This window comes from Corvus hawaiiensis, chromosome 23 (genome assembly GCF_020740725.1).
Source record: "Corvus hawaiiensis isolate bCorHaw1 chromosome 23, bCorHaw1.pri.cur, whole genome shotgun sequence".
In the NCBI taxonomy this organism is placed as follows: Eukaryota; Metazoa; Chordata; class Aves; order Passeriformes; family Corvidae; genus Corvus; species Corvus hawaiiensis.
The window spans coordinates 1,536,734-1,819,047 of record NC_063235.1 but is presented as its reverse complement, the minus strand read 5'-3'; the positions used below and the strand labels follow the sequence as shown (position 1 = coordinate 1,819,047).

The following is a 282,314-nucleotide window of genomic DNA, read 5'->3' as shown; positions in this document are numbered from 1 at the left end:
TGCACACAAACATCTTCACACTTTTAGACATTTCCAGGCACTTTGCACCCCTGGAAGTGTTCAAAGTGAAGTTGCTGGGGGCCCTGAGCAACCTGGGATAGTGGAAGGCGTCTCTTCCCATGGCAGGGGGTTGAAACCAGATGAGCTTTGAGGTCCCTTCCAGCCCAAACCACTCTGGAATTCTGTGATTCTGCGACTCCATGATCTGTTATGCACTCACATGTTCACGTGTGCTGGCACCCCTGTGCACCCCCACATTAAAATCCAGTGCCAAGGACCTGGGAGGGGAGAGGAGAGGCTTTGGAACCCTGAGCCCCACAGCCCAGTTCCTCCTGCCCTCACACCTGGGCTCCATCTCTCCCCTCTGCCTCCCCAGCACACACACTGAGGGATTACACTGTCATCTTTTCAATCTCTCTGTCAATAGATTTCTTTTTCTGCCAGCCGATTTTTTTCCCAGCTCGAGCTCTTTCACTTCATTAATACACCCAGAAGGGAAGAGCAGCTGCCTGCATTGTCTGGCTATGAAAATTTCTTGCGCTGCTGGATTTGTAAAACAACTGATTAAAGACAATGCAATTAATTATTCCTTGATGAAATAGTGGAAATTATCCTGAAAAATGAAGAAATTTAGCAGTGGAATATTAAATCCCCATAATTATGTCATTTCTACAAAGGGGGCAGGGAGGTGAAGTATAAAAATAAAATCCAGCCGCAGTCTTTGTGCCAGCGCCTCGCTGGGTGCCCAGGGGACGTGGTGCCCTCCACGAGGACGTGGTGCCTCAGGATACCCCCAGATCCCCCCGGAGACCCCCTGGCACAGGCAGGGAGCACAGGCTGAGGGTGGCTGGTCCCTGCAGAGCCCCGGCACGCCAGGCCAGGCCGTCTCCTGTGCGCTGGGCTGGGTGTGACATCCAGCTGTGCTTACAGCATCCAGCTGTGCTTACAGCATCCTCCGTCATGGGGGAAGTGCCCACGCCCTGGCACTGCCACCGCTCCTGCTGGGACAGCCTGGAAAGTGTGAGATCCCTTGGAGAGGAAGCTGCGGCCCAGCATTCCTCATTTTCAGCCCTGCCCTTCACAGGAGCTGCTCCTGGGCCCCCCACACCATGTCCTGCCCAGCAGCACCCCATGCATCCATGGGGACACCGCGTGGGCTCCCGGGGGGTGCCCCACAGGGCTTGGCCTCCTCAGCCCCTGGGCTGTCATTCCTGGAGCCGTCCCCTCCAAGCCTCCCAGCACCATCACGGGAATTATGGCGTCATTATGGCCGGGAGACACCTTCGAGATCACCAGGTCCAACGTTCCATCGAATGCCCCCGTGCCCACTAATCCATGTCCCGAGGTGACACATCTGCTCATGCTCTGAGCGTTTCCAGGTCCGCCCACACGCTGCAGCCTCCTCCGCCCCATGTGTTCGTGTTCCACGGGCCGTCCGCTTTCTCACCACTCATTCCTGGCTCATCTTTCCCTCTTTAAACTCTGGATCCTCCTGCCATCGGCTCTCTCTGTCCTGGTTGCCTCCCCTGTGCTTTCCCTGGCTGTCTCTTGTCCCCATCCCTGCCAGAGCCCCGAGAATCCGGGAGGAGAGCTGGCCCCAGCCCTGCTCCACCCACGCGGACTCCGCATCCATCCCGTGTGCCTGTGCCCGTCAGGGCAGGGAGGATCCCGTGCCCGGGAGGAGCGGGCAGTGCCGAGCCCCGGCCCCGAGGATCCCGTGCCCGGGAGGAGCGGGCAGTGCCGAATCCCGGCCCCGAGGATCCCGTGCCCGGGAGTAGCGGGCAGTGCCGAATCCCGGCCCCGAGGATCCCGTGCCCGGGAGGAGCGGGCAGTGCCGAATCCCGGCCCCGAGGATCCCGTGCCCGGGAGGAGCGGGCAGTGCCGAATCCCGGCCCCGAGGATCCCGTGCCCGGGAGGACGGGGCAGTGCCGAGCCCCGGCCCCGGCGCGGAGGAGGCAGGAGGAATGCGTGGCACGGGGAGAGGATGTGCCTCCTCCGCACTCGCAGCTGGGGACTGTTGATTTTATTTATTTATTCTATTCTGAGATTTATCAAACGTGGGACTGGAGCCTTCCCGAGCCTGGTGTGTGTGGAAGGAATCCAGGCCCCACACACCACCTGCCGTAATGTAATTACCAGATGCGTTAAATGAATAAATCTTCCGGGCACCATTTTCTGTCGGTGCTGGAAAACTCATGGGGAGCCTCCGACTGCTCCCTGATGCCGGGGCCACCTCTGAGCCCCCTGTGAACCCGGGGCTCTGGGGCTGGACAGCTCTGCACTGAGCTCCTCCACGTCTTACCTGTGCTACATCACTGTCAGGTCATTCAGGACCAGCTTTTTGTCCCTTGGTCATTCCCAGCACGGGGGTTGGACCCACGATGGAGCTCCTGCCCACGGAAGGGATGCTGCAGCTCCAGGAGTGGCACAGTGATGGATTCATGGAATCGTGGAACCGTGGAATGGCTTGGGTTGGAAGAGACCTTAGAACTCACCTTGTCCACCCCTGCCATGGGCAGGGACACCTTCCACTGGACCAGGGTGCTCCAAGCCCCATCCAGCCTGGCCTTGGATATTTTCCAGCCACAGCCTCTCTGAGCAACCATTCCCTGTGGGACATCAGGCAGATCCCTGGCAAGGGGTGACCAGGGGATGGTGCAGGTACAGCTTTGGTGAGTGAAGAACACTGCTGGGGCCTGGGAGTGGGAGAGAGTCCTCAGCTCAGCCTGGGAGACCAGACACCCTCACACGGACCCGGCATCAGGAACGGGTCCTGGGTGACGAGGGATCCCTGCAGGATGGGTTCTGTCTCTTTCTCAGGAAAAGGAACCTAAAACCTCGTAAGACTTTCTGCCTAGAGAGGTTGTGGATTCCCCATCCCTGGAAGTGTCCAAGGCCAGGTTGGAGCAGCCTGGGATGGTGGAAGGTGTCCCTGCCCATGGCAGGGGGTGGAAGGAGATGTTCTTTAAAGCCCCTTCCAACCCAAACCAATCTGTGATTCTCTGATTCTGTGTCTGCCCTTTCTCTGAGCATCAACTGCTCTCCTTTTAGAGCTTTCAGCTGGAAACAAAGCATGAAGAGTTCAACTCAGCATGTGCTGGTGGATATTTTTCTAATTCCAGTTAAAAAAAAAGAAGTCAGTGATAGAAATGGAGGCGTGAGGAGCCTGGGTGTTGAGGACAGCTCGTAAAAATTGTTTTGCACCCATTTTCTGACCATTTCTACTAATCACATACCATGAAATGAACGGTTTGCAAACACCCTATGGGCTGAAATTTGTTTGCATAAACTATTCAGTGAACACTTGCAGATAACAAATTCATTTGCAGAAATCAGGATCAGCTTCTCAGCAACTTGCAAATGGGAAATAAAAAATAATTTTATAAAAGAAAAATAAAAACCTTCAATGAATTGTGCACAAGGAGCTTCTTCCTGCAGGACCAAAGCCCAGCCATGCAGATGATTTTGGTGGTGGTGCAGAAGAGCTGCAGAGAGGAAGGGCCAGGAGAGAAAGAGGGGAGTGTCTTTTGGCTGTTTGAGTTTAACAAACAAAATGTCACGGGTCATGTCAGAGGATTCCCAAGGAAACAGGCGGGATTTCAGATCCAAGTTACAGGAGAGCTCCTGGGAGTCTGTGTGCAGTACCAGGGGGTTGGGTTGTAAATCAGACCTGTGAACACAATCCTCTTCTGGTTTCTAACCAGAGCAGAAATATTGGAAATGTGAATTTTTTGGCTGCTGACAGCTGCTTAACCCAGCCATGGCTCCTGCTCCGTGGGCCTGCCATGATTTGCTGCCCCCCTGGGGAACCTGTGCCAGGAAAAGCCAGAGGAGATCCCCGGCGTGGGTAGGGAGAGCAGGGCCTCAAAGCCCCTCTGCCCTTGGGAGAGCTGTGCTGGGTGGAGCTGGAGTCTGTTGCTGTGTTTTCCTTGTGCTTCCCCCAGGTATCCCTGCTCCTGGGGCTGTTCCGTGCTTTCTGTTGTTTAGAGAAGACAAATGCAATTGGACTGGCAGGAAGTGCAGCTCTCCCAAAGCAGACAAACAGAGTACAGAGTCAAGTTTCCAATCATCATTTTTCCTTAAAAAAAAAAAAAACAAGAAAAAAAAAAGATTTTTCCCCTGCAAGAGACCAAATTTGATTTCAGACGCTTTTTCACGCTGTAAATGCTGTTTGATTCTTCTTGCTAACCCTCCTCTGCCGAGCAGGATATGCTGATGCCCTACAGCTCTAAAGCAGTGCAGGAAATGATCCACCTCAGCTATGGGGTCACAGAGGGACCCTCAGAGGGTGCTGAGGCCCTGGCACAGGGTGCCCAGAGCAGCTGGGGCTGCCCCTGGATCCCTGGCAGTGCCCAAGGCCAGGCTGGACATTGGGGCTGGGAGCAGCCTGGGACAGTGGGAGGTGTCCCTGCCATGGCAGGGGTGGCACTGGGTAGATTATAAAGTCTCTCACAACCCAAACCATTCTGTAATTCTATGATTCTGTAAATCACAGACTGGCTCAGGTTGGAAGCACCCACTGGAGACCCTCTAGTCCAACCTCCCTGCTCATCAGGGTCCCCAGGACACATCACCCAGGGTCCCATGATGGGACCCACACTGCTGGTGACGTGCCCTGCTCCCCACTGCCTGTCCCGATGCCATCAGCGTGGGCTGTGCCCTCTGCTCCTTGGATGTTCCTCTGCTGGCGCTGGAGCAGATCTGTCTGTGCCTGGCTCAGTCCATCGCTGGGCAGGGCCTGGGTCTTGGCGTGGCACCCCCAACCCTGGGGTCAGTTTTGGGCCCCTCAGGGCAAGAAGGACATGGAGGGGCTGGAGCGTGTCCAGGGAAGGGGCTGGAGCCCCAGGAGTGGCTGAGGGAGCTGGGAAAGGGGCTCAGCCTGGAGCAAAGGAGGCTCAGGGGGGACCTTGTGGCTCTGCACAAGTCCCTGACAGGAGGGGGCAGCCGGAGGGGTCGGGCTCTGCTGGCAGGGAACAGGGACAGGAGGAGAGGGAACGGCCTCAGGCTGGGCCAGGGGAGGCTCAGGGTGGATATTCAGCAAAGTTTCTTCACTGAAAGAGTGGTCAAGCCCTGGCACAGCTGCTCAAGGCGGTGGTGGAGGCACCACCCCTGGAAGAGTTCAAAAAATGAGCAGCCGTGGCACTTTGTGATGTGGTTGAGTGACATGGTGGGATTTAGTCTCAAGTTGGACTTGATGAACTTGGAGGTCTTCTCCAGCCTTAAATCCTTCATTCCGTGACTCTGTGACACAAGTGGTGATGGGCTGAGGGCAGAGCTGGCTCCCAGCACCTGCAGCAGAGACCCCTGGCCCCAGCGTGGGCACCGAGGGAGCAACCGCTGGTGATGGGACAGAAAACAACCAACACCCCCCGAGCACCGGGACCTCCTCCCTCCTCCTCTGCCCGCCCCTGTGCCAGCCAACAGGACCCCGCCGCCCGCAGCGAGCCCACCCCCCTCTGGCTCAGACTTTCCAGGAAGGAACTGAGCTCCAGGAATTAAAAGCTTTGCAGTGAGATGTGACAAAAAGGAAGAAAATGCCTTCAAACGCGCCTCCTTCATCTCTCCCAGCACTTCACCTTTCCGTCGGCTTCAGTTATTTCACAGCCTCTGGAAAAGAAGGAGGGGAAAAAAAATAGAAAAAATCCGGTTAGGAACTTGCTGAATAAATCATATCCATTCCCTCCCCCACCTCCCTCCTTTCTTTTGTGCAAATCAAAGGCTGGGAGCTGCCAGGAGCTGACAACGGTGCCCCCAGCCCCCACCTCGCCGTTCCTCACGGCCCCCGTGCTCGGCAACTTTGGGGGAATACGCGGCGGTTTCAGAGGCAAATCAAGCTCTGACAGCGCAGCCGGAGGGACGCGGGGGGAAGCGGCAGCGTCGCGGCTGTCGCTCCTGCAGGCGCTCGCTGCCTGCTCCCCGTGGGTCTTGTAGTTTGGAAACAAGGTACCGAACATGTGGGGAAGGCTGATAATCTCCAAAGTGTCTGTGATTAAGTGAAACCAGCAAATTGAGATGCTTAGACAATTAGTAATCTTGGCGTGGAGGAAAAAAAAAAAGAAGAAAAAGAAGGAGGAGGAATCAAAGACGAACGGAGGGTTTGGGGTTTATTTTTATTTGGTTTTATTTATCTTATTTTAGCTCTCCCTCCCCCTCCCGTCCTTCCAATTTCCCGAGCTTGTTCCAGTTGGATTCGAAGCGAGGGCGAAGCGGAGCTCTCCCTGCCCCAACCCGGGCTCGGGCAGGGCCGCCTCGCTGCTGCTCTGCTGGCACGGAGGGACACGCGGGGCTCTGGCAGGGTGTGCCGGGCTGCCAGGCCCGCTCCCGTCGCTGGCCGTGGCCCCGTGCCCATCGCGGCCCCCGCGCTGGCAGCGCTGGGAGCGGAGCTCTGCCCACACCAAGGATGCGGGATGGCAAAGCCGCTGCCCAGCGGAGCCAGGGCTGCTGTCCCCGGGCTGCTGTCCCGCAGCTGCCGCCCAGCACGGCTGCAGGTGCTGCCTGCGGCACTCAGCAGGGTGATCGCCACCGTGGGTCCGGCTCGGCAGCTGCCGAGCGCTGTCCCCGCACTGCTGCGTGCCCGGTACCCCGATGTGCTCCGTGCCACCCTGTTGCCAGGGCAGGGTGCAGCTAGCACTGCCCCTGGGCGGCCCTGGGCTCAGGGCAGCAGCGAAAGCTAGCCAGGAGCAGGGCAGGGGGGCTTGCTGGATCCCCATGGAACCATGGAATGGGTTGGATTGGGAGGGACCTTAAAGATCATCCCATTCCACCCCTGCCATGGGCAGGGACACCTCCCACTGTCCCAGGCTGCTCTGAGCTCCATCCAGCCCGGCCTTGGGCACTGCCAGGGATCCAGGGGCAGCCACAGCTGCTCTGGACACCCTGTGCCAGGGCCTGCCCACCCTCCCAGGGAACAATTCCTTCCCAAGATCCCACCTAGCCCTGCCCTCCTTCAGTTTAAGGCCATTCCCCCTTTCCCTGTCACTCCATGCCCTTGTGAAAAGGGCTCCATCCTCCTTGTAAGCCCCCTTAGATACTGGAATGGGGCTTCCAAAGTCACTGTAACTTTGGGCAATTCCGATCTCATCCCCATGCCCTTGCATCCTTGGAAAGCCAAACCCAGTGCCGATGCCATCAGCTCTGCCTTCGGTGTCCCAGGAGTGACTCCACACCTGCACAGACCGTCTCCTTGGGGTGAGCTGCCCATCCTGGGCCAGCCTGTACCTTTGAGGGGCTCAGGAGAAGCATCGTTCCAGATCTGGAGGATGCAACCACTGAGTGTGCAACCAGCTTAGTCTGCAACCCAAGCACGTCAGGGCAGCGGGAACCCCCTGGGAGTCCTCAGGGAGCCCCCATCTCCCCTCAGCAGGGACGAGGGCCCTGGGGCACTGCAAACCTTCAGGGCATTACCGTGGGCAAGGGCTCAGCCCCAGGGCATGCCCTGCAGTGCCCGGTGTGCCTGGACTCCCCTGCCCTGCAGCTCGTTCCTCCCAGCCCCAGCATTCCAGCAGAGCTGCGTTAGGAACCGGGCTCTGGGCTCAGGCACCTGCAGTTCACTTCCAGGTTCCACGCTGTGTTTGTTCTCCCAGCTTGGGAGAAGCTGTGCATTGGCAGGACTCTCCCAGGCCACCCACGGGACCTGCCAACCCTGCCAAGAACCCAAGTGGGAGGACAATATCCTGCCACTCCAAGGAGGGGGAGATGCTCTCCTGGGAGCTGCTTCCCCCAAACCAAGGTGTCTAATGGGGACCTCTGGGTTCGACCCCACCTCCTCATGCCAGAGCCAAACAGAGGTCTCAAGGATGCAGGGAGATGTCTGACCATACCCATGGCCACGTTCCTGCTTGCTCAGGGAAGTTGGAAGGTGTCCTGGAGAGCTGGATACCCTCCCCATCCTCCCACTCCCCTCTTAGCTGACATTGGTTTTGCCCCTTTGTGATACTCGACTTTTCGAAGGCAGCTCAAGCAGCCCTCTGTGCATCACTTTTTGACCAAGTTTCATTTTCCTTCATCTCCCGTCTCTTTATTTGTTTAGAGTTTTATCTCTGGGATTCCAATTCCTCCTCAGGAGGTTGTTGCATAAGTAGCCTCCATACTGATTGCAAGGATTTTAATTTGGTAGCTTTCATCTTAAGCTGTTTCTAAGGCACTTCCTCATTTGTTTAAAATCACCCTGCCTAAAGCCTGCGAACTGTTTTTCTGGCTTGATACTCCCCAAAGGGCTCTGGGACTTAATTAGAGTCCCTGCTCCTTTGTGGTTCGGTGACAGTTGCCTGGATTAAGTCAAGAGTTGCCACTTCACTCGTGTGCCCCAGACCCGCATTTGCAAAGCCCTGACATTGGACGTCTCCACTGCAGTTTGGATCTCTAAACTCACAGGTAGCTACACTCAGATCTGCTCTGCAGCCTCCCTGAGACCTCCTGCTCCCTGATTGTGAGAGCCAGAGGGACACAGGACACCATGGAGGATACAGAACCCCAGGGGACAGGACAAGACTCTTCCAGCCAAGGTGAGGATGGGCACCAGCCCAGCATCCAACAGCCCCTTTTTAGGGGCTTTTTAGCACCTCCCTGCGCTCTAGGTTGAAGGGAGAGCAAACCAAGGAGCCTGAGCAGAGCAGGGTGGGCTGGAAAGGGGAATTCACACTCACTTTTCCATCCCCTTGGCTGGCTGCTGCAGCCCTGGTGTCAGCACTGCCTGGGATGAGAGCAGAAGGGCAAAGTCAGAGATGCAGCCTGCCAGGCTGAGCCCACCCTGCACAGCATCTGGAGCTGCTGGAGCCCCCCGGAGCAGCAGGATGTCCGTGGGGCTGAGCCCAGGGCAGGAGGGCCAGCTCAGGATGCGCTGTCACAAGCTGTGTCACCCCCAGGGCTCAAGGTCACCCTGTATAAGGACTCCAGTGAGAAAAGTGCCCATCCCAGCTGGAACCTGAGCTCTGGCATCCCCTCTGCCCACCCTCACTTCTGGTCCAGGTCCCCACCCATCCCTTTCTCCTCTCTGATGGTGCCTCCAGGGTCTGGTTCTCCCCAGGCTGGAAGGGAGTCAGCCTCAGGCCAGCTGTGACATCCTTCACAGCAGGGGCGTCTGCCTGGGCCCCACCTCTGCTTTACGGGATGTGATTGATGCTGATTTAATTGGTGTCGGTTTAATTGGCTCATCCAGCTCCCATATGTGTTGGGAGGGGGCCAGGGAGAGCATTAAAGGCTCATTACACATTACGAGCATCTTTCCCCATCTCCTCTTTGCTCCTTCTCCTCCCTCGCATTTCAGAGCACCAGGGCACTTCGGGATGAGGTGGGAACCTCTTCTGGGAATGCTGACTATGGGAATCCTGGTGGAAGAAGACAAAATGGACTAGGCCTGGAGCCACCTGGGTTAGTGGAAAGTGTCCCTGCCCCTGTCAGGGGGTGGGACTGGATGATATTTAAGGTCTCTTCCAACCCGAACCAGGAGGGGGGGGATCTATACCACGCAAGGGTAGTGACAGGGGCTAGGACTTCGTGTGGGGAGGGATGTCACACACCTGGGCAGCAGGAAGGGAGAGCTGAGGAGGGATGTCAGGATCCTATGTGCTCTCCGTCCTCCGGATATTCGAGTTCCAGGCTCAGCTGTCACCCTCAGCCCGTGTGGGCATCACCCTGCTGCCAGCTGCTCCTCCTGTCCGTACCCTAGGGCAGGGCTGGCACACATCCCCTTCCTTCTGGATGCCCCTAAGAATGGGGGATAGACTAAACCCCCCCTTCCTTTCCCCTGCTGGAGCTTCTCTGATGTCCTGGGGTCTGTTTGTGCACAAGCACCCCCAGTCCCTTTGCAGTGTGCAGATCCCTGAATCCCGAGCGCCTCCTCCCATCCAGTCACGTTCCCCAGACTCCCTGCTGGGAGCCCTGCTGTGCCTGACGCCGTCAGCCAGCACCGGGGTGTTCCCACCACCCCCTTCCTGCCAGGTGTGCCCCGTGCTGTCAGCATCCCAGCGCAGAGCCAGCTCCCAGCTGGGTAAAGCAGCAGCAGAAGCGCCCCGGTGCTGCCCTGGCACCCTGCGGCAGCGCAGCTGTCCCCAGACCTAAATCGGGGAAGCAGCCGGAGCTGCTCATTCCGTGCCCTGCGGGTGCTGCAAAGATCGTGCCAGTGATGCGCGCTACAGCGGGAGCCGTGCCAGGGCAGGCCCCGCGCCAGGGCAGGCCCCGCTCGCTCCCAGGGCGGCAGCTCTCCCGCAGCCCCAGGGCATTCCCACCACCGCCTCCCAGCTCCTGGCTCCCAGGGATTACCAGCTCCCTGAGGGTGCTGCACGCAGGGAACAGAAGCTTTGGGCTCTTCCTCGACTCCAGGCTTTCCTTCCAGGAGAAAAAAAGAAGGGGTGGCTTGGTTTATCCCCCATTCTTAGGGGCATCCAGGAGGAAGGGGACGTGTGCCAGCCCTGCCCCAGGGAAGGGACGGGTTTCATCCAGGAGGAGCAGCTGGCAGCAGGGTGATGGCCACGCGGGCTGAGGGTGACAGCTGAGCCTGGAACTCGAATATCCGGAGGACGGAGAGCACATAGGATCCTGACATCCCTTCTCAGCTCTCCCTTCCTGCTGCCCAGGTGTGTGACATCCCTCCCCACACGAAGTCCCTGTCACACTCACTACCCCCGGTGAGGGCAGCTGAGGGACAGGACAGAGTGGAGGCTGATGTTCCCAAGGCTGGACAGAAAGGTCCCTGCTCTGCCCGCCCCAGGAGGGGGTGATTTGGGGGATTTTTCCCCTCTAACCAGACCGTGCTTTCCTGCCCTGCCCATGGAGATCCACTCTGGAAGGGAAGCCCAGCGAGGTGAGCCAGAGCCCCGGAGCCTGTGGGCGCTGAGCTCGGGGTGGGCTCGGAGAGGAGCTGGCTGGGGAGCAGGGCCACGCTGCCAGCTTGGCACAGCTCAGGCAGCAGCCCAGTCCCAAGCCACCCAAGCTGTTGGGAGTGGGTATAAAACAGACCCTGCTGGCCAGTCCCCAAGGGGAAGAGCTGACTTGGGCAGGAAACATCATCGCTGACATTTAAGAGTGGGGGAAGAGCGCCCAGTTGGCAGGCGGGGAGAGCAGAACCAGGAATCCAGCACCCTCCTCCCCCTCAGGGCCCCTTTCTCAGGCCTCTCCTGGCTCCATCTCCCAGGGCTGTGTCCCTTCAGTGTCCACAGAACAGCCCAGGCTGCCCCGCTCCTGCCACGGCCGCTCACCGTGGCTGGCAGGGAACCGCTCGGTGCCAGCCCTTCCCAGCCCCCTCGGGTCAGAGCCACCCCTGTGACCAGCGTGTGCCAGCCCTTCCCAGCCCCCTCGGGTCAGAGCCACCCCTGTGACCAGCGTGTGCCAGCCACAGGCTGCCCGGTGCTTCTGTCCCTCAGCGGCCTGGGACACGCGGCACAAAGCTGGCCTGGGACGGGAGCTGCGTTTCCAGTTCACACGTGGTCCTGGGGGAACACCGGGGACAAGGACGCTGTGCGCCAGCCTGGCTGTGCCCGTGGGACCCCAAACTGAGGCCAGCCGGCCCCAGCTGCCCCATCTGTGTCACCGTCCCTGCAGTGAGCACGTGGAACAGCCCATCCCGGCGGGCTGGGAGCCTGGGCAGGCTCCAAACGCGGCGCTGGTGGGCGGCTGAACCTGAGTCAGTGGGAGCTGCAGCCCCGCGCCGCAGATGGCCCCGCTCCCGGCGGGGTGAATCACCCTCCCACTGCCGGAGGCAGCGCTGGCTGAGCAACCGGGGCTCTGCCGGCCCCCCGGCAGGGCAGGGATGTCTGCAGGGCCAGCTGGAGTGTCTGACCCAGCAGTGAAACCCCCCAGGCGCTGTCCCAAAGCTCAGCCCCCAAACCCAGGATCTCCTGCAGTGCCACGCAGCCCTGAGGACCAGGCTGAGCGGGGAGAATCTGGAGCTGGGAGCAGGGATGCTGGGCTGGGGAAGCCCCCGGAAGAGGGGCTGGGTGGGCAGGTGGGGGGAGCCCACCATGGATGGGGGTGGTGGCTACTGCAGGGAGCTGGGGCTGTCCAGCAAACCCCACCAACGCAGAGCCCGGTTTGCCCTGGGCAGCCCAAACCTCTTCCTGGGAACAGTCACCTGCTCTGGAGCTCAGCAAAGAGCAGGAGGGACATCAGGGCTCTGCTGACCCCAAAGGGCCAGGTAGCACGAGACCCCCTCATGCCCCCATCATCCCAGGGATGGTACGGAGGGATCAGGTGAAACTTGATATTTCTGCTCCTCGAGTATTGGAAGCCCCAGGAGCTGTCACTGACAGCCACAATGCTCTGTTCTCCCATGTTTTGTAAAATAACAGTGAATGGGGAAATCCAGGGAGCACCAAGAGCCAGCCAAACCCCACGAGGACCCTGGGGGTGACACATGGAGATCTCAGGGCCAGCCGTGCTCCTGCCTTGGGCTGATGGCTGCAGCTCCCAAGGCGGGCAGTGGCCAGGGGTGCTCCCTGAGCCCACAGACCTGGGAAGTGTGTCCCAGCCCCACAAGTTCCACAGTGGTTCCCACTGTGCCAGGATGGAGCAGGTACCTGTGAGCACAGATGGTGAACTCCAGCAGCACCAGGAACGCAGAGATCATAATTATCTGAACGTAATGAAGGGTTTCATTAAATACACTTGGAAAACAACTCAGCAGCCGCACAAAGTTAAACTGCTGGTCTCAACTCTCCAAACTCTTTAAAATTTATTAGCTTCCCCTGCGGGTCTCAAGCTTTTAAGTACCAGAGAATTCTTGAAAATAAGATATTTTTTTGCTTTCTTTCCCCCATCTCTTTCCAGTGTTTTTGGCCTCTCAGAAGTGTCTGTGGGGGGGAGCCATCAGCCCCCACGTCGCTGCTCTCTCGGCCCCTGCAGGCACAGCCTCTCTCCCCCCTGCCCCTGTCACGGCTCCCCCTCCCCGGGCTGCTCCGCGCTGGGGCTGCCGAGCGCAGCCACTTCCGAAGGGATGATCAAATCAGAGACACCTGCACGCTGATCCCTGCTAAATCCCGGGCTCCAGACTGCAGGTGGTTCTTGTTGCAGAGGGATTAGCGGGAGGCTGAATAAACCTGGGTTTGATCTAGCGCTAACTGGTGAGGGGTGCTGCCCTTGGCTAAGATGGGATTTACCGAGCTCTATCTCTTCATAACGTGTGAGGGAGGCAGCACTGGGGAGATGCTCTTCCTGCTCAGAAAGAGAAATTCCTGGCTCTGGATGACGGCGATAGCGCCGTGCTTGGGGAGCTGCTGGAGTGCGGGGCTGGGGCTGTGCTCAGCCGAGCTGAGGAGGGAGCGGCTGCACACAGAGAGTCTGGGATGGGCAGGGGCTCTCTGCTCTCACCCCATGTCTGGGGGGAAGGGGTTCATGTCTGGAGCGGCTGGGAATTCCCTCGTGGGCTGCACTGGGCTGGGGGGAGAGAAATCCTGGCTGCTGTTGCAGCACCTCTGGAGGGGAGAGCAGGGCTGGGGCTGGTGGAGTCTCCTTGTCCTTCTGAGAAGGATCCAGCTGGTGAGATGGGGGAACTTTGTGCCCTCACCCCTGCTTTGGTGAAGTATTTCCCTGAGGAAAAGCTGGATGGGATTCTTTCCTCATGGGAGACCACGATGTTGGGTGCCAGACTGCTTCAGGAAACTATTCTGATTTATAGCCCTTGCCTTCAGGCTGGAAAGGAGCTTCAGACACAGGGATGATGCAGAGGGATCAGGTGAAACTTGGTATTTCTCCTCCTTGTCTGTTGGAAGCCCCAGGAGCTGTCACTGACAGCCACAATGCTCTGTTCTCCCACATTTTGTAAAATAACAGTGAATGGGGAAATCCAGGTTCTGGCCAAGCCTGTGATGAGCTGTGAGAGCATCGTCCTGGTGCTGCACTCAGCTGTGGAGCAGGATCATCAAACGCTGCTGGGAGAGGGAAGGGAGCTTCCCAGAGCCATTGCAATGGGTGGGAGTCCACAGGAGGCCCTGGATCTGCTCCAGGGCTGGAGCCCCTCTGGAGCCAGGCTGGGAGAGCAGGGGGTGCTCAGCTGGAGAGGAGAAGGCTCCAGGGAGAGCTGCGAGCCCCTTGCAGGGCCTGAAGGGGCTCCAGGAGAGCTGCAGAGGGACTGGGGACAAGGGATTCAGGGCCAGGACCCAGAGAATGGCTTCCCAGTGCCAGAGGGCAGGGCTGGATGGGATCTTGGGAAGGAATTGTTCCCTGGCAGGGTGGGCAGGGGCTGGCATGGAATTGCCAGAGCAGCTGGGGCTGCCCCTGGATCCCTGGCAGTGCCCAAGGCCAGGCTGGACATTGGGGCTGGGAGCAGCCTGGGACAGTGGGAGGTGTCCCTGGCTGGGCAGGGGTGGCACTGGATGGGATTTAAGGTCCTCCCAACCCATTCTGTGAGCAGAAATTCCATCTCCCCTGTGCCATGGCACGCTCAGCCTCGCTGGGCAGCTGAACCTTCCTGCCCACGCCCCAGGTCCTCGAGGTGCTTTACCTCGTGCTCAGGGCTGTGTTTAATGGGGCTCTCCCAGGCTGGGTCAGCTCAGAGCATCTGCCCCAGAGCAGGACGTGTGCACAGGGCAGAAGCTGTGCCAGGGGCAGGGGGATTGAGCAGTGTTTGCACAGCCAGGGCTGTGGAGTTGTGAGGGAGCAGGGCACAGGCCTTGGGGCACTGCCTGGCTGAGCAGGCGTTGGGGCAGAGCCTTGCAGGTCCCTCTGCAGAGAGCTGGGGAGAGAGAATGCAGTCACAGGGCAATGGAAGTAACCCCACCTTCCTAGGGGTGAGCAGCAGACTAAACCTTAAAACTTCGGGACATGAGGAGGAGGAGGAGGAGTTGCTCCCCCGTCTCTTGCAACAGGGCAGGCTGCAGCACTTCCCAGGGGACGGGCTGGGAAGTCCCGGACATCCCACAGGAGGGAGATGGGTGGGACAGGAGGAGATGAGGAGTGCTGGGGTCAGGGGGTCATTCAAAGTCATTTTGAGCCCTGGAAAGGGATATTTGGGGTTGAATGTGACCACAGGGAGGGTGGGACAGTGAGTTTGTGTCCAGCTGTGGGGCTGCCAGGCTGATTTGGGGTTAGGGATATGGAGAGTGAGGAGGGGTGGAGCACCCAGCCTCGGCAGGGCTCTGACTTTCATTTTCCAGTGCCCCGCGTTGTCCCTTGCCCGGGGACGTGGAGCACGAGTGGGGAGCGGGGAGGAGAGCAGCACACATGGAGCAGGCAGCTGCTCCCCAGCCCGGCTGCCCCGGGCGCTGTGGCGACAGGGCACAACGTGGGCATCAGGTGCAGCTCTCTGGCAGCAGAGAGGGCTTTTCCTGCCGGAATTAGCGTGGGAGCAAGGCCAGGGCTCCCGGAGCTCTGAGGCTCGGTGGGGATGTGACCTTCAATTCCCTGCTGCCGGGTCACTACCCTGAGTGCTGCGGTGAGCTGGAGGCTCTCAGCCTGCTCCAGCCCAGAAAAGTGGGTCACACACCCCCTGCAGAAACCCGCAGAGCCCTTATGGGGGTGCCCAAGGGGGAGAAATCCTTAGAAACGGGGGCTTGGTCGCACTCACAGAGACACAGGGCCCGGGTGTGAAGCTCTGTTCAGCACAGGAGGTGCAGTGCAGGTTTTCCCAGGATTTTTTGTCCATTAACTGGGAGTGGGCAGATCTGCTCCCGTTTTTGTGGGAGCCCTGCAGACAGCAATTTCTCTTCCCTTTTTTAAAATGGCCAGATGAGAGGAACTCTTTCTTTCATCACACCAGCAGCTCCGTGCAGGGGCCTTGACTGTCTCCTCAGCCAGAACGGACTGACTGGAGAGAGGCAGGGGCAGTGCCCGTGTCCCTGGTCAGGCAGCAGGGGCAGTGCCCGTGTCCCTCTGGCCTGGCAGGGGCAGTGCCCATGTCCCTCTGGCCTGGCAGGCAGTAGGGGCAGTGCCCGTGTCCCTGGTCAGGCAGCAGGGGCAGTGCCCATGTCCCTCTGGCCTGGCAGGGGCAGTGCCCGTGTCCCTGGTCAGGCGGCAGGGGCAGTGCCCGTGTCCCTCTGGCCTGGCAGGGGCAGTGCCTGTGTCCCTCTGGCCTGGCAGGCGGCAGGGGCAGTGCCCGTGTCCCTCTGGCCTGGCAGGCGGCAGCAGCAGGAGCCCTGCCCGTGGCTCAGCTCGTCAAAGCCGCTCTGCTAAGCAGAAGGGGCAGCTCAGTGTGTGAGTTACTCCCTGCCCCAAGCAGGGCACACAGCTGCAGCCTGGCACTGCTCCATGTGGCCCTGTCCCCGCACCAGCCTTGGCCATGTGTCCCTGCCCCCCCGGGCACACGCCTGGGACAGAGCTGTGCCCCTGGAGAGATCGCCAGAGCTGGGCTGGGGACAGGGGGGGATTATCCTGAGGCAAGGGGTCTCCAAAACTTGTTAGGGTCTGGAAGCAGCAGATTAGTGTTGGTGGGAGATGCAGCAGGGAAGGGAGAGCAGGGAGCAGGATCAGAGCGTGGCAGCCGGACCTGAGCTGGGCACGGGTGCTCCAGCAGACAGGGATGGTCCTCCCTGCCAAAGGCCTCATCTCATCTGTCCCCACTCCAGCACCGTACCTGGAGGCTCTGGGGAGTGCTGGGGACGCTGAGGGCTGGGAAGGACAGGACTTGCAGCCCAGACCCTGCCAGGCTTCACTTTGAACCCCACAGAGCCCAGCCTGTGGCTGGTCGGGGATGAGCCCTTCGCTTCCAGAGCTGGAGTTTCCAGCCTCACGCTGAGGATGGTGCAGCTGCTCTGTGCCTCTTGTGAAGATGGTCCACAGCACAAAATTCCTCCTCTTTGTCCACCAAAGGCAGGCCGGGGAAGGAGCTCACCCATTGCCTAATCCTGGTGCTTCCCAAGCAGAGCCAGGCTCTGCCCAGCCTCGGCTGTGCTGTGTCTGCTCGGGGAATGGCCTGGGAAGGTGGATCATGGAATCACAGAACATCCTGAGCCAGAAGAGACCCACAGGGATCATGGATTCCAGCCCCAGACCCTGCACAGACACCCCAACAAGCCCACCCTGGGCATCCCTGGCAGCACTGCCCAAACGCTCCTGGAGCTCTGGCAGCCTCGGGGCCGTGCCCATTCCCTGGGGAGCCTGGTCCAGGGATCTGGAGGAAGACCCAGCTCTATTCCAGGGGGTGACTGTGGGTGAAGCTCTGAGGTTGCTCTGGCTTCAGCTCCCAGTCGGATTTGGGGGATCACAGCTGTAAATTGTGTCAGTGCACTCAAGGGCCTGAGCTTGCATGGTCTGTGCTGTCCATGAGCCCATGCAGGGGAAGAGGAGAGGACTTTGTTTTCCATCTCAATCAGCCTGGGCTCTTTAGTGAGCTCTAACAAAGGCACTCTGGCTTTTCATGCTGCTCTTGATCTCGGGGCCAGTAGCAAAATCCCGGCGGCGGCTCCCTGGGCACCGTTGCCTCCTCTCTCATCCTGCAGCGGTGCCGCCACCTCTGCGGGCGGTACAAATAGAGGACGGCATCAGTGATGCAGCGTGATGCAGAGCCGGGAGGGGAACGGTGCTCCCGGAGCTCAGCCCTCCCTCTCGCTGCCCCTGCGACGGTGCCGGCCCCGCAGCCAGCACGGGCCGGGGGATGGGTGCGGGATGGGTGTGCAGCAGGCACCTGCAGGGCGGGGCTGGATCCGTGTTTCCCTCCCAGCTGGACAATCCCCGTGGCTGGAGGAGGTGCCCCAGGCCAGCAGCCCCACAGCAGAGGGTTTCAGCGGGGAAAAACAAATTAGTGAGCAGGGGGACACTGGATGTGTCCCCAAAGTCCTCGGTGACCTTGGCAGAGGCTCCTCCCGAGCACGGCTCCGCTGTCCCTCCTCCCCATCAGTCCTGCCCGGGTGAGGCTGGGGCTGTGTCCAGCTGCCCCAAGGAGCAGCTCTGTCTCCCCAGCCTCTCCCACCTCCTCATCCCCTGGGAGGCTCCAGCATTTCCGAGAGGAGCCATTTCTCCTTCATGCTGCAGAGTAAAAAGGGATTTTACTTATTTTTTGTTGTTTTTCCTTTCTCCCCCCCACTATTAAGTCTGTGACTAGAACATTGTGGCTTTTAAGTTTATTCCAACTGTTTGATATTTTACATAATCGTATTATTTATGTGACAAGATTAGAAGTACTCTGCATGCTGACAGGCAACCAGCACACATGCAATTTCTTGCCAATCCTTCACGAATTTGCATTGTATTCCTGACTTCTTCGAGGCTGTGCAGATTGTGGCGCTGGGCGGGGAGAGAGGTGCAGATTCAGACAGAGGGCGAAGGTGGGGAAGAGGCAGGAAAGCTGCTCATCCCAGAGCTGCTCATCCCTCACATCCTCTGGGATCTTCCAGCCTCTGTTGGGTGGGCACCCAGAGCTTGGCACTGCCATGCCGGGGCTGATGGCAATACCTGGCCAGGCTTCAAACCCTTGGCCTCTCCCAGTGAGTGCTAAGCACACAAAGGTGTTTGGTTTAATATCCCGCTGCTCGCCCGTGGGATACTTGATTTATTCTATGCCTGTAAACATTCATTTCACACCTAAACAGGGGCAGGTTCATCACTTCTGCAATCATCATTTATTCATGTCGCGAGGGTTGCAGGAAGGAGAGATAAATGGATTTCCGTGAAATTGGTGCTCCAGGCTGCTCGGGAGCCTTCATCCTTCTCACCAGGCTCTGAGCAGGGTGGAAAAGCTTCCCCCCTTCAGTTCCTCTGCCCTGGTGCTGGCACAGCCTCCTCTGCAGAGCTGTGCTGGGCCCGGAGCCAGGACAGAGGGTTCTGACCCCAAAACCAGCCAGGGGACACTGGGGTCCCTCATTCCACGTGTCTCAAGGTCTCAGCAGTGCTCGAGGGACGGCTCATGCTGAGGTATCTTGCTGAGGGCCCTTGCTTTGCTGCCTTCCCCTGCTCTGGGGGAGCTTTCTGATCTCTGCATTAAGGCAAGCGTTTGCTAAATATCCTCTTTTGGGAGTGTGTGTGGCAGCAACACCCACCCTTTCCAGGAGGAAAAATCCCTGCTGTGAAAAGATGAGAGGGGCTGTGCACGAGCCCTCCAAGCCATCCTGGGGGCCACAGCCCTGGGACAGAGCCTGGGACCTCCCTGTGCCTTCCCGTGCCCATCAGAGCTGGAATAAACCTCCCCAGCGCCTCCAGGGCATCACACCCTGATGGGGGTGCCCAGCACCCAGCTGGCTCTTGGCCAGGGGCTGCTCACCCCGCACACCCCAGCATGGCAGAGCAAACCCCAAACCATCCGAGATGGATGTGCCCTTCCTAAATAATTCATGACTCGAGCTCGCGCTTGGCTTCCTTTGTTATCTCGTTACGAATGAAAAAATGAACCAAGATTAAAGAGCTCTGGCTCTGTTTCCAAATTTATGGGCATTTAAATGTGATGTCTGAGTCTGTTACTCCTCTGCTGTCAGGCTGACTCAGTCAGAGCCGTGTGGGCACCGGGGGCTTGGATGTGTCGCTCCATGGGCAGCATCCTGCGCCCCCCGGGGGTGAGGGCGTCCAGCAGCTCACAGCCACGTGGACTTCACGTTGTCCCCAAGGTCCCCAGTTTCATCCCTGCTTCCTCCTCCTCGTCATCATCACTGCTCTGCCCCACCTCCCTGTGATCTTTGCAGCCCCCCTGGATGTCATTCCCCACCTCGGAGTGTCCCAGCTCCAAGCTCATAAGCCTTGTGGCGCTAATTGGCTCTGACCTGACCCTCTGGAAGTGACCCTTGCTCCCTGCCCAGCCTGGAACCGGGAAGGGTTAACTCACATTTGTGTGAGATGAGTTCAGGGTGCTTCCCTGGCACCCCGTGCCCGTGGTTAATCACTGAGAGCAGAGCTGGGCTCTCCCTGCCTCCTCATCAGCACCAGTTTCATGGCAGTGAAAGCCTCTGCTGTGTCCAGCTGTGCTGGTGCCCGGGGCAGCAGCGGGAGCCCGGCTGGCTCTGTGGGGTCACACCTGCACTGAGAACACCTGCACAGCTCCAGGCAGTCAGGACAGGCAGGGACAGCGAGGAACTTCCCCTTGCTCCTCGCGGGAGAGCCCAGGTGCCACAGCCTGGGCTGGGCTGGCACAGGAGCGTCACCTCCATCAGCTTTGCACCCAGGGATGCTCGTGCAGGGCTGCTCACACTGAGCTGGGCTCCCCGGGTCCCACTGCCCCCCAGCACTGGGAATGAGGGGGGAGAGAGCCTCAGCTCCAGAGGGGAATGTGAAGGAATTCCCACGGGACATTGAAAATGCAGGACAAAGAAATGACTCAGGGATTTTTTTGCCGAGACAGTTTTGTTTCTTGAATCCTCCACATCTGAATGCCCTGCAGAGCCCTCACATCCCTCACCTGTCCGGTGAAGCCAGGCTGTCCACTGAAGGCCCATTCCCACACGAGGACACTGCAGCTTTTAGAACACAAAACCAGCTCCCGATGAGGAGACTGCAGCCACCCTGTCCCCGTCCCACCTGGCACGGATGTCCTCGAGCACAGCTTGTGATGCCCCACCCGCCCATCTGCAGGGCCACAGGTGCCCTGTGCTTGATAACCCAGGCCCAGGGGCTCCCTTCCTCCCCAGGAGGGAGAGGGAGTTTTTTATACAGATGGACACTTAAAGGGCAAAGGGGGAATGGTTTTAAACAGACAGAGGCAGGTTTAAATTCGATGTTAGGAGGAAATTCTTCCCATTGAGGCTGGCGAGGCCCTGGCACAGGGTGCCCAGAGAAGCTGTGGCTGCCCCTGGATCTCTGGAAGTGTCCAAGGCCAGGCTGGACGGAGCATGCAGCCACCTGGGACAGTGGAATGAGATGAGCTCTAAGGTCCTTTCCAACCCAAACCTTGTGATTCTCTGATTCCTAAACCCACAGGCAATTCCTGGCATTTGATTTGGAGGTTCTGCCCTGTGTTCCACACTCCCCTCTTTGCTTTCCTGGCAAGGCCCAGGCGAGGGCAGGTAGTGCCACCACCAAGGACAGCTCTGCCACTGATGCAAAGGCATGCTGAGCCAAGACCCCCCCCTCCCCTATCAGTTATTATCCTAAAATTAGCCTGTCCTGGGAGGGTTTGTGCATCCTGCATCGATGTCCATCTGACAGGGGCTGAACTGACTCAGAAACAAAGAGCACAGAGCAGACAGGGTGAGAGGAAAATAGCTCTAATGTAAAAATAAACGGTGTCCAGCCACCCACTGTGCCCAGCTGAGCTCCCAGTGGGGTCTCACACGCCTGACACGGAGCAGCAGCTGCCCTTTCATTAGCAGCTTGCTCGTTGTCTCTCCCTACAGCTGAATTCCTCCTAAAAAAAAGAGACACAAAGTGACAGGAAGGAGACAGAGCCCCTGACTGGGCGCTCGGAGCCCTGAGCCTGGTGTGCTCTTGGCTGTGGGGACGCAGTGCCTGGCTCTGCCTGAGAGGGTGAGAGGAGCCCTCTGGTCCCACAGCCCCCGCTGAAAGGGATGCAGGGGTCAGTGCCCTCCTCTGTGCCCCATCCAGGCATTCCATCCTGCTTCCCCAGGACCCCTCGGCGCTCCCAGGGCTCTGCTCTGTTTCTTTGTCTTTCCACAGAAAGGGCCACCCCGTGCTTCTGCTGGGCTTGAGCTGCTGGATTCATTCAGCTGCTGGATTCATTCCACTGCTGGATTCATTCCCTGCTCAGTGGAGGTCTCCTCAGTGACCCTCAGTGAGTCCCGGGGACACCACAGATTCCACCCTTCCGATCCAGATTTAGTGGGGACACCCGAATGCTCCTTCCGAGGCGCTGGGAATGACCCCCTTCCTCCTGCGCCCGCGCTGGGAGCTGGCAGGACAAACGGTGGCACCAGCAAGGGGGTGCTGGGGGAGGAAGGTGGCAGGTCTGGAGGAGCCTCTGGGCTGGGTTTGTGCAGAATTCAGCCCAGCAGTGCGGGGGGGGCTCACATCGCGCTGAGCTGGGCGCACGAGGGCAGCTCCAGCAGCAATGTGCCCTTGGAAATCTGCTTTCTGTGCTCTGTTCCACCTGTGGCACACGGACTTCCCTTTCTTCTCGGGGCGCTGGAGCCCCTGCTTGGTTGCCCTCAGCATGAAGGAGGCCAGGGGGACATTGCTGGAGAAGCTCTGGGTGCTGGGATGTGCTGGCTCTCAGGTTAGACCGAGAGAACCTCTCCGTGCACTGCCCAGCTCTGAGCCAGACCCTCTGCAGTGCCCACAGCCAGCCCTGGGAGTGCTCCCCTGTGTGTTTAGAGCGTCACCCTCCCCTGGACACCCCCGGCCCGGGGTCCTGTCTGTGTTCCCTCTTTCCCCAGGGGACAGGGCCCTCCTGACCTGCACCCGGGGCAGGGTGTGCAAACCTTCCCTGCACTGAGGATGAGATTTGCTCCCTGAACCACCCCAGATGGGCAGGAATCCTGAGCCAGGAGAGCTGCCACAGCTGAGCCAAGGCCGAGCCTCAGAGCCCCTGCAAAGCAGACAGAAGAAGACCTTTAAGCCTTCCCAAGCTTCTTTGCAGAGACGTTAAGAGCTCAAATTTCCTGGTTTTTCTCTCTCTTCCTGAAAAATCCCCAGCAAACCCCATACTGCTGAGGAGGTGAGGCACTATCATCTCGCTTCAGCTCCCCCAAACTAGCCAAGCAGAGGAGAAAAATGATTTAGATGATTTACAGCACTTCGGAAGAGTTGAAAAAAGTGAAGTAAATAATAAATCAAAACCAGCAAAAAGAACAAGAATACATCCATCTTTTATGAGCTCTATTCACTGCTGTATGTACAGTTCAGACATAAAACAACCACGCCGTGCAAAGTTGCTGCAGCTTCAGAAGTGTCTGTGCCCAGCAGTTTCAGAGCACTTCCAAACTACATAAAAGCAGAGGCGGAGGGAGGCGCAGGCGTTGGCTGCTGCATGCAGGAATCCAGCGTCTCTTCCCTGCCTCCTTATCAGCCCCTGCACAGCCCAGCGTGGGGAGGCTTTCAGCTGGGAGGTGGGCAGCACAAGGAATCCACGGTGACTAGGATTTTTAATTCCCCCCCCCCCCCCAAACCCCACACTCTTCCTTCAGGAGTGTTCATCAGCTGTGAAGGATCCTCTTGTTCCCACCACAAAGTCTCACAGGTGGTGTTGTCTGAGGGCTGCCCAGAGTCGCCCAAAAAGTCCCTTTGTCCACCTACAACAAACTCTTGCAGTGCTCCCCTGTCGACCTCTTGGAATGAGAACAAAGGGGAGACACTAAACTGGAGCCCCTCTGCTCTGGAGCCGGGCTGGGAGAGCTGGGGATGCTCAGCTGGAGAGGAGAAGGCTCCAGGGAGAGCTGCGAGCCCCTTGCAGGGCCTGAAGGGGCTCCAGGAGAGCTGCAGAGGGACTGGGGACAAGGGGTTCAGGGCCAGGACCCAGGCAATGGCTTCCCAGTGCCAGAGGGCAGGGCTGGATGGGATCTTGGGAAGGAATTGTTTCCTGGCAGGGTGGGCAGGGGCTGGCATGGAATTGCCAGAGCAGCTGGGGCTGCCCCTGGATCCCTGGCAGTGCCCAAGGCCAGGCTGGACATTGGGGCTGGAGCAGCCTGGGACAGTGGGAGGTGTCCCTGCCCATGGCAGGGGTGGCACTGGATGAGCTTTAAGGTCTTTGCAACCCAACCCATTCCAGGATTCTGTGGTTTCCTGGAAAGGGGCTCCAGCAGGGCTGTTTCTGGGATGCTCCATGTGACAGGAAGTTACTGCCCAGGAGGGGCTGAGCCAAACCCTGCTCTCTCCACAGGAGAGCAACAGAAGCAAAAATATTGGTTAGCACAGAAAAAATCCTTCCTGTTTTGAAGGACAGAAAGTTTTCCCCAAAGCCTGGATCAGCCCCACACGAAGTGGAGATGGTGCAGTCACCTGCAGCCTCCTGCTTGAGGAGCCCCAGATATCCTCTATCCCAAACCCAGACCAAATCTCCTTCAATGTCTCTCCTTGCAGAGTCCAAACATGGGAGGGATTTGTTTCAGGGTCCTGGACAGAAACAAAGTCCTCCCAAGGCGGTGACCCAAGGGACTCCTCCTCTCTGTGGCTGAAGTCTTGCAGGGATGCGGATGTGGCTTCGGTGCACCTCTTACAGCCAACAGAAATCCCACTGGAATCCCAAAGGACAGGGGCCAGCCTGAGGTGATGTGGCTGAGCTGGACAGAGCCTGCCTGGGTGGGTGGGAGCACAGGGAGCAGCCCCAGTGTGCAGGATGACCCTGCTCACCCCCAGGCACCCCTGGTCATCCTCTGGAGAGCCTGGAATTCTGTGCCTGGGCAGCCCCGTGGCCCCTCGCCCCTGAGGCTGCAGGAATTGGGCATCATTGGATCAGGAAATCCTCCCATCCTCCATTTTTCCCGCTTTCCTTTCTGTCTCTGAAGGGCAATTTTGGGGAGTTCTGAGGCACATCTGCTCTGGGGGCTCTCCCCTGGTGTCACCCAGATCCTGGTGTGTTCACATCCCAATGGGCTCATATGCCAGGACACTCCTGGAGCGCATGGGAGCAACGGGGACCGCATGGAAGGGCTTTGATGGCATTTGGTCAGCTTTGATGAGCCATAGCGGGCGTGTCGGGAGGGGGCTGCTCACATCTGGGCCCCACATCGGGGGCTGGATGACACAGCCGATTCTGTCTTGTTCTAATCCGGAAATCCAGCGAGCAGGGAGGAGGGAGCCGGGGGTTCTGCCCTCATCCCGGACGTGCTGGGCCCCACAGCTGTTTGTGGTGAGCTTTGGTCCAGACTGCCTGAGTCATGGGGACAGGGTCTGCCTCACCCTAACACAGAGTTCCTGTCCCTCACATCTCACAGGCAGCTGGGGCCTCTCTGGAGCTGGCAAGGTCACATCCTCACATCCCACTGGATCTGCAAATCTCTCTGCTGGCTGGTGGAGGCTTTTCCTGCAGGAGCAGCAGCCCAGCCCTCCAGTTCCCCCTGTGCTGCCCTCTGCTATCAGCCAGCTCTGATCCAGGACCCAGGTGTGATCCTGGACAGCAGCTTCCAGCATCCCCTTTCTGCTGCTGCTGCTGCTCCCCATGGAAAAGGCTCTGGAGATGACTCTCACCACTGATCTTCTGGACTCTCAACCCAGCTCCACCTCTCCAGGCTCCAGCTGGGGCTGCGGGGTTTCTGGAGAGTCCTGGTGCTTTGCTCTTTGCTCACCTCTCACCTTCTGGTGGGATTTTCTGTTCTCCAAAGCAGCAGCTCATGGCAGGAGTGATTTAACTCCCAGCCCTGGGAAATCAGGGAGCTCTCCCTCCTCCCTGCAACTCTGCTCAGCTCCACAAATCCTGTGCTGAACAAGGAGTGTCTCAGGAGGATCTCCTGCACTCCAGAAGCAGAGCTGGGAGCAGGGATGCACTGGGAGAGGCAGTCAAGGCTGGACCAGAGTGCCCAGCCCAGGGCAGGGGCTGAGGTGGGGCTGGGGCTCCCAACCACAGCTGAGAGACCCCATCTCCACCACAACATCTCTGCTCATCCTGGATCCTGACATCCACTGGGAAGGGCTCATCCCTAATCCCAGTGCCCTCTGTGAGGAGCTGAGCAGCTCCCATGGCTGGGGCAGCCAGATTCCCAGTGGAAGTTGTTTTGGACAGGCAGCATAGTCCAAGGAGCCAGGATCTCTCGCTGGACGATGAAAACTTGCTGAACATTTTCTGTTTGTACCCTCCTCCAACTCCAGCTCCTTTCGGGGCTCTCGGAAACCACAGTTCCCACACACCCCTACCCCTCTGAGCCCTCTCAGGGCCCCGGAGTGGCTGCCAGGGGGTCTGGCACAGGGACCCTGCAGTGTCCAGGGGCTGGAGGGGGGGAGCAGCACCGTGCAGGACACGTAGGGAGGGTCCCCCCCAGCAGCACCTCTCTGGGACATGGGACACACCCAGAAATGCCACCTCCCTCTGCCCCAGCTCCCCCAGTCGCACCTGGCCAAGGCATTTCCTCCCTGCTTTCCTAAAGCCCTCTGTGTCTCCAGCCCTGCTCAGAAAGGGCATTTCTCCTAGTTCAGATATGGAGAAACTGAGGCACAGGGGAGTCTGGTCTGTGTAAACCTCAGGGTGCCTTGGCAGCAGAGCTGGAAACACCCTGGCCATCACCCTGGGACCTGCCGTGCCCCAGCCCCCGGGGACAGACCCCACAAAGCATCCTCACGCTGGGCTCTGGCACACTGAGGGTGCTTGAGTGTACCATGGGGGCACCAGACAGCTCTGGGGCTGCTTCCCGTGAAATCCCAGCACTTCCCCAGGGAATGGGCACGGCCCCGAGGCTGCCAGAGCTCCAGGAGTGTTTAGACAGCGCTGCCAGCGATGCCCAGGGTGGGGTTGTTGGGGTGTCTGTGCCTGGGGTGGGACTGGGTGATCCCTGGGGGCTCTTCCAGCTCAGGACATCCTGTGATTCTGTGACTGTCCCCCAGTCAGACCCAGTTCTGCCCTTTGCACGTGCGATGGAGATCTGGGGTGGGCCCAGGGGGACTGTGCTGGGCAGTGGGGATGGTTCAGCCCTGGCCGATCGGGTGTGGGCAGCTCATCAGCCACAGAGGAGAGAAAAGAGAGGAGGAACTGGAGCATCCCATCCTTCCCCAGTGCTCTGCACGGCAGTGCCCTCCGGGTGCCTGGTGCCTCCCTCCAGCTCGGTGCCAGCAGCTCGGTGCCCTTGCGGGGCCGGGGAGCGGGCAGGGGCTGTCTGGAGCAATCTGCAATGCGTGCTGTGTTTAATTAGAAAGGGCTGCACGCCCACCTGCAACTGCTGTAAATCTGGTGTGCGCTGTAAAGAATGTCCTGGTTTAAGTTGTAATTAGAACTTCTATTGACAGCGCAAACCCTCATTTTTCATGTGAAGCTGCTCATTGCTCCCAGTCAAGAAATCAATCTGGGCCTGTTGAAGAGATGGGGCCGTCAGATTTGCAGGATGGATGGATGGTGGAGAGCTCAGACTCGCTTAACCCCTCTGCTGCCCTGCCTCTGCTGGGCTGGGAAGGGGCAGTGGGCAGGGGGCCAAAGGGACAGTTCTGTCATGGTACCCTGCCCCCCGGGAACACCTCCCTTCCTGCACCCCGGGAACGCCTCCCTTTCTGCACCCCGGGAACACCTCCCTTCCTGCCCCTCGGGAACACCTCCCTTCCTGCCCCCCGGGAACGCCTCCCTTTCTGCACCCCGGGAACGCCTCCCTTCCTGCACCCCGGGAACGCCTCCCTTTCTGCACCCCGGGAACACCTCCCTTCCTGCCCTCCGGGAACACCTCCCTTCCTGCACCCCGGGAACGCCTCCCTTCCTGCCCCTCGGGAACGCCTCCCTTCCTGCCCCCCGGGAACACCTCCCTTCCTGCACCCCGGGAACACCTCCCTTCCTGCCCCCCGGGAACACCTCCCTTCCTGCCCCTCGGGAACGCCTCCCTTCCTGCACTCCGGGAACGCCTCCCTTCCTGCCCCCCGGGAACACCTCCCTTCCTGCACTCCGGGAACACCTCCCTTCCTGCCCCCCGGGAACACCTCCCTTCCTGCACCCCGGGAACGCCTCCCTTTCTGCCCCCCGGGAACACCTCCCTTCCTGCCCCCCGGGAACGCCTCCCTTCCTGCACCCCGGGAACGCCTCCCTTTCTGCACCCCGGGAACACCTCCCTTCCTGCCCCTCGGGAACGCCTCCCTTCCTGCCCCCCGGGAACGCCTCCCTTTCTGCACTCCGGGAACACCTCCCTTCCTGCACCCCGGGAATGCCTCCCTTCCTGCCCCCCGGGAACACCTCCCTTCCTGCAGGTGCTGCCAGGGCACAAAGGCAGCAGGAGCTCTCTTAGGGGACAGTGACTCCTCCCTGGGATGTGACCCTGGTCGAGCAGCCAGGACCTGAACAGAGGCTTTGGGGTGACCCAACTGTGGGACCTGAGGGAGCCAACAAGGAAGATGAAGAGAGACCATTTACAAGGGATGGAGTGACAGGACAAGGGGGAATGGCTTCATACTGGAAGAGAGTGGGGTTAGATGGGATGTTGGGAAGGAGTTCTTTTCTCAGAGGGTGCTGAGGCCCTGGCACAGGGTGCCCAGAGAAGCTGTGGCTGCCCCTGGATCCCTGGCAGTGTCCAAGGTCAGGCTGGATGGGGCTGGGAGCAGCCTGGGACAGTGGGAGGTGTCCCTGCCCATGGCAGATGGGCTTTGAGGTCCCTTCCAACCCAAACCATTCTGTGACTCTGTGATTCTGTGACCTCGCTGGAAGAACAAGAGCTCTTAGGAACCCTTGCAGCTGTAACACACAGCACAGCCGGTGCTTGCAGCAATCCTTCCCACTGAACTTGGACCAGGATTTCACCAGCGTGGGTCTCCCCCAGGGACCAGCAGTGCTGGCACTCCTGGGGGCTGCACGTTCCCTTCCTGGGGATGCTGTCACCCTGCTCTCCTGAGGATGTTCCCTGTCTCAGATCCCTGGGCCAAGGCCAGAGCTGGATCCCCTGGTCTCCCTGCTGGGCTCTGCAGGAGGTGCTGGCTGCTCCCCTCTCCAGCCCAGGGGCTGCTGACACAGAGCCGATTTCAGTTCAGTCTGCTACAGAAAAGTCACCAGGCGACAACCTGTGCCTGGCTGGAGCTCTGCTGGGGTTTGACACGGTGCCTGGCCCTGCTGCAGGGGATGCCAGGGATTAGCAGTGCCTTTGTCCAAGGCTCTCTGCAGACTGATTAGGCTTGTGCCCACTTAATTACAGCACATTACAAGCCTCTGCTGCGGCAGGGATGGCCCAGCACAGGCAGCTGGGGACAGCAGTGAAGAGAGCAGAAATAATTTAGGGCAGCAGTGCAGCTTTTCTCAGCCAACATCCAGGGATTTACACTTTCTATCCCAGCAGCTGACACATTCTCTGCTTTTTGGCTCCATCCTGGCCCTGCTGGCATCTGGTGCAAACCTTCAGAGCTTCCTCAGCACCTCTCCCAGCTGAGCTTCAGTGGAAAGGGCTTCTGGCTGTCCCTGGCAGCCGGAACTGTCAGTGCCTCTTGTGCTCTCCGGTGAAGCCCCTGAGCATCGCCCCTCTCCTCTTTGTCCTCCTGTTCTTTGCCAAACCAGGCGGTGTCCACTGGCCATCCCTCTCCTTCCACGGACCCCAGGGGTCTGCCAGAGGGTCCCAGAGTGGGAATCTCTGTGCTCACCACTTCGGCTTGGCTTGAAACACCCACCTGGGACCACAGCTCAGGGTCTTCAGCAAATCCCCCCTTGCCAGCCCTCCCTGCCCCACAAACAGGTGCTGCCCTGGCTGTCCTGCTGGGATGTGGGAAATCCCAGCACCCCGGGGGTCCAGCAGGGCTCTGGTGGCTCAGAAGTGGGGCAGGGGCTGCAGGAAGGGGGCAGGTGGGTTTGGACACTCCCCCCGGCTGTCAGTTTTTGGTCACTGCTCAGTTTTTACTCATCCCTCTGCAAGTCCTGGCAATTGTGGCACGTCCCTGTGTGGCACAAGTGATGGGGGAACACATCCTCCTGGCTTTGTGGCCCTGTTCCGACCCCAGCAAGTGTCCTGGTGTGTGTGAGGACGGGGGATGTGTCAGCCCACGTCTGTCTGTCTGTCTGTCTTCACTCCAGCTGCCCACGGGGGCTGTGTCCCACCTGCAGGCAGGACCACTGATCCTCTTCTGTGTCCCCAGCCTCGCTGACCTCACCAGCAATTCCAGGTCCCTGGTATTTGGTGCTGAAGGACCCATCAAAGGCGGGGGCAGAGGCTGGAGGAGGGGATCTGCTGAGAAATCAGAGATTACCTTGGGTGTTTGGTGGCACAGGGGGGCAGACCTCACCAGCTGTGTGACACTCGGTGTGTCTGAGTAAAGAGTTCCTGTCCCAGCTGTCCCAAGTGGCTGCCGTGGCACCTGGAGCCATAAGGTTGACACATGGTGGGGGCAGAGGAGCTGCAGGAGAGCAGATTTAGATGGGATCTTGGGAAGGAATTGTTCCCTGGGAGGGTGGGCAGGGGCTGGCATGGAATTGCCAGAGCAGCTGGGGCTGCCCCTGGATCCCTGGCAGTGCCCAAGGCCGGGCTGGAGCAGCCTGGAACAGTGGGAGGTGTCCCTGCCCATGGCAGGGGGTGGATAAGATGTTCTCCAAAGTCCCTTCCAACCCAAACGATTCCATGAATGGGAAAAGAGGGGGAGTTTTTGTGCTAAAGGAAGGTCCCTGACTCTCTGCAAGGGCTCTGTTGACACGTGGCCCTAATTCTGCATCCCCCTGTACCACCAGCTCGGGCTGTGGGGCCCTCTGGTAACACCTCTGCCCCTGCCAGCCCTGGTGCCACGCGGGTGCAGCCAAGGAGAAGGGAGAGGGGAGGCCAGAAGGGGAGGCCTGGGATGGCAGCACTGCCCAAGGGTATCTGCTCCCTCAGGGAAACTCCTCCTGAATCCGTGCTGCCCTCCCTGAGCACATCCCCAGCCGTGGTGTCGCAGTCTCCATGCCCATCATGTCTGTTTCTGCAGATATCCCAAATAAAGCACAACCAGGGGCTGGGAATCTGCTCCAGAAAGGAGCTGGGCACGGGGGACAGAGGGCTGCTCCTCTTCCCAGCTGCCTGTTCCCATCTCTGCCTCTGCTCGCTGCAGGAGCATCTCCTGAAGGCAGAAATGCTCTGCAGAGACCACAGAACTCCAGCCCAGGGGCCTCAGGGGCCTCAGGGGCCCAGGGCAGCAGCCTCGTGGTCTCTCCTTCCTTGGAGAGTGTAGTGGTTGCTCCATGGAGTGACCAAACTCCTCTGCTCAGGAACAGGAGTGGTTTTCCTTCTTCCATCCTCCAGGTTTCTGCCATGCCTGCTTATCCCGAGAGCTCCCTGGGCTTCCCTGCTCCAGCTGTGTTCACTGTCACGTCCGTGTGTGCAAACAGAGCCTCCCAGTCTGGTGTGATGGGACAAAGAAGGGTGAGCAGAGGCTCTGGAGAGCTGAAAAACGGGAATCACCACCCAAAATTCCCCTGTCTGCCAGAAAGGTGCCACCACCCACCCTCTTGCTGCCCTCATCTTCCTCCTCATTAATAACGTGATGCTGGTGGGTCTTTCTGCCACTGCCGCCTCTCCCAGCTGCCTGAGGTGCCAGCTCTGCACCCAAACCTTGGGGAAGGCCCTGCCTGGCTCCCAGCCCGTGAAGAGCAGAGTCCCTGGGCCACCCACCCCTGGCTGTGCTCTGCTTCTCCCACCGTCTTCCTGGCTCTAGGCTGGGGCTGGTTCTCCTGTGGGATCTCCAGGGGAGGGGCACAACCACACCCTCATTTGCTCTGGTGTCCTGGTCAGGGAGCAATGTCCCGAAACACCTTCCCACTGTCCCACCCGTGCTCCTGGTGCTGCCAATCCCATGGGAGGTGATTGAGCTGCTGGATCCCAAGGCCCTGACCTCCACCACATGGAGAACCAGCCCCTTCCCTCCTTCCATCCGTTCAACGCTGGACACAGGCACAGGGCAGGTGTTCCAGCCTAGATCTGATAGCTGTGATTTAAATTTGCTTTTAAAATCATATCTGCACCCACTCCAGAATGGCTTATACTGGGAATGCTGTGCTCTCCTCCGGGATTTAAATCCCTTTCCCACTGCTTTCAGCCTCGATGAGACCCTTAGCAGTGATGAGAGAACACAAGACTGACAGCAGCAGGCCCAGGAATGAGGTTAATGGTTGGACTCGATGATCTTGGAGGGCTTTTCCAACCTTAATGATTCTGTGAGAGGTTTAAAGTCCCCCTGAGTGCCTTGTTTTCAGGGGGTTGACAGCTCTGGAGGCAGGTGGGCGTGTAGGCGTTTCCCACCTCGTGCCGGGGGCTGGTGGCAGGAGCAGTGAACAAGGAGCACTTTGGCTGCCACGGACCTGCCCAGCCGAGCTCAGGTACCCCTCACCCAAGAGCCCATCTGCTGCCAGCTCCACGTGGCTGGGTCACATCCAGGCCTGGGTTCAGCACTGCAGGGTGCTCTCCCACCCTCTGTGACCTGCTGGCTGTCAGAGGATGCTGGATGACGTCTCCCAGATGGGGCTCACAGGGAGGCAGGAGGCCAGGGGGCATTTTTGGAAGCTGCCCTGGGGACTCCTGAGGACAGTGACACTGCTGTGTAAATATAAAACATGGACAATCTGGAGGCAGCCTCCCCAGCAGAGGGTCAGGAAGCTGTAAAGAAGGTGATGTGAGCTAATCAGAGCCGACGTAAAGCTGCCAAGACCCAAGTTAAGCCTGCTGTGGATTTAGATTCACACTGCAGATAAAGAGGCAGCTCTGGCAGAACTGGCCTCTGGAGCCGGTTCAGATTAACCCGGATTTTCAGCATCATTTCATGCTATTCCAGTCCACAAATCCCGGCAGCTCTGCCAGTGCATGCCGGGCTGGACCACAGAGCCCTGGAGACTCCCGGAGCTCTGCCAGCCCGGCCTTCCCAGCTCCCCGTGCTTGTGCCATTGGCTGGTGCCTCCATCCTCCTGGCAGACCCGGGGGTAGGGCAGGGGTGGATTCACCTTATCCACAGAGCTCTGTGAGCTGGGGAGTGCAGGGGACCCCTGCACTCTAGAGATGTCCCTTTCCCCAGCTGAGTGGTGACATGAGACGTGATGTGGGCCTGAAAAGCGAGGTGGGGGCACGTGGGGCTGTGGAAGGGGAGACAGGAGCAGGAAAAGGCTGGAGAGTGCCACAAGGAGACCCCTAAACCTTAAGGAAGGGGCAGCTCCCCGTGCCCAGACACGGCCTCTGTGGGTGTCTGCAAAGGGCCCCAACAGCCTGTGACAGCCTTTGCAGGTCCCCCACGTCCCTGTGTCTCTCCACAGCCCTGTCCCTGCCTCCACCTCCCCACGGATGACCCTGCCTGGGATAACGCATCCCCCACGGAGAGGCAAAGCCTGTGGCAGCTCCCTGGCACCACCCGAGAGGCGCCGGTGGGAAGGAGCCCAGGCTGGGATTCAGCCCAGCCCTCGCCTGCTCCCTCTGGCCACCTGGCTGTGGTGGCACCCCATGGCCGTGGCACCTCAGGGGCTCCTGGCGCCGCCACGCCAGCGCTGGCAGTGGGGGCAGACTGTCCCTGATGGGGAATCTGCGTTGAATTCCCCCGCTGGGTGAGCTCCCAGCGGCTCCCAGCGGAGCAGAAAGGGAGGATTGGTCACCCCCGAGCCGAGCCGAGCCGAGCCGAGCCGGCCCCGGGCTCCCGCACGCTGCTGCGAACGCATCGGCTGCGCTCGGAAATCCCGATTGCGCAGCGCCCGGAGCTGCGGGAGCCGGGGCGCGGGGGCACAGCACCCACCCGGACATGTCCCCTGGCTGTGGCCCTTCTCCGGCTGGGTGCGGTGACCTGAAATGCGGGGCGAGCCCGAGAAGCAAGGTGGGGGCGTGTGGAGTTGTGAGAGGGGGACAGGGACGGGAAAAGGCTGGAGAGTACCGTGGAGAAGAGGAGTCCCCACATCGCAGGTGCTTCTGGATGCCAGGGAGGCTGGGCTCCCTTCCCCTGCCCCCCTGTGTGGGTGCTGCCCTGGGGTGGGGCACAGTGTGGCCCCAGCTGGCCTTGGAGGGAGCCTCCCTTCCAAAACAGCCTCAGCTATCGCCCTAAATAAGGAATTTCCTGAACCAAGGGAACTCCTGGCCGGCAGTGTGGAGCCCCTTGGCCCAGGCCACCTCACAGGGCTGGACAGGGCACCCCTGCCAGGGTGACCCACTGAAGACAGGGACATGGGGCAAACACCTCACTGGGCAAACACCTCAGCCCAGCCCTGCTCCGGGATTGCAAGATGCCCATTCCACCTCCACCCTTTTCCCGAGGAGACCCCTTAAAGGTTTTGGAAAGGGGGAGACAGGAGCCTGGCAAGGCTGGGCAGGTGCAGGGGCTGGGGATGGCACATGGGCACGGGAAGGAGCTGCTCTGGCAGGGAACAGCGGGTAAGGGTGACCGTGACGTGGCAGTGTCCCCAGAGTGCTGGAGCAGGATGGCTCTTGCTGTGACAGGCAACAAAGCCACAAAACCACCTTAAAATAGACTCCAGGAGGGCTTCGTCTCCAAGCCTATTATCTGCACTGAATGCCAGATTAGTGAGCAAAGCCCTCCTTGGGCTTTGGAAATGCTCTGCTAAGGAGGGATAATCATGTCATTTAGGCCCTCCAGGAGCCATCACGGAGGAGCTGGGGACAGCAGCGACCTCAGCAGATGCTTTATGTAAGGGGGATCAGGGCACAGGGGGCACGGCCCCTCAGTTCAAAGGTTGCTTTCCGCGGCCCCTGTCTCCAAGGATCATCCATTTCTCCACACCCTGCGCAGGCACCGGTGTTCTGAGCTGTGTCCGGGCTGGCAGCACCCCCTGGCATGTCCCAGCCTCCCTGGAGCTCCACAAAGCACTGCTGGCTTGGCACTGGTGGGGTGGGACAGGTGAGCCAGGATCAGGCGGGCAGGGATTTCAGCAAAGCCCTGTGGCACATCTTTGCCATGGGCAGGAGAGGCAGAGGGTGAAGTGCCCCCTTCAGCCATCCCACCCCCAGCTCTCCCGTTGCTCAGGAATGCTCCCTGCTCCATCCCTGGCTCTCGGGGTTGTTTCCTTCCCCCAGGTCCTGGCAGGGGATCAGATGTTCCATGCACTGCCTGGCCAGAGCACTTTCACTCCCACTGCCAGTCGATTATTGAGTCCATTAGGGAAGGAGAAAGCAGGAGAGCAGCGTGGCTCCCACTGCACTTTCCTTCCCCATCTCCCACTCTCCTTCCCCATCTCCCACTCTCCTTCCCCATCTCCCACTCTCCTTCCCCATTCCCCCTCGGACTCCCATGCCAGCCTCAGGCTGACACGTTCAGCCTGACGGGAACAGCAGCACATTCCCTGAATGCTGTGGAACAGGTGCAGCAAAGGCTTCTGGACAGGTGGGTTCATTTCGAGATCCCCCCAGTCAAATCACACAAATTGGGAGCAAGTTCCAGACAAGCTCCACTGGGCCCTGCTAAAACCATCGCTCACAACATCCACCTAATCACGGGATGTTCCTGGCCTTTTTGGATTAGGTCTCTGTGCTGCTTTGGGGCTGGGATTTACTGGGTGTTTTACGGGTTCCAGAGAGGAGAAGAAGAAGCCTTTGCTCTTTATGGGGCAGCTTTTACGTGCTGCAGTTTCCGTGCCGCGTTTTTACTGCTTGCAATCCTGAGCCCCATCAATCCCGAGCGGGCACCAAGGGAAAGGCTCAGGGGTGGCAGCAGGTAACGACAGCAGGCTCCAGGGGGCTGGCAATGGGGGTTTGCTGGGATGGGGAGTGCTCGAGGGACAGGGGATTCCCTAGAGCCAGGGAGCCGCAAATACTGCTGCTGCCAGAGCCGGCTCAGGGCTCCTCCAATCTTGAAGAGGGAACGTGGTGTCCCAGCCTGGAAAAGGTGAGGGAGAGTTTGTCAGGAGGATGTGGAGAGCTGGACTGGCTCCTCGTGCTGCCCCCAGTCCCACCGTGCACAGCTGGGCAGCTCCTCAGCAGCCAGCCCGGCTTTGCGGGCTCTGGCACAGGCAGAGCTGGCGCTGACGGGGGTTTGCCTGTCCTGTCCTGGAGCCTGCTCTGGGAGTGACAGGAGCAACCCAAAGCCTGCTGCTGGCACTCAGGGATGTCCCCGGAGGATTGCTCTGGATGGGAAATGACCGCACACCAGGAGTTTGGAGGGGAGGAGCGCTGCTCTTTGCCACCAGTCATTAGTGATTAATTGCAGGTATAGCGGGGAGGTCTGGCCGGAGCGAGGGCTCCTCCCCCAGGAGTGCAGGCGCTGGGCAGGGGTCAGTCCCCATCCCGAGGGAGCAGTCCCCAGGTAAATCCTCGTTCCACCAGCAGTGAATTCCTTGTGCTTTTCTCTGCCCTTAACCGTGGGCAGCAGCTGGTTCCCTGCACATCATCACATGTGTCTCACATCAGATAATTTCCTCCACAGCCCCAACGCACATATCTTACAATATTTTGTCACCCTTTATCACTGCAATTTCACTGCTATCATGGCCTAGTGAATCATTATTGATAGACCCTTAATATCAGTGCCGTTCCTCCAGAGGGATGGGTTTTAATGAATTTTCTCCTCGCCCCGCAGTACGGCTGCACTCGGATACGGTTCAAGGGGTAGGGCTGGAGCTGCAGAGCCGAGCACATCCTACATGGTGCAGAGGTGACCATGTGGAGCTTCTCTGTGCTTTATTCTCCAGCACAGAGTGTGATTCCCGCGGTGGCTGTGATGCAGGGACACTCTCAGGCATTCGCACACCTGGGGATGCCTGAGTTCCCACTGCAGCTCCACACCAGCTCCTCTCTGGCTGCTGGAGGGGTCTCTTTGAAGTGTTTTCATGTTCTGTTTTCCTTTCCAGAGGATGAACAACTCCAGGAGTTTCAAAGCAGGAGGTTTGCTCTCCTTTCACACCCTTATTTTCTGGTGCTGCCTTTGAAATGTCTCCGCAGGTGCAAAGCACAGCTTTGCCCAACCAACTGAGCCACCTTGACCTGTCACAGGCAGCCACGGTCACCTCGGGGGCACAGGGACAGGCAGAGCAGCCACAGCCACGTTTCCCACCTGGAGCTGGGGAAGTGATGGCTGCTTGGCTGAGGAAGGGGTGTTTTGCTGGAATTCTTTGGACAGGTCTGAGGAGATGAACGCCAGGAGCCTCCCCGGCAGCCTGGGCCTGCAGTGGGTGCTGTGAGCAGAGGGCAGCTGGGCTGGGTGTGTAATTCCTGGCCTGGTTTCAGCTCCAGCCTAAACTGAGCTCATCCTCCTGCCTGCTCCGCCCCGAGCCGTGGCTCAGGAGACAGGGTGCTGAGCCCTGTCTGTCTCGCAGCTTGTAACGTGTCTGTCACTGCGGGACGGTGACAGCTCGACGGGCTGGATGCACACAGCCCCTGGCTGCTCGCAGGAGGGGCTGGGGGCTGCACTGCGGTGACAGCTCTGGGCACACCTGGCGTTGGGACTCAGGCAGCCCCAAGTGCCAGCTTTGCAGCTTTCCCTGCTGTGGGACCTCCCAAACCCACCTCAGGATTTCTTCTCCTGCAGTGCAAACTTGGTTTAGGGCAGAGCAAAGCGGCTGCTTCCTTTTGTCGTATTTGCACATAAAAAAGTCCCCAAAGTGCTTTGCTCCTTTCGTCTCCTGTGTGGAAATTCCTGAGGGACACGGGAAGGGATGAAGGAAAGGGTCCAACCTCGCACCTGTGTGGCAGCGGAATGAGTGCTGTGCTGCTTTAAAGGGTCGTGCTGTGGGGTCCAAATCGGTGTGAGCAGGAATGTGACCTCTGGGGAGCTTGGCCGTGGAGCTGGGAGCAAAGCGAGCCAAGAAAAGAGTGGGAGAATCAATTTGACAGCCCCTGGGAGCTGAGGGGCAGCTCCTGTGGGCAGCTTGGCAGGGTCAGGAGGGCTTTGCTGCCCGCCAGCCCAGGGGGAGGCTCTCAGGACTGGCCCTGGTGGTTTTCTCAGGGCTCAGAGAACTCGAACAGGGCAGCACCAGCTCCTGGGCAGAGCAGCTCTTCCCGTGGGAATGGGCCTCTGGGAGGGGTTTGTCACACAGCACAGGGAGGAGGTGAATGCAGAGGAGCCTGTGGCTAACCTGGCCTGAATTCTGTAATTCTGGGGGTGGTAAAAGGGTCCTTGGAGGGATTCCAGGCTGTGAGGGGGAGCCAGGACACAGCATTGGGATGGATCCCTCTGGATCCAGAACGAGCTCTTGGGAAATCAGTTTGACTTCTCCCAGGAGGGCAAAGCAGGCAGCACAGGCAGCAGTGCCAGAGCACCTGTGGTGCTCAGGTGGGGAGGTCATGTCCAGCATCCACCTGGAGCTCACAGGGCTGGTGTGGGGTGGGATGAGAGACTTGGAATCATCACAGAATCATGGAATGATTTGGGTTGGAAGGGACCTCAAAGTTCATCCCATCCCACACCCTGCCATGGGCAGGGACACCTCCCACTGTCCCAGGCTGCTCCAAGCCCCGTCCAGCCTTGGACACTTTGAGAGCTTTCCCCAAATTCCCCCAGCCCACGGCAGAGCCAAGGTGGGCTCATTGCTCTGCTCAGCCCAGCGGAGAGAAGACCCTTGCTGAGCACCGTGGGGAAAAGAACCAGAGACTCAATTATTGCCGTGCATAGAGACACAAATTAATTAACTGAGTGTGGCGCGGGGGGACATTTCCCATGACCCGCAGAGAGGAGTTTCGGGGAGAAATGGCCAATGATTGATGCTCTCCTGTTCCTGCTGCATCAACAGGATCCTGGGAAGGGCAGCTTGGCAAAGAGAGCTCTTTATACACCTCCAGCCTGTGGCAGACACTGTGCATTCAGTTCGCCACTGCTTTTTACCAGAGTTTCACGACTTCTGACGCCACTGAGGGTGGCAAAGCCCATGTTTTCATCTGCCGTGAAAGAGCAGAAAGGGTGGCCAGAGCATGGAGAAGTTTTCAGAGAGTCAGAGCCAGCCCAGCTCCTCGCTTTGAACTCAGAAAGGCGAAATAGCAGCTCCTGCTCTGCAAAATAACCTGTTTGGAAATGAATTCGTGCTGCAGAGGATGCGGGAAGGTGAGGGCTGTGTTAAGCCCCTCACTGCTGTGGTTGCAGGGTGGTTTAAAGAATGGAAAGATCAACACGGCTAATTGATACTTCACAAACCTGCTGTGTAATGATAAATGTGAAAAAAAAAAGGGTTGTCTCTGCTTGTTTTTAAAGGGAATTTCAGGGCAGTTCACTCACCACCAGGCAGGAGTCCAGCCGCTTGTGTGCTGTAGAACGAACAAAAGGAGAGATGTGAATACGCCGCAATAAAAATGAAGTTCATGGTCACGGTAACTTGGTATTTAAAATTTCATATTTAATTGTGATGAGCAGTGTCAGCTGAAAGCAAGGATTGCTAGAGGGTGGTGTCAACACTCCCCACACGCAGAATGAACAGATCTTTTTCTATTCCAGCTATAAAATGTAAGATTTCAATACCGAATCCTCACCTGGAGACCACCACTGGCTGGGGGGCATCTCGCAGAGCATTAGGCAGAGCTCGGGGGAGCAGAGGTCAGGGATGGGCTTTGTACCTGTCACTTTGATAGGAGAAAACCTGTCTCCTCTCCCGGAACATGGGCTGTGATTGACAGTGCTGCTGCTCGGGATGAGACCCTGCAAACAGGTCTGCAGCTGCTGAGAGGGGCGAGGGCTGCGAGTTCCCACCCTCTGTGCCAGCACAGGGAACGTTCTTAGTGAATGGGTCGGGTTCTGGGTGGTTCTGTGAGCACCATTTTAAAATTCAAACGTCCAAGGGGAAGGCCCAGGCTGTGCAGCCCCGGTTTCAGATGAACCGTGTCACCAAGAAGGGTGGGATGGCTTCTGCCAGCAACAGAGCTGGGGTGGGTGAGAGGGAAAAATGAGCCTTTGGTCGTGCTAAAAACCACGGTGGTGGTGGTAAAAGCCTCCAACACTTCTTCATCCCTGCTCCTCAGGCTCAGCTGTCCAGGTGGCACCACCTGGAGGGGTGACAGTGCCCACCGGCCCCACCTGTGCCAGGCCAGGTGTCTTGGGGTCACTTTATGATGTGTATCCCCTATTGCTGCTCTATGCCTAGAAATTAATTTTGTGTCTTTCTGTGCCTTTAAAGTGAGCCTGAGAGGCGGGAGAGGAAAACAAATTGAGTGAACTTTTGAAAGCAGTTGTTCAAGGACACAGATACACACTCCTCTGCTTCTGCAGCAGCAAGAGCAGAGGAAGCGCCCTGCTTGCTTTTCAGCCAGCTTTCAGCTCCTTTTCTCCAGAGGGAGACCGAGAGTTGAACTTTGTTTTCCTGGGACTTCAGTTTTTTCCCTTCTTCTCTTCTGGGCTGTTTCAACATCAGAACACATTGGGAGAATTTTCCACCAAGGCCCTGGAGGTGGGCCCACACCAACCCAGCTCCCACGAGGAGGAGAGAGACCACACCGACAGAAGGACTCTGAAATCCTCCCAGGTTTCTCTCCACAGTGAGAGGTTTTATTATTTAGCATTATTATCCTTTTCCTGTGTGTTTGTTAAATAAATAGGTTTTTTATCTCTTTCACTTTCCTCCGAGGAGAATTATTTTTTCCCCAGACCTGGTGGGGGAGGGCTGGTTGTGACCTGCCTTCTGTCAGAGGATATTTTTCCTCCAAATTTGTCCAAACCGGCACACCAGGGTACCTGAATGGTGCTGTCCTCCTGCACGTGAGAGTTATCAGCACACATTGAAGCAGTGCAGAAGGAAGCCTGGGCATGGACAGGTTGTCTCTGCATGCTGGGGTCTGTATCAAATAGAGCCCAGGCCAGGTTCTAAATCTAAATGTGGTGCCAGGCTCTGATCCCTTCTTAACTCAGTTAAATTATGGAGCAGCACCAGCGAAGGCTGTGTTGTCACCTGCTGACATTTTATTTAACAGATATATGAAAACAAGGATGCCTTCCGTGTTGGAAGCTGCTGTCGGAGTCACTGGGGACTTGGGGATGCATAAAGAGACAGACAAGGCAAAACAAACAGCTCAATCTGCCTCGCAGCCCCGGGAGCCGGCGGAGCTCCGGGAGAGACAGACACGGGAGGAGCTGGGATCCCCAAGGTGCAGGAGGAGCCGGGATCCTCCAGGTGCAGGAGGAGCCGGGATCCTGCAGGTGCAGGAGGAGCCGGGATCCTCCAGGTGCAGGAGGAGCCGGGGTCTCCCCGAGACAGGAGGAGCCGGGATCCTGCAGGTGCAGGAGGAGCTGGGATCCCCAAGGTGCAGGAGGAGCCGGGGTCCTGCAGGTGCAGGAGGAGTCGGGATCCCCCTGGGGCTGGAGGAGTCGGGATCCCCAAGGAGCAGGAGGAGCTGGGATCCCCCCGGGGCTGGAGGAGTCGGGATCCTGCAGGTGCAGGAGGAGTCGGGATCCCCCTGGGGCTGGAGGAGTCGGGATCCCCAAGGTGCAGGAGGAGCCGGGATCCTGCAGGTGCAGGAGGAGCCGGGATCTCCCCAGCACAGCCCGTCCTGGCCACGGCACCCGGGCAGCCAGACCAGGGCTGGGCTCCTGGGCAATTCCCTGCCTGGCAAAGGTGCCTTGGAAGCTCAGGCGGGTCCAAGTGCTCTTCTCCCCTGTGGAAATCAGCTGAGGCCTCCAGAGCATCTCAGTGCCTCTTGCAGGGCCACGGTGCTTTTTGGAGGTCCTGGTGTCCCTGCAGTGTCAGTAGAGAGGAGATTCAGCTTCGTTTGTGCTTTGACACCTGACAGAGACATCCACGCTGAGGGAGGGGAACCCTCCACCATGGAGGATGTGCAGCAGCACAAAGGATTAATTAATTACACAGTAAATTACACAGAACCACAGAACACCCTGAGTGGGAAGGGATCCACAAGGGATCAATTCCAGCCCCAGGCCCTGCCCAGACACCCCAACAACCCCACCCTGGGCATCCCTGGCAGCGCTGCCCAAACGCTCCTGGAGCTCTGGCAGCCTCGGGGCCGTGCCCATTCCCTGGGGAGCCTGGGCAGTGCCCAGCAGCCTCTGGGGGAAGAACCTTTCCCTGCTCTCCAGCCTGAGCCTGCCCTGGCGCAGCTCCAGCCGCTCCCTGGGTGCTGTCCCTGTCCCAGGAGCAGAGATCGGAGCTGCCCCTCGGGAGGAGCCGCAGATCCAGCAGTTCTCTGCTCCAGCTGAACATTCCAAGAGCCCTCAGCTGCTCCTCATGATTTTGTGGGAAACAGAAGTGCAGAGGTGGGAGCAGGAACCAAGGAGGGTTTTCCACACCTCCCAGAGGTGACCTGGGAACAATTTGTGTCCCTGCAGGAACTGCCCCTCCCTGACCTGACCTGCCTGGAATGTCCCCTCTGGGGCTCTCTCTCCACGTTCTCCATGGGATGAACAACCACAGTGTGAGAGCCCCTCCCTCCACCCAGGAGCTCCTCAGGTTCCTCAGTCCCATCCAACAAGATCCCTGGAAGATGCCGTGTCCTCCTCTGGGTAGTTCTGGGCACTTTCCTCCCACTTAACCTCAACCCCTGGAGCCAGACCGTCCTCCAGGCTCAAGGGTGGGTGCAGTGATGTCCCCCTGACCTGACCCTTGGGGAATTACCTTGTTAGTCACCAGTGCTCTGGAGCATGGAACAAAACCAGAGGTAAGGCTTTTCAGAGGTCCTCTGTGAATTAGGAGCCTCTTGGCTCTACCAACAGCCAGCTGTGGGCAGCTGTGAGGCTTCTTTTGGCTGGATAGTTTATTCACCAGAAAAATAAAATAATAACAATAATAAATCTGTTTTGCTGTGACTGAATCTGTCTTCAAAACTCTGTAAAGTAACAGAAAACCTGAATCAATTTAGCAACAGGAAATTCTGAAAAGTAATGAGGTCGTGATTCTCCACTTTAAATCCTATTGTTTTCTTTTCAAAATCATTCCCATCTGCTAAAAACAAAAGGTAAATAAGCTTACCTGTTCTCAGCACAAGCCTTTGGCCAACCACTTTGCCGTACCCTCGTACCCTCGGTAGTTCTTAATTCCTTTTTCAGTTTAACTAATGAAGTGGAGAATCAATTACTCTCAGAGCTCCCAATCTGCAGAGTTGTTAAGGTAATCTGGGGCCAGATCCACAGCAGCATCTCTGTGCCTGTCACTGCGCAGGCACCTGGCAGAAGCCACCAAATGATTTTGCAGGTGGATTGTTTAGAACTTTTCCAAAGACACTCACCAGAAGTCTGAGGCTCACGCTCAGGTCCCTCCAGAACTCCGGAAATCTTGTGATAGGATGTGGTGTTAATTGTCCCTCATCATCTGCAGAGAAAAACCCTTTGGAGGTGCTCTTTGCTGCGAGCTGAAGGTGACCAGCTTGGATCCAGGCCAGGGGAGGGACTGGGCTTCTCCTTCCCATGGTGCTGAGATCTCTGCTGATCTCTGGTGGGAGCTGGGATAAAGGGTGGGGAGAGATTGAGGGGCTGGAGCGTGTCCAGGGCAGGGAATGGAGCTGGGAAGGGGCTGGAGCCCCAGGAGCGGCTGAGGGAGCTGGGAAAGGGGCTCAGCCTGGAGCAAAGGAGGCTCAGGGGGGACCTTGTGGCTCTGCACAAGTCCCTGACAGGAGGGGGCAGCCGGGGGGGTCGGGCTCTGCTGGCAGGGAACAGGGACAGGAGGAGAGGGAACGGCCTCAGGCTGGGCCAGGGCAGGCTCAGGGTGGATATTACAGAAAATTCCTTCACTGAAAGAGGAGTTAATCTTCAGAATGAGCTGCTCAGGGCAGTGGTGGAGTCACCATCTCTGGATGTGTCAAAACATGGGTAGACTTGGCACTTCTTTCCATGGTTCAAAGGGCACAGGGGGATTCAGTGACAGGTTGGACTCGATGGTCTTGGAGGTCTTTTCCAGCCTCAAGGATTCTGGGATTTATTTCAGGGTTTCTGGGATTCTGGGTTTCATTCTCGCTGCTCTAAGAACTGCTGAGAAGAGCTCAACTCCTTTCTAGTCCTCAGCAGATTTAGGGGACCCTCCGCAGGTTACCCAAGCACTGCTGCTGCACGAGCTGGAGCCACCGAGAGGGAAACACCCTCCTGTCACCTCTGTCCCTGCCTTCCATCCATCTCGTCCTTGTTCCAGCCCCTGGGGGCCCGCAGGGCAGGAGCCTCGGCCGGGGCCATGGCTCTCCCCACGAGCCTGTCAGGGCTCGTTATGGCCACCTAAAGGTCACCACTGACCGTGCCCCCTGTGACATTTGTGCCTCTCCAGCTCCCGATGAAGCCGCGAACGGGGCTGGATGAGGGATGAGCCGGAGATTGCCTGCAGCCTCTGCTCCCTGCCGCTTCCCCGCGGCCGTGATGGATGGCAGGAGCGGGGAGGCTGAGTCAGCTCCCGGGTGACCTTCGCGGCTCCCTCCCGTCCCTCACTGTTGCGCGGGGCCGCGGCTCCCGGGCAGATTGATGGCAGCTCACGCTCAATTTCTCTGATGCACTTTTGCGGAGAGACACTCGTACATCTTCCCCACGTCGTCTCTCCATATCTGAGGTCAGGCTTTCAACAGGCAAGAAATGTTCCGAAATAAATCACGGCCAGCCCTCAGCCAGGGCTCTGCCAGCGCCGGGGGAGCAGGGTGGGGACGGGAGGGGGTTGGGAGCTGGCGAGGGGGGCCCGGCACAGGCAGACCCTCCCGTGGGACCCAGTGCCACGGACTGGCCCTCCTGCCTCGGGGGCACACCCACAGCAGGCCCCAAAGGTGCTGCTCCCCATGATTTTTCCAGGCTCCCCATGGAAATGGTTTTATCTTGCACTGGGGCTCAGCACCTTTGCGTGCTCTGAGCATATCGGGGTGCACAGAGCATCACATCCCCCTGAGGCAGCAGGAAAAATCCCAAAACTCCTCCTCTGGGGTGGCTTGGAGCAATCCTCGGAGTGCTGGGGCTCAGGATTTACCCCACATCTCCTTCCTGTTCCCCTGCCAGGGGTGACCCGTCCCTGGGTGTGGCCCCTGTCCCCAGAGCTCCAGTCTGGAGAATGTGCCGGTGCTGAAGGGCTGAGGGGAGCACCCCCCTCCCAGCTCCACCTGCCTGCTAGGCAATCTGATGGATATTGGCATTCCCAGGGGCTGGGGGCGAGGGTGAGACCCTCACAGCAGCGGCTCAGGGCCCTTTGCTGCTGCTCTGAGCTGCAGATGTGCTGGACAGCTGCACACAGAGCACATCTGTCCCTGCAGCTCCATCCCTGCCTGAGCCCAGCCTCGCTGACACTCCGCGGCCGGGCAAGGGGACCGGGATCTTTAAGGAAATGCGGGGGATGAGTCTGTGTGTCCTCTGCACTGCAGCTCTGCACAGTGAGAGAGCCCCGAGGCTGTGCCAGCACAGGCACCTGTGCCACCCTGCCCGGCTCCAGGGCTGCTGGGACAGGTTGGCATTGCCTGACCTGATCCCAGTGCCCAACCTCTGCCCCGTCACGGGGGGAGGTGAGCTGCCACAGAGGGAAAAGGTCTCAAATGGTGCAGGAAGATGCATTGATGGCCTCATTTGAGAGGTGGGGAAACTGAGGCACACAGAGGCCAGGGAATTTCCCAGCTGTTGCAGCTCCAAAGCCTCATATCCCCAATTACATGAACCTCTTTCTCTAGAGATTGCACCTCTGCACCCCAAAAATGCCTCGCAGGGCTCAGCAGATGTGCAGTGAGGACTCTGCAGCTCCTCACAGACACTTCCATGCCCAAGGTCCTGCACAGGCTCCAGGACACATCTGCCTCCCCCTCCACATCCCTGCTCCCAGTGCCCAGGGACTCAGCAGCCTCATCCTGCTCCCCCAGATGACATCTCTGGACAAAGTGGTGGCCCCAAAGGGGACCTCCCAGGGCAGAGACCCTTCAACAGGAGCAGCTGTATCAGGGCGGGCGGGGGGATGCCATGAGCTGGGCGCACAGTCCGGCCTCAGAGCCTGCTGTGTCTCCCTGTGAGCTGGCTTTTCCCAGGAAATCCCACCTTCCTGGGATTTTGGTGTTGCCAGCCAAGCTAGAGAGCCCAGGGAGAATTGGGATTTACTTAATGAGTGGCCACACTCTTTGCCTTCTGATGTTGCCCAGCCAAGTTGGAAAGAGAGACTGGGACTGTGCCAAAAGCTTTGAACTGGAAAACAAAAGTCAGCCTTGAGCTCTGTGAGTGCTGCCGTCTTTCCCGGTCACCTCAGAGCTGGGGCTGGTGGAATTTGTCAGTCTGTCCCCAGAATGACCGTGGGTCCCAGTCCAGGAGGGACTACCAAAAATGTAGTTTGGAAGTGCTGAGGTTCATTTCACAGTGGGAAAGAGGTCTGGAGTCAGTCTCAAGCTTCACTGGTTGAGCTGGCCATGATGGGGACACCCAGCTCAGCCCTTGGCAGCTCTCAGGAAGGTCTCCTGCAGCCAGGTGTGTCTGGCAAGGATCGTGCTGGGAGAAATTCCCTCCAGAACTACCAGTGAATGCCCAGGATCTCTTATGCGATGGTTTGGAATTCAAGTTCAATTCAGGCATCCTAAAAAAAAACAAGTGGTGGGAGGGGAGCAGGTGACAAGGACGGAGCAGGCAGCTGCCCAGGAAGGAAAGAGCTGCAGGGCCAGACTTGCCCAGCCCGCACTGGAGCTGCTCACAAACCCCAGCCAGGCAGGACACGCTGAGCAGAGACGGGGACAGAGCACGTCTGTGCCTGCAGCTCTTCAGAGAAGGAAGAAAGGTCACTCAGGAGGAGGAACAAATTGCTCTTGAAAATAATCTCTGAACCTCTGTCAGGGCAGTGAACAAGTCCTGAGCTGGAGTTGCACGTTTTCCCTGCTTTGCTGGAGATCTCAGTGCTCTGGTGTAGCCCTTGGAGCCTCCCAAACTCCTCCCTTTTCACAGGGAAGAAGCACCAGGCAGTGGAGCTCGTGACCACCCCCCAGGAGAGGACCCCGGTGCCACAGGGTCGTGTGACTCCTCAGGGTGGTGCTGCACTGCCCTGAGCTCTTCCTCTGTGAGCAGTCAAAGGGGAGAAGCTTGAGGAGCTTTTTCCAGGAAAAAGCAGGATTGGAGCAGGGACGGTCTCCTCCAGGAGACTGTGCAGGGGCAGGAACACCCGGCTGGTGTTCCTGTGGATGCCGAGGTGAGAAAGGTAACACTGGAAGGAACCTGCTCCACATTCCCACCTTTGCTTCACCAGAGCCTATGGATTGTATTTTCCCATCTGTGAAACAGAAAAAACCATCCCCATCCTCCTTTCCCTCCCAGAGTCTCCATGAGGATTCACTCATTTAGCTGAGTTCCTCTAGGAGGTGTCCTTTGACCCTCGTGGGTCCCTTCCAGCTCAGGATATTCCACGATTCCATGATTTATGTTGGAGTAAAAACGTGCCAAGTGCTGTGTGGACACAAACTCGCTCCTGCCTCCCGCTCCTGGCACGGTGCCCATGCTGTGACATACCTTGGAGCGCCTTTCTAGGACGCTGCTGCCCACAGTCCCCTGCCTGTGACACCACGGCGACACCCCAGGCATGGCACGGCACAAAACCAGCCCGGGGGCAGCGAGAGGAGAGATGGAGTGGGCGGTGAGGGGGAGGGAGCGCGGCTGCCTTTGCAAATCGTGGGACGTTTCTGGTTCTTCTAAAAGCAAAACCAAGCAGGAGTGGGGTGGGATAAGGGAAGGGTGCCCCGAAACCCAGCGCGAGTGGGGTGGGATAAGGGAAGAGTCTCCCCGCCCTCTGAATGCTTTGGGTATTTGAGGGGGTTTGACTGGCACCAAGCTCATTTCCAGGATCTGCTTTCAAGGAGGTTGTTCCAAAATCCCCGGAGGCCCTGTTGTTTTGCTGCTCCTTCCCAGCGCTGCGGTGCCTCCGTGGGCACACTGTGCCGTGCCCGGGCACCGCACCAACCTCGCAGCGCGTTCTCCCGGGACAAACAGGGCAGGGCTGTCCCTGGGGACAGCGAGGCTTCCCGGGAGCTGCCAGCAGCTGTGCAGGACACCGGACACTGCCAGCCGAATCCACCGCCCGGGATGTTCTTGCTCTTCTCCAGCGCTAGCCAGCCCTGGCGTGTCCACGGGCTGCCACCACCCTCTGCTGGGGGGACGGGGACCGGAGCGGGACGGGGACCGGAGCGGGACGGGGACCGGAGCGGGATGGGGACCGGAGCGGCATGGGGACCGGAGTGGCATGGGGACCGGCGCAGGATGGCCCCGTACCATCGCAGTCCCGTGCCCAGAGCTCGGCTCAGCCCGCTCGGACCCTGCCAGCCCCGGGCGGGCAGAGCCGGGCGCTGGCGCATCCCCCGGGCGGGCTCCCGGCTCCCCCTGCCCTCCCCAGCCCCGGCAGCCTCTCGGCAGGAGCAGGGAGCAGATGTGACAAACACGCTGCCTGCTCCATCTCCCCCACATCCCCCCGAGGCTGGGCTCTGCCTGCTGAGACCCTTCACAGCCCATTAGGCAATTCAGGTCCGGGAACACGCGTCGCTCTCCAGGCGCTGCAGGGGACGGCGGCTGCCTCCGGCCCGCCGCGCTGCCTGCCGAGGGGACCGTGGCTCCCTGGCACTCGCAGCTGCTTAACTGCGGCTGGCAGAGCCCGTGGGGAGCGGCCGGTCGATGTCCAGGGGTCACCTGGCGATGGCAGGAGGAAGAGAAGGGGACCAGCCGTTGTGCGGGGGCTGGCTGCACCCTGTGGGGCAGCCCAGGCTTCCACCGAGCCTTGGAGGTGGTGGGAAGGGAAATTAATTAATGGCATGGAGGAGCCTCTCCGCGCTGCCCCAGTTTGCCAGTCCGAGGCGGCGGCGGCTGCCCCGGGGTGGGCTCTCCGGAGGCTCTGTCCTCGGAGGGCACCAGGCACCCCGGAGCCGCATCCCATCCTCCAGAATTCCAACCAGTCGGAGCAGGGTTTTGAAGTTGGTTCAGTGAGGCGCTGTGTCTCAGACCTTCTCTCAGGGCCTTATTAAAATGCAGACTGCAAATTCAGATACTGTAAACAAGGTCACTGGAGAATGAAGATCAACAGAGTGCAAGCACAAGGAATGCAGAGCATTAATATTCTGATGTGTGAGCCCGTCCTAAATATTTTATCAGGCTAAGCTTTTTTGTATTGAGGCATCCTTCCCCTTCTCTTCCTCCTCCTCTTCTGCCTGCTTCACGTCCTTTTCTCTTGCGTTCACAAAAAGCACTTTGTATTTTGGCTGAGCCTTGAAATGTATGCAAACCTTCCTCTTCCCCCCTCCAAGAAAGCCCTCTCCCTCTTCCAGGAGGGGGAGAGATTTCCTAACGGGGTTTCTTTTGTTTCTGTCAACATCTCACTTAGGCAGCAGGCTCGGAGACTTATTGAACGCTGCCAGGGTCTTATCACCCACGGCTCCTTCCCCCTCCCTGCAGGAATGCAGGGATTCCCTCCCACCTCCAGCCGCTCTGCAGATCCTCACCGGGCACGCTGGGCCATCGTCCTGGGGACATGTCATCGTTCTGGGGATGTGCCAGAGTCCTGGAAATGTTCTGTCATCCTGGGGATGTGCCCTCATCATGGGAAAGTGCCACGGTCCTGGGGATGAGCCCTTGTCCTGGGGACGTGCCATCGTTCTGGGGATGTGCCCTTATCCTGGGGTTGAGCCCTGGTCCTGGGGATGTTCCACTGTCCCGGGGATGTGCCACTGTCGCAGGGATGTGCCATAGCCCTGGGGGTGTGCCACTGTCCCAGGGATGTGTCATCATCCCAGGGATGTGCCTCATCCTGGCCCTGCTCCTGAGCTGTCTCCCAGCGGGTGGTTTTGGCTCAGGGAGATGATCCAGAGGTTCCTGACCTGGTGTCAGAGCAGCCAGCACAGGGTCGTTGGCTTCTGCCCCGAGTGGAGAAACCTCACCCTCACTGAAAAATGAACTGAAATCCAGCCCAGCCTCAGCTGGGCTCAGAAGGAGCTCCCTGACCCCAAAAACCTGCCCCATGCCCTGCAGAACTGGATTTGATTTTCCTTATCGAGACACTCCTGGGCACAGCTGCAGCTGCATCACGTGGTGCCGAGGGGATCTGTGCCTTCAGAAATCCATCCTGGGCTTGATTTTATTTTATTGTTGCTGGGGTCACGCAGTCTTGAAAGGATCCAATCCCTTAAATGGTGTTTTTCCCCTTTACTTCAGGTCAAGCAGGGAAATCTGGGCCTGGTTATCAAGTCCCCTCTCCTGGAGTCGCTGCTGTAGAGAGGACTCCCGGTCCCTCTCCCCTGGCCCAGGGGGGAGCAGATTTCTTGCTGTGCCACTCAAACGACCCCCAGAGATTCAGGGAAATATTTCCTGATCCCGAAATCTCCCAGATCTGAGGTTTTATCCACATTTCCACCTGGTGGCTGCGTTCTTCCCTCTGTGCTACCCACTAACCCCGAATCTGTCTGGGCTGTCGAACACCACTCACCCAATTAGCAATAATGCCCCACAAGTGGAGTGGCCAAGCACACATCCTCAGTAATAAACAGCCGAGGATTGAAGGGAACAGTTTGGGAATAGTCAGTTGAATGGGAATTATTCATGCAAACTCTATCGTGGGCTCTTACAAATACCACATGCACTCCAGAAAATGAGGGCATTTATGTAATGGCATCTCATTAAAAAAATAATCATAAGAAATTGATTATTAATAAAATATTGAGAGATAATGAATATTTTTTTTTTTTCTCTCAGCAGAAGATTCCAGAAAACGGGCCACTTCTCCTTTTCAACTTCAACTCTGGCTTCCAAAGGACTTGAAAGAGAATCGTGTGCATTAACCAGAGAAATCTGGCCTAAAATGAACATTTAAATGCAACATGAATTAATGGGTGAGCTTTTTAGTAGGTGAAATGTTGGAGTCTATACAAATTGACATTTTTTGATCATAAATAATAGCCCAGATCTGAAACTGTTGTATAATTAGCAGTCCTTGGATCTGCAACCATTTTGCAATTGTGAGGAGTTGATTTTATTTTTTTTTTTCACCCATAGCAGCAGCAGTGCTATTGCCCAGCTGCCAGCAGGATAAGAAGCAGGAAGGAGTGGATGTGGCTGGAGGCATCATTTTGCTCCATCCCTGCCCTGTGGACGGGGTTTTGCTGACCCCCATGAGCTCTGCTGGGGTCACCTGCGAGTGCCAGCGTGGGCATGGACAGACAGGAGTGACAGGCAGGAAACCAGAGAAGAAAATTTGAATTTATTGCACAGATTATTGGAGCCAGAATGAGTCTGGCAGGAGGAGCTGAGTCCCTGCTCTGCTCTGTGCCGGGTCCAGGGCGATTTTCATCCCTGGGGCTCACCCAGCTGAGCCCAGAGCTCCTAGACTGTGAGAACACGGCTGGCTGGGGTCTGCCCTGGGACTGGGGGCTTCTTGTGCCACAGCCTGAGCCCAGGGGGATTTTGCAGGATGAGCTGAAAGGGCTGAAGGATGAAAGGGATACGGACTCTGGAGAAAGGATGGCCCAGATCCACAAATGCACTGTACCCAAGGTCCTGGCACCTGGAGAGCTTCGGGCAAGGATGGAGGGACCAACAGCTCAGACAGAAGTGCAGGTGAGGCCATGACTCCTCCTGCAGAGCGTGAGGGGCTGAGCCTGAGCATCACACCCCGAGTCATGCACTGCAAACACAGAGCCCTCATCCACGGGACCAGGGCAGGGAACAGTGGAATCGTGGAATGATTTGGTTGGAAGGGACCTTAAATCCCATCCTGTTCCCTCCCCTGTCCAGCCAGGGACACCTCCCACTGTCCCAGGCTGCTCCCAGCCCCAGTGTCCAGCCTGGCCTTGGGCACTGCCAGGGATCCAGGGGCAGCCCCAGCTGCTCTGGCAATTCCATGCCAGCCCCTGCCCACCCTGCCAGGGAACAATTCCTGCCCAAGATCCCATCCAGCCCTGCCCTCTGGCACTGGGAAGCCATTGCCTGGGTCCTGGCCCTGAATCCCTTGTCCCCAGTCCCTCTGCAGCTCTCCTGGAGCCCCTTTAGGCCCTGCAAGGGGCTCGCAGCTCTCCCTGGAGCCTTCTCCTCTCCAGCTGAGCACCCCCTGCTCTCCCAGCTTGTCTGCACACAGGAGGTTCCAGGAGCATCTCCAGGGCCTCCTCTGGGCTCTCTCCAGCAGCTCCACATCCTTCTGCTGTCAGCCTCCGAGCTGGAGGCAGCTCTGCAGGTGGGGAATCACCTGAGCAGGGCAGAGGGGCAGAATCCCCCCTTTCCTGCTGCCCATGCTGGGGGACGAGCCCAGGACACCGTTGGCTTTCTGGGCTGTGAGCACACACTGCTGGCCTGATCTGAGCTGCTGCTCAGCCCCAGGCTGCCCAGCAGGGACTGGGATGAGCGGTCTGGTCCCATATCCTGGGCCAGTTTGGTTCCCAAGGGTGCAGCAGGGCAGGCGTGGGGCTGGTTCCGTGCTGCTGCTGCTGCTGCTCAGGATCTCGGCAGCGCCAGGACACAAGGAAAGCTGTGCTGTGGTTTCGCTGGGCGCTTGGCACAGCTCTCTGGAAAAGCCTGAGCACGTCTGCTGTCCCTGGGTGCCTGTGAGCTGCAGCCCTCCAGGCCAGCCAGGGGCACCCCGGGGAATGAAGACATTTTCACTGCACATTGACCGGCCCACGCCTGCTCCCCGTGTGAAATACAGCAGCGTATTGATTTATATTTAAAAGGGATGAATGCAGCATATATCAGTATATTAGACACACTCCACACAAACAGAAAGGGCACCACTGCCTTCCCTCCCGAGCAATCCATCACCTTCCACAGCTCTCCCAGAGAAACAACCGAGCAGCCAAGGGGGAGAGGGGATTTCTCCCTTGTGCAGGCTTCCCGATCAAATTCCCTGGCATGGACGTGGAATGACACGGAAGCACCATTGCCAAACCCCATGAGCTTCTGTTTTGTTGCTCCCTGCAAAGGGCTTTTCCTTCAAGCCTCTGGAATGCAGACCAGAGCTGCCACCCATGTCATCACTTGGGGAAACTGAGGCACAGGACAGCAACCTCCCTCAGGTCACATTGCAAAGGAGGCAAAGGTTTGAACGTGGAAGGTTATGGACTCCTCATCCCTGGCAGTGCCCAAGGCCAGGCTAGACAGGGCTGGGAGCAGCCTGGGACAGCGGGAGGTGTCCCTGCCCATGGCAGGGGTGGCACTGGGTGAGATTTAAGGTCCCTCCCAACCCAAACCATTCTGGGATGTATTTGGAGCACACACGGCACCTTGGGCACTTGGGTCAGGGAGCTGCCAGGGGTGGGACAGCAAAGGGCTGCCTAAAGGGTCACAGACACTCCAGCCCTTGGCAAATCTCCTTGTGCCTTGGCATTCCAGTGTCTGGGAAGGAGGAGGGAAAAGGAAAGGGGAAAGGAAGTGAAGGAGAAAGGGAAGGGGAAAGGGGAAAGGGGAAGGGAAGGGAAGGGAAGGGAAGGGAAGGGAAGGGAAGGGAAGGGAAGGGAAGGGAAGGGAAGGGAAGGGAAGGGAAGGGAAGGGAAGGGAAGGGAAGGGAAGGGAAGGGAAGGGAAGGGAAGGGAAGGGAAGGGAAGGGAAGGGAAGGGAAGAAGAAAGGAAAGGGGAAAGGAAAAAGGAAAAAGGAAAAAGGAAAAGACCCTGGGAAGGCAATTCTTCATCTCCCAGCCATGGCAGGGAACAAGCAAAGCCTCAGCACTCCTCGGGTGCCAGAGGCAAAGGGAACTTCCTCAGAGCCCCTCAGAGAGCGGGAACTCATCCCTGTGACAGCACACTCCCCTTTGCTGCAGGACACAAAGCCCCACAAGCAGCTTTTCCTCTCTCTCAGCCACCCTCGGGCCCAGGGAAAGTGGCTCGTGCTCCAGGCTGGGCCCTGCAGAGCGTCCTCCCCACCCGGCTCCCGAGCAGGCACCAAGCTGTGAGTGCAGCACCTCTCCTCATCCAGAGAGAGCGAGGCAGGGATGGCAGGTGCTGGGAATTCCAGCTCCCGCAGTGAAATCACAGCATCCCTTTTGACTCAGGAGTGTTTCTGTTGGCCCTTGCCTGGGCTGGGTTTCCATCAGCAGCATGAGCAGGGGGGTTCATCCATCACTTTGCCAGGCACAGGAATGACACCGGGAACGTGGGAATGTGTCCTGGTGTGGGAGCACTCGGGCGAGATAAGGGCAGGAGGGCAGAGATAAGGGGGAAGAGGGGCAAACCCACCATGCTCCCTGAGCACCTGATATCGGAGTGCAATCCACGCTGCTGCCTCCCTCCAGGGGGGCACAGAGCATCCCCCAAGGTGTGCTCTCCACCTGTGATTATCCCGACTCACAATCCCCCGTCCCTGTGCTGCCCCGAGCCGGCTCTGGCGCTGCTGCAGCGTCATTTTATTTACCTGGCTGGCCACGGCCGCCTGTTTGCACACTGAGGGCTGCAGCTGGGCAGTAATGGGCACTTTGGGCTCAGCTGGACACCTGCCCACAGGTGAAGTCTGATGAGCAAGGAGCCCTGTCCTCCCTGCTGCACGAGCCATGCCCGTGACCTGCTTGCCAAGGTGGCCAGACAAGGGCAGCCCAGGGACCAGGAGGTCTCCCCTGAGCCTCCTTTTCCCATGCTGAGGCCCCTCAGCTGCTCCTCATAGGATGGACTCTCCAGACCCTTCCAATTTAGGGCCTAAAAATGACATGTCCAAGTGGTAGTATGGCTTCCTCTGAAGGCAGTGGAGGTCCTCCAAAGAGGAATTCACCTCCTCAGGTGGCCCCTGTGGTGAGGCAGGTGACCCCACTCCGGAGGTGCCTCCTGGCCTCTACAGGCTCTCCAGGGAGTTCAAGGTGACCCTTTGGTCAGAGGGCTCAGCTTACAGGATTTATCTCAAGAATCCTGCGTCACAGGGAGCCCAGAATGGGGGCTGGCCTTTGGGGATTGTGCTTTGGGGCTGTCCTTTGGGGACTGTGCTTTGGGGCTGGCCTTTGGGGCTGGCCTTTGGGGACTGTGCTTTGGGGCTGGCCTTTGGGGACTGTGCTTTGGGGACTGTGCTTTGGGGCTGGCCTTTGGGGCTGGCCTTTGGGGACTGTGCTTTGGGGCTGACCTTTGGAGCTGGCCTTTGGGGACTGTGCTTTGGGGCTGGCCTTTGGGGCTGGCCTTTGGGGACTGTGCTTTGGGGCTGACCTTCGGAGCTGGCCTTTGGGGACTGTGCTTTGGGGCTGGCCTTTGGGGCTGGCCTTTGGGGACTGTGCTTTGGGGCTGGCCTTTGGGGCTGGCCTTTGGGGACTGTGCTTTGGGGCTGACCTTTGGAGCTGGCCTTTGGGGACTGTGCTTTGGGGCTGGCCTTTGGGGCTGGCCTTTGGGGACTGTGCTTTGGGGCTGACCTTTGGAGCTGGCCTTTGGGGACTGTGCTTTGGGGCTGACCTTTGGAGCTGGCCTTTGGGGACTGTGCTTTGGGGCTGGCCTTTGGGGCTGGCCTTTGGGGACTGTGCTTTGGGGCTGGCCTTTGGGGCTGGCCTTTGGGGACTGTGCTTTGGGGCTGGCCTTTGGGGCTGGCCTTTGGGGACTGTGCTTTGGGGCTGACCTTTGGGGCTGGCCTTTGGGGACTGTGCTTTGGGGCTGGCCTTTGGGGCTGGCCTTTGGGGACTGTGCTTTGGGGCTGACCTTTGGGGCTGGCCTTTGGGGACTGTGCTTTGGGGCTGGCCTTTGGGGCTGGCCTTTGGGGACTGTGCTTTGGGGCTGGCCTTTGGGGCTGGCCTGTGGGGACTGTGCTTTGGGGCTGACCTTTGGGGACTGTGCTTTGGGGCTGACCTTTGGGGCTGGCCTGTGGGGACTATCCTTTGGGGACTCTCCTTTGGGGACTCTGCTTTGGGGACTGTGCTTTGGGGCTGGCCTTTGGGCACTGTCCTTTGGGGACTCTCCTTTGGGGACTCTGCTTTGGGGACTGTGCTTTGAGGACTGTGCTTTGGGGCTGACCTTTGGGGACTGTGCTCTGGGGCTGGCCTTTGGAGACTGTGCTTTGGGGACTCTGCTTTGGGGACTGTGCTTTGGGGACTGTGCTTTGGGGCTGACCTTTGGGGCTGGCCTTTGGGGACTGTGCTTTGGGGCTGGCCTTTGGGCACTGTCCTTTGGGGACTCTCCTTTGGGGACTCTGCTTTGGGCACTGTCCTTTGGGGGATTCTTCTTTCCATGATGGATTAACAGGGAGGAGGAGCACATCCCTGCCCACTGCGGGTGAAGAGGATTTACCCCCCCACCCCTGATTCCTGTCCTCCAGCCCCAGGCCATGCACCCTAGTGGCACCACCCGTGCCAGCTCCTCTCTTGATCTGGAGGGACAGGCCCTGCCCCTCCTGTTTCCCCCTGCCATGAGGACCTCACAGTTACGGAAGGTTTGGCCCCACAGATGAGCTCCCGGTGTCCTGGCCATGGGGTGCTCCCTCCTCACCCCTTGGGCCTTATCCCTGGGAGAGGAAGGGTTAATTAACCCTGTGTGTGATGGGGCAAAGAGCAACGGGAGGGTGAGACTCGTCCCCAGCACCATGGGCCACCTGGGAGTGGAGCAGCCACAGATGGAAGGGGTGCGAGGTCCCTCATCAGCAGAGTGTGACGCGGGCTGTGCCAGCCCCGCTGCGCTGTGCCAGCCCTGCTGGAAGTGTTCCGGAGCCTCGGTCCCCCCAGGGGACACCGGAGGCACTTGGCAGCTGCCTCGTGCCCAGCCTGGCTCTCAGCTGCGTGGCGTTTGTGACAACCCAGCCTGAGCAGGAGGAGTGTCAGCAGCAACCCCATTTCTAATGTGCTCTGGGATCCGTCTGTGCAGGATGCTGCGGGGAAGCCAGGCACAGGAATATTATCGTTAGCATCATTATTATTATTATTATCATCATCACTATTCCCCTGCTGCTGGTGGTGGCTGCATAGCAAACCCAGCCCGAGCTGCTCTGGTGGCACCTCCCTCCACCCACCCCAACTCCCCATTGCTTTGACGAGACAAAAATTGCCCCCAAGAAGATCTCGGTTTTCGCAATGCTGATTTCTGTTTAGTTAATTAAGTGCTTTTAGTTCTAGTTTTCAGCTCTCTGCACTTCCAGTGCAAAAAGCCAGTCGGTTGGAGGGGAATGAAATGATGATGTCCCAGAATTCTACAAGAAAAAGGGAGAGGGACACTTCACAAGGGCACGTAGGGACAGGACAAGGGGACGTGGCTTCACACTGACAGAGGGTAGGATTAGATTAAATATCCGGGGAAAGTCCTTCCCTGTGAGGGTGGGCAGGCCCTGGCACAGGGTGCCCAGAGAAGCTGTGGCTGCCCCTGGATCCCTGGCAGTGTCCAAGGCCAGGCTGGACAGGGTTTGGAGCAACCTGGGATAGTGGAAGGTGTCCCTGGTGGAAGCTGGAACTGGATGAGCTTTAAGGTTCTTCCAACCCAAACCATTCCCTGATTATATGAATTCTCAGGAAGGAAATTGAAGTTTTCAGTAGGTTTATAGCCACAAAGAATGACCTGTGCCCACTGCCACAGTGAAAGAGGAGAAAGAGGCAGCCCTGACCCCAAATCCCCACTCACTGTCGCTTTTGGTGCTACCTCCCCTGACCCAAACAGCAAGGGTGATAATCACCTCCCTTGGCATGGGGAGGGTTAATTAGGCAGTGTTTGTTCAGCACTGTGAATAGGTAAAATGCTGTCTAAGTGCGGAGCATTATGATTAATAACATCCAGCCTGCTAAGGCAAAGTGCTTAGAAGGATTCCGAAAGGATTATTCATTTATATGAATACAGAGGATATCTACAGTTACATTAAATGGGATAAAAATCTGCAGGGGACCTAAACCCTCATGCTTCAGGACATAAACCAGCCATTAGCTGCCTGGGTTGGGAAGGAAGAGCTCTCAGAACACTTTAGCAAAGTGTCACAGTGCTCGGCAGGAGACCCTCATCTTCCTTGCCAGCATCCAGGACCTGCTCCTCAGCCCGGCCAAATCTGCATCTTCGTGGCAGCTCACAGTCCCAGAATCCCAGAATCACGGAATATCCTGAGTAGGGAGGATCATCAGTCCAACTCCTGGCCCTACACAGACACCCCAACAATCCCACCCTGTGCCTGGGAGCGTTGTCCAAACGCTTCTGGAGCTCTGGCAGCCCTGGGGCCGTGGCAAATAATGTGACCACGAATTTAAGATATTTCCTGGCTGCCCTGGCTGTGCCACCCTTGTGCCACCACTCACTTGTGCCCTGGACCATCCCGGTGGGCACCCAGCCCCTTGCTATGCTCCAGGGCACCGGGACAACGTGGCATGAAGACAGATGACCCTGAGTTCACCACTTTGTGCTCCTCTATTAACATTGAGGAAAGGAGGGACCCTGGGTGGTGATGGTGATGCAGAGAGCAGGAGGAGTGAGGGGCAGCTGGTGCCTGACACCGATGGCTCTCAATACAGGTCCTCGCAGTGTTGTGTCTGCTCAAAACACCCCCTGCACCTCCAGTTTCTGCATTTTGGTCCTCAAACAGGAGTGTCTTAAGCAGAAACTCTAATTCTGCACTCACCTTCAGAAGCTGATCTGCAGGGCTTTACTTGGGATTGTCCAATATTCCTTCACTTCCTTGCTGTGATTTTTTTTGGTGTGGGTTGTTTCAGTGGTTTTCTTGGTTTTTTTTGGAAGGGGGGGTTGGTGGTTTTTTGGTGGGGGATGACAAAAAAAGTGCTGAAAGTGCAAATGTATTACAAAGATTTGCAGGAATTGCTGGCTGGGTGGTAGTTTTGGTCTCAGCAGCAAGAAAAATAGACCCCAGACCTGCTCTTGGACAGCGATAAGTAAATAAGGATTGCAAGAAATTAAACTGAGGAAATGCAGAAAATCATAATGCAGGAAATTAAAAGGCAGTAAATTCTGAACCGATACGAGTTTTTCTCCAGCCTGTGGTTAAGCTGCAGAGCTCATTGCCGTGAGATATTAAAATAGGCTGGGGGTGCCTGTGAGCAGCAGCATCTGCAGTCACTGTGAGCACAGTCAAGGACTTTAACCCTCTTCCTGCACGGCACAGCCTGACCCTGCCGTGCCTGTGGGCAGCAAGGAGCTTCTTCAGGAGGGATTCGAGGGCAGCAAGGAGCTTCTTCAGGAGGGATTCGAGGGTTGCCTGACTGTGTTAAGGATTAATGAAATGCTTTGTCCATCCTGCACCCCCAGCTGCGATGTCCCCGAGTTCTGCCAGGTCCAGCCCCGTGATCCCTGTGCCCAAAGGAGCTCCCCGGGTCTGCAGGATCCCAGGAAAAGGGCCAAGGCAATGGTAGGATGAGGTGATGAGCTTTTTGGGTTGAACAAAGTGGGAACAGAGCCTCTGGAACTCTGGTTCTGCTGAGGCTTGGCTGCAGTGTCTCTGCTCTTCAGCAGCAATCCCCTGCAGCCCTGCAAGGTCTCCCACTTGATGACCTCATGCCTGAGCCCTCAGTGCCAGACCCAGGGACATTCTGACATTTTCCTCGGGCAGCCAGGGCCCTGTAAATGTCTCGGTGCATCCCTCATCACCAGGACTAGGATATAGGATTTGGGATGGCCCTCCAGACCTGTGAGCCCTTCAGCTGTGAGGGGTTGCCAAAGCAGCACTTCTAGCCCATTCTGCAGGTGAAAATGCTCAGCAGCAACACGGGACTTGTTGTGGGTGCTCCAGCGCCGAGGTGCCCCGAGCCAGGAGATGACACAGACACCCTGGCACTTCCCTCTCGCTGTGCTCATTACAACAACAGAGGCCTCTCGGTGCGCTGAGAACGAGCCAAACCCAATTTGTGTCATCTCCTAATGTGTCTCTAATACCTTACATTGGATCCAATTAGGTGATGGCAGCCCCAGCAGCAGCAAGAGGGGCTCAGCCTTCATCCCGACATTGATCCTAACGAGCAGCAGGCAGAGGGGTGTCCCCCGGAGCTGCTCTTTGTGGTGCTGCAGCCGCTCGGCGCTGGTTAATGTGCACTTAACACAAAGTGCTACCTGCGGAAGATGCTTGGCGAGAGGGAGCCGACACGGGGCCGTGTAATTTATGCCTCTGGAATAGGATCCTCCATGGGCATTACAACAGCACACTCGGAGAGGACTCGGCTGCCTGCTGGAGAAGAAAGGAAGGCTTTAAGTGAAGATTTAAAGAAGGGGATGGAGCAGCTACAAAGGAGGGGAACACACGCCCTCCAGCTGTGGAAGAAGGCAGAAGGGAGGCTGAGATAAAAGGCGAGCTTTGATCTTCCTCGATCCATCGGGCTTCGATCAGCGCGTCCCGCTGTGCCGGGGCTGCGCTGGGAGTGCCTCGGTGGGAGCTGCCCGTCGGGAAAGGCACGTCCACCCCTGTCCTCTGCCCTGCCTGGCCCCGGGATGGGCTGGGAGTGCCTCGGTGGGAGCTGCCTGCTGGGAAAGGCACATCCGTCCCTGCCCTGCCTGGCCCCGGGATGGGCTCCCTCTTTTTGGGACCCCTGCGTGGTGCCGGTGCTGCTCCCCAGCTGCTGCCTCCAGCTGTGTTGGGGCTCTGCTGTAGGGGAGCTCCCAGGAACAGCTGGATTTCCTCTTTATTGGTTTAAAAGTACTTAAATCCACTCCTTTCCCCACCTACATGCTGCTGTATGATCTGCAGGAGTTCAAGGCCAAAACTTACCCTGAATCCCAGGGCTTCTGCTGCTGGCATTGTAGGGAAGACCCAGAGTGCATGAGGAGTGATGAAATGCTGGGTTTGGGCACGGTTCAAACAACACAGGAAACCTCACGCTCATGTTCAGATGCCCAGTGTCAAACAAACCCTCAGGCACACAATCCTGCTTCGGCAGCTTGAGAAGAGCTCAGGGCAAAATTGAATCCCTGACAGAGCAGTGAGAGAGCCAGAGCTCCCAGTGGCACAGCCTGCGGCTCCAGGATGCTCCTGGGACTGGCACAGGTTGGATTGCAGAGCCTCCTTGGAGCTAAAGAATGAGACAGGATGTCCCACTGCTCCAAGGGAACTGTCAGGAAACTCCAAGGCCAACGGAGACCCCAGTGCTCAGGGATCAGAAGCACATGCACGAACTGAAGGTGTTTTGCAATGTTTTTGCTGGCCTGCAGTGACACAGGCCCCGTGCACACAAGTGACACAATGTGTAGGTGACACCAAACGCACCCAATGCTGTTCAGTGCCCGAGGGTGGCCTCACAGCCCAGCATGGATTTGATGCACCAAAACCTCAAAAGGAGAGGTTCTCACACCCATTAGGTCACCTTGAATTAATCAAGACAAGTCCAGGATGTCCCAGGACATCCCCTTGCCTGTGTTGGTCATTCACCAGAATCCCCAGGGAATGGGCACGGCCCCGAGGCTGCCAGAGCTCCAGGAGCGTTTGGGCAGCGCTGCCAGGGATGCCCAGGGTGGGGTTGTTGGGGTGTCTGTGCAGGACCAGGGGCTGGGCTGGATGATCCCTGTGGGTCCCTTCCAGCTCAGGATATTTTACAGTTCTATGATTTCTTTTCCTGCACACTGGGAAAAGAATGAAATTCTGTTTGTTCATGCTACTCACACCTGGCATGGCATCCCAGCTCTCTCTGCTGCCCTGGTGCCCCTCTGTCCTCCCCACACGGCCCAGAGTCCCTGCTTGGTGTCACTGCCAAAGCGGCTCTGTCACACTCATAAATCCTCTTTGCAATTTCATTCATTTCCAAGCTCCCTGTTACCAGCTCCAGCCCTAATCTCACACTCCATAAATCACCCAGGGAGCTGGGAGCACAGGGAATCATCTCCTCCCGCCCCAGCTGGGCACAGCTGGGCAGCTCCTGCTGAGGGATGTGGGGCTGGGGGGGGTCTCTGTCCCTGCCACAAGGTGCCCCTTGTGTGAGCCAAGGGACACTGGGGAGCCCAGGGGGAGAGAGAAGGCTGGAGAGCAGGGAAAGGTTCTTCCCCCAGAGGCTGCTGGGCACTGCCCAGGCTCCCCAGGGAATGGGCACGGCCCCGAGGCTGCCAGAGCTCCAGGAGCGTTTGGGCAGCGCTGCCAGGGATGCCCAGGGTGGGATTTGGGGTGTCTGTGCAGGGCCTGGGGCTGGAATCCGTGATCCCTGTGGGTCCTTCCAGCTCAGGATGTTCTGTGATCCTGTGAATCCCTGGAGAACTGGCAGGGGTCACTCCCATGCCCCGAGCCGTCCTTGTGCTGGTTTGTGGGGAATAATTAACCTTAGATTGAAGCACTGATACTTGGAGAGTGCTCAGTCCCATCCTGTGCCCATCCCATCCCACTAGGAGTGCAGCCAACCAGTAGAGCAGAGAATTCCAGAGCCTTTCCAGCCTAAAGATCCAGCCCTGGGAGTGGGACCCTCCCAGTGGTGATGGATTTGCCGGGGAGAAAAATGCCCCTTGGTGCTCATGAAGCCCACACGGGTTTAAATTTGTGCCAGGGTGTTTTTACATCTCACCTGAGGATTTCAGTGGAATGAGCTCCAGGCAGCTCCCAGGAAGGAAGGGAAGGACAATTATCCATGGGGATATCCCAGGTGCGGTGTGGAGGGGATGCCACCCAGTTCAAACCAGTGCAGACCAGTAGGGACCTGACAATCTGCCTCCACAGGGACACCTGAGTGTGTCCCATCTGTGCGGCTGCAATTCGGCTACAAAAAAATAGGGGTGGGGACAGGCTGCTTATCAGGAGAATGAATGGATTCATTTTTGCCTGGGAATTCCGATGTTTTTATTCTTGGAGGGTTTTTTTTCCCCTCCAAAAGCCACTCTGAGAGAGGAGGTTAACGAATTTTGTTCCATGCAATTTTTTTTTATGGTGGAAACACAAGTGTGTCAGCTCTTGAAGTATTTTGTAAAATTATGGTAGATTTGCCCAGTTTTGTTTATTGGAGAAAAAAACCCATGTGAAAGCATTTAACATGGCCAGTTTTGACATGTTCAGAATGAAATGTTTTGATTTTTTGGGCCTGAAACATTCTTCAGTTTCAAAACTCCCTTTCATTTAATTTGGAAAAACCCAAAAGCTTGATTGAAGCGAAGTATTCTGATACTGTCAAACGGAACGTTGACTCCAAACCCTTTGAAAATCAATTTGGCAATAGTTTGGGAAACCTTTATCTTTGTTCCAGGCTTGAATAATGTTAAAACCAAACAAACAAATGCAGTTTGGAAATGAACTGAGAGAAATCTTTTTCTCCATGCACAAAAATTACAAAATTCCAATTTATGTATTTTCAAAAAAAGGCCAAAAACCCCTTCCAAATCTGAGGAAAAATCTGGATTTCATGGAGAGAGGTGACAAAGTAAAGCCTTGAAATGGATGTTGAGGTAATGAATAAACCAGGAGCACCAGGAGCTGGAATGGCTCTTGGAGCCAAAAGCAGGGAAATACCCGTTTGCAGCAGGGTCAGGATTTCCTGGAGACAAGGATTCCCTTTGGTCAGGGATTACCTTTGGACAGGGATTCCCTTTGGACAGGGATTACCATTGGACAGGGATTCCCTTTGGTCAGGGATTCCCTTTGGACAGGGATTCCCTTTGGACACACCTCACCAAGGCAACCACTCCATGCCCTGTCTATGACAGAGATCCACATTTTTAAAAGTAAGAATTTGGAAATCATCAGAAAACCACTCCAGGGATGGTCTGAGGTGCTGGAACTCTGTTATGTAACAGGAGGGAGGATGGGCAAGGCCCTCCTCACTGATAAACCCAAGATAATGTCGATATCTGACCTGTCTGAGCTTGGAAGGGGCTGAGAGAGGAGGAAATGCCCCAAAGCCAAAGGAGAATGTCAGGTACCAGCTGAGGGTACGGACTGGGACAGGGAGCTCAGTGCTAGTGGTAACAGGCAGAGGGATAAACCCCTCCAACAGCTTCCTCTGGGACGAGGAGGAGTCTCCACCACTCAGAGCTGTTCCTTCCCTGGCACATCTGGCTGCATGATCTGCTGTGATGCAGCAGAAACCCTGGGCTTGAGCGGGGTGAAGTTCTTCTACCTGGTTAGAAAATCAAACCACACTGTTCCTGCAGCTTTTCTCTGGGAAGCAGAGGCCAGGAAAGCTGTTTTTCCAGACTCCAGGCACCTGTGGCAGGAGAGGTCCCTTCCCTGTCCATCTTCCCAGCAGCCTCAGAAGGGAAGCACAAGAAAAGCAAGCACGGGTGCCACCTCTGGTTCCTTCCCTGTCCCCGCACGGCCATGCCGGCCAAATGCCCCTTCCCCAGGCTGTCAGACCCACAGCTCTAACAAGCCTGTCCCCAGCACAGCCCCAAACAGGCTGTGGCCATGTCTCAGGCTGGACACCGGGAGGAATTTCTGCATGGAAAAAGTTGTATGGCATTAGAAGGGGCTGCCCAGGGAGGTTTGGAGTCCCCATCCCTGGAGGTGTCCAAGGGAGGCCTGGACGTGGCACTGAGTGCTCTGGGCTGGGGACAAGGTGGGGATGGGGCACCGGCTGGGCTCGATGGGCTGGGAGGGTTTTTCCATCCTCAGTAGTTCTGGAATGGGTTCAGGGCTGATTTGACGCTGCTCTGTCTGCCTGGGTGCCCTCTGATCACTCACGTTTGTGACCCTCTGTGGTGGCACATGGGCTGGGGTACCGAGGAGAGCACCAAGGGGAATAAGAGAGCACACCTTGAGTGTGACAGGCTGGTCCTGGGCTCTGCTCCTGCCTCTGCCTGACGTGCTCTGATGTTGTGGGCAAGGCAGTTTGGATCAGCTCCACGCCCTTCTGCTGAAAATTTTCAGCCTTTATTCTTCTCAGCCTGGTTTTTCCTTCTGGGCTGTGGTTTTTCAGGAGACAGTCCTCTGTCCTTTGGCTCCTGGCTGTGGCCATGGAGGTGTTGTGCTGGTGTTGGCACCACCAGGAGTCTGTGCTGGCTGTGGATGAAATTCCAGCCCTGTCCGAGGTGCCTGCAGTGAAACGTGGCACATGTGTTCCTCCCTGCTCGTGCCCTTGGATAAGCTCTGCAGAAATCCACATTCTCTGGGCTCTGAGGGCAGGGTCTGACCCCCTCAGGTGGGAATTCTGGTGACCCAGCAGCCCTTGCGCAAGGAAAAGCACCAGGCACTGTTTCCTCTGGCCCTCCCTTGGCTCCCAGCTCCCCACACCTCCCTCTGCTCGGCCCCAGGGTTTATCAGGAGCTCTCCTGGGACCATGGTCAGTGAAGCAGCACCCTGGGGAGTCTGAGGGCCTGAGTTCAGGCAGAGAGCTGGGCTGAGGGGCAGCTCCATGCCTGGACAGGCTGTCAGAGCCTTGGGGATCAGCTCGGACTCCTGGGCTGGTCTCAGGTGGGGGGAGATATTCTACCAGAGAAATTTGTGTCCCAGCAAGGAGAACGTGGAGGTTTGGTGCCAGCCGCCTCCTGAAGCTGACCTGGGTTTGTTGTGCTGAAGGCCACCCCAGATGGGATATCAATAACAATTTTCTTTTTTTTTTTTTTTTGCAATAACACCTTCAGCTGGAGATGCTGAATTATTTTGGTCGTAAAACAAGGGCCAGTGGTGAGGGGCTGCAGAAAGACTTGGTGATAAGAAGAGATTGGTGACAAAATGGCAGAAAAAATTCAGTGGAGATAAATGAAAACTGAGGTACATGGAAAATACAGCTCCTAACTTTATGAATTAAATAGAGCCCCATGAGCTGCCTGTCACTGCTAAAGAACAAGATCTCATAGTTACAACAGAGGCAGCTTTGAAAATGTCAGCTCTGTGCTCGGCAGTGGCTCAAAAAAGCAAATCAAGTGTTGGGAATTATTATGAAGGGAATAAAGACCAGGAATGTAAAGCCCAGCTGTCAGTCTCTCCCTGTGGGAATCTCTGGGAGGCTCTGCCATCAAGCCTGGGCAGTTCTGGTGGATCTCCTGAGAGATGGGTGGCAGGAGACAGGAAAATCAGGTGTGGCTGCTGTGGGATCCTCTCTCTTTCCACAAGGACCTTCCCACAGAGCTGGTGGGTGCCGCGTCCATGGTCAGCAGGAGGTGACACTTCACGCAGACCATGGTGGAAATGTCCAACCCCACAGGCACGTTCATAAGAGGAAAATTCACCAAAGGATGTTGGGTTCCAAGGCACCTCTGGGTTAGGAGTCGTGGTGGGTGATCAGGAGAGGGTCACTGTGTGCTGGCCCTGCTCTGACACACAGCCTGTTGTGGCTCTGGGATGAGAGCAGCTGGTGGTGCTGGACTCAGGGATTTGGCATTCAGAATCCATGGGAATGCTGGGAGCCTCCGAGGTGTAATAAAACAGGCAGGGAAATTCAAGTTAGAGCTCTCACAAAGTGAAAAATGGAATCACAGAATCCTGGAATGGGTTGGGTTGGAAGGGACCTCAAAACTCATCCAGTGCCACCCCTGCCACGGGCAATTCCATGCCAGCCCCTGCCCACCCTGCCAGGGAACAATTCCTTCCCAAGATCCCATCCAGCCCTGCCCTCTGGCACTGGGAAGCCATTGCCTGTGTGCTGGCCCTGAATCCCTTGTCCCCATTCCCTCTGCAGCTCTCCTGGAGCCCCTTTAGGCCCTGCAAGGGGCTCGGAGCTCTCCCTGGAGCCTTCTCCTCTCCAGCTGTCGCAATGGGATCCTAAGCAGAGGATTTGATGCCACTGAATCCCCACACAAGAGTCCAATGAGGACTGTCCAACCTTCAGGGTGCTTTGATGGCTTCTCCCTCTCCAAGACATGAATCCAGAGAAGAGCAGAGGCCTTGGCTCCACTGCCCACAGGAAAACTCATTCCCAGCAAAATGGGAGAAAATCGGTGAGGCTGGGGAGGCAGGGAAGAGCTGGGGAGGCAGGGAAGCGCTGGGGAGGCGGAAGAGCAGGAGAGGTGGGGGCTGCCAGGGGATGTTCAGGGAGGAGGGCACCGAGCTTCCCCCACAATCTCTGGGAGCTCCAGTGCCCCTGACTCACCACTGGCCCCTCCTTTGGTCGCTTCTCACCTCCTGCTGCCCCTCGTTCTGCTCTGAGGGTTGTGTTTCACACAGGGATGGAGGAGCTGATACAAGCAAACACCTTGGGGATGGCTTTTAGGGCTGGGAGGATGTCCCAGCCCAGCCCCAGCCCTGGCCTGAGCTGGCGAGTTCAGGATGTCACCAGTCCCAGTGCCCTGGGCACTCCCGTGGGTTTGGGGGAACTCCAGCAGCTCCCTGTGAATTCCTGGTGTTTTCTTCCTTCCCGTTCTGGGAAGATTTGTGGTGGGTTTGGCTGCGAGGCTGGAGGTGCCACCGTGCTTCCCCTCCCTGCCGCCAGTGCGGCCAACAGGACATTCCCAGGGCATCCCCCACTGCCGAGAGCCTGGCTCATTCCCCACGGAATTCTGCACTCCTGGCGGCTCCGGTGCCTTCAGGGCACCCAGAAATCTCTCCCTTGCTCTACTTCCCTCTGCCCATGGCTCCCCTCTCAGCCACAAGTCTGCACCCAGGAGGGATTTCAAGTGCAAGAAACCCCTTTAGATGTTTTGGGGTTATTTTTTTTTAAAGGTTTTCTTTATTCTGAAGTACTTAAACACCCCTCTTGTGAAATCCTTATTATCCTGACTCAGAGCCTCAGCTTTAAGTAGTGCTTTGAAATAAGGGTCTCAAATATGCATTCAGTTTCACCTTAAAAGGGGTAGTTAATGTATAGTACATAAATAGCTATTATTAAATACATTCACTGGAGATTAACAACTGCTGTGTGTAATGGATACGTGTCTAACCACTATGATATATACTGAATTTCCCCATTATGGAGCTGCTGGATGTGTGTCTGCTAGAACAGAGCACCAGTTCCCGGTGAATAATTCAGGAGATGAATTTAGCCTCTCTTTCTGTCTGTGAAACTGCACAATGAATTCATCACTCCGCTCTGATCCCGCACGGGCTCGGAGCAGGCTGCAGGTGGCTCCTGTGGGTATTCCCAGGGGTGGCTGAGGATCCACTGCCCACGCACAGCTCCAGCCTGGTGCTGGGTGGGCAGCACGAGCCCTGCTCTGGGCTCAGCATCCCTGAGCACCCTCAGCCCTGTGCCAGGGGCAGAGCAAGCAGCTGCTGCAATCATTGAGTCATTAAGGTGGGAAAAGACCACTCAGATTATCAAGCCAAACCAAAAATAACTTTATTTATCTGATCGTGCTCCCAGAGCTGGGCAGCCAGAGGATGCTTGGCCTATCAGGGGCTCTTCTGGCTCTTAAAGAGAATTTCCTGTTGGAACTGGGGTCCCTTTTTCTATTTCTGTGTCTGAAGATGCTCGGCAGGACCTTTGCTTGGGCAGAGAGGAGCATCAGTGGAGGAAGACCAAGGCTGTGGCTGTAAGCACAGGGAATTGTTCCTCCAAAACCTGTCTGTGTGGAAAAGCTGATGAATGTGATCTTGCCTGAAATTTACTGGGATATTTCATAAGAACCCAGACTGGTTTGGGTTGGAAGCTCATCTTGTTACACCCTTGCTGTAGATAGGGACAGCTTCCACTGAGAAATCAGAGAAATCTGAGAAACTGGAGAAATCAGCTCCTTACCTTGCTCACATTGTTGCTCCCTCTTCATGCCCCGTGGGTCTTCCCTTCCCTTCCCTTCCCTTCCCTTCCCTTCCCTTCCCTTCCCTTCCCTTCCCTTCCCTTCCCTTCCCTTCCCTTCCCTTCCCTTCCCTTCCCTTCCCTTCCCTTCCCTTCCCTTCCCTTCCCTTCCCTTCCCTTCCCTTCCCTTCCCTTCCCTTCCCTTCCCTTCCCTTCCCTTCCCTTCCCTTCCCTTCCCTTCCCTTCCCTTCCCTTCCCGCTCAGTCTCACCCAAAGCTCATCCCAAGGGTGGCAGGGGGACAGGCAGCTTAGGAGGGTGTCTGATGCCTTCTGAAACCTCTCACAGAGATGCTGCAGCTCCTTCCTAAGAACATAATGTGCCCACCAGGCCTGTGCTGTCTCTTCCATGAGGTGTAGGGGAAACAAAGTCCCCTTCCCCTGCCCAGTTCCCAAAATAAAATGGGAGCAACAACAACAAAAAAAGGATTTGGGACAAAAATAACTAGCTGAGGCATGTCCTCTGTGCTGGGAAGATCAAGTGCTAATGATGGTTCTGGCACGTTGGTGACAGTTTTGTCTGGTGTCTGTATATATATTTTAGCTGTGAGACCACATGGGAGGCTCTTTATGCAGCCCAAGTGCCTTTGACAGCCGCTGAGAACACATTGGCTCCTTTCTGCTGGCAAAAGCCTCATCCCATTAAAGGCTGTCGATAAAGGGAAGGGAAATGACAAGGGTGCTCGGGAGGGAGGGCAGCAGCGGGAGGAGACAGGAGCTGCCACCACCAATGTCATTACCGAGAGTGAGAAGGAGCTTTTGCATAAACGCGCCATGTGTTTGCATTAGCGGTGCCGGGGCTCTGAGCGGCCTTCGTACCGTGGAGGGGAAACAGACCCAGTGCCACCGTCACACGGGCAGCCTGGCACTGGGGCTCCGTGTGAGCAACCCTCAGCCCCTGCTCCCCTCGGCCCCTGCTCCCCTCGGCCCCTGCTCCCCTCAGCCCCTGCTCCCCTCGGCCCCTACTCCCCTCGGCCCCTGCTCCCCTCAGCCTCTGCTCCCCTCAGCCTCTGCTCCCCTCAGCCCCTGCTCCCCTCGGCCCCTGCTCCCCTCGGCCCCTGCTCCCCTCAGCCCCTACTCCCCTCGGCCCCTGCTCCCCTCAGCCTCTGCTCCCCTCAGCCTCTACTCCCCTCGGCCCCTGCTCCCCTCAGCCTCTGCTCCCCTCAGCCCCTGCTCCCCTCGGCCCCTGCTCCCCTCGGCCCCTGCTCCCCTCAGCCCCTGCTCCCCTCAGCCTCTGCTCCCCTCAGCTCCTGCTCCCCTCGGCCCCTGCTCCCCATGGCCCCTGCTCCCCTCAGCCCCTGCTCCCCTCGGCCCCTGCTCCCCTCAGCCCCTGCTCTCCTCAGCCTCTGCTCCCCTCAGCCTCTGCTCCCCTCGGCCCCTGCTCCCCATGGCCCCTACTCCCCTCGGCCCCTGCTCCCCTCGGCCCCTGCTCCCCTCAGCCTCTGCTCCCCTCAGCCTCTGCTCCCCTCGGCCCCTGCTCCCCATGGCCCCTGCTCCCCTCAGCCCCTGCTCCCCTCGGCCCCTGCATCCCTGCGCAGCCCCGGGGACATGGGACAGCAGCTGTGGGAGCCTGGGAGCGAGGGTGTGCCCAGCCGGGGTGTTCATGGGAGTGCAGGGGTGACAGGAGTGCTGCTGTCCCCAGCCAGGGCAGGGTGTCCTTGTGAGTGCAGGGGTGTCCCCAGGGTGTCCCTGTGAGTGCAGGTGTGACAGAACAGAATGTGCCCAGCCAGGGTGTCCCCATGAGTGCAGGTGTGACAGCAGTGCTGTGTCCCCAGAGTGTGCTGTGAGGAGTTTGTCCAGGGCTCTCTGGAGCTTTCGGGTGTTTCCTGGGCTGTGAGGGGACAGGCAAGTGGCAGTGTCCCTGTGCAGTGCCACCTGCACAGGTGCTGCTTCCTTATCTCTTCTTGGACATCTCTTGAAACAATCACAGAATCCAGGAGCAGTTTGGGTTGGAAGGGACCTTAATGCCCATCCAGTGCCACCCCCTGCCATGGGCAGGGACACCTCCCACTATCCCAGGTTGCTCCAAGCCCCGTCCAATTTGGCCTCTTGTCCAGGCCAGTTTCCAGCTGTTTTGTATTGCCATTACTATGGTGATATAAAGTCATATTTAAACATTAAAACATCGTTGTACCTGACAGAAGATGTTCGGTGTGCTCAGGTGAGACTCGGGTTGTTCCAGCCAGCCCATCCCTGGCCTGGATGGGTGGTGCTGTGAGGGTGAGAGGTTCCTCCGAGCCCCTGAGCCCCCCTGCTTGGTGACAAAGGGGGTGTGAAGGGCCAGGACCTTCACAGTAGCTCTGGCACCCTGGAGGAAAATTTGATATAACCTGGAGCATGACAAGGAGCAGCCAGGCACAAGCAGATCCAGGAGGAGATCCATCTGTTCAGGAGATCTTCCAGGAGGGTGACCTGGGAGGAGATACCTGTGGGGAGGCAGCAGGAGCTGGGAATGTCACTGTCCCCGTGGGTACATTCAGTGTTCACACACAGGGGTGTTGGCTGATCCCTGGCTTTCCTCGTGTCTTAAAGGACTTTGCTCATCCTCTGTCCTTGCCCACGCCGTGGCTGTGCTCTGACCCTGGGGTGAGTGTGAATTTTGGGGCACTGTTGGCTGTATTTGGGTAATTTTGGGCTTGAAGCCTTTGGTTTATTTTATTGTGCAGCTAAAAAGTTACATTGCTCATATGGGAAAAACCTGGTGGTTGTGTTGAACACCAGAGCACCCCCCAGGTCAGCCCTGGCCAGAGGGATCCCGAGCTGCTGCTCCCCACCAGTCACTCTGGGAGCTCCTGCTTCTCTTGACCTTCCCTAAACCTTGTGACAAAATGAGGCAAGGGCATGTGTCCATGAAAATTCCAGCACTGGAGGGGGCTGAGAGGGCAGAGCAGGATGGGGGAGTGGTGCTGGGGCATTGCTTGGAGAAGAGACAGCTCTGGAGTGACCTCAGTGACGGCTTTTGGTACCTGAAGGGAGCTGACAGGAGAGTGGGAGAGGAACTTCTTACAAAAGGAGGTAGGAACAGGACAAGGGGGAATGGATTCAAACTGAGAGTAGGATGATATTGGATACTGGGGATAAATCCTTCTCTGTGAGGGTGGGGAGGCCCTGGCACAGGGTGCCCAGAGCAGCTGTGGCTGCCGCTGGATCCCTGGCAGTGTCCAAGGCCAGGCTGGACATTGGGGCTGGGAGCAGCCTGGGACAGTGGGAGGTGTCCCTGCCCATGGCAGGGGTGGCACTGGATGGGCTTTGAGGTCCCTTCCAACCCAAACCGTCCTGGGATTCTGTGATTGCTGAGGAGCCAGATGGGAGACTGGGATACAACATCCCCCCCGCCCAGCCGTTTACGAGCCATGGACTGTGCCAGCTGCCAGGAGGACCCCTGGCAGTCGCAAGGGAAGGGCCTTTCTTAGGGATGCAGCAATGCCACCACAGCTCTCACCCAGCTCTGCATCCCTGAACTCGCTGAGTGCCCCACAGGGACCTCTGAGCACTGACTCCAGCCTGGGGTAGAACAGACTGCGACATGAACCCCTCCCCATCTCTTCATGTCCCAAGGCTCAGGGAGGCCACATTTGCTGAAATCCCCACTCTGCTGGGAGGTTCTCCAGACCTTTGTGTGGAGCCTGGAAGCTCCCGTGGTGCTGCTGGGTGGCACGAGGTCAGTGCAGCAGCTAAACCCACATCCCCCCCCAAACAGAGTCAGCCTCACTGGCAGGAACCTCAGAGCAGCACTCAGCAAATTCCCTGCTCTCCCAAGACTTCCTCAGAGCAGGGATTACTCCCAGTTATCCACACTTTGGAGCTGCTCCCACATCGCCTGATGCTTTTTCCTGTTGAGTAATCTGTGCGTGAGTGTGAGACTGATCACAGCTTGCTGGGCTGTGGAAACTCTGAGCTTCCTGCAGTGTGGGAGGTGGCTCCTCCCTGTTTTGCTGTGACTGCTCCTCCAAGACCATAAACCTGAGGTGTGAGGTCCCCGAATACCCCAAAGCCCACCAGGAAGCAGAAATATTTTTATATATGATATTTATATCCTAATGGCTTGTACTTCACTGAACATCATCATTGCAGGAGCTCACAGAGCAGCAGTGACTTGTTTGGTAGCACAAAGTGGGTCCAAGCCAGGGCTGTGTGAAGAATTCCATCACCTGGACCTCTGGACCATGTCCCTGAGGCAGCCTCCATCATGTCCTGAGGGCTTTGTCACCAGTCTCTGACGGAATGAGGTAATCATGAGATATTCCCCATGTCCACTGCCCATTTTGAGCTTTCAGGGGATCCATGCTCAGCTCCTCTCCTGGTAGATTGGCATCCAGGGGTCCTGAAAACTCTTATGGGACTGGTGTGATCACCATCACGCCTCTTTTCCCCTGGCTTGTGGCTCTCCTGCCCCACAGATCACCCGGATGGGGCTGGATAAGGACTCTTTGGGAATGTGGGGATATTGGGCTGGGCTGGGGGGTTCCTATTGCAGAGCTGGGGACTGTCCCAGCCCCCCCAGCAGCAGGGAGCAGCCTGGGGAGTCCCAGACCCTGAGTGCCACTGTGACAGGACTGATGGGTTAAGGGAGGGGACCACCTCTGTCCCACACACTGCCCCAAAACCCCACTGCCCCTTGTCCAAAACCAGAGTGAGAGCAAGAGACTCAGCCTCCAATTTGAGGTGTCCCAGCACCCTGAGCAGAGATATCCCAGAGCCCCCCAAGGGGCACAAAGAAATACCCCAGAGCCCCCTGAAGAGCTCAGAAACCCCAGGGCCCACCGAGGAGCACAAAGAAACACCCTAAAACTCATCCAGGAGCCAGTGTGGGGCAGGTGCTGCAAACACAGATCCCTCAAAGCCCATTGAGGAGCAGAAACACCCCAATATCCGTGCAAGAGCATAAATCCCTCAAAGCCCATCAAGGAGCAGAAAACCCCACAGCCCACCCCCAAGCCAGAGTGGGGCTTGTGCAGCCCTGCACAGGGAGCAGAAATCCCCCAAATTCCCTGGGCTTCCCAACGCCTGCCCTTCTGCTGCCTGCGACCTTCCCGGAGCTGGGAGAAGCACATTTTAGGCTCAACATCTCTATTTTTTTTAATTTTCCCCCCGGAAAAAAAAGAATCAGGGAAGCCTAATGCTCTTCACCATCTCTTCCCATCAGCAGCGTTTTCCCTTCTGCACCCCTGGCTGTGGCTCACGGTTCCCGCTCCAGGGAGCAGAGCCAGGGAAGTCTCCAGGACTCCAGAGCCAGATTCCCTGGGGAGCAGAGAGCAGCACGGCTCGGCAGCAGCACCAATTCACACCTCCTTCGGATGTGGCTCCCTAATTTTGGGGGTACCTTGGAAACTGCGAGTTGCCTCCTCCAAAGCTGCCTGGCAGCCCCTCCTCCGTGGTGATCAGCTGCAATTCCTGATGCCAGCCAGCTGATTAGAGAAGGCAAATGAATTCTTTCATTAGCAGAAGCATTGTTATAATTAGGGTAGAAATTTGGCACTGATGTCTTTTCTAAAAGGAGAAGATAGAAAAGCCACCCTGTTTGATACTGCTTTAAGGCCTCCTAAATTCAAAACAAAAGAAGTAATCGATGTATATTTGGTGGGGGTTTTTATATATATAGATAGATATTTGCTGGGCCTGTTGAGTTAGTGCAGTTTGTTAATATAAGTAAAAATCATCACTATCATAATTCATGGGAAAAAAAAAATTTGAGAGGTCACAGAGATATTTTGGGAGATGCTGTTGAATCAAAACAAATTGCGTTTCCAGCAGCTGGCATTTCCAGCTCCTGCTCAGTCCCGGGCGAGAGGATGGAGGAAGAAATAAATAGAGAGGCAGAAAGATAAATCGAGAGCAGCAGATAGACGGGTTTATGTAGCATTTTCATGTCTCATTGTTGGGTGACACGGTGTGAATTATCTCTGTAATTACAGCCCTCCTGCTCCCGCTGTCTGCTCCCAGGACCCGCAGGGATCCCTGCCTGGAGCTGCTGCAGGGGAAGGCAGAGGGAGCAGCCCCACGTGAGCCCAGCTCCCTGCACGGGGACCCCACAGAGCTGCCAGGAGGCTGCCAGGGTCCCTCTGGCCTCAGAAATTCAGGGGTACAGGAGGGTCACAGCAGCAGCCAGCTGTCACATCTGGGTGTCCTACAGTCATTGGAACGGGTTGGGTTGGGAGAGACCTTAAATCCCATCCAGTGCCACCCCTGCCATGGGCAGGGACACCTCCCACTGTCCCAGGCTGCTCCCAGCCCCAGTGTCCAGCCTGGCCTTGGGCACTGCCAGGGATCCAGGGGCAGCCCCAGCTGCTCTGGCAATTCCATGCCAGCCCCTGCCCACCCTGCCAGGGAACAATTCCTTCCCAAGATCCCATCCAGCCCTGCCCTCTGGCACTGGGAAGCCATTCCCTGGGTCCTGGCCCTGAATGCCTTGTCCCCAGTCCCTCTGCAGCTCTCCCTGGAGCCTTCTCCTCTCCAGCTGAGCATCCCCAGCTCTCCCCGCCTGGCTCCAGAGGAGCTCCAGCCCTGCAGCAGCTCTGATGCCTCCTCTGGACTCTCTCCAGCAGCTCCAGGTCCTCTTCTTGCCCCTGCCTGGCAGCACATCAGAGACAATCAGGAGTGCAGCCCAGCCCCAGCTCAGCACAAGGCTGGGGTTGGGCTGCACGCCTGGAGGCCGTGCCCAGCTGCACAGGGAGGGTTTGGGATGATTAAGGGATTCCTTAAAGCAGAATTTTCCCATCATGGGAGATGCAAGGTGGAACAAACTCCTCCCAGTCTGGTGCCAACCCCAAGATGGGCTCAGAACAGCAGGAATTAAATCTCTAGACCCGTTTTAGAGAAATTCCTGTGAATTCATGGCAGGAGGAGCTCAGAGATGTGGGGTTCAGGACTGAGGATTTGGCTTTATTGGTACAAATTGGTGCAGCCAGCACAGGCTGGGCAGGTGGGTTTTGCCATGGGCAAGGACAGACTGGAGGATCAAGCAAGGGAACAACTGCAGCGTGCCCCAGCTTTGTCTGGGTGAGAAGGAAGATCCTTTCCCAGTAACGACTTTCTTTCCTAATATCCAACCTAAACCTGCTTTCTGTCAGTTTGAAACCCTTACCCCTTGAAAGGATGGCTTTGGGAACCACAGGGACTGCTGCAATCCTTCTTCTGTCCCTCTGCTCTTTGGGAGGTCAGGGCTCCATCTGAAACCTGGTTCTTTCTCTTCAAAACCTAGAAATTGATTGAATATGAGTTTTCTCCCCTCCCTTAAGAGCTGTGCTGCTGCTGAAAGCCTCACTCTGCTCTGGGGTACCTCAACATCTGCTGCTGTTTCAGGGTTTTGGTGGCTGAGATGTCCCAAGGACACGGAGAGTTTCTGATTTCTTGGTACCAGGCAGCTTTTTATTGCCTATGGAGGCATCAGGGCTGGGTCTCTGGGGATGCTGTGGTAGGTAAGGTTTGCTGGGTCTGTCTCACCCATTTGGGAAAGGCTCAGCTCTGAACTTCCTGCACTTCGTGTGGTTTTAGCTTTATGGTTCATCACATATTTCCTCTGTCCAGGATACCTGGGCAGAATGAATGGCCACAAACTGTGTCTTTCACAGCTTCTCATGCCGCAGTTTTCATTTGGCCAGGCTAGAAGACAAGGAGACGCATCTTCCTTTCAATTCCTCTTCATTGCTGGTGCTCTGGAGTGGTCGGATCCAACTCAGGCTCTTCCTGAAGGGAAGGGGCCCTGCAGGGATGCAGCCTCTGGGCTGTGCTCCGTGTCCCTCCATGGGACAGGGTCAGGAGAAGGAATTCAGGCAGGTGCCAGCAGCTTGGACCCTCCATGGCTTTGTTCCGCTCCTATAAATACAGAAGAATACCCAGAAGTCAGGGAATTATAGTGAAGGCAAAGATTTTTAGCTTTAGATATTTTTCATACATTTGTAGCTTTGTAGATTGCTAATGCATGGCTGTAGCTTCTAGCACTTTTCCTGTCTTTCTTCCCTACATTTAGGAACAATAAGCTGACCTTAGAAACACATTCCTAAAATGCTGTTTAGTCTTACTCCAAGAAGAGAACCAGCTACAAGGATATTCTTTTTTCTAACCAAAATCTGGACCAGACATAACAAAAGTGGGGCAAAAGAAGCCTCTAGACCGCTTCCAGTGGGGCAGGACCCCAAAAATTATTACCTAAACAATGAACATTTTAATTGGACCATAAATGATGGATACGCTAATTGACCAACCTTATAAAAGTTGCAGACTTACTGTACCACATGTGATTTTCTCCATGTTGCGTACCTGAAAGCTTCCAAGTAAAGGTTTGCTTTTATATTCTGTACTAGTTTGAAAACAAAGTAGTGGGAGACACCAAGTCAGAATAACAATTTAATGGGGAAACAAAAATAAAGGCAGAAAACACTGGTTCAAACTGACAGAGTCAAGATACAACCTCACTCCCTGTTAATCAGGGTGGTGGTAGCAGTCTGGTAGAATGGTGGCTGCAGTCCTCTGAAGCGGTGATCCTGTAGAAAAAGGTCTGCTCTTCCTCAGGTCCAGTGGTGGCTATGTAGCTCCTGTCCTCTGGAAATCCAGTGGAAGGGTTGTTTCTGGTGTTCAGAGTCTCAGAGTATATCCACGATGGGATGCTTGGTTCCTCCCTCTGGGTGGAGCATCTCACAATGGGGTCATGAGTCATGAGGCCAAGTGTTGATGAGGCTCATTAACAGAAGATAGTCCGGAGGGAGTTATCTCTGAGTCATGCGGCAGGACAACGATGGGCCATTAACAGCAAGATAGTCTGGGGGGAGGAGGCAAGGAAACACTGCCCCACCTGATTTCAACAGCTCATGAGAATGGTAATAGAATACACTGCAACCCAGGACATATTCCCTCTGACATTGTTGGGAAGATCTATTCTTTTTTCCAGGCAAAACCAGAAGTGACACAACAGATTTTGGATGTGGGGGTAACTTCACTGCTGTGAGCAAATTAGACTCAGTCCTAACACCAAGAGTAGCAACATCTGTCTGGTGTCCAGCTGTGCCCCTCACAGCTGTGACACTGCTGCCAGCACCCGTGGGAACTGCCTAGGTTTAGAGACAAATTTGAGGAGAAAACACGCTGGGATGAGCGTTTCCTCTAAAGAGAAGGGCTTCGATAATCCCGTTTGCCAACAAGAGAAATGAATCTCAGTGGGTCAAAGTGAAAAAACACCCCATACTACTCATTAACAAAGAAAAAACCCAAAAGGGTGCCCGCAAGGCACAGAAAAGGATTGAATAAATGCTAGATATTGAAATTTCAAAACCTTAACCCCCACCTCCCACCAGACCGCGTGGCCAGGAGGCAAAGACGGCAGCTGCCCCCCTTTGTGTCAGGGAAGGGGAGGAACAGGAGCTCACAGAGCCGCTTGTGCAGGATAGATGGGAACCTTTCTGGTGCTGGTCTCCTCCTCACAGCAGGCGAAGCTGGTGGGTTTTGGTGTCCTTTCTTGTGTTGGTTTAGCTTCTCCAAGGTCTCGGGTTCGGGGCAGCCCCTGCTGGCTCCCTGGACGGACCACAAAAAATACCCTAAAAAATACCCCAAAGCTGAAACAATTCAAGGAAAAAAAAATAACTACAATAAAAAAAAAACCCCAAACAAACAAACAAAACCCAAAAAACCAACCAAACAAAAAACCCCACCAAAACTGCAGGGGGGATTCCCAGTACAGCCTTCAGGCTAGCGGATGGGAGAATAAAAAACTTCTTGCTTCAAGCTAGCAAAAACGAATCCAACAAAAGGAACAATGTAGCCTGGTCCGCACCGCCCCGAGCACACGGAGAGAGGGTTTGAACCAGACCGTGCAGGAGCCCAACGCTCCCTGCCCCACCCCTGCGTCCATCCTAAAGCTACAGCAGCTGTTTCTGGGCATAAAGCAGACGATTAGGGAATAAAGTATCATCATAAAATCACCCCAAGACAGGAACCCCTCCGTTAGAGCTCCCCAGGGACCCTCACCCATGAAACCAAGAGAGGAGGCAGTTCTCCCCTGCCCGGGGCCCTGAAGTGAACGGGATGTTTTTGCTGTCTTGAAGTGCTGCAGCATTCCCAGGATTTCAGTGGGGCTGGAGTGGGACGGGACTGAGAAGGTGCCGGTTCCAGCTCTTCAGCCAAGCAGTGACTCTCCTAGCTCAGCACCCACCCACTTCCAGGCAAACGAAGCATTCCCAGACCTGAGACAGCTTCCAAACCCCTGACCCTTGGCTGGTCCCACGGCTCTGATGCTGCAGAAATCAAGATGTGATCTGGTGTCACATTCTCCATCCTGGCTGGGGTTTGTCCTGGGCTGGAGAGGCAGAATATCTGCGCCGCTCCTGCTCCTGTGCCCTGTGTGGTTCCTTTTGGGGGTGAAACACCTCCTCCTGTGCCCTGTGTGGTTTGTTTTGGGGATGAAACACCTCCTCCTGTGCCCTGTGTGGTTCCTGTCGGGGGTGAAACACCTCCTCCTGTGCCCTGTGTGGTTCCTTTTGGGGTGAAACACCTCCTCCTGTGCCGTGTGTGGCTCCTTTTGGGGTGAAACACCTCCTCCTGTGCCCTGTGTGGTTTGTTTTGGGGTGAAACACCTCCTCCTGTGCCTTGTGTGGTTTGTTTGGGGGTGAAACACCTCCTCCTGTGCCCTGTGTGGTTTGTTTGGGGGTGAAACACCCCCTCCTGTGCCTTGTGTGGTTTGTTTGGGGGTGAAACACCTCCTCCTGTGCCCTGTGTGGTTCCTTTTGGGGTGAAACACCTCCTCCTGTGCCCTGTGTGGTTTGTTTTGGGGGTGAAACACCTCCTCCTGTGCCGTGTGTGGTTCCTTTTGGGGGTGAAACACCTCCTCCTGTGCCCTGTGTGGTTTGTTAGGGGGTGAAACACCTCCTCCTGTGCCCTGTGTGGTTTGTTTGGGGGTGAAACACTCCCTCCTGTGCCGTGTGTGGTTCCTTTTGGGGGTGAAACACCTCCCCCTGTGCCCTGTGTGGTTCCTTTTGGGGGTGAAACACCCCCTCCTGTGCCGTGTGTGGCTCCTTTTGGGGTGAAACACCTCCCCCTGTGCCCTGTGTGGTTTGTTTTGGGGGTGAAACACCTCCTCCTGTGCCGTGTGTGGTTCCTTTTGGGGGTGAAACACCTCCTCCTGTGCCCTGTGTGGTTCCTTTTGGGGGTGAAACACCTCCTCCTGTGCCTTGTGTGGTTTGTTTGGGGGTGAAACACCTCCTCCTGTGCCGTGTGTGGTTCCTTTTGGGGGTGAAACACCCCCTCCTGTGCCGTGTGTGGTTCCTTTTGGGGGTGAAACACCTCCTCCTGTGCCCTGTGTGGTTCCTTTTGGGGGTGAAACACCTCCTCCTGTGCCGTGTGTGGTTCCTTTTGGGGGTGAAACACCTCCTCCTGTGCCGTGTGTGGTTCCTTTTGGGGGTGAAACACCTCCTCCTGTGCCCTGTGTGGTTCCTGTCGGGGGTGAAACACCTCCTCCTGTGCCCTGTGTGGTTTGTTTTGGGGGTGAAACACTCCCTCCTGTGCCGTGTGTGGTTCCTTTTGGGGGTGAAACACCTCCTCCTGTGCCCTGTGTGGTTTGTTTGGGGGTGAAACACTCCCTCCTGTGCCGTGTGTGGTTCCTTTTGGGGGTGAAACACCTCCCCCTGTGCCCTGTGTGGTTCCTTTTGGGGGTGAAACACCTCCCTCTGTGCCCTGGAGCACTGCTCTGCCCATCTGACCCTGCTGTAAGCCAGGAGCCTCCACAGCTGCTTCCAAGGATTGTTCCCAGCTCCAGCTGTTGCCCTGCCAAGCCCCCAGTTCAGAGAGGGAGCGCTGCTGCCACAGCCAGAGGGTCAAATCCTTCCAGGAAAATAGAATCACTTCCAGTGAGCGCAAATGCAGTTTGGAGGAGAGCTTTGTGGCTGGAGATTGCAGAGCCCAGGGGCTGTGTGCGCTCTCCGGGCTGGAAGGGAGCGGGGAAGTTGGCAGCTCCCACAAATCCTGCTGCTCCAGGCCAGGAGGAGAGAGTGAAACATCCTCTGCTGACACATCCAGGCCAGGCTGTGCACGGATCTGCTGCACAGTGACATTCCCAACCCTGGGAGGGTTCCTGGCTCCTGGCCGTCAGCTGGAGCTGGGCACTGAGGAGAGAGACCTTGATCTGTGCAGCCCCAGAGAGAGCAGCAGAAACTGTCCGGTGAAGTGCTCAGATCAGACACTTCCCTTTGCATTCAGATCCTCCCCGCTGCCCTGGGACAGGAGGGGAGTGGGGCTGTGCTTGTCCCACTGTGCCCCAGCCCCTCCCAGTGGGATCTGGAGAGCAGCAGCACAGGGACATCTCACACCCAACAGGTCCAGGGGTGCCTTGGTGCCCAGTACTGGGGTGAGGCTGCGCCTGGATCCCTGGCAGTGGCCAAGGCCAGGCTGGACACTGGGGCTGGGAGCAGCCTGGGACAGTGGGAGGTGTCCCTGCCCATGGCAGGAACAAGATGGGCTTTAAGGTCCCTTCCAACCCAAAACCATTCTGGGATTCTATGATAATATTTTGGGATTCTGAGCTTGAAATAACTTTTTTGCGTGATCTCCTGTGTTGAAGCCCTCTCTGAATCTCTGGACTGTGAACCCCCTTTGGCTTTTGGGGTGCAGTCGCACATTGTGATGGAGAGGAGTCTCCTTCCCTTCTGCCGAGCAGGCTCTGCTCAGGATGGGCAGCGCAGGATCCCTGAAAAGCCATTTTTGGGGATTTCTGTGTCCCAAATGTGCCATCAGAGCTGCTTGCCCGTCGCTGTGAGCTGCACTTACCTTACTCCAACCCATCTGGTCCAGCTGCTGGAAGCTGGGAGGAGGAGAAGCTTTGGCACCGTTGGCTGAGTGGTGGCTCCAGCTGTGTCCCTGTGTGACACCCTGAGCCAAGGTGAGGAGATCTGCTGATGCCTCAGCCTGCTCAAAGGATTCCACCACAGCCTGTCCTGGAAAATCAGTGTCTTCCAGACGTTCAGGAGCTGAGCCTCCCTCCCAAGGCTGAATTCAAAGTATTCATCTCTCTGAAATGTTTAATTATAATTACCTTAAATTTCAAAACAAGAGGTCATCTGGACTGGAAAATAGATCGGTTTTTTTCTCCTTTGAGAATGTCAAAACACTTCATTTTGACAAATTCAGAAGCCATTCCAAATTTTTTTCTGACCCAATAAATTAATCAAAACTGACCTCCTCTTAAAAGGAGTGTCAGTTTTGGAAAAATCAGCATTTTTCAGTGGAGAAACCCACAATTCATCCAAAATTTACTATGACTTCTTGTCTCTGTGTGTCTCCTGTGCTGCATTCCCAGTAACTGTGATCCTGCTGGATTAATTACGCTGGGCAAGGAGACAAAAGCAGGAACAGCACCAGCCTGAGTGGGAAACTTTTCTTTTTCAGATTCAGAGATAAGCTGAGAACATTTCTCTTTTTTGCTTAGTTCTACAAGTCTGAGGCCGAGTAGACTTCAAGGTGGGGTGGCCCCGGGGGGGTTTCTCTGATGCAACCTGTGACCCTTGAAATTCCCACCTTCCCACCCAGCCTGTGCTCTCTGTTCGTTCCCATTTCCCCTAAAAACAGGAGTCAGCTACCCTGCCTTTAAATATGGATTTATTGCTGCTGCAATCCAGGAGGTGCCTTAAAAAAAATCCCTCACCTCGTAGAGGGATTCAGCTGGGACCAGACCTTGCTCCAAGATACACAAATGAGTCTGGAATAACTTCACCACCTCGATTCCCAGTGGGAATGTGATGGGTGAGTAAAAGTGGAGTTTATAGGAAAAACTCTGATTTTTAGAGAATTATGGAATCCCAGGATGGTTTGGGTTAGAAGGGACCTTAAATCCCATCCCACTCCACCCCTGCCCTGGCAGGGACACCTCCCACTGTGCCAGGCTGCTCCCAGCCCCAATGTCCAGCCTGGCCTTGGGCACTGCCAGGGATCCAGGGGCAGCCCCAGCTGCTCTGGCAATTCCATGCCAGCCCCTGCCCACCCTGCCAGGGAACGATTCCTTCCCAAGATCCCATCCAGCCCTACCCTCTGGCACTGGGAAGCCATTGCCTGGGTCCTGGCCCTGAATCCCTTGTCCCCAGTCCCTCTGCAGCTCTCCTGGAGCCCCTTTAGGCCCTGCAAGGGGCTCGCAGCTCTCCCTGGAGCCTTCTCCTCTCCAGGTGAGCACCCCCAGCTCTCCCAGCCTGCTCCCAGGCTCCAGAGCAGAGGGGCTCCAGCTGTGGGATCAAAGCCTTCCTGAAGCTGCTCTGGGGAGGATTCCAGAAGGATTCCAGCTGGATCCAGGGAAAACCATGTCAGTGGGCTGATACCCCCAGTCTGGCCTGCTGGGCAGTGATGCCACCCACGCCCATGCCCTCCATAAATGATGGGGCTGCAGAGGTTTGTGGTGGCTGGACAAAGCTTTTAGGGTTGCCACTGGCACAGAAATACAAGAATTATTTCTGCCCTGTGTAATCCAGCCCAGACTGGGATGGCAGCGATTTAGTGGAGAAATCTTCCTGCTCTGCCTCTCCCTGGGGTCAGTACAAAGCCGATGCGAATCTCTAATTTCCAGGAGTGCCTTGGGAGTGCCCCAGGAGTGAGAAGAGCAGCAGGGCTGGGGTGCCAAAGGCTGAGCAGCACAGGAGCATGGGCTGGATCCTGCTCCCAGCCCAGAAAAGCTCCACTGCCAGCCTGGAGTGGCCACTTGCCTTCCCTGGGTGTCAGAAGGGCCGAGCTCTTTGCTGGGGTTCAAGATCAATGTGCCCAAGGTGACCCTGGGACAGCAGTGGGAAGCTCTGACATGGCGTGGGCACCCTGGGTGTCCTGACACTGTGGGCAGGGTGTCCCTGGAGCAAAGGGGACGTGTCTGCCTCGGACCTCTGCCCCCAGAGTCCCCCCTTTAAATGAACCCCCTGGTGCCAAGCAGCCCAAAATCCCACAGGACTCCCACCTTTGCCGGTCTGCTCCCATCAGCTCCTGAAACACAAATCCTGGCAGCCACCGCAGGCACCTCTCAATGAAGTTGCCATAGTTACTGGTGCCTCACAGCAGCCACGGAGCTCATTAAAATGATTTGAATGGCTACCCCATCATCAAGGCACTGGGGGGGAGGTGTGGTGGGGAGGGGAGCCCCAGGCCGGGATGGGCTCCAGGAGGGTGGTGGAGAGTGGCTCTAGAGCCTGCCCAGCTCCATCCAGAGCCTTCAGAGCTTCATTCAGAGCCTGCCCAGCTCCATCCAGAGCCTGCCCAGCTCCAGAGCCTGCTCAGCTCCATCCAGAATCTTCAGAGCTCCATCCAGCGCTTGTCCAGCTCCAGAACCTGAACAGCTCCAGAGCCTGCCCAGCTCCATCCCAGAGCCCCATCCAGCTCCATCCAGAGCCTTCTCAGTTCCATCCAGGACCTGCCCAGCTCCAGAGCCTGCCCAGCTCCATCCCAGAGCCCCATCCAGCTCCATCCAGAGCCTTCTCAGTTCCATCCAGGACCTGCCCAGCTCCAGAACCTGCCCAGCTCCAGAGCCTGAACAGCTCCCGACCCTGCCCAAACCCATCCAGAACCTGCCCAACTCCAGGACCTGCTGAGCTCCCAGCTCCAGAGCCTGAACAGCTCCCGACCCTGCCCAAACCCATCCAGAACCTGCCCAACTCCAGGACCTGCTGAGCTCCCAGCTCCAGAGCCTGAACAGCTCCCGACCCTGCCAAGCTCCAGAATCTACCCAGCTCCAGAACCTGCCCAGCTCCAGAACCTGCCGAGCTCCAGAACCTGCCGAGCTCCAGAATCTACCCAGCTCCAGAACCTGCCGAGCTCCAGAAACTGCCCAGCTCCAGAACATGCCCAGCTCCAGAACCTGCAGAGCCTGAACAGCTCCAGAACCTGCTGAGCTCCAGAACCTGCCCAGCTCCAGAACCTGCAGAGCCTGAACAGCTCCAGAACCTGCCGAGCTCCAGAACCTGCCGAGCTCCAGAGCCTGAACAGCTCCAGAACCTGCCGAGCTCCAGAACCTGCCGAGCTCCAGAGCCTGAACAGCTCCAGAACCTGCTGAGCTCCAGGCACAAGCTCAGGACAGCGCTGTGGGGACAGAGCTGGCACAACCCAGAGCAGTGTGCCCCACCCTGTGCTGGTCCCTCCCGGAGCAAGGTGGGCATTGGGCTCCCCTGCCAGGGTCCCCTTCCCAGCATCTCCCCCGTGGCTGAGGCTGCAGTCGCATCCTGCCCCCCGGCCATGTCCTCACATCTCCTGCAGGGATGGTTTTCCACTTTCCCATGCTCTCCAGCAGCCCAGCAGCTGACGCTGGGGTAGTAGAGTAGTTTGAAATAGGAGCTGGAGCCTTCCTCCTCTTTCAACCCATATTCTACAAATTGCTGTCTAAAAAAAAATCTAAAAAATAAAAAAAAAAAAATCCTTTTTTGGGTTCACCCAAAACATTCATTCAAAATAGGGCTTCATCCTCCTTTTTTTAAGGTTTTTTTTTTTTTTTTTTCACTAAGACAAGGCTGTGAAGAACAAGTATTTTGGGGTTTAGCTGAAACCCAAGCAGTTTTAAGAAAAAAAAAAAAGGTATTAAAAACATCATGGAATACTACAGGAAAAAAAAAAAAAAACAAAATACCCTGCTAAAAATCCTCAGGGTTTTTTTGGGCACTTTTGCTCCAGGAAGAGGTCACTGTGGCATCCTCGGGCAGGTGCTGCTCGTGCAGGGCGTGGGTGAGGGCAGTGCTGGCTGTGTGAGGGTCGGGAGAGCTGCGGAGGGGGAGGCAGGAGGATGCTCCCAGGGGAGGGGGAGGCAGGATGATGCTCCCAGGGGAAGGGGAGGCAGGATGTTCCCAGAGGAGGAGCAGGAGGACGCTCGGCGCTCCCAGGGGAGGGCTGGTTGCTGGGAGATGAAGGATTCCCTGTTCCCTCTCGCCTGTCACCAGCCCCAGCCCCTGCAAGGAGCCCCTTCCCGGCACAGACACCCCCACGCCATGGGGAGAGGGGCAGAGCTGCCGAGCAGACCCCTGAGCACTTCTGCAGCTCCAGGGTGGGTGCTGTGGTGCCATCTGGGACATTCCCACCCTGGCAGCACCGAGCTGGCTGCTCCGGGGGCAGCTGCGGTGCCATGGAGCTGGGCTGTCCCTCCCCGCCGAGGATGCTGCGCTGTGCCGGGCCAGCCCCGGCTCCCCTGGGCTCCGTAGGCTTTTCTCAGCAGCTCCGCAGGTCCGCACCGGTGTTTCCCCACAGCGCAGGGATCACCGGAGGCAGCTCCCCACCGCCCCCGAGCTCCCTGCACCCCCCTCCCCGTGGGAGGCCCAGCCCGCGCCCCTCGCTGCGCGGAGCTATCAGGGCACACGGATAATCTTTTACTCTTCAGTACAAATAATTTATTACATTAAAATAACGTTTTTAAAAAATGAGTACTTTGGGAATAATTCAGGCTCGCCTGCGGAGGCATTTTTCAAAGTGCCATAATAGGCACTTAGAAATGGGTGGTTATTTTTATTCTCCGAGCCTGTCAAGAAGCTGATGGATCGAATTGGCTGATGACAAGGCAGCTGAGTGCTCATAGACGGAGACCACAGCGGGAACACGGAGCCTGTTACAAATGAGCAGCCAGCCCAGGTCGGAGCCGCCCGGAAGCTCTGCAGCTCTGCAGCGGGGTTCTGCTGCCCCCGCGGTGCCAGCGACCTGGGCAGCGATGTCCCGAAGGGCACAGAGAGCAGGCAGCGCTTCCCCGCTCCCAGCCCCGGCACCCTCTGCCCCACAGTTCCGTCCCATCGCCCCTCTCCAGCCCCGCTGCTTGAAACGCCCCTTCCCACATCCCTACCCGTCCTCCGGGAGGGTGAGTGTCCCAGGGATGGCCTGGGGCAGTTCTGTGTGGCCAGGACCAGACAGACACGGCAGAGGGGAAGGGCAGAGCCCGGCTGGCAGCAGCTCCAGCTGTGAGAACCACCAGCACCTGGGGCGGGGTGGGAGCACCAGCCAGCAGGGGGGATGCCCTGATTATCTCCTGATGACAGGGCTGTGCTCTTATCACAGTGCTCTCCCTCCTCACCCTCTGCACCACAGCCGAAAATAACCCCTCTTGCTCTGCCTCACCCGTGAACATTGCAACCAGAGCCCTTCTGTCGCATCGGGGGTTGGCAGAGCAGGGGACGGGGCTGGGAGATCGGCTGTGCCTCGGAGCAAGGCTGGCGAGGCTAGGAGCATCCCAGTGTGCCCAGGAGCCTCCCAGAGTGCCCAGAACCACCCCAGTGATCCCAGGAGCCTCCCAGAGTGCCCAAAACCACCCCAGAGTGCCCAGGAGCCTCCCAGAGTGTCCAGAACCACCCCAGTGTGCCCAGAAGCCTCCCAGAGTGCCCAGAACCACCCCAGTGTGCCCAGAACCACCCCACAGTGCACAGGAGCCTCCCAGTGTGTCCGGGAGCATCCCAGTGTGCCCAGGAGCCTCCCAGAGTGGACAGAACTATCCCAGTGTGTCCAAGAGCATTCCAATGGGCCCAGGAGCCTCCCACTGTGTCCAGGAGCCTCCCAGAGTGAACAGGAGCCTCCCACTGTGCCCAGGAGCCTCCCAGTGCGCTGGCTCTTGGGTGGCTCTTTGGGTAGCAGGATTCACCACTCATCAATGAGCCTCAACCCCTCAACCCCTCTGCTGGCTCCTCATCTGCTTTCACCCAGGGGAACCTGATCTCCAGGGAGCCAGGAAGAAAAAGCCTGGTGCAAACTCAAGTAGGGCACTGACCCTCGTGGCATTCCAGGTCCTTGCCCCCACATCCCTCGGTCCCTCCAGCCCCTCTGCTGGGGACGCACAGCCCTTCAGAGGTGTCCATGCACAGCCCCTGTGCCGGAGGGAACAGAGCTTTTGGGTCCTCTATCCTCCCCTCCCATTTCTGAGCTAACAGGGACCCCCTGTGTGTTCTGGTGCTGGAAACAGGACACAGAACTCGGGACACAGCTGGGCACAGCTGGGCACAGCTGGAGCCACCTGGGCAGGGCACAGCAAGGCAGGGTCTGTGTGTGGCACTGCAAAGACAGAAATGCCAGTGCCCTCCTGTCCCTGCAGCCAGGGTGTGACACTTCCTCAGGGCAGGAGAGACCCAAACTGCCCGTTCCCACAGCCCAGGGGAGCACAGGTCCCATCCAGGCCAGCCAAGTGACACAGCAAGGGGGCAGAAGGGGTCGAGTCCATGTGGATCCACCCCGCTGCACCCCCCGGGCACTGACCCTGCCCGGCTGCCGGGACAGAACCTGCAGAGTGTTCGTGGCACAGCTCACCCACCAAGGATCTGTGAGAGCTGCCTCTCCAGGGACACCACCCCACGAGGAGGGGTCAGATCTGTCCCTGGCCTCAGCCCCCAGCTCCTCATGATCTCAAAGCAGGGCAGATGTCTCCAGGAAAGCTCCCGACCCTCTCCCAACATTCCTGCCCTCTGGCAAAGGGGACAGAATTCCACAGGGCAGAGCTGCCCACGAGCTGAGCTGTGGCTCCCAGCAAAGCCCTCCCCAGCCCCTGGGCACGCTCTGGGCCTCAGGGCCTTCCTGAGACATCTCCTGAAATCCTCTCTGCTCTGGAACAGCCGGCTGAGCACGTTCTGAGAGTGAGCAGAGGTGAGGGAGGGCGAGCTGCAGGCGGCCCGTGGTGCTTTTGAGCCGTGTGAATCACTGACGAGCCCATTGCAAAGGGTTTGCACTGCCCAGGGCTCGGCCAGCCCAGCCTCATTCCTCCTGCTTGAGCTTCCCCATACTCAGAGGCCAGCGGAGCATCTCTTGGAGCCTGCCTGGGCAGGACCAGCCTGGATACCAAGGCAGGGACCTGCAGGGGAAGCATCACCAGCAGCAGCTCCTGTGGCTGGTGGGGCAACCCTGGGCTGGGGGAGTCACCCTGGGCTGCTGGAATGACCAGGGGCCGGTGGAATAGCCTTGGGCTGGAAGAGTAACCCTGAACTTGTGGAGTAACCCTGAGCTGCTGGAACAAGCCTGGGCTGAAGGAGCAACGCTGGCTTGGTGGAAAAACCCTGGGCTGGTGGAGTAGCCCTGGGCAGATGGAGTGACCCTGGGCTGGTGTAGCAGGTCTGGGTTGGAGGAGCAACCCTGGGCTGGCTGCTGGGGCAGAGTGTGCTCAGCAGAGGCTTGGAAAGGCTGATACAGACCTGGTCCTGAGGGTGTGAGGCAAATCCATTCCTTAAGGATTTGTCCCGAGCCAGCCATTCCTGCAGCAGGCTGAGAGGTCTCTGAGCCGGGCTGCAGCACCTGGGAGTGCTGTGAACCTGCAGCAGTTGCTGAGGGGTTCCCAGAAGACCTGGGAGGTGTTGAGGGGAGGCTGGAGAATGATGGAGATTCTGGGGGGGCTCCAGCCCTGTTTTCACCCCACTGACCAGGGTGGACAATGGATGTTCTGGGAGAAACTTCGGGACCCTCTAATCCTGTTTTCACCCCACTGACCAGGGTGGACAATGGATGTTCTGGGAGAAACTTTGGGGCCCTCTAATCCTGTTTTCAACCCACTGGCCAGGGTGGACAGGCAGCCCCGGCAGCAGTTTGGGATCTCTGGAGGTGGCAGTGGGAGCTGCCACACGTGGGGCTGCTCAGGCTGCTCCCACCCTGCTGGCACAGCAGCTCCTGCACAGCAGCTCCCACCGTTCCCAGGTCTTCCACGCCAAACTCCAGTCCCTGACTTGGAGAGGGATCCCTGCTTCAGACACAGAGGTGCTGGTCCGTGCAGTTGAGGCTCTTTTCTGTTGCTGCAGCCCCTCAAAGCCTGGCTAGCTGTGGGAGAAATGAAAAGGAACATGACTGAATTTCAGAGCCAAGCCCAGAAGTTGCAGCATCTCCCTCCCTCACAGCCTCCTGCCTACAGATTCAAAGCTCTCCTGAGGCTCATGAATTGATTCCTGTTCTGGGAGGCAGAGAGGGTTTACAGGCTCATCTCCACCCCACTGTGGCCCAGAGCTGGCAGAATACATGCCCAGGGTGGTATCAAGAGCCAGAGGCAGAGCTGACAACTCAGTAACTCTCTGTTCTTCTTCCTCCCACTCCATCCTTTAAACGTCCCAGTTTCCTCAGGAGCTGGGTTAAGGTGAGGAAAAAAACGCACCTGGGATTTTCCCAACAGTCTTGCTTTCTTTGGGAGAGGGTTTCAGGCTCTGAGAGGCTCATTCCCCTGCAGCACGGATGTCACCCTCGCCTGGCCCTGCTGTCCTGCAGGGTCACGGGGAGCAGCTCATGCCTGACCCAGAGCCTTCATCTCATCCCCATCTCCCTGATCCCAGGGCATGTCCAATTAGAGGCAACGAGCACTTCTGACCTCCTTTGGTTTGAAAAGCCTCATTATGTCGGATTTTTGCTGTTTCAGATTCCCTCTCCCTCCCGGGTTCAGGGTGTCCCTGCTGTGGAGGCCGGAAGGGTCAGTGTGGGATGAGCTCTGTGCTCAGAGGGGACGGGGCAGAGCTGCTGCCCTGGGCCAGGACAGTCCCTTCCCTGCTGCAGGGGCAGGTGAGGGGTGTGCCCACCAAAGCATTCCTGCTTTGTGTGAGTATCCCACGGGAGAGGCACCTCTGCAATGAGCCAGGACGCTCTGTGCCCATCCCGTGCCCCCTGGATGGGCTGTGAGCAGGAGTGCCAGGACAAGGGGAATGGCTTCAAACTGCCAGAGGGTGGGGATAGGTTTGATATTAGGAAAAAATTCTTCCCTGTGAAGGTGGAGAGGCCCTGGCACAGGGTGCCCAGAGAACCTGTGGCTGCCCCTGGATCCCTGGCAGTGCCCAAGGCCAGGCTTGGAGCAGCCTGGGACAGTGGGAGGTGTTCCTGCCATGGCAGGGGGTGTCACTGGATGGGATTTAAGATCCCTTCCAACCCAAACCATTTTATGGTTCTATGAAGAGCCCATGGCCAGGAAAGCAGCTCTGCTGAGTGCTGAACACAGCAGCTCCTGCTCAGTGGAAGCCTCAGCTAAAGGCAGGATGCTGGGCAGAAGAGTTGATTGCAGTTTCCTCCAGAATCCTGTTGTGGTAGCTCGGATGAGCAGTTTGGATCAGGGCTGGTGTAGCCTCCACCTGCAGGTCCAGGAGAGCAGCACATTGCACAAAGGCTGGTAAAACATCCCTGGAGCAGAGCAGGCTCGGGGTTTGCAGACTCAGAGGAGCCGTGGGCAGAGCCCAGGTGTGTCCTTGTCACCACCCAGCTGTGCCGGCAGCCCCGGGGGATACAGACAGGAAGGCTCAGGCTGGAGAGCAGGGAAAGGTTCTTCCCCCAGAGGGTGCTGGGCACTGCCCGGGTTCCCCAGGGAATGGGCACGGCCCCAAGGCTGCCAGAGCTCCAGGAGCGTTTGGGCAGCGCTGCCAGGGATGCCCAGGGTGGGGTTGTTGGGGTGTCTGGGCAGGGCCTGGGGCTGGAATTGATGATCCCTGTGGGTCCTTTCAGCTCAGGAAATTCCGTGATTCCATGATCCCTGAACCCTGGCTGCAAGCACCTCCCAGTGTGAGGTGTTCCCCGCACTTGCTCAGTCAGTCATAAAGCTGTCCCTGCTCCGTCACAGATGGAGCCTGTTGTCATCTCTGTGATTTAGAGCGGCTCAGCAGCGCGGGCTGAGGTCTGCAGCGAGCGGATTAACACGCGATGCCTCCAGGCATTCCCAGGAACAGATGCAGGCACGTGGGCTCAGACCCCCATTTTTCCAGCCAGCAAGTGGAGAGAGAACAGTTCATGGGCTCTGGTTCAAACAGGATCTGAAATCTCCTCCTAGCAGAGTTTTCCAGAAATAAAGGAAATGTCTGAGGGCTGGAAGCAAGGGAAGGATTAACACATGGAGAGCTGCAGCTGGGCATTCTGTGGTGCCCAAAGGAAGAGGCCCTGCTGTGTCTCTGTCCCTGTCACCTCCTCTTCCCCGAGCTCTTGTGGGTCAGGACAGTGAATTCTCACCTCCTTTGCCACACAATTGTGCGGTGAGGGAAGGGGAATTGCTTTCTCCAGGCACCTTGATAAGGGCATTCCCAGGAAAGGCCTCACTATGGGATTCTCATGGCTCCAAGAAGGGTCTGCTTAAAGAAGTGCTTTGTTCCTGACCTGACCCTTGTTGTCTCTCTCTGCTCCAGTCTAGAACTGCTCAGGTGTTCACTTCCTGGGTCTGTTTCCTGTCTGTGCCACTGCCACGATGTTATTTGGACCCCCAGAAGCCCCTTTAGAGGATAATCTGGCTCATGGGATGGCTGGGAGCAGGGACAGAAGCAGAACCAGTCCAAAACACATTGCTGCCTTTATATCGGAGCTCTGGGGCTGGGTCAGCCCCATTCAGCCCATTTCAGTGATTTGTTTGTGAGATCTCGTTTCTGGGTGTTTGAGGGTTTGTCAGCTACAGACCCTGGGCAAAGTCTTCTTGTTCCCAGGCTGTGTTGTGGAAACCCCCTGGAGAGGAGCCCTCCTGGAGCCCAGCGTGTCCCCAAGACATCCTTCTGCCCATGAATGGAGTCCCTGGACATGGCCAGTGGGGCTGGACATCCCTCACTGCCCCAGTGTCCTGTCCCCCTCAGCCAGGACAGTTGGCTTGTCCTGGCCTCAGTGTCCCTGAGCTTCCAGCTGCTGACACAGGTGAGGGGTGTCCCACAGCCCAGCCCTGGGCACCCCCCTGGGGCCTCAGCCTCACACTCCCCACATCTGCCCCACACAGTGAGAAACACCCCAGAGGGTGTCCAGGACAGCCCTCCCTGATGGGAAACCTCCTGCCCTGGGTCTCTCCTGGTGTGGGGAAGATGGTCAAGGTGCCTTGTCCAAGATCAAACCAGCAAGAAGAGAGGAAACACATCAAATCCTGCAGTTTCAGCTCTTTTGCAGGAGAGGTGCAAGCCACCTTTGACTCATGGGTCACACAAACATGCAGGGACTGACCAAAGGGGGCTTCTGCCACCAGCCCCATCCCCAACCTTTCTGCTCCAGGTGGGAGGACTCACTCCACCGCAATTCCTTTCTGTTTTCCTACAGCCTCGATTTTTTCCCACTGGCCTGAATGCCAAAATGGCCCTGGGGGGTTGGGGGAGCCTTGCTCCCCCATGCAGGTGTCTGGAGAACCCCCAGCAGTGTGACAGCCCATCCAAGTCGTTTATCCCAGGTGTGGCTGGGTGAGGTGAGTCCCTCCTAGAAATCCCCCAGGATTAGGGGGTATTTTGGGGGTATTTTGGGATCCTTGTTCATCAAATCTTTCCTCTTGTCATGAGCTGAGTCTGAGGGATGGGAGAGGGGTGTGAGGGGCACGGGGTGCTTTAGGAACAGACAGAGGTCAGTGAGTTGCTGGACGTTCACTCACAGCACCTTCAGGGGCTTGGGAGGAACATCTTTCCTCCTGGAAATACAAAGCCAGGTTGGAAAAGGGACCTGCCAGCCCAGCTCCACCCTGGGGGTGTCCAGTGGAGCTGAGGGGGGCCTGAGTGGCCACTGGACCGAAGGTGACCGGTCACATCCCTGGGGGTAGGGATGGAAAGCTTGGCAGTGCTTCCAAACATGCACCGAACCCTGCCTGGGCACCCAGGGTGTGAGAGCAGCTGTCCCTCAGCTCTCTGTGTCCCCACCGCGCTGACCGTGCCAGGACCTTGGCTCCGGCTGGGACAAAGCTCCGGGATGGGACCGGGGAATAGTTTCTTGGCTCTTCTCCATCCTTGGACACCAAACCTCTCCTTTCAGGCTCAGCCAAGATCACAGCCCACCCTCCTTACATCCCAGGAGCCCCTCAGCTGGGAATTCCGCTGGAGGATCCCCCAGGAGGTTCCCCCACTTTTCCCACGTGTTTAATTCCTGCTAAAGCAGAGACCCAGCCTTGCTCCCGGGCTGTCCAGGGGATGGCGAGGACACCCTGTGACCTTCCGGGAGCCAAGATTTGGGCTGCTCAGAAATAGCCGATTTCACTGTTCTCCTCCGGCTCAGCCGGACCTGCCCGGGAGCCGCGGAAGTGTGAGCAGGAGTGGACTCCTCTGTCCCCGTCCCCGCAGCTCCTTCCTTTTGTTGCCGGTCCCCCGGATCCATCTCCATCCTCCAGATCCGTCTCCATGCCCCGGATCCATCTCTATCCTCTGTAGCCGGCAGCGAGAGCGGCTTCGTGCTTCCCTCTAGTGGTGCCAGCTCCGGCACCGCCGCGGTCCCAACCCTCTGATCCCGCTGCCCACTGATCCCACTGTGCACTGACCCTACTGCTCACTGATCCCACTGCGCACTGATCCCACTGCACATCCTGATCCCACTGCCCACTGATCCCGCTGCCCACTGATCCCACTGTGCACTGACTCTGCTGCTCACTGATCCCACTGCACACCCTGATCTCAGTGTGCACTGATCCCACTGCCCACTGATCTCAGTGTGCATTGATCCCACTGCCCACTGATCCCACTGCCCACTGATCCTACTGCACACCCCGATCCCACTGTGCGCTGATCCCGCTGCTCACTGATCCCACTGTGCACTGATCCCACTGCACATCCTGATCCCACTGCACACCCTGATCTCAGTGTGCACTGATCCCGCTGCCCACTGATCCCACTGCTCACTGATCCCACTGCACACCCTGATCTCAGTGTGCACTGATCCCGCTGCCCACTGATCCCACTGCTCACTGATCCCACTGCACACCCTGATCTCAGTGTGCACTGATCCCGCTGCCCACTGATCCCACTGCTCACTGATCTCACTGCACACCCTGATCTCAGTGTGCACTGATCCTGCTGCCCACTGATCCCACTGCTCACTGATCTCACTGCACACCCTGATCTCAGTGTGCACTGATCCTGCTGCCCACTGATCCCACTGCTCACTGATCCCACTGCACACCCTGATCTCAGTGTGCACTGATCCCACTGCCCACTGATCCCGCTGTACATCCCAATCCCACTGCTCACTGATCCCACTGCTCACTGATCCCACTGCGCACTGACCCCACTGCTCACTGATCCCACTGCACACTCTGATCCCACTGTGCACTGACCCCACTGCCCACTGATCCCACTGCCCACTGATCCCGCTGTACATCCCAATCCCACTGCTCACTGATCCCACTGCTCACTGATCCCACTGTGCACTGACCCCACTGCCCACTGATCCCACTGCCCACTCATCCCACTGCACATCCTGATCTCAGTGTGCATTGATCCCACTGCTCACTGATCCCACTGCACACCCTGATCCCACTGCTCACTGATCCCACTGCACACCCTGATCCCACTGCACATCTTGATCCCACTGCACATCCTGATCCCACTGCTCACTGATCCCATTGTGCACTGATCCCACTGCACACCCCGATCCCACTGTGCACTGACCCCACTGCACACCCCGATCCCACTGCTCTCTGTGACCCCTCTGTGCTCTGTGATCCCACTGCCCACTGATCCTGCTGGGATCTGTGATCCCATTGCACACTGATCCCACTGCACACCCTGATCCCACTGCTCTCTGTGACCCCACTGTGCTCCATGATCCCACTGCCCACCGATCCCACTGGACTCTGTGATCCCATTGCACACTGATCCCACTGCACACCCTGATCCCACTGCTCTCTGTGACCCCACTGTGCTCCATGATCCCACTGCCCACCGATCCCACTGGACTCTGTGATCCCAGTGCACTCTGTCATCCCATTGCACACCCTGATCCTGACGGCACACCAATCCCACTGCACACTGATCCCACCCTGACACCCCCCGGGTCCCCACTGCCCTGGCCAGAGCAGCCCTACGAGCAGAGGTGCTCTGGGGCAGGGTGACCCAGAGGCCAGGTCCCAGCCTGGCTGCTCAGGGCAGGATGTCCCAGCTGGGAACAGAGGAGCTGTGACACCCCATGATGTGTGAGTGGGTCTCTCCTCACCTGGCAGGGGATTCCTGCCCCTGGGGGCGTTTGAAGGTCCTTGTCCATCCGTGGTCAGAACCAAACCCTCAGGGCTGGGTGTTAAAATTCATTGCTCCTTGTTCCCCTGAATGATTTTGCAGTCTTTCCAAAACGCTGACGCAGCTTTGTTTGGTGTGCTGGCTGCACAAACGCTGTGTTCTGCTTGGAGGTGTCCCGGGAAGGCTCCTCTCTTCCTGCTTAAGGAATCGGCTGAGCCAGTTCTCTCAAGCCAAAGCCTTGACTGAGCAAATCCAGCTTTTTTAGAAGTGTGACTGCTCTGTGCTGCCTGAGATGGTGAGCTCAGGGCTCTGCTGGTGTGGAGGCTTCTGCTTTAGAGAAACTCCTGATCCTCCAGGGAGCTCTTTGGGCTGTCACCTTCGTTTGGGTGCTGGTGACAGCGGCTGAACTCGAGCCCAGGTGTATTACTTCCAGAGAGCCGGGGCTGGACAACCTGGTGTGCCACGACCTTCCCGGAAAGAGTGTCCTGCAAGGACCAACTCTTGCAGGGGCAGTGGCCAGCTTCCCTGGGCAACAACTGATTTCAGCAAGTGTAGCGATTTCTCAGCTACAAGTGATCCCAGCTCTTGTGATTCCAGCTCCTTGTGAAATCACCCAAGGCGAACTCGGGGATAGAGAGACAGGAGCCATGTACAGCAGTTCCTCAGAGGTAGCCTTTGTTGTCCAGCAGTCCCTGTGAAGGGGTGGCCAGGGACAAGGCTCCCTAATCAGGGCTAGGGGGCAGAGGTTATATAGGGTAGGCAGGGGGTGGGGTAGAAACCAACTGCCAACTGGGTACTGGGTATTGCCATATAGAAACAAGGCGTGCTGGGGGTGGTTCACTTTCTCCATGACCCAGGGGAAGGTTGCTTATCTCTGGGGAGGATCGTCTTGCACTCAGGCCTCTCTCCTCCAGCAGAGTGCAGAGGGCCTGTAGAGGGATTCCTTGTGGAACAGGGGCATATGATACCCCAGGAAAGATTGGCCAACCCAGGGCTGCTGAGGAAAAACCCCTGAACTGGCCCCTGGCTGCAGGCAGGCCTGGAAGACACCTGGCAGCAGGCAGCCTTGAACAGCATTGGCAAAGTTATACACTGGTCGGCTCCCCCGCAGATTAGAGGCTGTCTCGTGGGAATAGGGTGTGAATCTTTGCAAAGTAGATATAAGTTAGTGAAAGTAAACAATAAAGCGGAAAACGATGCTCAAATCATATCGGTGTTTGTGTCGTTACTCTGGCCGGCTCCCCTGCACTCGGGACCCCCCCCTGCAAAAAGGGCCCTCACGCGAAGGGCTCCCAGCCCTCCACACAGGTGGGCAGGAGGCCAATGGCACCTGGCTTGTCCCAGCCATGGTGTGGCAGGACCAGGACAGTGACCATCCCCCCGTGCTGGGCATTTCTGGGGCACCTCCAATCTTGGGGTGAGTTTTGAGCAGGACAGACACAGAAGGGCTGGAGCGTGTCCAGAGAAGGGAACGGAACTGGGAAGGGGCTGGAGCCCCAGGAGCGGCTGAGGGATCTGGGAAGGGGCTGGAGAATCCTGAGGGAGCTGGGAAAGGGACTCGGCCTGGAGCAAAGGAGGCTCAGGGGGGACCTTGTGGCTCTGCACAAGTCCCTGACAGGAGGGGGCAGCCGGGGGGGTCGGGCTCTGCTGGCAGGGAACAGGGACAGGAGGAGAGGGAACGGCCTCAGGCTGGGCCAGGGGAGGTTTAGAGTGGATACTGGGAATGATTTCTTCACTGAGAGGGTGGTTGGACATTGAAACTGCCCGGGGCAGTGGTGGAATCACCATCCCTGGAGGTGTCCAAGGAATGGCTGGAAATGGCACAGTGTGGTCACAGGTTGGACTCAATCTTCCTGGAGGTCTTGTCCAACATTAACAATCCTGTGATTCTATTTCCAGGCTGCAGGGAAGGTACCTGGAATGGACCCTGCTGTGGAGGGATGAATCCAGCTTCAGGATCCTTGAGTTTTTTATGAGATGGTGAATTCCATCCTGTGCTGGAGCCACGGGGGTCGTCAAAAGTGGTAAAATGAGAGCAGGACAGTGCTGCTCCAAAAAACCCCAAATCACTGGCCTGGCTGGAATAAGGAGGAGGAAGGAAATCCCGTCTCCCTCAGACTGACGCTCGTCCCACAGCCAGAGACTGAACTCACCAGATGTGTCTGTGGAGGAAGTGAATCCCATTCCTGCAGGAGCAGAGCAGGGAAAACAGCCTGGAAGCTCCTGAGTGCCCAGCCTGGGAGGAGCAGGTCGGGTCTGGGGTCACGGTGTGAACTGACAAGTGCATGGGGCAGGTGCCAATGAAGCTCTGACTTCCCCTTGCCACCAGCCAGCGAGGCTCTGACCTGGTTGTCCCAGTCAAATGGAGCAATCCAAGCAAAATGGGAACACTCCCAGTTTCTGGCAGGTGGAATTGGTTGTTCCTTAGCCCCACAGGTGCCGTTCAGCCCAGCCCAGCCACAGGGCCAGGCTGGAGCAGCTGGTGGCTCTCCCTGTGCTCAGGAGCAGAGATCAGGTCACAGAGAAAAGCCTCACACCCCAGGTTACAAGGTCGTTGTGCTGTGGAAGTTGTCTTACATCCCCCCGAGGAGCCGGGCCCTGCTAGGTTCCATTCGTTTCTCCAGCAGCACCAGGATGAAAAGCAAGTGCGAAACTGCGGCTGCAGGCCTGGGAAGGTGTCGGCGAGGCCAATCACGGCCGATAATTAGCGCTGAGAGCACTGAGCTCATCCTCCTCTCTCCGCTCAGCACTGTCCTTGTTTTGTACAAGGCTTTTTGGCAGAGGCCCAGGCAGCACAGGAGGTGTTGAGCTGACCTTAGAGCCAGGCATAAAGCACTCAGAGCATCCCCACCCATCCCAAAGCCTCGGAAGGCACAGACTCCTGTCAGCTCTGCCGACCCCCGTGTGCCCACAGCCCTGAGTGAGGGGGTTTGCAGGGCAGAGCCCTGGGCAGGACTGCAGCACCCCTTGGTGTTGGCTCTGTAGGGATTGGGTGGAAGGGATTTATGGGATTTATGGAAGTTTTTTGCTGCCTGGTCTCTGCTTATGAACCTGAAACATGACCAAGTTCAGTGCCCCATCTCCAGCCTTCACTTTCTGTTTCTGTACAGTTTGTAGTCGTGCCCCTACATTTATATTCAACATTAAATATATTTATATTAATATTATTTTATATTAACAGATTTATTTATATTAATATATTTATCTATAAATATATTTACATGTATTATTTATATTAATATTAAAATCAACACAGTTGATGCGCAGTGGGCACCATTAATTTCCCCAGCATGAGAAGCAGCTGTGTTCAGAAGCCTGGAAGGTTTTCCTTTAAAATAAATGAGTAAAAGGAGGAAGAAATAGCAACCAAAGCCCTAAAGAAAGCAGCAGCAGTGTTTGCACAGGACAGTGGTGCACGTGCAGGTCTCAGCTGCACCTGAAGCAGCTGCCAAAATAGAATCACAAAACCATGGAGTCATGGACCAGTTTGGGTTTGAAGGGACTTGAGAGGTTGTCCGTGCACTGGTGCCAGATGCCTTCTGCAGGAACATCCCCTTTGTCCTTAGAATGACCTGAGCTGGAAGGGACCAGAAAGGATCATCCTGTCTCACTCCTGGCCCTGCCCAGACACCCCAAATCCCACCCTGGGCATCCCTGGCAGCGCTGCCCAAATGCTCCTGGAGCTCTGGCAGCCTCGGGGCCGTGCCCATTCCCTGGGGAGCCTGGGCAGTGCCCAGCAGCCTCTGGGGGAAGAGCCTTTCCCTGAGCTCCAACCTAAAACATCTCATCCAAGCCTAGCAGACCTTACAGGGATGGTGCCTCATCCCACGGGTGGATTGTCACCTCTGCTGTCTGTCCCGTCAGTGGCTGTGGCCATGGAATCTGCTCCCTGGAGCGCCCGACCCACCAGACCTGAGGCCCCTCTGCTTGGCTCACTCTTTGTTTTCCTTCCTTCCAGGTCCCACCATTCTCCCCCTGTGATGTTCTCTCTCCTGCCTTCAAATTCACAACCTCTTGGCCTTCAAATTTAAAATCTCTTGGCCATTAAGTTCCTCTCCTGGCTCACAGTGGACTCAGATGTGTCCTCTCATCCTTGCCTTTGCCGTCTCACCCCAGTGTTTGCCCCACATCTCCAGTTCACGGCGGCGGAGCGGAACGCAGCCCGCTCCTGGGGCAGTGTTTGAAGAACCAGGAGCCAGAAAACTTCGGTTTGAATTTTTCCTGTGTGATCCCAGCACACAAACCCCACCCTGCACATTGGGAGAGGTCCCTCTGGCCAGCGGCTGCCTTGACAAGTGGATTTAATGTCACCTGAAAGCCAGTTAGAGCTGGTTCTTCCCGAAGTGGTGCCCAGCTCTAGGGGCACGTGGCCAGCTGCTGACTTCCCTTGTTAGGACACAGGAGTGTCCTCCCCGGCCATGGGCCACCACACCGTGGTGGGGGCTGTGGTGGCATGGGGAGGCCAGAGTGGGCAAATTGGGTTTCTCTCAGGTGGCTCTCTCTGTGTCACACAAAGAAACAGAGCCAGGGTTGCTGTGGCAGCTGTTTCAAACTGGGGAAAGCAGAGCCCAGGCCACCCCTGGGGACAGTCACACCTGGCTCAGGCAGGGGCTTCCAGGTGTGCCTGGAAGAGGGCAGGGTGCTGCTGGCTTTGCAGCAATGCAAGGTTGGCCATTTGTTGCCCAGTTTATCGTTCCAGTATGGGGACTGTGACATCCCATATGGGCCACTGACCCTGCACCGGTGCTGGCGACAGCCAGGAGTCCCTGCCTTACCCTGGCACACAGAACAGCTCAAAAGCTGGGTGTTCAACCCCCACCACGATAGCTGCAGCGTGTGGCCCCAAACTGACAGCCAGGAGGTGACAACCGGCCTGGGACCTCCTCTGCCAATGTCCCCTGCACCTTCACAGCTCCCGAGGCGTCAGAGGCAGGGCTGTGACATCCCAGTGGCCATGTTAAAGTGGGATCACTGCAGCCTGCACATCCCGGTGACCCCACAGAGCGGTCCAGAGTGCCCGGCTTGGCTTGGGCTGAGCTGGTGTCACACCTGGAGCCGCCTGCTCCGTGTCCAACGAGCCCAGCTGGCCGGGGGCAGAGCGGGGTCAGAGCCCTGCTGGAGCCGCTGTGTGAGCAGCACTCACCGCAGTCACTTGACAGGGGCCAAGGAAATTTGCATCTGCCGGCCTGGGGCCCCGCAGGCTGTGCTGGAAACAAATAACTCTGAGCGGTTGGGAACGCAGCAGTGGCCCAATTCCTGCCCGCGGACAGGACGCGTCCCTAGGGCTGTCCCCGGCCAACCCCCCCAGCCTGGAGCAGCTTTAGTTCCCCGAGTCCCACTGGCAGAGCTCGGGATGGCCCTCAGGAAGTCCTTTGGCTCCTGTGCCTTGTGCCAAGGAAAACAGACAGGGAATCGCTGCCAGAGTGACTCTGGTGGCTCCAGGGACAGCCTGGCCCTCCTGGTGTGTCCCCTGAAAGCACAATGTCCACACAGGGAGAAACCCAGGGGCTGATTCCCCCTCTCACGATGGAATGGAGGTGATGCTGGTTGCTCATGAGGACACTTTTTCCCCATTTCCAAGCAGGGTCCATGGTGTGGAGAGCCCCAGAGCTCCTGCTGGGGTGCCTGGGAGACAGGAATGGACATGAGCAAGGATTGATGCTGCCCTCACCTTGCCCTGGGAGGGCTCCTGGTTGTGTTTTTTTTGGCCAGGAAGGACAGGCAGAGCCACACCACCCCTCTCCCTGCTGATATCTTGGCTTTCCTGCCTTTGCTGTTCTCCCCAACTCACAGAAATCACCAGAGGTGTCATTTGTGACCTCACAGACTGATACATCCCCCACCCGCAGGCTGGCAGATGGGGATTTCCCCCTCAGCAGTGTCAGTTCTTAAATAGTCCAGCTCCTTCCTTGAACTTTGATCCTTTAGAAACAAATCAGTGCCCCACGCGTTGTGGTCATTGGCCAATTTAAAGATATTTTGGGAGCCTCAGCATCAATTCAACTCATCAATTCTGAGCAAGGGAAGAGTCAAGGTGCTCCTGCTGGTTACAAACAAAGCCAAACCCAGGCTGTGCAGCAGGAGCAGATAAGGAGCTGCTGAGCTCCGTGTAAAATTCCATCTCTGTCCCCAGAGCAGCCTGGGGGGTGCAGGACTGGCTCCTGCAGCCGGACTCAGGTGGGAAGGAGCAATCCTGAGCCTCTCCACGCCTTTGCCGCCTGTAGCACATCACCCACACGCTGCACTCACTCCCAATGCAGAGGCATTTGCTGGGATTCCTAAACCTTGCTGAAAACATGGACAGAAATGACCAAAGCCTCTCATCACCTCATTGTTTCAAAGATTTGGAACGCAGGAGACACCAATGCAGGCTTGGGGCAACCCCCACTCAGAATTTCCTCCGGGGATTCACTCTCCTGCTGAATCCAACCATTTGATTTCTAACTTTAGAAATTCTTCAGGAAAGCCACCCTGCTTTTATATTTTCTTTTTTTGTTGTTTTTTAATTTTAGTTTATGGATCATTTCACTGCAACTTCAGTGGCAGAAAATAGCTGCAGCTCCCGTGTGAGCTGTGTGTGCCATTGTCCCATCACGAAGCCGCTGTTATGTTGTTACTGTGATACTGTCATTCCCTAAAATGACTGAAAATGCCAAGGTTTTGTGGGAAATGCCTAATCCCGGATATTTGGGATTACTAACTGAAAAGGACTCGCAGCAGCATTTGATGTTATTTTTATTCGTTCAGCCACCCAGCCCTTTCTTCCCCGAGCTCCCAGATAACATTTCTCAGCCTTATCGCGGCTGAGGACAGCGGGGGCTGCACAGATGCGGCTTTTGTGCTGTTCCTCTCTGTTTGCCTCATGTTTATTCGGACCAAGGCATAAAAAATCTGCATTCTTGGCCCTTCCTGCTGGAGCACGGGGGTCACACCTCTGGTTCCACCGGCTCTGAGCTCTTCCTTTCTTCGAGGAAGCGGTGAAGCACTTGGAGATCACCCCGAGGACAGCGCCAAGAGCGATCAGAGGGCTGGGATGATATTCTCCTGTAGATACAAAAATGCTGCTAGCGAGGATTTTCTTGCTATTTTCTAAGTCCGTGAGAGACTTTTCTCTCTCACAGAAGAGGTAGCAGGGAATGTAAACAACCAAACCACCTGCAACCTTGAAAAGTCTTGTTTATGGTATAGTAGAAAATATTTTGACAATGGATGTTTTAGGATTTTGGCCAATCACCCCCCAAGGGGTGGCTGATCCTTTGTCCAATTAGACTATGAAGAAAAAAGTCTATAAAAGAGTTTGTAAAATAATTAAATAAATCAATCTTGCTGCACAATTCCTGCCTGCTGGATCTTCTCTCGTCCTCCTCCCTGTGGCTGTGGGACACGGTGATATACCCTAGGGCCCAGGCCTGTGGTAATATTCTCCAAAGGAAGACAGAGAGAGGTGCCGTGTTAAACTTGGGCACAGCATCGATCTGAGGGGATGGGAAGGGTTGCTACAGCAAGGACTGAGGTGTGCTCTGCCTGCCTGGGGTGGTTCAGGCAGCACAGAAGGAATTCGGGCTGCACAGGGGAGATTCCTGGCAGCACCTGGAAAGCAATTCTGTCAGGATGGATAAGGAAGCACGGAGTAAAATACGGAGTTTCCATCACTGGGAGTCTCAGAAATTAAGGAAATACCTCCCAGGGATATCCCTGCTGCACTGGTGCATTGATCAGAGCTGCCTGGCCCAGCACGGACCCACCGCTCCCCAGGCGCAGCAGCATCCTCCAGCCAGGACAGGGACTGCTGCTGCTGGCCGGGAAGAGCACAGGGCCCTTCTTTTGCTCCCTGAGCGAGCCAAGAGACACAAATGTCAAAAAAGTGGAAGGATGGAGACAGTTTGTGGGTAGAAACACTGAGGAGAAAATCCACAGAGTAACCCCTTGTCTCCAGCCTGGACAAAACCGGAGCGCAACGAGCATCATCCGGGCTGGGCTTTGTGGTGTTTGCACCCAAGGGCAGCACCCAAGAGCACTCCCTGCTGTCCAGTCCCCTCACTGGGCACAGGTCACACACAGGCTGTGGACACAGGTCCCCGTTTGCTGTCCCGGGTGTCCCTTCCAGGGCCACCAGACCAAACCCAGCCATTGATGTTTTATTCCATATAACAAATGACGGAAGCGAACTGCCCCCAGCCCATGATAGTCACTAAAATGTCCAGCCGTTTGCAGTGACGTGCAGAGGAATGGTCCTGGCTCACTGCAGCCCGGAGAATTCCAAAGGGGCGCATTCCTGCCCCTTCCCGAGCCCCTGAGCGCTGCAGGGACCCGCGGAGCCGCTCGCAGGGCGGCAGGCACTGCCTGCCCGGCTTTGTGGCAATGCCAGCTTGCCCTCTAGTGGCCCCGGTCCCAAATGTCCCTCCAGCTGCAGCAGGCCGGCCTTGGGAATGATGTCCCAGAGCTGGTGAGGACACGCAGCTGGGGCTGACGGTAACAGGAGGAGGATCTGCCTCAACCCCTTCCTTCACAAAGGGGCTTAACCCCCTAAACGTCGCACGATTCACGGGCTTTGGTACCCGGCCGAGCTGCTCCCTCCTCCTCCTCCTCCTCCTCCTCCTCCTCCTCCTCCTCCTCCTCCTCCTCCTCCTCCCGCCTCCCACGGTGGCTCTGAGGAGCTTCAATGGCCAGAGAGGGGCTTTGCAGGGCTGGAGCCTCTGCAGCAGCAGAGAGGAGGATTTATTTTGCGGCCCAGGCGACCTTTGCTCTCCCTCCCAGCGCTTATGGAAGTTCGGCTCAGGTTCGCCTTTTCCCACTCCGGAGCTTGTCCCCATCCCGGTGATGTAATTCCGTGTAATCTGAAAGCAGCAGTGCCCAGACTGAAGGACAAATATCCAACAGTGAGATTACACTGAATTCTTCTGGATTCACTGAATTTTGGACCTAAGTGGAAGATGAAAAAGCAAAGCTCTGGCACCAGGAGAACAGGACACAGCTGCCCAAGCTCCTCTGCGCTGCACAACCTGGGCTGGATGAGCCCCGTCCCGCAGACCTGGGGGCAGGAAGGCTCCTCGTCTGCAGATGGACTTTCCCAGCCCATCTCCCAATCCCTGCTGTGTTGTTCCAAGAACTCCAGCCCCAAACCCCTCTGCCTTCCCACCACGGACCCCTGGAGCAGCCCCTCCATGTGTGCCCACCCTCCCCACGACACCTGCAGAGCATCCCTGGCGGCAGCAGCACCAGGATCCCCTGGGAGGAAAGGGTTAAACGGTACAATTCGCCTTTCCCCGCGAGCATATTTTGCTCTGCTCTGCCCGCAGCCCTGTTTATCAGCAACTGCAGGCTCTAAAATCCGCACTTTACAAGTGCAGCATAACCTGCCAGTTATAATTGGTTGAATTATACCTCAGCCCTGATGCAGCTCGTGATGAGCCGCCGCCTCAGCCACAGAACTGATAGCAGACAAGTTTATGGCTCTCCTGGAAAACACAATTATAAATTGCATCCCCAGCGAAAGCCCTGGGAAAGGTTAACCCTTTCACTGCAGCTCCCGAGGCAGGCGGGATTCACTGGCAGCCCTTTCCCAGCAGCAAGGGAAAAGAGGAGAGAGGAATCACTGCTGGAGGGATCTGATAGGAAATAATGGATAGGAAAAGAGGGATACACTGGCCTGGTTCCTGTTTACACCAGGGCTTTCCAAGAAACAGGATCAAGTTTTGGCAGGGAGCTGCTGGTCAAGGAAAAGTACCAGGAGATCCGCTGAATTTGTCCATCCTGTGCTCCACAGCCCTGCACAGGTCAGGTTCTGCCACCATCCCAGCCCTGCTGAAGGTGCCCTGGACCCAAATCCTTCACTGAGATGTGTGACCTGCTCAGAGCTGCTCTTCATTTTATTCTTCTTTTCCTCTTCAGCTCTGCACAGCTGGAATTGGGAAACAAATATCAGCAGGACTGGACACCCAGTGCAGACAGGACCAGAGTGACTCAGGGGTGCAGCCTCTGCCAGGCATGGCCCAAGAAAACTTGGGACCAGATGTGATGGTTCCCCACAGCGGAGCAGCCCAGCACAGATAAATCACTTCTGTAAAAGAAAATCACGACTGGGAAAGGTTCCCGAGCCTCTCATTCTGCCAGGGCTTGTCTTTGGGTGCAGCAGGGCCTGCTTCTGCAGCCCCCTAGGCATCCTGCTCTGCCTCTGAGCTGTGCCCAGCCACTGCAAGGGGTTAAATCCTGCTCCAAGGGCAAGTCCAGCCTATCACTGATCCTGGCACCAAAAGGCTGCCTGGGGTTTGTGCTGCTTCTCTGGAGCAGTACAGGGAACAGAGGGCAAACCCCACAGAGCTGCAGCCGGCGCTGCCAGGCACTGAGCTGGGGCGATTCCAAACTGTCCTCAAAGACAGAAACACCTTTCGAAAACAGACAAGGAATAGAGATGTCTTGACTTCACCTGAGTGATTCAAATTGGGCCTAGAAGCAGCTGCCTGTCCTGGCCACCTCCTGTGCTCCAGGAAGAACATTTCTGAACCAAAATGTTGTCCAGAGAAGCTTTGGCTGCCCCATCCCTGGAAGCGTCCAAGGCCAGGGTGGACAGGGCTTGAAGCAACCTGGGATAGTGGAACCCATGGCAGGGGGGTGGATTTAGATGAGCTTTAAGGTCCTTTCCAACCCCAACCACTTTGTGCTTCCAGAAGACCACAAGAAAATCTGAACAAATGCACCAGCTCTAGTTAATTAAGTTAATTAAGTGAAACCTTTAATAAAGCACTTCAGTAATTAATGAGACTTGTGCTGGGGGATGTGCTGGGCCCATCTCAGCCATAAACCTTTCCTATGACACCGTTTGGAGTTCACTCTGCAAAGGTTCCATAGTTGAGTCTGGGATGGAGCTGCCCTTACAGCTGGGAAATGCTCCATCCACCTCCCACTGACCCCCAAACTGGGCTCACTGAGCCCGTGCTGGCACTTGCAAAACCTTGGTGGCTCCAAGCAGTTTGAGAGAAAGCTCTGGAAGGCTTCTACTGGTCCCGCCCTGGATGGTCTCAGGCTCCTGTGGCAGGTTACACTTCCCCAGGTGCCAGCTCTGAGCCAGAGTCCAGCATGGTCAGAGCAGGGACGGCCACACAGGGAGGGACACAACTGACCAGAGGCCGTGGAGCCTCCGCTGGTGCAGGATGGGGCGAGCAGGGAGGATTTCTGGGAGTGCTGGCTCCTTGGCCAAAGCAACCAAATTGGCGCTCCTGCCCAAATCCCCGGGAGAAGAAATGGCCAAGGAAGGCCAGACCCCAAACTTCACTTCCCAGCAGAGCCACCTCTGACCGACTCCTCCAGCCATGGCCACAGCTCCCTCTTTCCCCTTGCCCTCCAGGGAGGAGCTGCACCCCAGGCAGAGGATCCGTGGTGCAGTCCTGGCTCTGCCTGGTGCCCACCAAGGCATTTGCACAGCCAGAGCCAATGGCTCCGTCAAGCCTCCTGCTCACCCCAGGGCTTTCACCTTGGAGCTTTTATCAGGAAAGATTGTATTTAATTTTAATTTTAATTTTAATTTTAATTTTAATTTTAATTTTATTTAATTTTCATTTTAATTCTCATATTTAGTTTTCATATTTAATATTCATTTCCATTTTTAATTTTCATCCCAGGGAGGAAAAGCTTCAGGAATTTTCCTGAGCCTCTCTAACACAGAGCATGGTCCTGCCAGGCTGGGATGGGATGAGTCCCAGAGGTCTACAGGTGACCCCTCTGGGCCATGAGCCTTGTGGCCATTTCCTTGCTCCTTCTTCCTTCTCCACTCAGCTCCTGCTGACTCAGGGCACAGAACCAGCTGGGAGCAAATCAACATATCCCCTCTCTCCAAATCCTCTGGAATCCGGGCCCAGGAATATTTACAGCCTCTCTGTCTGTCCCTGACCTTCAGCTTTTATTTGCGTACGTAAATTTTGTTCTATTCTGGGGCTACAAGTTTCATATCAGGGCAGTTCAATCTTTATGAGGATAAAGTGTTTGCAGTGCTCTTAAGCAGCTTAACGTAAGCATGTGTGTGAAAGATTAACAGCTTTGTGAGCCAGAGAAGTTAAGTGACAGTATAAAGAGAAAGGGAAGGAGAAAACATCATCAATCTTCAGCAGCACCAGGAATATCTGAGATGAGTTACTGAGGGGAACGGGCTGCCAAGCCCAGCAGGGCACTGGTGACCAGAACAGGAAAGGCAGAGCAACTTGAAAGGGTCATCTTACAGCTCCCAAACTTGGAAGACAAGGGAAATGTTAATTATTCCGTGGTATTTATGTCCATCACTTGGTGTTGTGATCAGCAGACCTTGAAGTGGAGGGATGAAGAGGCAGACTCTGAGCATGGCTCAGTCTGTGCTTCTTCGAGGCACTGTCAACTCTCAGAGAACAAACTCATCCCTCCCTTCCTCCCCATGGCAATCATCCGCGTGGGACACTCCCCTTCTTGCTGCTGAGGCTGAGGAAAAGCTCCCAGGTGCTTTTTGCAGCTCTGGTGGACACAGGGACCAGCTCATTGTGCTCTCCCCAAAGCATGAGGTGGCAGAAGAACTTCCAGAAATGCTGGAAGACCAACCAAACACCATAGGGCTGGTTATTATTTGAGTGTCAGTCACTGCACCTGCACAATGCTCCAGAAACCTCTGCCAAGGTAGTGATTTCAAGAACAAAGATTTCTACGACTTCTGGCCCCAGCTGATGTCCCTGTCCTTGATGTCACCAACAAGGGATAACCCTGCCTGTTTTCCAAGGCAGGTCATTGGTTTGTTAAGGAATGCTTGTGAAATGTGCTGAGATCCTCTGACGAGGCACCCCTGGAAGAGCAAAATATGATGGTGCCCATGGGAATTGGCTGTTTGGTCCGGATTTTCACTGCACGCACAAAGAGAACCCACCACAGGAAGAATGAGGCATCGGGAGGAACAGGGAACCGCCCTGGATGTCAGTGAGCCAATGCTGGAGCTGTTCCTGCCCGAATCAGACATCGTGGCTCTGTCAGTAGGAGGAGAAGACTCCTCAAGGCTGCACTGGAGAGCTGCTGGACCAGCCCTTGGGATGAGATTCCTCATGAGATTATGCCCTCATTCCCCATGGACTACAAATTGAAGCAATGCCCCTGCTGAACGATTGACATTCCCATTTTCTTGGGGAAATTTTTCCCCTTGTTAGAGCCTGGTAGGAGGCCTGACCCTTCTGGACCTTGTCCTGGTGCCTGGGTTTTTCACCAAGCATCTGATCCTCTCCAAACGTGTTTTGCACCAGCCATTCCTGCCTTTCTGGGGTCATCCATCCAGGTTATCTCCAGGTTAGTGACACATCTGCTGCCTGGAAAGTTGGGCTTCAATGAAAACATCCTCTGAAACACCATGATTAGGGCTGGGGAATGTTTGGGAATGGAGAGTATCTCTCCTGGAAACTGCCCACACATCAAAGCAGAACGTTTTTTGCAGGGAATTGCTTTTGGCAAATTTCAGCTTTGGATAAAAAGATCGAACCAAAATATCTGGGTGAGGTCAGAGGGCTCCACTCCAGAGATGCTGGAATTTCCTTTCATGAGGAAGCCCAGAACTGCAGCAGGACCCAAACATCCAGATTACATCAAAATGGAGAATTTAATTTATCCTGATGGGGGACCTTTTCCTGTTTTTGTTTTCTTTTTTTACTCAGACCCACAGAGACTCATGCCAGTGGAAAGGGAAATCTGACTTCAAAGCAAATCCTGATCAGATCCATGAAGAATTGCCCAGGTTCACAGTTAATGGGGGTCCCCAGCGATGACAGGGAGGTCACCAGGGCAGAGCAGTGGAGCTGGAGGTTAGCAAGCTCCAGAAATGCATTCCAGGGCCTGGTGTGCTCCCTGCAGCAAGTCCAGGCTGTTTTCCAGGGAGCATAAAACCCCCACTCCGTGCATCGAGGGAAACTTGCGCTGTGCAAACAATAAAGATAACAGGGGAAGATAACTCTGCAGGCTGTTGTTTTTACATCTTGGCAGGAATATAAATAAGCCCGAACAGTTGCCTTAGAGATGGGAAAAGCCCGAGGATGGGATTGGGAATGAATGTGGCAGGCACTGAGCCCCAGTCAGCTCCCACCACACAGGCAGGAATCCCTCCATCCAGCCATCCATCCATCCATGTATCCATGTATCCATCCATCCATCCATCCATCCATCCATCCATCCATCCATCCCTCCATCCATCCCTCCATCCATCATCCATCCAACCCTCCATCCATCCCTCCATCCATCCAACCCTCCATCCATCCATCCCTCCTCCATCCATCCATCCATCCATCCATCCATCCCTCCATCCAACCCTCCATCCATCCCTCCATCCATCCATCCATCTGTCCATCCGTCCATTCATCCATCCCTCCATCCATCCCTCCATCCATTCCTCCATCCATTCCTCCATCCATCCCTCCATCCATCCATCCATCCCTCCATCCATCCCTCCATTCCTCCATCCCTCCATTCCTCCATCCCTCCATCATCCATCCATCCATCCCTCCATCATCCATCCCTCCATCCATCCCTCCATCCCTCCATCCCTCCATCCATCCATCCCTCCATCCATCCATCCATGTATCCATCCATCCATCCCTCCATCCATCCCTCCATCCATCATCCATCCATCCCTCCATCCATCCCTCCATCCATCCCTCCATCCATCCATCCATCCATCCATCCATCCCTCCATCCCTCCATCCCTCCATCCATCATCCCTCCATCCATCCATCCATGTATCCATCCATCCCTCCATCCCTCCATCCCTCCATCCATTCCTCCATCCATCCATCCCTCCATCCATCCATCCATCATCCACCCGTCCATCCATCCATCATCCCTCCATCCATCCATCCATGTATCCATCCATCCCTCCATCCCTCCATCCCTCCATCCCTCCATCCCTCCCTCCATCCATCCATCCCTCCTCCATCCCTCCATCCATCCATCCATCATCCATCCCTCCATCCATCCATCCCTCCATCCATCCATCCATCCATCCCTCCATTCCTCCATCCATCCCTCCATCCATCCCTCCATCCATCCATCCATCCATCCATCCATCCCTCCATCCCTCCATCCCTCCATCCATCCCTCCATCCCTCCATCCCTCCATCCATCCCTCCATCCCTCCATCCATCCATCCATGCATCTCGTGTGTTTATTCATGTCTCTGTCACCTCTCACCACGCTGCCAAGGCTTTGCCCATCTCAATTCTGGGCCACTTAATCCAGACTTGGGGCCATGAGATGACAGCCAAATTTGGGTAAATGCACTGCAGGGAACAAAAAGTGTCCCAGGGGTATCGTTGGGCCAACGGGAGATTTTCATGGGAAGGTTTGCTCCCCCTCTCACCCCAGAAAATGCCTTTTCTTTGGGAAAGTCATTGGTTTCAGTGCCACGTGCAGGGACAGGAGAGAGGCCATACAGGTGGTGGCACCCAAAGCTCTCACCTCAGGCAGCTCACTTGGCCCGGTCACTTCTCTGCCTCATTTATTCCGGAGACGAAAAAGAAAAGACTTTGAAAGTTTTGGTGCAGGACTGAATCCTCCCGTTCAGCCAGCTCCCGCAGTCCTGGGGTGACCCAGCTCTCCGAGCTGCTGCATCCCTGATGGCCAATTCCACGAGAACCTAAAGCTTCCAGCATCTGAGCACTTGATTTTGCAATATTAATGATACCCATTCAGTGAGGCCTCCCTTTCCCCTCCGCAGACTCTCTCTGCTTCCTTCTGAGCCTCCCTCTCACTGCACTTGAAAGCAGAGAGGAAACCACCTGTGGTCAGAGCACAGACCAAGAGGTGACTATCTTGGCCTCAATGGTGCTGAACCTGTGTTGGAAGCCGAGGGCAGAGTAAATATTTCAGAGCAGGGCACTCTGAGCACACCCAGCCCATGGAAGTCCAGCTACCCTGGCAGGAACCTCGAGAAATCCGAGCTGAAATAAGATGTAATTTTTAACATTTCAGGAGTTACAACTCAGATAACTTCCCAGGCAGGGAGTTGGATGTGGGTTACATGGAGGATCAGTGATTCTGCAGCTGTTTTTCCACGTTAGGCAGAGCTGAACTGATCCATGTGCTCCCAAATTCATCGCAGTATTTACAGAGCTTTGGCCAGCTCTGTGTTCCAGCAAGGACTTAAAAGACCAGGATAAATTCTGCTCTCCATGGGAGCCACATCCCACAGCCAGAGCCCCCCCTGTCCTTAGGCAAGGGTTGAAACCCTTCCAAATCAGGTCCATGAGTAGCTGCCTCCCAGGGAAAACCATCAAATCCCAGGCTTGGAAGAAGCTGGCTGAGAACCGTTTATGGAGCTGCTGTTATTTATAAATCACGATGCAACTTCTGCACAGCTGGGATTCGTTAGGTGAAGCCAAATTCCTGCTTTTGGCTGTCTGGGCCCTTCCATGAGATTAGGACTGATTTTAATAAAGCCTCAGATCTTTCTGGGATGTTTTCTCCATGTTCTTGTTCATTCCTTGCCTTTCTTTTAAGAATACTTAGGGTTGGGAAGAGGATCCCACCTTGGAGACATTGAACTTCAACCTGAGATTTTTCAACATGAGCCTTTCTCCAGGATGGATTTGTTCTTACAGGCAATATTTTAATAGGTGTGAAACTAAAAATAGCTCTTACACAGTACAGTCAACACAACGCCCTGCAAGGAAATCCACTCAGGTGCTGATTCCCACTCTAGGCCAGATTTTTCTGCTGCTCTGCTTTGTAAGAATGGAATTTTGAAGAAGAGAGAAATTCTCATTGAGTTATTTACATAGAATGTGGTTTCCCAAGGATTTCTTCTGGTCATTGGCTTCACCCAGGTCCTGGGCACTGCCCACCAGCAGGAATACAGGACAGCTGTGCAGAAACACGCACAGATGTTGTGATGACATCCCAAAGGGTGAGATTGTTGTTAAAATGAGATGTCTGTGCCTTAGAACGGGGTTAGGCTCTGATGGGTCCCTTGCACCCACCCCAGGGTTTTCCAGTCCTCGGCAAAACCAGTCTCTAACCATTACCTGTGCTGCTGGTCCATCCCAGACCACACAGGTCCCCAGGGAACACCCTCTGCTCTATTTCCTCCTGGGTGTCCCTGTCCTGGCTGTCCCCAAGAGGGCTGGGACAAAGTGCTGGGAGGACAGGGGTGGGAGGGACCCCTCCCTGGGGCAGGGGACCAGCCCAGCACAGGGTGTCCTCTGCCCTTCCTCCTCCTCAGCAGATTAAAAGGGCCATGGAATAAAGAGCAGCAACAGTTCCAGGAGCAAAGTGCTGAGGAGTTTTCCCAGTCATTCCCTTGGAGCACTTCAAAAGAAGCTGCTGGAATATTCTCCCCTGCAGAACGGCCTGGGAACGATGTCCTTTGGCAGCAAGGTGCTTTTTGGGAAGGGTTCTTGGAGAGCTGGGGGAAGAACCAGCCAGCCCACAGTGCCCTCCCCACCACAGAAACCTTCACTCCCTCCTCCACCTGCCCCGCACACCCACCCACCCTCACCTGTGCTCCCAGAAACTCCTCTAACAGAGGCCAGCCCTCCTTCAGCCATCCTGGCTCATTCCTGGGATCAGGATTTTATCCAAGCTCACCTGGGAGCTCTGCTTTTCCTTTGGGAGGTCTCCCCTGTGAGGGGCTGGCAGCAGGAGCCCCTCAGCTGTGCAGCTGTGGGACTGCACTGCCCTTTTGGCAGGGTCTGAGCTGTCATTTATGAAGCTGATTGCTCCCAGAGCAGTGGAAATACCCCGACATTTCTCCCTGTCTCTGCTGTTGGTGCTGCAGACAGGGTTTTCCTGGTTTCTGTGTTCTGCCTGGAGCACAGGGACCCTGGGGACTGGCAGGGCTCGGCTGCCTGGGGCGTGCAGCTGTGCCCAGGGTGCCTGTGAGCTCCCCTCTCCCTGCTCCCAGCACTCCCAGGGTGGCCATGGCAATGTTTGCCACCAGGATGCAATCCCGTTTCAGGCTTTAATGGGACTTTGTCCCTCATGGGCTTTGTCTCTGTCTGCTAATGGCCGGGATCTTCTCCAGAGCTCAACTCCTAAGCTTGGCTGAGGTTGTGCTTTCCAAGAAATGCGTGGAAAACAGCTCTCACCAGGTTTAACTCTTGCAGGGGAACAGCAGAGGGAGGTTTGGTTTCACTTGTCTGTCCTCCTACCCCTGCCTGTCCCGTGGTGCTGCTGACGTGCCCAGAGCAGCCACTGGTGCCAAGGGCAGCGTTCTTTCCTGCTGCAGAGGGGCAGCTCCCTGGCAGCTGTGCCCTGGCACTGCCTCTTCCAGAGGGGAATTCTTCCGTTCCAAAGGATCTGAGACTTTCCTTGGTGTTTGTTCACAGGGAGCCTCTGGGGGAGGCAGAAAGAGTGGGAGCAGCAGAGAGAAGGGAATAGGAGTGGGATGTGTCCTCTGCTCGCTCCAAGCCTCGCTGTGAGGATGCTGGGGAGACTGGGGACACTGGGGACACTGGGGAGACTGGGCACAGGGCAGGGGCAGGACAGGGAACCTCCTGGGTGGCAGAGGAGGGACTGCAGCACCCCGGGATGTGTGGGCAGTGGTGATGGAGAGCTCCAGACATGCCCATGTAGGAGGTTGGAGAAGGGAGTCCCTTCACCACAGGACAGACCCTGAGGGGCAGAGAAGGTGACCAGGGAAGGGAACGGAGCTGGGAAGGGGCTGGAGCCCCAGGAGAGGCTGAGGGAGCTGGGAAGGGGCTGGAGAATTCCTGAGGGAGCTGGGAAAGGGGCTCAGCCTGGAGCAAAGGAGGCTCAGGGGGGCCCTTGTGGCTCTGCACAAGTCCCTGACAGGAGGGGGCAGCCGGGGGGGGGTTGGGCTCTGCTGGCAGGGAACAGGGACAGGAGGAGAGGGAACGGCCTCAGGCTGGGCCAGGGGAGGCTCAGGGTGGATTTCAGGAATTTCTTCACTGACAGAATTGTTAAGCCCTGGCACAGCTGCCCTGTTAAGCTGCCCAGGGCAGTGGTGGAGTCACCATCCCTTCAAGTGATCGGAAATCAAGCAGATGTGGCACTTCAGGACAGGGTTTAACGGGCAGGGGGGTATTTGGTTTAAGGTTGGACTTGGTGATCGGGAGGTTTTTTCCAACGTTAATGATTCTCTGATTCCATGAAAGGCACTGGGGGAGGCCGTGGGCTGCAGGGTGGCTGCCCAGAGGGTTTTTTGGGCAGTGGAGAGCTGGGTGCTCTGGCAGGGCCTGGGGACTGTCCCAGCCAGGACACAGGACACGAGCAGGGATTTGTCCCTGTCTTTGGAGAAGGGTGGCAGCTGCCTGGAGATGCTGAGAGGAAGGAAGAGGGAAGAAAGGACTCAAAGGCAAGAGAGCGTTCAGCTGGCAGGGAAGAAGGGTTTGCTGCAGGATTTACTGCTCAGTTCTGGCTGTGATCCAGCCCTGCTGAGACCATCAAACCCCCCCCAGTTCTCCCATCCCTCCTGTACAAGCAGATGCTGCTGGGGTCCCCCAGGCTGCCCAGCACCATCCTGGCTCCTCTCCTGTGGGAGCTGCCCTGCAGCTGACAGGGGTTTGCTGCTCCCTGGCTGGAGCCAGACACAGGAGGGAGCTCAGAACATCCTGGGAGAGCTCAGCACATCCCGGGAGAGCTCAGTGTCCCCTCGGAGCTGCCGGGGAGCAGGGGCTGCCCCTGGGGCTGTTGTGCAGCTCACACACAGTGGGGTTTCTCCTAAACCTGTCATCAGGAGCCTCTCGAGTTGGGAGCAGCGTGTTCCTGGAGCCGTGTGTGCGGCTCCCCGGGAGCTGTGCCCTCCAGGTGACAAGCTGTGGCTCCTGCACTTGGAGAGGAGCCAGCTCGGAGCATTACAATTTAATTAAATTACTCAGCAGCTGCGAGGGAAAGAACTCTAACAAGAGAGAGAAAGAAAAACAAGGGTTTGGCTGATACCTCTGGAAGGGGGAAGAGTGTGGGGGGAGCTGTGAGGTTCTCCTGACAGCACCCATGTCCCACCATCGGGGTAAAATGAGGGGTCACATCTTTTAGGTTCTCTCTGGAGTCTTGGGCAGCACTGTGGGACTCTCACAGCCCCGTTGCCAGCACAAGGCTGTCGGGTGTTTCCTTCTGCCCACCCCAAAGTCCAGTGCCTCAGCCTGACCCTTGGTCCGAGCCCAGCCTTGCAGCTCCATCTCCTTGGAGCAGGGGAAGCAGACACTGCTGCCTGGGTGAAGGCGCTGAGGTGCCCTGTGGCCACAGAGAGCCAAGGAAACACGGAAACCCAGAGTTCTCCACACCCGCCCTCTCCTTGTTTTCCTCTGGAGGATTTGCCAAGGCCTCCTCCTCCCTTTGTTCAGATCCCACCCCTCAGCTGGTCCAGCAATAAAACCAAACCTTTGCCCTGTGCCTCACCCCCAATTCCATCCCTCTCCAAACCCCTCTGTGTTTTCCCCGAGTCCCCTGAGTTTTGTAGATTCACATGTCTGTGCTACCACCCCCTGCTTGGAGATTTTTGCTCCTGCTGTCCCTGCCAAGGGATTGTGGCCACTGAAACGTCCAGGGAGAAAGGGGAAGTTACAGCTCAGGACACCAGGAAAAGATCCCTGGAAGGTTCCTTATCCCTTTGTCAGCTGCAGCACCGAGTCCTCCACATCAGCCTGGTGGGACACCAGAGCTCTGTGCTGAGCTGAAATTGTCACACAGGCTTCAGCAACACCAGGAAAAATGGGGTTTTCCTGATAAGAAGTGAAAATCAACAAGGACGGTGAGGATGATGTGGGAATGAAGCTGCTTTAGATGCACTGAGATGGGAGATTTCATCCCTCCAACACAGAAAGGGGAAAAAAGCAGAGAGACTCTAATGGAAAGCAGAGCTGGTGGAAATCTGAATTAAACAGCCTGGGAGCCAGAGGGTGGTGCTCAGGCTTTTGTGGAAAGGCCTGAAAGTGGTGCAGCAGACAGTCCCCATCAGGGCAGGCTCAGGCTGGAGAGCAGGGAAAGGTTCTTCCCCCAGAGGCTGCTGGGCACTGCCCAGGCTCCCCAGGGAATGGGCACGGCCCCGAGGCTGCCAGAGCTCCAGGAGCGTTTGGGCAGCGCTGCCAGGGATGCCCAGGGTGGGGTTTGGGGTGTCTGTGCAGGGCCTGGAGCTGGGCTGGAGATTCCCTCCATCCTAGGAGATTCCACTGTCCTGTGATCCTGTGGTTCCTGCAGAGGAGGTGGTGGGTGGCTCTGTGCAGGGACACCCTGGCAGGATGTACCATGGTCTGCCTCCCACAGCACCTCTGTGCCCGCTGCCGTGCTCTGACCTGGGACACTTCACTGCTGCCCTGGCAGTTTCTCATCCCTGCCGTGGTGCCTGTGCAGGGCTGATTTCCCAGCACGTCCTGCCCCAGGAGCTGCTTAACCTCCGTGCTGAGAACGTTCCATGGTGGCGTGCCTGGATTTCTCCTCCCAGGTTATCAGGGCTCCTTGTCCTGCCAAAATCATCTCCCTCTTTCGTCTCCAGGGCTGCTGTGACTGTGGGGTGGAGTGACTCTGCTCTGACCACACGGACACTTTCCCTGAGCACAGAGCCCTGTCCTGTGCCATCCCCAACTCACCTTCACGTGGACAAGCCCATTGCTTGGCCACCCTTCCTGGAAGGACAGACCCAGAGCCTGAGCCAGCTGGACACAGACCTTGGGCTGGATTCTCCTGGACAGCAACAAGACTTTGAGGTGAGGAGCATCAATTAATGGAGGGTGGTGATGGTGTCTCCTCATTCGTGGTGTGGGTGAGGGGGCTCTGGGTTGGTTGAGTGCCAAGAAGAGCATCCATCCCCTCTGCTCCCATTTCTGCAGGCCCAAGGGTCAGCCACTGCCCTTTGTCAGGGTGGGTGGACATTGAATCGCCCATGGACTGGGTCAGATCCCTCTGGATGTGGGTGGTGCTCCCTGAGCTCCACAGAAGAAACCAGCATTCCCACAGAGGTGCCATTCCCTCCCACCCCACACAGGGAGCAGAGATGGACCTCGTGCCTCTCGATGCCAAGGACTGGTTCCTTCCTTCCCCCAAAACAGCAGCTGCAGGAGCCGCAGGGATGGTTGGACTGGATGATCCTTTTCCAGCCTCGGGAGTTCTGTGATTCAGGGGACGTTGTCACCTCTCCCGGTCCATGATGTGACGGACACAAAGGCACCTGAAGGAGTCCCTGGCTTCCCGAGGAGGCCAAGGCAGGAAGGACACGATAGGTGTTCAGCTGAGGGGTTTGAGGGTCTGCACAGGGAAAGTCCACCAGGAAATGGGCAGAATCCACCAGCACAGCACGGCCAGTCCTGCCCTGTGCTCGAGCTCCAGACAGAGCCTGTGGCTCCAGACACTCCTGTCACCCTCAGAAACACTCACGATAAAGGCAGGCAATAAAAGCCGCGGATGAAGGAATAATTATCCAGGGGCGGGAAGGGGATAAAAAGGGAAAGAGCCTTGATGTAGCACAAACATCATAAAAGGCCATAAAAGCAAAGCAAAGGGAAGTGTGAAGGAGGCTGAAGGTTGGCAGCAAATGTACACAAACACAGGGAGCCGGGCTGGGATGGGCTGGAAATGAGGAGGGTTATGGATGAAATGGAGGAAGATGAAGCCGAGAAGAAAACGAGCAAGGCAATGGATTGGGGGAGTGGATGACAGCACTGGGAGCTGCAGCCCAGAGCCACAGAGCTCCCAGGGACACCCTGGTGAGGGACACTGCCAGGAGGAGGAGTGAGGGGCAGCGAGCAGGGGGACACCAGAGCTGCCCTGGCCAGGGGATGGGAATGCTCCAAGGCCGAGGAGGGCAGGACAGGCTCGGAGAGCCCTGGCCAATGTCACACACACACACAGAGGAGGAGGTGTCCCTGCTGGGGAAGCTCCCACAAGAGCAGGGCAGTGGGAAATGCACGCCAGGCCGTGCTGGAGGCTGCCCGCACCTGCCTGCAGCCAGCAGGGGAGGCTGAGCCAGCACCAGGGGAACTGTCCCCTCCACGCTGGAGCCTACTCTGCTGTCCTCAGGGCCCCTCAGTGCCGGGAACAGAAGGCAGATGGTGAAGCAGAGAGCAAGAGGAGCCTCCAGGCACTGGTGACATCAGCCTGGAGCCCTGGAGATGCTGCTGGAGCGAGGGGGAAGCGTCCTGCAGCTGCTGCCAGTGCCAAACATTTCTCATTGCTCATGTGCTCCTGTTAACACCTCCTCACGCAACAGAGCTGCGAGCAAGGTCTTCCTGAGCTCTGCTAATTATTAACCACGCTCCTGTGAAGTTTAACCAGACGTGCCTGTCAGCCGCTGGCAGGAGAAGAGGAGAGGGAGAGCCTGTAAACAGCCGGGATGACTCAGGGGAGCCCAGCCATGCTGCCAGCACTGAGCCCGCTGCCTTCAGGTGTCGTTGTCTGCCTGGAGTTCAGCCTGGCCAGCGTGGACCTACTCTGAGCTGAGGTTCAGGGGCCAAGAGGGGCTGTGCTGGCAAGGGGAGGTGATTTCAGGCTCCAGTACCTGCTCTTGGCCACACCGAGATGGTCCATCAGGAGCTGGGCTGCCCTGGGGCTCCTGGGGGGCGACCTGCCCATCACAGAGGCTCCTGAGAGCGCTGCCTCGAAGACTTTTGCTTCTCCTCCAGAGGCTGGAGGGGGCTTGAAGGAGCTCTGGCAGCCGCTGCAGCAGGGAAGGGGATTTTAGGCTGGTACACGACAATCCTCACTCTTTCAAGGCCACTTCAGCCCCACTCAGAGCACACCGGCTGCTGCTTTCCCTCCCCACCTTGGGTGCTTTGTACATGGAGAGCAAACTCTGCTCCCTGGTTGTTTTACAGCACTAAATTCGTGGTGATCCAGGGAGGGATGAGTGGGCCCATTGCCCTACTCAGCCTATTCAGAGGAAAAACCCCTGTATACATGGATCAGCCAATTAAAATCTGTGAAAATCTCAGACACTTCAACTCTTAGATGATAACTTCTCCAGTGAGAAGTGCTGCAGAAAACATCCTGACAGGTTATTGTTTATCTGTTTCTCAGATATTCTGAAAATAACCAAAAATGAATCTTCCCCCGGGATGGCTTTGAGATCTGGATGAGTTTTTGCTCCTGTCAAACCCACCTGCAGCACTGGGCTGCATTTCACCCCTCACCAGCACAGATCAGCACCGGGGTCAGGGCAATCCCTGGAATTGATATGGGCTGGGAGATGGAGGCATTGAGAGCAGCCCTGCTGAGGGGGACTTAGGAGTGCTGCGGAGTGAGGAGCTGGGTGTGAGCTGACCACACGCACAGGGAGCCCAGAAACCCCCCTGGCCTTGGGCTGAGCCCCCAGAGAGGGCAACAGGGCAGGGAGGTGATTCCCCACCTGCAGAGCTGCCCCAGCCCTGGGGCCAACAGCAAAGGGACCTGGAGCTGCTGGAGAGAGTCCAGAGGAGCCCCCGGAGCTGCTCCAGGGCTGGAGCCCCTCTGGAGCCGGGCTGGGAGAGCTGGGGGTGCTCAGCTGGAGAGGAGAAGGCTCCAGGGAGAGCTGCGAGCCCCTTGCAGGGCCTAAAGGGGCTCCAGGAGAGCTGCAGAGGGACTGGGGACAAGGGATTCAGGGCCAGGACCCAGGCAATGGCTTCCCAGTGCCAGAGGGCAGGGCTGGATGGGATCTTGGGAAGGAATCGTTCCCTGGCAGGGTGGGCAGGGGCTGGCATGGAATTGCCAGAGCAGCTGGGGCTGCCCCTGGATCCCTGGCAGTGCCCAAGGCCAGGCTGGACACTGGGGCTGGAGCAGCCTGGCACAGTGGCAGGTGTCCCTGCCCATGACAGGGGTGGCACTGGGTGGGATTTAAGGTCCCTTCCAACCCAAACCATCCTGGGATTCCATGAAAAAGGATGGATTTGAGGATGAGGATGGAGATTACCTTCCTTCCATGCTTTCTGCTGCAGAGCTCTCCTGGCTCTGCTCCTCCACCACCCACAACAGGCGACTCCAGTTCTCAGTTCCAGGCAGAAGCTGGTGAGACCCCTGGGTGTGACTGGGACATTTGTTGCAATGAACTCCTCGGGGTGAAAAAAGACAGGATTGGGGTGGAAAGGTCCCGGCTGAGATGCACATTCATGGAACGCAGGGCCTGTTGGGCGGTGCTGAGGCTGGGCACACAAACACTACTGGGTTCCACTTCCTGCATGTTTTGGGACCCCCAATTCACGCCGTAAATAAAAATCTCTCAGGCTGCACACTGACCCAGGCTGAGGTCAAGAGAAAATCCTGCACGTTCCTAAAGCAGCCGAGCAAACTCCTTGCCTGTCACATCCACACTCCCCGTTCCTCTATAAAGACTCACAATTTTCGTGCCTTTTGTTATTTTTTACAAAAAGGAGACAGAAAGAGAAATTACTTTTGTTTAATAATGTCAGGATTTAAGTACCCTTAAATAGGCACGGGACAGAGGTGCGTGAGCTGTTTGCTTCCTGTGCTGCTGCTTTTAATTTGGAGTCTGTTTTCTGCCAGAGTGGGTGACAGGGCTGCACCACGGCGACTTTGGGATAGGAATGGGTAGAAGGGTTTTTTGTTAGTTTGGGCTGTTTTGGTTTTGGGGTTTTTTTTTTGCTTTTTTTTTGTTGTTTTTTTGTTTTGGTTTGGTTTTAGGTTTTGTTGGTTGTTTTTGTTGTTGTTTTGTTGTTGTTTTTTTCTGTTTTGTTCTGTTTTGTGAGGTTTTTTTAACATGAGGCTCATAATTCAGAGATTATATCCAAACCCAAGGACAAAACGTGAAAACTGTAACCCAGTTCCCATCCTTCCTGGAGGAATACTTCTGTTAAGCTGGATAGAGGCACGGAACATTGGAATGTTGGGATGGGTTGGAAGGGACTTCAGCAACCATCTCATTCCAACCTCCTGCCGTGGGCAGGGACAGCTTCCACCAGGAAAACTTCAAGCTGGAAGCTGTGGATAGTCATGGATACAGGGCTCTGCAGAGCAAATTTTCCAGAGAGAAGCCTGAAAACCTCGAGTCCTGTCCTCTCCAAAGCCCCTGGTGAGGGAAGACGTAACAAGCGTCAGAAAGGTTTTAGGGGATGAAGGGACACTCTGGGAACGCAGGGATTGGGAACTCTGGGAACAGCGATTCGGGAACTCTCTCTGCATGGAAAGCAAGCTGCTTTTCTCTCTGAAACCCCATGATTTATACCCCTTGCCCTGCACCTGGAGGAGCAGCCAAAGGGGCTTTGATCCCTGGTTTGCTGGAAACCAAGCTCCAGATCCCACCAGGGATGTGCTGGATGCTCCATCCTATTGTGAGTACCTTTGTGAGTGGATGGCAGAGATTCAGGAGAGGGGTGGAAGTGGCCCTGATGGCCCCGGGGTAACGTCTGTGCTCCCAGGGCCATGCAGGTGGCTGGCAGCCAAAACAGTGCCCAGAATGGCAGAGCAGGGCTTTTATTTTAAGCTTGCCCGGAGCGGTGGCACACAATAAAATCCATTCCCAGATAAGGAATGTTCATAATCCTCCCCTTTCTGCCAAGAATAGAGTCCCTATCTCCAAACCCCTCCGCTCCAGTCCAGTGAAACAAAGCCCAGTGGGTGAAAACAACAAAACCAGGAGATGGGGAAGTATTTGGATTCAGGAAAGACTAAATATTTAACTTGTGAGGCCAATGCATCCTGGAGTGTATGGGGCACTCCAGGAACAGCTCACCATTGTCCAGGGGCCACGGGGGAAAGTCCTCTTGACCAGCCCATGTCCTGCAGGGCCACCAGGCTGCCCCAGTGGTGGTGGGAGGTCAGCAGGTCCTTGCAGGGGTGAGGTGAGGGTGTTTTCCATGAAGGGAGTACAGGCAGGAGCAGTTCAGGGGCTGTGGCCCAGGGTGGTGCTGCTTTCCTTTGATGTCTGCACAAAAAGGCACGAAATTCTGCCTGGGCTCTTCTGGAGATTGCATCCTTTGCTGGTTGCTGCCACGAACATCCCACATTTATCAGCACTGGCGAAATATTTCTAGCTCATGGAGCTTCTCCAGGCTGTCTCTTGCACAGGGAAAAGCAGCAGATGCCCTGAGTGGCCCTGCTGAGTGCTGGGGATGGAGTGGCTCAGGGGAGGGCAGAGGGCAGCGCCAGGGGCAGCTCTGCATTCCCAGGCACATCCCAGCCTTCCCTGTCTGCAGGAACCTCCTGCTGGGCCAGCCATGGCACTTTTGTGACATCACCAGCCTGGTCCCTCTTGCTCTGAGACCTCATGTCACCCTCCAGCCCCCAGCACCTGGGGCACACCTCCAGCAAAACTAGAATTGGAATGTCAGAGGTTTTGCTGCAGAGACCAGCGTCCCAGGGCCTCAGAGCTGTTTGGCCGGGCCCTGGGCAACCTGGGCTAGTGGGAGGTGTCCCTGACTATGACATGGGGTGGAGCTCTGAGGTCCCAACCCAAACCATTCCGTGATTCCGTGACAGAGATGCCACCCTGACCATCCAGACTGAACTCAAGGACCTACTAAGAGCAGGCAGAGCTCATCCTGCCCGTGCTGTGAGTTAATACAGAAGGGGAAGGGACAACGTCTCCTGTCCTGCTCTGTCACATCAGGGGCTGTGTGGGACAGGCACCCAGGACAGAGCCCAGGGCAGACCTGCAGCCACAGCCACTCCCTGGGCAGCAGAGTGGACAGACCTGCTTGCAACCCAAATTCACGCAGAGGGGTGGAAGTGCAGAGTTTTGTGAGAGTATTCCCCAGCCCAGCTCAGGAGAACTGGAGATGCCTCCACCAGGCCCCTGGAGAGCCGTGCAGAGCAGGAGCCCAAACCCTGGGCCAGTGGTACCTCCCCAGCCTGATTTAGCTGCAGTGTCCCCGTTCCTGACCCACAGGGCCAAATCTCTGCGTGCCAATGTCTTGGTGAGGCACAAATGCAAATCCGAAATGTCCTGGGCACCTTCATAATATCACAAATAAGCACAAACCCAGAAACCCAGAAATAGCGTAGGATCAGTGGATGGGGTTACCCAAGGGTGCCAGGTAACCCTGGTGGCACAGGGAGAAAGGTCTGGACCCTGCTGCCAAGTGCGTGTCTGTGCCTGAACCTGGAGAGTCGGGAGCCCAGGGAATTCATCCCCACCACCAACAAAGGGCAAATCGCAGCCCTATCCCCAGCAGTGGGAGAGAAAGACCAGGGGAAGACAGCAAAACAACAAGACACTTGTTTTCCCATTTCCCCCCTTTTTTATAAACATCTGTACGTATTTTTTACAAGAAAAGCAGCTCCTCGTAGTGAGGAGAGTGGATTTTGCCTGCCTTGCAAAGTTCACCCATTGTTCAAAGCGAACCCTCCTGTCCAACATAAACAGGGACTCAAAAACATTCTCATCCAAAACAATTGCCACGACTTTTGATGTTTTCACGCTCCTCGCTCTCCCCCACTGTTTGATCATTATGTTTTACAATATTTTTTCCCCTTCCTCGCCGGCGCCGTTCCAGGTGCCCCAGCTCTGGAATTCGTTCCTTCATCATCCAAGCTTCTGCATTCAGTGGGATACAATGGAAAGAATTCCACAGCATTTATTTTGACTGGAAGGACGGCCCCTCTTGCCTGTTTGCACACCCTCAGCAGGGCTCCCAGATGTGCCTGTGGCCAGGCTGAAGGAGTTCAGCTCCAGAGGATCATCCCCTTCCTTTCCAGGAATCCCGTCCAGGGCTCTCCTGCTGCCACCTCTCCCTTGGCATTCCACGAAAAGTGCTGAGCCCTTTGCTGGAATTGTTATAAATGAACCCTGATGATCTGGCCAAGGCCAGGACATGCTGGATTCTGCATTCCTGAGTGATCCTTGCTCCTGAAAATGACACTGACAGCGCAGAAGGCACACGAGGACACAGAGGGAATGTGAAGGGAGGGGTGGGGATGATCTTGGAGAGCTCTCTCCAGAGGAACAGCCCCCCAGCCACGCCAGGCTCTCTCCTGACCACAGCCCTGGCAGATGTGCAGCCCTGTCCTAGACAGGCTCGAGATGCTGCGGGGGAAAGGAGGAAATCCCCCAAATAAAACCCAGCCCAGATCAGAACAGTCAGTTCCTTGTAATCCCAAATCCCCGCTCTTCACAGCCCAAGAGTGTGGAACCAGGAGCAGAACCAACTCATCTTTCCAGAGTGCAATACAGGGAGTCAGGCTCTGTGGAACCGATTGCATCTGGGGGGTTTTTATTTTATTTTTCTTCCATTTCTAACATTGTAGTTTTGAAGCAATACGAGACTGGGCTAACCCTAAGTTACATGGCTTGGATTAGGCACAGAATTATGGAATGGTTTGGGTTGGAAAGGACCTCAAAGCCCATCGTGTTCCACCCCCTGCCATGGGCAGGGACACCTCCCACTGTCCGAGGCTGCTCCAAGCCCCGTCCAACCTGGCCTTGGACACTGCCAGGGATCCAGGGGCAGCCACAGCTTCTCTGGGCACCCTGTGCCAGGGCCCCACCACCCTCTGAGGGAAGGATTTCTCTATCTTCCTAACCTAAATTTCCCCTCTTTCAGTCAAAACTTCAATAAACTTAAAGTGTTCCAGAGGCTGCAGGTCCAACCCAGTAGCATGCAGGAAAACTCACCTGTGGCTGCTTCCTTTCTTTACTAAATAAGAGAACAAACAGACTCAAAGAGACTTCAAAACATTCCTGGAGCACACAAATTTATGCATTAAAATCAAAAGGACTGGTCAAGCTGGACTGTGCTTTTGGGGATTTCCTCTGAATAGATCACTCAGAACCGAGCAGTGCCTAAAATGATCACACGTGAGGAGAGCCAGAAGCGGACAGGGCACATCCCCACTCTCGAGGCTGGTGCTCACCCCTGACATTGGCTCAGAGGCTCTGTCCCCTCTGTGTTTCCATGGCACAAAACTCTCAATACCAGCAGCACCAACTCCACAGAGCTGGGCCAAGGGCAGCTCTTCCACTCTCATGGAGATTTTGGGGACAGCATTACCCTGGTGTGGGGTGTCCCATCCTATGCCAGGGATGAGGCTTTGTCCTTGTGACTTCCCCTCCACGTGGGGACACAGCAGGAGCCCACCAGGGGAGGTATCAGGGGGTTCTGTGCTCCCAACAGGGCCCTCAGCAGCTTTTTTGTCCCGTTTTGGTGGTGCTCAAAGGGGTGGCTCAACCTGCACAGTGACATCCACACGCTCAACGCACTCGTCCAGCTCTGCTCCGGGCAGAAATTAAATTATTTAAGCCCAGCTTTTCTTCTCCAACTTAACTTTCCACCATGTAGTCGTTTAAAAAACTGAAAAAAAAACCCTAAAAAAGAAGAAATCTGGTGGTTGTGTTAATTGGGACAAAACAGAGCAGGCCTGGAGGGCCTTCCCTTAATTCACTCCCTGAACAATGTTCACTGATCAGGACGAGAGATTCAATTAAGGACCTTGGGGTGGTAATTCACAAAGACAAAATAAGGAGTTTGCAGATAATTTGTCTTTCCTTCTCTCCCAGAACGCTCCCGCTGAGCGACACGGGCTCTGCCTATAATTGGCAACATTAATACAATTAAGATGGTAATTTTGCCCTGTTTTGCTTCTATATTACAAAGTATCTCCCTTCACATCCCTCAGCACGTTTGACTCTGTTAAATTCCATCATTATTTCTTCCCTTTGGGCTAAGAGGGGAGCCACAGCCAGGGCAGCCTCTCCCAGAGCTGAGGGGCTCGTGCTGCTCCTGCCTGAGGAATTCTCAAGGATAAAGAGGTGTCGGGGTCCAGGGAGGGGCAGGAGGAGGTGATTGTTTATTTGGATTAAAGCACAGAGTTAATGAATCTCTCACGAACGCACGGGACACGTGGCAGTAATTAGGAGGAAAATAGAAAAATAATTACAATATCAAAACACCCCCGCACCTCTCCCTGCCCACCGAGCTCCTGCCAGCGCTGCAGCGGTCCAGGAGATCCTGCCCCACTGCTCTTCTCCATCCTGGAGACCCTGCCCCGCTGCTCTTCTCCATCCTGGAGATCCTGCCCCGCTGCTCTTCCCAGTCCTGGAGATCCTGCCCCTCTGCTCTTCCCAGTCCAGGAGATCCTGCCCCACTGCTCTTCCCAATCCTGGAGATCCTGCCCCACTGCTCTTCCCAGTCCTGGAGATCCTGCCCCACTGCTCTTCCCAATCCAGGAGATCCTGCCCCACTGCTCTTCCCAGTCCTGGAGATCCTGCCCAGCTGCTCTTCCCAGTCCTGGAGATCCTGCCCCTCTGCTCTTCCCAATCCAGGAGATCCTGCCCCACTGCTCTTCCCAGTCCTGGAGATCCTGCCCCACTGCTCTTCCCAATCCAGGAGATCCTGCCCCTCTGCTCTTCTCCATCCTGGAGATCCTGCCCCACTGCTCTTCCCAATCCAGGAGATCCTGCCCCACTGCTCTTCCCAGTCCTGGAGATCCTGCCCCACTGCTCTTCCCAGTCCAGGAGATCCTGCCCCGCTGCTCTTCCCAGTCCAGGAGATCCTGCCCCGCTGCTCTTCCCGATCCAGGAGATCCTGCCCCACTGCTCTTCTCCATCCTGGAGATCCTGCCCCGCTGCTCTTCCCAGTCCTGGAGATCCTGCCCCTCTGCTCTTCCCAGTCCAGGAGATCCTGCCCCACTGCTCTTCCCAATCCAGGAGATCCTGCCCCACTGCTCTTCCCGATCCAGGAGATCCTGCCCCGCTGCTCTTCCCAGTCCTGGAGATCCTGCCCCGCTGCTCTTCCCGATCCAGGAGATCCTGCCCTGCTGCTCTTCCCAGTCCTGGAGATCCTGCCCAGCTGCTCTTCCTGATCCTGGAGATCCTGCCCTGCTGCTCTTCCCAGTCCTGGAGATCCTGCCCCACTGCTCTTCCCAGACCTGGAGATCCTGCCCCGCTGCTCTTCCCGATCCTGGAGATCTCTCCCCACCATTGACTCAGCCCTTCCCATTGGTGAGGGGGTGAAGGGCTGGTGCAGAACAAGATGGCCCAGCAAGGAGGGCTGAGGTGTTAAAGGATGGGCTGTCCCTGGAGAGTTCGGACAAGAGGAGAGCCCTGGGAGTCAGGGACAAGGGGAAACAAGATGGAGGCATGGGACAAACATGGACACTGAGACCGTGGAGCAACAGGGAGGGATTCACCCCACCCTTCCCTTCCCTTCCCTTCCCTTCCCTTCCCTTCCCTTCCCTTCCCTTCCCTTCCCTTCCCTTCCCTTCCCTTCCCTTCCCTTCCCTTCCCTTCCCTCCATTCCCGACACCCCAGGAGCTTCTCCCTGTGTTTTCCAGGTCAGGTTTTGCAGACAGGTCCCTGGGAAGTGGCACCAGCAGCACCCAGAGGTTGTGCACCCTCACAGGTGCCTGTCCTCCCCCCCACCCAGGTGAGCCAGGACACAGCTGTGGGGGTGGTGCCTGCTCTGGGCTCACCCCAGCCATGCCCAGGCACAGTCTGGGAGAGCCCTCCTTGCTCCTGGGTGGAATGGTCAAACAGCTCTGGTAGTCCATCACCCCAACACATCAGTGCCAGCGGGCAGGAGGGAGCCCAGGCTCTCCTGGATTTCCACCCAGAGGGAGCTGGTGCAGGGCTGGTGAGGATGGAAACTCCTGGGGAGAGCTGTGAGTGTGTTTGGGGGTTGCTCAGAGCCGCTCAGAAGAACTAACAAAGAAATTATTCTTCTAAAAACCCCGCAAGTTTCCATTGCTTCTCCACATGGCCAAGGCAGCCTCTCCTGGGTCTGATCCCCCCTCCCACTCGGCAGAACAATCTGGATGCAGCACAGGTGGGTTTGAGCACTTCCCACTCCTGTGGCTCGTGGCATGAGCAAAACACCACAGGGCTGCCTTGCCCTGGGCTTTGCCTCCTCCAAACTCCTCCTTTGTGAGAGGAAGCCGCTGAATTTGCTTTTCCTCCTGCCTGGTTAGAGCAGGGATTTTCTGGAAGGCAAACAAAGGCAATGGAGATTGTCTGGGGAGATAAAGAGGGAACAGTCGGAACAAGCAGGAAGCTAAGGGGGAATGAGGCTTAAACGTGGCGAGTAAACAAAGTCATTCCTATTCCATGCCTTGCAGAGGAGGAGGAGGAACTCGAGGGGCTGTGGAGCTCCTTCATGGACAGTGCTTTGGGAAATGTGGAGGCTCCCCATGAGATCTGGGAGAAGTTTGGATCCAAAGCCCCCTGATTTGGTTCTCCCCACCCAGCCAGGCACTGCTGAAAGCCAGTGTCAGGAAATCACGGCACCCTTCCCCAGACAGAGGAGCAGGACACACAGAGGGGTTTGCCCAAGGTCCCGTGCTCCTCATGGTCCCAAATCCTGGCCAGCTGTATCCTCCCTTGGGGCCCTGCCAGCAGCAGCTGGGCTGGGGGAAGGATTGGGATTTAATCCCTTCTTACCTCGGAGCTCCCTGATGGATGGACCAGCACCACGAGGGCTGAGAGCAGCCCATGGGCTGAAGAGTCTTGGCATCAGAAGAGATAAACAAGAGCTCCCAGAGCGAGGAGAGCAGCAGGGCTGGCAGCCACCGCCCTGGCACGTACCTGTCCTTAACAGGGACCTGGCTGCTGTGCTGGCAAATGGGACTGTGCTGTCCTCACACACAGGGAAATGCTTCCAGGGGGTGTTGGGCATGAGCTCCCAAAGATGATGAGCTGCCAGCTCAGCAAAGGTGAGGGACAGAGGAGCTGGGGCTCTGCAGGCTCTGCTGGCGCTGGGTTTGGGGATCTCTGCTGCCTCCCTCCCTCTCTCACACAGCCAAAGTGGTTCCCAAATCATGAGTGGCTCAGTGTGTCCTAGGGTAAGTGATGTGAACCCTCCTGAGCATCCAGAGTCCCAGCAGGGCTGTGCCTAAGCTGGAGGAATCACCTGCAGGTTTGTGTCCACAGGAGCAGCAGGTACTGCCCTGGCTGTGCTCTCCTCCTCCATGGTGAGGTCAGGATGAAGATCTGGGGTATTATTTCTGAACTTCTGGGCACTCCAACTGCCCCAAGGTCCTTCCTGCTCCCTGGGCAATGTCTGAGCTTGAATCAAAGTGGTTTTCCAAAATTCTAGGTCCATAATTGTTTTAGTTAAAGTCATGCAACTCCTCTCTCCATATAAAGGTGTGCCTTGTGCCTGCTCCAGCTTGGTCCCATTCCCAGTTCCACCCACTCTGGGTCCTGCTTCTCTGCTGCCTGATGCATTGCAGGGTGTTTAATGAGCAAAGGCTCATTAGGTGCACAGACACTGACCTTGTATCAGATGATCGTTGTACCTCCCTTCCAAGTGAAACTCTCCCATCCCCTCCTCCTCCCCTTCCCTCCTCCTCCCCGTGGGTCTTGGACACCCCAGCAGCTGCTCCCTGTGTTTTCCAGGTCAGGTTTTGCAGGCAGGTCCCTGGGAAGTGCCACCAGCAGCACCCAGAGGTTGTGCACCCACTCTGGTGCTGGGTCTGGGTGCAAACATCCGCTGTGCAGAGCAGGAATGTTGGTGGGACCAGCACTGCCCCAGGGCTGGAGCTCTCTGCAGAGGCCAGAGCGAGCTGGGGAAGAATGGTGCACAGGGATGAGCTGTTATCCCGGGGTCTTTGTCCCTTTCGTGTCCCCACAGTTGTCCCTCAGGCCGTGGCTGTGCCCCAGGACACGTTGATACACCAGCAGTGTGGGATCTCAGGGTGCTGGGCACCAGCACCACTGGCACTGCCACCCCCCAGCTCCTGAGCTGCCCCTGAGCCCTGCAGGGAGGGAGCCCAGCCCAGGCACGAGCTGCTCACACCCAGCCCTGTGCTCACAGAGGAGCCGTGGTTGGATTCTCCAGGGATGAAGGGCTTGGCCAAGGCAGTGCTTCCTGCAGCTCCGGAGTCATAGAGCCACAGGGCACGTTCCTCCAGACCTGGATTTCTCCTTTCCAAGCCGTTTCCTCCCAGTCAGCACAGTTGTGGTTTTTGGCCTTTCCCCCATGTTTTCTGCTGGCTTCCTTCTCTCAGGCTGATGAGCTTCTGGAGCTGCTGTGCTGGATCCCTGCTCTGACCCTGCTGGTGTTTGGAACAGCCTTGGCCTCACCCTCTGCCTCTGGCTTCGTGTGACGAGGACTTTGGGTCCCCTCCAGGAGGTGATGCCCAAGAAGCAGGGCTGCAGTGAGGACACTCATTCCTTGCCTGTGCATCAGCTCCAAGGGCTCTGTGATTTCTGGCACCGCAGCCTCGATTCTCAATTGTTTCCTTAACAGAGATTTCACTTGGAAACGTGAGAGGGGATTTTGAAAAGGAAAGCAAGGAACGCTCCAGGAGCCTGCCAAGTGGGGCAGAGGAGATGCTGAACTACCAATCACAGCTGCTTGCTGAGGGTAAAGGAGCTCCCTGTGGCTGTGCACAGACACACAACTCACTCACACACAGAGACATTCACAGGGAGCTTTTCACCAAAGATCTGTGTAATTATTTAAGTCTCATAATGGTAGAATCATAAAATCAGGGAACACCCTGAGCTGGAAGGACTCACAAGGATCATCCAGCCCAGCTCCTGGCCCTGCACAGACACCCCAACAATCCCACCCTGTGCATCCCTGGGAGCAGTGTCCAAATGCTCCTAGAGCTCTGGCAGATATTGAATGGGATTTTTAAACTGGACCAATCCTTACCACACTCACTCTTCAAGTCCTGATCCTTGTACAGCCTCACACCTGTACCTGAAATCCTAAAAATTGAGGTACTCTGATGCAGAAGCCACAGGGGCTGCCTGAAATCCATTTACCTGCTTTACATCCCTTCAGGTGTGAACCAGAGGGGTGAACTGTGCACACCTGAGCAGTTCCACACCACTAGAATTTGCGGGGAAAGTGAGATAACAGCAGCTCTCACCTGTTCCTTGCAGATGGGGACTGAGGGGATTTTTTCCACTCCCTAAGTATGTTGCTGCTGAGGATCGGTGGCAGCTCCCAGTTAAGGCACCCCCATGCATCTGTCTCTGTTTGTGACACGCTGTGGTGGGTTCATTGGCCTCAGCTGAAGTGTCTGTGCCGGGGTCATGGCTTATTGGGGACCTGGCAGTTAGTAGGACTCGATCTTAGAGCTCTTTTCCAACCTCAGAGATCCTGTGGAATCCCTTGAGGTGCGGAGATATCTCCATGGGGTGATGCAGGGACGGGGCACTCACAGCATATTTTCATTCTTCAGGCTCACCCAGAGCAGCTGCTGAGCTCAGCATGGGTCCTGCCTCACTGAGCCTGGCTTTAGTGGGCTGGACGCATTTCACCTGCACACTGGTTTAGCTCATTGTGCAATTCCTCTGCCCAGAGCATCCTCTCCTTCTCCTGCACCAGTCCTGACATCTGGAGAACCCCAGAATCCCAGAACGTTTTGGGTTGGAAGGGGCCTCAAAGCCCATCCAATGCCACCCCCTACCATGGCAGGGACACCTCCCACTGTGCCAGGCTGCTCCCAGCCCCAATGTCCAGCCTGGCCTTGGGCACTGCCAGGGATCCAGGGGCAGCCCCAGCTGCTCTGGGTACCCTCCCAGGGAAGAATTCCTTCCCAATATCCCAATATCCCATCTATCCAGCTCAGGTGCTGTCCCTGTGATTGGGAAGCCGCCTGTGCTGTGTCACCTGGGGCAAGGACTGGTGCAGTTTCTGTTTTCTGGAGGGAGCGGGGCTGTTTCACTCCAAGCACTGGGAACTGCAAACGTTCCTGCTCTGGGAAACTTTCCGTTCCCCACTTCTCCCTGATCGTTATCTGAAGCTTAGCGAAGTGCTCTGCCTCAGGATCCTGTCACAGGAGCGAGCTCCTCTGGTTAATTAGCCCTTGTACGAGAGCAGGGATGCAGTTCTGCCCCCGGGGCGGGATTTCACATCCATCCCTCGCTTCCCTGTCGATTGGTGCTGTGTGCCTTCGGCAACCTCCGAACTCGCGTCACCACACGGATTAGGAGACCCTGGTGTGACAGAGGAGAGGGACGACAGCACCCCCGGGTGCCACACATGTACACACACACCCCCTCCCCAGCACAGAGCTGGTCGGAGCCATCGGTCACAGCTCGGCTGTCACTTGTCCTTGCAAAAGGCTCATCACCACCACTGGCTCTCGAGCCACGGCACAGAGCTCTGCTGGATCTTCTCGCCGGCATCATTCATCCCCAGGGGTTTTTAGGATGGAGAAAAAGCACTCAGAGCAGCTGGGTTTGGCTTTCCCAGGCCAGGGAAGGGCCAGCAGGATAACTGGGGGTTTTTGGGTGCTGAGGGGGAGCAGTAACACAGCCAAGCACAGCACCAGTCCCTGAGCAGGGTTTGGCCCAGCCTGGGGACGACCTGCAGAGATGGAGGGTGGGTGGGTCGTGCTCAGTGACCTGAGAGGAGAGCAGGAACCAGGAACATCCCTTTCCTCTCTCTCAGGAACGAGAGAACCACAGAAGGGTTCATGAAGGGTGGCAAAGATCTCCAAGACTGAGCCCAATCTTTGACTAAATTCCACTGAGCCATGGCGGGGAGTGCCACCTTCATTGGTTTTTGAGCACTCCCAGGATGGTGACTCCACACTGCCCTGTGCCAGTGCTTCACCATTTCTCCAGTGGGAATTTTTCCTAATATGCCACCTGGAATTCCCTTGGTTGTGCAAGGGGGATGAACAGGAGGTTTCTGCATCAAATTTTAGCACAGCACTCTGCTATCCACACCCACTCCTGCATTCCTGTGCATGCCCAGCCTGCCAGACCACAGCAGGGATGGCACAGGGATGGTGCAGGGATCTGGATCCCAGCTGTTTGGCTCTGTGCAAACACTCCTGGCAATGCCACCTGCTGCAGGTGCCAAGCCCTGGGACAATGCCCCCTGCAGCAGAGCTGTGTCCTTGGGCAGGCAGTGCAGAGAACAAACACCTCGCACAGACCCCTCAGTCTTTAACATCTGCATGAAAATTTGGGGGATTCAGGGTTCGGCTGTATTTGGAAAAGTCAAAGTTTTCCCACCAAAACTTAGCAGGCATTAATTTGTTGTTGTTAAGTTTGATATTTTTATGTCTTTCCTGCTTTCTTTGACCCCAGAAGAGGAAATGAAGATGAGGATCCAGGCTGTTCCTACAGGGCTGCAGCAAGAGCTGGGGATTGTTCCGGTACAGGGAACAGCTATTTCTGTTCAACCCAGATTCCTTCAGTTTTCGGTGGTGGGAGAGGAGAACCAAACAAAGCCCCAGAGGAGAGCTCAGGGATCCTTTCTGTAGCCATCACCCCACGGCTGTGGGGCTCATCCTTGTGCACCGCTGGAGAAACTGAGGCATGGGAAGGGACAGGACCTGCCCAGCAAGGAAGGCGGAAAGAAAAAATCCTTCATGGTGAATCCCAGAGCCACAGAATCCCAGAATCACTGAGGCTCGAAAAGCCCTCTAAGATCATCGAGTCCAACCACCATCAGGTTCACCATGTCCAGATGTTTTTTCATCCTTCCAGGGATGGTGACTCCACCACTGCCCTGGGCACCCTCTTCCAATGCTTTACAACCTCTTTCCTGAGCAATTTTTTCCCATCACCCATTTAAACCTCCCCTGGTATTTTTCTGAGTGAAGCTCACCACGGGCCACGAGGCTCATGCTGGGACAGCTGCTGCAGTGACACAGGACTGGTTTTACTCCCAGTAAAACAAACTCCCTGTGGTGTCCGGACTGTGGCTGTTTTGGGGAATTCCCCGCAGCTCTGAGCATTTCCGAAGGCACTGATGCTGTGTCACATCAGAGCTGTGCAGGGGAACAAAGGAAACCTCATTCAAAGGGCTTTGGACATCTCTTCATGGCCCAGGTAACAGCTCCCAGGGAGGACAGCAGGCATTTCCAAGGCTGGTGCTGACTCCAGATGTGTTATCAGTGGCTCAGAGAGGTCCTGGCAGGTCCAAGGGAGAGCTTGAGGCCCAGCCAAGAGTGTTCTGCTCCTGGCCAGGCTCCCTCCTGCCTGAGCCAGGCAATGTCCTCTCCTCAGAGCCCCCTTGGTGACAGGAGCAGCACCGAGCCCTGGAATGTTTGCATGAGGTTTGATTTGGTCATTTGGCCAGCAAGAGCCACATTTGCACATCTGGCACCTCCAGCCCCTGGTCCTGCCCGCCTGGGATGAGCTCAGCTGGGCTCTCACCAAGCTCCCTGACCCAAAGGACAGCCTGGCTCCATGGTGTCCCCTCTGCTTTCCAGCCCCACATCCCATGCCATGGGTGCAGCCCTGGCCCATAGGAATCCCAGCCGGATGGGAGGAATTCCTCCAGGAAGGAGAAGCCATGGACACCCCCAAGGCAGACCTGGGGCTGAAGGAACCTGCTGTTCCAATCTCCTGGAAGCCTGGAACCCAAACAGCTGCCCACGCTTATCCCAGTGGGGCAGAAATATCCCAAAGCAGGAGAGAATCCGACCAGCTCCACCTAAAGCTTCCATGTGGATCCCTCAGGAGTAATTTAGGATTCACCTTAGCGTGCAAGTGCTCCCAGAAACTTGAAAACTTTCCCCCAATCTGTGTTTTGTCCTCCTGTCCCCTCCTCTCCCCAGTGCTGGATCCATGCACTCGCTCCCAGCAGGATTTTGCAGCTTCCCTGCAAAGCATCCCACAAAGTCACGGTGCCATGTACAGATTAACCACAACAAGACCAGTTGGAGTCCTCATTTAGGTTTTAATTAAGGCAAAAGTATCATTAACTTCAGCAGAAACTACTTGATCAAGTGCTGCATGTAAATGAAGAGGAGCTGAGTGAAGATTTGGCCGGCAATTATCAAAAAGCCCTACTTGGAAGCACCATGCCAGGATGCCTGGGATGAGGTTTCTTTTTTGGGAAATATTCTAAAAGTCACTGTCCTCGGTGACAAGGACAGCTCTGCAAAGGCCCCTGGGGTGCAGGGTGGGCTCTCTGCCAGCTGCTGCACACTTTGCAAAGGTGTCTTCTTCCCAGAGCAAGGAAACGGCACCAGGGATGGGATTGTTTTTCCATGTCTGGGCTTGCCTGATAAGGAGCCAGGGCTCCCCAGCCCAGGCAGGAAAATGTCTCCTGGTATCTGCAAACACAGATGATCGAAATGTCTGCCCTGGGCATTGTTCAGCTCTGAATGGAGCTGAGAAAACACTTCAGAGCGTGGTGAGCACGAACATTCCCAGCCTGGGGATGCCTGAGGAGGGTCTGGCTCTGTGGGAAGAAGGAACGACTTCCCGAGGGGGATAAAGGTACAAAAGCGTGTTCAGCCCGCAGGAGTCTGGACCTGCTGGATGAACAGTGCAGCCTGAGCAGAAATCAAACACAAGAGCAAATTCCAGGCCCCAGAGAAGCTCAAGGCTCATCTCTCAGGATGGGCAGTGTCTCCCTGAGCATCTCAGTTCCAGGTGAAGATCCTGACCAGGGCAAGCTCCCGCTTGCGCCAAGAAAACTCAAAAGTCACAGAATGGTTTGGGCTTTAAAGATCACCCAGTGCCACCCCCAGGGACACCTCCCACTGTCCCAGGCTGCTCCCAGCCCTGTCCAGCCTGGCCTTGGGCACTGCCAGGGATCCAGGGGCAGCCACAGCTGCTCTGGGCACCCTGTGCCAGGGCCTCCCCACCCTCACAGGGAGGAATTTTTAGAAGGATTTTCAGGTCTCAAATGCCAATAAATCAGTACCAGAAGTGTCTTGGCCATACCCTGAGGGCAAGGGCTTTGTGATGATAAGCACTGGTCAACCTTTGCTGAGTGAGGTGGATTAGACAGGACCACGGGGGAGTCAGACTAAAGTAAAGTAGGTCAAGATTAGATGTGAGCAGGAAGATTAGAGATTAGATTAAATTAGGATTAAGGAGGAAGCTCTTGGCTGTGAGGGTGGGGAGGCCCTGGCACAGGGTGCCCAGAGCAGCTGTGGCTGCCCCTGGATCCCTGACAGTGTCCAAGGCCAGGCTGGACAGGTCTTGGAGCAGCCTGGGACAGTGGGAGGTGTCCCTGCCATGGTTTGGGTTGGAATGAGATGAGTTTAAGGTCTCTTCCCACCCAAACCATTCTACAATTCCATGATTTAGGGCCAGTTGGTCCCATCTTAAAGGACAACCCAAAGTTTTGGAAGGGAGAGGCTCTGGGCTCTCTTCCACCTTCCAGGGCTGTCTCCAGAGGACAAAGTCCTTGTGTCCCTGAAGGCTCCTCTCGCTTTGTGCCTCAAATCAAGCTGTTTCTGCTCTTGTTGATGTTTCCAGAAAGAGCAAATTCTCCCCAAAACAGCCCTCCCAAGGATTTACTCAGTGTGTCCTGGGAAGACAGAGAAAAGGTGAAGGGCAGAGGAGAGGGGAAAGGTGAGGGATGGGGATGTCACATGGCTTCAAAGGGCTGAGCAAATGTGTTTTATCCAAGTTCAGTGAATCCCCTCTTGCCAGCCTGGAGCCTCACAGGATGTCTTTGGCAAATGAGCCAGGGGCACTGCCAGGAAAACCTCCTGGCCTCCCTGAAATGCCAAGCTGAAACATTTTCAAGGTAAAGAATAATAAAAAAACCCCCTCTGTTTCAAATATTTTCATTTCTTTTCATACTTCTGGGATTGAGATAAGGGACAATAACAGGAAAATCTCCAATTCAGGGCTCTGGATGAAGAAATTCCATGACAGATTTCCAACAAAACAAAACTAAACAAAAAAATTATTCATTCAAAATAAGTGGTGGAAAATTCCTCGTTGTGGCCAGCTCTGCTTTGAGAATTGCTTCCCCCCTGCACATATTCATACTTCACATCCAAAAATCATAACCATGATTTTTCCCCTGTCTGCTACATGAAAACGAAGTCAATTAAACAATTAGGATGTTTGGGGGTTTATTTCTGTTTCCACTCACACCCTTTTCTCAGGATTGCTCAGGGATTATTCAAGGGGTGGGATTCTAAGGGAGAAAAAATTCCTAATAAGAATGAGGAAAACATAAAACACCCCATAAATTCTGGAATAAAAAGAAGGAAGTTGATCAATGCCCCCCAGGGAAAAACTTGGCTTATAAACTTACTCAAAGGTTTAAATAAACGTGAATAAATATTTAATTTGTTGTTAGAAGATTGTACAGAGGAAAGTTTGGCACTGCAACATTTGCAGCTTTGGTGGTTTAGGGAGCAGTGGAAACAACGTGTGGTGAGTACTAATGATCACTAGAGACCCTGAGGATTTTATCTATGACTATAAAATATAAATTTTTTTTTTTTTTTGATAAAGCAGAAAACCCCCAAACGAAGAGAAGAGACAAACAAACGCTCAGAGTAAAGCAAGGCCTGAAAACCTGGAGGCTTTGCTTCTGCAATGCCCTTCCTTGGTCCCTTTCTGGCTCCTCCAGTGTGTTTGTTCTGTCATGGCCAAGCCTGGAGTTCCCAGCTCCCACCTGGATGTGCTGGACACTGGTGGGAGCCACCAGCTCCCTGCTCCCTCCTGGAGACACAGGAGGCAAAGAGAGGGCAGTGGCTTGTCCCTGTCACCCAACTGTCCCTGACCCCGCTGGTGCTCCCCAGGTGCCTCAGTGGTGGTCGCTGCCCTTCCAGGGGCTCAGTGGATCGTAAACCCCTTGGAGCACGTTCCTCCAGGTCTGGGCAGCATCCTGCTGTCACACTGACTCCGTGAGGATCTGAACCTCCCCCTGAGTGCAGCAGCTCCAGCTCCTCCTTTGGGCCTGAAGGAACCATCCCTGACTCTGGGCCAGAGGTGGAGTCATACCAGCTGACCTGGGCAGAGCTGAGCTAACACCGTTTTCTCCTGAAGTTCACCTCTAAAGCGATGGTGGCTGTGTGCTGCTCTGCGTGGTCACAGAGCAGAGGCTGACTCAGGCAAACGATCCCATCCAAGCCGTTTCTCAGAGTCATCATGACTACAGCAGCCTTCCTGAATCAGCACCCAGATAAGGCCTGACTGTGTTTATTTGTGGCAAATAATTTTTATAGTCTTCCTTTCATAAAATCAAAAGTCCTTAAGTCTTCATAGTTGGGCTGTTAAATTTAGATAATGTGTTTCTGTGTATTGAATTGAGTTTGTTATTGTCAGATAAGCTCTTGCATGAGCAAGGACCTCCCTGTGCTGGTCCTTGCCTCGAATCGATCAAAGCTGACCCAGAAAAGGCCACAGACAGATCTGGGCTGGCAAAGACCACAGGGAGGTCAGGAGTCCGTTCAGCTCCTGCCTGTGTTCCTCGATTCCTCAGCACACCAGCACTGAATCTGTGCGGGATTTACCAGCATTGCCCAAAGAACCCTGGCTGCCCCTGGATCCCTGGCAGTGCCCAAGGCCAGGCCGGACACTGGGGCTTGGAGCAGTCTGGGACAGTGGGAGGTGTCCCTGCCCATGGCAGGGGTGGCACTGGATGGATTTTAGGGTCCCTCCCAACCCAAACCATTCCATGATTCTGTGATTTTGAGGTTTGGGGATGACGGTGGTCGGGCACCCTCACAAACATCTCTGCTGGAGGTTCCAGCAAGCAGCAGGAAGATCTTCACTGAAAGGGTGGTCAGGAACTGGAAGGGGCTGCCCAGGGCAGTGCTGGAGTCACCAACCCTGGAAGCGTTCAAAACCCAGGCAGAGGTGGCACTTCATGCCGTGGCTTAGTGGGCATGGGGGGATTCGGTCAAAACTTGGACTTGATGATCTTGGAGGTCTTTTCCAGCCTCAGTGATTCTGTGATTCTGCTGAACCAAAGATGTTGATCAGAATGAGGTGTGAAGGCATGAGAGGCTTTTCAGAGCAGCACAGGGCTGCAGCTGAAGCACTGACAGGAGCTGTGGGATTTCTGTGAATTTATCCAGCGTGGGGAGGTGCGGGCAGGTCCCTCCCTGGTGGTGAGGGGTGGGTGATTCCCTCAGTGCCTCCCACCAACAGCCCCTTGGAGAAATTCTGATTCTCTTAACTGCAGGTGAAAGAAACCACTCGGAGGGCAGAGTGGAATGGTGTGGGTTTGGCCAGGAGTCAAGGTAGATGACACATCCAAAATCCCTCTGAGCATTAACTCGGCATTCCTCTTAGTCACACTTCAGGTATCCCTTTATTTCCCGGAGCTCCTCCAGCCAGAGACCTGCTCTGTAATTACCCAGCCAGTGTCATGCAAATACTGCCCGGGCAGTATCTGGGGCAGGTCTGCGCAGGTTACCTGGTAATTATCTTCCCAATTACTGAGTAATTCCCAGATGAATTACCGGGTAATTGGCTGCCTGTGGATAGCATGACCAGCACTGGGCTGGGAGACACGGCCTGTTCTTGTCTCCCTCAGGAGCCAGGCAGCTCTCCATGAACACACACAGCTGACAAACCCAGCCTTACTCAGGGACCAGAGGCTCATTCCTGACTGGGAGTTCCACCCCGTGATTTGTTGGTGGATTCCAAGCAGTGATAATAATAGGATAATGGTAATAATAATAATAATTAATAATAATAATAATGATAATGTGGCAGCAGTGACTCATGGCCTGCAGGAGCCTTACTAAGGGCTCACTTATGCTAAAGAAATCCTCTGGCTCTTTTCAAACCTCCCGTCCGCCTCCGTGGGAGTGGGACTGGGCTGGATCCCAGCCCTATGAGATGGAAAGGTTATTTCTCTACAGAAAAGTGCTTTGATTTATTTGGAGTCACACATTCATTAGAGCTTTGATGCCAGCTGGAACCCAAGGACTGCTCCTTAGCTTCTCCATCCCACAAACAGCCCGAAGGCAGTCCCAGACACACCAGCTCTGACCGTGCTCCATGGATTGCACGGCAGAATGCACCTTGTGATCCAGGGGCAGTCCCTTGAACTGCCACTTCTAACCCTGCCTTGGTAAATACAACCAGGATTTGGGGTTATTTCACGGGAAATATTCAGCTCACCCTAATGACGGCATCACATCAACGCGCCTTGAACTGCTTGGCTTGGGCCGGGGTGACATGACCAACCTGCAGAGACTGATAAGGGTGGCAGGAGCAGAGGGGCTGATCTGGGCTGTTCCAGGAGCAGAGGGGCTGATCTGGGCTATCCCGGGAGCAGAGGGGCTGATCTGGGCTGCCCCAGGAGCAGAGGGGCTGATCTGGGCTATCCCAGGAGCAGAGGGGCTGATCTGGGCTGTCCCGGGCTGTCCCGGGAGCAGAGGGGCTGTCCTGGGCTGTCCTGGGCTGCCCCAGGCTGTGCGTGGTGTCCATGGAGAGCACAGGCCAGGCTGGGGGAATGTCCCCACATTCCTACATCCTCAGGTAGCTCCTGAACCTCTCCACAGCCAGAGGTTGAAGAGGTCTAGGAAATGAGAGCCGTGTGTTGCAGGCCAGACTCTGAACTTACAGTCCCCACCAATAACGTCACCCTTCCACAGCCAGCGCACAGGTTCCTTTCCAGCAGGACTGAGCTCCTGAAAATCCGGACTGTTCACTCAGGCACGTTTGGGCCTTAATTCAGACAGAGGCATCTCTCAATAATCAGAGCTTAAAAAGACCTCAGAGCACCTTCCAGTACCTGAAGGGGCCCCAAGGGAGCTGGGGAGGGGCTGTTCTCAGGAACTGGAGGGACAGGACAAGGGGGAATGCCTTCAAACTGAAAGAGGGGAAATGTAGGTTTGATGGATGGAAGAAATCCTTCCCTGTGAGGGTGGTGAGGCCCTGGCACAGTTTATTCCATGGATTCTTCATCCCTGGCAGTGTCCAAGGCCAGGCTGGACAGGGCTTGGAGCAGACTGGGACAGTGGAAGATGTCCCTGTCCATGGCAGGGGGTGGAACGGGATGGGATTTAAGATCCTTCCCACCCAAACCATTCCATGATCCTGTGACTCTGTATTCCCCCCTCTCTGGTCTCAGGCTTTGCAGGCTCTCCTTGCCCTCACAGCTGTTCCCCTCTGTTAATTTCCCCCCTCACTGGATATTTTCCACACCTTTTTCCTCGGTTTGGAGCTGAGATGATTATTGCTGGGTGGAAGAGTAGGGACACACAGGTAACAGCAGCTCGGTGTTTCCTGGCTCATGCTCCAGCAGTTTGGAATTGCCTGTCACCCTTCAGGATTTCTCCTCCTAAGCTGTCTAATTACCATCACCAAAACCTCTTCTGTCACAGGTATTCTGTTAAATTCACCTCCACACTTTGCTCTTCCTTCCCACTCCAGCTGGCTGAGATTCACTCCTGGCTTTGATTGCCTGGGGTGCTCACTTTGGCCTTCTCTTGGAATTGCAGGATTGTTAAGGTTGGAAGAAACCTTTAGGGAGCATCAAGTCCAACCATCCATGGTCACCACTAAACCATGTCACAAAGTGCCACATCTGCTTGGGTTTTGAACAGCTCCAGCCTCCACCACCGCCCCGGGCAGCTGTGCCAGGGCTTGACCACTCTCTCAGTGATGAAATTATTCCCAATTATCCACCCTGAGCCTCCCCTGGCCCAGCCTGAGGCCGTTCCCTCTCCTCCTGTCCCTGTTCCCTGCCAGCAGAGCCCGACCCCCCCGGCTGCCCCCTCCTGTCAGGGACTTGTGCAGAGCCACAGGGGCCCCCCTGAGCCTCCTTTGCTCCAGGCTGAGCCCCTTTCCCAGCTCCCTCAGCCGCTCCTGGGGCTCCAGGCCCTTCCCAGCTCTGTTCCCTTCCCTGGACACGCTCCAGCCTCTCCATGTCTTTCCTCCTGTGAGAAGCCCATGAGCAGAAGAGCCAAACCAGACACTCCTAAGGGCCGTATTTATAAACAGAGAAAGCATGGCGTGGTTCTGGGAAGTGGATCAAGCCTGCTGAAGCCACGCTGGTGCAAGGAATTGTGTGGATTTACTAGGAGATAGACCATGGAAATGATAAAAGGTAAAAGATAAGGTAAAAGTTGCTTTTAATGCAGCTGTTCCCTTCCTGGGGAATCACATTCTGGAGCAAAGGAATTCTGGGGTAGAGATGTTCACAAAACCCATAAACTTGTAGCAACCCTGCAAGGAATAGAGAAAGAGAGGAGCTGGGACTGGATCAGGCCATGCCTGGGAATTGTGGTTTGCGTGCCCGGGCCGAGCTGCCCCTGCTCTGTGTGGGCTCTGCCCTGGCATTCCCACAGCCTGGCCCTGGCTGTGCTTCGGTGGTGTCAGCCACAAGGGCTCAGGGGTGGCATCCTGATGCCTCTGATTCGTGACAAAATCAACTTCTTGTGCTTCCTTAAGCCGTATTTCCTGACAGAGCTCTCTCTGTATCTAACAGCCAGGCAGATGCAGAGGCTCACCATGGACATCAGTTCCAGCAGAGAAAGCCAGACTCGAATTGTAGCTACACAACAACACTGTTTCCAATGAATGCATGGAAAAATGCTAACTCTTCCCCAAAAATATCCCCAAGGGAAATCCATGGCATCACTCCCAACCTTCTGGAAGGCCAGAGTGTCCTGTTGGGTGGTTCTGGGCAAACACAGGTGAAGATGAGTGGGTTTTTTTTAGGTTTCCAGTCCCAGGCTCAGCTCTGTGAAGATTCACAGCAATGTTTGATGTGGGTTGTTGACCAAATCCTACAGGACAAGAGGTGTGGGAGCAGCAGAGGAGTGGTGTTCACCCAGACAGAGCAATCCTGGTCCTGCTGGGGCTCAAACTGGTGTCGCTGTCACTCCAGGCTGTGCACGAGCCGGTGTCAGCAGGCTCAGAAAAGAATTAGATTTATTTATTAGATTTATTCCTGGGCTGCAAGTCCCTAAACACACATCTAAAAGGACAGGGCAGGGATATCAGTCAGGTGTTTGCACTCCAGCAGTTAAAGATGCTGGCTGGACAGAGGGGATGGGCAGCAGAAAGCAGCTCTGTGCTCTCCTGAAATAGCAGCTCCGCTGCTGCTCCAGAGACAGAGCCCTGGGCGAGCGGGGCCATCAGGCTGACCCATTTCTCTCAGGATTTTGTGCACATAAATAACTCCGCCAAAGGAAGCCGTGGAAAGATTTGCCAACTCCAGCCTCCGATGAAGTTGGTTAAATCTCTCATAACTCCTCACCTGCCTTGGCCCCGGTGGGAAGGAAGGGAGCAGAGGTGTCCCAGGACTGTCAATAGAACCAGAGCTCAGCACAGCAAGGACTCCTCTGTCAGACAGCTTGGGTGCCTGACAGAGATGAACAACAAATCCTGAGGTCCCCCAGGACCTTTGGAATAAAAAGGAATCAGGATTTTTTTCCTTCCTTTTGTTTCATGATAATTCACACACTTGGTGGGGGCCTTCTTCCGTCATCCTGGGGTTATCCAGCACTTCTGCAGTGCTACTGAAGACCTTCAGGGAGTCTGGATAGATTTCATTACCTCCATCCCTGCAAGCCCTGCTGCAGTTTGTGAGTGCTGTAAGATCCCAGGCAGGTTAAATAAGCAGCATCTGCCCAGAGATGAGTTCATCTTCCCTGTCACAGGGGTCACTCTGGATCAGCCATTGCCTGGGTTGTTTTCAGTGATCCTAAGTCAGGGTTAGCACATCTCTGCTTCCCAGGATTGCTCATGACATCTTTCCGAGGAGCTGTTCATGGCTGGCTGTAGTTTGGCCCTGGGGCTGTCACATCGTTGTTTTTAATGTTCCTGTCTATACAACAGAGGCTTCAGAAAGCAGGAGTCACTTCAGGGGAAGAATTCCTTTACTGGTCTGTGCTAAGGACACACACAAAAATGTTTAGCAGCTTTGAAATGCGATTTTTAAGGCCAGACTCCCTTGTCTGGCAGCAGGGACTGAGGAAAGTTTTGTCTTTGTCTCAGTAAGATCTTCAGGCCGTGTCAGAACCTTTGTTATCAACAGCCCCCCCTTATCTGGGCACTGCAAATGCCACTTTCAGGGCACTCCAGTGATCCCTTGGGAGCAACATTCCCCACTGAGCAGTTTTCTTCAATCAGCCACAGTCCCTGGGTTGATGCACCTCACTCCATGGGTAAAAGCCTTTAAGGAAGTGGTTGTAAAGTTCCTAAAGTTCCCATGACTTGTCTGTGTCCCCTTCCTCATTCCCTTCTCTCTGCCCATTTCTCATCTCAGTCCCCACAGTGTTTTTTCTTTGGTTTTAGAATTTTCCCTTTTCCCTCTGTGGGAGATCCTTCCTTCCTTCCTTCCTTCCTGCCTGCCTGCCTGCCTTCCTTCCTTCCTTCCTTCCTGCCTGCCTGCCTTCCTTCCTGCCTTCCCGCCTTCCTTCCTGCCTTCCTGCCTTCCTTCCTTCCTGCCTTCCTGCCTTCCTTCCTGCCTTCCTTCCTGCCTTCCTTCCTGCCTTCCTTCCTGCCTGCCTGCCTTCCTTCCTTCCTGCCTTCCTTCCTGCCTTCCTGCCTTCCTTCCTGCCTTCCTGCCTTCCTGCCTTCCTTCCTGCCTTCCTGCCTTCCTGCCTGCCTGCCTGCCTTCCTTCCTTCCTGCCTTCCTTCCTGCCTTCCTGCCTTCCTGCCTGCCTTCCTTCCTTCCTGCCTTCCTTCCTGCCTTCCTGCCTGCCTGCCTGCCTGCCTGCCTTCCTGCCTTCCTGCCTTCCTGCCTTCCTTCCTGCCTTCCTTCCTGCCTACCTGCCTGCCTTCCTGCCTTCCTTCCTGCCTTCCTTCCTTCCTGCCTGCCTGCCTTCCCGCCTGCCTTCCTGCCTTCCTTCCTTCCTGCCTTCCTGCCTTCCTTCCTGCCTGCCTGCCTTCCTTCCTGCCTACCTTCCTTCCTGCCTTCCTTCCTGCCTTCCTGCCTACCTGCCTTCCTTCCTGCCTACCTGCCTTCCTTCCTGCCTTCCTGCCTTCCTGCCTTCCTGCCTGCCTTCCTGCCTTCCTGCCTGCCTTCCTTCCTGCCTGCCTTCCTTCCTGCCTGCCTGCCTGCCTGCCTTCCTGCCTTCCTGCCTGCCTTCCTGCCTTCCTTCCTGCCTTCCTGCCTGCCTTCCTGCCTGCCTGCCTGCCTTCCTGCCTGCCTTCCTGCCTGCCTGCCTTCCTCCCTCCCTCCCTCCCTCCCCTCCCCTCCCTCTCCATAATTTAAAGATTTGAAAGGATGAAAATGGAACAATTCAGCTCTGATTGTCTTTATCTTTTGGGGAAGTCATCTCCCCTCCCCAAAGGAGACCTGTGCCCACTCTCCACTCTTCAAGGAAAGGAGGAACTGGTTTTCCTCAACACAAATTTCACCTGGTTTCCTTCTCCACTCAGTATTTGGGGAGTGTAAATCTCCACGACGACTTTTCCATAACTCCTGAAATCCTTGTGCTGAGATTCCCCTCTGTGGCACGGATGGAGCAGAGCTCTGGTGAAGCTGTGTCACCCTCTGCTATGGATGAAGCTCTGAAAGAGCCCCTCCTTTTTGCCCTGTGCTTTTCTCTGCCTTATTTAAGTTTTATCTTGGATATGAACCAGCAGAATGTCCAAGGAACGTTAAAAAGGCAGAAATAGGTGCTTGGTCAGGTAGAGAGCCCTGGCTGGTTTATCTCGCCCACATAAGCAGGAATATTCGATTCCGAGTTCAGTTTCTGCTGGAATGTGCCTGTGCTTTCAATCGGGAATGGCCAGGAGCTCAGCGAGGGGGATCTTCTCTTGGAGAGCCCTGAGCACTGGAAGTCCCTGCAGCTGTAAAACAAAGCCCTGGAAGGGGATTGGAATCCCCTGGGCTCTGGAGCAGGGCCTGAGGCACAGCCCTTCACTCTGACCTGGCTTCTCCTACCTCCTGTGAGGGGGAATAAAGAGAATAAAGATGTCTTCATCTCTGTGTCCCGGCTGAGGGGGAACACTGCTGTGACAATGACTGAAAATCGGGAATTCCCAGTGTCAGATGTTTCCCCCCACCGCCCCTCTGGGTTTCCAAGGAAAAACCTCCTCTTCTCCTCTTCCATGGAATGCTCTGCTGTCAGTGGACACCTTAGAAAACATTACTGAAAGAGTCTTTTTAACTTATTTTCTTATTATTCATGAAGGAGAACTAACTTGAACTGCCAACCCAACTCTCTTTTTACAGGAAAGAGAAGAGAACCCTGTTCACATGCCTTTAGACATTTTTATTCAGGATTGTGCGTTTTTTTTGCTTTCTTCTCCACGAGGAGCAGAACAAACCCCTCAGTGTTCTGTGGTGGGCCCCCAGACCCCGCCGTACCTGGGACAGGATGAGTAATGGGTTCCTCCCTGGTGCAGAGCTGCTCGTGCACAGCAAGCTCCTGTTCGCTCTCTGTATTTATTCTGTCTTATCTTTCTCACATTTCATCACTTTCTTGTTATGTTTGCTCAGTTAAGTCATTAAAACCACTTTGTTTTTTTTCTTTCCATGTTTAGCCCTAGGAAAGCAGCTAAGCCTATGTAATCGATTTAGCATTTAATTTCCCTCAAACCCCCTCTTCCTGCCATCAGTCTGTGGCCCTGAGACATCCCCGTTCCTGGCTGGATTGGGTGGTGTGAGAAGGAAATCTGTAAACCAGCTCAAGGCTTTGAGACGTGTTGGGGAGGTTTCTCCACCTCCAGTGCAGGTGCTCTGCTACCTGTGGGGGTATTCTGGGTTAAAAACCTTTTTAGTGGGCAGGAAAAGAGAGAAATCTCTTGTAAGGAACTTCTGCTCTTCTGCGTTTCAGTTCTCACCTGTGGGGGTGTGGAGAGCTGAGCTCTGCTGTTTCCACACTATCAATCTGCATGGTGGGGAGTTAAAAAGACAAGAAGGGAAAGCTGGGATATCCAAATCAAAATGATTTGGCTTTCAAAGAATTGCAGGGACATTAAGGTTGGAAAAGAACTCCAAGATCCTTCGACTGAATCCCAACTGGACCAGATCACAAATGGTGACATCCACTTGTTTATTTGAACATTTCCAGGGATGGTAACTCCAGCACTGCCCTGGCAGCTGGTGCCAGTCCTGACCACCCTTTCAGTGTCCCATTTCTCCCAGCCCTGATTTTCACAGAGACACCACCACAGCTTCGACCTGGAGTTCAAATCACCACTCCACATGGGCACTGTCCCCTCCCCGTGAGGCCTCCGGGCTCCAGGACCTGCTCAGCTCTTCTGGGTCCTTCCCCTCCAGGATCCTTTGCAGGAACCAGTCAAGGTCTGGCTCAGAATGAGGTGAGTCCCTCACCTCCTGCCCCACCTCTTCACTACCCTGAGGGAAGGAAATCTCTTGGAATTTCCCGAGGTGTTTGTACTCATCTCCTTGCATCACTGTGGTCCTTTGGTTTAATCGCTTTGCAAACCTCCCTGCAAAACTTCTACCCCCGGTTTATTTACACAGGATTTGGGTCTTTGTTCTACTGAATGAGTCAAGTTTTGGGTTTCCCTTCTGGAGACAACAATCCCAGAATCCCAGAACTATTTAGGTTGGAAAAGACCCGTAGGACCATCCAGTCCAGCCATTCCCCCAGCACTGCCAAGGCCAGCACTGACCCACATCCCCCAGTGCCACCACTGACCCACTTCCCCACGTGCCACATCCACCTGGTTTTTAAACCCCTCCAGGGCTGGGGACTGTCCCTCTGCCCTGGACAGCCAGTTCCAATGCTTGACACCCCTTTCCATGAAGAAATGAGAATGCAGCTTTGAGGGCCTCCTTGCCAGCTCCCAGGCCAGTTCCCAGGCTGGCAGAGCTCCATTTGTCCCACCCAGACAAACCAGACTGACCCAAAGCCAGGTCCCCTGATGATGCCTTAGGTTTTAACTTTCCTATTTTCCAAATCCTGCACTGCCCAGTGAGTAACTCTGGAGTTTCTCGTGGCCTGTTCACTTCTGCTCTCTGTGCTGGGCAGACATAACAAAGCCTCTCCAGGGACACCCAGACTGTCCTAGGCCCAAAAAGTATAAACCAAAGAGCCTCTAAAGGGAGGCAAGCTGAGGGGAATTACCTCATTAACTGAAGCTTTAATTGGAGAATTAACCCTGCTATGCAAATGAACCCAACCTATAAAAGTGTGAAGAACTCGTGCCCCCCCGTCCACCTTGGGGCCCATCTCAGCAGTGGCCTCTGGCCCCCAGGGGTACCTTTGAAGGCCTTTCAAACAAATCCCTGCCTTTATTCCCCTTCTCCTGTCGAGTCTCTGTGTCTAGGAGGCCTCTTCAGGCATCACTGACACGTCCCCCTGCAGAGCTTCTCCACCCTGCTGGGGATGACCCCAGCACCGTCCCACACCCAACCTGCCTGGGAATTCCTGTCTCCCCTGAGACCTCCCCTGGCTTCAGGGAGTGAGCAGAGCCCTGCCCCGTCCCCCAGCATCTCCTCAGACAGAGGGGCTTTGTTGGAAATGGATTTAAATGGATCTTAAAGAGGATGATATTAAAAAAAAAAAAAGCCCAGGCAAACAAAGCAATCCCAGCTGAGCCCATTACACATTGCTGAGTTAAATAATGGGGATTTCACACGGGCTCTAATTGGGGTTTAAGTCCTGGTTCTGAGCAGCTGCTGAGCTCTAGAAAGCCGCAGGAGGAGGCGCTGAGGTACAGCCCTGCCATGAGCAGAGCTGCCCCAGCCCTGAATGGGCACATTCACAGCGCAGGGTTTCTATCTGAACAAGGAATTTGCTGACTGCTAATCTCTGCTGATTAACGATGTTTTCACAAAGCCACCACAGAAGGTTTGCTGGTCTTGTCTAGAGAACCAGACTTTGGCCAAGCAAAGCCCTTTATCCAAAAATGTATTTGTCTAGAAAGTGCCATTATTATTCTTAGGAATGCCAGGTATGGATGCCCGTGTTTCTTGTTCTTGTTAAATGCAAGTTGTTCTACAGATAAGGAGTGGAAAGAGTACAAGATAGGCGAGGTTTGTCAGGACAGATAAAATCTTCAATTAGACCAAAAGCAGCAGGAGAAAATTCAGACAAACTTTCAGACACGGAAGCAGACGCGAAGGAAGCCCGGGTGTCCGAGGGCTGACAAGTTTCTTTCTGCCCATTTATCACAGGAAAGATATCACCCCCTAGAATAAAAAAAATCCCTGTTCTGTTTGGTTTAATTCCCATTAAAAGGGGATTAAGGCAGAGAGGAACAAGGCAGACTTTTTCCACATCCACAGTGTGGGTTCCTCGCTGCTTTCTGAGTCAGATAACTCTGCTCAACAGCAACCTTTAGCTTTTATCAATGTCAAAGCCAAAGCTCTGGTGCTAAAATTATTCCAGCTTTCATCTGAGTGTTTGACTGCTCTGGAGCAGAGCTCTGGAGTGATCCAGTTACTGGGATAAGGGCTCCTCTGAACATGTGGGTAAGAAGATCTGCCTTTCATACGTTGGAGTGAAATAGGATTTCTGACAGTTTGACATCCAAATCCCAACAGGAAGGAGAACATTTCTGGCAGTGTTGAAATCTGGCACCTTTCTCCAGAGAACATCATCTCACTCCCAATAATCAAGTCGTTATGAATAACAAATGGTTTCCTAGAAATCGGGGTGGAGGAGTGAGTGCCAGTCAATAATTGCAGCGAGCTCAGCAGAAACACCCAGGCCAGACCCAGTTCCTAATAACCATGAGTGATGATCAAAGCGCTCCGCTCCGACAGATGCAGATGGGACAGATTGTTCCCTCAAAGTCCTGCTCTGACAGCAGCTGCAGCCCTGAGCTGAGCTCTGCAAGGATCTTTTGCCTGGAGCAAAGGAGGCTCAGGGGGGCCCTTGTGGCTCTGCACAAGTCCCTGACAGGAGGGGGCAGCCGGGGGGTGCTCGGGCTCTGCTCCCAGGGAACAGGGACAGGAGGAGAGGGAACGGCCTCAGGCTGGGCCAGGGGAGGCTCAAGGTGGACAACAGCAGGAATTTCCCCATGGAAAGGGTGCTCAGGGATTGGCAGGGGCTGCCCAGGGAGGTTTGGAGTGCCCATCCGTGGAGGTGCCCAAGGAAGGACTGGATGTGGCACTCAGTGCTCTGGTCTGGGTGACAAAGTGTTGTTTAGTCACAGATTGAGGAAACGGCCTCAAGTTGTGCCACGGGAGGTTCAGTTTGGATATAATGAAAAATTTCATCATGGAAAGGGCTGTAAAACATCAGAATGGGCTTTCCAGGGCAGCGTGGAGTCACTGCCTCTGGAATTCTTCACAAAACCTGTGGATGTGGCACTGGAGGCCACAGTGACCATGGTGGTGGTACTGTGCTGATGGTTGGACTTGGTGATCTTAATCCAACCTTAACGATTCTGGGTTTGATGTTTCTGCTCCCCTGAAGCTGCAGTGGATGCATCCTTCACTTCTAGAGAGCAGAGGCAGGTGGGATGTGCTCAGGGTTACATCTGAGTGCTGGCAGATACCAACAAAACCTGAGGTGAGCAAAACAACCCAGCAAATCCTCAGGGGGGAGTGGGGGCAGCTGGGAGCTGTGTTTATAAATGGAGAAGCAGCTCGTTAAAACAATCCAGCTGCTGGGGCTGCCATCAGACAGGAGAGTTGGTGCAGTGGAGTTGTCCTGCACATCTCACACCCTTCACCGTTTGCCTCAACGGGGCCGTGACCAGGGTTTTCAAAACCAGCAGGTCACCAAGCAGAGCTGGGAAGAAGCTGCTTGGTCACGGGGAAGTGCAAAGGACTGGCCGGGGTGGGTTGGTTGTAGGAATTGGACAGATTCCAGGGTCAACTTCCAGCATCCCACCGCCCTGGGGCTCCAGCCTGAGGCAGGGGGTGCCTGAAGTGGGCGCAGAGCGAGGGTCACACACGATGATTGCTAAACTTGCCCAAGGCTAATGTAGGAATCTGGCAGAATATTCAGTCACAACTGGCGCAATTTCAGTCCCGGTCCTGAGGGGATTTAGGTCCTGTGAGCACACAAAATCTGCACCAGGGCACCTGAACAGCTCTGTGGTTCGGGTTCATCCTGAATAACGGGGGATCCAGACCTTCCCTCATGGACCATGTATCACCTCCCAGCTCAGGAAAGTCCCTTTCAGTCCCTCCTGCTGAGACAGCTCCTGAGGAAAACCCTGCTGCTCCTGCAGCACAGGCTGGACCCAGTTCTGTCTCCAGCCACACAACTCTGAGCTGCAGAGCCACATCCCCAACCCCAGCTGGCACCACTGTTCCCACACCAGTGACTGCAGGGAGGTCTCTGACATTCCCCCCTCTCTTTGATGAGCAGCATTCACTCAGCAGGTCACCAACAATCTCCCCCCATCTCCACAGTGCTGCTGAGGACAGAGGGGTGTGAAATGATGCTCAAACACACCAAGCGTGGCCCCCTCACGCCACAGCAGTGGTGGAACGGGGCAGGGAGAGGGGCTGCCCAGCTGGACACCGCACAAACCCAGCGTTTCCCTCTTTTAAAGTGAAGAAGGGAGATCTTGTGGGTTTACTCCTGTGTCAGCAGGATGGTGATGCCTTTTCCTGGTCTTAAAATCAAGAGTCATACACGGTTAAAAGGGGAAAAGGGATTTTACCTTGGGATTTATTTTAAGGATCCTTAGGTGCACACGTCCAGGTCGAATGCACCTCAGTGCCCCCCGCAATGCCCACCCCGATAGATCGGGTAGATCATTATAGGTGTTACTAATTAGCAGATCTATCAAAGATTCCCCAAGGAGAGGCTCGAGTGAGCCCCCCTCCTCAAGGAGCCTTCCCCTGGATGGATCTATCTGAGCTTACAGAATGTGTTCTGGAGAGGACCTTGGGCTCTGGGGCACACTGATCCCCGGCTACGAAGCTTCTAAAATGTTTAATCTCTCAGCTTGACAAACAAGGCCAAGAATGTAGGCAAAAAGCACTGAGAATACAGGAGCTGTAAAAAGGTATAACAGGGGTACAAAAGAAAAGGCAAAAAATCTTCGTGGCATCAATGGGACAGCTCCTGGCTGAACGAGCTGCCAGCCCCTGACCGTTCCCGCCCTGGTAACCCCCATTATCCAGGGAAGATGAAGCACTCGGACAAAAATAGCAAGAGGGTCAGGGGAAGGTTACGGAAAGAGCAGAGCGTTGTTCATGTTCCTTCAGGTGGCTGCGAGAAGCAGTTTAGCCCCGGGAGTGGCAGGTTAAAGGTGTTGCTGACAGGTGGAAACGAGTGCTCTGGGGGCTGAGCTGCAATTCCCCCTTTGCTTTGGAAGCCAAAACCTTTTTCAAAGGAATTTAAAATATCCCCCATGGTGCTGCTGTGCCACCAGAGATCTGAGGGTGAGGGGGGGTAAAAATAAGAGGTTGAAGCTCCCTTGTCCCAGGAAAGCTCCTCTAGGATGGGCATTTTACCCTGGCCTTGCCTTTTCCTGGCTCTGAGCAGAGACAATTTTGTGACTGTGGAGACTCAAGTCCTAAAGAGCTTAAAAAACTCTCTCCTGTCTTCAAATTTTGTTGGGGGACAGTGTCAAAGTGCCCCTTAGAAATTATATTTCATGAATCCCCTGTCCGAGGCGAAGATAACAGGTACCCACAGAAAGCACAGACATGATTTTGGAAATGCCTGACAAAATCTTCTCCTCGTGTGCTTTGGCCCTGGTTTCTCAATCACTTTAATTTCATCTGTCACAGGAAGATCCATCTGTAAACCTCATTAGATTCAAACTAACATGAGACAGATGAGCCCAGAAAACTGTTTTTCTGCCTCCTCAGAATATTTTTTATTTTTTAAATGCAGTGTGAGGTTTTTAAAGCAAATTTGTTTAATTGACAACAAAAGAGGATGGAGCTGAAGCTGCCAGAGCTGTTTATGGGTTGGGATGGGCTGGTCCTGTCCTGGGTGAGCCCAGGCTGGGGCCCCAGCACTGCCTGAATGCCCAAAAGTGACCTTCCCATGGCCAGACAGGGCAGGGCTGGGCTGGACCCTGGGGTGTGGGTGGCCAAAATGACCCATGAGGGTCCCCATGGCCAGACAGGGCAGGGCTGGGCTGGATCATGCTGAGCTGGACCCTCTGGTGTGGGTGGCCAAAATGACCCACGGGAGTCCCCATGGCCAGGCAGGGCAGGGCTGAGCTGGACCCTGGAGTGTGGGTGACCAAAAGTGACCCACAAGGGTCCCCCATGGTCTCACAGGGCTGGGCTGGATCCTCAGGTGTGGGTGGCCAAAAGTGACCCACGAGGGTCCCCCATGGCCAGACAGGGCAGGGCTGGGCTGGGCTGGACCCTGGGGTGTGGGTGGCACCCCAGGTGAGGTTGGTCATGGCCATTAAGGCCAATTCCTGTCCTCAGGGACCCCAAATCTGCCTCCCCACCAGTTCAATGTCAGCGCTGGCTCCTCCCTGCCACACCACACCCCTTGAAGTGCCCCCGTATCCGCCTTTCCCAGCCTCTTCTCCTGCGTTCCCTGAGTGTGACGGGGCTGCAGCAGGGCCGGGGAGAGGGGACACGGTGGTGTCGGTGGGGTGGGCAGGGCTGACACCTCGTGCTGGCCAGGCAGGAGCTGATGAGCTCCCTGGGCACACCGGGGGCCTCCCGGGGCTGATCCAGCTGCCAGCAAGTGTGGGAAAGTGAGGGATGCTGACAGGCCAGAGCTGGGCTCATTTCAGTGTCATTTCGGGGGAGTTCGGGGCGTTTTTGGCACTAATAATGTTGGACGTTCTGCGTCTGGGCAGCTGAAGGTGAGGGATTATCTCAGGGAGGGCTGGGCAGCACAAGCAGAGCGAGTGATGCTCCGTGAGGGGGCCATGGCTGCCACAAAAGAACCCAGAGAGAAGGGAGAGACTCATTTGTGGGTGAAAGAGACGGCCTTTGAGGCCTGGATTGGCCCCAAAGAGCAGAAATGGTGCCAGAACGGGAGGAACTGGCCTGGCAGGGTACTGCCCCTGAACAGCAGCAGGCTGAGCACAGAGGGATTGACTCTGAGACAGAGAAAGGTGAAGGGAGTGCTGGAGGGGACGGAAATCTGCCCTTGGGGGAGTGGGAAAGGTCTTTCTTCAGTCTGGACTCTGAGAGACAGAGGCCTGTCAGAGGTCTGGGCCACAAGGACAGTTCTACTTTGGGGGACATGGATGGTGTCACCTCTTCTACTCAGCCCAGGAAGGTGTGAAAATGAGTCTGCAAGCATTTCTCTTCAAAAATCATATTCCCTTCCTCCCCCCATCCCCCCAGCTCCTGAGTAAATCCACAAAAACCCAGTAAATCCACAAAAAATTTAGGCTGCAAAAAATCCGTATTTGAATTTAGCTTTAACGTTGCAAGTATTTGTAGTGGAGATGAAGGTATCTCAGACGAAATAATTCCTGGGAAGTCAGGGTCTATTCATAAAATCATGGAGGGTTTGGCTTGGAAGGGACCCTAAATCCCATCCAGTGCCACCCCTGCCATGGGCAGGGACACCTCCCACTGTCCCAGGCTGCTCCCAGCCCTGATGTCCAACCTGGCCTTGGGCACTGCCAGGGATGCCAGGGCAGCCACAGCTGCTCTGGGTGGAATTTTGCCCATTTTTTGTCAGTGATATATTTGGATGCTTCATTTTAGAATGACTTTTTTCCTAACTCCAGCTCTGGGAATGTCTGATGATCTCCCAGCTGACAGTGGGGGTCAGTTCATCAAACCACAGCGCAGAACAAAGTGACCTCGAGCCCCAAATTCTTGCAGAACGTTGCTCCTACAACCTCAATTTGTTCATTTAAAGTCAGTTCAGCGCTCCAGGCACTCACATGGAGACACAAAGTCTCAAGATAATAAACATGGGATCATTCTTGGTTCCTATTCTTGGTTCAAAGCAAACTGAGCAGCACCTTTGAGGTACCACGCAAACCCTTTGAACTTTCCAGCAAGAGGAAAGATATTCAATTCCTTCCCTCATTTTTCCTCGTATTTATCAGGTCTCAGGGGAGATTACTTATCTGAGAGCCCAGTGGGAACAAAGGAGGCTCCCCACAGCTCCCCAAGCAGCAGGTCATGGTCAGTAGGGAATGGGTCTGTTCCCATCAGCCCCAGACACGCCTTGGGATGGGCATGGAAAGTTCTGGATACGGGATGTGGTTTAATGGCAGTGAGAGCTTTCCTTGGGATCACAGAATCCCAGACTGGTTTGGGTTGGGAGTGACCTTAAATCCCATCCCATCCCACCCCCTGCCATGGCAGGGACACCTCCCACCATCCCAGGCTTCTCCCAGCCCCATCCAGCCTGGCCTTGGGCACTGCCAGGGGTCCAGGGGCAGCCACCCCCACGTTCCCATCCACAGGACAGTGGGTTGTTACCAGCTCACAGAGCCATCTGAAGAGAAACCAGAGCATATCTGGGGCACTGTCAGGCCGTGGGTTCCTTTGCAGGAGTCATTTCAAACTTTGGAGATGCGCCACTGACTCTTGTACCAGGTCCACAACTGGGAGACCTCACTGGCACCAAACACAGCGACCTCCAAGGCATTTTCAAATATCCCTGGCCCCGAAGCCTCAGAGGAAATTCTGCCTTCAGTTGGTGTCGAAATGCTGCTGAGATTTTAAAAATGTGCCTTGACTCTTGATGGCTGAGATATTTCTCTCCAGGAAGGGTGGAGCAGCAGCACATGGGACCTGCAGGGGACAGTGCAGGGGGACACAGAGCAGCTGTGGCTGCCCCTGGATCCCCGGCAGTGTCCAAGGCCAGGCTGGACAGGGCTTGGAGCAGCCTGGGATAGTGGGAGGTGTCCCTGCCTGTGGCAGGGGTGGGATTGAATGATCTTTAAGGTCCTTTCCAACCCAAACCAGTCTGGGATTCTGGGATTCCATGGTGCACCCAGCCTGGTGGAGCAGCATTTAATTATTGAAATACTTTACCCAGTATTTGCAAGTGAAATAATTTAAAGTTTCATCTCCAATGCCATTTTTTGGACACAGAACTGAGCTCCACTTCTCCCTGAAGGAGAGGAAAGGGTTGAAAAAGCAGAGTCCCTGGGATGGGAGCCCATCAAGGACACAGACGGAGATCTCTGTCTGATCTGGGCATCAGCAGAGCTCGGGGCACTGGGGCTCAGGAGAGCAGAGCCCTCAGCACCCTCCTTGGCTGAGGAAGGAAGAACAACAGCTCCTTTCCCAGTGAAAATGAAGGGAATGAGGAGCCAAAGGGCAGGGGCTGTTATCGGGGTGGGAACGCCGGGCAGAGCAGCGGCTGCCAGGGAGCACAATCTTATCTGCTGAGGAACGGGAGCTCAGCCCCTCCTGCTGAGGGAAAGCCACCCCGAGGGCTGTTCCCCACATTCCCGCTCCTCTTCCTCACCGTGGGTGTGCACAGGGCACACAGAAATCCCAGGGCAGGGATGGTGACACCTTCACTGCCGGCAACTCAAATGTCCCCAGATGCGAGGTCTGGGCATCTTGACTTCAGAGCAGGTCCCTGGCCACCGCTCTGAGGCACCCAAATGCCCGGTGCCATCCAGGGAAAGTCAGGAATCCACAGCAGCTGCACTTTCCCATCACTGAGGGTCGTTCCAGGTGTTCCTACTCAAGGATCTGCTGGACTCTGCAGGTGTCACCCTGGGGTAGGTCCTGGTGACAAAGCACCGTGTCCAGCACTGCCCCTGACATCACTGGGGGTGTTGGGCACTCAAAGGAAGACAACCTGGCAGCCTGGCATGGGGAAAGCTTTGTCGCAGCAAATGGAACAGGTGACAAAGGTCACCAAGCACAAGTCCCTGGCTATGTGCAGGTCTCTCCTGTGGTGCCTCAGCTCTCAGCAAACCTCAGCTCAGAGGGATAATTAATGAATTAATGATGCCGTGGGGAGGTCTGTGTGCCCAGTGTGAGCTGTGGGTGTGGCATTTGTAGAATCACAGAATCACAGAACATCCTGAGCTGGAAGGGACCCACAAGGATCATCCAGCCCAGCCCCAGGCCCTGCCCAGACACCCCAAAATCCCACCCTGGGCATCCCTGGCAGCGCTGCCCAAACGCTCCTGGAGCTCTGGCAGCCTCGGGGCCGTGCCCATTCCCTGGGGAGCCTGGGCAGTGCCCAGCAGCCTCTGGGGGAAGAACCTTTCCCTGCTCTCCAGCCTGAGCCTGCCCTGGCCCAGCTCCAGCCGCTCCCGGGTGCTGTCCCTGTCGCATCAGCGCCTTGTGTGGCATGTCCATGTTCAAACATGCTCAACCTCGCATCCTGGTTATTTGTGACACCCCTGAAAACAACATTCTGTGTGTTTTCTTCAGCATTATTTATATATTTAAATGACACTGGAAGCAAAACACCATTTGCATCTCGAGAACAACATTCAGCGTGTCTGTGCTTCAGGACAGCCTTGGTAAACAAGGAGCTGCATCTACAGGCAGGACTCCCTTTGGAAAGGTATTTTCAAGTGTTTTTTGCCTTTCCTGGGCTCTGTGGGAATTGAGGCAGCAGACTCAAGTCCCTTCTCTCCTGATGGCAAACCTGTCTCTTTCAGCACTGTTGGCTTCGGATTTTCAGATGCCAGTTGGAGGTGCCATCTGACACGATCTCACATTTGAATAGATCGGTATTTTTAGTCACTCATTCACACGTGTGGCATCCAAAATGGTGCTGGGAGCTGCTCAGAGCATTCTCTGAGGAGCACAGGGGGCAGAGTCCTGCCCTGGTGGGTGTTGCATCACATGAGGTGCTCAGAGAGACACCTGGTCCTGCGTCTTCTCCTCACGGGCGGGGACAGCACAGGGTGGGACAGCAGAATTCCAGATTTTCCCTCAGAGTGCAAAGGGAAGAAGCTTGGAGCTGCCCAGCTGGGATGGGACGGGGGGGAGGGAGAATCTCCCTGTGGAGGACACACCAGGAATTCAGGACATCCCTGTGTGGTCCTGAGTGCGCACAGAGCCTTCCTCTGACTGAGAGGGGTCCTCTGGGGGTGCAGGAGGGGTGCAGATGGTGAGTTAATATTAATTAATTTATTCTCTCCTTGACATCTCTCACCCCGAGCGCTCCCTCTGTCTGCACCCGGCCAAGGCTGCAGCGCTGGGACAGGGGACAGAGTTCGCCCTTTATGGCTCCGGCTTTGATCTTCCAGATGCTTTCTTTGAATATCCTTTCCAGAAGGGAGTTTACAGCTGCAGTGAGCACTTCCTGTCTGTCTGTGCTTCTGGAGGATTTGGCTCTTGGGTCCTCTGGGCTCGGCCAAAGGTTTCCTTTATGGCCTTACCTTTGAGCTCCCCAATGAAATTACCTCATGGGGCCACTCAGCTGTTCCCCAAGGCAGGGTCCTGCTGAACACCTGGCTGGCATTCATTTCTGAGAGGCGCAGTGTTTGCCAGCTCTCTCAAAAGGGGATTTTGCTCACTCTGAGGTCCATGGGCTGGTGCCAGACTCACCACGTTGGCTCTGGCACAGGTGGTTGGAGGGGAACGGGGCAGGGATGGTGCTGGTGCTCAGGCCAGGCGGAGAGGTTTTAGAGATAAGAATGGATATCTGCCCAAACACAATCTTCCGGCCACATTTTGTACCCAGGGACCCCTGCTCATGCTCAGCCCCACAGCTCTGCCCCACTGCGGTACCACATCCACAGTTTCCATCCACCCCTCAAACACAGGTCAGCCCAAGGGGGACAGGAGCTGGACAAGCAGCCCATGGAGGACACGTGCTTCCCATGCACCCCCTTTGCCCATGGAGAGCTGAAAATGAAATTCATTCAGACCCTGAATCCCAGATGAAAGGAAAACAGAGAAACCAGCCCGGCACTGGGACAGGCCACACAGAACTGCTTTGGGTTTGCACTGGGTTTCACTCATGTTTGTAGGTTCAGTGATGCTGCACTGGCTGCAAGGGCAGAACTCCAAACCGGCAGTGTTTGGAAAAAAACTTTGAGGGATTCCTTTGCAGATGAGCCCTTCAGGTCTCTGTTCCTCTCAGAGTGGGAGAGACGACTTGAACTGTGTCTTCCTGGCACTGCTCATGTTTGTAATCATAGAGCAAAGCACGGAATTAATTATTCTGTGTGCTCACACCGCAGAGCTGTCACTGGGACTGTCCTGACTCTGTTCACCGGGCAAGTGCACAAGAGAAACTTGGGATGGAGTTATTGGTAGGTTTTAATCTTGTTATTTCTTTCTCCCTGAAAGTTGAATGAGGTGCTCACAGCCTGACCAGTGCCTGGTATACAGGAGCACCCTCACAGAGTCATGGAATCACAGAGGGGTTTGGGTTGGAAGAGACCTGAACAACCATCCCATCCTACTCCTGCCGTGGCAGGGACACTTCCACTGTTCCAGGTGGCTCCAAGACCTGTCCAACCTGGCCTTGGACACTTCCAGGGATCCAGGGACAGCCACAGCTTCCCTGGGCAGCAACTCCCAGATGATGAACTCTTATCACCTGGAGCCTCTGCATTATCAGGCCCAGGAGACCCCCCTGTGGTTGCAGCACCGATGTGGGCTCCAGGGCCAGAAATGAGGTTTCCTCTGGGAATTGGGGGTAGAAGAGCTTCCAGAAGGCCCATACGGAGCAGGAAGTACTTTTGGTCAGCTGAGAATGAGCACATCCACTTTGCTTGCACAGAGCAGTGGCAGCCTCTGCTCTGGTGCTGTCACCTTCAGGATTTCCGTGCTCCTCTTGGCACTGATGATGTTTCACGGAATCACAGAATATCCTGAGCTGGAAGAGACCCCCAAAGATCATCCAGTCCAACCCCTGGCCCTGCACAGACACCCCAACGACCCCGCCCCGTGCCAGTGCTTACACTGATTTCAGTGCCCTCACTGAAACTGTGCTGAAGCATGGAGGGATCCCAGAAGTTCCTATGGGCTGAGGAGCTCACACAAGGTGAGGAAGGAGCCATCCATTGTCCTGCTGTGCCACAGCGATGGAAATAAAAGGCATTTTAGAAAGCTTTGTCTCTGACATTGAACCTGGAGTGTGCTCCTGTAGGGGCATTTGTGACTCTCCCTGACAGAGTTCCCTATTTCCTGTGCTCCAGTCGGGAATCTCGTGTGCCAGGCAGCACGCGGCCTCAGTGGGACATCAATCCAGCCAGCCTCGCGTGCTCTCAGCTTTTAGGAGGGCAAAACTTCATCAACATCTGCTGTATTTTATTAAAGTGGTGCTGGAGAACAAGGCACGAGGGAGGATTTCTCTGAGCGGGAGATATTTGTGGGCCAGCAGAGCTGATGGGAAGGGTGATGTCCAGGAGAGGCAGATCGAGGAGTGGACAGAACGTGAACTGCTCCAACCCCAGCTGGCCTCTGAGCAGAAGTGGGAATGCTTGGGACAGTGACAGGGACGGGGGGACCAGGGCAGGGACAGCACCTGGCAGTCCAGGAGAGCTCCTGCTGCGTCATCACCAGGTGCTCTGAAATTAGAAAAGGGAACCAGCTCCTCATGATAGAAGTTTCAATGATTCTCTGGAAATGAAGACTCAGATGGGAGGGGAAGCCACTTGGAGTAGTGCCTAAATGAATGATTTGGTTTGACTGCAGGCCCAGGACTCGTGCCCAGTGCATGAAACACGACAGGAATGTCCTGGATCCGCCTTGCTCTGTGGTCTTGATGAGCACAGGCAGGGCCTCGTGACCTCATGAGGTGCTTTCCATCCCTCATTTCTGTGCCTCCGTGATGGAATGAGACAGGAGGCATTCAAAAGGCATCTGAAGGGCAAAAGCTTTCCCATTACATCAGTGTAAACTCCGACCCCAGCGGGAGAGGGGCCCGAGAGCCTGGAATCCAACCTGTCCTCGGAGCAGTTGATATCCCTCTCCTGCAACAAGCACAGCTGAGAGCTTGGCTGGGAGAGCAGGGGCTGCTGAGCTGTCAGCTCCAAGAGTTTCCAGAGCTTCTTGAACACTTCCCATTGAAAGGAAAACTCCTGACCAGCCCTGAGTGGAAGAATCTTTCTCCCCTTTCTTCTGCCAGGTCTCCTCTGTCCTGCCTTAGCAAGAGGAAAGAGCCTGCACAAGAGCGAATTATTCATCAACTGGGACCTGCAAACCAAATTCTTTCACTCACTGTCCCTCCTGCTCTTGCTGTCCCTCAAGTGTCCAAGTGTCCACCTGGCCCCAGTCCTTGTGCCCAGCAGAGCCTCAAACTTTCTCAAACATCAGAAAATAGTTTCTGCCCAGAGGAAATTGTCACACCACCAGCTCTGTGAGGCCACCACAGCTGATCCCAGTGCAGGGACTGTGGGCACAGGTCATGGGAATGTGGGATAATTAATAATAAAATAATGGGAAGGGGCCTTAGGATGTCTCTAGCCCCATGTCCTGCTCAGGTGTTACATCCCATCCTCTTCCCTGCTGTCTCTGGCCATCTCTGTGCTCAAGAATTTCCTGGCACAGGAATATTTCTCTTGGAAAAGGAGATCCAACATGTTTGCAGTTCCCAGAAACTTCCAGCCTGGCAAATTAGCAGCCCCTCTGGTAGCCTTCCCCTGTTTTCCAGGATATGGCCCTTCCTCCTTTATTTTTTCCATCTTTCAGGTGATTCTCCTCTGGGATCAGTCCTTGGCATGTCCCAGTGGAATGTCCCATCCTTGTTCTGTCTCCTTGTTCCCAGAACAAAAAACAGCTGAAGGAACCGTGGCAAAGACACGGAACCCCTGCTGCAGGGGCCACCTCCCTGGGTGGCATCGGGGCAAGGACCCTCCACGTCCAAAACAACCTCCCCACACCCCACCAGAGGTAAATCCCCCCCATCCCCGCTGCCCTCCCAGAGGGGAATTCGGGCACGGCGAATCCGTGCTGTTCCATGAGAGGGCAGTGTCGTATGAAAGCAAAGAGTCCCTGGAACCTGGAGGGGGGAAACGTCCCGGAAACTTGGGTAAGGATGGCTTCGGTCCTGCTCGTGGAGGCTGCAGACATCCCGAGTTTACAGATGGGATTCTCTTTCCTTTTTCTTAAAGTCTGGAATGGAGCTGGAAATCTCTTTGGAACACTGGGGAAGAAAGAAAGGTAAAGAAAGGAGGTGACCCTGAAATTCCATTAATACTCTTGTCCAGACTGGGCTCTGAAGGACTCTGGGTTCTCTTTGGAAATTCTCCCTCTCTCCAAGGCTCCTGAGCTTTGTGCTGCCAGAGATGGGTCAGAGGGGACACTCTGCTCACTCTGTTTTTCCCAAATCTCACTGAGGTTCCTGGGACATCATCCCACCTCCAGGAGACACCTGGATCCACTGGCTGCTGGGAGCTGGAGCTGCAAAGGAAAATCTAGGGAGTCTTTCATCCCTGCACGCCTCTGAGACAGAACAGAACACCCCAACTGGCCACCTTCTCTCTCTGTGGAGCTCCAAGGTGGGTCACGAGGCTTCCCAGCAGGTCCCATCCTACAGCATCTCTCCCACAAACATTTTCCACTCTGCAGATGAGCCACAAATCCAGAAGTTGCTCCTCAAGGTCACATCTCAAGCAGCAGCTGTCCCCCAGCAGGGCTCATCCCAGGTTTCTCTGCTTTCTCTCCTCCACCAAGAGGCCACAGGGCCCATTCCTTGGCCCCAGGGCCTGTTCCTTGTGGCTAAAGGAGCCCCGGGGCCTGTTCCTGGTGGCTAAAGGAGTCCTGGGACCTGTTCCTTGTGGCTAAAGAAGGTCTGGGGCCTGTTCCTTGTGGCTAAAGAAGTCACACACTGTCACACTTTGGTGAGAGAAGATCCCAGATGAAGGAGAGGAAGGGATTCTGTCTCTCCTGACTTCATCTTTGCTCTGCATGTGCAAGAAAAGAGGATTTTCCTCTATCCTGCCACTGTTTTCTGGAAAGGGGAGATACCCTCTCCTGTGGGACAAGGGACCTTCCTCCTCCCTCCCCACGCATGGCAGAGCAAAGGGTGAACCACAAACACTCTCCCCTGAGCCATCAACAGCCACAGAGAGTCACAGGGACATCTCTACTCCTTCAGCAGCTCCTGCTGTGGCCCCACAATTTCAGAGACTCTCCCAGTCCCTGCTGTGTCTCAGGTGACTTCAGCTGATGCCTCGCATTCCCTGTCTTACAAAAATAACGTTTTTATCATCTCCCACCTTAAAAAGAGCCCTGAATCCTGGAGGGAAGTGGCACAGAAGGGGCAGGTGCGATCCCCATGCCCACAGAGCTTCCCATTTAATCACCCAGCCTTGGATTTAGTCCCACATGCCTTGGATACTTTTGGAGATGTCCCCAGAAGCCTCTGCTGACCACGGCCCGTCCAGCGTGGTTATGTAACTTGATTGGCCTCTCTATTTTCAGCTGCCCCGGGGGCAGCGGTGCTGATGGAAATTCTGCTGAGCAGGAGGGCAGGGAGAGGCAAGCGCAGGGTCACCCCCAGCAGGGAGGCTCGGATTTGTCCCACTGCTCTGAGATCACCCCAGGAAAAATAACACCAACAAAACTCTCAACAACCCCCAGATCTTGCAGTGCTACCCAGCCTGTTTCCAGCAGGCTGCTCCCCTCCTTTTTTACTTTTCCTGTTGTTTCTCCAAAGATCTTTTTTCACCTTTTGCACACACTCTGCTCCACAATTTCCCTGGACCTTCAGGTCTTTGGAGAGTCTTTCCCACAGGATCTTTGCTCTGCCCCAGAGCCCTGTTGGGAATTGCCTCTGCCAAGGGTGAGCGTGGCCAGGGATTGGGCTCTTGTGCCGAGGTTCTCCCACATCATCAGACACAACTTTATTACGATTCTGCTGAACCAGTTGCCCAACAATGCTGGCGGGATCCCAAGGCTGTTAAGATCTTATGTCATGGGTCTCTGGAATTGCAACCAGCATCGGTTGTTTCAAATCAACACTGCTGGGGTGGATCTTCAAAAGGTTTATTTTTCAAGTAACTCTGACACACTTTCCAGTGGCATCTCCCATCTGAGGAGGTTCAGCTGCCAGCAACCCCAAAATCTTGGTCTTTTTAAGGTTGATTGGGGTGGCTGGTGATGTGTTAGAGCAGACGAGTGTGTAATTCAAATTTCCAGTAGCTGGAGGTCAAAATCAAAGTTAGGAATCGCTGGAAAGGAGTGAACAGTGAGACTGATCAACCATTGCCAGAAATCCCTTGCTTTTACACTCAAACACGAAGGACCACGGACTGTTTCAGGTGATCCCACTCCTTCTGGCTGATCAGGACTCTTGTGGAAACACCTCCTAATCTTGGTTTCACGTTAAGTAATCATTTCCCCACGTGCTGCCCACAGGATCCTCCACCATGACACATAACCACAGGATTATGAGCACACCGGATTTGCCAGCACCTAAACCCCAAACACAGCTGGGCCCACAGCACGTTACCTGCCCTGCATTTCAAGCTGTGGCCTGGAGGAGGCTGAAGTTCGTGTAAGAAAGGATGGAAAGTGTCCACACCTGGCTGGGTGATCATTACGGCCCAGCCACACAAGCAGCAGTGGCAGTGTGGCAGCAGCACAGCTCGCGGGGCAGTGTTGTACCTCCAGGACAGGAAACGAGGACAGCCCAGGCCATGGGGTCATTGCGGAGCCACCCTGGACAGCTGAGGGCTACTGAGGGACTCTGAAACCCTTTTCATTCTCCACGTGGTTGCTAAAGGAGGGAGCCAGCGGTGAGTCTGGAGTCCCTGTGAACTTCAGGCTGAGATCAGAGGTTTCCTCAAAGCTCTTGGTCCCTTGTAGCTGGGTGTGCTCTGGGGATCTGAGCTCAGGATCTTGGAGCCACAGAACATCCTGAGCTGAAGGGACCCACAGGGATCATGGATTCCAGCCCCAGGCCCTGCCCAGACACCCCAACAACCCCACCCTGGGCATCCCTGGCAGCGCTGCCCAAACGCTCCTGGAGCTCTGGCAGCCTCGGGGCCGTGCCCATTCCCTGGGGAGCCTGGGCAGTGCCCAGCAGCCTCTGGGGGAAGAACCTTTCCCTGCTCTCCAGCCTGAGCCTGCCCTGGCGCAGCTCCAGCCGCTCCCTGGGTGCTGTCCCTGTCCCAGGAGCAGAGATCGGAGCTGCCCCTCGGGAGGAGCCGCAGCCCCGCTGAGCTCTGCCCTCAGTGTCCTCTGCTCCAGCTGGACACACCAAGGGCCCTCAGCTGCTCCTTGTGTGGCCCCTCCTGACCCTTCCCTATCCTTGTGTCCTTCCAGCTCAGTTTGCTCTCAAGCTTCAGTTTCCCTTTCTCTTGGGCAGTTCTGTGCAGGAATCAGAGGTCCAGGGCCATGCCTTGGTCTCTCCCTGTGCTCATGTGCATTTGCAGCCATGACTCAGAGCTCAGGGCCCTGCTGAGGGCCCTCATAAAGCTGGGTGACTTCATCATACCTTCCCTGTGAACTCATGCTGCTGCACCTTCCCTCCTGGCTACCCCAGCCAGCATTCCTGGGCACTAACGCCCATTCCAGCAGCCTCCTGGCACAGCCACCCCTCGGCAGCAGGATGCTGAGAGGAGCCGCTGGGTGCTCCTGGAGTAACACGTGTGTGCCCAGAGCTGCCTCTGCCTGCTCTCTGCAGGAGTTGTTCCTCTCTAAGAGATCCCAAATGTGCTCCCCGAGGAGCTCTGCTTGCAGGCGAGGCTCCTTCCTGGACTCAACTGCCTCTGTCTCACCAAAATTTTCCTTGGCAGCTCAGCAAGAGCTGGCTGAAGGAGTCAGTTCAGTCTGGCAGAGGTCCAGCCTGCCCAGGCTGCAGCCCCCAAGTGCCTCCTCACCTGGTGGGAGTTCCAGGGTCCATCCTGCTCCAGCCCCTGCTCCAGCTGCAGGAAGGGAGGTGGAACCAGGCTCTGCCACATCTGTGCTTGCTTGGGAGAGGAGAGGAATCCTCCAGCATGAGAGTCTGGTCTGCAAATGGGATCAAGGAAGCTTTATCAGGAGGAGTTTTTAATAATTTAAATGGTTATTAATTAATTTTAATAGAAGGAGTTTTTAATAATTGAAAAGTAAAAACCTACGCTCAGGAAAGTGAGAATGAGAAAATGTCCTTGTTCACCGAGTGTGGCAGCCTCCTTTGGGCACACCAGGGGAGGGTTAGGTTGGATCTTAGGGGAAATTTATTCACTGAAAGAGTGGTTAAGAACTGGAACAGGCAGTGGTGGAGTCACCAGCCCTGGAAGTGTTCGAAAACTGAACAGATGTTCACAGGGAGAGCTCCAAGCCCCTTGCAGGGCCTAAAGGGGCTCCAGGAGAGCTGCAGAGGGACTGGGGACAAGGGATTCAGGGCCAGGACAAGGAGGGATGGCTTTAAGCCGAAGGAAGGTAGATTTAGATCAGATCTGAGGAAGAAATTATTCACTAAGGGATAACTGGCCTTGGTTTAGTGACACTGGGGCATTTGGTCGAAGGTTGGACTTGATGATCTTGGAGGTCTTTTCCAACTCTAATAACTCTGTGACACTCTGTCTGCCTCTCCTAAATCCATCCCTCATCCTGCTCTCATCCCCATCTCCTCCAACCCCGCAGCCTGTTTATGTTTTTGATGTACACAAGGTTGCCACAAAAATCCCCGTGTGAAAACTCACATTCCTCAGCTGTAAGTATGGCTGGGAAATCAGGGCAGCTGGCAGACAAAAGGAATTGTCCCGCTAACGAATCACTGTCTCTTTTGAGCACTGCAGATCTGGGCTGAGTCACTGACAAGAGCGTGGTTTTCCTGGACAGTGATGCTGCATGTGGGGAGGGGTTTGCCCACGTTCCCTCCCAGTTCTCCCAGTGAGCCACTGGGCAGTGGAGAAGGTGAGTCAGGGGGTCCCAGAGCCCTTGGCTGAGTGGGCTCACAGGGACTCACTCAGGAACAGTTTTCCCCTGGTTTCTGTTGAATGGTGGAGAGATGAGGGATAAAATGAAGCAGCTGCTTAAAAAATGTAACTGGTGTTTCCGAAAGTCCTGAGCTGGGGGCCTGACAGTGCCATTCCCAGGAATTGAGTAATTCTTCTTTGTTTTGGTTTTTTGAGGTTTGTTTGTTTTGGTTTAGGTTTTTTGTTTGGTTCAGACTGGTGCAGAGTGACAACAGGAGCATGAACACCATGCAAGGGGTCTGAAGGACACTTCTTCTACAAGTTCTCCCTGTAAATATTCCTGTAAGGGCAGAAATAAACACTGCTCCTTACTGGAAATAGATCTATTTCCCCCCACACCTCCCCAGATAGGAAAGTTCCTATTATAAGGTTGCATTTTCCTCTCCACTTCACTCCCACAGGAGCCCTCACATCCTCACAACGATTATTAGCTAAAGAGCAGAACTTCCCAAGGCTGTGTTGGATGGGGCTTGGAGCAGCCTGGGACAGTGGGAGGTGTCCCTGCCCATGGCAGGAGTGGCCCTGGGTGGGCTTTAAGGTCCCTCCCAACCCAAACCATTCCACGATTCCGTGAAAAATTCCATGGAAATTAAACTTTCCTTTCTTTGATTCTGGAGATGCTTTCAAAACTCGGCCATATTTCTGGCTTTTGACTCAAATCTTGCTTTTTCTCCCGTTGTCTTTACCTCTCTTTGCCGTCAATTTTTTAAGAATATGTAGATCATGCCATAGACATCCATTGTTCTTTCTCCTTTATTCATCATTAATAAATCATTTACCTCTGGTTGCAGGCTTCTCCAAGGATTAAATGAGTGTTTCTGCAAAAACATCTTCCTTGATTGAGAAGTTTTGGGGTTCAGTGGTTTCAGTGAGCTTCTCCTGCAGAAGTGCCTGGTTTCATTCCCAGCTTTCTGTATTCATTTGTCCTTTCCAATCCATTCTCCCTATTTATCATCCTGGGCGGCATCAACAGAATCCTGACCAGCAGGTGAGGGGGGATTCTGCCCCTCTGCCCTGCTCAGGTGATTCCCCACCTGCAGAGCTGCCCCAGCCCTGGGGATTCCAACACCACGAGGATGTGGAGCTGCTGGAGAGAGTCCAGAGGAGCCCCCGGAGCTGCTGCAGGGCTGGAGCCCCTCTGGAGCCAGGCTGGGAGAGCTGGGGGTGCTCAGCTGGAGAGGAGAAGGCTCCAGGGAGAGCTGCGAGCCCCTTGCAGGGCCTGAAGGGGCTCCAGGAGAGCTGCAGAGGGACTGGGGACAAGGGATTCAGGGCCAGGAGCCAGGGAATGGCTTCCCAGTGCCAGAGGGCAGGGCTGGGTGGGATCTTGGGCAGGAATTGTTCCCTGGCAGGGTGGGCAGGGGCTGGCATGGAATTGCCAGAGCAGCTGGGGCTGCCCCTGGATCCCTGGCAGTGCCCAAGGCCAGGCTGGACATTGGGGCTGGAGCAGCCTGGGACAGTGAGAGGTGTCCCTGCCATGGCACTGGGTGGGATGGGACGGGATTTAAGGTCCCTTCAATCCCAACCCACTCTTTATGGCTTTAGAGGGAGCATTTTTTAGGTCACTGACTGGTTCCTCAGGGTACCTCCACAGCTCTGGGAAGGGTCAGCCCAAATTCTGGCACCCAGCACTCCAAAATAAAATAAATAAATAAATTAAAAAGTGCAAAAAACCCAAACCAGTGCCCTCAGTGTGAGTTCACAAACTGTCACTGGCTCACTCGCCCCTAATCAATCCACGGCCAGCTGGTGATTAATCCTTTATCCCTCTGAGGCCATCCAGGGCCATGTTACAGATCCTTGGCAGTGATCTCTCGTGTATTAGCACATTATCATACATTATTTCGAAAACTAATGATGTTTCGCAACCAGTTCCATGAGGCCTCCAGCATCAGTCATTCCTTCGGAGTCAAATCTGCTCCTACGTTTGTGCATCCTACATTGTGCAGGAAAACCTGGCTCATTCCAAAGGAGTGCTTAAAAATATTCCTGCCTCTGTCAAATCCTTTGGTACTGCTGGGACCTGTCACCAGCTGATTGCTGAACGTGAATGTTGAACTCTGGTGTGGGGAAAAGCATCCCTGGGTCAGTAATGGGAGAGGAGAGGGATGCACTCACTGCCCACAGTTGCTCGATGTTCATCAGGAAATCATCAGCACTTGGGTTAATGGCTTTAAATTCTGAGCGCAGATTGCAAAACCCGAACAGCTCTGGCAGCAGAGAGGCCCGAGCCTTCAGCTCAGGGAATAATGGTCAAAGAGAGGCTGGCTGGTAAAAACAGGATGGGGACAAAGCACGCCTGAAGCTCTGGTGGCATTATATAATCCATCAATAAATTGAACATGGTGCATGTGAAGGGCAATAAGGGCGAGAGGGGGCTAAGCTTTGCTCATGGAAACAGCTCTTCCAGGAGCGAGCAGCACCACAGAGAGCAGAGCTAGGGCTTGTTCTGCCCCAGCCATTTGGGAGAAGATGTCCTTTTAAGGGTGGAACTGGTGAAAACACCCTGGAGTGTGCGTGAGGGAACTTGTCTGTGCCCTCAGAGGCTGCCAGGGCTGGGGCTGGGGCTGGTGCTCACTGCCAGGCTCCAGCTCCGAGGGGTGCAGGAGGGCAGGAAGGCTGTGAGCAGGGAATGTGCACCAGCACTGCAGGTTTGGCCCGGGTGTTCCTCAATATTCCCTTTTTCCTGAGTGAAAAGGGTGAAAGTGCAGCTGAGCTGAGATCGGAGCTCACCCGCCTTCCACACGCAGGGCTGAACAGAGGCTCTGCCCTGGCTCATGCACACCCTGCTCCTCTCTGCATTTCTGCTTGCTGTGATAATCCCAGTCCCAAACCCAAGAATAATCCCATTAAAAAGCTGGTTGGGATAATTTCTGTGACAAGAAAGTCACTCACAGCACCTCTGAAGTGCTGTGCACACGCAGCTGGCTCTGGTGGGGTGGCACACAGCTCTGCCTGGGCAAGGAGCCACCTGGAAAAGGGACTCCCCAGGTCACAGGCAGCTCACACCCCGTGGGACTGCCCTGGGCTGTGCAGGGCAGCGGGGAAGGGGCTGGGGAAGGCAGGACCTGCTTTAGCCCCGTTCAGAGGGAATCCCAATATCCACTTTTGACATGAAGGAATTGTCCCCTGGGAGGGTGGGCAGGCCCTGGCACAGGGTGCCCAGAGCAGCCGTGGCTGCCCCTGGATCCCTGGCAGTGCCCAAGGTCAGGCTGGATGGGGCGTGGAGCAGCCTGGGACAGTGGGAGGTGACCCTGCCTGTGGGAGATGAGCTTTAAGGTCCCTTCCAACCCAAACCATTCTTGGATTTTGGGATTTTCTCAAATGGCTCAGGGTTGTATTCCTCTGTATTTCTTCAGCAAGCCATTCTTCAGCAGATTTGCCTCTGCTCCCAAGCTTTGGCCCCAGGAGTTACTGGACTTTTTTCATGGTTAACCTTTGAATAAACTGACCTCTACCTGACCCCAGTGACTGCCCCAGCCCTCAGGTGTAGGGTCAACCTGAAGCCAGGACTAAAATTTCCTAGTTTTAAGGATGTTTGGATATTTGGGACAGCCCTTTTCCCTTTGTCTGCAGAACACAAGCCAAGATCATATAACCATGGAATCACAGAATCCCAGACTGGTTTGGGCTGGAAGGGGTCTTAAATCCCACCCAGTGCCACCCCTGCCACGGGCAGGGACACCTCCCACTGTCCCAGGCTGCTCCCAGCCCCAATGTCCAGCCTGGCCTTGGGCACTGCCAGGGATCCAGGGGCAGCCCCAGCTGCTCTGGGCACCCTGTGCCAGGGCCTGCCCACCCTCCCAGGGAGATGAAGAGAGCAGACAGAGACTGTCAGCCCCTCACGGGGACAGGATGGGTGACAGATGCCGTGTGATGCTCAGGGGGATGGGGAGATGCTCATTCACACTCTGGGCCAGCAGCTGGTGTTGGACACAGGGCTCTGTGTGAACACTGTGGGTCACAGCCCGGGAAAGGCAGGATCCCACTGGAAAGGCAGGATCCCAATGGAATGTCAGGATCCCACTGGAAAGGCAGGATCCCACTGAAAGGCAGGATCCCACTGGAATGGCAGGATCCCACTGAAAGGCAGGATTCCAGTGGAAGGCAGGATCCCATTGGAATGGCAGGATCCAACTGGAATGGCAGGATCCCACTGGAATCACAGGATCCCTTTGGAATGGCAGGATCCCACTGGAAAGGCAGGATCCCACTGGAAGGCAGGATTCCAGTGGAAGGCTGGATCCCACTGGAATGGCAGGATCCAACTGGAAAGGCAGGATCCCACTGGAAAGGCAGGATCCCACTGAAAGTCAGGATCCCACTGGAATCACAGGATTCCACTGGAATGGCAGGATCCCACTGGAAAGGCAGGATCCCACTGGAATGGCAGGATCCCACTGGAAGGCAGGATCCCACTGGAAGGCAGCATCCCACTGGAATGGCAGGATCCCATTGGAATGGCAGGATCCAACTGGAGAGGCAGGATCCAACTGGAGAGGCAGGATCCCACTGGAATGGCAGCATCCCACTGGAATGGCAGCATCCCACACTGGATCAAACTCCTCCTGTGCAGTCACAGAGCTCTGACAGACCCCCAGTGGCGCTTAGAGTCAGCAGCAACGTTTTCCCTTCCACCTACTTGATGGAAACAAAGAATAAGGGTTAAAAGTACGACATTTTATCAAGCAAATGGCTCAGCCTCTGAGGATTCGCCTCGGAAATTCTCTGCCTTGGATCCCCGCCGCGCCTGTCGGCAGGCACTGCTCACAGAACGTTGCTGGAAGTGCCTCTGATAGGGAACACAGCCCCCCACTCGGCACAGAGTGATCCAGGCCAGCTCCTGTCAGCACAGACACCTTTCTTGATGGGGAAGAAAAAAAACCAACCCAGATCCTGACTTAACAGTGTAGAGATAAAATGGAATTGCTCAACAGAGAGAAAAAAATCACTCTCAAAATGGAACCTTTTTTCCCTCCTTTTTTTCTCTCTACACTTATTGCTCAGTGCCAAAAGGCTCTCTTTGAATTGTCCAGTGTGTTTTGAGGAATTCTCCTCACTCCCATCCTGGGAAATGACTTATTCATCATGCTGGGCCTGGGAATAAATTGGATTCTTCCTTGCAGTTAACGGAGTGGATTGACACAATGTGCAGAGCTGTTGCAGCCTGGTGAGCATTTTCAGCCTCAGCCTCTCGTTTGCTGCCATTTCTGATCTGTCAGTTTATTAACATCACTCAAGTGATTCCTTTTACAGCCCAGGGAATGCTCTTGCCACTGATGAAAAACCAGCAGTGAGCACCACCAAGCGTGTCAGCTGCACTGAGTTCCTCAGCACTTGGAGGGCACCCGGGATTTGTGTTCTGGACAAGGCTAGGAGATGTTTTTCCTTGGAAGCACTTTGTCTCAAAGGAATGACCACTAAACTTCCCCTATCGCAGGATCAGCATCACAGAACATCCTGAGCTGGATCACAAAGTCCCCGTGATAGGATGGGAGCTGAGCTATTTCTGCACATCAGCTGGGAGCATCTTGGGTAGCAACACCCAGGGTTTGGCCAAGATTTCCACACAAAACTGGAAGGTCCATGTTTGGTTGCCTAACCTGAGATTTTTCACAGCAAACAAGTTTCCCACAGGCAGCTGAGGAGCACTTCCCAGAAATAATGCATCCCAGGCACCTTGTGGCTGGAAAACTCGGCTGCAGACGTGGGTGGCTGGAGAAGAGCAGGGGCAGCAGCTGTGGAATTCACTTCCTCCATCAGGCAGTGGAGCAGACTCTGTGCAATTCAGACAGGAATGTGCTGCTTTGAGGACACAGCCCGGGCCTGTCTCAGGTTCTTGCTCCAGGTCTGGGCACGGTGACTGAGTCTGTGACACGTCCTGGTTCAGTGGGCACGAGAACTCCAGTTTCAGGATCTCAGGAATGAAACTCCTGAAGTTTTTATAAAACTGGCAGTGCAGTCCCAGGGATGTCCCCATTTTCGGTGGTTGGATCTATCAGGTTCCTCTGGTTGATAGTTCAAAGGAGGCAGCCAGGCCAGTGGTGGTGAAGAAAAAATTGATAGTAAATAAAAGAGGGTCGGGAAAAGAAAATGGGTGCAGAGTTAAACACAGACCTGACTCCTGCTGGCCTCTCTCAGTGCTCTCAGATGGTCCAACTTGTCCTGGAAATTTGCAGGCCTTGGGATCTTTACCCAGCTGAGGGTTGTCACCATAGCTGGTGTCCTGTCACCATGACCAGAGCTGTCCTGGGTCCCCCTGTGTTTGTTGGCTGCAGGCCCCCAGCTCCCAGGGTGGGTATTTGATGTTGGAGAGCCCTCGGTGGCCTTGCTGAAGCCACACAAAGGTGGCTGCACTGAGGCTCTTGTAAAGGAAGGGCAGGATTGATGTCACAGATCCCCCAATATCCACGAAACAAGGTCCAGGCAGTGAATAATGGATGATGTGAGCTCTTTAGGATGGGTGAATCCAGGAGCTGGGAACCCGGGAGTGCAGCACGGGCAAAAGTCAGACTGCAGTTACCAGAGAAAAGCCTGGCAAGTTCAGGGGGATCAGAAAACCTCCTGCACGTTTTCCTCCAGGTGAGCCCTGTTTTCCGTTTGCTCCATAAGAAACCGAATATCAGCACCAACTCCTCTTTCCAGGAACAGCAACTTCTTGTCGGTTCAGCTCCTGCATTCTTTCCTCACCAGAAATTCTGGGTAAGGCTTTGGAGCCAGGGAGCATCCAGGCAGCGGAGGAACTGTTCCCTCCTGGAACAGCCTGTGGTTGGGATGTTCAGCACACACGGAGAAGAGCAAATCCCAGTTCCTGCTTCCAATGAAGCTCAGCTGTGACTTGGCCTGGAAGTGCCTTTGCTAACGCCGAAACCTTTGCGTTATTTTGGGATGACCAATCCCCTCACCCCCTCCACACCCTGCCAGAGACACCATCCTGGGCCTAAGAAGCCTTTGTCGCCAAGCAAACGCTTCAACAGCACCAGTTCCTCCTGTGAGGAATCCCAGTTGCCCCCAGTGCACAGCCAGATGGGTGTGCAGACAAAGGAAATGCCATCTCCTCTGCAGAGAGGACAATGACATGTGGCCAGAGCAGGGGTGGCGGTCCTGACCTCCAGATGCTTCCCCAGTTGCTCAACCAGAGGTCAACCATCCATGGGAAGGCTCCAAAGCGCAGCCACGGATGCTGGGCTTTCAGGAGATGCTTTAACGCCCTCCTTCTGAATCAGCTGTGATGGGCACTTCGGGACAATCCTTGTATTTCTCTGCTTTTGTTGGCTCCATAACTCACAGAACAGCTCTGCCTGGCTGCTGGGGGCGGTCACCTGGGAGCCCCAGGGATGACAGGATAACTGTGATTGGAATTTAATTGTCGGGGGAGTTCATTGCTCTGGCTGCCCCTTCTGTGCTCCGAAGGTGCTTTTCTTGAAGGGCCTGGAACACAAGCCCTGTGAAGAATGGCAGAGGGAGCTGAGGTTGTTTAGCCTGGGAAAAAGGAGGCTCGGGGGAGACCTGATCACTCTCTACACCTCCCTGAAAGAAGGTTGTAGCCAGGTGGGGGTCGGTCTCTTCTCCCAGGCAACCACTGGCAGAATGAGAGGACACAGCCTTGAGCTGCACCAGGGGAAATTTAGGTTGGACGTCGGAAGAAAATTCTTCACTGAAAGAGTGATTGGGCACTGGAATCATCTGCTGAGGGAGGTGGTGGAGTCACCCGCCCTGGACATGTTTAAAAAAAGCCTGGACGTGGCACTCAGTGCCGTGGTTTGATTGAGGGGGAGGTGTTGGGTCATAGGTTGGACTTCATGATCTCAAAGGTCTTTTCCAGTGAACCTAGTTCATTCTGTGATTCTGTGATTCTTGCAGCGCTTCTGGGCAGGGAGGTGAGCAGAGAGGCCGTGGTGTTTCCTCCCCTTGGAACAAGGCACATCCCACAGAGCAGGATGGGTTGGCTGTGCTGGGTAGCAGAGGGAAGGAAGGCTCAGTGACTGCAGGATGGGAGTACAACAGTCCCAATACGGCTTGGTCTCGCTCTCCAAGTGTCTCCTCTCCTCACTGAGCAGCAGCTCCCCTGGGCTCCCTCTGCCCTTGTCAGGACATCGACACTGCCAGAGAGCACCGTCCCCATGGCTGCTGAGCAGCCCTTCCAGACACTCCTCTGATAATGAGAGACAGATAATGAACACATCTGGCAACAACAAACCCCCCCAAACAGCGTCCCCTTTGTCTGCAGCCCCGCGATCCTGGCAGGGAGCACCGCGGTGACTCCTCCGAGGCAGCTGCCGAGTAACTCTGATTAATCCTTTTGGTCAGGTGCCACGGGCAAGAGAGAGCTGCTCTGCCCCTGGTCACTGTGCCACTGTCCCCAGCCAGCCCATCTGGCAGGAGAGAGGAGCTGAGGGCTGGCAGAGCCATCTGCAGCCGTCACTGCTCGCTGCCCTGTGCCACGGGCACTGCTCCGGTCGGGGGGGCTGCTCCAGGAGATCACACTGGGAGCTGTAGCTCCTGCCAGGGGACAAAGCTCTGTCACTCCAGCCCTGCAAGCCTGGGGGCACCTTGGTTTAAAACAGGGGTGGAAAGCGTAGATCAAGAGCTGAGCTGTGACTGCAGACACCTCCCAGGCTGTGCCATGGGCACGTTTGAATTCCAGAGCCCCAGGAACAGATGAAAAGAGAGAAAGCCACCTCTGCTTCCCATTTTCACTCTGCTGAGGGCAACTGCATCACCTGGTCACTCACTGCTGGCAGAGCAGCCCACGGGGATGTCTGGGATGAGCTCTCAAACAGCCTGAGAAAAATGGGGAAAGTGTGGAAGGGTGGAGAAGAGGCAGTGTAAATCCTTCCTGTAAGAAAGCAGCTGCTCCTCCTTCCATTAAACCAGTCCCAAACTGGAGCCTCCAACCCCACTTCCCTGCAGGGGCTGGGGCTTCTCTCCAGACCTGGCCCTGCTCAGGAATGGGAAATTAAGGGGCTGCTTTATCCTTTGTTTTTGTCCTGACCCCAGGCAGGAGCTCGACCCCAGGGTCGCTGTTCAGCCCTGGGGAGTTCAGGCCTCACCTTTGTCAAAGGAGCAGCAGGAAAGGGGCAAATCCTGTTCTGGTGTGAGCAGCACACTGAGCCTGGGAGGGCACTGGGGAGGGCACTCCCCGAATCCTGAAGTCAGTTCTGGGCTCCTCAGAACAAGAAGGGAGGGGTTGGAACGAGTCCAGGGAAGGGAATGGAGCTGGGAAGGGGCTGGAGAATTCCTGAGGGAGCTGGAAAGGGGCTCAGCCTGGAGCAAAGGAGGCTCAGGGGGGACCTTGTGGCTCTGCACAAGTCCCTGACAGGAGGGGGCAGCCGGGGGGGTCGGGCTCTGCTGGCAGGGAACAGGGACAGGAGGAGAGGGAACGGCCTCAGGCTGGGCCAGGGCAGGCTCAGGGTGGATCTCAGGGCAAGTTTCTTCATGAAAAGGGTGGTCAGGTTCCAGGGCAGGGGTGGAATGACCATTCCTAGTGGGATTTTAAAGCCATGGGGATGTGGCACTTAGGGACATGGTCAGTGGGACACTGGCCGTGCTGGGGGATGGTTGGACTCGACAATCTTTACGGCCCTTTCCAACCTCAGTGATTCTGTGACTTTGTGCATGGAACTCAGACCAGTCTGGACAACCTCTGGCCTAGGTTAACACCAGAACTAAGGAATAAACTTTGCAAGGATCTGCTAATCCCTTCCAGGTGTTCATGGAGAATCAGGTGGGAGCCCAGCATTGTCAGGGGTCACAGGAACCTCAGCAGGAGGGGAAGGACAGAGCAGAGAGCCAGGCTGGACCATTGGGGGTCCCCTGGGGACAGAGGGGACTCCCCCAGCCTTCAAAAATGGGGGAAGTTTGCCATGGCATGTGAGGAGACAGAGCTCTCCTCAGGGAGGTGCGGCAGGAGAGGAGAAGGAACAAACAGCACATCAACACCACTTTGAGATCTGGTTGGAATGACAGCCAAGGGGTGTTTTGGATGCAGCCAAGGAGTCCCCAGGCCACCAGGGAACTGCTGTTATCCTACCACTGCAAGAAGCCCATGAGCTCACTTCAGTTTTTCCTTCAAAACACAAATTTAAAGGAAAAAATTTCCACATAGAGAAAAACACTGAGTGTAAAATGTCAGGTTTTACTTTATTACCTCAACACAGAAAGTTCAATAAAGTAATTTTTTCCAAAATTATGTATTTTTATTGAAAAAAAATATCTTGGACATCATTATTAACAGATTTTTAAAGCTAAAATAGACTTGGAGAAACGAGATTTTGTCAGAGTCCATATGTTTTCCAGATTCCACTTTCAACTATACATAAAGAATAAAATAATTTAAATTTCCCCCAGTCTCAGCATTTGCCTGGGATGAGTCGCTGTCTTTTAAGCTGTGTGGACAAGGAACTGTGTCCCAGAGCTTCCCAACCAAGGTGCACATCCAAAGGAAGAAAATCTGGAATTACAGAAGATTCCAAACACTAAATGACGACCAGGGGATGAAACTCCACAACTCCAGTTCCCATGGGAAGGACAAGAAGCTGGTGTGGGATAAAGGACCACTCCAGACATCCTGGAATGAGATGTGCCTCTCCTAGGAGCAGGGATGAGCTGCGGTTTCTCTGGGTTGAGCTCATTTTTCTGTGTCTGAGGAATTTCCTACGGTTTCCTCTGAGCCCAGACGAATCCCAGAGCCTGATTTTGGAGGCCAGGACAGGCAGCCTGGGTTTTCCTGGACACCTCCCTCACTCCAGAGGCCAAGGCAGCATTTCCCAGGGCCGGAATCCCCCAGGGAAGGCCACCCCATGTTATCCATGGCCAGGTGAGCCTGCAGGGAGCCAGGTGTGACCACAACAGCTCGGCTGACCCTCTGTGGCTGCAGAGCTTGGGGACCTGTCACTGCTCATTAACTCCTGATTTCTGTAGCTCAGAGGGGACAACCCATCCCGAGCAGGCTGGGTGCATCCCTGGGGCTGGAATTGTTGGGGAGATGGACCTCACTGGGATTTACAGCAGCCCTGGGCCTGGGCTGTCACTGCACAGGGACTCAGTGCCACCACCCGCCCGTGTCCAGGCTGGTCTGTGCCACCAAACCGCGCAGCCCCACGCTGGTCCCACTCAGGGCTCTGCAGACACGGCTCTGAGCTCTGGGCATTGCTGGCTTCAAGCAGAAATAAAGCTGGGCATGATGGGTATTTAATTGGTTTGAATTAATGTTTTGGGTTGTTTGCTGAAGTATTTGTCCAGGTAGTTGTCCAGTGGCTGAAGTTGCCCAGAGCAGCTGTGGCTGCCCTTGGATCCCTGGAAGTGTCCAAGGCCAGGCTGGACACTGGGGCTGGGAGCAGCCTGGGACAGTGGGAGGTGTCCCTGCCCATGGCACTGGATGGGATTTAAGGCCCCTTCCCTTCCCTTCCCTTCCCTTCCCTTCCCTTCCCTTCCCTTCCCTTCCCTTCCCTTCCCTTCCCTTCCCTTCCCTTCCCTTCCCTTCCCTTCCCTTCCCTTCCCTTCCCTTCCCTTCCCTTCCCTTCCCTTCCCTTCCCTTCCCTTCCCTTCCCTTCCCTTCCCTTCCCTTCCCTTCCCTTCCCTTCCCTTCCCTTCCCTTCCCTTCCCTTCCCTTCCCTTCCCTTCCCTTCCCCCGATGTCTTTTTTCACGTTGTCTCCCTGATATCCACAGTCCTTCTGGGAAAGGACTTTTTGGACACACCAAGGCCTTGACAGCAGATCCACGCTCAGCACAAGCTTGATCTGTGCCACTTTATGGCTGGACCCGACCCTAAAGCTCTTTTCTCACCTCAATAATCCCCTGATGGACCCTGCTCAGTTTATGGTTTGTCAACCAACCCCACAGCCTTTGGGAAGAGCTTTCAGAGTGATTTCTCTGCTCACCTGCAGTGTCATCATCGTTGTGGTCTCAGCTAATTACACTTCTATTTTTCTTACCTTCCCTTGGCTCATCTGCATTGCAAAATCTGCGCTGAAGTGAAGGCCAGGCCTTGCCAAGCCTGCAGGAGCTCCGCTGCTCAGCCCTTCAAACGTCACCAGGCTGCCACGTGCCCTGAGTCAAATAAAATAAATCTCTTTAAAAACTGCAGCAGAAGAGCTGCTGTGGGGGCCAGGACTCCAGGGAGCAGCACTGAACCACAGAGGGTGAGTTTCTGGCTATCCCCCCTTGCCACAAATGTAAAACTGTGAGGAAATTAATAAACCTCTGGAATGAATCCCCCTCTCTGCAGCAGAGCTGGGCCTGAGCACCCAGCTGGGCTCAGGGTGGGCACTCCCTGCTTGGCTTTGGGGAGAAAAGCTGGGGTTTAATTGCACAGATCTCCTGGAAATCAGATTTTCTGAGGTTTATAACATCTCACGTTGCCCGTTATGGAAGATTTTTACTTGATTTTACTTGATTTACTTGATTTTTATTGATTTTTACTCGATTTTTACTCCCCCATCACTGTGAGTTTTGTAGAACTGGAAAAACTGTATCTACAGTAAGTACTGTGCAAAAGTCCCATTTTAATGGTTTTTTAAATATTTTTTTAGGGTCTGGTAGATACAGCTGGGAGTTTGAGAGCTTCAGCCACAGTGGAAGCTGCTCTTACAGGCCCTGCCCTCACCCCAGCCTCTCTCTGTCTTGCCATAAAATATATTAAACGGAGAGATTTAGCAGGAATTGGGGATTTTTGCAGGCTACAATTCCACCTCTGGACACACTGCCTGCTATCCCAAGCATGGGGAACAGCAAGGCAAGATTCTGGAAGCATTCAAGGAAGGCCTGGACATGGCACTCGGAGCTCTGGGCTGGTGACAAGGTGGGGACTGGGCACAGCTTGCACTTGATGGTCAGGGAGGGCTTTTCCAACCTGAATGATCCTGGGATTCCAAGGCAAGGCCAGCAGAACATTGTTCCCAATGACTCCTGCACACTTAGGATGGTGACTGAATTTCCTTTCTGCTGCTTCAGAGAAAATCCCAGCCATGAAATGTCACAGCCCAAAAGTGAAAATGCAGCGTGGAGCTGCTCCTCGGGAGTTTGGCCCCAGGCTGGTGCCAAACCCCGTTTGTGAGGGGCTAAAGGGACTGGATTCAGCTCTCAAAATCTGGATTTCATGATGATGCTTCAGGTTAGAAACATTTAACATGTGGTTTTGCCTCTCTGTTGACAGAGGGATGTGACATCAGGGCTCTGAACACCCTGTTCTGGTGGGACAAAGTCTCGTTTCTCTAAGTCTATTTCAGCTTTAAAAGATCTGTTAATAATGAGGTCCAAGATTTATTTTTTTTAAGTAAAAATACATTCTTTTGGAAAGAATTATTAAAATTTCTGTGCAACAACAGCATTTCTCCATCACTTCTTTTCAGGAATGCTAAACTCCTAAAATCATCAGTAACAGCTGTGTCTGTTATCTATTATTATTTGTTATTATTCTGAAGGGTAGGTAGAGTGTTCTGACTACACCAACACAAAAATCCTGCACCCAGCAGTGGAACCCGGCCTTTCCCAGAAAATATGAAATAATGATGAGTGTTCCAGTTTGGAGGCATAAGGGGGAATTTAGGCAGAGCATGTGCTCACAGAGGGGACTGATAAGCTGAGAAGCGGCTTGATTACAGCCTGTAATTAGCCAGAGGCAAAGCAGATCTCTGAGGGGGCAGCCGGACTGAACCGAAATGTGTGGATTCTCCATCACCTGCAGATTTTGGGTGTAATACAGGACAATTTCTGTCCACACCAAAGCATTTCCACTGAAACGCTCCTTATTTATCCTCAGCGAGCATCAGAAATGTGTTTTAAATCCTGCCAGAGGAGAGATTGGATGTCACCGTGTCACTGGGATGCCTCTCTCAGGCCAGCAGTGGCGCTGGGGATGTCTGACCCCCTCCTCCTCCTCCTCCTCCTCCTCCTCCTCCTCCTTCTCCTCCTCAGAGGCTCAGAGCTGTTTTCCCTGGGACAGGACAGGACTCTGGCCTGAGGCATAAACACCTCAATGTTCACACCACCCATAAATTGGCTTTCTCCAGGTAATGACTGCAACCTTTCCACTTTAAACCTTCGAGCAGGGTGGGTTAAATGTAAATTAAATGTGTAGGACAGATGCTGAAAACCAGAGCAGTGTTCCCTGTGCCAACAGCGTGGGCTGCACCTTGACTCAAATTAGGCTAAAGTGGCACGAGCAGAAAACAGGAGAGCAGGGAAAATGTCAGACGTGTCAGGGGAGCAGGAAAATGAGCTGGGACTTTCCAAAAGCTCAGGCAGCAAATGAATTCCAAGTGCAGGTAAGGAATGGGGAGTCTCTGCGTGTTGGGGGTGAGAGAGCCTCGCAGCAGAGATGTGACAGGGAGAGAGGGGTCCCTCAGTGACAGAGCTGCTGCTGCCCTCAGCTGCACCTCACATCTGCTCCCGGGCCTCATTAGAACTCAGGGCTGCACCACGGAGAGCTTTGGCCCTGGGGAGCTGAAGCTGTTCTGGTGAGAGCAGTGATGGAACCTCTGAGTCTGTCTGAGCTGTCGTTGTGTGTCTCGTGAGTGATGTGGTTTTCACAGCCTAATTAATCAAACTTTATCTAGTCCAGAGCTTTTTGTGCAGTTGTGGTGCTGAATAGCCAGGTTTAACCTCAGTGTTTGATGTTTTGCTGTAGATGTCTCACTCCAAGCCATGACAAGAATGCAGCCAATGAGACAGGGGACACTGAAATGTAAAACTGGAGACTGGAATGTAAAACTGGAGAATGAAATGTAAAATTGGAGGCTGAAATGTAACACTGGAGGCTGAAATGTAAAATTTCCTGCCCTGGGGCATTGTATGGCCCCGAAATCTCTCATGAAATGACCTTTGTAGGTCTCCAGTGCAGGCAGACACCATGGTCAGTGTCCGGTTTGGGTTCCTGTGGCTCAGCCACGCCAGGGACCAGCTGGGCCACAGCTCCCAGTGGCCTCAGGGGCTTGGACTTGCCCAGGCCCAGTCTCAGCACAGCCACGTGCCCGGACACCCTCAGGGATGAGCCCATCAACCCCTCAGAGGCTGCCAGGCCATGACTGCAGGCACAGCCTGAGCACAAACCGTTCCCAAATCATTTCCAGACCAAACCAAATCAGTTCCGTTCCCAGATCCTGGTGACCAAACCCTCTGCTGCCAAGTGCTGGGCCTGCTTTCCCCATGCTGGGGGGTGGGAGATGGGAAATATTTGGGATGTCTCCAAACAGGTATTTGGATACATATATATTTTTTAAATTATTATTTTAATTATTTTTTATTATTATTGTATTATTTATTATTTTATACTCTGGTGTTTATTCTCAGAATCTCTCCTAAGCAGATCAGGTTCTCAATCTCCACTGTCAATCCTGTGCTCCGTCCTGCATTTTTTCCCCTCAAACCAACTTCTTCCTGCACCTCCTTGAAGAGGTTGGCTCCAAATCCCACCGAGATCAGGAAGCATCACACCTGCAGAACGGTTTTCTCACATTCCTGCATAATTTAATTGCTCAGTTTAACTGCAGCTGGGCCTGAGCTGGAGAAGAGTCAGCACCATCTTGATGGGTGTGGGAATAATTCATTTCCAGATAATAATTTATTTCCAGACCCATGGAGCAGCTCCCATGGGCACTGCGTGCAGTTTTCCTGAGATTCAGGAAAAACGCTGGAAAAATAATGAATGGTGGGGAGGAGGATCGATCTCTGGGGAACTTTTTTGTGTCCCTACACGGAGCAGGAGCAGTGAGATAAATTCCCTCGGGGTCCAATCCTGCCCTCCTGGCCACGTGAGGAACCTTCAGTGGCACTGCCACCATGAGAGCAGCTCCAAGGTGGTCCAAGGACCGTGGTGGGGATCCCTGCTGCTCTCCAGCTTTCCAGGAGGGATCACTGAGAGCCTGGTGCTGACAAGAGTCCCCTGCTCCGAGGTTTCAGCACCACCACACCCTCAGCAGGCTGAGTCAGCTTTCTGCCTAAAACATTTAAGGGCAGAATGATGTGTTTGCTTGAAAGCATCGATTTGCAGTAATGGAGCAGAGCTGCAGAAATAGAAAACAATAAACCACATTATTACACTTGCCTATAAAGTGAAGGAATGTCCTTGTGTGTCAGCTCGTCTGGAAGGGTGGCCAAAGTCTCTGACCCCAATTTCTGAGCTGGCAGGCCCTGGGAGCTCTTGGAGATGGGTGTTTCCTGCTTTTATTGAAAAGCTGCTGGTGGATGCCGGTCAGAGCAGCCACCCTGGGCAGCCCCTCTCTGCCTACAGAGGCAACACCTGCTGCTTAATTCCTTGGTTCCGAATTTCCCCCAGTCCTTGCACTGAAGCAGAGGACACCCTGCAGCGCTGTGGGCTTGGCCTCACCTCACAGAGGGGTGTTTTGATTAATAAACTCAGCTTCAACTTCTTTTCCTACGCTTGACTTCCTTGGGGTAACTCTAGAAATGATGCCCTCAGTTAGGTGCCTTTACTGGTGCTTCACGTGAAGGAATCAGCCAGGCTCCAAACCCAGCCTGGCTCCAGGCACCTGCAGGACAGGAACACAGTTGGACACTTCAGCTCCTGGCAGGATAGAGCATTCACTGGCCTTGGCACTTCTGCAGCAGGAGTGTTGGGACGCTGGAGAGTGTCCAGGGAAGGGAACAGAGCTGGGAAGGGGCTGGAGCCCCAGAAGCGGCTGAGGGAGCTGGGAAAGGGGCTCAGCCTGGAGCAAAGGAGGCTCAGGGGGGACCTTGTGGCTCTGCACAACTCCCTGACAGGAGGGGGCAGCCAGGGGGGGGTCGGGCTCTGCTGGCAGGGAAGAGGGACAGGAGGAGAGGGAACGGCCTCAGGCTGGACCAGGGGAGGCTCAGGGTGGACAACAGCAGGAATTTCCCCATGGAAAGGGTGCTCAGGGATTGGCAGGGGCTGCCCAGGGAGGTTTGGAGTGCCCAGCCCTGGAGGTGTTTGAGCAAAGCCTGGATGTGGCACTGAGTGCCATGGTCTGGGTGACAAGGGGGTGTCCGGTCACAGGTTGGACTCGATGATCTCAAAGGCCTTTCGCAGCCCAGCTCATTCTGTGGTTCTGGGATTCTGGGATTCTGTGTTCAGCACCACAGCCCTGGCACAGCCGGGTGTCCCCTCGGGAGCACGGGGCACAGTGTGTCCCACGTAGATGGAGCTTTGGGCTCCTCAGGGTGGGGATCGCCCAGCTGGCATCCTCAGGGAGAAACCTCTGGAATTCCTCCTGAGTGTCAATCTCTGCCTGCTCGAGGCACAGACCTGATGGTGACACACACAGGCCAGGGCTGCTCCTGGGCTCCCCACACTCACCAGGGCAAAGTTTTCCCCGACAGTCCTGCAGCTCCCAGCCCCAGTTCTCCTGCCCGGTGTTTGCTCTCCATCCCTGCTCAGCCCTTTCAAGCCCTGTTATCTCGAGGTGAGGCCCTCCCACGGCACCCTCGTGCCCGAGCAAAGCTGCAGCGATCTGATAACAGATAAGGACAGAGCCAGCCCCGTTCCCAGCCCAGCAGGCACAGCCGAGCCCAGCCTGCTCGCCCGTGGGTCGGGCCAGGCAAAGTAGGGCACTGTGATACCAGAACGGGCCCGGCCACTCAGTATCTGCTGATACCGAGGTATTTATTTAGTGATAAATAAACTAATGGGCCTGATAGTCTGGAAGGACGTGCTAATACCTGTAAATTTCCATTTGTCAGCTTGCAGAGAGTCCCGGAATGGTTTGGGTTGAGAAGGGACCTTAAAGCTCAGCTCTACCATGGGCAGGGACACCTTCCACTGTCCCAGGCTGCTCCAAGCCCTGTCCAGCCTGGCCTTGGACACTGCCAGGGATGCTTTGCTGGTGCATCCCAGTTCCCCCACGTCCGAGTCCTCCCTCTGCAGCAGATTTGTGGACCAAGAACTCCCCTCCCTCTCCCACTCTCAGTCCCATTTGAGCAGAAGCTGCTCAGGTGGCTTTTGGGGGAAACTGATGCTGCAGCCCCCCCACTTTCTGTGACTGCACAAACCAGCCCTCACCAGGCTCTCTGACCTCCTCTCTTGCAGTCCTGATGACGAAAAGTGATGTAGAGCTTTGGGTTTCAGGAAGGAGGCCAATAAATCACCCACCTGCTGCTGGGAGGGAGCCATAAAACGGGGTTTGCCATTCTGCAATTGTATCAAAAGTCCCACGAGATTTCATCATTGTGTGGTGAGGGTTTCGACTTTCCTGAATGGGGCACAGATGAAAATATTTATTATGAAGCATTAGAAGAAACAGGGGAGCAAAGATTAAAGGAAGGTATTTATTGATGAATGAGGACAGTATCAGGATCAGGCAGGTCAGCACTCAGGAATGTGCATTTGCATAAGGCCCAGGGAGCTGCTGGGTCAGCAGGGGAAGGACGGGAGGATGGGGCAATACCTGGAGGCCTTTCTACGCAGGAACAGCTGTGTGTCATTTCCCCTGAAATTAATTCTTAACTGAATGAGATGAAACAGCCCTAACAGGGAAACCAGTGAGACCTGATTGGTTTGAGCATCTTCTCAAAGATGTCCTCTCCTGGAGCCATAATCCAGGCTCAGTCCTGCCCCTCTGCACACCAGGGTGTGTGCACAGCTCTGGATTTTGGATATTCCAGGACGTGGCAACAGCTGTGTGAGGGGAAAATTCAACAACACCTTGTTCCAAGCCTAGAGGGGACAAATCTCAGGATAATTCTCATGCTGAATCTTCTCTCTGCTGTTCCGTGCCTGAGGAAAGCAAACCAGTGAGACCTGATTGTTTTGGGCATCTTCTCAAAGATGTCCTGTCCTGGAGCCATAATCCGGTCTCAGTCCTGCCCCTCTGCACACCAGGGTGTGTGCACAGCTCTGGATTTCAGATATTCCAGGACGTGGCCTCCTTCCTGAAACCCAAAGCTCTACATCACTTTTCGTCATCAGGACTGCAAGAGAGGAGGTCAGAGAGCCTGGTGAGGGCTGGTTAGTGCAGTCACAGAAAGTGGGGGGGCTGCAGCATCAGTTTCCCCCAAAAGCCACCTGAGCAGCTTCTGCTCAAATGGGACTGAGAGTGGGAGAGGGAGGGGAGTTCTTGGTCCACAAATCTGCTGCAGAGGGAGGACTCGGACGTGGGGGAACTGGGATGCACCAGCAAAGCATCCCTGGCAGTGTCCAAGGCCAGGCTGGACAGGGCTTGGAGCAGCCTGGGACAGTGGAAGGTGTGAGGAAAAAATTCAGAGCAGGATTTCCAAGAGCAGCAGTTCAGTTCCATCAGGAGGAGGTGTAAAACACCAGCCGGGTGAAGCTGAGGTCAGCCGGGAATGCTGGCAGCACTCCCTGGTGGGCCGGGATCTTCCCGGGATATCCCCGTGCAGCTTTAGTTATTCCATCCTGCTGGCCTGGGTGCAGGGAAAATGTGAATTTCACAGCTTTGCCTGAGCAGCAGCACCTCAAACCTTGGGCTGTGAGCAGGGCGACTCTGGGTGTGTTAAATCAACTTCGATTGGGTCTGAAGAGCGTTTGAGCCAACACCACCCTTGGGAATTGAAATGTAATAACTTCTTCTCAAAGAGCAGCCCTACACTGGATGTGCTTCCTCCTCTGCCACTTCTCCCCCGGAACAGGCACCACCCTGCTGGATCCCTGGCTGGGTGTCAATCCACGCTGCATTTCCAGCACAGGGATCCTTCCTGGGCACACCTGGCGCCTTCCCTGCAGGGGTTTGTACAGGAAATTGGCCCCAAGAACAGCTCGTCCTGAGCTAATCTCAGGGCAATTCCCACTCGGAACCTTCTCTCTGTTGTTCCCTGCCTGAGGAAGGCAAACCAGTGAGACCTGATTGTTTTGGGCATCTTCTCAAAGATGCCACAATCCGGCCTCAGTCCTGCCCCTCTGCACACCAGGGTGTGTGCACAGCTCTGGATTTTGGATATTCCAGGACGTGGCAACAGCTGTGTGAGGAGAAAATGCAGGAGAAAGATTTCTAAGAGCAGCAGTTCAATTCCATCAGCCAGGATCCTTCCTGGGCACACCTGGCACCTTCCCGGCAGGGGTTGGTACAGGAAATTGGCCCCAAGAACAGCTCGTCCCAAGCCTAGAGGGGACAAATCTCAGGGTAACTCCCATTGCGAACCTTCTCTCTGTTGTTCCCTGACCAAGGAAGGTCTCAGGATTTGGGTCACACAGCCTTTCCGCGTCCCTGCGGGTTCTCTTGCCATCTCCTGAACCTTTCAGCAGTTCAGAGAAGAGCTGAAGTATCACACACAGGCTCAAAAACACCTCCCCCACCCCAAACCCTTCATGTTGAACCCTCTGATTTATCACCAAGCCACTTGTGGGAATTTCAGGTTGGCTGTACCGGGATGGGGGTTTTACAGGGGGTGGATGGGGTATCCCGGTGGTGGATGGGATATCCCAGGGGTGGATGGGATATCCCAGGGGTGGACGGGCTATCCCAGGGGTGGATGGGGATATCCCAGGGGTGGATGGGGATATCCCAGGGGTGGATGGGCTATCCCAGGGGTGGATGGGATATCCCAGGGGTGGACGGGCTATCCCAGGGGTGGATGGGGATATCCCAGGGGTGGACGGGCTATCCCAGGGGTGGATGGGGATATCCCAGGGGTGGACGGGCTATCCCAGGGGTGGACGGGCTATCCCAGGGGTGGATGGGGATATCCCAGGGGTGGACGGGCTATCCCAGGGGTGGATGGGGATAACACAGGGGTGGATGGGCTATCCCAGGGGTGGATGGGGCTATCCCAGGGGTGGATGGGCTATCCCAGGGGTGGATGGGATATCCCAGGGGTGGATGGGCTATCCCAGGGGTGGATGGGATATCCCAGGGGTGGACGGGCTATCCCAGGGGTGGATGGGGATATCCCAGGGGTGGATGGGATATCCCAGGGGTGGATGGGGATATCCCAGGGGTGGATGGGATATCCCAGGGGTGGATGGGGATATCCCAGGGGTGGATGGGATATCCCAGGGGTGGATGGGGTATCCCAGGGGTGGATGGGGTATCCCAGGGGTGGATGGGGATATCACAGGGCTCTTTGGGATATCACAGGGGTGGATGGGGTATCCCAGGGGTGGATGGGGTATCCCAGGGGTGGATGGGGATATCACAGGGCTCTTTGGGATATCACAGGGGTGGATGGGGTATCCCAGGGCTGTTTGGGATATCACAGGGGTGGATGGGGATACCACAGGGCTCTTTGGGATATCACAGGGGTGGAGGGGGTATCACAGGGGTGGATGGGATATCACAGGGGTGGATGGGATATCACAGGGCTGTTTGGGGTATCACAGGGGTGGATGGGATAACACAGGGGTGGATGGGATATCACAGGGGTGGATGGGATAACACAGGGGTGGATGGGATATCACAGGGGTGGATGGGGATACCACAGGGCTCTTTGGGATATCACAGGGGTGGATGGGGATACCACAGGGCTCTTTGGGATATCACAGGGGTGGATGGGATATCACAGGGGTGGATGGGGATATCACAGGGGTGGATGGGGATATCACAGGGGTGGATGGGGTATCACAGGGGTGGATGGGATATCACAGGGGTGGATGGGATAACACAGGGGTGGATGGGGATATCACAGGGGTGGATGGGATATCACAGGGGTGGATGGGGATATCACAGGGGTGGATGGGGATATCACAGGGGTGGATGGGCTATCCCAGGGGTGGATGGGATATCACAGGGCTCTTTGGGATATCACAGGGGTGGATGGGGATACCACAGGGCTCTTTGGGATATCACAGGGGTGGATGGGGTATCACAGGGGTGGATGGGATATCACAGGGGTGGATGGGATATCACAGGGGTGGATGGGGTATCACAGGGGTGGATGGGATAACACAGGGGTGGATGGGGATATCACAGGGGTGGATGGGGTTATCACAGGGGTGGGTTTATCCTTTTTCTTTTTCATGTAGAGGGAGCCAAATTTTGCTGCGGGAAGGGTGAGTAAAGAATGGGTGGGAGGCTCAGAACTGGGTTAAGTCCGTATTTTTCCAGCAGTGGGAGAGACCCTGGCTCCCTGGTGCCTGCAGGGATGCAGTGGGGGAGGGTTGTGGGGCTGATGCTGCATCCCACAGGGCCCCAGAGCAGAGGGAGGGGGGTCCGTGCTCTGCAGGAGCTGTCGGTGGAACTCCCGATGGAAAACTCCCTGTCTGGAGGACGGGATCCCTGGACTGAGGGTGCTGCTGTTCCCAAAAACCTCCTTCCCCACACAGCACACCGCGTTTACAGCAGGAATCCCGGGATAATCAGCCTCTGCACAGATGCAGAAATGACTTTGCTCTCCCACATTCCTCCCTTTCCAGGATGCCATGGGTTACTTCCCAAAGCCTGGGCTCTCCACACAGCACACATTTCATCCCTTTTCCTTCCTGAGGGAGCAGGAGATGAAGGGATTTGTCTGTGCCTCATGCATGGCACCTCCCAGCCCAGCCCAGGGCAGGCAGGCAGCATCTGCACTGCGGGAAAAGAGGCATTGGATGGAGCCTGGGGATTGCATGGGTGGGATCAAATCCTCCCGGCTCAGCCAGAGCTGTGCAGAGCTCCTGTGTGCCCTCAGCAAACCCCAGGCAATGGGGCTGAGCTCAATCCCCCGTGGAAAAGGGACATTCCCTGCATTTTCCAGGGACCAGGAGCACATCCACAGCCACTCTCATCGCCGGGCACACTGCCCTTTGTTCAGGGACTGGAACGGGACAAATCCTGCTGGTCCTGGTAGCCCGGGGTTCCTCAGGACTGACGGCACTTCTGAAGGGAAGGCTGAGGTGTGGAGGTGACTGGCGGAGGAAAAACTTTAACACTGAAGTCGTTGGGAAGTTTGGGAAGTTCAGCAAGGCTGGAGTGAGCTGAGCTGGGATTTGCAGTCACAGCACTGAACCTGTTCTAGATTTGAGACTCCTCTGGGCCAGCTGAAGTGACCAAAACTTCAAGGCACAGGTGCCCACCCTCAGTGATGATTTGGGGATCTTGGAGTTGTTTTCAGTTTTCCTACATGGTGGTGGAAGAGAAGTGCGAGTTGAGCTTCAGTGATATTTGTGGGTCCCTTCCAACGCTGATTTATATTTCTCTGATTCCCTGATTGTGGTGGCCCACAGTGATTTGGAGAATCAGTCCAAGCAGGAAATTATTTTGCCTTGGGTCTTCACTGAAGATCTTTCTATTCCCTGCGCTACATCTTAAAATCTGCCCTTGAAATGGGGGGGAACCATCCCACTGCTCCCTCCAAAGGGCTCCCATCCCTGCTCCAGGGGTATTCCTGCCTTTCCCTGCAGTGTCACACCGATCCTGCTCCCGGGAAGTTGGGCTGAGGACCAAAGGTGTGTCCAGGAAAGGTAAATCCAGGGTGTGTAACTCAAATGCTAAAAAGCCAGGAAAGGTCCAGACTGGATATTGGGAAAAATTTCTTTACTGAAAGGGTGAAGGCAGTGGTGGAATCCCCATCCCCGGAGGGATTTAAGAGCTGTGTGGATGTGGCACTTGGGGACATGGTGGCAGTGCCGGGGGAATGGTTGGACTGTGATCTCAGAGGGCTTTTCCAACCTTAATTCTGTGATCCTGTGGGCAATTCCCAGCCCTGCCCTGCCAGCTGCCCTGGCTGGGTGCTGGCGGGTGGGAATTGCCGAGTGCAGCTGCGGCAGCGGGTGGGGAGTGGCCCAGGCCTGCCAGGGCTGTCTGTGTTTAGGTCCCCGCAGGCTGGGACAGGAAAGTGGGAGGTCTCCATTGTGCTCTCCCGGTCCACAGGAGCTCGCCTGGCAGCAGAGTCCATCAAGCCTGGACTCATTTTATAGCTTCATGGAAGCTCTGCAGCCTTGCGAGCTCCGTGCACCCTCACGAGGCACCACGGGTGATTTCCAACCTCTGCTCATCAGTGTGCTGTCCCTGGGCCTGGGGCAGGGGCAGACTGCCCCTTCTGCTCCGGGTGCTGTCCCCAGGCTGCAGCTGGGAGCTAAGCACAGCTCAGTGCTCGGTCTGGGCCAGCACCACATTGCTGGTCCTGGCCGGGGCCACAGTGAGGCCCCGGAGGCGATGGGCAGTGGTGCCATGGAAAGGGATCTCTGTGTCCCAGTGCTGCACTCATGGGCTCACCCCCAGCACAGGGGACATTCCCTGGGCAGGCGCCTTCACCATCACAGGATGTCACAGAACATCCTGAGCTGGAAGGGACCCACAGGGATCATGGATTCCAGCCCCTGGCCCTGCACAGACACCCCAACAATCCCACCCTGGGCATCCCTGGCAGCGCTGCCCAAACGCTCCTGGAGCTCTGGCAGCCTCGGGGCCGTGCCCATTCCCTGGGGAGCCTGGCCAGTGCCCAGCAGCCTCTGGGGGAAGAACCTTTCCCTGCTCTCCAGCCTGAGCCTGCCCTGGCCCAGCTCCAGCCGCTCCCTGGGCGCTGTCCCTGTCACCAAGAGATCAGTGTGCCTCTCCTCTTCCCCTCCTGAAGAAGTTGTAACTGTGAGGAGTCTGCCCTGGCTCTCCTCTTCTCCAGGCTGAACAGACCACGTGGCCTCAGTTGCTCCTCGTGCAGCTTCCCCTCAAGGCCCGTCACCATCTTTGTTGCCTTCCTTTGGATGCTCTCGAATAGTTCAATGTCCTTCTGATATTGTGGTGCCCAAATCTGCTCCCAATATTCGAGCTGAGGCTGCCCAGCCCAGCCCAGAGCAGAGCAGTTGTTTCCACTCCCACACTGCCCAAACCATTCACCTTTCTGCAGTCCTGCCTTCTCCACCTCTTCCTCTCCTGTTTATTTCTCCCTCCATCCTGTTTTCCTGGCAGCATCATAAAACCAACCTGAATATTCTTCTCTGGACAACAATGCTGACATTTCCCAAATCATGTCTTGAGTGTGGCCACTTGGATGTTGCCACCACTTCAACCTTTAATCACATTTCTCAGTTTTCCTACCCTTCACTTCCAAATTAGGGACCACCAAGTCCCTTCAGGGGGGTTGTGAGAAAACTGGAAAGCTGTGAATGCAGAAAAAAGTTTGGCAGCAAAAGGCCTGGGCTGAAAGGAATTTCTGATTGACAACTTCCCCATTGCACATGATATGCACAAGGCTGAAGTTCAGATCAGAAGAATGGGTTTGCTTTCATCCCTGAATTGCACAATAATGAAATCATCCAGCTCTTTCTTGTCCCTTGAGCTGTTTCTGATGAAGCTGCACTAAAATCTGTCAGTCCGAGTCAGAACTGTCTGTTATAGGAACTGCAGGGAAATAAAGAGAATTCATTTGAGGCTCCTCACACCCAGCTACTCTCACTCAGCAAAGATTTGTAAATCCTAAACCACTGCTCACAGCTCTGCCCAGCTGAGCTGTTTCTTCTCCTCTCGTGCTCCTCCCCAGGCAGATCAGAGCCCTGCAGGGCTGGGTAGAAATTCAGCATTTTTCAGGGCAGGACTTCCAGGCTGTCAAAGTGAGTTGGAGGAGCATCAAGGCTGCAGACTCAACACATTGGAGGGAACGTGTGGGTTCCTGCACAAGCCCAGCTCAGTCGCTGGCAGTGCGATCGTGGTCACGTCTTTCCCATCCCATCACAAACAGGTTTTCTCCCTCAGGATCCCAGGCTCAGTTCTTGTAGCAAATATCTCTGTTTGTCTTTTCATAGAATCACAGAATCCCAGAATGGTTTAGGTTGGAAGAGACTTTAAATCCCATCCCATCCCATCCCGTCCCGTCCCGTCCCGTCCCGTCCCATCCCATCCCATCCCATCCCATCCCATCCCATTCCACCCCTGCCATGGCAGGGACATCTTCCACTGTCCCAGGCTGCTCCAAGCCCCATCCAGCCTGGCCTTGGGCACTGCCAGGGATCCAGGGGCAGCCACAGCTTCTCTGGGCACCCTGTGCCAGGGCCTGCCCACCTTCCCAGGGCAGAATTCCTCCCTATTATCCAATCTAGATCTCTCTTATCCAATCCAATCTATCTAAATTTTCACACGTTAATTTTTTCTAAGTCATTTTCTTTTAGGGTCTTACAGATAATAGTCCTTTTAATTTTTAAGTTTTTAAAATCACCATGTGTTCCATCACACACCAACATCTGCAGGGGGCTGGGGAAAGGCTTCAGGTGTGTTTTGTGGTTCTGTGATTCCGTGTCTGGCACAGCTGAGCCCTTGCTTAGTCTGGGGCTTCTCCTCCCTGCCTGGGTTCCATCAGGATGCTTTTCCATTTCATTCCCCATGCTGGGAGCTGGGAAGGATCCCGCTGCCTCCTTCCCCACCTGCCTGGTTCCCAGACAGGAAAACAGCTGATTCTTCCCTTATCCTGCCTGGAGTTTCTTTACTCTCCCATGTGCAGTGAACTCAAGTCCCAGACTGGCACAGCAATCCTCCCACCGTTCAAAGTCAGCTCCTAATTAGAATCCCTGCTCAGAGCACTCCCAGAGCCGAGTCCTGCCCCTGCCAAGGGCACCCTGATTGAGCCGTTTGTGGGAGTGCAGCTCCCTCCCCTTTGGCACAGCAGCCGTGATCACACCTCGTGTGCTGCTCTTCCAAACTGCCACGGGCAACAGAGCGAGCTTCCAGGAATGGAACTGGCCCAGGCTCCCATCCCGAGACAAATGATGGCAGGCGTCAGCAGCACTGGGGAATCTCATCCCAGTGCCCCGAACAAAAACGGTGGCAGAGTCAGCATCGCTGGGGAATCCTTTGGTTTCTCCCAGTAACTGATTTGTTCTGCAGGGTCTTTGTCAAAGCCCCCTCAAGTCCCGGCTGATCCGAGATCTCCTTGAACTGGGTGACAAGCTCTGGGTGAGGGCTGGTGGCTGCAGGCAACAATAAAACATTTCTAGGATGATTATCAAGCTTCCCACTGCATAAATCCTGATTGATCTCCTTCAGGATGGATATGGCTTGTGAGCCAAAACAGGGCAGCTCCCGAGCTGGGCTCACAGAACTGACACAGCTCAGGAAAAGGCAAATAAGTCTGCAGCCAGCTCCCCCACCGATATCAAAGGGCAGCAGATCTTCCCCTGCTCCAGCACTCGCTGCTGCCGTGGCAGAGGTGCAGCCTGGCCCTGGCTCCCCTGGAGCCTCGGGGCGGAATTGTCAGACAGATGTGGTAACCTCTGCTGGAATCCAGGAGAACTCTGCTTCGGTGCCTCTGCATAAAAAACATAGCCAGGGGTCTTGGGAGAGCAGAACCCATCCCAGCCTCTCTCTGCATCCAAAATCCATGGGGTGAGCTGTGACTCACAGCCCAGCGTGCCAGGACGGAGCCTCTCGCCCTGAAGCAGCGCTCCTTCCCTTCCCTTGGTGGTCCCCACGTGGTCCCGGCGCTCCTGGCGTGTTCCTGGGAGCTGGCACACCTTGGGTGCAGCAGCAGGACCCTCCCAGTGGGGCCTGGGGTGGCACAGAGCAGTTATGGGGACAGGACCCTCCCAGTGGGGCCTGGGGTGGCACAGAGCAGTTATGGGGACAGGACCCTCCCAGTGGGGCCTGGGGTGGCACAGAGCAGTTATGGGGACAGGAGCCTCCCAGTGGGGCCTGGGAGCGGCACAGCTCAGTTATGGGGACAGGACCCTCCCAGTGGGGCCTGGGAGTGGCACAGCTCAGTTATGGGGACAGGACCCTCCCAGTGGGGCCTGGGGTGGCACAGAGCAGTTATGGGGACAGGACCCTCCCAGTGGGGCCTGGGGTGGCACAGAGCAGTTATGGGGACAGGACCCTCCCAGTGGGGCCTGGGGTGGCACAGAGCAGTTATGGGGACAGGAGCCTCCCAGTGGGGCCTGGGAGCGGCACAGCTCAGTTATGGGGACAGGACCCTCCCAGTGGGGCCTGGGAGTGGCACAGCTCAGTTATGGGGACAGGACCCTCCCAGTGGGGCCTGGGGTGGCACAGAGCAGTCCCAGCAGCAGGACCCTCCCACACGGGTCTGGGGGTGCTCGGTGCCCCTGTGGGACTGTGGAGCCTCCCCAAACCCCTGCAGTTTGTGTGAGCAGGGCAAGGCTTCTCCTGGGGCACATTTCTGTGTCCTGGCCTGAGGCACCATCTCTGATGGTGATGCGGTGCAATTGAGGTGCAATTTCCCTCCTTCAGACTGCTGCTTTGGGGCCAAAAAGAGAGCAGCCAGTCACATCTCCTGGCCCAGTGCCCTCTCTGCAGTAGGGGGCCACTGGACCCCAGCCCTTCCCAGCAGAGTGTGTGCTCAGGCATGGAATTCCACCCCCCTCTTTGTCCAGCTTGCTGGGTGTCATCTCAAAATATTCCAGGTTTCTGTATTTTTATTCATATAATTTTATCGTTATAATATTTTTATTCACATAAACCAGCAGGACACGTCGTGAGGAATGAACCAGGATAGCACCCCTGGCTGGAATATTCCCTGTTAAATATCCCTCGAGGCTGGGGATATTTCCCAAGTGCAATTCCAGTTGCAGCTCCTGTGCAGGGTGACAGAGCTGTCACAGCTCTCGGGGACTGTCCCAGCCCAGGGGTCCCCAGCTGCTGCCAGGAGGAACATTTCACCAAACCCCAAAAGCGACAGAGGGGACACAGTGCCCACACAGCATCCCAGGGGATTGCACAGCTCCTGGACTGGCACAGATCCCAGAGCACCTCTGCCTCCCTGGGACTGTGGGCTGGATGTTCTGGGCAAATTCTGTGCAAACAAAGGCAGGGAAACACGTGGAGCTCCAGCTGCTCTGCAAACCCAGCTGCTTTTTGGAGTTGCAAAACTGTGGGAAAGTGTAAATCCTAGTGTAAAACAGGAGGGCAGGGTGCAGAGGAGCCAAAGGTGGCAATACACCTGTTCATTACATAATTCCTGCATGATAAAATGCATTTATCTCCATTTTTTCTCCCTTTTCTGCACTTTGTCCGGCAAACTTTCTCCAGGACAGACTTCCAAAGTCCCAGGGCAGCTTCACTCAGTGAATGCTTTTTATCAAAAGGAATGTTTCTCTCCTTCCTCAAGACGTTGTTGTTTGGAGCGAGTGACACTTGTCAGATAAACTGTGACCTCTCAGAGGCAGAAGCTGCAGCCTGAAGAGGGAGATCTGGCACTTCCCTGGCCAGGAATCTGCCTTTCCCAATCCATTACCCAGGGATTTCATATGGTGCTGCACCTGCTGGGCCTCAGCAGCTCCCATTTTATCAGTGAGTGCTCCACAAAGCACCCCACTGTTCACCCGCCCTGCTGCTCGTACCCCAAAGCTCCCATCTGCCAGGCATCAGGTGCCTGATCGTGGATCAAAACCCTGAATCTCAGCTCAAAGTTATCCTGCAAGGATTGAAATCAAATTACTTGAAATCCCAAAGGTGGTAGAAGAAGGAAAACACCTGACTGTCCTCGGCCAGAAGAACCTCTCTGATTTCTGACACTCTTCCCAATTAGAGAGGGATTGTTCCACCCCAAAGTTATTTGAAACTGCAGAACATGGGGTGATGTGTCATGGGGTGCAGCCTGGGCAGCCCCTGGGGCACACCTGACCCCTTCACACGGCTCGGGGCACCAAGGGGTGGCAGAGAGGAGCTGTGGGCAGACACAGGGGTCTCACAAGCTGGGTTTCCCCTTTGAGCCTGGCTTTAGGACAGAGTCTGTGCAGGGCACAGGGGCCTGTGCGGCTGGGAGACACCGCAGGGAGGAATCGTGGAGAGGCTGCAGAGGCAGCTCCAGCACCCGGGGCATCGCGTCCCTCTGCCGTGCTGCGGAAAGGATGGCAGAGCCGGGAGAAGAGAAAGCTTCAGGGTGACCTAACTGAGGCCTTCCAGTGCCTGAAGGAGATGACAAAGTTGGAGAGAGACTATTTACAAGGGCCTGAACACAGGCAGTGGCTTCAGACTGAAAAAGAGTGGGTTTAGGTGAGATATTGGGCAGGAATTGTTCCCTGGCAGGGTGGGCAGGGGCTGGCATGGAATTGCCAGAGCAGCTGGGGCTGCCCCTGGATCCCTGGCAGTGCCCAAGGCCAGGCTGGACATTGGGGCTGGGAGCAGCCTGGGACAGTGGGAGGTGTCCCTGCCCATGGCAGGGGTGGGATGGGATGAGTTTTAAGGTCCTTCCAACCCAAACCAGTCTGGGATTCTCTCTCACTAAGGAGCTACTTGGCAACACCATCGGGACAGCTGGGACAGTGGCTCCACACCAAAGGAGGCAGCCCAGCGGGGGGAAGAGGAAAATCTCCTCCCAGTTCTGGCTGAATGCTCTACCAACCACCAGTTAAATGCATTATTTGTCCCTTCTACTCTTCAAGGTTCTCTCTGCCACAGGCAGAGGTGTCAGAGCTGAGGGTGAGCTTGGCAAAGTCTGTGCCCAGGACCACTCAAGGTCTGTGCCCAGGACCCCCGACCTCTCAGTGCAGCCCCAGGCTGAGCCCAGGGCAGAAACTCTGCAGGTGCCAGGTTGGATGAGCTGCTTGAGGGGCTGCACGAGGGAGAGCAGCCAGAGCAGCCAGGGCTCGTCCTGCTCCATTCCACCCGGGATCAGCCCTGCCTGGATGCTCAGGGAAGAGAACCAAGCTTTGTTCTGCAGGGTGTTGGCTCCTTGAGGATGATCAAAAAGGACTTGGGCATCTGAGTCCTGCTCCTCGAGTCGCAGATAGCATTGAGTGAGGATTGTAACGGCAGCCTGGGCACCCACACCCACACAAAACCCGGCCCTGCAGCCCTGCTCTTGGACAGGTCAAGTCTTCTGCCGTGCAAGAAGTGTCTGTTCTTCAGCTTGAACCACCTCCAGCCTGCCCTGCGTTTGCTCTGTAGATCCAAATTCTTTGATCTTCGTTGTTTAGGGTTTTTTTTTTCTCCCACTATCTCTGAGGTACCAGATGGAGTTGACTGACCCCAAAATCTAACCCTGTGCTGCTTCAGACTCAGGAAACGTCACTGTGTGTGAGAGCACCTGGGCTTATGAGCCCCAGCTGCTCCTTTGCTGCAAGCACTGGGGCTGTCCTTGCAGCAGCCCCAAGGGATGACTCTCCTGCATCCCCAGGAGAACAGCACGGACTTTCCCTTCTCCAGGTGAGGTAGGAAACCACAGTTCCCACATATTCACTTAGAATGTGTTTCCCAGCAGCAGAGGCACAGGCTCCACTGCACACAGTTCGTTTTACAGCCACAAACATCCCACTTCCAGCTACTTCCAGACCAGTATTTCCTTTTCCCAACACGTTTCATGACCTGTTGTTACCAACCCTTGGCCTCTCTCAAGAGAATCTGCTTTTTTGGGTTCAAAACCTGAGTCCTGTAGCATCCTAAACAAAGGGGATTTGATGGTTCATTTGAAAACACCTTTGCAGTGGTTGGGTGCCTGGAAAGAACCTGAGGATTTCTCTCCATGAAAGGAAGACCACATGAAAGTCTTTGGAACAGCACAAGGAAGTGGGCTCCAAATACAGAATCCACCAAGGTTTTATGGCTGTTTTGACCTTCAGCAAAACGGAGCTTCTTGGTGTAGGTACTTCAAGGAAAATCCAAAGATGCTGCAGTCTCCTGAGAGTCTGGGCCACAGAATCACTGGAAAGGAGGAGATTGTGGTACCTCTATCACTTTGAAACCATCCCTTTCCCATTCCCAGCAATCCCTAAAGGATTCTGCATTATCAGGGCAGTGACTGCTCACAGGTTCTTGCTTTCCTGCTCCGGGCTGAGCAGAGCACACGGCCACCCCTCGGCTTTGGTGGGAGGGCTTTTCCTTGTCCAGTGAAGTCTGGTGGAGAGGTTACAAACTGCCTTATACAAACAGACCACTCTGCAAGGAAACCTCTTCTGATTTCGGAAATAAATCAGGAGAAGAAGAGTGAAAAAAATGACGGTTTGCATCCCCGAGGCTCTGCTCGGCCCCCTGACCCTCCACACTGCCCAGTTTTCCAGGCATCACGACGACCTGGAAGTGCAACACCACAGGCACCTCCAAGTTCTCTCAGCTGTCTAAGCTCTGTCCTTAGGGGCAGAGTCCATCACCTCTGCTCCACCTCTGTCTTTGGGTTCTTTCCAGAGTGTGCCCAGGTGGACACAAAGTGACACCCGGCCTGTCCCAGCCATGGAGTGCCAGCAGGACCGGGACAGTGCCCGTCCCCTGTGCACCTCCAATCTTGGTGTTAATTTTGGGCATCTCATGACAAGAAAGGGGTTGGAACGAGTCCAGGGAAGGGAACAGAGCTGGGAAGGGGCTGGAGAATTCCTGAGGGAGCTGGGAAAGGGGCTCAGGCTGGAGCAAAGGAGGCTCAGGGGGGCCCTTGTGGCTCTGCACAAGTCCCTGACAGGAGGAGGCAGCCGGGGGGGTCGGGCTGTGCTGGCAGGGAACAGGGACAGGAGGAGAGGGAACGGCCTCAGGCTGGGCCAGGGGAGGTTTAGAGTGGATATTGGGGGAAATTTTTTCACTGAAAGGGTTCCAAGCATTGAAAGGAGCTGGAATCACCATCCCTGGAGGTGTCCAGAAAACGTGGATGTGGCACTTGAGGATGGGGTTTAGTGGTGATTATGCTGGTGGTGCTGGTTGGTTGTTGGGGTTGATCTTGAAGGTCCTTTCCAACCTTAACGATTCTGTGGTTTGATTACTCTGTGTCCTCCTGACAGTCAGACGGACAGAGAAGGGTTAAACAGATTTAAGGGCTTAAGTTGGAAAACTCTGAGGCTGAGCTATGGCAGAAATAGTTGCAGTGGTGCTGTCAAAGAGCTTTTATTATTCAGAGGAGGGGAAATGAGAACAATGCAAAGTGAATTTGAGAGCTGTGGATGGGGGCACTGGCTCTTGGCCTCGGCAGCTCGAGCAGCCTCGGCCTCCCAGCATGGAAAGCAGCTAATGAAGCAGCGAGGGGCTCAGGGCAGAGGCTGATCCGAGCCCTCCTGCTCATTTCCCTTTCCCCTGTCTGCGAGCGGAACTCGGAACCGTCGGTGATTAACCCGGGGTTAAGGCGAAACAGGGGCGAGAAAAACAAGGGCAGCCCTGGCGAGGGGCTGGCGCTCGTGCCCCGCTGGCTCTGCTTGGCGCTGCTGGGTTTCCTGCCCTCCCTGGAGCGCAGCTCGGAGCCAGGATGCTGGAGGAGAGCGGGGTTTGCTGGGGAAGGAGCAGGTACCAGCAACCAGAGCTGGCGCCTGCTGCCATGAGCTCAGCCCTGGAGCACGACCAGGGTTTGTCTGGGCTTATGAAGGCTTTGCTTTTGCTGGAATACAGAAGGGATGAGGAAAAGGAGATGCAGAAGCAGGCAGGGGACAGGTTCCTCTGCTGTGCCTTGCACGGTTCCTTGGAATCATGGAATCAGAATGGTTTGGGCTGGGAAGGACCTTAAATCCCATCCAGTGTCAGCCCCAGGGACACCTCCCACTGTGCCAGGCTGCTCCAGCCCCAATGTCCAGCCTGGCCTTGGGCACTGCCAGGGATCCAGGGGCAGCCCCAGCTGCTCTGGCAATTCCATGCCAGCCCCTGCCCACCCTGCCAGGGAACGATTCCTTCCCAAGATCCCACCCAGCCCTGCCCTCTGGCACTGGGAAGCCATTGCCTGGGTCCTGGCCCTGAATCCCTTGTCCCCAGTCCCTCTGCAGCTCTCCTGGAGCCCCTTCAGGCCCTGCAAGGGGCTCGCAGCTCTCCCTGGAGCCTTCTCCGCTCCAGGTGAACATTCCCAGCTCTCCCAGCCTGTCCTTTGTGTCCATGCCTGTGAATTTGGAGCAGGAAATCCTTGCGATCCGCCCCCAGAGTTCCCACCTGAGGTCCAAATTGACCCCAATTCCAGATGCTGTAGGAAACATCCAAACCTCAGCCAAGCCCAGTTTGCACACTCTCCTCCTGACTGCGTGGGACCTGACTGCTGCCAGACACGTCCTCCACTCTGAGGGGAGGGAGGGGGAACAGGAGGGACAGAGAATGTCACAGGCAACTTCCTTAAAGAAAATTTGTCTCGTGAGGCAATTTATTACTGTGATCTTGCCTGGGGAGGCTACAACTGATGTGGAACTTTATGAGAACAGCTTTTTCTGTAGATCTTCTCAGTATTCTCTGTGGCTCTTCTCTTTTGATGAGCACAGGAGAAGCCCTGTGCAGCAGAAGTCCAACAAGTGGCTGAAGGCTTTCAGGTGAGATTTAATATCACCGAGTTCTCAGATGTTAAGTCTCGTCTTTAGTGAGGATTTCACAGTTTTATGGCACAACCTTATAAGCAAGCCAGGGACACCTCGTAGAGATTGAGGATGACAAGAATTTGAGAGGGACCTGAAAACACCTTGGGAGATTTAAGCAAAATTCAAAATACTCAATAAATGTTGGGGGAAAACCCCCCCCAACCAAGGACAACAACAAAAACCACCCCAGAAGCTGTTTTACTGGGGGAAGGAGTCTCCAGAGTGGGGTTTGCCTTTAGACACCTCTCCTGGAGGACATGAACTGTCATCTGGAGATGTTTTTATCTCCCAAGTGACTGGAGGCACTCAAAGAGTGGCTGACTCAGAGCTGCGTCCCACTGATGGGTGTTGAGATGGGAATTCCACTCACACTTGGGAATAAACACCTTCAGGAATACCGGGAGGCTCTGGAGGCCGCAGCAGATCCCCAGGCCAGCGTTTGGACCCAGTGTGGTAACGCCAAAGTCCTGTTTGGGTTCTCATGAATGGAAGAGGAGCTGCAAGGACCTGCAGGATCCTGTGTGGTAAAGGCCAGGACACTCCAGGAGAGCTCTGGACCACTTGGAGATCATCCCCAAGGAGCAGCATGTGTGGAAGATGTGAACTGAGTGGAGAGGCTCTAAGATTGGGGCTGGTAATAAAGACAAAGCGAAGGGGAAATTTCCATGGGTGAAAAAGTGGTGTATGGGGATATTTTCCCTGCAGGGTGGTAAAAACTTCTTCATTGGGGGTGTTTGAGAAGGGCAGAGACACAAATAAAGTTGGTCTCCCTTGGGCAGGGAGTGCCAGCTCCATTTCTTTATGAATCCATGGGTTTTTGGTTTCTTTTCCTGAAAAAGGATATTCTTTCCGTAAGGAGGTGAAGGCAGGAGGCAGCACAGGCAAAGCATCCATCTCCCCAAGGAATCTTTCTCCAGGGAGCCAAGAGACAAGAAGGGAGGATGAGAAATTGCCACCAAAATCAAGACATGCTGGGGAAATAAGGATTTCACCCCAAGTCAGCTGCACAGTCTGAGAGAGAGGAGGGAACTGAGAGCAGCCCACATGAAGGGGAAGAAAGGCTGACTTCAGACCAGCCTGTGAATATTCCGAGTCTCTTCTCATTTCCTGCCTCTGTTTATAAACATTTTGCAAGGAGTAGTGGCTGCTTATAAAAGAAGTGTTAGAATGAGCAAAGCAAGCTGCTGTAGAGGACTGAGCTGCCAGCATCAGGTGGGGCTGACAAAAGCACTGCCCATAAACTCTTACAGCTCCAAAGGGCCCTCAAAGCCACCTCAGAAACAGCAGAAAAGCAAAAAAAAAAAAAAAATTCAGAGGAGAGAAATCCCCAAAGCCGAAAGCTCTTTGTGACAAAGGTGGACTTTTGCCACCTGGGTTTAATCCTGAAGAGGGAAATGGTTCTATCATCTTCAAACCTTCGTGCCCTGCGGTAGCTCAGCAAGGCAATTAATTTCAGGAGGAATTACCCAACCCTTAATTTTTCTGAGCAATTATCAGCTCAGGTACCAGCCAGGAGCCGGAGCGCTCCCTGCTCCGACGATGGCTGGCTGCAAGTAGCTGCAGAATCCCTGCCACGCGGCGCTTGGCCGGGGAGCCTCCTGTGGAATCTGTCTCGAGATGCCCCCACGGGCGCAGCGTGCCCAGATAGCGATCGCAGCCTCTCCCGGGGATCAGCCCGGCCCCAGCTCTCTTGTTCTTGTCCTTTGGAGAAGTAGTGCAAAGGGCTTGGGCTGCTGAAGGGCTTCAGCCTTCCTCCTCCTCTTCCTCCTCCTTCTCCTCACTCTCCTTCTCCTTCTCACTCTCCTTCTTCTCCTCACCCTCCTCCTCCTCCTCCTCCTCCTTCTCCTTCTCCTTCTCCTTCTCCTTCTCCTTCTCCTTCTCCTTCTCCTTCTCCTTCTCCTTCTCCTTCTCCTTCTCCTTCTCCTCCTCCTCCTCCTCCTCCTCCTCCTCCTCCTCCTCCTCCTCCTTCTCCTTCTCCTTCTCCTTCTCCTCTTCCTCCTCGTGCAGAGAGGATTTTTGGGTTCTGCACTCTGGGTTGTTTCTCTGTGGGGACCTCAGCAGGGGCTGCGGCTCCTCCTGAGGGGCAGCTCCAATGTCTGCTCCTGCGACAGGGACAGCACCCAGGGAGCGGCTGGAGCTGGGCCAGGGCAGGCTCAGGCTGGAGAGCAGGGAAAGGTTCTTCCCCCAGAGGCTGCTGGGCACTGCCCAGGCTCCCCAGGGAATGGGCACGGCCCCGAGGCTGCCAGAGCTCCAGGAGCGTTTGGGCAGCGCTGCCAGGGATGCCCAGGGCGGGATTTGGGGTGTCTGTGCTGCTTGTCTGTGCCTCAGTTTCTCCGCTGTAGATGCACACATTTATTGTTCTTTACGACACCATTCTCTTCTCCCACACCGGTGTTTCCTGGCCCTCACCGTCAGAGTTCAGTCCCTGCCCAAAGCCTGTCTGCTGCTTTTTCAGATGATTTCTTGAAGATGAGTGGTGACATCTCTAGCCTCCCCAAGCCAACCCCGTGCTTTGACGCCACCAGTGAGCGAATCATTGCCCCAGCTGCTCACTCCTGCTCCGCACAGGACGGGGCATTCAGGGTCCAGCAGTGGCGTCCTCTGTCCTCGCTGAGCCCCAGCTCCTCTGCAGGACCCTCCATGACTCGTTCTCACATTATTCCCTCTGTGCCCCAGTCCTTCCCACCCCTGGATGCTGCTGCCAAAGGGACCTGGATGGAGCCTGTGTCCCTCCTGCCTTTTCAGGGATTTTTCCCTGCACAGCCAAGACCCTTCTCCAGCATCCCCAGGCAGCGTTTGCCAGGCCCCACCTGGAATTCCCTGGGATGTGTTTGCTGCTGGCACATCTCAGCTGGTTTTATTTTAATGCAGGAACTCCAGGGGGTGAGGGGACTGCTGGTTCTGCAGGGAGAACTTGCCCTGGTTGGATTTTAAGGCACAATTTGCGACAACGCTCCGTGAAGGAGCTGCTGTGACAAGGAGCAGTGTTGGACACCCGGTGGAGGTGACAAAGCATTTCCTTGTGGCAGTGTCAGGCACTCCGGTCCCCGAGGGAAGTGCTCAGGGTGAATCCCCGCGGGTATTCCTGAGGCTGCAATGTGGGAACCGGGATCTCGGGCAGGGACAGGGGCCTGCAGAGCACTGTGACCTCCTTCCAGCAGTTCTGCTCCCCTGCCACACAGGCTGGGGCCAAGAAAAATCCTGGAATACCATAGGCTTTGTGAAATGCTGGCATCCAGTTTGAAACGAGGGGGTGAAAGCAGCTGGGGGATGCTCCAGGTGGCTCCTCCCCTGAGCAGGGACACGGGGCAGGCAGCACGTGCGGACAGTGGCCACAAGAACATCTCTGGACTGAGTGGCTCAGTGGTGGGAAAGCAGTTTGTTTTATCCTGGATGCAGCTGAACATGGACACAGGCAAACTGCAGCGAAGAGAACTCAGAACCGCAGCTTGGTCCCTGCAGGGATAACTCTGGACACAGCAGGAGGTCGTGGCATTGGCCTGAGACCTTCATTTCACCTGCCAAGCTGAAGGTCCGTCCTCTAAACCCACGGGGAAGTAGGGGGCTGGCTGCCAGCACAGCGATGGGAGGGCAAAAGGAGCCGCAGCTGGGTCTCCTTGCAGCTCCTCTCTGAGCAGGCAGGTGTGGCTGCCCCTGAGGTGTGACAGTCCCTCAGGTGTGACAGTCCCTCAGGTGTGACTGTCCCTGAGGTGTGGCTGCCCCTGAGGTGTGACAGTCCCTCAGGTGTGACAGTCCCTCAGGTGTGACTGTCCCTGAGGTGTGGCTGTCCCTACAGTGTGACAGTCCCTCAGGTGTGACAGTCCCTGAGGTGTGACTGTCCCTGAGCTGTGTCTGTCCCTCAGGTGTGACTGTCCCTGAAGTGTGACTGTCCCTGCAGTGTGTCTGTCCCTCAGGTGTGTCTGTCCCTCATGTGTGACTGTCCCTGCGGTGTGACTGTCCCTGAGCTGTGTCTGTCCCTCAGGTGTGACAGTCCCTGAGGTGTGACAGTCCCTGAGCTGTGTCTGTCTCTCAGGTGTGACTGTCCCTCATGTGTGACTGTCCCTGCGGTGTGACAGTCCCTGAGCTGTGTCTGTCCCTCAGGTGTGACAGTCCCTGCGGTGTGACAGTCCCTGAGCTGTGTCTGTCCCTCAGGTGTGACAGTCCCTGCGGTGTGACGGTCCCTGCAGTGTGTCTGTCCCTCATGTGTGACTGTCCCTGCGGTGTGACTGTCCCTGCGGTGTGACTGTCCCTCAGGTGTGGCTGTCCCTCATGTGTGACTGTCCCTCATGTGTGACTGTCCCTGCGGTGTGGCTGTCCCTGCGGTGTGGCTGTCCCTCAGGTGTGACAGTCCCTCAGGTGTGACTGTCCCTGCAGGAGTGGCAGATGTTGGTGATGGGCAGAGGGAACAGAAACAGGATCCTGATGGAAATCCCTCGGGAATCCAGCGCAGTTCATGTACTGAGCACCCAGATTTGGGGCTGCCTGTGCCTGTTCCTGGGCTGGCTGGGCCTGGCTGAGCGCAGCTTTGGGACAAGACCTGACTCCCGATTCACTTTTAGCTCTGCACGGCTGGCTGTGGATGCCAGAACTCCTGCCCTGAGCTCAAATATTCCCGGGGGCCTGAGCCCACGCTTTTAGAACTCTGGATATTTTCACACGTGGATGCCAAGCATGTCCAGGTGTTTTTGGGAGTCTCAGGGCAGGTTCCACCCCTCCTGGAGATCCCTCAGTGCTGGCACCAGCTGGAACTTTGGTGCTGACTGCAGCAAAAAGCGCCACGGGCCGGGTCTGCTTTGCTTGGCTCTCACTGCGGGATGATGGAGGAGCTTGAACCGAGGCCCACTGAGGAAGAGGTTGGCATTCCTTGAATTCCCAGGCATTCCAGGGTCCTCCATGAGCTCCACACACCCTGTGCTGTCTGCTCGGGAGATAAACCCTCTGAATCTTCCCGTGGTGCGGGATGGAGCTTCACTCCTGCTCTTTGGTGGAGCACCCTGCAGCGCTCAAAAATGTGCATCCAAATCTGCCCAAACACGAGGGTGACTCTGTCACACAGGCCTGGGAGGTGCCTGTGTTTGACAGGGACACACCTGGGGGCAGACGGAGGCCCAGGTGACACCGGGGGATGTGTGTCCAGTTTTCCTGGAGCTCCAACGGGTCAGGTTAAGCATTCTGGGGCCCCTCAGCACCAGTTAGCCAGGCTGGCAAACCAGTTGGGTGCTGGGGCAGGGACTGGGCAGCTCCTGCAATTTTGTAGTGCCTTATTTGATGTCAGGGATGAGCCCCTGGCTCCTTCTGAGCCCTCCTGACCTCTCCACATCCCACCCAGGGCTTGTGAAGAGCACAAAAGGCAGCAAAGGGATGTATTTGGTACCTGCTGGAGGAGGTCCCTGTGCCAAGGAGCAGGACCGAGGGCTGGCTCCGCTCCTGAGAAGTTCTCCTGAGAGAATTTCCTCCCCTTGATGCCCGTTTGAGGCATTGCATTCTGCTCAGAGATTCACAGGTTGTGAAGGAGGTGGGGATGTGACACCTTGTCTGCCTTCCTCAGTAAAGAAGACCTCAAGATTGTGGGGAATTAATCCCTGAGCGAGGCAGAGACTATGGGGAAAAAAAATTTCATCTTGATGTAACAAAGGCTGGGGTTGGAGAAGCCAGAGACCCACACCTCCTGCAAGCCACGCCAACAAGGAGATCCCCTCCTGGTGCTCAGCCCATCCCTTCCTGCTCGCGGGGGGGTCTCACCCTCCCCTTCCCCTCCACCCTCACGGCACCTGAGGCCTCTGGTGCCGGTCCCAGGAGGTCCCATCTCCCGGGGGATGTCCCCACAGACCCTCCTGTCCCCATGGTCTCCATGTGGGAGGGTTTTCTCTGAGCCCTCCCTGAGCTGCTCCCAGTGTCAGGAACCTCCAGCAGCAGCAAATCTCAGTCACAAGCTCCTGGAAACCCTTTCTCTCTGCTCTGTACTGCTTCTGCAGGACCTCAGGGCTCAGGCTGGTCAGGATTGCTCCATCTGAGCTTCTCCTGCTCCTTTGGGACCTTTGTTTTCCCAGGATTTTCTGTGATAGCAGTTTAGGTAATTGGTAGATGTCTCTGACTGGTGTTTTTTATCTCTGCTGTATTTGTGTGCCACAATCAGAGGTTTTTAAAGTCTGCATCAACCAGTGCTTGTCCCAGGCAGAGATGGAAAATTGTGATAAATGCGTTACAGTAGGGAAATACAAGCCAGGAACAGCAGCAGAGGGGCTGAGGAGCAGAGGCCCAGGATGCAGAGCAGGGGTGGGGTCATAAAGAATCATCAGAGGCTGAGGGACCTCTGCTCTGGAGCCAGGCTGGGAGAGCTGGGGGTGCTCAGCTGGAGAGGAGAAGGCTCCAGGGAGAGCTGCGAGCCCCTTGCAGGGCCTGAAGGGGCTCCAGGAGAGCTGCAGAGGGACTGGGGACAAGGGATTCAGGGCCAGGACCCAGGGAATGGCTTCCCAGTGCCAGAGGGCAGGGCTGGATGGGATCTTGGGAAGGAATTGTTCCCTGGCAGGGTGGGCAGGGGCTGGCATGGAATTGCCAGAGCAGCTGGGGCTGCCCCTGGATCCCTGGCAGTGCCCAAGGCCAGGCTGGACATTGGGGCTGGGAGCAGCCTGGCACAGTGGGAGGTGTCCCTACCCATGGTAGAGGTGGCACTGGGTGGGATTTAAGGTCCCTCCCAACCCAAACCGTTCCAGGATTCTCTGCTCTCAGTGCTGGACATGGGAACTGCCTCGCTGCCAACCCAAAGGAAAGGAGGATGTGGGTGCAGAGATGCCCACGGGCACTCAGAGAGCTCTGGAGGACCCACTCCCATCACTGCAAGGGTGCTCAGGGATTGGCAGGGGCTGCCCAGGGAGGTTTGGAGTCCCCATCCCTGGAGGTGCCCAAGGAAGGGCTGGATGTGGCACTCAGGGCTCTGGGCTGGGGACAAGGTGGGGATGGGGCACAGGTTGGGCCCGATGGGCTGGGAGGGCTTTTCCAACCTCAGGGATTCTGGAATTCTGTGATTTTGTGATTCTGGGATCACTGCTGTGCACTGGCAGTGTCTGAAGCCCGTTCTTTTTCCTTTTTCCACAGCTGGGAATGCCAGTGCAGGGAGCAGTTGAGGCTGATTTAATGGGATTGGACCGGAGCAGGCCTGAAGGACTCAAAATCTGTTTGCAGCAGTGATTGTGTCCCCATTTCTCCTCCATCAAGCAGGAAAATTGCTTCCCTGCTGAATATCAGGGACAAGCACCGATGTCCTCCTGTCCCTGCAGTGCCGAATCATGGCAGTGATAGGAAGCTGGAATTATCCTGGGCCAAGGCAAAGTGGGGTCAAAGAGAACTATCACCGGTTTATGGCATGGTTTGGAAGCATTTCTTGAGCACCAAAGCAAAATGCAGCTCTTTAGCAGAGGGGGTTTTTTTAAAAAAAAGGGGAAAAAAATTTGGCTTGAGGTATGGCCACACTCCTGGGAAGGTTGTTTTTCGCACTTTTGCCAGGTTAAAAAGCTGTGTGGAAGGGCTTGAAAATGAAATTTCCATCCTGAAAAAATGAAGCAGACAGGGTTGGGGAAGGAGGTGATGGGGAAAGAGGATTATTTGCCCTATTTCTGCATCGGCGCTGCCAAATTCCTGGGCTGTTATGTAATTAGCACATTCTCCCGGTGCTCCAATCATGACAGCACGTGCCTTCCTGCCATTCCCCAGGCACTGGTGCAGGCTTTTATCCATTCAGAACAGGTTTAAAATCTGTAACTTAAAAAGTTTTGTTGAGAAATAGGGTGGGAGGGCAGAAAGGGGGAAGAAAGCTTGTGATTTCTGTTGTTGTTATTCCATTTCCAGGTAAGATTTCTCCCTCTCAAGCTCCATTTCCAGGTGGGATTTCTCCCTCTCCCACTCCCTTCTGCTTTTCCAGGTGACATTTCTCCCTCTCTCACTCCCTTTTGACTTTTTGGATTTGCCTGCTGGGTTGCAGCCCGAACCTGTGGGTTTTGGCGCGCCCATGTCCAGTAGGATCCATGTTCTTGGGGGGATTTTTTGGACACAAAGGGTGTTCCCAAGATTCCACCCCTGCCTCAGGATCTTGCAGATATTTTTACAGATGTTACACTTTATTTCTTGCCTGAGTCACCCACCCCGAAGAAGAGATCTGCAAACAACTTCCTGCCTGCCCTTCCCATTTTTCCTGGTAGCAGCAGGTCCCTGGTGCCATGAGATTCCCAGGTGACAATGACTGAGGAGAACAGAGATAAACATCACCCAGGAGAATGAACCAACCCATCCCGAGTCCTCAGCGCTCAGACCTCGCACCTCTCCAGGCAGATGTTGAAATCCCCTTCTCCAAGGTTACTTTCACGCTGTTTAATGAGCTCTTATCTTGAGAACTCTAATAAGGTTTCAGGACATAATCCCGTGAGATTGCTTTGGGGAGCGGCAGTTCTTGGGCTCTTTAGTGCCTCGGGGACAGAACATCCAGAGACACAACTGGAGGACACCACAAATCAGAGCTGAAGTGCATTTGGTCAATGTTTTTCATGAGTCATCATGGGAAAAGCAGTTTCCCCAACCAGGGGTTTAAATATATATATATATATATATATATATATATATATATAAATATCACAATTCTACTTCATAAAACCAAGTTTTCACAGAAAATGTGGGGTTTTTAAGGGGGGCAGGTGGGGGTTGGGCCTGTTTCCAGGGAACAAGGGGCAGAACAAGAGGAAATGGCTCCAATCTTTTTCAGGGGAGATTTAGGTTGGATTTTAGGGAAAATTTCTTCTTTGGGAGAGTGGTTCAGCCCTGGCACAGCTGCCCACGGCTGTGATGGAGTCACCATCCCTGAAAGTGTTCAGAAATCAGGTGGATGCGGCACTTTGTGATCAGGTTCAGTGGGATTCGATCAAAGACTTGGTGACCTTGGAGGTCTTTTCCACCCTTAACGATTCTGTGGTTCTGTGGTTGAAGCATCTCATCTGTGGGGCCACGGAAAGTACAGCTGAAAAATGGGAATCCCCTCCACACTGTGATCACCAGAATTGGGCAAATCCAGGTGGTTATTCCTCACTTAATGCCAGGAAAGGTGTTGAGCGTTTGTCCTCCAAACCATCAGGAGTTCCTGACAGTAAAATGGTTCCACATTCAGAGGATTAGATGGGAAGGATGATCTATAGGTGAAACGTGTTCCCCATCAAGGCTGAGTGGAAACTGAGAAATTGTCATGGAAACTCTCCACAGCCTCTCTCCAAGGCCTCCAACATGGCTTTTCCCTCCTCAACTCTTCTCTTTTCCCTGTTCCATCTATCCCAGGAGCTGCCTCTGGCTGGTTTTTATGCTCCTGGTGCTGGGAACAGGCTCACCAAACCTGCACATTGTACACGTGGGGTCAAATTCCCCACATCAGTTCAGAATTAGGATTCCCACCCTGCATTTTCCCACTCCAGGGGACATTTTAAGACCTTCCAAAAGTTCCCCAGAAGCACCAATTATTGCTACTCTGCAAAGTTCATCTGAGGTTGGAGAGAGCAGCTCTTTAAACCCATAAAGCATCAGGTAAGGGGTGGATTCTCCAGAGCATCCCAAGGAACGGGGAGGAGGGAAAGGCATTGCAACAGGTAGGGAAAAGCCCTGGGCTTTCCAAGCAGGTGAGGGCAGAGTTTCCAGGGGAAGGACCCTCCCCATGGAACTGAATGATCTTTCAGGTCCCTTCCAACCCAAACCGTTCCAATATTCTGTGATTCTCCAATTTATTCCCAGCTCAGCTCCCAGTTTAGAGGTTGACCTAAGGACCCCTCATCTAACTCCTGCCAGGGTGATGTTGGTGGTTGCACTCTTCAAAATAAACATTCCTCCCTCTTTACATTCAAACACTCTGGTTTCTCTTTTGCACTTCATCATAAAGCACCTCCCATGGCCAGACCTCAAACTAATGAGAAGTTAACAAATTACAAGTAATAAGCCTTAACGAGAGCCCACCAGTGCAGCCAGGCAGGCTGTGCACACAAGATCTTTCTTTAGGCAGCGTTTTCCCCAAAAGCAAGATGGAAAACCTTCCCCTCCATTCCAGAGGTCGGAGGTTTTCTGCTCCGAGCAGCGGAACCAGCCCGAGGGGCAGATCCCTGAACCCCTTCACTCCCGCACTCCCCGAGCAATTCCTGAAAGCCCCACATTTATCAGAGATCAGCGGGGGCTGGAAACCCAAGCTCCTTTGTTTAGTCTTGGGGAATGCGCGGCAGGAAAACATCGCCATCCTGTTTTCCAGGCGCTAGCACGCAAATAAGGACGGAAGAAAAACACGGCAGCGTCTCTGACAGGCTGTGATTAATCCTCATTGTGTCCCCTGCTGAAGAGGTGCCAGGGCTGCTGCTGGCCACTCCGTGTCCCCCCACTGCCCCAGCCCGGTGGGCACCTGCCAGGCTGATCTGTGAGTGGGGACAAGGAGGAAGCTGCAAAATCCTGGGGTGGAAGCGCCCACGGAGATAAAAGGTGTAAAAGAGCTGCTGGCACAGGGAGAGTGGGACTGGGACGGAGCCAGGGAGCAGCTCCTCGTGCTTCTCCCTGTGCAGCCTGGCTCACCTGCTCCTGGCCTGTCGCTGTCCCCTGGCCACCCCTGGGTGGCTCAGCCTGGGAATGGCTGGTTCACTTCACTGCCCTCCTGCCAGGACTGTCCTCGTGTGGAAATATCCCTGAGGCAGCAGGGCTGAGGCTGCAGAGCTGGGAAGTCGCACAAAGCTGTGGCGGAGAGTCAGTGGCAACCCACAGACAGCATCCCCAGGCTGTGACCCAGCACGGAACACCCCGGGACCTGTCCCAGCCCAGTGCAGGGCCAGCCGGCCCACAGTGGTGGGGAAGGGACTGACAATGGGCTAAAAGCCTCCTCCTAAGGCAGGACAAAGCCTTGAGAACTGTGGATGTGCCCTAAGTGCTCATTCTGTGCACTTTTGCCTGCACAGCCTGTGCATCTTCAGCAGCAAAACCCCACACCTGTGCAGCCTGAGAGGTGGAAGGGGTGAGCAGGGACACTGGGACCAGGCTGAAGTGTCCCTGCCCCTGGGATCACAGATGCAGGGACGCTGGGACCAGGCTGAAGTGTCCCTGCCCCTGGGATCACAGATGCAGGGACGCTGGGACCAGGCTGAAGTGTCCCTTCCCCTGGGATCACAGATGCAGGGACGCTGGGACCAGGCTGAAGTGTCCCTGCCCCTGGGATCACAGATGCAGGGACACTGGGACCAGGCTGAAGTGTCCCTTCCCCTGGGATCACAGATGCAGGGACGCTGGGACCAGGCTGAAGTGTCCCTGCCCCTGGGATCACAGATGCAGGGACGCTGGGACCAGGCTGAAGTGTCCCTGCCCCTGGGATCACAGTCTCTGAGCTCTACTCAGCATGAACATCCAGCCACAAACCTGCTGTGATGTTCTTCATCTTCCAGAGGAGCTAACCAGTGAGGATTTGTTCTGATGTTGCCCTGCACCTCTTTGGTCTCTGCCACAGCTCATGTCTGCTCATTTTGGACTTCAGGCCGTTTGGGGAGTGATGGCACTAGGGCCACGACTGTGCAGTGAAGCCCCATCCTTGTCCAGGGCTCTCTGGGTCCTACCACAATATCAGTGATGAACAGCCTCATTAATAATGAGAATATTGGGGTGGGATGGATTTATTCATGTCTGTGAAAACAGCTGTGGGCTATTTGCACTAACCAGGAACTGTGGCTGTCAAAGCCAGGTGGGTGCAGTCAGGGCAGGATGCACCACAGGGGGATCAGGGGCTGGTGTTTCTGTGCTGATACAGATCCCGCGCTCTGAGCCTCCAGAGAGTTCCATGATTTAAACAGTGAAGAAATTGGAGTACAAGTTTCTAAAGGGTTGGCATCCCACAGAGGTCAAAGCCTCAGGTTTGGACTCGTAGTTGACCTTCCCTGTGCCACCTGCACGGCCCTGGTGGGAATGAGACACCCCAAAACTTCCTAAACAGCCTCCTCCCCCCTGCATTCCAGGTGGCTCCATGAGGTGGGAAGAGGTGGTGTGGAAACAGCGGACAGGGCACAGCCCTGCTGTTCTTGCTGGACAGGGCAGCTGATTCCAAATCTGATGTGAATCAGGGCGGGATCCTTGGGGTTGTCCTGTGCAGGGCCAAGAGTTGGACTTGGATGATCTTTGTGGGTCCCTTCGGGGAGCTCAGATTTTATTCCCTCTTCTCTTCTCTTCTCTTCTCTTCTCTTCTCTTCTCTTCTCTTCTCTTCTCTTCTCTTCTCTTCTCATCTCTTTTCTCTTCTTTTTTCTTTTTTCTTTTCTTTTCTTTTTTCTTTTCTTTTCTTTTCTTTTCTTTTCTTTTCTTTTCTTTTCTTTTCTTTTCTTTTCTTTTCTTTTCTTTTCTTTTCTTTTCTTTTCTTTTCTTTTCTTTCTTTTCTTTTTTCTCTCTTCTCTTCTCTTCTCTTCTCTTCTCTTCTCTTCTCTTCTCTTCTCTTCTCTTCTCTTCTCTTCTCTTCTCTTCTCTTCTCTTCTCTTCTCTTCTCTTCTCTTCTCTTCTCTTCTCTTCTCTTCTCTTCTCTTCTCTTCTCTTCTCTTCTCTTCTCTTCTCTTCTCTTCTCTTCTCTTTTCTCTCTTCCATGATCTCTCTAGAGCAAAGTCTTGCAGTTACAACACAACCTGGAAGGGAGCTGTGTGCTCTGAGCAGGAGAGGAGGTTGTGTGCTGGGGTCACCTGTCCCAGAGTCAGGGACAGAGCCCCCTGTGCCTCAGGCTGTAGGAAAAGGCTCCCATGGGACAGCCAGGACCGATGGCCTCGGCGTGGGAATCACCGAGTGTCATTCCAAGGCTGCACTCCTTGGGAAGGTCAGATGACATAATTACAGCGGTCCCTCCTGACCTTGCAATCTCCCAACCCTCATAATTTGTAATCAGGATACAAATTATTTGCCTTGTGAGCTGAGGAAGGAAGTCTTCTGCATCACCTATCTGCTCCCAAACATCCGCTATTGCACAACTGCTCCGGGCCAGGGCAGGGCTTCCACTGCAGCCTCCAGCTCAGCTGCAGCCACCAGGAGCCTTGGCCAGCCTGGATGCTCCAACCTAGGCTGCTGCAATCCTGGATGCTCCAGTTCAGGCTGCTCCAATCCAAGTTGTTCCAATCCAGCCGGGATGCTCCAATCCAGCTTGGTTGCCCCAGTCTAGGCTGTTCCAATCCAGTCTGTGTGCTCCAATCCATCCTGGCTGCCCTAATCCATCCTGGCTGCCCTAATCCAATCCAGGCTGCTCCAACCCACCCTGGTTCCTCTGATCCAGCCTGGCTGCCCCAATCCAGCCTGCTCCAATCCAAGTTGCTCCAATCCAGCGTGGATGCTCCAATTGAGGCTCCTCCAATCCAGTGTGGATGCTCCAATTGAGGCTCCCCCAATCTATCCTGGCTGCTCCAATCCATCCTGACTGCTCCAGCCCAGCCTGGCTCCTCTGATCCAGCCTAACTCCTCTGATCCATCCTGGCTGCTCCAACCCAACCTGGCTACTCCAATCCAGCCTGCTCCAATCCAAGTTGCTCCAATCCAGCGTGGATGCTCCAACTGAGGCTCCCCCAATCCAGCCAGGCTGCTCCAACCCATCCTGACTGCTCCAACCCAGCCTGACTGCTCCAGCCCAGCCTGGCTCCGCTGATCCAGCCTAGCTCCTCTGATCCATCCTGGCTGCTCCAACCCAGCCTGGCTACTCCAATCCAGGCTGCCCCAACCCAAGGTGCTCTGATCCATCCTGGCTGCTCCAGTCCAACCCAGGCTCCTCCAATCCAGGATGCTCCAACGCACCCTGGCTGCTCCAATCCTCCCTGGCTCCTCTGATCCATCCTGGCTGCCCCAATCCAGCCTGGCTGACACCACCACGCTCTCAATTTTGAGTATAAACATTCCATTTGAGGAGGAAATGCATGCTGTGTAGATTACCACAATATCAATAATGTTGGCTCCTCCTGGGTTAAGCACACTTGAGGAGACTCAAAATTCAGACAAAACATTTCTGTAAATTCAACAGCTTCATTTTTCAAATTAATTTTTTCCCACAAAGACAGAGAGTGCTCCCCACCTAATGCGTAACAAAGGCTGTGACCACCATGTGATGGCCACTGTCACCTGTCCTACAAACCCAGAGGAGGTGGCCGTGTTTCAGACCATGTCTGATGCATCCCACTGGGCACATTCATGGCTCCAAAACTGCTGCATCCCAAAATGTCTTGAAGCAGCATGGCTGTGCTGCATCCCAGAGCAGCTGTGGCTGCCCCTGGATCCCTGGCAGTGCCCAAGGCCAGGCTGGACATTGGGGCTGGGAGCAGCCTGGGACAGTGGGAGGTGTCACTGTCCATGGCAGGGCTGGCACTAGGTGGGCTTTAGGGTCCCTCCCAACCCAACCCATTCCATTCCATGATTCTGTGACTCTGTGTGATTCTGTGATTCCCAGTGCACAGCCCTGTTCCAGCCCTGTGCTGTCACAGTGAAGATATTCCTGTCCCCTGTGGAATGTGTGACACCCTCACCAGCACCACAGCAGCCCTTGGTGTTCATTGAGGAGCTCACCACAGTGAAATCCCTCATTGCAGCCTCACCATCTGTCCTTCACCTCCATAAAATGAAGATATTTGGGGGAATGGGGTCTTTGCCACATCCTCAGATTTGCTTTTAAATTTATTTATCCTATATATTCCCAGAAATTTGATTTGAAATCACCCTGCTAACAACCTGTGGAGGTAGAAAACACAAGCCCTGTCCTTGGCTCTCTGCTGTGCAGTGTGAGGAGGCAGAAGGGCTTCAGTGAGGGCAGAAACTGGGATTTCACTTCCGAGCAGACAGGTCAGCAGAGGCAGGGAGCTGCAGTGCCCTCAGGGGTGTCCCCAGGACAGGATTAAAGGAGGCCTTTGCAGGGCTCCGTGTTCCAAGCACAGCTCCTGTCTGAGCTGCTGTCTCATTCCCTTGGGAGGCAATGACAAGAGAGGCCTCTCCAGGGGACCAGTGACCCCATGGCCATCTCTGGAGCAGGGGGAAAAACCATCAACCTGCTCTCCATGTCCAAACCTGCTCCTCCCGGCCAGCCCTGAGCCATGAGCTGGCTCTGTGACGTGAGCCCAGGGAATTGTACCTGGAGGGGTTAAATCCACAATTTCCTCACGCTCCAGTGCACATGCTGCTCGGAGGAAATGCACTTCTCCAGCCTTGACTCCTTGCCCTTTTCGAAGAGGAGAAACGAGCCTGGGACCCTGGGGAACACGGGGAGGGATGGCAGCGTTAGTCAGCAGCGCTCCTGGGGGCACTTCCAGCAGGAATCTGGGCCCAACATGGAAAATGCACTGGACAAAATATTTGTGCAGAGCAGGAAAGCGCTGCATTCCTGGGATGACAATGGCCTTGTGTCACTGTCTGTGGCCACAGCCATGACTCAGGCTGGGGCTGCGGAGGGACAGGAGGCTGAGCGGGCAGCGCTCGCTGCCAGCCGTGGCCGTGCTGCTGACTCTGCTGGGGCTGAGGACTCCAAGGAAAACACAGGGCCATTGTTTGGGTTCTCCAAAGGGTTGATAGTCTGGCACAGGGAATGCGGCTCCCGGGTCGCGTGGGCAAGACACGAGCACAGGGCTGGCGTCCCTGGGCAGGGATGGATGCGCTCCTGCCGCAGTGTCCGGGGCGGCTGGCCAGGCCTGGGGCAACGGGGTGCATTGCACCACTGCTTCCCAAAGCCCTGATCCCGGGAACCTGCAGTGTCTGCCCCCAGGCATGATTCAGAGCTGAATTCATGAGCTGGAAGAAGGAGATTCCACCCGAGCCTGCAAAATTGGAAAGTCCCTGCACATCCTTCCTGTCCCACTTGTGACCCCGTGGAAGATGCTGATCTGTGTGGGTCCTGCACGCCCTGACGGAGCAGGGCAGAGGGGCTGGGGCAGGGCTGGCTGCACCCGGGACATGACCAGGCTTAGCAAGGCTCAGTTCAGGCTCTGCTGCAAACCCTGGGTGTGTTTTAGGATGGCAAAGATCCTGCTGGGAGAGAGCAGCTCTGCCCCTTCTCCATGACCTCAGCCCATGGGATGGGATGGGGTGGGATGGGATGGGATGGGATGGGATGGGATGGCATGGCATGGCATGGCATGGCATGGCATGGCATGGGATGGATGGGATGAGATGGGATGGGATGGGATGGGATGGGATGGGATGGGATGGCATGGCATGGGATGGCATGGGATGGGGTGGAATGGGATGGCATGGCATGGCATGGCATGGCATGGCATGGCATGGGAGGGCATGGCATGGGAGGGCAGCTGAGCCAGACTTGGCTCCAACAGGAGTCTGATGTTCACACTTGGCCGTGTTCCCAGATGATGGCCCATGGAGAAATCTCAATGAACTCCTAAAAATAAATCTTAGCAGAGAGGGCAGCAAACACTGCAGGGAAAGCAACTAATTGGGGGAGAGAAATGGGAAAACAATTTTCCTGACTTTCCTTATTTTCCCGTGAATGGGGTGTTTGTGTGCTGCTCTTGAGAACGGTTGGAAGGAGAGGGTGTGGATGGAGCTGGATTGGGGCGCTGGAGGAAAACATCTTTCTCCTTCACTGGCAGTTCCTCCCCCCTGTCTGTCAGGCAGCAAACCAAGGAAACCTTTGAAAGCTCTGCAGAGCATTAACTGTGAGAGTCCAGGGCACCAGGCACCGGCAAGAAAGGTCCTCATCCCATCTCTACCCCGGGAAAAAACTCAATCCTCAACTCAGCCTTCTGCAAAACAGAGGAGGAGGAACAAGATGTTCTGTCAGCACGGAAGAGGCAGGAAGACACTTCTTCTGTGCCCTGCCAGGACCTGGATGCCATGTCCAGGGAAATACGTGTGTTCCCTGCATTTCCTGGCGCTGACGGTGGCGTTGGCCTTTGCTCCCTGCCAAGGACACCGCTGAGGTGACAGCTCCCATCTTCCCTTTGCTCCAAGGCCTGAGATGGAGCTTGGCAAGGGAGGCAAACTGAGAGAAAACCAGCCCTGCACGCCCTGGACAGAGCCCAGGGCAGCTCTGCCAGCCCCAGCACAGCCCCCAGGAGGGCAGAGCACAAACAGCCCCAACAATGCCCTCAGCAGAGCACGGCCTGCTGGGCACTTCCCGAACACAGGGAACAGCCCTGGCTGCTGCTGCCAGCGGGGCCAGGGAGGGCAGGGCACCTCCGTAAGAGCTGGGGCGGTCCCCAGGGCCTGTGATGCCCGTGGGTGCTCCAGGTGCTCACATATCCCATTCCAACCCACTTTTCCACACTTAGAGGGATTCTGGCTTTCCACCTGTACCCAGACCTGCACCTCCAGCTCCCTTCCCATAAGGGTGAGGGCAAACTTTGCCTTCCAGAGCCACAAGTTCATGACCTGGTGCCAGGTTGAGGTCTACTAGAAGCACCTCTCTCCTTACCCTCAGAAGGGCCTGCAAGATCAAGGGCTCTGGGCTAACTGATTCTCCTTCTTTCAGAGAAAGTTGGGTGGGAAAGATTTCCAGGAGAAGCTGTCAGGGAAATGTACAAAGGAAAGAAAAGAGGCTGAGATCAGACCAGGAGTGCTGAAGGCAGTCAGTGTGTGAAGGTGCAAAACCAGAACTGCAGCCAAGCAAAAGCCTTGGAAAGCAGCCAGGAGCTCCCCACTGCTCCACCCAAACTACAAATGCCACATTCAGGACTGTGCCCATGACTTCTGTTAATGCGGATTTGTCTCTTCCTCAAACCCTCCTTCAGTTTGCTGTGGATTTCCACTCTGAGCTCACCCCAGATTTCAGGCAGAGCCCTTCAAAAACCACAAGTGATTTGTTCCTGGTTGTTTAACACAGGAAAGCAAGGACCAGGTGTATCCTGAGAAGTGCGGTCAGAGAGATTCCAGAGCTTGACAAGTCTTGGGTCTGAAGAAAAATTAGGGGAAATGCCCAGGTTTGCACACATTAATGATTGGCCCTGCAGAAGGTGGAATCTCTCCTGGTTCAGCGCTGGCACGGGCAGGGCTGAGGGCTGGGCTGGAGCTGCTGTGCTGAGGTGAGCGTTGGGGCGTCTCTGAGTCAGGGAGTGCTGCAGGTAGGGGCTCCCCTGATTTCCCTCAGTCCAGGGTGCTCATGCCAGGGACTGGTGGATTTGCAGATGCAAATCCCTCGGAGTCACCCACCTCTCTGTCCATGACTGCTGTTACAGGGCCCTTCAGCTTCTGCCCTAGCTCAGTTCACCTGTAAATCTCCCCTTTTCCTCTGCTCCACAGGCACCAGCAAACACATTCTTCTGAGGAATCCAGGCATGGGCAGAGCAGCACAACGTGGCTCTGCAGACGCTGTGGCCTTCGGCATGGTGGGATCTGAATTCCTGCCTCTTTCCCCGTGTCCCTTTCCTCTCCCAGCCTCAGGGACAGGCACTGCCTCCGTCCCATCACTGATGGAGCGGTGCAGTCTCTGCTGCTGAAGCTCTGTGGCTCCTCTGGGATCCCCGACAGTCCTACAGACCCCAAGACTTCAGATACTGAACTTATCACTCCCCCCCCACCCAGCAGTCAATGACATTGCTCCTCAGCCCTGTTGGGCCCTGCCAGGAGACGCTTTTGGAGGCTTTTCCTCTACTTTCTCTCTTGGCATGAGGCTGCAGGGCCAGAGACCAAGCAGAAGGTCAGACAGACCTGCAGAGCCCAAGAGAGAAAGGGAGAGTCCAGCTGTGCTGAGGTGCTGGGCTCCTTTAGCCTCACCCCCACCTATGATTCCAAAGGACATAAACGTGCTCTGCAAATCTTCTGTCGAGGTCCTGTGAGGCGGTGAGGCCCTGGCACAGGGAAACTGCAGCTGCTCCATCCCTGGAAGTGTCCCAGGCCAGGCTGGACGGGGCTTGGAGCCACCTGGGATAGTGAAAGGTGTCCCTGGGGGTGGAACAAGATGAGCTTTGAGGTCCCTCCCAACGCAAACCATTCTGTGATTCTGTGATTTTAAGATCCTGAGCGGAAACTCTGCCCATAAAGAGGGCAACTGTGGAAGAGAAACCAGGCTCCAGTTTGGGAATGTGTTTCCTGGTTTTCTGAGCAAGGCCATGACAATGGAAGTTTTATCTCGAGCGGGTGCTGGAGCATCTCCTGGATGGGCCCTGCGCTGTGCCCAGGGGCTGGGGAAGGGCTCCGGGGTGGGATGTGTGCCCTGTCTGGTGCAGTGGGGCACAGGGTACCATTGGTGGGAGACAGCTGGACAAAAATCCCAGATTTGGGGGCCCTTCTGCAGCCCCAGAGCTCCAGGAGCAGTGGTGAAGCACTGGAGAGCACTGGGGGGCTCCTGGGCACAGCCCACTGGCCTTTGCACGTGGACACCCACGAACAGAGCAGGGGTCTCCCACGGGGGCGTGCCACAGATGATAAATCCGTTCAGTTATCCATTGCAGCCTCTTGCCCGTGTCTGGGAAGATCCTCTGCCACTTGAGGAACGTACACCCTCCCTCTCTAGGCCAGACTGAGGATGAATTCTCCAGTGCCATCCTCCCCTGAGCCCTCTCCTGAGGGGACCGAGTGTCCCCCGGCCGTGTGGCTCTGTCACCGTGGCAGCTCCCTCACAGAGCTGCTCTCCCTGCCTCCTTCTCCCTATGGATTGAGGGGACCTGACCCCACCAACACCCATTTCTGCTCCTTCATAGTCAGCCTCTGCCCCGTTCGCACGTCCTGGACACCACAGCGAGTTCCTGGGTGAGGTGTGGGATCTCCTCTCTCCACTTGCTGTCCCTGCACAGGAGCTTTGGCTCCCTTCTCCCTCATTCCCAGCTCTGTGTTCATCCCAGGATTTCCTATGTGACCAGGCTCTGTCCAGCCCTCAAAGATGAGTAATTTGCTTTCCACCCAGCTCCTTTTGAGCCTCAGCAAGCTGGCTGGACTCTGTCAGAGCAAGGAACCAGAGGTGGAGGGAGCTGCTTTGGCCAAGCCCCACTACTTTATCTCCCAGGTTTAATTAGAGTGATTTGTCTGGAAAATTGGGCGTTCTGTGATAAAAGAGCTCTCTAATGAGAGAGACCGTAATCATGATTGAAAATCCTCAAAGTGAAGTGGATGCTGATCCATGAGCTACCATGTGAGTGTTCCTATGCCAGTGTGTTCATGCATATAAATCTGTTTATTAAACAGCTTTAACCTGCTCCGAACACAGCCTGGAGTTATCTTATCTGAGGAAAATAAACAGATGCATCCAAACACCCAAACACTCCTGGATGAGGAGTTCCTTATCAGCCCTGCTTCCCCCACTGGCCCAGTTAAACCTTTGCTCACTCATTCACTCATTTCCCATCCACGGCTTTTTAGGAGCACCAACCCACATTTCCTATCAGCATCTTTTTGATCTTAGGAAGCTGCAATTCCCCGATGTTCTGTTTGCTTCCTGCACCCTGCAAACACATCCAGCCCTTCAGCTGTGTCACTGCTTCCCCACCTCTGCTAATTAGCCCCTCTTTCCCCACATTTCTCTCCTGGATAACTCATTCAAAGCCTTAGGAAAGGAAAAGCCCCCCCAAAAGAGAAATTATCCTAAGCCTGGCAGCATTTTTGCTTTTTATGTGTTTCCTCAAGGAAGGAAATAAAAGGGATAAGGTTCCAGGGCATCCCTGATTCTGAGCTCCCTGCTCCATGCTCCAGTTGTAAAGTTCCTAAAATTCCCTGACCTTTGGGAGAGATGCTCGTGTTGTTCCCTGCCTGCTCCAGGTGAAAGGGAGTGGCAGCCAGGAGAACCCAGGACAAGGAGGTCTGGTGAGTGCTCAGTGACAGTGGCACACCACATCCAACCCCTGCAGAGCTGCTCCAGGCACAGGGGGCCCCTTTGCCTGCACCCCTGAGCCCAGGGACACCAGCACAGGCATCTCCTGGAGCTGTCAGAAGCTTGGGAAGGACCTGCTGGGGACACCAGAGTCAGGATCAGGCTCAGCCCTCCCCTGCCAGACCTTTTCCTGAGGACCTCTCCCTGTCTCCAGCTGAACTCCCACTCTTCTCAGAGGGACACGGTGTCAGGAAAAGGTGGATCAGAAATGTCCCGGGATGCCCCATTTGGGATAAAGTCACGGATCGTTTTGGCAGGGAGGCAGAGGGAGGTGGTGCAGGGTCCACACATTGCTGTTAATGGAAAGAGAGAGTTTCTTATCAGGGATGAGGCTCAGGAATTCCCACATCTAAGTTTTCATGGAATATCTGAGCAAGGTTGGAGAGGTAGCCAAGGATGAGGCCTGCAGTAAGGGAACCACAGAGATGATGAGAGGCAGGGGAAGCCTCCAGCGATGACTTTGGTGAGCAGAACTTCCCAAGCATTTACAGACAGAAGATCAAGGGCTCAGGAGTCAGGGTTTGGGATTTGTACGGTGCCTGCACCAAGCCAGGACACTTCGGACCAGGAAAGGGCTGAGGAGTTTGTAAGAAAGGGCAGAGCCCACCCAAGCCACCCACCCAGGCTCTGCTGAGGCTTGGCTGAAAACCCTCCCACTGCTGTGCCCAAGGCTTTCTGCTCTCTCAGGAGAACGTCCTGAGCTCCCCTGGGCCCTTGCAGTGGAGCCCACGCGTTCCCCTGCTCCGTCTCGGGTGCAGCGCACATTTCTGCCCAGGGTAGCCCCATTTTTCACGGTGATTATTCCAGCCACCTCTCCATGATGAAGGGTTATTTTAAGGACAACACAGAAATGCTCCTATCTGTCTTGATATAAAGACATAAAAAACTCTGCCTCAGCCCCGAGCCTCCTGCTCTCTCTCCTCCTGAACCCGCAGAGGATTTTTCTTACCTGTCTTTGAGGTTGAACATTTCCTCAATGGCTCTGAGCAGGAGGCCTGATGGAAGAGGCTTGAGCAGGAGTGATCATAGCTCAGATTTCACAGAAAATTAACTCATTTATTTTCATATTTACGCCCTGTTGGGCCAGGAGATGACTCTGCTGCTGTCAGTCAAAGATCAAGTTAAATCAGTGGCCTCATCAAACCCTCCTTTTGTGGGGATCGAGCCGAGGAGGAGAGAGAGTCACCCAAGATCACTGGCTGTGCATAGAGCAGCTTTAAGCATTTGTGGAAGTTGCTGGCACATGCAGAGGTCAGGAAATGATTTATCTGGTTGTCTTTATGCAAAGATAAAACTCGAAAAGGAGCAGAAAATTGGACAGAGAAGAGGTGAAAAATATCCTTGGGTACAATCACAGAACCACAGAGCAGGAAGGGACCCTCAAGGATCATCCAGTCCCACTCCTGGCCCTGCACAGACACCCCAACAACCCCACCCTGGGCCTGGTCATCCTCCAGTGCCAACACCATTTCTTTTACACAAAAAAAAACAGGTAGAAAAGGTGTTATGATGCTGGAAAGCAAGTTCTGGTACTGGTAATTAAGCACCAGCGTCATCAGGGGTAATCAGCCAGAATTAGGCATCAAATGGGAGCAAAGGGAATGAGCAGCAGTCTCCTAAGGGAAGGGGTAGAAAGAACCAACTATTTAGGGGGGTTTTTTTGTAGTGAGCTGGAAAACACCCCACTGAAATCAGAATCTGGGAGTTGTACAACTCCACAACTGAGGCCACACCAAGCAACTGAAATCAGGGTTTGTACAAGGCAAGAAAAGCCCAAAATTCGTGCATTCAAAACAGGAACAAAGGAGGAAGAAAAAGCAGCGACAGAATCTCTGTCTCACAGGGTTGTTTGCATTAAAAATCATCCCAAAAGGCTGCATTTCCTCCTGGTTTGTTTGTCTCTGCTCCATGCAAGGAATGGTCTGCATAGAAGCATTAATGACAACAGATTTAGTAGTAACAGAAGAATAACACCAAAATCATGGAAGATCTTTCTTCAGAAGTTACAAAATCAAATGCAGCATTCACCAGAAAAAGTTCTGAACCATTCCAAAGGCCGGGAATTCTGCGTTTGTGACACCTGAAATGCAGTGCATCCAGAGCTCTGCAGCTCTGAGCTTCCACTAAAGGTGGTGGGCCTGTGGGGTGGGTGCTGCTGTCCTCTAGGGAGACATCAGCTGCAGCTTGAGACGCCTTAAGGCATCCCAAATATCCACAAGGAATAAACACATCCTGGAATAACTGATTTCCTACAGTGAGGGCTGGAGATAGAGGTGATTTGAAATGTCCCCTGGTGTTTATGTGGAGGTGAATGGGTTGAACCCTTGGGCAGTGGAGCCTGAGGAGTGACCCAGATGGTCCAGGGGGGCTCAAGGTGGGCTCAGGGTGGGCTCAGGGCCTGACTCACTCTACATCACCTGGAATTGGAGCCTGCTGAGCTGCAGCACCTCAGGGGTGCGCACCCACTTTCACCTTAGCTAAGGGCTGAATCTCACTCTGAGCAGGTGTTAGCCCTCCCTGGCCCTAAAACCCTTGGATGAGGGCAGGTCAGTGCAGGATGCAGCCCCACTCCAGAGGGAAGGGGCTGCCACACCCCCACCAGCTGCCAGGTGGGAAGAGAGCGGATCTCCTGCACACCCATCACATCTGTCACCCTGTGCAGATGTCCCAGACACCCCAAGGTGTCCCAAAGGTCCCCAGAACTCTGTGATGAGGCACCTTCATCGAGTCCAAAGGGACAGCCATGTCCAGGCCAGAAGTGTCCTCGTTCTGCATGGGGTTGTTTTCAGCAGAGGGTTACCTGAAATCCCAGAGCCTGCCAGGCAAGGCAGCACTCCATGGAAAACAGAAGGAGAGAACTTCCAGGGGGCTCTAAGTGAAGGTAAAGTTCAGCCCACAAATCAAATCCGGCTAAAATAAGACACAAACTGATTCCTCGCTGCTATCTCTGCCAAATCAGCTGTGTGCTTCAAAAACAGGGATTGGGATTGGGATTCCCGAAGGATCCCGCAGCATTCAGCTCCCCAGATCCCCTTGGAAGTCAAGAGCCAGTTCCTGCCTCGCTCTGAATTCACCGAGAGCACAGGGCTGAGTCTGTTTGTTCTCTCTGCTCTCCATCCCCAGTGCTGCACCCCCCTGAAGTGGGGCCATCCCACGGCACCGACCTGCACTCCCTGCTCGTTCCTCTCCGGGGAAAAGCATCGCCCAGGGAACAATCGACAGCAGGGTCTTGCAACACCCAGGCTCTCCTCGGAGGTCTTCCACTGAAGGAACAAACAGGCCCAACCCTGCTCTGTTCAGGAGGTCTGATAAGATCGCTGCCCAAGGGGCCGTGGCTGCAGGCCAGGGCTCTGTCCCAATAAACCATTTTCTGCAGGACCACCTTGCCTGGACTTGTCTTTCCACGCGGAGCCAGGCAAAGCAAAGCATTCAGATGCTAAAAATGTGCAGCTATTGTTGGTGTTTGTCCAACATTGGGAGGCTCATAAATCTCCCGGGAAAGGTAGAACAGGAGCGCAATTAAGAAAACAAGAAACTTTCTGCATTGATTCCTCTCCTGCTGCTTCCAGAAGAGCTATTGCCTGTTGATGAAATGCCTCACTGTCTGGCTTCCAAGCCAGCACCATCCCTGCAAGGGTTCTTTCCAAATCTTCTGCATTACAAGGCAGACACACACACGGGATCAAAGGGAAAACACCAACCCATGCGTGCAGACGTGTCCAAAGGTGGAGAGCAAAAGCCACCGGCAAGAGAAAGTTAAGAGACCACACCGAGGAATTTTTCTGCCTTTTCACTGCTGTTAAAACCCCAAATTGAGGCACTTCAAAAAATACCACCCAACTCAGTGCTTGTGATTTGCGGGGACTGATGTGTGCTGTTTGCAGCCGCTGAGATAAACCCACCGCAGCGATCTCCACGCTGTTCCTCCTGGTTCCAGCCGTTCCCTCGGGATGCGCTGCCTGTCTCCCCCATGCAAATGAGGCAGAGCCGTGACCAAAATCCTGCCGGAGAACAGGAGAACAGGCACAGCCCAGCACGGCTGGAAAGCAGCGCCGAGGAAAGAACATTTCCTGTTTTCCAGTAGCCAGCAGATATAAGGAACAATCCTTTGTGCTCGCTGCCAGCCAGGGAAATAGCTGGAGCTGCCGGCATTTCTGAGGATGTGCTGTGTACACACAGGATCTGGTGGAGAAGGGGAGCTGGAATGTCACGTAGGGAAGAGAGGAGCACACCTGTGTCCAGCGGGGTGTCTGGGACAGGCAGCACAGCTGACCAGTCCAGCTGACCAGTCCAGCCCTGCCGCCTTCCCCCGCTGTCCCAGGGGAAGGGAAGTTTGTGCAGGAGCTGGGCTGGAACAGCTGCAGTGAGAGGGGGGCTCAGGAGGTCCCCAATTCTGCCACAACTCCCTGACAAGAGCGTGTGCTGAGGTGGGGTCGGTCTCTTCTGCCACATCCCAAAAGGAAACTGCCTTAAATTGCACCAGGGGAGGCTCAGATTAGGTATTAAAAAAAAAATCTCTGTAAAAGTGCTCAGGCATTGGAATAAGGTGCCCAGGGAGGTGGTGGTGGAGTCACCATCTCTGGAAATGTTCCAGATGTGTCTGGATGTGGCACCTGGGGACAGGGTTTAGGTGGGATTTGGTGGTGCTGGTTTGATGGTTGGACTTGAGGATCTTGAAGGTGTCTTCCAACCTTGATGATTCTGTGACTCAGGTGGGTCTGGAAGAACCTAGAGGCAAAGAAAAGCAGATTCCTTTATTTAGGAGCCTCCTGCCTCCTCAGAGGCCCCTCCTGCTCCCAGACTGGACATGCAATGGAGCATCCTGCCCTGGAGATGCTGCTTTACGCTTCCCAGAGCAGGGATGAGCTGGAACTGGGATAAGGCTGGTTGTGCCCCCAGGCCTGAGCTGATGGTTGAGAGAGAGCCCATTTCCACCCAAAAGTGGAGTTCAGGGGGGTCAGCTCAGTGCCTGCTGTGGGATTTCAGCCCATGCCCACATCTCCTGTGCCACGAGAGTAAGATGGGGATTAAAGAGCCTTTTGTAAAACACCCATGCCAAACACTCCGTAATTCTGGAGCGTTTCCAGACACAACCAGGAAGAGGCCAGATATTGTTCTTAGTGGCCTTCTGGAAAGACATGGAAGAAGAATATTTCAACACAGAAACCTTTTCCTGTTATTTCCATGGGATCCCTGTAATGATTCCTGTAGAACCCAGAATAATTAAGCCTCACAGCCTTGCAGAAAAAATATAAAAGCAGATGACTGGAGGCAGGTGAATCATGGATAAAGCAGGACCTTCTCAGGGTCCTTTTGAAGAAAAGCTTGGCTTTATTTGCAGGATTAGGAAGACACTTGCAGCTCAGCAGAGCAGCTCCTCCTGCAAGTGCCTTCCTGGGCTGCCCACAGCCAGGACTGCGATTCGATGAGGACAATCGTGAGAAATCAGTGTCTGTCTGAGCAGGCAGCTCAGCCCAGCACCCCAGACCCTGCTGGGGTGAGCTGGGCACTGATCATCACAGACACCCAGCCATGGTGGGTGAATCCAACCAGGAATTCCAGCAGTGGGCAGCGGGACCTGTGTCTGCTTTGGCCACGTCCAGATGTCTGCAAAGCTCTGCCACAAAGACGTGACTGGGTGACCTTTAAATGTGAGCCCAGGGGTGAGGGCTGGGCTGAGGCACATCCGTGGTGCTGAATACAAAGGTTGGCATTTGGGGAAGAAAACCAGCCTCTCTCTTCAGCTGAGAATAAAAGGCAAAGTGGAGAGAGGTCCAGAGGTCCAGTCCTGCACTGGGCTGAGCTGGTGGAGCAGGAAAGCGCAGACACCACACACAGCTCCAGGACTGAGGCAGAACCTCCAGGCTCTGCTTCAAAGGAGAGGAATAAACAGCAAGACAATGAAATCTCCCTCGGAGGGAGAGCCCCAGGTGCGTGTCCTCCACAACAAACACCACTGGGAGCAGCAGGGAAAGCCTGGGCTGCAGCTCTGTCGCTGCCAGCGGGGATTTCAGCGTGCAGCACACGGGGAATGGATCTGTTCTGCTGGACAGGTCAGTAGCTGGTGGTGGGAGCTGATGGTGCAGAATGACAGAGACTGCGCCGGCAAGGTCCTGAAAGGTGACTCAGTCAGAGCATTTCATACAGAGATGACAAGAATTACCACACAAACAGCTCAGCTTGATCCCACCCATCTCACATTTAAAAATTGTGAGAAAATTGCAAACAGTTGCAGTGGCCTGTTCCCTGCTCTGCAGAAAATGAAGTGCACACAAGTGGCAGCGCTTTGGTTGTGTTCCACCCCCAGCCCGGACCCGGCCATTCCCATGGGAGACCTGCACTGATGCTGCACAGGGCAGAGGGGACGGCTACTCCTCTGCCACCACACCACAGCTGTGCCTGCATCTGCTGCCTTCCCTTTGGCTCGGAAAGGGAATTTTGGCCTCATCTGCAGAGTATGGTGATGCATGGCAGTGGGATGAGCTGAGCACACCGTGCTAAACTCTCCAGGACCTGAACAGCCTCTCTGGGAGTCTTTCCAAAGTGTCAGGGTCCCTTTAGTGATGACTTAAAACAAGTCCCTGAGAGCTGAGACAGTCGATCCCCTTAGTTACTCTGAGAAGCTCTTGCTCCTGAACCCACACATCTACACAGAAGTCACTCCAGCATGGAAGAGCCCTGAATTTGGTCACAGGACATTCATTTCCTACAGGCTTAGGCTGGGGTTTGCCAGCTGTGCCCATGGGAACTGCTGTGTACAGAGCATGGCAGCATGTGGCACTCACATGAGGATGTGGCCAAGCCACAAAGCCACTCCAGAGCTTCTGGGGGGCATCTTTTTGTCCTCTGTTTCTGCACAGCTCAACCCAGGGGAATGGGTCTGTCCTTCTTGACACAGCAGGAACACACAGAGCACCACTGGAAGCTGTTGGATTGGCCAAGCAAAGGCTGTATCCACTTTTTACACACTCTGAATGCAAGGGGAGCTCATAAATTCACCTGTGATACTGCAGGATGTACCTGTGTCACCTCGTGCTCCCACAACCTCCTACACTGTTTAGACCTGCCGTAAATTATGGCACCCCAAGCTGTCCCCAGATTTGAGCTGAGGCCGCTTGTGGGCCCTCAGTGTCTTTGGGGTCACTGTGTTGGCCGAGGGTTCAAGCCCCTCTTGTTCATGCTCCTTTCTCCCAGCACCTCTGCACAAACATGGATTTCATGTTTCCCACCTTTCCCCTCCTCCTGCCTCTGCAGTGCTGCTGCTGGAATTCCCATTAATGAGCCGGCCTGGCACACAAACCCCCTCTTCTTTCACGCAGCTCCTGTGGCTGTTGCTGCCAGCCCTATCTGGAGCCACATCTCTCCCCATCCCTGTCCAAAAGCCACTCTGCCATGTGCAGCTCCCCCCTTCGTGCCAAGAGCTGCAAACACACCCCAGAGATCTCAGGTGAGAGATACCGGGCTGAGAAGGAATCCTGCTCTTGAGGGTGATCACGAATCATGTTTTATTTTCTCTTTTGTAATCTTCTCTCGAACTATCGTAATGAGGAATTTAACCTCTTGTTTTGCCAGAATAAACTTGTTTTCACCCTTAAGCATGTCTGGTATTAAAGGCAAGTCTAGGTGAATCTCTGAAGTCTGGATTAGCATTCCCTGTTCTGAGACAATGCATCCAAACACAGCGGTGGGGGACACCTGGGACCTGACACCCCTTTGGATTGTCCTGGAGCTGCTCAGTGTGCTGGGCCAGGCGTGGATTTGTCACATTCCAGGTTTGATGGAGTCAGCAGAAAGACACTTTGCAAGGCAGGCAACCCCCAGGCTGGGACATTTGTGATGGGTGGCATCTGAAGGGACACGCAGGTGTCACCTCCCAGCCAGGCTCGGGCAGAGCCTGTGGGCCCAGGGTCACAGAGCTGCTGCCAGAGGCAAATTATTCTTGTTTTGACTCAGATTCCTCCTGTTGGGGTGGGAGCTGGTGCTGAGGGAAGTTCTGTTGCCAGCTCATGCAATCTGCAGCCAGGTTCAGACGTTTCCACTTTTCATGTGGATACAGGGACAACGGGGGCAGAGTGTCCTCTTTGGAGCAGTTCTTGGGCGTCTCTTTGAGAGTATCTGCTCTCAGTTCCATGGACTCAGGATGTTCTCGTTACAGGATGAAGGAGAACAGTGGGACCCAGGAAGGGTTTGTGGCTCAGATACCTTCGGAAAGACTTCTACACTTTTCAGGGATTTTTCCTTAGTTGTTTTCCCCTTGCCCACCAGAGTTGTGTGCAGATGTCCCCACCCCATCCACTCCAGGCCTTGTGTCATGAAAAGCCCAGAGCTGAGGCAGGGGGGCAGGAAACAAACCCCAGGGCAGGCTGAGTCCAGGGAATCAATTCTGGATTGCCTGAGCCAAAACCCAGCTGCAACAAACCCCATGGGCAGCAAAAAGGTCTCAGTCAACGTCCAAGGGGGATCTGTGACTCTTCCCCAGGAACAGCCGCGAGCAGAGGAAGAGCAGCACTGAAACCAGGCCCAGGAGAGGTTGGCTCAAGGCCCTTGGCAGTGAACATCCCCGAAGATCAAAGTTGCCCTCAGAGGCAATAGAAATGGAACTTTGTCTCCATTTTCAGTGTGACAGACACCAGCTCAGCGTTTCTGATGGAACTGATTTCCTCACTATCATCATCCCCTGCATTTACATGGGAAGGCAAACCGGGACTTGGACAGGGAGTGACCCGACCTTGGGGTAAAGTGACACAGAAACACAGTCGCCTGCTCTGCCCGTCATGTTCTCCACTCTCCTTTGTTTCTCACCAGGGCAGTAGCACCACAAGGAACTCCAGTTTTGCAGTTTGATCCCAAATGTAACAACCTCTTCTCAAAACCTCTGAGATTTAGTGGGAAAAGCTATCAATTCATGGACATATCAAGGGTGTTGTTGCCACTGCTGACCCTCCATGAGGGCCAGTCAGTGATAAAAAGACAAGGAAAAATCAATTCATCAGGAGCATGTGGAGAACCCTTTGGAGTAGAAAGTTTACAAACCAAGCTGGAACTGATGAGTTTTCTCTCACTATGGTACGTTATTCACCACAGAGAGAACAGTGCTACCCTCCAGCTAAATACGCAAACAACCAAAGGAAAAAAAATGGGAATATGCATGGTGATGTAGGAGAAAAGACAGAATCACAAAATCATTTGGGCTGGGGAAGATCTCCAGGACCATCGAGTCCAATCTGTGCCCCATCCCCAGCCCAGAGCCCTGAGTGCCACATCCTGAGTCCTTCCTTGGGCACCTCCACGGATGGGCACTCCAAACCTCCCTGGGCAGCCCCTGCCAATCCCTGAGCACCCTTTCCATGGGGAAATTCCTGCTGCTGCCCACCCTGAGCCTGCCCTGGCCCAGCCTGAGGCCGTTCCCTCTCCTCCTGTCTCTGTTCCCTGCCAGCAGAGCCCGACCCCCCCCCGGCTGCCCCCTCCTGTCAGGGACTTGTGCAGAGCCACAAGGGCCCCCCTGAGCCTCCTTTGCTCCAGGCTGAGCCCCTTTCCCAGCTCCCTCAGGAATTCTCCAGCCCCTTTCCCAGCTCCCTCAGCCACTCCTGGTGGAGCCTGAGGAGCAGCTGAGGGCCCTTGGTGTGTCCAGCTGGAGCAGAGGACACTGAGGGCAGAGCTCAGCGGGGCTGCGGCTCCTCCCGAGGGGCAGCTCCGATCTCTGCTCCTGGGACAGGGACAGCACCCAGGGAGCGGCTGGAGCTGGGCCAGGGCAGGCTCAGGCTGGAGAGCAGGGAAAGGTTCTTCCCCCAGAGGCTGCTGGGCACTGCCCAGGCTCCCCAGGGAATGGGCACGGCCCCGAGGCTGCCAGAGCTCCAGGAGCGTTTGGGCAGCGCTGCCAGGGATGCCCAGGGTGGGATTTGGGGTGTCTGTGCAGGGCCTGGGGTGGGACTGGATGATCCCAGTGGGTCCCTTCAGCTCAGAGGATGTTCTGTGACTCTGTGACTCTGACCCCGTGTTCTGCTGTCCCTGCTGTGCTGGGAGTGGACATGCCCAGCTCACACAGAAGCTCGGGTATTTCATGTGCCTGGGTCCCACCTCAAAGCCCATCTTGGTCACCTCTCTCTGTCCTGCACCCCTTGAGGCCCATGGCGCTGTCACACTTGGCTGGGAGCTGCTGCTCCAGCTGGGCAGAGCTCTGAGCTGCCCCATCTCCTGTCCCCAGCCCTGCATGGGGGTCACCAGCCCTGGGACACCTGCAGAGGAACCCTGCAGCCACGGAGCCCCAGGCCTTGGCACAGGGGCTACAGCAGCAGCTCCTGTGGCCACTGAGGACTGGATGAGTTTTATCTCCTTGGATTCCAAATATAATTAATCCTTGAAGTTCTTCCTAGCCTTTAACAAACACATCTCAAGGAGCAGTCAAGCAGTGCCGGAGTGCTCTAAAAATCCTCGTTAGAGTCACTTGGAAACCACTCTGGAGCCTCCGGAGAGATGATGGAAGAGGATCTCCAGCACCCGGAGGTGTGGGATCCCTTCTCAGGCCAGGGGATGCAGCAGATGCTGCAGAGCTGCCCTGGCTGAGGCAGCTGCAAACAGCTGGGGTTAAACCCTCACTGATGATCTGGGATTTATGGGATGCAGAAACCCTTCCATGGAATCCTACGCAGAAGCCACGAGCGACATGAAAAAAAAAAAAGTTAGAATTTCTTTCAGCTATCAAAATAACAATACTTCCAAATTACCAGAAAACTTGCAGTTTTCAGGCACTTTGTTTTTTAATTAAAAAAAAAAAATATCAAGCTTCTGAAGAAAGCTACTGCTTCTGGGAAAGGCTTCATAAACTCCAAGGCTCCATAAACTCCAAGGCTCATTATTTTGTCAAAAAAAAAAAAAAAAAAATTCAGCCTAAGCTTTTCAGCAGGCACTGCAGTATTATTAATCACCCCCTTGGACAGTGTGCATGCAATAAAACAAACTAAAATTAGCTGGAAAAAAAAAATCAAAGAAAAGGCCACTTTCCAACATCCTGACAAATGAAATAAGTGGATGCCCAAACAAAGGGCTGAGAGCACAGTTAAGGCGAAGCAGGAACTGGAGGGGCAACGCTGGTCCGGTGCACTTCACATGGAGTCTTTCATCCATCAGAGCCCCCAAAAGTGCTTAATCAAAATAATGGAGAGCAGGAGGAGAACAGGATGACTTGGAGGCAAAGGGAGAAGATAAATGGAGGCTGCGGCACAAAGCAGAGAAGTGGGGAAGGGGCTTTCCACCATTTCCTCTCACAGAAATTCCTTCAGGTCACTCATCTCCGTTGCTTGTCTCCAAAATGACTCCATTTTCGTCCCTTAAGTGAGGTGGCAGCTGCCCAGCACACTGCCAGTGAGAGAGAGGCACCGACTGATCAAATATTTGCATCTTTTCAGTGTCGTTTTCCTGTCTCACCCTTTTCACAGCCCAGCATCACCTTCACTCGTTCTCTCCTACTACTCTAAGCTCTCACTGGAGATTTCTTGAGGGTTTTCCTTGCCCAGCCAAAAAGAAATGCTCAGTTTATCCCTCCTAACCCAGTGGTTTTCCACCTTCCATTTCATCCCACCCCGACCTCCGCCTTCACCTGCCTTTGGCAGGTCCACCTGGAGGTTTTCCCATTCTCCCGAGGTCCTGGCTGCCCTCAGTAATTCCGTGTGATCTGTGGATGGTTCATTGTTCCCTTTCCTTTCAAGATCACACACGGGGCCGCCTGGGACAGTGTCGGGCTCACGAGTCAAAAGCAAAGTGGCACCTGCCCAAATCTGTGAATTACGGCCGCACATGGAGCCAGCAGAGGAAGCTGGAAAAGAAAAGCTTGTGTTTGAATAATACCCCGACCATCCTTTATTTTATCCATTATTTAGGGGTCCTTTGGTTAATGGTTGACTGTTTTTCCTGAACGGGGAAGAATTTCAGTGTGCACAGAGCTGCATGAGCAGTGATGGAGCTGAGGAGAGCAGGACAGAGGTGATGCTGTGCCAGGGAAGGGCAGAGTCAGCACAGCCAGGGAGGGTTGTCCTCGCTGTCCCATCCTCGCTGTCCCATCCTTGCTGTCCCATCCTCGCTGTCCCATCCTCGCTGTCCCACTCTTGCTGTCCCATCCTTGCTGTCCCATCCTCGCTGTCCCACCCTTGCTGTCCCTTTCCAGTTCTCCTGACAGTTCTCTGGAGCACTTCACAGGCCTGGAAAGCTCCTGAGGAGCTCACAAAGCCCAGAAATTTCTTTGGCTGGCTCAAGTGTGCAAATATATTTGTGTATTGTGATGGCAAAGTGCTGAGTGCTGGTCCCGGACCCTCCCACCTCTCTGAACAAACAACACCATTTTTCTTTTCCAGAGTGGCGATTTGGGGGTCCTGGGTCATTGATCTCCCAGCTGACCCACCAGAAACAGGAAATTAAAATCAGAATTCTTGCCTGGAAGCAAGAGGAGAGGTTGTGGACAGAGCTGGCAGTGGAAGAATAATGGCCATGAAGTGAGAGCAGCTCTGCTGGCTGGGTGTGATGGGACACAGCTCCCAGGAATGAAGAAATTCAGATCATCCAACAGAACGTTTTCATGTTATCTCCAACAAAATCAAAGGAAAACTCCATTGCAGAAAATCTAGAATGGAGAAGAGAGAAAATATTAACATTGCAAACTTTAAAACAAAGATCCACACAGAAGAGACCATGACTTTCTGGAAGCATTGGAGATAATAAATTTTGGAGATCATAAATTTCCCAGATTTGAGACAGACCCAGCTGTAAGACCCACAATGACAATGGGTCACTGAGAGTTTCTGCAAAGGGGCAGAAGAAACTCAAAACAATTTTGTCCAGGGCAGGTGCCAGTGACAGCCTGGGTGGGCAGGACCAGTGGGGTGGGGACAGAACGACCAAGAGCTGAGTCCTTTCCATCCACCCGGGGTGGTGCAGATGGTGGTGCTTCCAACCCAAACCATCCCATGATTCCAGGATTCCGTGCCCTTGCACGCAGGAGATGTCTCTGGTGGCCTCTGCTCGTTTCAATCCCCAGAGAGCTGCCCCAGGAGCCCAGTCTGCCATCCCACAGGTACCCGGTGGGACAGCGGCACTGGCAGGGAGCAGCTCCAGTCCTGCCTGTGCAGGGGTTCTGAGCTCATCCAAGGGAAAACCCTTTGGCGTCTGTCTCCAGGGATTTCTCACGCTGACCTCAGGCAGCCAGTGAATCACTGGAACAGGTCCTGGCCTTGTGCCCACATTTGTGAATTTGGTGTGACAAGTGATGTGCAGAAACGCAGGATGCAGGAATGCACTTTCTGGTGGATTTGATGGGAATTTAGGGTGCATAATCCAAAGCAAGGAAAAGAGTGAGCAGTGGGAGAGTGAAAGCCCTGGTTCCTGCCTGGCTTTTTTTAAAATTTTTACCTATGTATCTGATGCTTTGAGGGCAGAAAGGGGACCAGGGGTTGTGTTGGGGATTTAGCTGGAGCTGGGTAAAAATCCCCTTGAGTTTTGGAAGCAATAACCTGAGCCTCTGACCAGCTGATTTAGTTTTTATTTCACCAAACCTTTGTGCCTCTTTAACTCAAGGCCTCTCCTCACCCAGATGACTCCCAAACCTTCTCTCTATTCCATCCATTGACCTGGAAACAGAGTTTGCCCCTCTCCTGCCATCCTTTGTCCACTCCATGAGATGCCACATCCATCTGCTTCTTCTGATCTGTCCAAATGGAATCCTGCTCTCCCTTTCAGTGGTGCTCATGGAAGTCTCCATCCCTTCCCCAGGTCCAGCTGTTGCTCCTCCCTCCCAGAGCATCTGCCCTGTTCCAAAGTGCTCACAGGATGGAGTTTGTGAACTCTGACCTGAATTCCTCCAAGGAATCATGGAATGGTTTGGGTTGGGAGGGACCTTAAAGATCACCCAGTGCCACCCCTGCCATGGCAGGGACACCTCCCACTGTGCCAGGCTGCTCCAGCCCCAATGTCCAGCCTGGCCTTGGGCACTGCCAGGGATCTAGGGGCAGCCACAGCTGCCCTGGGCAGTGCCAGGGCCTCCCCACCCTCCCAGGGAACAATTCCTTTGCAATATCAAACCTAATTTTCCCCTCTTTCAGTGTGGAGCCATTCCCACTTTTCCCACCACTGCAGTTCCTGATGAACAACCCCTCTCCAGCTCTCCAGGAGCCCCTTTAGACCCTGGAGCCTGACCAACATGCCCATCCTCCCAAGGTCTCGGAGTGACCACCCCTCCTCAGGAGTTCGCAGTCACAATTCACAGCTTTAACAATCATTCACAGCTCTCCTTTATTTCCTTACCGTGTTTGAATTGGTGAGGTTTATTCACGGACCCACGTTTTGGAAATCCAGAGGGAATGTTTTGCTGGCCTCTGCTCGTGTCCTGCACACGAACAAGGAGATTTTCCCGATGATTTGTGGGCCAAGACTCCCTGTGACATCATCAGGTGGCCACAACCCCCTGACCTGGCTCTCGGAGAGGCAGCTCTGACTTCATCCCTACCTCAGAAATTGTTTACACGGGAATGGGAAGACAGAGGTCTCAAAACAAGAACTAAAAGAAGTATTTAATCACTCCAGTTTCAAACTTATTTCTGTAGTGCAAACAAGTGCATAAATCACAGGGGGAAAAAATCCACTGTAAAATGGGCGAAATAACTGGAATTTTGTCCATTTCTTTTGGCAAAACAAAACATTTACTTCATTCCAAACTGGCCACTTTCGCTTGTTTGAGCTCCCAACAAACCAATAAAGAAAAGAGCAATTATTGACCAAGCTTTTCCTTTTTTTTTTTTTTTTTTGTTAAATCAGGACTTTCTCTCCTTATAAGGAAAGTCAACAGCCTTTGTTCTGAGGTAATTCAAGTGTCTCCATGGGCAGGAAAGTTTCCAACTTTTTGGTTTAGATGTTTTCCTTTGTGTGCCTGACCTTTCCTCCAAGCTGCCGCCCTCTCCCTTTAATCTCTAACCAGCACTTTGGTGGCGTGGTTGGGTTGGGTTTTGATGTTTTCCTTGAGAGCAATCCGTGCCTCTGGAGCGGAGTCAGTGCTCCTGATTTCTTCCTGACAAGGGAAAACTCATTCCTGCTCCTGCAAACAAAATTCCAAGGTATTTGGACATCGCCCAGCATTGGGAAAGCTGAAGTTTGTGCTGTGGTCTGTGTGTCACCCACTGACACCCACCTGCATCCCTGGAATGGTCCAGTTCAGGTCCAACGGGGCTTGGAGCACCCTGGGATAGTGGGAGGTGTCCCTGCCCATGGCAGAGGGTGGAACAAGGTGAACTTTAGGGTTTCTTCTAACCCAAACCATTCCATGATTCCACTATTCTATATCTGAGCTGTTGTATAAATCACCTGCATCCTATTTTCAGTGCCCTCTTGCCCAAAAATCTTTTCCCATGGATTCACTCCAGGTTCGACCCTTCCTCTAAGGGTCACTGGGAAAATCAAGCCTGGAATCAGTAAATTGAAGGCTCTGTTGGGGTAGCTCCATCCAGGAGCGATCCCGTAGCCCTTCCACACACAGAGAAGGTTGGAGATTCCACCTGAACACGAGGAAAAGCTTCTTTACTGAGAGAGAAGTGGAGGAGCTGCCAGGGAGGGTGTGGAGATTCCTTCCCTGCTGCTCCAGGACAGCCCTTCTGGAGCAGGGAACAGGATCAGGTCACCCTCTGTGGCCCCTTCCAGCACCCCAGGGTTCCGTGGGATCAGGGACTGGGAAGCACAAGGTGAGCCTGTAATGTGTCAGACACCAGCACAGAGCCACTGGAGGGGAGCAGCTGGGACTGGGATGGGACTGGGACTGAGAATGGGAATGGGACTGGGACGGGAACTGGGGCTGGGAATGGGAGTAGGACTGCAACTGTGACTGGGACAGGGACTAAGACTGGGACTGGGAATGGAACTGGGAGTGGGGAATGGGAATGGGAATGGGAATGGGACTGAAACTGGGATAGGGACTGACTGAAACTGGGATTGGAACTGGGACCGAGATTGGAACTGGGACTGGGACTGGGACTGGAACTGGAACTGGGAATGGGACTGAGACTGGGACTTGGACTGGGAATGGGGATAGGAATTGGACTGCAGCTGGGACAGGGACTGTGACTGGGATTGGAAATGGGACTGGGATTGGAACTGGGCTAGGACTGGGACTGAGATGGGGATTGGAACTGGGACTGGAACAGAGACTGAGACTGCAACAGGGACTGGGACTGCAACAGGGACTGGAACTGGGATTGGAACTAGAACTGGAACTCTGATGGGGACTGGGGCTAGGACTGGGAGTAGACTGGGACTGAGACTGGGACTGTGACCAGAACTGTGACTCTCTCTGGGACTGGGATTGGAACTGGGCCTGGGACTGGAACTGGGACTCTGACTGGGATTGAGACTGGACTGCTGTACCAGCCAAGAGGAATGGCACAGAGAGCAGACAGTTGGCTGTGTCCTCTCCAGTGTCCAGCTGCTGAGGAGGACGATGGACATTTGCCTCTCCCAGGCCAGCAGGCAGAGTTTGGAGCTCCCTCTGGAGCTAAGGCTTCTCACCTGCAGCACCACAGGCACTCCAGAGAGCTGATGCAGAGACCTTCCCACCTCCTGCCTCCGTGAGGGCCGAGGGGAGGAGAGACTCTCCATTTTTTTTTGGAATGGGCATCTCTGGACAGCAACCAAGGGCACTCAGAGAGGAAGAAGCAGCAGCAGCAGCAGAGGGACCAATCTGGCTCCTTGACTTGATTCTGTTTGGACAATGGCACCACTGGAACTGGGGGTTATGTCATAGGTGATACGAGTCATCGCAGAAAGGCTGGAAAAGAATTCCAAGACTCCAAGACCTCCAAGTGCAACCTTCGACCAAATCCCCGTGTGCCCACTGAACCACATCTCCAAGTGCCACGTCTGCTTGGTTTTTGAACCAGGAATGGTGACCCCAGCACTGCCCTGGGCAGCCTGTGCCAATATTTAAACACTCTTTCCATGGAGAAATTTTTCCCAATATCCAATCTGAACCTCCCCTGGCACAACTTGGAGCTGTTTCTGGGGAAAGAGGCCAAACCCCACTGGGCTACAACCTCCTTTCATGTAGATGTACAATCCAGGTTTGTGAAGCACAATGGGCTGAAAACTTCAGGGCAAATAAAATGACGAGTTTCCATCATTTATGGAAAACCCCATCCCTTTGGAGACAGTGGGACAAAGCCTCTGAGGTGGCACAATGAGCCCGCAAAGGGTACAGTAAGTACGGATTTGCCTCTTTAGGGGAGACCTCTCTTGGATCTGATGGAGAACTCAAACACGAGCCCAGATCAGGAAAAGTCATTCCTAGAAGAAGACCTGAGGTGCTCCCTGAGTCTCCTTTGGAGAGGGACACCCAACATGGATCAGGCAAGGACCAGGTTGGGTGGGGAAGGATGGGAGAGTAAAACACCAGGGTGCCCACAAGTGGATATAGCACGAGATTGTGCAGAAGGAAAATGACCGGGATTCAGCCTCCCTTAACTCCAGGCGCTCCTGGATTGAAGTTTTCCTTAGGAAGAGAGCAGGGAAATGGAAAGGGAGAAAAGACAACAAAGGGAGATGGAATGCAGGAGGCCTAGAGATAAGAGGGGCTTGGGATGGCCCCGGTAAATGTCGCTGGAGGGATCAGAGGCACGGCTGACAAGCTTTGGAAGGGCTCCAACATCATTTGGAGAACAGGAGTGGGGAACAAGAGGAAAAAGAATCCCCTGGAGCAAGGGGGTCTTCAACAGGGGCAGCAGCAAGTGGGGAGAGGTCTCCAGGGACTGCTCTGTGCCCGTGGCTGGGGGAACTCACTGCTCCATTCCTGTTCCAACAGCTCTGCTCAGACACCCGTGAGTCACCCCAGCATTTTTAGCTCCTTACATAACTACTGCCAAAAGGGAAGGTGTTCCAGCAGAGCTGCCAACACAAATGCCCAGGGACCAGCTCTGCACCCGGTGGGATGAGTAAGCACTGGCTGCAGGACGGGCTGGGAGCATCTCTCACACCTCACCAGGTGTTTTGCAACAGGGATGAGCTGGAGCTCTGCCTCTGGTGGCAGCTGTTTTACCGAGTGCAGCGCTGGTGGGGCAAAGCTGGGAGGAAAATAGCCAGGAAAATGCCCATGTTCCAGTGCAAACCCTGATCCACGGAGTTATCCCCTGCACAACCCCTGGCCCACTCACATGTGAGGCGTTTCTCTGCCACCACCTCTGCAGAGCCCAGAAATCCAGATTGTTACCAAATTTTGCATGCCTTGTTTTCCTGCGGAAAGTCCACAGGCACAGCAGAAACTGAATTAACCCTTTTGGGATCAGTGAGCATCACTGCAGATCCCCTACAAAGCAGAGCTGGCTCTGCAGGTCTGATCCAGACCTGAACACCAGCAGGAAACTTCTCAAATCTCTCAGTGTTGTGTCCTCTGAGTTGGACCCTCAAGTTTTGTGCCACTAACAGGCATGAAGTGGCCTTAACAAAAAGCAGCATTTCGCCGTGTTCTCCAAATTTTGCATCTCACCTGGCTCCCCAGAAGAGCAGCTGCCTCACACCTGCCCACTGCAAGGAGGGAAACTCCCTTTATTAAAGCTTCTGTCCCCAGGAAACAGAATGCCACCCCTGCCTCGAAGATACACACCACGCCCTGCACTTACTGCTCAGCGGGCTGGTAACCACTTCAAAGCAGCACTGCCCTGAGGAGTGATGATTCCTGAGAGGGTTAAATCAACATTTCCTAGGGAAGAACAGCACAGGGTGCTGCTGGGCAGAGCTCTGTGCTCAGCACGTCTGACTGGCTGGCCAGATCTGAATCCTGGAGCCTCTCTGACAGCAGGACACGGCTCGGGTGAGGGATGACCCCAGAAACTCTTGTGTCTCTTGGTGTTTCAGAGTAAGTGAAGGAAAGCTGCCAAATTTAATAAGAAAAGTTTTCTTACCCCAAACCTGGTGATAACCTGGGGCCCTGGGCAGGTGAGGAGGTGCTGGAGGGTCTCTGTCCCACCTTGGTACAAAATCCCATCTCATCTGGGGTGTCCTAGAGGAGGTGAAATGGAATTCAGTACCCACAGGCAGCAAAGTCCCAGACCAGCCCTGCAGCACAAGAATAGAGCAAACCCACTGTTTTACCAAAGGAAGAACCCCTGTCCTCCAGGAAGGACTGAATACTCCACCCGATATCCTTATTTTTCAGAGTATGTGGAGGAAAGCTGTGAACTTGCCGAATTCGGTTTAGGAAAGTTTTCTTACCCCAAACCTGGTGATAACTTGGGCCCCTGGGTATGGAAGGAGGTGCTGGAGGATTTCTGTCTCACCTTGGTACAAAATCACGGCTCATCTGGGGTGTTCCAGGGGTGTTAAAACAGAATTCAGAGCCCTCAGGCAGCCAAGTCCCAGATCAGCCCTGCAGCACAAGTCTGGAACAGAATCACTCTTTTGCCTAAGGAAGAACACCCTGTCCTCCAGGAGGGATTGAATATTCCACCCTGTCCAAACCCTCAGCCCCAAGGCCAGGGCAAAAAGCTGCTCTGTCAAACATCTCCTGGTGTTCATGGACCTACTCATGGCACCAAGGCAGCTCCTCAGGTCTGGGGTTATCAGAGACAAAACTCCTTTGTCCCAAAGCCAGGCTCATTTCCTTCCTACAGACAAACCTGGCCACTCCATTGGCTCTGCTCTAAAATTACAGCTCTTTTTTAACCCCAAAACACCCTGCTGGCCTAGGGCGGTGCCCTCAGCACTGCCTGTCCTGCTCCTTGAGCCTCAGAGTGCAGCAGGTCTCAGGTGGTTGCCCAGTTAAAATAAAACATTACCAAAGTGGTCTCTCCATGTCCCTTCTTCAAATGGATTACCCAGAATTTGGGCATTTTTGTCATAATTCCATGACCAACACATTTCCATCCTGACTCTGGGAAAGGATTAAAGCTCATTATCCCACACTTCTTGATTTATTGTGCCCTTTCAGCCTCCCCACCACCACCCACCACCTGAATTCCAGGGCAGATCTGATAATCTTGGAGCAAGAGCATGGCTCCCTGTGGACTGAGCTCAGAACTGGGAATCATCAGGATCATTTTCTTTGTCCTTCAAGCATACTGATCAGCTGCTCCCTGTAGAAATTCCTCCATTTTTACCCATCAGAGGGAACCACCTCCGATGTCTCCTTGCCCAGTGATGGCACAGGCTTTAAGAGAGTAAAAGAAACACTCATTAAACACACTTGAAACTTTTGAAGAGGCATTAAAGTGCTTTTTCCTTTGGGAAGAAGGGCTGGCTCAGCCTGGGCAGTGGCCAGGAGCTGTCAGAGTTCTGCTTTGCACCGCAACTCGTTCGCTGCTGCTTGCAAATCATGCTCAGACTGAGAACTTCTGCACCAGCCACGTTTATTTAGTTGAGTTGGGGGTGCATCCAGCAGTTGCAGGTGGCTCCGCTCTGAGAAGCTGGGCCTGGCTTTTACAGTTTAAATGCAGTTAAAAAAATGCATAAAACTCATTCATGCTCCAGCACATGGAGTTAATCATTCACAGTCCCAGTACAGGATGAGGGTTCCGATGACAATAAACCGTAACAGAGTTCCTTGAAACACCATCCCTTGATTTCAGAATTACTTCTTTAAATGCCAGATAATTTTCTAGATCAGTGTCACAGGTAGGTCAACAGAAGGATAGATTGTCCTCCATTCCTGTCTGATTACACCCGTAAGCAAAACTCTCTTATCAGCTTCGGAATTGCTTCCAAGACAGTGCCACCAGGATCCCTGGGCTGCAGCACCAGCATCCCTCTTCTCCAGCACAGCAAACCCCCACTGCCTCTGGAGACACAGACTCGAGAGGAAGAGGAGCACAGAACCGATGGATCCATCTGTGAGGATGAGGAGAGGCTGTCCTGATTCCCTAGGAGCAGCCAGGCTTCGCACAGTGAAAGCGAAAGTGAAATTGAGAAATCGTGTGGTTATGGAAATGCCACACCTAACGGGTGGCAACAGGTGGGAAAATCCAGGTACGCACCGGAGGAGGTTCAGGTTGGGCATTAGGAAAAATTTTTTCCATGGATGAGTGGTCAGGAATTGGAAGGGGCTGCCCAGGGCAGTGGGAGAGGCCCCATCCCTGGAAGTGCTCAAAAACCAAGCAGAAGTGGCACTTGATGATCTGGTTTAGCGACATGGTGGGATTCAATCAAAGGTTGGACTTGATGATCTTGGAGCTCTTTTCCAACCTTAATGATTCTGTGAAATGGAGAATGTGATCCAAGAAAGCTTTGCTTAGTCCTGGAGTTATCCTCGAGGAAATTCAGGGAGAGGTCTCCCCAGACACCTCCTGCCAGTGATCACCAGCATTCCCAGCTCTTCCCAGCTCCAGGGCAGCAGCAAACAGGCAGCTGTGTCCCTGGTTCTCCACTCTGTGCAGCTGCAGTGGTTTCACCCCTTGCCTTGGGAGCAGCACCTCTCTCTCAGTACCTGATTTCCACCCCCGTTGGTGCAGCTCTGAACCTCACCATGATGAATTCCTTCTGCTGGAGCAGCACCAAGACCCAGAGAGAAACCTTTAATTGACCCTGCTTATGCTGCAAACCCCAGCACCATCCCCCCTGCCGCCCAACTGAGCCATGGAAGGTTCCCACATGCTGGGAATGGGGGTTCATTCAGCCTTTGGCTGAGAGCTGCACAGGGTGGGGTGATCTGAGCAAATCACTGCTCTGATTCCAGTCACGAGTGGTTTCCTCCACGCCCAGGACAGTGGGGAACACCAGGACCTGCCTTGTTCTCCTTCCCCATCAGAGGCTTCCTGGGGGCAGTTGAAAATTCACAGCAGGGATGTTCTGTCACCCATTTCGAGGGGTTCTGCAGAAACAGAGCTACAGGATTATCAATTCAGGTGATTGAGCAGGACCTCAAGGAGGACTGGACATCTCTGATGGGCAGCAAACCTCTCCTCTCCACTGTCAGCTCTCTGACCCTGCTGCTCCTTCTCCTGTCTGGATGACAAGTGTTATTCCAAGCCTGCAGGCGAGCTGTAAATACAAAAACATGCACACCCTCCATTAACATTAGCAACAATATTTAAATCACTCTCTAGAGGCTAATTGGCGAAAATTCAAAGGTGACACAGTGAGAGCAGCCCTTGAACAAAGCATCAGATGTGGAGGTGCTGTTGCAGCTTGCCCAGGCTCTCCCGCTCCCCCTGATCCAAGAGGGCAGATCCAGCATGGCCCAGGCAGTGGGAACGGGGCTCCCAGGGTGCCAAAAACACATGGATGAGGCTGAAGGGCTTCACGGGGCAGAAAAGTGGGTTTCTGTGAAAGATACCACAAACAGCTGCCCACAGAATCCCAGAATTATCGAATATTGGGGTCGGGAGGGACCTCTGACCATCAGAGTTCTGCCCAGGCAGGGTCACCTGGAGCAGGTGACACGGGAACACCTCCAGGTGGGTTTGGGATGACCCCAGAAGGGAGACTCCACACCCTCCCTGGGCAGCTGTTCTGTGCTCCATGGAAAGAAGTTCCCTGCCATGTTGAGGTGGAACTTGCTGTGTTTTAGTTTATGGCCACTGCTCCTCATTCTGTCCTGGGCACCCCTGGACTGACCTTGGCACCATGACCAGGTAGGCTGAAACTCCGGGGTTTTAATTGGAAAGGGGATCCTTCCCCCAAACCTGGATGTAGCAACTGGGAGTTACACCCTGTGTGACATCTTCCTTAAATCCCAGCTCCTGGATCCATGGTGGGATGTGAGACTCCGCTCTTTCCACAGAGGCTCCCTGTTGAAAAGCATGCTTCAAATGTGACATTTGCTGGCTTGGTATCAAAAAAAGCCTTTAAATAGACCCACACCGACATTCTCCACACAGCCAGATGTTGAAGTCAGTGTTAAACTGACTTCATTTTCATACAGATTCGTGATCTTTAACATTTCTGAGCTAAGAGAGAAAAGTACTTTACAAACCCCTCTGGGGATATGACCCATAAAAGAGCAGCTGAACCGCGGACTCTCAGGAACTGCAACTTATGGCAATGTCTTTATTTCAGTAGCTGCACTTCATTTTCCCCCAATTTTCATACCTTTCCCAAAGCCATGAGTCACGGCTCTAAGAACTCTCCAATTGCCCCCCATGGCAGCCCTCCAGCTCCTCTCTCAGCAGCCAGGGTGAGGTGAGTTTGCAGGAGCAGCTCAAGGTGTGGTTGAGGAGAAAGGCAAAAGGAGGAGGGGTGAAAAGGGGTGCTGTGGCGGCCGGTTAGCCTGTGCTACAAGGGAGAAGAGTTCTCTGGTAAGACAGTCCCTGGCACCAGAGACTTATGCCGCGGTCAGGTGAGAAAAGAAGCCTCTGCCAGGATGCTTTGTTCTGTTCTGGTAATGTACCCCACTTCTGCGTTCCTGGCTGGCTGTTTCATGCCCCAGAAAGTTCTCCACACCAGGTTCCCTCCCCCCCTTGGCCTCTGCCCCTCGCCACTGCCCCAGAGCTCCCCCACTGGTCCCCATTCCCTGGTCCCGCCTGTGCACCGCCCCCGTGCCCTCAGATCATTGGGCCCTGGCGCTCGCCCCGCTCCCGTACTTAAACCTGAGCTCTCCGTTGTCTCTTGTCTTTGCCTCTTGATCCCATTGTGGTGTGGATGCAATAAACCTCCGTCCTTGGAACTCAATGCAGTGACCCTTCCTGCCTCTTTGCTGTTGACCCGTACTACTGACGCTACCTGTGCGTTTGTGCGTGCACGCGTGTGTGTGTGCGTGGCTGATCCTGCCGAGCGGCTTCACTAACGAGACGCTCTGGGAAGATTGCTGCACCCCATGCCACGGCACAGAGGCCTCAGAGAGCCCAGGATAGCGATAGGGTACAAAGGGGCAACAGCCCTGGGCAGTTTGGCCCCTGTTTTCCCAAGGGAATGGCTCACACAGAGTGTGCCCACAAATCTCCAGGGCAGGGGGTGTGTGAGGCACTGCTGAGCCCCCCTTTCCCTGCTGTGTCCAAGAGTTGGCATGTTCCCACGGCAGCAAAAATGGGTTAATTCCTCTCGATATTTAGGACAAGTGTGGGAGCTCCGTATTTGCTCAGCACCCTTCACCTGAGGTTTTACACGTCATAAAACAATCTGGGAAGGCACAAACACCCAAGGGGCAGGATCTGAGTGCCCAGCCATTCCCTCAAAACTCCTCTGCCCAAGGGCTCTTCTTTGCCAGTGCTCTCCATCATCCCCAAAATTTCTCTTCCATTCTCACTTTCCTTTGCACGTGAGGGGCTGTGAGGTTGGAAGGACCCACCTAGTTTGACACCTTGTTTAGTGCAGGCTGGAGAATTCTCCCTGTTCCCTGTCACGGCTCCTCTCAGTGCTGGACCCAACACTTGCCATAAATCTGCACCTCAAGGAGATTTTGGCCAAAAAACCATCTCCGTGAGCAGCCCAAATCTCCCACGCACAGCCCCCAGAGGCTGCAGCTGTGGTGTGAGAGGGTCCCATGCCCAGCACAGTACCCAGACCTGGGCACAGACTTAGTGTCACCTTCCCCTGGCTGCTCATGGCCCTCCTGCCCTTGTTGCTCTTCCTCAGAGTGTCCCCAGCTGGTTTATCCCACTGGGACCTGGGAAACCACCACAAAAACAACCAGAGTTCCAGAAAAAGCTCAGAAAAGAGCTTGGGCCCAGGCCCTGTGCCCTGGAGGAGCCTCCTGGGCAGTGGGATGTGAGATGCTCATTCCCACTGCCTGCGGGTGAGTGCTTTTAGTAATATAAATTTGATATCGTTAATATAAATATAAATATTTAATATAAATGAGAACTATAAATTCACTTCACTGCCCACCCCAGAAGAGTGAGCTGACATCAGGATGCCCTTTCCTGCTGCTTCTTTTCTCTTTCCCTGCTCCACATCTCCTGTCTTGACCTCTCCCACCCCTTTTCTTTCCTGTTGTCCTATTTATAAAAAATCTAAAAACTCACCTGCTGTGGAATGTGCAAGGAAAAGAGGGAAGGGAAGGGAAGGGAAGGGAAGGGAAGGGAAGGGAAGGGAAGGGAAGGGAAGGGAAGGGAAGGGAAGGGAAGGGAAGGGAAGGGAAGGGAAGGGAAGGGAAGGGAAGGGAAGGGAAGGGAAGGGAAGGGAAGGGAAGGGAAGGGAAGGGAGAAAGAAAGAGAGAGAGAAAGAAAGAGAAAGAAAGGAAAGAAAGGAAAGAAAGGAAGAAAGGAAGAAAGAAAGAGAGAAAGAGAGAAAAAGAAAGAAAAAGAAAGAAAGAGAAAGAGAGAAAGAAAGAAAGAAAGAAAGAAAGAAAGAAAGAAAGAAAGAGAAAGAAAGAAAGAAAGAGAAAGAAAGAAAGAAAGAAAGAAAGAAAGAAAGAAAGAAAGGAAGGAGTTAATCAGTGCAGTCAAACAACAAAAAAGTAGAAAGATAAAGGAAGGGGAAGGAAAAGCGGAGCAGGAGAGTGCAGCAGTGTGGTGGAGACGAGGGGAGATGTGCAAAGGAAGTGTAGAAAGCTGCAGTGAAATGTGGAAATGGAAGGGGAAAGGAAAAGGCCACCCCAGATGAGGGCAGGCAGGCATCCACCACAGACAGGGAGCAGTGAGGGGACAGGACTGCACAGCTGGAGCAGATGTGCTGGTGGGGACTGGCTCCCAGTCACCAAACAGGAGATGCTCAGGGCACAGAGCACAGAGGTCTGAAATTTCCTCCGTGGGACCACCCAGAGAGCAGGAGAACCTCCTGCTGTGTACCAGGCAGGGCTTTTGAGCAGAGCATTTTCCCGTTAACTCAGACATCTTCACCCCCTGGCCCAGACTGGGGTCCCTGCCCTGGTCACAATCTCCACTTGCTTTATCAGGCCCTGATTTCCCTGGTCTCCTCCACATCCTGTCCCTCCGAGCTCTCGGCTGGGCTTCCTCTGACCTGGCACGGCTGGGGGAGAAGCTCCGCGTCCCAGGCGTGTCTTTATTTGGCATTTCAACACTGTCTCCTCGTGAGTGTCCCCAGAAGTGGGGACAGTGTCCAGAGAGATGCTCAAGGACACTTCAGGGGCCGAGTACCACGTGTTCTTGCTGGGTCCAGAGCTGGTGTCAGCTCTGCTGGGGCTGGGGTCTGCAGAGCCTGAGCTCTTACTGAGCCAGCATCTGCAGGGCTTGAGTTCTCACCTGAGTCCTCATCTGAGCCAGGCTCTGCAGGGCCTGACTTCTTACCCAAGTCAGGGTCTGCAGAGCCTGAGTTCTCACCTGAGTTCTTACCTGAGCCAGGCTCTGCAGGGCCTGACTTCTTACCTGAGTTCTCACCTGAGTTATCACCCGAGTTCTTACCCAAGTCAGGGTTTGCAGGGGCTGATTTCTCACCTGATTTCCTACCTGCGCCAGGGCAGAGGCAGGATCAGGGGTGTCTCCCTGAGCAGGGACCCCTGGCTGTGGCTCCATGCCCACACCTTTGCCCACACCCCTGTCCCTCAGCTGGCCACAACGGGGGCGATGGAGCCATTCCCACCTGCCATCCCCCAGGAGGGCAGAGAGGAAAGGCTCTTGGATGACCGGAAAAAAACACCCATTTTTGCCTGGAGATTCCAGCCCTGTGCTCCAAGCATGACACATGAGCACATCACCCGCGGGCTTGGAGCAGCAGCCACCTGTCCCACAGCTCTTCCTGGGAGCTTGGCTGATGAGCCTGGCATTCAGGAGGCAGCCCCGGCCACTGGGGCCAATCCCAGCTCCATGGAAAGCAGAGCCCCACCCTTCGGACCGGGGTAATGTTTTCCCAAAGCCTCGCCGTGGTTGGTTTCTGTTTTGCTGAGCTGTTGCTACGCACCTGAGGCTCCGCCAGGGAAGGCGGCTCTGCAGAGGAAACAACGCTGGCAAAAGTCACCAGATCATTGTTCTGGCGCTTTCTGTGTCATGGACAAACACATGAACCTGCGCTTGTTTATCGGGAGGCACCAGGGCAGGATCTCGCTGGGTATCCGCAGGGCTGATTTGTCTGTCGGGCCCGCTGCTCTCAGCGGCAGCACTTAGCCCCAAAAAAACAAAACCAGGAAGAGACTAAGTGTTCCCATACAACTTCCAGCACAATCAGCAGCCCTCCTCGAAAGCGCCTTTGAAACAAGAAATGCGAGAGGGAAAAAACAATTAACACCAGGGACTTTATTGAAAAAAAAAAAGACAATTCTTCCATTAATCAGAGCCTTATCAGCAGCAAGGTGATATAAAGCCAGGGTTTAATTGGAACTGAGCAATGTGTTTGTGCTGCTGTGGAGAGCCTTGTCTATGCGAGCAGGAATGTGGCCTGCATCCTGTTTTCCCTGCCGATGGGGGAGGAATCCGCTGCGCCATTCCTTGAAAGGCTGCGGCATGTTTGCCACCAGCTCCATGCTGGGCTTGTGAATCGGGTTCCTGCTCCTCAGCATCCTCTGCGCTCGCAGGGATCCCACAGCGCCGGGATGTTTTGTAGGAAGACAGTGGCCATCCTTCCAGCGACCGCAGCAGGTGTCCCTCGCCGTCCCTTTGTGCTGCATCCAACAGCGGGACAATTCCCAAGGCAGGGAGATTCCTGATGCCAGGGGTGGTTTATCGGGTTTGTCACTGACCCTGTCACTCACCTGTGCCTTTGCAAAGGGCACCACAGACCAAACTCTGTTTTAGTGGGGCTTTTGCTCCCTCCTGCCCTGGGCAGTGCCTGGGGGTGCCGAGAGCCCCCAGCTCCTAGGAAAATTGAGTCAAGGCATCAGGCGGGGAAGGATCCTCCAGCCCCTCTGCTCCTCTACCTGTGCACGAGCTTTGAAGGGCACTTGGTCATTTCCTTCCATGGCAAACACTCAGGGTCAGGGTTCAACCTCTGCCAGCCCCTCAGCTCCACCCCAGTGCCCAGAAGGGTGTCCCAGACTGATCCTGGCTTTTCCCTCCTTCTCCTTCCTTGCATCCATCCCTTTTTCGCACAGGGAACCTTCACCCTGCTCCACTGCCATGGCATTAAATGTTAGGCTGCCTTTAATACCAGGAAACCTAAAGTTTATAAACCCTTTTCCCCTCTTCCCAGCCCCAGCCTCTCACAAAGGGAATCACAGCGATGCCTCCATCCTTCATTTTGCCAGGATCAACAGCCCCAACCCAAATCCAGCACCTTTTTCTGCACCAAAACTCCGCTTGGCTTGGACGGAGAGCTGTCCAAACCTCCCAGGGCTGTCCCTGGAGCACTGGCCACACAAATACAAACTCTGGCTTCCCCAGGCAGGGGTGGCAATGTCACCCAAGAGCAGCTCGGTGGAAGTGTGGCACAGGCACCCAGCAACGCAGCCCAGCATAATTAAGCAGCATTCTTATTCACGTCATCTCCTGGCTTTGGCATGGCTTTTATTACAGTCATTACAAAGACAGATATTACTTTTGGATTGACTCACTTGATGGGTTGATCAGCATTTTATTGTAGCCTCCAGTTATAGCACTTTTTATGGCAGCCAGAAGAACTTAACCATTAGCACACTATTAGGAGGAACACTGGCAACTGATTAAGTTGCTGAAGGTCAAAGACATTTTTCTTAATTGCTCCACATGTGCTCCCTCCTCCTCCCCCTGCAACGGAGCTGGAGGGAGTTTATTCCCTTTTAACAACAAAGTCACAGAGCAGCACCTCAGATTCGCCTTCTAATCCCCGGGAGAGGCTCATTCCCCACCCCAGATCTTCTCTGAACTGTCACGGTCTCGGTCTCGCTGCTGAAATGAAGGCGTGGAGATTTTCAGAGATGGAAACTAAAAAAGCCATCAGGGTGACTCTTTGGGCACCACATCCTGCAGATAACGGGGAAATGGGGTCAGGATGAAAAGAGGGGGGACGCCAGGGGGACATCCCTGTCTTTGGAGGGAGATGGGAGAGGATTCTCCAGCCTCCGTGGGCTCTCATAACTCCTCGTTGGATTTTCCAACCACTGTGGGTTCTTACAATTCTCAGTTGGATTTTCCAGCCTTTGTGGGGGCTCTCAAAATTCCTTGTTGGATTTTCCAACCACTGTGGGTTCTTACAATTCCCAGTTGGATTTTCCAGCCTCTGTGGGGGTCTCACAGCTCCCAGTTGGATTTTCCAGCCTCTGTGGGCTCTCTGAGTTGTAGCTGCTGCCAGAACAACCCCACTGCAGGCAAAAAGAGATCCCAGAGTTTGGGAAAGTCTCTTGGATCAGCCTTGTCATTCTCTCCCTTGGAATGCAGCACCTGAGGTGTTTTCCCACTAATTCACAGGGAAAGATGCTCAGCAAGGTGTTCATGCCCTGTTTTTCAGGCTGTGCTCCAGAGGCACCACAAGAGTGACAATTCCCAGCATGAGCTGAGCCAGTGGCACCTCCCTCCCTGTCCCCAACACAGGGGACAGAGGTTTTGTCCTTGCAGGATCCAGGATGTGCTTACCTGGAGCTCATTCATTACCCAGCACAGCTAATTAATGCAATTATAAACGATGTGATTCCTTAATCCCACTGGGACCATCGACATTTTCTCCTCCAGCTCCTCCCCTCTTCCTGCCCACCCGAGTTGAGAAGCCAAAACCACCAAAAGCCATTTCTGTGGCCAATTCCACCCGCAGAATCTCTGCGGTCTGTCAGTCTCAGCCCCAGGGTTGGCTGCTCGTGGGGCTTCATCTTTCGGCTTCATCCTATTTTATCTCAACACTTCTCCCAAGCAGAGCCAGTCCAACAAATACTAAAAGGGAAAAAAGTCCCATCAGAAAAATATTGCCCAATTTGACGAGGACAGAAGCGTCCCACGGTGCAGAAGGGAATTTGCTGCCTGTGGGCCATTTAAGAAGTGCTTTTTTTAAGGAACTCTGGGAAAATGGGAGAGCCATGAATGGCAGGAGATGTCCATTTTGATGGGAATTGTCAATAGGAAAAAAGGCGGATCTTATTAAGGATGCCCCATCACGAATACTCAGAACTGCCTTTGGAAGTTGCCTGATTTCCTGGATTTTCCACTCAAATGAAGCTTTATTATTCTGCCCTTTCCTGTTACTTGTGAGAATTTATAAAACACTCCTCCTTCAGCCTCCTTCAGCTGATCTTTATCAGCGAATTCAACAACCTCAAGAATAAGCACAGTCCTCTCTTATCCCTTTTCACCCTAATTAAGATGCTCTTAAGAATCTTCTTCCCTTGGGTGATACCTAATTAGGGCTCGTAATTAAAGCTGTGCCCGAAGGCTTTGCTCAGAGGTTGGCATCAGCCCAGGCCCCTCCACGGGGTTCAGGTTGTCCCTCAGCCCTTGGTGGCACTGAGGGGCTTTGTAGGACATCCCAGCAAGGAGCTCTGCTGAGGTTTTGGGATCAGGGCACTTGGCAGCATTTCCTTCTCTGGTTCTCAGCGGTCCAAAGTTTCCCCGCTTGAATGTGGGGAAAACTCCCTGGAACGTTTCCCATTATTCCTATGCCAAAATTTCCTCTGTTAATTCATCTTAGGGCCCCAAAAACCTCTCAACCCCCCCCCCCCCCCCCCCAATGATTAGCTCAGGTTTTCCCTCTTTCCCAGACACTGTGGCAGAGCTGGAGAGCTCTTCTATGGTCCCACCTCCTGAAATGTGGCACTCCCCTGGTGCCAGGACCCTCTGAGCATCCCAAACAGGGATATTTTCCCTCTGAGACCAAGGTTGTAGTTCCTTTGGGACTTCACGGAGACAGATCAGAAGCTGGGCCTGGCTCAGTGGACATTGCAGAGGGTGGGGAAATCTTTCCTGGGAAATGCACGGAGCCGTCATTTTCCTCATTCACACCACTGAAATCAGCCCCAGCGGGACACCATGGAAATGAACCCAAACAGGTGAAATTCCAGGCCTGTTCTGGGGTTAGGGTGAGCAGAAGAGGGGAGAATTTCACCTTGGATATTGCACATATTACACAGGGACTTTGCAGTGTTTCAAGGTACCTTTTTCCCCCTTGTACCTGTAATTCCAGGTCCTTTTTATCGTTACCTTTGCCATTAAAGTCACAGAAACATTTCAAGGACTCTCGGTTTCACACCAAGCTCTGGGGTGGAGGCTGGGCCATGGGAGATGCAGCTCAGCCAGGAAAATCAGGGAATAGGAAAGGATGGGGCCCCTCCTGACTCTTTGGCATCGTCACATCATCCTTTTGAACTGCACTTAAAATTATTATTAATAATAATAATAAAAAAACCACGGAGCCATTCCCAGATCTAAAGCTCTGTCCCTGCCCTGCTGACCCCACAGCCAAAGGGATGGGGAAGGACTGGACTCAACCCCAGACAAACCCCACCAGGAACCCTCAGCACAAGGATCCAAACTGGTCCCACACCCACAACAACCTGGGGATGATTTCCCATCCCTGCTCCCAGGGAAATCCGGGAAGGAAGAAGGTGTTGGCATTAAGGAATGTTTAAATCAGGCAGATGGGTTCACTTTGAACTGAAATGTGCCCAGGACCATTCCCAGCCTCTCCATTCCCACTCCTTTTCCCATTTCTTTTGGCCACCTGGATTCCTTTCACTTCACCCACCGCCACCCAGCCACCAAATAAGGAAGGAAAGTGTCACTGACTGTTGTCATTATTTATTACAAATTATATCTTGACAATTACTGCCTAAAAAAATCAATAGATTTAAATAAATATACAGATTTCAGGATGCTACATATGGCAGGTGTGCAGTAATTCCCTTAGGGATGGGACATTGCACACATGAAGAGATTGACAGAGTACTTTACAGCAGGAATTTTATTTTAAATTACTCACATTAAACCATGTGCAAAGTTTCCTCTGGAACAAATCCTTTCAGGATTTTCTCCTTTTTTTTTTTTTAGTTTTTTAGAATGACTCCAACCTTCAGAAGGTCAAATATAAAACCAGATTCTCTGCAGCTTTGGGGACCAAATGATTAATCTGCTGTTTCATTCATGATACAATCAGCTGGTCTCATTTTATCCCACTCCGGGGCTTAAAGCAAAATCAAGGAATTATTTTTCTTGTCCATCAGCACGACGCTTGCAACAGCCACAGATTTTGGTCCACCAGCAACTTCAAGCAGCCTTTCCAAAGCTCCTGTGTACTCCTGGCTGGGCAGCAGAGGGACACAGCAGTGGCTCCAGGGCATTCTTTGCCTGTCCTGCCCGGTGACAGCCACGGCTCCCTGCAGAGCTCAGTCTGCCCAGGAATAAAAGTGCATTTGTGCCACAGCTCCGGAGCCCTGAGCCTCAGTTTGCCTGCAACGTTGGTTCTCCAGGCCCTGGGCTCAGTGTTTTTCCCCAAATTTTTCCTTCCCTCCCCCCAGGCCAGAAGATCTGGGTTTAAACCTGAGCCTAAGCTCAGACAGGGCTGTGCTCTCTTACAGAATCACAGAGGGTTTGGGTTGGAAGGGACCTTAAAATCATCCAGTTCCACCCGCTCTTCCTGCCAGTCCTTCACTCCACATCACTCTGACCTGGCTGCCCCTCACCTGAGGCCTTCCCCACCCAGGTTCCCCTCCCATGGTGACCGGCTACCCAGGACTGGGCACTTATTGTCCAGAGCCCGACTCAGGCTGACCTAAGCCAAGCAGCAAGCCAGGCTTTGGGTGCCCCCTCCCCACCACCCAAACCCCCTGTCCTGAGCTTTTCCCTCCAGGCAGAGCTGGGAGAAAGTTGGGATAATCAAGAGCTGGGAGTCCTCACTCAGGGTATGTCCAGGGAGATGAGATGGGGTCCTGACCCACACCAGGGCTCTGCTCACCCTGCCCTGGCTATGGGGGCTGCGGCTCCTGCACAAACCCAGCCCCACAACAGCCTGTCCACCCCAGCCCTGTGCCCGCTTTGGTGCCAGCTCTGGAGTAACTGATCCTTCACCTCAGCCGCAGCCAGGACCCCAGTGAAAATTCACCCCAGTGGCTTCTCAGCCAGTGAGTGGCACTGACTGCTCAGCTGGCTCCAGAGGATGATGATAGAAACTTTTAATACAAACTGGGAGCTGTTTCACCACGGGAGTCTCGTCCACAGGCACTGACCGACAAGAGGAAATAGTGCAAAGGTGGGCTGGGGCTGGGGGCAGCTCATCCCTGACTGCAGCGAGCAGCCAAACCCCTCTGAATGGGGCCAGGCTGGGCCCAGGCTCAGACTCAGCCCAGGCCACTGACAGGGGCTCGGTGCTGCCTCGTCCAGCACTGCCCAGACCCCCTGGTTGTGATTCACCCACTGAGCGTGGGCTGAGCCTCTGCCGAGGGCTCCAGGGCAGAGTCCAGCTGGTGCTGCTCCAGCACGACCCTTGCCTGATCCAAAAAGGCGCAATTCAGCTCCAGGACACTTCTCGGACTGCATGGAGACAGTTTTCCCTTTACAGCAGTCCCTTGAGTGCTGGTTCATGCAGCAGGAACACGGAGACTTCCACTTCCTTCCCCTCCACTCACGGCCTTCCCTTCAGCTCTAACAACCGACAGCGGAGCTGGTGGCACCCACAGGACTCCAAATTCTTCTGGTGAGCTTGGTGTGCACCTGTCTCTTATCTCTTCTTCTTCCAGATGTTTTTCTCCCAAGGCAGCGCCGGTGGCTGGGTGTCCTTCCGGGAGCGCTGCTGGTGCTTGCCGGAGCGCGGGCTGGACACCCTGAGGTCCCTGGGAACAAAAGGGACACCGGGGTCACTCTCCAGCCCATCTGCCCCCTCCTCAATACCCCATATTGTGGCATTTATCTGCCCCTCACCATGATTTGCTGGGAGGCAGGAGATGGGGAAGGAAGAGCAGGACTTTCTAGCCACAATGAAGCTCCATCAAGCCCGACAAGGCGGCAGGGGATTCAAGGATGACCCAAAGTGCTGCTCCCCCAGATCTGCCCCTCAGAAAGCATTCCCATTGCCTCCGATTGAACTGCCACCAGTTCATTCATTTGCCACCTCCCCTTAGCTCAGTTACACTCCTGGAGTTGTTTCTCCCCACAATTCCACAGTTCCCTGATGTGGGGTTAGAAAAGTTCTGTCCTTTGGTCCAAAGGTGCTGCCCAATAAATCAACTTCCTACATGGTGCCATCCCCCTTCTGCACACCACCCATCTGCCTGTCCCACATCAGGAACTCCCCTCTCCAACCAAGAATTCCGTTCGATGTGACATCCCTCTGCTTTGGGAAGGGCACAAGCAGCTCTGGCTCCCTCAGCTGGAGCCTTCAGTGCCGCAGAGAGCAGAAACAGCCAAGTGTCCCCATTTAAAGGGGGCAGGAGGTCAGATCCAGGAGGTAACTGCAGCCTGGGGCCACAACCACACATTTTCAAGTGCTCATGAGGGACGTTCAGAGTGGGTTTAGGTGCCCTGCTCACCTGAGAGCTCTCAGCAGCCCAGGATGGGGAGGCCTCGTGGCACCGCTCTGCACAGACCTCACAGGTGCTCCAGAGCTCACGGGGAGCTTCAGACTCTGGAGGTACCTAAAGAGCAAGAGGAGAAGCCTGAGCCACCACAGCCAGGCTGCGGGGAGCACAGGGGGAGCCCTGCCCCGGTGACAGACAGCTGAATGCACGGCTTTGAAGGGTTAATTGCAGCTATTTGGGAGCAATTCACGGCTCGGTCTGAGTGCTGCTCCCTTCTGCCAGAGCTGCTCTATTCACAGGAATATTTAATGATCGGGATTGTAGCTATTGCCTGGCTATGGGATTAATGACAGATATCCACAGCGGCTTTGCTCCCACCTCCCCTCAGCAGCGCTGCTGAAGATGAACTGAGACCCCCCATGCACCATGAACAGAGGTGGCCACAGAGGACGTTTGACTGCTGAGTCCCAGCTCAGAGCAGGCCTGCTCCGCTCCCCTCTGAGCCATGAAGGGGACACTGCTGTCCCAAAGCTCCACACCGTCACTTGTCCCCATTCCCAGGGTGCTGCCAGCTCTCCCTTCTGAGCAGGGGACATCGGTGTCCCAAAAATCCACACCCCTGCTTGTCCCCGTTCCCGGGGTGCTGGCAGCTCCACCTTCCCACCAGCACACCCGGTGCTTCCCCAGCCTCCTGGCGGCAGCAGCAGCAGGGATGGAGGTGACATTGCTGCCTGTCAGCTGCTAAAGGGACCACTGTACACCCAAACCACCCGGTGACACTGCCAGGGCTCTCGGGAGGGGAGGAAAAAGCCACCAGACAAGTCCCAGCTGTTGGCACAGAGCCGTCCCCAGGGAGGCGGTGCAGACACCGCAGCTCCTGAGCACTGCCTGTCCCTCATCCCCCCCGGGGACATCCCCAGCGCTTACCCTGGCTTCCCCTGGCAGAAGGTGGCACAGATGCTGTCCCTGGAGTGCGAGCACTCGCACCTGCCCGCGGCCCTCCTGCGCCGCCTTGGCGGGCTGCCCAAGCCGTAGGGAGCGGTGTGCCTGGGAAAAACAAAGGAATTCAGCTTTGCCACCAACCTTTCATTGGCCAGCGGGTTTATAACAGGGTCCTGGGAGGCAGCCAAGCCAGTGCCAGGATAATAAAAGACTCATCTATAGACATAAGGTGAAAAGGTCACTGATAGGTCCGAGCCTTTAAACTCCAGCTCCTCTCCCCCATACTCTTTTCCCCCATCCCTCCCTCCCGGGAGATTGCCACTCTGTGCTGGCTGGGAACGGGAGTTTTCTCTCCTTGCAGCAGCCCAGGTGCCCGTGCAAGGGCTGCCACATGGGCTGGGCGAGCTGGCAGCTCAGACGGGTGGCACAGCTCCTGAGGAGCACGGCCAGCCCAGGCCGGCAGCCCCGTTCCCCAGCACGGCTGAGGGGTCAGGGCTCTCCCTTCCCCGAAGGTTTAACGCACAGGACACTGCACAGCCCCAGCTGTCTCGGGGCCAGAGCAGGTTCTCGTGCTCCCACAGCCTGCTCCCAAAGCTGCGAGCGCATTCCCGCTCCATCTCTGATGGCAATCTCCTCTCCCAGAGGCTCCGGGATTGGCAGGGACTGCAACTATTCCCCGAGCAAGCAGCGAGTTGTAAATGCATGTCAGCGAGCACGATTATAACCACACCTGAGCGTGTGTGTTGTGCTCCAGTGCGATGGCCATTGGTCTGAAAGCGCTAGGAAAGCTGCTGGAGCATTCCTGAGGGCAGGACTTGGCAGCCGAGGGCCCGCAGTGCCAGCCCAGCGCTGCCTCCTTAACAATACTGGCAGGCAGCAGCCAGGGTTACAGTTTGTGAGCGGGGTAAGGAACTTTCTGACTTGCAGCCACAACATCTCGGTGTTGCTCTGGGCTCGCAGAGGTACAAACCTCAGGAAAAGCCAAGCCCGGGAGGAAGCACCGCCCTGATCGCTGAGGGTTGGACAAACACCTGAGCAGCAGCAGCAGCAGCACAGCTTGTCCCTTTCCAGGCTGAACGTGCGCCCCGGAGCAGGTGCTGCCAGAGCCTCGCAGCGCTGGGACCCTTTCCCACCCCCTCCAGCAGAAGGTACAGCCGCTGCCCATCACCGGAGCCGCCCCGAGCGCTGCGCTCCTGCTCACCCAGGTGTGTTGACCCAGATGATGTCCAGGTGACAGAAGTAGATGCATTCCTTATCCAGCCAGCTGTTGCACGAACATCGCTTGGTCCTCGGCGGCGCGGCCAGGTGAGACTCGGGCTGGAGATGGCCCAGACCTGCAGCACAAGGAGGGAGGAATGAGCGGCCCGTCCGTGTGTCCCCTCTGAGGATCGCGGCGATGTCCCCGTGCCTGCGGCTCGGCCGGAGCGCGATGGGGCTGCGCTTTCTCAGGGACCGGGGGCTCCCCGGAGCGAGGGACCCGCACCGCTCCCGCAGCCCCCGCGCACACCCCGGGCACCTCCGGGCACCCCCGGCCCCGCTCCCCGCGCCGAGGGCTGCAGGAGGTCCCCCCTCCCGTGCGGGCACCCGCGGGGCTCCGAGCCCCCCTCCAGCCCGGGGCTCACCGGCTTCCAGCAGGGCGCAGAGGGCGAGCGCCAGCAGCACGGTGGGGTGGCTGCCCATGACCGCGGCTCTGCGCTGGCGGCTTTGGGGCTTCTCCGGGGCTTTTCCTCCTTTCGCTGCCGTCCCGGCTCTTCCAGCAGAGCCGCCGCGCTGCGTCTGGAGCCGGCGGGCGCCCGGCAGGTGCTTTATAGCCCCGGCCCGGCGCGTCACCGCTCCGCCCCCGGGGAACGCCGGGCTCGCGTGGGGCGGGCGCGGACCCCCCGCTCCTCCCCGGGACACGCTGGGCTCCTCGGGTTCCTCTGGCGGAGGGGATGGGGAGCTCCGGGGAGAAAGTGCCGCGGAGTGGGAAAAGTCTCTGGGGCCGGGATGCGGCGTGGGTGGAGCGTGTGCGGAGTGTGCCCGAGGGGTCCTGAGCGGGGCCGGGCTGCGGGTGAAGGCAGCGAGCAGAGGGGAGTTTGCGGGCAGTGTCCCCCTGCGAGCCCTCCCGGCCCCCCGCACCTCCCCCGGCCCCGGGGATGCTTTAACCTGCACAAACTGGGCAGAATTCAAGATCAAAGTCAAGTTTTCACTTGAAATGTCTTCATTTGACTGACTTTATTTTAATAAAAACGTAAATTGATAAACTCGCTTGAAATTGCTGCAGTGACGGTCTTGGCTTTCTCTCTCTTTTTTTCCTCTAAATCAGTTTAAAGACTTTTGCTACTTGGAGCAATTAAAATTTCTTGCAATAAATCTGCCCTAGCGCTGTCTCATTTTGCTTCAGCATTCATGTGGCGCATTCGACATCATCTGCACATTTTTAGGATGCGAATCATGTGAAGCAGAGTCACCTCCTGGCATGCACGAGGAGGAGTCAAAGCCCTTCACCTTGCTCGTCCTGTGTCAGGCAGAAGCAGGAAATCCCTCCTGCTCCTGGGGAAGTGTTGGGTCCTGACTATGCCAGGGATGGATCACAGCTTCCAGGCACCCTGAATTCCCTGAGACCACCGTTCCAGCTTGGAATGGCAGCTCCAGGCATGGCAAACATTGGGCGAATCCTGCGAGCGGTTTAAAAAAGCAAAATCCCCGCATTTGCCTTTTGCAAGAGGTTCTTGGGAAAGGGAGTGTATTTTATTTGTTTATCATGAGCAGTTCAGATTTTTATGGCCCTGTTGTGATGGGCAGATGCAAGGTGGTGGCAATTACAGCCAGTGTGAGGTCTCATGCACAGGAACACGTGTGTGGGGGAAAGGAAAGGGAAATAAGGAAAACTGCAGGGAGGGAGAGTGAGGAAAACGGCTCCTGAGCCAGAGTTTCTGCTCACAGCAGCTCGTGGAAGGAAAACAGGTGATGACTGCAGTCCTGCAGGCAAAGGCTGGAGGATTTGACATTCCCTGGGTCCAAGCAGCTGTGGGAATTCCTCCCTGTGCTCGTGCAAAATGCACACAGGGGATGCGTGCAAGGGAAAAACAGCGGGAGCAAAAAAAAACCTGCACAGGAAAGCACAGGCATTTACAGAGGGCATGAATGAGGGGCACAGGGGCCAGAGCAGATGAAAAATGAGAATAACAGAGTTGAGGATGTGTCAGGCAGAGAAAATCAGGAAGAGTGCAAATGATAAATTTAGAATAAAATAAAGACAGAGCTCATAAAATAAAGCAAACAGAGGGAAGTGTTTAACTTCTGCACCAGTGCGACAAGTATCCCAAAGAAAACAGGGAAACACAAAAGCAGCCTTACCTGTGACTGCCCATGTTCCAGCTGTGCCAAGTTTCAGAGTTATGTCAGCGCTCGGGTTCTGTGTGACATTCCAGATTCCAGCCCAGTGATACAACAGCTCTGCCTTGGCTCCCGTTCCTGCGCTCCTCATCCTGGTCACTGCGGGGTGAAAGACGATCCCCTCGACGTGGGGAAGGCAACGAAGCCGTGTTTGCTCACCCCGAGGGAAGGCTGGCGAGTCAATGACATCATTTGGTACAAAAAGGGCGCTGTCTTTGAAGGGGTGAGGGCTGGGACAGAGCCACAGCGCTGCCACTCCGCGGGGTTGGTTTGCTGAAGGGATCAGCCCTGGCACACACAGACCTCGTGCCTTGGGCAAGGAATGAGAGTCTCAAGTTAACCCGGGGATTTGAGCATCTGGTTCAAGGAATTTCCTCCACCTTTTGTGGCTGGGGCTCTGTCACCCAGCTCACGTTTCCAAGAAGCACCTGGAGCTCCACGTACCTGCCTGCAATCCGTGTGTGGCTGCAAGTGCCCAGATGTCTGCTGCTGTCTGCCTGCATGCCAGGTGCAAAAACATCTTTACAAACCAGGCCTTTCATCCAGAGATTTCTAAATTGTTGTCTTCATTTCCCATAAATCCCACCAGGCTGACACCGCCACAGAAAACGGAGCAAATGTTACACCCTCGTGTTCATCCGTGCCGGCTGAAGGGAGCCTGAATTCCATTTATTCTCCAGAAAAAAAGCACCAACCTGAGCGGCACCCCTTGGGATGTTTGGCACCAGAGCTTCAAAGATCCCAGGGGATGTGGGGCTAGGGGTGAATGCCTCTGTTTCTTGCAGGGATGGAGGAACCCTGTGGAGAAGAGGTGGGGTTGGCACTGAATTGGCTTTGAACTGACCCAGCTCAGAGAGCTCTGTCCAGAGCTGAAGAGTTCCTGTGGAAAAACAATACCTGAACAAGTTGTTTTGCCTTTAGGGCCTGTGAGGGAGAATGTCCAGACAGAAGGTGAAGCAGCTGATTCAGCACCGAACGTCCCCACAGAGCGGGTGGGACTCGATGATCTTGGAAGGTTTTCCAACCTTAGTGATTCCATGATCCAGTGACTGTTCCAGTGCCTGTGTGATTCCAAAAGTACCTGTTTGGTTTAGGCTGAATTGTGGAATATCCTGAGTGGGAAGGGACCCACAGGGATCATCCAGCTCAGACACCCCTGCACAGACAACCCAAATCCCACCCTGGGCATCCCTGGCAGCGCTGCCCAAATGCTCCTGGAGCTCTGGCAGCCTCGGGGCCGTGCCCATTCCCTGGGGAGCCTGGGCAGTGCCCAGCAGCCTCTGGGGGAAGAACCTTTCCCTGCTCTCAGCCTGAGCCTGCCCTGGCCCAGCTCCAGCCGCTCCCTGGCTGCTGTCCCTGGCCCAGGAGCAGAGATCGGAGCTGCCCCTCGGGAGGAGCCGCAGCCCCCGCTGAGCTCTGCCCTCAGTGTCCTCTGCTCCAGCTGGACACACCAAGAGCCCTCAGCTGCTCCTCCTGTGGCCCCTCCAGACCCTTCACCATCTTTGGGCACCCTCAAATACCTTTAGCTCTTGTATTTTGGTGCCCCAAACCCCACAGATGTTCGATCCCCTCATGCTGTGGGCTGGGGGATCACCCTGCACTGGGGTCTGGTGTTCTCCTTGACCTCCCAAGCGCAGAGAACCTGCCCAGCTCCTGCCACTGTCCCCGTTCCCCTGATAAGGATCAAGAGCCAGCTTCGCAAGGCCAGCCCTCCTGGCATTATCACCACACTAAAATCACGAAGGAAAACAACAGGGCTGGAGGAGGGCCGGGCCGAGCTGCACAAACAACGACTCCCAAAGAAGGAACAAAGGCGTGCACAGGGTCCTAAACGCCAAAGATGGGCTTTGCCTCCTGCAGTTATTTTTTCCCTTTTGTTTCTGACTGCGGGAGTACATTGTTCGTGTCACTGTGAGGAGTTCCAGGCAGACATGACGAAAGGGACAAAGCAGCCCGGGACAGCAGACATCCCGTGCAGCCCTCACGAGCGGCACTGTTTGGAAACAAGGAGTGAGCAAACAGGAAAAGCCTTTAACCATGGAGCAGTCGGGATCCCGGCGTGCTCTTGGCACCAGCAGGAACAATGGGGTGATGTCACGAGCCAGAATTCCCCACGGTGGATGGCAGCCCAGCAAATAATCATAATTCTTATCCCGGGACGTGAGCAACATTTTTCCAGCGTTGGTCATCCCCCACGGAGCCGCTGTGAGGAAGTGTAGGAAAGAGACATTGTCAAGTGAGGCTTCCTTTGGGATGCTCAGTGCCCCCCCTGCCCTCCCCCGGCTCAGCACATCAGCTGTAATAAATCACAGCTTGCTGCTGACAGGGAGGGCCTCAGCGAGGTGCAGGGAGGCTGAAGGAGATGTTTCACACAGTGAAAAAGGGTGAGAACCACAGTCTGGACACTTGGAAGGCAAAGGGGCAGAGTTTTCCCAGCTCTGTGGGGCTTTGAGCTGACACAGAGTGAATTGGGAGCATTGTCCGTGGGGTTCCAAAGGTGCTGAGGATGGCCAGGGGCTCAGGAGAGAGTCCTGCACTAACAGTGGTGGTTGGGGAATTTCAACGAATTTTTCATCAATTTCAACAAATTTTTCAACAATTTTTTCAACAACTCCAACATTTTTTTCAACATTTTTTTATTATTATTTTTTAAGGCTACTAAACAACATGAGCAATTTGAAGGTGTTCCCCAGATCCCAGTTTCTCCTTATTTTGGCTTAAAATCTCTTTGGCTTAAAAGATCTGTGGAGAGTATCCTGAAGTTCATTTGCAGCATCCAGGCCTCTCCTGAGGCAGCTCTTGAATTCCCTTTTGGCTCCTTTCTGTTGATGGGGACTGGTGCCGTGGGAGGGCTGGGACAGCTGGGCAGCCCTCAGGGCTTGGGGTGGCTTTCAGTCATTATTGGGCTGTCACTGAAAATCCAGATTTGCTCTGCAAGGTCCCAGTTGATTTCCTTGCAGCCACCCCAGCTCTGTGCTCTCCCTTCTGCACTGTCTCAAGGGAGGTGGCACTTCTTGCTCGAGCTGGACGTGGGGTTTCAGCAGCAAAAAGGCGCTCAGTGAGTGCTAGCCAGGGCTGAAATGCAGCCCTGATGAGAAGAGCACAAAGCCACGAAGGGGTGCGGGGTTTGCTGGTAACAGATCTGTCCTGCTCCGTGTCTGGCTGTGGTCTGTCTGCACACACCGCCAGGGGCTGTTTGCCGTGGTTTCAGTGGGGATCTTCACGTGTTTTCCCCATCCTGAGGCTCCCAGGGATCCCAGTGCCCCTCTCAGACAGGCCCCAGGCGCTGGCATTGCTGCCCCTGCCTGCCCACACCACAAACCCGAGGGGTCTCTGCTGTGCGGGCGAAGATGTCCCCAGGAGAGAAGCTGGGGTCACACAGGGAGGGGAAGATCCTGGGATGTGCTGGCTCCATCCTTCCCAGGGACGTGGGAAGGGGTAGGTGGCCTTGGCAAGGACCAACTGTGGCATCCAGGAGAGCCAGGCTGTGACCCAGCAAGGGTCTGTTCCCATGGCAGGACACTGCCCTGTGCCAAGGGCCAGCCTGGGGGGATGAGGCGGATACTCGCCTGGCACCCTGGCAAGCTGCAGGGATGGAGTGTCCAGTTCTGTTCCCGGGGATGGATTATCCCAGTTCTGCTCTGCAGGGATGGATTATCCAGTTCTGTTCCACAGGGATGGATTATCCCAGTTCTCTTACCAGGGCTGGATTATCCCGGTTCTGTTCCCAGGGCTGGATTATCCCGGTTCTGTTCCCAGGGCTGGATTATCCCCATTCTGTTCCCAGGGATGGATTATCCCAGTTCTGTTCCACAGGGATGGGTTATCCCCATTCTGTTCCACAGGCATGAATTATCCTGGTTCTGTTCCCAGGGATGGATTATCCCAGTTCCATTCCACAGGCATGGATTATCCCAGTTCCCAGGGATGGATTATCCCAGTTCTGTCCCACAGGGATGGATTATCCCAGTTCTGTTCCCAGGGATGGATTATCCCAGTTCTGCTCTGCAGGGCTGGATTATCCAGTTCGATTCCACAGGGATGGATTATCCCAATTCTCTTACCAGGGCTGGATTATCCCAGTTCTCCAGGGATGGATTATCCCAGTTCTGTTCCCGGGGATGGATTATCCAGTTTGATTCCACAGGGATGGATTATCCCAGTTCCATTCCCAGGGCTGGATTATCCCCGTTCTGTTCCCAGGGATGGATTATCCCAGTTCTGTTCCACAGGGACGGATTATCCCAGTTCTGCTCTGCAGGGATGGGTTATCCCCGTTCTGTTCCACAGGCATGAATTATCCAGTTCTGTTCCCAGGGATGGATTATCCCAGTTCCGTTCCCAGGGATGGATTATCCCAGTTCCTGGGGATGGATTATCCCAGTTCTGCTCTGCAGGGCTGGATTATCCCAGTTCCGTTCCCAGGGATGGATTATCCCAGTTCTGTTCCACAGGCATGGATTATCCCATTTCTGTTCCCAGGGATGGATTATCCCAGTTCTGTTCCCAGGGCTGGATTATCCCATTTCTTTTCTCCAGGGATGGATTTTCCAGTTTGATTCCAGTTTATCCCAGTTGGATTATCCCAGTTCTCCAGGGCTGGATTATCCCAACTCTGTTCCCAAGGATGGATTATCCCATTTCTCCAGGGCTGGATTATCCCAGTTCTCCAGGGCTGGATTATCCCAGTTCTCCAGGGCTGGATTATCCCAGTTCTGTTCCCAGGGATGGATTATCCCGGGTCTGCTCTGCAGGCAGAAGGGACAAAACCAGCAGACAGGTGTCACCTGTAGGACCTGGTGGCACTTTCCTGCCTGAGAATTGGAATTCCAGGGGCCAGGAGTGGCTGTGAGACAGGAAAGGGGAAGGACAGGAATGGAAGCAACTCCTGTTCCTTTCTGCAGGGCTTTGCCCTTCAACTGGAGCTCTCAGAAGCCACAGAGCATGTTTGGTGTTCCTGGGATTCTGGCACCGATGGGATGCCCTGGGATGTCTGTCTGGCAGGGAACTCCAGGGCAGGGACAGAGAGGTGTGATCTGAGGGGTCTGGAAGGGAAAAACCCAAATGAATGTCTGCAGAGGCTTTGAAATATCCTGAGCTGCCGGTCTGCAGGGTGAGGTGATCCTGACCCTGGAACACAAATGTCACTGAATTTACAGCAGTGACCAGGCTTTCAGTCAGGTGGAAGTGGGAGGAGGCAAGATGTGCCTCTGGGATGCAAGGTTTAATTAAATCCAGGAAGGCACTGGATAAACTGGGAATATTGGGAGTGTGTGGATGTGTAATCAGCACGTTCAGCTTCACGCAGGGCTCTGGATAAACCCTTCAGGAGCAGCCAAACGTGGTCCCTCAAGGCACCACCTTGTGCTGGTGACAGCCACAGGCCACAGACCTGCTCTGGCTTTACAGTGATTTTAAAACCATAACAAAATAATAAATGTGCTCCCGATGACACCTTTCCATGCTGCTCTGGGAGCTCCTGCAGAGAGAAACAAACACTGCTGGCAACTTGCAGCTCTCCCACCCACACCAAGAAATCTGCTGAGCATTTTCAAAAATGTCAGGACTCCAAAGGCTCCCAACTCCTCCTGCTCTTTTCCTCACTACCTGGAGCATGTTTCACCCTTTCTCTGTCGATGGAAAAGGGAATATTTGCAGTCAGGAAAGGGTTTATTTAATGAAGTGAATGACAATTACAGTCAGTCCCGTGTGCCTGCCTGATCACACAATTTGTGTGCCCAAAAGGCAAGAAAAGCAAAGTGCAGAGTGTGTTTAAACAGCCCCGTGGAGACATTCCTCGTGTGTTGAGTGTTCATTGGAACACTTTAACAGGGATATCTGCCTTTACTCCACCCTAATGGCTGAGCTCCTTCAGCTTTCCAGCGTGATGAGTGACCTGGAATTCATAATTACAATAGGTGTCATGCAATTAATCACCACCTGGAGCTGTCTCCCGGCTCTCGGGGCTTTCTGAGCCCCAGCCTCTGCAGCAAGTGCAGGAGAGCAGCTTGTGCAACAGGGCCGGTTCCAGCTGGGACAAGCCTGGTGGGACAGGCACAAATCCCCCTTCCTGCAGCTCTCGAGGTGCTCCAGGTCCAGGCACAGCAATGGGAACCAGAGCAGATTCCAGCACACGAAGTGACTTCAAGCAATGAGTTTGGAGATGTTCAGCAGCTTCAATCCATTCCTGAGCTCTCCTTCGAGGTGATATTGTCATAGGGGAGATGTGTGGGGAGGGAGCTGCAAAAAGCAGAGAGAGAAACTCCTGCAGGGAACAAGGCAGAAGTTAAAGAGAGAATCACAGAATCCCGGAATGGTTTGGGTTGGAAGGGACCTTAAATCCCATCCCACCCCACCCCTGCCATGGGCAGGGACACCTCCCACTGTCCCAGGCTGCTCCCAGCCCCACTGCCAGGGATCCAGGGGCAGCCCCAGCTGCTCTGGCAATTCCATCCCACCACCATCACAGAGAGGAATTCCTTCCCAATATCCCATCTAAATCCATTCTCCATCATCTTAAACACCATTGCCTGGGTCCTGGCCCTGAATCCCTTGTCCCCAGTCCCTCTGCAGCTCTCCTGGAGCCCCTTTAGGCCCTGCAAGGGGCTCGCAGCTCTCCCTGGAGCCTTCTCCTCTCCAGCTGAGCACCCCCGGCTCTCCCAGCCTGGCTCCAGAGGGGGTCTGTGGATTCCTCTGGACTCTCCCCAGCAGCTCCACATCCTCCTGGTGTTGGAATCCCCAGGGCTGGGGCAGCTCTGCAGGTGGGGAATCACCTGAGAAGAGCAGAGAGGGACAATCCGCTCCCTCAACCTGCTGGTCAGGATTCCTTTAACGCAGCCCAGGACATGAGGGGGTTTTGGGGCTGCAAACCTTCACTGCTGAGCTTCTAACCCACCAAAAATCCCCAATTCCTCCCTCCCAGGGCTGGTTTTGATGCCTTCACCAGCCCGTGTTCGCCCTTGGGATTCCCCAGGTGCGGGACCTTGCACTTGGCCTTTGTGATCCCCACGAGGCTCTCCCAGGCCCCCCTCCCCAGCCTGCCAAAGTCCCTCTGGATGGTGACATAACGCTGGGGAGAAAAGCAAGGAAAACAAACACAATGCAAGTGTCTGCCCTTTACACCTCAGCACTTTAATAGGAGGTTAATTATTAATTATCGATATGGTTTATTGGCACATCGGCGCATTGATTGTGCCGCCTGCAGGACGGATCCCATTGTTCTGAACAATGTGCAAATCCATGGCAGCACCCAGGGGGGTTACAAAGGTTTCCCGAGGAAAAGTGCTGATGCTGAAGCACTGAAAATGATGAACACTCAGAATATCTCGGTTTTTCCCCTAAATTAGGGCAAGGGGAGAAATGAACTCCTGAATTTTTGAATTTTTTTACATTCAGTTCAGTTATTCCAGCTCTCAGTCTTGCAATTCGTTGCAAAATGATTGGATTTGTTTCATTTTCTTCACTCAGGGAGTCAAAATTGTAGTGGAACAAAAAGTTACTCCTGTCAAAATACCACATTTTAATCCCACTTACAACTTTCCAAAACATCTCATATTTAGAAGAAGTCAGAAACACTCAATTTGGAGAAAAAAAAAACCAAAACACTCAAAACTACAAAAACATCTCCAGCAAACCAAGGAGGTCATAATTTCCATCCAGCTCTGTTTGGGAGGGGATGAGAGGCTCCAGCAGCAGATCAGTTAGGGAAGGAAACAAGGAAAGTTGTATGAGAAAGTTTAATTAAAGTGGGAGTAATTAGGTGCTGAGGAATCCCGAGGAGGACTTGGCATAGGATCAGTCTGGGCAGTGTCTTCTGCTGGATGTCTCTGCCCTTGGCCAGATGGAGCTGTAATTTCGGTTACTGGTTAACCAGTTTGCCATGAAATTCCATTCTTGCCGGCTGGAACTCTGGGGGTTTGACTCCGAGTCCAGACGGATCAAAGCTGAGGGGAGCAACCCGATTTTCTGCTCCGCTGGAAAGTCTGTGATTTTCTATTCCAGCCCAAAATGATGTCAAACTATTCGGAATTTCATATTGTAACAGAAATAATCTCGTGAGCAATTTTATCTCGAGTCACAGAAATGTGTTATTGTGAGCAAAAATTGCCATTTTTTCATATCTTAAGCAATGTTTTAGTGCATTAAAACGAGTGTTGCACTTTTGAGATCTAAATTTAAACCTCACATGGGCACAGCCCATTCCAGAACTGATAGGAGGTGTTGCAAAATTCATAACAATGGCTGATTTTGTGACCTCTGCTGCTGGTTTGGTGGTTTCAGAACAATCAAGGGGATTGTTTGGAGAGGATTGTGAGGGATTGGTTTGTAAAGGATGTTTATCAACACTGGCTGTGGTTGGGATTCAGCCCAGGGGGAGGGGAAGGGAAGGGAAGGGAAGGGAAGGGAAGGAAGGGAAGGGAAGGGAAGGGAAGGGAAGGGAAGGGAAGGGAAGGGAAGGGAAGGGAAGGGAAGGGAAGGGAAGGGAAGGGAAGGGAAGGGAAGGGAAGGGAAGGGAAGGGAAGGGAAGGGAAGGGAAGGGAAGGGAAGGGGAGGGGAGGGGAGGGGAGGGGAGGGGAGGGGAGGGGAGGGGAGGGGAGGGGAGGGGAGGGGAGGGGAGGGGAGGGGAGGGGAGGGGAGGGGAGGGGAGGAAGAGAAGAGAAGAGAAGAGAAGAGAAGAGAAGAGAAGAGAAGAGAAGAGAAGAGAAGAGAAGAGAAGAGAAGAGAAGAGAAGAGAAGAGAAGAGAAAAGAGAAGAGAAGAGAAGAGAAAAGAGAAGAGAGAAAAGAGAGAAAAGAGTATCTTGCTTTGTGTCTTTCCCCCAGGAGCTCCCTGGCTGCTGTGGTGGCTCTGAGCTCCCCAGCCCCAGCTCAGGGAGCAGTTTTCCAGCAGGAGCTGCTGAGTGGTTTCGCTCCAAAGGCCACGCTTTGCTTATGTCTGACATCCCCTGGATGCCACAAACCCCCTCCTTTGTCACTGCAGATAAAGGGAAAGCTGGGAGAAAACAAGATGAGAACAGAGGAGGTGAGAGGACTCAGCTCCCCGCGGGGTTTTTACTATTTATAACCTCAGGGATTCCTCAGAACAGCCCTGGCTGTGCTTGCAGGGTGCTTTTCTCTGGCGTGAATCATGTGGGATGCACATTCCTGCTGCTCAGCATCACCTGCACATCCTGGGGTCTCACCTGCTGAGGGACAAGCTCAGCCCTGGGGGAGCTGAAAATCCAAAAATCCTCTTAATCCCCCCAAACTCCTCCCTTTGAGCACTGAGGCCACATCCACTGTCAGCCTGGAGCAAACCCCAACCTTCCCCCAGCTGGGTTCATCCCAGCTGATGTCACATCCTGAGGCTCCTCCCGTCGGGAAAGCTCAGCCCCAAACACAGATCCCAGTTCTCACCCCTGGTGTGGTCACCAGCCCTGGAAGTGTCCCAGAAACGTGAGGACGTGGCTCATGGGGCCATGGGCTGGTAGCTGGAGTTGATCTCAGAGGGCTTTTCCAGCCCTGCCAGGTCAGATTCTGAAGTCAGCGTGCAGGGACACCCAGGGGTGGCTGACAGGGCCGGTTCCAGCCCATCCGGGTGCTCCAGGGGGTTCTTGGCATCCAATCCCAATGGAAACTTAGAACCCCAATGCAGCTTTGAGTGCTGGAAGCCTCCTTAAATCCCATCTTCAAGCAGCTGGAGGAAGTATCAGGAAATTCAGCCATCCTTGGTGTGATCCCCGCTTCATTTTTTCAGGCCCTTCCTAAGGAAATTCTGGATAATTTCACTGAAACCCAAATAACCCCCAGCCCTTGCATGATCCCCAGTGCCCTGTGCTGAGCTCTGCTCCTCCACTGCCCCAGATCTGCCCCCACTCTGCTCCCACCATGGCTCCCCCTTCCCCTCAGAGCATCCCCTCAGCTCCTGCTGGCCCCAGCTCAATCCCTGTGTCCCTTGTGCCCCCTGGGCTCGGGTGTCCCATCTGCAGGTCAGATGTTCTTCTCACTGTTCTCCCCACACCCAAATTCCCACTTCTCTCTCCTCAATAACCCTCATCCCTCTGCCACAGAAACTGCCAAACTTTCTAAATGGATGATTACCCAGCACTGCAAATCCATTTTGCTGGAAAACTGAGGTTTGGCCCCATTTTTCTGCTGCTCTTCCTCCAGAGCCCTGGGAAAAGCCCAAACACAGATTTTTCCATTTTAGGCTTCTCCTGCCAACATGGCAAGGCGAGGATGTTCTAGAAACATGGATTTTCACAGGTGCTCTTGTCTCAGATGGTAAATCCACAGGTGAGGGCTCAGAGAAGGCCCAGCTTGAGCAGGGAGTGGCCCTGAATTGGTGTGAAATCCAAAGGATGAGGTTGTGCGCCAGGGGAATATGGAGTGGGAATGTTCTCCAGCACCAGAACTGGTCATTTATCCCAGGATAGATGAGGAACTGGAAGGAAGAGGTCTCAAGGCCTCTTCTCACTCTACTCAGGAGCCCATTTACTTCCAAACTTCTGTTTTAGCCAGTATTTAATGACTTTAATGTGCAAACTCCAAAGAAAGATACAAAAATCCCATCCCAGAAAATCTCATTTCTCCTTCTCGGGGGGCTCTGGAAGAGCCAGGGCACGAACCAGGTGAGGTAATTCCCACCTGGCCTCTCCCCCAGCCCTGGAAGTGCTGTAACCACCGGCTTTGAGGCTGCTGCACTCTCACACGTCGGAGCGCTCGGCTCTGCCTCTTTTGTGTGGCTTTGGCAAGCCCTGCACATGCCTAATGGGTCGGGTCTTGCCAAAAAAACACAGAGTGGGGCACGCCCAGCGTAAGCGGCTCTGCAGGGCTCGTGCACCAGCAGCTCCCGTGTCCACAGAGCTCGATCCAGAGGGGATTAAGTGCTCAAGCCCTGCATGAGGCATCCTTGAGAAACCTAAAACCTGAGGTGCCACCTAACACTGGAAGTGCCCTGGGCGCCCAGCGCTGACATTCCTGCCCAGGAGTGCCCACGCCGCTGTCCCCACCCCGGGGCTGGTGCCACGCAGGTCTCTGCAGGCAGCCAGCCTACACGGGGTACGTGCACATCCTCATGGGCCCGACATTCCCCGTCAGCTCGGGCTGCTCGCCCCGTTCCTGACACGACAGAGCTGTCCCCGCTGGTTTGTGACATTCTGGAAGGGAATCGAGCAGCACGCGGCAGAGCACGGGGCCGGGACAAACCCTGATAACCCGGCAAAGGGGGAGACGGGAGGGGGGTTGGATGGAGCCCCAAAACCAGCCTGCCAGCCTCTGCCTAACGATAGGAGCAGTGCAGACAGGATATCCCTGCAGGGAGAGGGGTTGGCCCAACCTGTGCTTCTCTCTGCACGCTGAGCAGAGGGGCTTGGAGCCAGCAGGGGTTTTGATTGTGTAAGAGAACAAAACAAGACAGAACAAAAGTGGTTTTCATGAGAGGAGAGTGTGAGTGAGTGTGTGAGTGTGTGTGTGAGTGAGTGCGTGTGTGTGTGCATCCAAATCTGCACGGAATTTGGCTGCCTGAGCTGAAATCCAGCACTGTCGAAGATGTGAACGCTCATTACACGCACACACACAGAGGCCCTGGGAAAACTCCTCTGCCTCCAAATCCCGCAGAAATCCCGCAGCTGAGGTGGCAGAAGGTGTTTGCAGGTGCAGGGCAAGGATGGGTGGTGGCAAATTGGTCCCCACAGGGTTGGAGGCAGCGAGGGGAACTCAGTCGGGTGAGGGGATGTTTGAGCAGCTGCTAAAGATGAAGTTTGGGGAAGGCCATGCATGATCAGGCTGCAAATTAAAGGTAATTGGGTGCTGTCACTGCTTGGAGTTGATTTATGGTGGAAATTAATGGAATTGTGGAATGGGTTGGGTTGGAAGAGACCTTAAAGCCCATCCAGTGCCACCCGTGCCATGGGCACCTTCCACTGTGCCAGGCTGCTCCCAGCCCCAATGTCCAGCCTGGCCTTGGGCACTGCCAGGGATCCAGGGGCAGCCACTGCTCTGGGCACCCTCCCAGGGAAGGATTTCTCCCTGATATCAAATCCCACCCTCTTCCAGTTCAAAGCCATTTCCCCCTGTCCTATCGAGGGACACAGGGGCACATCCTCCCCTTGGCAGTCCCAGCAGAGGGGGAGAGTGTTGGAACTCAAAGCCAAGATTTGCACTGGAATGACCTGAGCAGGAGTCCTCGTTCCTGGATTTCATTGCCTGTGAACGGAAGGGGCGAAATTTGAGCGCAGAGAGGAGAGATGTTAGAGGAGAAGGCTCCAGGGAGAGCTGCGAGCCCCTTGCAGGGCCTAAAGGGGCTCCAGGAGAGCTGCAGAGGGCCTGGGGACAAGGGATTCAGGGCCAGGACCCAGGCAATGGCTTCCCAGTGCCAGAGGGCAGTTATTGCTCTTCACAATCCAAGACTTTTTCAGGAGCCTACATCAAGGAAGGCCCAAGAGATTGGACAAGAGGGAAGTGTCCAAAAGATCATCCACAGCAAAAAATGACCAAGAGTCTGTCTGACAGGGGGATGAGCATCCAGAGGTGGGGACGTGCCTTCAGAGGGGTCTGTCAGGACAAGCCAAACCCAGGTTCCTCAGAAGTGTTGGATGCGAGAACCAAACCCTTTGTATCCGGCTGTGGCCTTTGAAGGGCTGTCCATTGAGCAAAGTTCATTTCAGAAAATTCTTTCCAAACTCAGCTTTGCTCTGACATGGTGTGGCAGACACAGAAAGTCAACTTTCCCTTACCTGGAAGCTCCAGCACAGTCTGGGAGCTCTCCCCAGTCTCCCAGACGGACTCAAGGTGTTCTCTGTGCACAGCAAGAGGGACAGGACTCCACCAGGAGCAGCTTTGGAGGCTGCTGTCAACATCTGCTCTGCCAAGCTGGAAGGAACCTTAGAACTCACCCACTTCTCTCTCCTCACTAATCCTCACCCCTCTGCCATAGAAATTGCCAAACTCTCTGAATTGATTACCCGGCATGTGCAGGGACACCCTGCACTATCCCAGGTTGCTCCTGGGACAGGAGTTGGGACTCAAGAGGGGCTGCAAATGCTCTGGGGGCTCAGCTCCAGCTCAGACATCCCCTGCCCTGCTTTTGGTTCAAACCCCCGTGGTTCGGGGCTCAAAGCTGCGGAATTCAGAGGCAGCCACCGGGGCTGCTGTGCACGGGCGATTGCAGGCAGCAGCAAATGCCTGCTGTGCTGTGGCTGCCTGGACATGAAGCAGCAGAGCCCGGGCCGGGGATGTCGGAGGGATGAGCTCGGCAGGAGGGAGGATCTGCCCTGGGTTAATGGCATAATGAGAGAGGTGTGAAGATGACGAGTCATGGCAGCGCTGGGAGGCAGCTGATTTATCGGCCTGGTGACAGATGCCAGCTCGGGAAGGGGTTGTGCGCTGCAGACAGATCATGAAACCCAAATCTCGGGAGCAGCAGCTCCTCGGGTGACAGTTCATGGAGAGCGCACATTCCTGAAGCCCGGAGAATTCCCCACCCGGCTCTGCACCCCCGGGGCGCGGAGCGGCTTTGGCTCAGCAGGACCTGCTGCTCCCAGCTGTTCCCAGGGGATGGAGCCAGGAAGCACAGGGACAATGTCACTGCTGGAGGTGGCTGTGGCACAGCAGGAGAGGTCACAGGGATGGGGAAGAAGGGAAGGTCATGGAAACATGGAGTGGGTTGGGTTAGAAGGGACCTTAAAGCTCATCCCATTCCACCCCTGCCATGGCAGGGACACCTCCCACTGTCCCAGGCTGCTCCCAGCCCCATTGTCCAGCCTGGCCTTGGGCACTGCCAGGGATCCAGGGGCAGCCCCAGCTGCTCTGGCAATTCCATGCCAGCCCCTGCCCACCCTGCCAGGGAACAATTCCTTCCCAAGATCCCATCCAGCCCTGCCCTCTGGCACTGGGAAGCCATTGCCTGGGTCCTGGCCCTGAATCCCTTGTCCCCAGTCCCTCTGCAGCTCTCCTGGAGCCCCTTTAGGCCCTGCAAGGGGCTCGCAGCTCTCCCTGGAGCCTTCTCCTCTCCAGCTGAGCACCCCCAGCTCTCCCAGCCTGGCTCCAGAGGGGCTCCAGCCCTGGGATCAGTGCTGGGGCCCTCAGCTTCAGCTTCTCCACCCTGTTACCCTGTGCAAGCCAAACAGAATCCCAGGCTGAGCTGCAGCACTGGTTTTTGGGATACTGGCTGACCTCAGAAGACCAGCAGCACCAGCCATATGACTACAGTTGCCAATCTTATTAAAACCTTCCTGAAAGTCCCAGGTTCTGGGATTGCATGGTTTGAAATGAGGCTCCTTATTCTGTGTGGCTTTAACATAAAACTGTAATGCCTAAATCCTAACTCAGCAACAAATAATTATCAGAAGAGCTCTCTGGCCAGTTTTAGAGGAGAATTTGGGGATGCAGCCCAGAGCTGATGACTTGAATTCCTTCTGGAGCAACACCTGTGGCTGGAATTCCTTCTGAAGCAACACCTGTGGCTGCTGCAGTGAGACTTCATCCGGAGGGCCAGCTCCGATCTCTGCTCCTGGGACAGGGACAGCACCCAGGGAGCAGCTGGAGCTGGGCCAGGGCAGGCTCAGGCTGGAGAGCAGGGAAAGGTTCTTCCCCCAGAGGCTGCTGGGCACTGCCCAGGCTCCCCAGGGAATGGGCACGGCCCCGAGGCTGCCAGAGCTCCAGGAGCGTTTGGGCAGCGCTGCCAGGGATGCCCAGGGTGGGATTTGGGGTGTCTGGGCAGGGCCTGGGGCTGGAATCCATGATCCCTGTGGGTCCCTTCCAGCTCAGGGGATTCTGTGATCCTGTGACCTTGCCAATCTCAGTTAGAGGATCATGGAATAATTTGGGTTGGAGGGACCCTAAATCCCATCCAGTGCCACCCCTGCATGGGCAGGGACGCCTCCCACTGTCCCAGGCTGCTCCCAGCCCCATCCAACCTTGGATAGCGCTGCCAGGGATGCCCAGGGTGGGATTTGGGACGTCTGTGCAGGGCCTGGGGCTGCACTGGATGATCCTGAGGGGTCCCTTCCGCTCAGGATATTCCAGGATTCCGTGATCCCCACTGCAGGACCCTCACCTAGGTTTGCAGCAGGGCTTCCATGACCTCACACAGGTTGATGTCTCCTCACAGACCCTCTGTGGGTCCCTGGGCTGTGGCTGGTGCTGGAATGGGGCCGTCCTGCAGCAGACCTGGAGCAGCCAAAGGCACAGGAGAAGCTCTCCCAGGTGATGCTCCCCAGCACGTAGGTGTGAGAGGGGCTGTGGGATGCTGTCATGTTCCTCAGCTGTCAAGAAGCAAACACCTCCATGTGGTCAATCAAAAAAAAAAAGATTTTAATCCACCGAGATGCTTCGTTTGGCCTTGACATCAAGTGCTGGGAGAGGATAAAAGCCTCCGGGAGGACAGGCCAGATGGAAGGATTATCCGCGGCGCTTTGGGAAAGGCTGGGGCTTTACAAACACTCACAGGAGGGAACAAAAGCATCTCTGGCGGTGAGAGCTGCGTGCCCCGGGCCCTCTCATCTCCCTGATACGCAAATCCCAGCACACGCGGCTCCCTTGGCACCTTCTCCGCACCAGTTTTGGTCACGGCTTTCTGCGTGCCTCGGGGTGACTCAGCACACAGGAATCGCTCGGGCTCTTTGTTCCCGGCCCAGCCGAAATCTGGACGTGCCGGGCTGACAAAAGCTGTGGCATCAGGGAAACAGCGAGGTCCGGGGGGTGAACGAGTGGCACAACCGGGCAGGCGAGGAATGAAAATGTGCAACGGGGACAATCGGATCCAGCGGTGCTGCGCTCACCTGAGGGGTGCTGCACCCATCTCTGGGGTGCTGCGCTCACCTGTGGCGTTCTGCACTCACCTGAAGGGTGCTGCACTCACCTGTGGGCTTCTGCACACACCTGTGGGATGTTGCAGTCACCTGTGGGGTGCTGTGCTCACCTGAGGGGGGCTGTGCTCACCTGAGAGGTGCTGCGCTCTCCTGAGGGGTGTTCCACTCACCTGAGGGGTGCGGTGCTCCCCTGAGGAGTGCTGAACTCACCTGTGGGGTGCTGCGCTCACCTGTGGCATTCTGCACACACCTGAAGGGTGTTCCACTCACCTGAGGGGTGCTGCACTCACCTGTGGGGTTCTGTGCTCCCCTGAGGGGTTCTGCACTCACCTGTGGGGTGCTGTGCTCACCTGCGGGGTTCTGTGCTCACCTGAGGGGTGCTGTGCTCACCTGAGAAGTGTTCCACTCACCTACGGGGTGCTGTGCTCACTTCAGGGGTGCTGAGCTCAACTGAGGGGTATCCCACTCACCTGAGGGATGCTGTGCTAACCTGAGGGCTTCTGCACACACCTGTGGGGTGTTCCACTCACCTGAGGGGTGCTGCACTCATCTGTGGGGTGCTGGGTGCACCTGTTGGGTGCTGTGCTCACCTGAGAGGTTCTGCGCTCACCTGACGGGTGTTCCACCCACCTGTGTGGTGCTGTACTCACCTGAGGGGTGTTCCACTCACCTGAGGGGTGCTGTGCACACCTGATGGGTGCTGTGCTCACCTGTGATGTGCTGCACTCATCTGTGGGGTGTTTTACTCACCTGTGGGGTGCTGTGCTCACCTGTGGAGTGCTGCGCTCACCTGAGGGGTGCTGCACTCACCTGAGGGATGCTGCACTCACCTGTAGGTAGCTGCACTCATCTGTAGGGTGTTTTACTCACTTGTGGGGTGCTGTGCACGCCTGTGGGGTGCTGCGCTCACCTGAGGGGTGCTGCGCTCACCTGAGGGGTGCCGCGCTCACCTGTGGGGTGCTCCACTCACATGAGGTGTGCTGCACTCACCTGAGGGCTATCCCACTCACCTGAGGGGTGCTGTGCTAACCTGTGGGCTTCTGCACACACCTGTGGGGTGTTCCACTCACCTGTGGGATGCTGCACTCCTCTGTGGGGTGTTTTACTCATCTGTGGGGTTCTAATCTCAACTGTAGGGTGCTGCGCTCACCTGAGGGGTGCTCCACTCACCTGAGAGGTGCTGCGCTCACCTGTGGGGTTCTGCACTTACCTGTGGGGTGCTGCGCTCACCTCTGGGGTGTTCCACCCACCTCTGGGGTGCTGTGCTCACCTGTGGCGTTCTGCACTCACCTGAGGGGTGCTGCACTCACCTGAGGGGTGCTGCGCTCACCTGTGGGGTGTTTAACTCACCTGTGGGGGGCTGCACTCACCTGTGGGGTGCTGCGCTCACCTGAGGGGTGTTCCGCTCACCTGTGGGGTGCTCCACTCACCTGAGAGGTGCTGCGCTCACCTGTGGCGTTCTGCACTCACCTGTGCGGTGTTCCACTCACCTGAGGGGTGCTGTGCTCACCTGAGGGGTGCTCCACTCACCTCAGGGGTGCTGCGCTCACCTTTGGGGTGCTGCACGCATCTGTGGGGTGTTTTACTCACCTGAGGGGTGCTGTGCTCGCCTGAGGGGTGCTGCGCTCATCTGTGGGGTGCTGCACTCACCTGTGGGGTACTGTGCTCACCTGTGGCGTTCTGCACTCACCTGTGGGGTGCTGCGTTCACCAGAGGGGTGCGGCACTCACCTGTGCGGTGTTCCACTCACCTGAGGGGTGCTGTGCTCACCTGTGGGGTGTTTTACTCACCTGTGGGTGCTGCTCTCACCTGAAAGGTGTTCCACTCACCTGTGGGGTGCTGTGTTCACCTGAGGGGTGCTGCACTCACCTGAGTGGTGCTCCACTCCTCTGTGGAGTGTTTTACTCACCTATGGAGTGCTGAGCTCACCTGAGGGATGCTGTGTTCGCCTGTTTGGTGCTGCAATCACCTGAGGGGTGCTGCGCTCACCTGCGGGGTTCTGTGCTCACCTGTGGGGAGCTCCACTCACCTGAGGGGTGCTGGGCTCACCTGAGGGTTGCTGGGCTCACCTGTGGGGTTCTGCACTCACCTGAGCGGTGTTCCAATCATCTGTGGGGTGTTGCGCTCACCTGTGGCGTTCTGCACGCACCTGTAGGGTGCTGCACTCACCTGAGGGGTTCTGCACTCACCTGAGCGGTGTTCCACTCACCTGTGGGATGCAGCACTCACCTGTGGGGTGCTGCGCTCACCTGAGGGGTGCTGCACTCACCTGTGGGGTTCTGCACTCACCTGAGGGGTGCTCCACTCACCTGAGGGGTGCTGCACTCACCTGCGGCCTTCTGCACTCACCTGAGGGGTGCTGCACTCACCTGTGGGGTGTTTTACTCACCTGTGGGGTGCTGCTCTCACCTGAAAGGTGTTCCACTCACCTGAGGGGTGCTGTGCTCACCTGTGGGGTGCTGAGCTCACCTGAGGGGTGCTGTGCTCGCCTGAGGGGTGCTGCGCGCACCTGTGGCGTTCTGCACTCACCTGTGGGGTTCTGTGCTCACCTGAGGGGTGCTGTACTCACCTCAGGGGTGCTGCGCTCACCTGTGGGGTGCTACACGCATTTGTGGGGTGTTTTACTCACCTGAGGGGTGCTGTGCTCGCCTGAGGGGTGCTGCGCTCATCTGTGGGGTGCTGCACTCACCTGTGGGGTGCTGCGATCACCTGTGGCGTTCTGCACTCACCTGTGGGGTGCTGCGTTCACCTGTGCGGTGTTCCACTCACCTGAGGGGTGTTCCACTCACCTGTGGGGTGTTTTACTCACCTGTGAGTGCTGCTCTCACCTGAAAGGTGTTCCACTCACCTGTGGGGTGCTGCGTTCACCTGAGGGGTGCTGCGCTCACCTGAGGGGTGCTCCACTCACCTGTGGGGTGCTGTGCTCACCTGTGGGGTGTTTTACTCACCTGTGGGGTTCTAAACTCATCTGTGGGATGCTACACTCAGCTGTGGGGTTCTGTTCTCACCTCTGGGGTGCTGCAATCACCTGTGGGGTGCTGCACTCACCTGAGGAATGCTGCACTCACCTGAGGGGTGCTCCACTCACCTGAGAGGTGCTGCGCTCACGTGTGGGGTTCTGCACTCACCTGTGGGGCGCTGCGCTCACTTGAGGGGTGTTCCCCTCACCTGTGGGGTGCTGTGCTCACCTGTATGGGGCTGGGCTCACTTGTGGCCTTCTGCACTCACCTGAGGGGTGTTGCACTCACCTGAGGGGTGCTGCGCTCACCTGTGGGGTGCTGCACTCACCTGTGGGGTGCGGTGCTCACCTGTGGGATGCTGCACTCACCTGTGGGGTGCTGCGCTCACCTCTGGGGTTTTCCAGTCACCTGAGGGATGCTGCGCTCACCTGAGGGGTGTTCCACTCATCTGTGGGGTGCTGCACTCACCTGAGGGGTGTTCCACTCACCTGAGGGGTCCTGTGCTCACCTTCGCCGTGTTCCACTCACCTGTGGGGTGCTGCGTTCACCTGAGGGGTGCTGCGCTCACCTGAGGGGTGCTGTTCTCACCTGAGGGGTGCGGCACTCACCTGTGGGGTTCTGTTCTCACCTCTGGTGTGCTGCACTCACCTGTGGGGTGCTGCGCTCACCTCTCGGGTGCTGCGCTCACCTGAAGGGCGTTCCACTCACCTGTGGGGTGCTGCGCACACCTGAGGGGTGTTCCACTCACCTGTGGGGTGCTGTGCTCACCTGTGGGATGCTGCACTCACCTGTGGGATGCTGCACTCACCTGTGGGGTGCTGCGCTCACCTGTGGGGTGCTCCAATCACCTGTAGGGTGCTGCACTCACCTGTGGGGTGCTGTGCTCACCTGAGGGGTGCTGCACTCACCTGTGGGGTGCTGCGCTCACCTCTGGGGTGTTCCACTCACCTGAGGGGTGCTCCACTCACCTGAGGGGTTTTCCACTCACCTGTAGGCTGCTGCACTCATCTGTGGGGGGTTTTACTCACCTATGGGGTGCGGCGATCACCTGTGGGGTGTTCCATTCACCTGTGGGGTGCTGCACCCACCTGTGGTGTTCCGCACTCACCTGAGGGGTGTTCCACTCACCTGAGCGGGTGTTTTACTCACCTGAGGACTATCCCACTCACCTGAGGGGTGCTGTGCTAACCTGTGGGCTTCTGCACACACCTGTGGGGTGTTCCACTCACCTGTGGGGTGCTGCGCTCCTCTGTGGGGTGTTTTACTCACCTGTGGGGTTCTAATCTCATCTGTGGGATGCTACACTCACCTGTGGGGTTCTGTTCTCACCTCTGGGGTGCTGCAATCACCTGTGGGGTGCTGCACTCACCTGAGGAATGCTGCACTCACCTGAGGGGTGTTTAACTCACCTGTAGGGTGCTGCACTCACCTGAGGGGTGCTCCACTCACCTGAGAGGTGCTGCGCTCACGTGTGGGGTTCTGCACTCACCTGTGGGGCGCTGCGCTCACTTGAGGGGTGTTCCACTCATCTGTGGGGTGCTGTGCTCACCTGTATGGGGCTGGGCTCACTTGTGGCCTTCTGCACTCACCTGAGGGGTGCTCCACTCACCTGAGGGGTGCTGCGCTCACCTGTGGGGTGCTCCACTCACCTGAGAGGTGCTGCACTCCTCTGTGGGGTGTTTTACTCACCTGTGGGGTTCTGTTCTCACCTCTGGTGTGCTGCACTCACCTGTGGGGCGCTGCGCTCACCTCTCGGGTGCTGCACTCACCTGAAGGGCGTTCCACTCACCTGTGGGGTGCTGCGCACACCTGAGGGGTGTTCCATTCACCTGTAGGGTGCTGTGCTCACCTGTGGGGTGCTGCACTCACCTGTGGGGTGTTCCGCTCACCTGTGGGGTGCTGCACTCCTCTGTGGGATGTTTTACTCACCTGTGGGGTTCTAATCTCATCTGTGGGATGCTACACTCAGCTGTGGGGTTCTGTTCTCACCTCTGGGGTGCTGCAATCACCTGTGGGGTGCTGCACTCACCTGAGGGGTGCTGCACACCCACTGAAGGGTGTTCCACTCACCTGTGGGGTGCTGCGCTCACCTCTGGGGTTTTCCAGTCACCTGAGGGATGCTGCGCTCACCTGAAGGGTGCTGCACTCACCTGAGGGGTGCTGCACTCACCTGTGGGATGCTGCACTCACCTGAGGGGTGCTGCACTCACGTGTGGGGTTCTGCACTCACCTGTGGGGCGCTGCGCTCACTTGAGGGGTGTTCCACTCACCTGTGGGGTGCTGTGCTCACCTGTATGGGGCTGGGCTCACTTGTGGCCTTCTGCACTCACCTGAGGGGTGCTGCACTCATCTGTGGGGTGCTGCGCTCACCTCTGGAGTGCTCCAATCACCTGAAAGGTGCTCCAATCACTTGTGGGATGCTGCGCTCACCTGAGGGGTGTTTAACTCACCTGAGAGGTGCTGCGCTCACGTGTGGGGTTCTGCACTCACCTGTGGGGCGCTGCGCTCACTTGAGGGGTGTTCCACTCACCTGTGGGGTGCTGTGCTCACCTGTATGGGGCTGGGCTCACTTGTGGCCTTCTGCACTCACCTGAGGGGTGTTGCACTCACCTGAGGGGTGCTGCGCCCACCTGTGCGGTACTCCAATCACCTGTGGGGTGCTGCACTCACCTGTGGGGTGCTGCGCTCACCTGTGGGGAGCTGCACTCACCTCTCGGGTGCTGCACTCACCTGAGGGGTGCTGCGCTCACCTGAGGGGTGCTGCACATCCACTGAAGGTTGTTCCACTCACCTGTGGGGTGCTGCGCTCACCTCTGGGGTTTTCCCGTCACCTGAGGAATGCTGCGCTCACCTGAGGGGTGTTCTGCTCACCTGTGGGGTGCTGAGCTCACCTGAGGGGTGCTGTTCTCACCTGAGGGGTGCTGCACTCACCTGTGGGGTTCTGTTCTCACCTCTGGTGTGCTGCACTCACCTGTGGGGTGCTGCGCTCACCTCTCGGGTGCTGCGCTCACCTGAAGGGCGTTCCACTCACCTGTGGGGTGCTGCGCACACCTGAGGGGTGTTCCACTCACCTGTGGGGTGCTGTGCTCACCTGTGGGATGCTGCACTCACCTCTGGGGTTTTCCAGTCACCTGAGGGATGCTGCGCTCACCTGAGGGGTGTTCTGCTCACCTGTGGGGTGCTGCGCTCACCTGAGGGGTGTTCCACTCATCTGTGGGGTGCTGCACTCACCTGAGGGGTGTTCCACTCACCTGAGGGGTGCTGTGCTCACCTGAGAGGTGCTTCACTCACCTATGGGGTGCTGCGCTCACCTGTGGGGTGTTTTACTCAGGTGAGGGGTTCTGTGCTCACCTGAGAGGTGCCGCGCTCACCTGTGGGGTGCTCCTCTCACCTGAGGGGTGCTGCACTCACCTGTAGGGTGCTGCACTCATCTGTGGGGTGTTTTACTCACCTGTGGGGTGCTGTGCTCACCTGTGGAGTCCTGCGCTCACCTGTGGCCTTCTGCACTCACCTGTGGGGTGCTGTGCTCACCTGAGGGGTGCTGCGCTCCCCTGTGGGGTGTTTTTACTCACCTGAGGGGTGCTGTGCGCACCTGAAGGGTGTTCCACTCACCTGAGGGGTGCTGTGCTCACCTGAGGACTATCCCACTCACCTGAGGGGTGCTGTGCTAACCTGTGGGCGTCTGCAAACACCTGTGGGGTGTTCCCCTCACCTGTGGGGTGCTGCACTCCCCTGTGGGATGTTTTACTCACCTGTGGGGTTCTAATCTCATCTGTGGGATGCTACACTCACCTGTGGGGTTCTGTTCTCACCTCTGGGGTGCTGCAATCACCTGAGGGGTGCTGCACATCCACTGAAGGGTGTTCCACTCACCTGTGGGGTGCTGCGCTCACCTCTGGGGTTTTCCAGTCACCTGAGGGATGCTGCGCTCACCTGAGGGGTGTTCTGCTCACCTGTGGGGTGCTGAGCTCACCTGAGGGGTGCTGCACTCACCTGTGGGGTGCTGCACTCACCTGTGGGGTTCTGTGCTCACCTCTGGGGTGTTCCACTCACCTGAGGGGTGCTGAGCTCACCTGTGGGGTGCTGTGCTCACCTCTGGGGTGTTCCACTCACCTGAGTGGTGCTGCGCTCACCTGTGGGGTTCTGTGCTCACCTGAGGGGTGCTCCACTCACCTGAGGGGTGCTCCACTCACCTGAGGGGTTTTCCACTCACCTGTAGGCTGCTGCACTCATCTGTGGGGGGTTTTACTCACCTATGGGGTGCGGCGATCACCTGTGGGGTGTTCCATTCACCTGTGGGGTGCTGCACCCACCTGTGGTGTTCCGCACTCACCTGAGGGGTGTTCCACTCACCTGAGGGGTGCTGGGCTCACCTGAGGACTATCCCACTCACCTGAGGGGTGCTGTGCTAACCTGTGGGCTTCTGCACACACCTGTGGGGTGTTCCACTCACCTGAGTGGTGCTGCACTCACCTGTGGCGTCCTGCACTCACCTCCGGGGTGCTGTGCTCACCTGAGGGGTGCTCCAATCACCTGAGAGGTGCTGCGCTCACCTGAGGGGTGCTGCACATCCACTGAAGGTTGTTCCACTCACCTGTGGGGTGCTGCGCTCACCTCTGGGGTTTTCCAGTCACCTGAGGAATGCTGCGCTCACCTGAGGGGTGTTCTGCTCACCTGTGGGGTGCCGAGCTCACCTGAGGGGTGCTGCACTCACCTGAGGGGTGCTGCACTCACCTGTGGGGTTCTGTGCTCACCTGAGGGGTGCTGCACTCACCTGAGGAGTGCTGTGCTCG

The 282,314-nt window shown here is 55.3% G+C and overlaps 1 protein-coding gene across 1 annotated transcript; it reads right to left on the bottom strand.

Moving 5' to 3' along the window:
- Window positions 1–251,725: 251,725 nt before the first annotated feature.
- EDN2 (endothelin 2) lies at window positions 251,726–257,181 on the bottom strand. The gene is made up of 5 exons (XM_048327345.1): window positions 257,017–257,181; window positions 256,596–256,728; window positions 255,380–255,499; window positions 254,465–254,569; window positions 251,726–253,768 (listed from the first exon to the last, which is right to left on the bottom strand). The coding sequence occupies exons 1-5, from the start codon at window positions 257,072–257,074 to the stop codon at window positions 253,657–253,659; spliced, it is 528 nt and encodes a 175-aa protein (XP_048183302.1). The 5' UTR covers window positions 257,075–257,181; the 3' UTR covers window positions 251,726–253,656.
- Window positions 257,182–282,314: the final 25,133 nt, after the last annotated feature.

What these genes read in the sequence shown, in the direction of transcription:
- EDN2 (XM_048327345.1), bottom strand. Translation starts at nt 257,074, where the DNA reads ATGGGCAGCCACCCCACCGTGCTGCTGGCGCTCGCCCTCTGCGCCCTG. An exon ending in CTGCGCCCTGCTGGAAGCCG is followed by an intron (nt 256,729 to 257,016) that starts GTGAGCCCCGGG and finishes CTTGTGCTGCAG; the next exon opens with GTCTGGGCCATCTCCAGCCC. An exon ending in GGGCTGCTGAGAGCTCTCAG is followed by an intron (nt 253,769 to 254,464) that starts GTGAGCAGGGCA and finishes TTTTGTTCCCAG; the next exon opens with GGACCTCAGGGTGTCCAGCC.